Source organism: Sinohyriopsis cumingii, chromosome 17 (genome assembly GCF_028554795.1).
Source record: "Sinohyriopsis cumingii isolate HCF-2022 chromosome 17, ASM2855479v2, whole genome shotgun sequence".
Classification (NCBI taxonomy): Eukaryota; Metazoa; Mollusca; class Bivalvia; order Unionida; family Unionidae; genus Sinohyriopsis; species Sinohyriopsis cumingii.
Window position 1 is genome coordinate 27,161,704 of NC_142977.1, and position 281,127 is coordinate 27,442,830.

A 281,127-nucleotide genomic window follows, 5' to 3' on the forward strand; every position below is an offset into this window, starting at 1 on the left:
AGGTCCAACATTTGATGAAGATGCCTCAACAAAAGATATGTAGACAATAACTATAATACAGTAGATACTAAATTAACCACGCCGCGAGCTAAGTGTGATGTTCATGTACATATGTTTTCAAAAACTCAATGAAATCGCAGATGATTTATTTGGAAGACCCTTGACTGCCAACGTAAACCTCTGAAATTAACACAAAACTCGGCGACATTAAAACAGCTATGTCAGACATTGAAACGATTAATAAACTATTAGGTGTTATCAGAGATCCTAAATCATTTTCAGAGTTAATCACCACAGTGCAGAGTAATATCGATGATATTAGAAAAAATCTAGAAGATGTTATTAGTGGAATTAATGATATCGTTAAAAATTTATTCTGATTAAAATTCCCCACAAGCAGATTATCAACGTGGTATATACAGTAGCGAATGAACAAGCACTATCGTCACCACTCAATAAAACCATTAAACATCGCGCTCAGGTTACAGGTATATACAGGCTCTCAGTACTTGGTGTTGTAAAATTTATAATATCTACCACAAATTAAAGGCGTTATCCACTGACTCCGCCAGCTGGATCTCCTGGATCTATGTTAGTGATGTTAGATCAAAACGACGAGGAAATATTTGCTGTGGAACCTGAGGGGAAAAAAAACCTCAGTTTGATTTATTATTGGTGCCTTGAATTAGTAGCTAAATTCCCACCTAATTAAAATATAATGAGCATTCCGATCAACGTTCAACGTTTTAAATATAATCAAGCACGTGAATGGCAAACAGAATTAAAAAATATCGTTGACGAGTATACTGTAAAAGTATGAAAAAATATCACATACGTGTAGTTGTTGACATAATTGTTTATTCAGCGTCCGCTGTTATTGCTGGAACCGATGTATTATTATCAACAATAACATTATCGCTAGTGATGCCACCAGCAGTTGTAACAATTTGTGTTTCAACTGCAACAACAATTGCTGGCCTTCTAAATATCATCGCACAAAAATATGTACATGAACGAATGCAAAATTGCATGATTATATTATACAATTACACATACTCCAAATTATCCTCGTTATTATCAACAAGCCTCAATGATGGGAAAATATCAGATTTTGAGCTCACGGAGAAAATTAAAATCTACAAAGAAGAAATGACTGCGATAGAATCCACCCTGTTTTAAATAATGGGGATTTAAATAATGTCAACGCCGAACGAATTAATACAACAGATTGTCGTTAATACAACTCCGACAAAAGCTATGATGATATCGGTAAGCTCAACGAATCCTGAATTTGATGCTAATTTTCCAACTGCAATTGCAGCGAAAGAAATAGCACTAGCACAATTACGAGTATATCATAGTTGGCCAAACATCAGATCAAAATCATTCGGTGGAGTACAGGCGAATAATTCGCTTGTGTTCGCAAATAAAACCAAAGATGATGCAACTCCTGATCGGCAGCTTGTTCAATTTCCAACAGGTAATTATCAAATCGAACAAATCAATGATTAATTTCAATATACAATCTTAATTTTAGGGATGGGACAACACATATTAGCATATTTACAGCATTATAGTAACCTATTTACAGCACTATATACAATCGTAGTTCAAAGAACGGTACAACATTAACTTAATTAACTTAATTCTAAGGACGGCACAATACATATACGGGAGCCTTCTCAACGTTCAACATAGTTTTGGATACACACATACCCGCAATAATCAACCCCGGGAGAGTGCAAAAGTTGTGTGATGGTGGGAGGGTGTACTTTTTCTGTTGAAGTTCGAGTACCACCACTTTTCTTAATGAAAAATTGCGAAATATTGCCATCGACGTACTATCACGGGTTTCGAACGACAAACCTCGAGTTTGAGAATAAGTCACACTAGCATTGCGTTACGTTTCAATCTTGTTGATATATTTTTCAGAAATTATTATAAAGTTTCCTATGCATGATTCCTACAGATGATTATTATACTTGGTTAAACAATTAATACGTGGATTTATTTCTGTTTCTAAACGCACTGTATAATATATATATATATATATATATATATATATATATATATATATATATATATATATATATATATATATATATATATATATATATATATATATATATATATATATATATATATATAAGTTAGGAAATACAAATATATCTCTGCTAAACTGAACTATTATAAAATTATGTTGCTTAACTGATATGAATTATCACAGATGTTTATCAATTAATTAAAATGACAAAGGAAATTGAGATCGACCGGAGAAAGATATTTTACAGAGTTATCTCCTTTCTTGAGATCAATACGTAGTTACAAGCAAGATAATTATCACATTTTATGCTGGATTTAAAACACCTTCCATGTTTCATGACTGGCAAAGTGTACTAATATATGTAATTCCGGTACTTTCGCAACCAATGAATATAAGTCTCAGAATGAATAAATATGTATTCTATCAAAATAAATTCTAACAATGAATATAATGAATTTCTTTTAAATACATAAATGGTAATATACTATTAGTAGCAACAAGTAAGGTAACTACTTAATTACTCTACCGGAGATATCTTAGCTTGACAGAGTTATCTCCCTTCAACAATAATGAAAAGTTATCTTTTGTTTATATTTTATCGAAACGGCAGATTGGAAATATTATATGTGATACGCTGAACCGAAGATCTGCAAATATCAAAACATTTCCCAGCGGCATATGTCGATTGAAATTATATTTTTTGCCTGTCTGTACATGTTTAGATGAAACTGCTTTGGCTCTAGTATCATTGCATCCATCATTTCCAAATTCAAAATTCTCGGTCTGTGTGATAGATCGCAAACTACCTAAAGAGTTATTTCGTTATTCTCCATCATTATGATAGATGACAAGACCATCTTCGAGTACCCTCGAAACACTCGTAGACAAATTTATGAGAAAGATAATTTTTCATCCCCAAGCACAAAATTTCAGATACCCAGTATTAATGAAAGTACAATGATTTTTTTTTAGTGACAGTGCCTGATTACACCATTAGGGGATGCTTCATAATCCTTGATTATAGGATGTCTCACAAATTCTTTTTGCTCCATTTATATATAACATTATTTGCTTGAATGATTATTAGTCTAACTAATTATTTTAAAATCTAGCTAGATAATCCTTCACATTTCTTATAACTTTATCATTATTATCAGTATTAAAATCTTTTATCGTAATATCTTTTCAGTTCTCTGTATTTTTACCACCACATTGCACACACAACTGTGTTTTTTTTCTAACCCCAACACCACGGTTCAAGCACGGTGTTTAGGTCCTAAGCGCACTCGCCATACACTTTGTAAATGATGTCCGCTGAATTCGTTTACGCAAGCTTTGTCACAATTAGTTGTACAGCATATCATAAGGCATTTGCATTTGTTCTTTGTTTGAATCAATACACACACACACACACACACACATCAATCTAAATATATATTTGTTTTAATTATAATATGAACGAGATACACTTTCCACAATTAAAATTAAGCCTTTAAAAGTTAAATTTTATCTGTACAGAATATCCCCTGACTTACTGATGCTAGCTCTGGTTGATCCAACAAATAAAACTTTGATTAATACTATTCATCACGCCAAGAAAGAATTTAGCAAAGATGGTGCATCTCACATGTGGTCGACGTTAAAATCATACTTAACACCGATGGTGTCGAAAAAGTCGTCAATGCTACAATGAGCGACAAACGAGCGGTAACGATTATTATTTATCTCTACAGTCAAATATATTTTTCAGAGTAAAGTTTATTGTATTAGCAGAAACAAGCAATAATACTTGGATTATCCTCGACAAATGTGACCATGTCCTTCATAATGAAAAAATTGCCGTATTAAGTAAAAATTCCAAACAATGAATGTTGACTGGCATTGACAAACCGTATTATGAAAGAGCGTATCCTGTAATCGCGGTTAATAATCTAAACAGATGAAATTTTCAAAAATATATTGTGTAACGAGTAACGGAAATTTCACAAACGCAATACTTGGAAATGGTTTAACGGATAAAAGACGTAAAATAATAAACTAGTGGGGAGAAATAGTTAAAATTACCAGAGTATCTGTCCAAGATGTCGCTGAACTAGGAAACAAATTAAAATTCCCGATAAAAGTAAGAACGATAACCGAAGAGATTTTGTACGAATCGAAATATAAATTGAAAGGAAATTCGATTGAAATAATTGATCATAATTCACATGCGTGGACTAATGCAGTAAAATATTTATACGACATCGAACTGTTAAATTTTAACAAGGAGATATTTTTCGTCTTATTAACGAAGTAAGTAAGAATGATCCTGTGTCAGTATGGCTGTTTCAAAGTTCATATAATGGAAATTATGATCAGTTTGTACGGCCTAATGCAGATATTTATCGTACAGAATCTCTCCATGAAGAAATGAAAAATCTTGCGTTAAAATATACTGATGACGATACTGAACAATTACTGAGTAAATATTTTACTGTTCCGTCAGTTGCTGTTCATTTTGATCGAGAGAAAAATTCGTGGAAACCAACACGATTGGATTTTCTTGAAGAAATACAACGCAATTGTGCCGTCACGGTGGATTATGGAATACCAGATACGATTACAGGGATATTGGTTAAGTTGATATGGTTGCATGTTATCCCGAAAGTGTTCTTGGTATGGGAGAGTGTTCTAAGTATTTTGAGAGATTTGGACATCCAAGACACGAGATGACCGGAGTATAGATAAATGAATAATTACAAGATTTTGATTTGACTGGATTTGCTTTTATCGAGTCAGTTAAGTTTGCTGAAAATCTCCATTCGATTTGTTATGTCTAGTTTGGCAAACATTTTTCAGAACAAATGTGGGCACCAACAGTATTAGTACGTATATACTTGATATAAAATATTATTATTGTTAACAGTAAGTGAAGCAATTATTTCATATCGTCTGCAGAAAGAAGTTTGGTTACCACAACAACAGAAATATTCTGATGATGAAAATCCTGATTTGACTGATTTTGAGAATAAAATCGCAAAAGATCTTGGCAGGAAAAAAATCGGTAAATTCACCCAAGGAGGATCATACGATCATAAACGACATTGTTCAAGATTAATTATGGATGATTCTGAGTTAGATTGTATAATTGCTGATACAACGAAGAAAAATTGTAGATGATGCATAATTGTTTTTATAATTGCTGATACAACTAATAGAAACACATTTATAAGTCAAAGTAATATTAATGTATCAGAAGGAACTAAATTAGGTACAATTGTGAGTTATATTGATTGGGAGTCACCGCAGTTTACTCATTTAAGATCTTCAATACTCGCGTATGTTTCCATAAATCTATTATCGATGATAAATAGAGTGTGCTGTCAGAGTCGCTACGGATTAATTTTATATTAATAAAAAATACAGGATTGCTAAAACAGCTACATATCGGCACTTTCGCTTCATGGGGTGAATGGAGCATAAAACAAGAAAATTTACTTAATTATTCTCAATCCGTCGACGTTGAAATTAAGGATATTTATTACAAAAAAATCAAATATCAAATTATGGTCTGTACCATCTAAATTTGATCCTGTAGCTAGACATAGAACAGTTCATCTCAATGGGCCTGGAGTTTCTGGTAAAACAACTCGTGTAATTGAATTATTCTTGAACAGTTGTTCAGAAATGTCGTATTAACACCTACACAGAGACTCGGAAAAGAAATGAGAGAAAGAAATATTAAATTATGCAGTTATCATAAATTCTTTCGATGGAAGGGAGATAAATGGACTCCTGAACGAATGGGAGAGAAATATATTCCAAAGATAATTGTTTGGGATGAAATATGCACCGTTTCACTAGAAATGTTAAAAATAGTTATTAATTGGTTATTGACAAAAAATAATGCTGTAATAATGTGTGTAGATCATGGTCAACCACCACCTTTTGTTGGATTGTCTCCACATAAATGGCTGACGAATTGTGTAGATTCTTATGAAAAAATAACTGATATTCATAGAGCAATTGATCCAGAATTAAGAGGGTTTAAGAAATTAATCAGACTCAACCGGAATAAAATTCGATGTGAAATAATGCGTGAAATAATTTCAGAAGGTCCTATTAATAATTTTTGGAATTTATGGAGACCAAATGATTTGATAGTTGCAAATAGACAGATAGTTCGTGATACACTTCAACAACAATTATTTATGTTATATAAATAAAAGTTTTCAACACTAGCGGTACCATTGTAGTATCGACCAGCAGATACGAGACGACACAATATCGACGTTGATATACCAGGATCGTCAGAGAAACAAAATCTTGTATTAATTCCTGTCAGTGTTGTTGAGAGCGCGTTAACTATGGACAAAACCCCATGTACGCTAGGATACGCAATGACAATTCATTCATCACAAGGATTAACCATCTCTGATACAAATGTTTGGATCGTCGATGATCGTATCGAATGGTCAAATTGAGTTTATCTCGCAGTGTCCCGAGTCAGAAGAATATCTCAACTGCGGTCATTTGTCATAGACTTCACAGAAAATAATAATCGAATTCAGGAAACCATTGCTGGCAATGGCGATGATATAGTAAGAAAAATATAGGTATAAACAATGTGACAAAAACAAATAAGCGCGACTTTGATCTCAATGCTGAATTTATTTTGACGTTGAAGTAACGACAGAATAATCATTGTGCGAGCTGTATCACAGCTATTTTGTGACAATATTCAAAAACAAATACAAGACAATTCACCGTGGACAGAATTAATGGTAATTTTAGTCACACACGCGAAAATATAATTCTGACCTGTCTTGAATGTAATCGACGTCTAGGTGCTAGTTTACAAAGGTGAACAAGGTGGTAATTGTGTGTCTTCAGGAATTACTTGCAATTGATCACGTACAAATCCACGTTGAGGAGCAGTTGAATCTAATATGCAGGTTGCAGATCTACCCGTGGATCTTACCACGCTAGAAATTGTATGTGTCGTTATACTCCAAATAGGATCAGTCACTCTTTTTTACCGCATTAAAGTTCACCGGGTTCATATAAATATCTTAAAGTCACACTACCTAGCACTGGTTGTTTTGAAAATCGTCTCGTTGTATTGGTATATGTTTTTTTTTTGTGATCGCGTTAATAGGTTTCATGGCAGTTGCACATGTAATTTCATTATTTACTGCAGCTATCACACTTGGTAGTCTTGTAAGTCATTCAGGAGATCTTGTCTTTCTGAATTATTTGCTTCGCGTATTGATATCCAAATAACCTCTCAGCAAGTGTTCGACTAAAACGTTCAACAATTGCCTGATCACGATGAATTCCGGTATGTCCTCGTCTAATTTTAACAATATGTTTTTTCATCAGAGATGATAATGTACCACGAAATTCCTTGCCAGGCTCAACCTGTATTAGTTGTGGCCATCGTAAAGGTGCTTGCTGATAAATTCGTTCGAAAGCAGAAGAAACTTCAGTTGCTGTTTTAGTTGATAACGGCTCTGATTCCTTATATCTACTTGCAACGTCAGCGACAGTCAACGGGTATTTTGTGTGTACGTGATTGTCGTCTTCCAATTTTAATAGTACCATGTGGAAAAAATAAAATATCTGCTTCATGAACTTCATTAAGAGTGCTGACATCAAAATGTGCATGCTGAATTTTTTTAGGTGGTTGTTGTTAATTTGCCGTATTGCCTGTCGTGCTAACCATTTTGCAGCAACAGAATGTGTAACATTTGCTGCATCAGCGAGTTTACTAATCGCTGCTCTACCTTTCCAATATCCTCTTGGACTATAATAAATCGATCCCATTATTTTATAATAGGTTGCAGAATGATTGATTAATTACCGGATCCGAATAATAATTGTCCTTTCATCGCAGATCTTCTCAACCAATTAGCTAATGATTCTCTAATATATTTATTTTGGAATTTAACGAGTGAATCAACTTCACATCTGCATTTTGTCGTTGGTTTAGATCTTTACTTGTATAAGCTACATCATGCGCGTGAAATGCTTCATCAACAACATTTACTGGATACTCTCCATGTCTTGGCTGATCTTGCTCGTCAAGTCGGATATCAAGTCGGGTTCCAGGACCACAATAATTATATCATGGATGATATTTTTCTCCTGGGTATTTAGTTCATGGAGTTTCTAATAATTTTCATAATAAGGTAGCGATATCACCACCAATTTTATTATTATAAATAAATTTATATTTATTTGTTCCACATTTTACAAATTTACCTGTAAGAGCACGCTTTTTTATTACTGTTGTTAATCCACGTGTATGTTTGGATACTCTGCATCGAATGCAATATAACTTTATATTATTTATTAAATTTGTATAACATGAACGTCATTGATTTCCCAGCGATACTAATACAAGAAATAGTCAAACACATTTCAGCATTACCGAATTCTGGTAAGACACAATTACTGCTTAATTTGATAATGAGATGGCTCAAGTGGGATAAGTTATATTTAGTAGCTCCGTCAGTTGATGATCCGATATGCTACGATGTACATAAAGATTGTAATGAAAACGCAAGACTGTTGGGCGAAGATGGTGATGATATCATTAATTTTATCATCGATATTGATGAAGCCCCATCTGTAGATGACCTTGATGGATTTATTAATAATCTAATGTTTAAGATGATGTAATGCTGGACAAACAATCAAATCCAGCAAAATTATTTTCTCGAGGCAGACATAACAATACTGATGTGATTTATGTTACTCAGCGATATACACAAATACCAAAAGTGATTAGAGATAACTGTAATATTTTAGTTCTGTTTAATGGAGTTGATACATATACTTTGCAAAATATTCATCAGACTTTTTTGTAGTGGGGATATGGACATGATTAGATTCAAAAACTTATTTTCAAAAGCACATTCTACTAAACACGGATTTGTAACAATAAATTTATATGATCCTTGATCGCCTTATCGTATAGGTCTAGATAAAATATTTGGTTGAGAGATTGATTTAACTACACATACATTTATAACAGCAGAGGAAGTGCGACGTCAATAAAATATCCGGCGGGTAAACAAACCACAGATACAAATTTAGAAAAACAGGAACGACAAAGATAAAGTAACAAAATAAACTAACCCAATTAGAGAAACTCTCAGTGAGTTAGAGGCTTCGGTTTGGCGTTATTACGCTAATATTTTTTATTTCCGTAGAAAGATTTATTTTTTCAAAAATGACGTTCCAGCAAAAGGTCTGTTCACCTCCTCTGGTGCTCGTGTCATGGGGCTGCGGAACAGTCATTTTGATTAGCTAGTTTTGTAGTCTTTACCTGTATATAAACAATAATATTATGCAAGAAAATGATATTTCTTGAAAATAATGTTACTGTCATTCTTGCTAAAAAAAGGCACAGAAAGGCTTCAGAACTATCTGGTTCACAGAAAAAAAAATCAGTTTGTTCCTGGGGTTCATGTTCACGTGATGTTTTTCTAAGGCCTTATGTGGGAAATATCCCAATTTCAGCTTGAAATAACATGAGGTCAAGAATTGCAAATAGTGACAAGACACCAGCATTAAAACTGGTAAACGGTGTAAGTGTTTGAATGCCTCCTGTAATTTATTTTACACGATGTCATAAAGATGAGTTCGTGTTTGAATGCGTCCGTAATTTATTTTACACGATGTCATAAAGATGAGTTCGTGTTTGAATGCGTACGTAATTTATTTTACACGATGTCACAAAGATGAGTTGAAAAGTCATCCTAGTGCTGCAGCTAGAAAAGCTAACAACGTGATGTCACTTTAAAGTCTAATGCTGGCTGTATCTTCTGAAACATCCCAAGTCTCCCTCACCACTGATGATCAAGCATTAATCCGTGCATCACTAGGGGGCACATTTGGAAGCTCTGTGCGGAAGGCATCGCAAATGAAGCTACTGGAGGTTTCTCAATGCATTTTGTGGCAGAGTTGTCACATTTCTATCAACTCCGAGATCGTACAGGGCCAACCATTTCTGGCAAATTTGCTACTGTTGGTAATTTGCAAGATGCAGTTCATGCGGGCACAAATAAATTAATTTAACATTATTACAGGTAACTCGGGACATTTGGTTAGAAATGCAGACCATAATTGATTTCCTGACATCCAAATACAAAACGTTCAGGAGAGCATGATCAATGCCACCATTTCCCTCGCCTCCCCCGTCTTGGAACCTTTTCTCACAAATAAAGAGAGTTACAGGCTTCAAGAGGTGTCTTAATATGATACTTTGACAAGTGATGTATTTTGCCTTCTTGTCAACAGTTTATATACATGTTTTATATTGATTAATTTAGCACGTAAGACTGCTCATGGACAATATTGTTGATCTTTCATACATTAATACAACCGGACCATCTGATCTTTTTATATAAAAAAATCTATTGAAATGGTGTAGAGCAATATATATTTGAATCATTGCTAGTCATCTACTTGGCATAGCTAACATGGATGCACGTACGCGCAAATTAAATCATGATTCTGAATGAAGGATGAGGCCTGAAACTTTCCAGGAAATTGAACATAATGTGATATTGTCTCTTTATGACTCAAGACTAAATTGCCAGCTAGTAAAATATATTTCATACAAAGCAGACCATCAAGTATGACTTGTTTACCATGTTTAACCCCTTAAAGCGTAATTCGTAGAGTTCTACAGAGGGGAGATGGTGATAGTAGCACTAGTCTTGAGTAATCAGCCATGGTGCCCCAAACTAATATATTTTGTGTCAGATATGTTGTTGATGATGCTGAGAAAATCAGAAATTCGGGTTCTCACACAGAATCTCTCCATAATGAATATATCGAAAAAGCTCTTGCTGGAAGTGTTTCATTTATCTGACGTAATATGGAAAACAAACTTTCCACAGTCAATTTCTGTTATTTTAGGATGGACTTGGAGACAGTCACTACAGTTACGGTATCTGACATATATCCAGTAATTAACTGCTCCGCTTTTATGACCGAAACCATTTTGCTCATTGTTATCAATACAATTATATATGCTTTAAATACATTTCTAGTTTTGTCAGATTGTTCAAAGTATTCGCAACACAAATTGCTTGCGTATTTAACAAGAGATCTAATTTACTCAATTATGCAGTCACATGGGATGTTGATACTGTGGTAAGATACAATTGCTTTCGCCGGTGTGTGAACTTTTCTGGACGTTTCACTCATTTCCTTATAGCATTGCTTCTAGCCAAAGAGAAAAATCCTTAATTTCTTAGAACTTAGGAATTTACATGTAAATAAGAACAGAGTTATCTTTATAATAATCATTTTCAATAATAAATTTTAATCAATCATGTGCAGGAAATCATATGTGTGAAATTTGCATAGCAGCTTATGCAACAGACAGGTGTCGTTGTACACTATTGTTGATATTTCGCTCGAACAAACAATATTACGAATAAGGAAACCAAACTGATTGTTAGTTTCCAGGCCCCTTTTCGGGAAGTCAACAGGGACAATGTTTCAAGATGGCTAAACTCCACCTCGCAAGCTGCTGCCACCAATTTTGATATTTTACACTACATAATACATAAACGACGTTCACTAGTGCAGCATTTTCAGATAAGGTAGCTGTGACTGCAACATTAAAAGTAGACAGTTGGAGCAAAGACTCTATCTTAATATTATCAGAAACCTATTTCTTTTTACTTGACAATCAGCACAAACCAATTTCAATCAGCTCCAACCAATTCTTATTAAATTTAATGCATGCATTGATCATGTTCAGTTGACTTTACATAATAATTTCTCATGATTTACAACGCTTAGTAATGTGCATTTTCCACTTTACGATACTTCTATCACAGGATACAAACTAAGCTTATTATGTTACGAAAGGTTAAGTGAAAATGAAACATTAAACTAATACCTAACAAGTTGAAGTCTGTTGATAATTGCTTTGATTCAGTAGTATACTTAGGGGGTTTAATGATTTTTTTCTATCATACTTGAAAACAAAAATTGAAAATGTCATGAAGTGGATTGGTTAGCTGACTTTCTTTATGGTCGTTTATAGCACAACAGTAGGTATGTCCTGCAGTGGAAATTGAAGCTATGAGTGCCTTTGAATAATGAATCTGGCAATGTACCAAATGAGCTATATACCAAAGCAGGAGGAGATAAAATTCTTTTGAGTTAGGGTCAAATTAAAGCATATCTATGCAGGCAGAACACTGAGCAAAACATTTTTATAGACACGGCAAATGGCATAACAGGGGGCATGGGGGGACAACAGGCAATCGATTTGTCGAACTGAATAACGTTTTGAGAACGGACCCTCCGTATATTAGAGTATAGCCTTAATGTATGCATTTCTTGACCCAAGAATAGAACATTTTTATGTATGCCGGAATATACTGAAATTTGATCTAAGTGCAACATATTTGAAATGGCTGGAATGCACCAGACATGCTGGGCCGTCATATGGGGTAGTTCTGTTTTTTCGGCTTGGAAGTGGTTGCTTGGATCGCTAGGGCTACTTGTCGTGATTGCAGCCATGTAGGAGCCAATCTGCAAAACAGAAATGAACGAAACGTGCCATGATAAAAATAATAATTTTTATATATTATTCACATATTCTCGAACCAAAGCATCCATATACAATAGATTGCAAAACATACTAAGATCTTAATTCTGTTTGCTCTGCAAATTCGCATCTTTAAAAGACCATAGACAAGGTTGAAGGTTATCAGATATAATTAGAAAAGAAAGTACAGCCGGTATTGAGGTTAATGGCACAATCGACGCATATTAATGAGGTATATCCACCTGAATGATCGTGCTCCGTCCCTGATTATTATATTTCTCTTCAGTATTTCGACAAAACTTGATAAATAATTTATGTCATCAAGATCCTTCAAAACACTGCATTGTGAGTCAAACCCCACGTACTTTTAACTTTGGAAGCACTTGTAGAAGACTTTGGCGAAATAGGCAAAATCGGTAGGATTTAAATTTAGGGAATATATATATATATATATATATATATATATATATATATATATATATATATATATATATATATATATATATATATATATATATATATATATATCCACTTTTTAAATACTAGTACATTTTCATTGCATTAAGAATTTGATTAAAACAGCAGAAAATCAAAGTGGGTGATTACGAAGTTGCTATCACGTTATACCTGACTCATGCACAAATTCTGAAACGTGATCCTGAACGGAGACCATGCCTTGCCAATGTCCACTGATAGAGGAACACAATTTTGTGAAGTTTATTAACTGTCAACCAGTGAAACAGAAGTTCTTGTATGTGAAATCAATATCTTTTTTTATAAAGATCAAGCAGAAAAAAGATCATGGACCTTTCAAAGAATCAGGTTTAAATACCACACATTTTGACCCTATATATCAAGCATTTTACGGTTTTAAATTTTACCTTATCTTCCATTTTGGACGTCTTAAAATTTTTAACAGATTTTCCATTGACCATTTATATGATAAGACGCTTACATTTAATCGGAAATGTTTATCTTTCATTAGATTGTAATAACTTTCGCCTTTACATTTTCAGAACCGACTTTAAATGTCACTGTATAGCCAGGATTGTGCTTTTGTGCTGTTAAGCTGTATACATCCATTCCTATGCTCGCCTCTATGCAAAATTGGGGCATGGAACCGTTAGGATCTGGATTTCAGAAATGTCGTGTTTTCTTTGGTGTAGTTTATAGCTTGTTCCCATACCTCCATTATATTCATTACCATACTCACAGTTGCCCAAGCCATATTCATTTCCCATTTGGTTTAGACTGTATTTGACGTTATATTTGCGGATAATACAAGGTTTATTGAAGGAAATGGGTATGGTAATACAGCCAGGAAAAGGTCAGTGTGTCAAATAAAAACTGAGTGATAAACATTAGTTTTAATACTGTTTTGACGTGTTTAACTACATGACACAAGTTACGATCACAAGAAATTTCTATTTTCATACACTATTTGACTGTAGCTCAATAGGTCAAGGCGATAAAAGCCATTACCTGTTGAGAATTGGAGAACGTTTTTTTTTTGTCACCCGCGTGGCAGACAAATCTATACTGTTCTTGGTATCTCAAACCTTGTTGTCTCTAGTCGATATTGCTTACTTTTGCAGTACATCTCTTCTAACCAGTATATATTCGCTACGTGTGTGTGTGTGTGTGTGTGTGTGTGTGTATGATTTAGATTTGTAAGCGTAGCTTTAAAATTTTTTAGTCATATCGCCACGATGTCTGCAGTGTAGCAGTTTATAGTGATGTCTAGCACCGGGGCATCATGCCGCAGACATCATATCTCACCCAGTCACATTATCCAGGCACCAGGCCGACCAGTCCTAACACGAACCTCGTGTTGAGCACATATCGAGCCAGTATTCGCTAAACAAAGTATAAATAACGGACACACACTGGATGAAAAATGTTTCTCATTTTAGGGCAGATGTATTTAACATAGACTCTAAATATGAAAATGTATTGTAATAAAGTTGGAGTATGCGCAATGGAAATATCCCTAGCCCGAAATAATTAGACAATTACTAGGAGCAAATACCACGGAGTGAAGTGTTAGTGAGTTTCCATGATGTCATGGTTCACTAGTAGTGAATTCAGGCCAAAACCGAATGAATGTTCCTGTCGTAAGATAGTCCAAATTAAAATCTAGTGGTGTACATTGGTGGTTTGACTGAAGTGGAAGTATTTACGGTAAGAAACCGGTAAATTTACACAAAGGAATAAATACGAAGGGAATCGGCAGATACCGTTTTGTCGCCATGGGGGCAAATCTTGTGCAGTTATATTGGCGAAATATGCCTGGGAAGCATATATTGACTGGCTTAAGGTGGCGGAGTTAAAACAGTTCCCAGTGTTAGGGGATACTCGTTTAGTTTCTACGGCGTGAACGGCTGGCGGTACGGAAACCTGATGAAGAGAAACCATGCAGCAGCAGAGAGACTGAGCCCACCAACTATTTCGTCCAACAGGACCATCTATCGAAAACTTTTCTGATAGAAGTTCTTATTTCACAAAAATAACCCTTCTAGCCAGAAACTATGATGACTAAATCCTCTTTTCTGGCTAGAAGGGTTATTTCGACAGCGATAACTCACTATAAAAAATGTTTCTTGACCGGGGGTGACGTCGACGAAACACTTTGTGGCTCAGTCCCTCTGCTGCTATCATGTAAAATATTTTAGGATTTTTAACTAAAAAACGTATCAAGTCCAACTCGATACCGTGTCCGAGGATCATGCAACGCTATTGTCACAAATCCGTGTGGGCTTCGCTGTGCACGACTAAAGAAATTTCTGAATCTATTTAGGTCCATGTCTCCGCTGCACCAAGTCTGATGAATATTTCGTAACGTGTGTACGTCAACACCGTTGAACACTGCAAGGATGTTACAATTGTCTCTGATCACTTTCGGAATTTGTGTATACCGTTGTGTCACATAAATGACATCAGTGTTTTTATGCCGCCCACGGGAAAATATTCTCGCAGGGTTTGTTTGTTTATCCAACATCACATCATCGTACACAACTAGATTGTTAATTGATCCATCGATGTCATCAATGCCAGGTGCATCATTGACATCAGTTATGAATTCAACTACGTTTTCGTCGCTCTCACTGATTGCTTTTGCACTTTCGTTAAAATCTTTTAGCACTTGATAACACCGCTGATCGTCCACTGACGGGGCTATCAAATATAATTTATCCCACTTCATCCACTTCATTATTAAATTAAGTAACAGCTGTGTTTTACCCGACCCAGATGGACCTATGATAATCATTCGGATAGAATTTGGTAGCACTGAGTTATGCTTGATTGGCTCTTGTCGCTTTGTCGCGGAAAAGTCAGTGATTTCCATTAGATATATCATAAAATAATATGGATTTATATTGTGTGAAATGCCGAGCATGTACCCCAACTACGGATACAACAACAATTACAACAAAAAATAATCGACAAGCGCTTACAGGCAAGTGTGAACGATGTGGCACAAAAAAATTTAGATTTATTTAAAAAAAAGCGGAGGTGATATCGCAGCCAAGTTAGGAAAATTACCAGGAGCTCCGTGGGCTAAATACCCAGGAGAAAAACATCTTCCAGGATATAATTACTGTGGTCCAGGAACCCGACTTGATATCAGACTTGATGCTCAGGATCAACCAAAACCCGGTGAGTATCCGATAAACGCTATCGATGCAGCGTGCCATGCTCGTGATGTAGCTTACCGAAGCAAGGATTTGCAACAGCGCCATCTCGCGGACGTGAAATTAATTCATGCGTTAAGTGCCATCCCTGATAAATCTATCAGCGAAAGGTTAACATCCTGGTTGATAAAATCCGCAATGAAAGGTAAATTAGCGTTAGGTACTGGTATATAATGGAGTCGATTTATTATTCCCCAAGCGGATACTGGAGAGGTAACGCAGCAATTGATACACTTGCCAGCGCGGCATCAGTAACACGCGCGGTTGCCAAAAATTGGTTATCCCGACAGGCAATATGGCAAATTTATCTACCGCGCCCTAAACAAATTCACTTCGCGCATTTTGATGTTAGTGTACCAAATGAGGTTCATCAAGCTGATATATTATTTCTGCCACATGATACTATCCGAAGACGCACATACAAGTACGCGTTAACCATAGTTGATGTTGCCAGTAGATACAAAGATGCGGAACCGTTAACAACTAAACCAGCATCTGAGGTTGCTTCTGCGTTTGAAAGAATTTATCGGCGAGGACCTCTGCGATGGCCAAATTTATTACAAGTTGATCCTGGCAAAGAATTTCAAGGTGCGGTATCATCGTTGATGAAACAACATAACGTCACCATACGACGAGGACACACTGAAATTCATCGTGATCAGGCAATTGTTGAGCGATTCAATCGAACACTTGCTGAGCGGTTATTTGGATATCAATACGCGAAGGAATTTATTCAAGATGCGAGATCGCGCGAATGGGTTGCAAGATTACCAAGCGTGATAACTGCGCTAAATAATGAAATAACTCGAACAACCAACATGAAACCTTCCATCGCGATCACGAAAAAAAATATACCCGTACGACGTGATTCTTCAGCGCAGCCGATACTGGGTAATGTTACTGTAAGATATTTATATGAACCAGGCGAACTTGAAGGTGGTAAACGAAGAGCGACTGATCCCATTTGGAGTGTTACCACACATAGCATATCCACCGTGACAAGATCCACTGGCAGACCAGCAATCTACAGGTTGGATTCAACTGCTCCTCAACGCGGATTCACCCGTGAGCAACTTCAGGTAATTCCCGAGGACACACAATTGCCGCCAAAATCACTGAAGTGACTTAACTAGCGCTGGCACCCCGACGTCGATTACACTCAAGACAGGTCAACATGACATTATCACGTGTATGACCGCGACTGTTATCTTTTCTGTCTACGGTAAATTGTCTTGAATTTTTATTCGAATACTACCATAGCATTATACAATTACAGCTCGCGCAGTGATTATTTTGTTGTTGTTTCAGCGCAACGACGAAGTCATCGTCAAGATCAAAATCGCGATTATTTTTTTTGTCACTCTGTTTGTAACCGGCGAGTTTTTTTTCTTATTATGTTGCTGTTGTTTTCATTATTAATTTTATCAGCGTTTGATTCATTCAAGACAATTCTTCGCAGTTGAGATATTCTTCTGACTCTGGACACCGCCAAGTAGACTAAGTTTGACCATTCGATTCGATCATCAATGATCCAGACAGTTGTATCAGAGATAGTCAGTCCTTGAGAACAATGAATGGTCATTGCGTATCCTAGCGTCCACGGGGATTTATTCATCGCTAGTGCATCCTCAACAGCATCGATGTCAACTAGCACAATATCATTCAATACTAAATTCTGTTTCTCTGTCTTTCCTGGAATATCAACATCTATATTTTGTAACCGCGTATCAGTTGGTCTATAACATAACGGCGTTGGCAGCATTGGAAACTTTTCTTGTTGCAATCGAAATAGCTCTTGTTGAAGTGTGTCTCTGACTATCTTTCTACTTGCCACTATCAAATCGTCTGGTTTCCACACTCGTAAAAAGTCACTCATCGAAGTTTCAGGAATCATCTCGCGCATGATTTCACATTGAATTTTATTCGGTTGTAGCCTGATTAGTGTTTTAAATTCTTTCAGCGTTGCATCAAGTGCTCGGTAATCATCAGACACTTCTTCGTGATAATCAACAAAATTCCTCAGCCAATCATGCGGAGATGCGCCGACAAACGGAGGTGGTTGACCGTGATCGCCGCACATAATCACTGCGGTATTTTTCGTTAGCAGCCAATCAAGAAATGTTTTTAACGTTTCCAGCGGCACCGTACATATCTCATCCCAAATTATTATATCATTGATATATTTTGTGCCCATTCGATCTGACGTCCATACACCGCCGCTGTATTGGAAAAAAGCTGTGATAAGTACAAGAATTGACTCCTCGCTGTTTCATCTCTCTGGCAAGTCTGTGTGTAGCACAATCATATCTGAATTCCGAAATAATTCAATCGCTCGAGTTGTTTTACCAGACCCGCCCGGCCCGTTCAAATAAACAGTTTTATGTCTGGTGATTGGATCACCCACAGACGGTGCGGAAGATATTTCTGGCATTGTTGATTTATAATAATCGTCATCGATTGCAACACCAGCGGATTCACAATACTCGTGCAACATCTCGGCTTTTATTCTCCACGAACCCCATTCATCTCCGCCGCAGAATTTCATTATATCGGTCAGTGATTCTGAATATTTCTTGTCGATGTAAAATGAATCCGTGGCAACTCTGACTGCGTTACCAGGAAATCGATTTACCATCGATAACAAATTTATAGAAACATAAGCCAGCATTGAAGATCTCAAATGTGTGTATTGAGGTGATTCTCCGTCGATATAACTTACAATTGTGCCCAACTTTTTCCCGTCGGACAAGAACACATCCTCCCTGTTACAAAATATGTCTCTGGCAACCGCGTCGGCGATTATAAAATCCAATTCAGCTTCATCGATAATCAACCGCGAGTGATGCATTTTATGATCAAATGCTGCACCCTGAGTAAATTTACCGATTATTCTTCGTCCAAGATCTTTCGCTGTGCTTTCACTGTTTTTTAGTTTGATCTTGAGAATTTTAGGAGCCTCACTGACAATGACATCCATTGGGGTATTTGGACACTCTCGTGCATACTCGCCGATAACTTCTTCGAGGGTAACACGCTCCGGTGTTGGCAACCAAACTGATGTCTGCGGTCGATAACATATGATTGCTTCACTGACAGTCAACGATACCAGCATGCCGCTGTCAAGCATATATCGCAATAACACTATTGGTACCCAGCGCTTTTCGACGAAGTGTCTGCCAAACCAAACATAACAAATCGGATGAAGTCCCGCAGCAAATTCAAACAAAGTCACACGAGCAAATCCTGTCAGGTCAGCGTCGGGTAAACTGCCGTTTACGGCGACTCGTGTCATCGAGTTCGTGGGGTGTCCAAACCGCGCAAAGTATTCGCGTCACTCGCCGTTCCCGAGAAAGCTTCCTGGGTAGCAGGCAATCATATCCACGGAAATCATATCCCGGTAGTCATACCGGGTATTCCACAACCCGCCATGACCATACTCGACACAACTTAATTGTATATCCGAAAGAAACTGACTTCGGGTTGGTCTCCACGAATTTCTTTCTCTGGCGGCGTGAGCGGCAACACTTGGAACTGTAAAACAATTAACCAATAACTGCTCATCGCTGGCATTTCTCATGTACGTTTTTGCGAGTTTTTTCATTTGTTGGTGCAACGATTCTGTTCTGTATAATTCTCCGTTGGGTCTCACAAATTGATCATACTCGGAATCTTCAGAGCTCCTAAATAACCACACCGACACAGGGTCGGTTTTACTCAGCGCGTAAATAACCTCGTATATGTTTCCGCGATAAAACTTGACAACACGGTCTGGTGGAAATATTGTAACCGCATCAGTCCACGCGTGCGAATTATGATCAATAATTTCAATCGGTGTTCCTGATTTTTTATAATGCTTCGAATTATATAATATCTCTCCGGTTAGTGTTTTTACCGTTATTGAGCATTTTAATTTACTTGATAGCGCAGCAACATCATTTATTGTTGCCCCGGTATCCTTAACCGAATCGCCCCAGGCTGTTATTTTTTCACGTCGCAGATCGGTTAAACCGTTTCCTCGTTTTGCGTTTTTAAAATGTTCCATTACTCGCTCGGCTACACAATTCAACACCAACGACGTAGTCGTCGACGCAGTCATTCGCATCGGAGCGAGTTTATCAATTTTTGTTTTTTTTACAGGATATATTCCATAAATGACTGCGGTTACAGGATACGCTCGAGCGTAATATGGTATATCAATCCCGGTCAGCATTCCTGGTTTACAATTGCTGCTTAACAGAGCGGTCTTTCCGTTAGCAAGAACAGGGTCGAGTTTGTCACGGATAATCCACGTATCGTCTTCAACGTTGACGATAAATTTTATTCTGAAAAAATATTTCTTTTCACGTTGATGAAAATCAATATAATCAATAATTGTTTTTGCTCTGGCATCAATCATTGTAGCATCGATGATGTTCTCATCGATGACATCGTCAACGTCGCGGATAATTTTAAATGTCGACCATACATGAGATGCGCCGTCGTCGCGGAATTCTTTCTTACCCTCGTTGATAATATCGAACAGATAAGTTAGATGCCGTCGTCGTGGATCCGGGTTTAGCCTGTCAAGATCGAATCTCCCGCCGCCAACTGCGGATAACCTCGAAAACTCCTCCATGTTATATTTAAGACAAATATTTAAATAAGAAAATATTATATATACAATGAACAACTGCAGATGGTTAAAAGTTGGATCTGTAACAGTCTGTGGTAAGCCCTGTAGGAAGGAATTCTGCGGTGAACATATACAGAGCATCAAACGAGGAAGCACAGGACCTATTCGTTGCCTGCGATGTGGCATTGGTGTCAGAGTAAAACACAATTATGTGCGGGGTGTGGGGGGAAACGATACCGTGAACTCAAGCGATATTACAATAAAAAAAAATAACGGAGACGCGCTAAAATCCGAGAGTGATTACATAACTAGGTTTTCAGACAAATTATAAATTAGACAAATACATGAGGTATAAATGAATCAAGAATTTGTCTCACATCCAACCATTAAGAATTACGAAGCATCACGACAGGGAATAGTGAGACATCACAGATTGAAAAAGCCAGTTGGTGTTGTTGATAATGCTGGTTATCTAAAATTTAAGGTTTCTGGGGGTAAAAACTATCATATTCACAAGTTTGTTTTTGAGGTATTTAACGGTGAGATCAAAAAAGGTCTTGTAATTGATCACAAAGATAATAATAAACTTAATAACTCACTTCAGAATTTGCAAGCCATTACCCAGAGCGAGAATTCTGCACGAGGTGGCACTGGTAAATTTGCAAAAATCCCCAGAGCTGTAAGATCTCTCAACAAAAATACTAATAAAGAAAATATATTTCGCTCAATGAGCTTAGCTGCGAAGTATTTTGGTATTGGATCGCGTTCGGTTCAACGTGTCGCAGAAAATGTTATCAAATCAACTTTTTCAAGTAAGTTTGATAGCTGCATCATATTTTATTATGTAGATAACTCTGCAGCGACTGCGTGAAAAGTCAATGATACAATTATTCCCCCGTTGTCACCTTACAGGTACGAGCAGACGATTTTCTGCACAAGGAAGTAAATAACTTCCCCTTATTTCCCCTTGACAGCGTCAAGGTGACAGCACAAGAATGATTTTATCCCTTTGATTTTATCAAAGCAAACGCGTATTTATCTTTTTTTCACAGACAATATCGCTATTTTATTACACTTGTTCGGGTTTATGGCTCATCTGTGGTTTCCACACGATGATTATTTAAGAAAATACGTTTTAAACAAATCACGCTGAGCTATTTCTGAACTTTCGGGTAACAGTCAGTTTATATACAATATCGTCCTGTTATCATATTGGGGTTTCGAAACCCAACGAAGTTGCACAACCTTCTCCGTTATCGCCCCGTTTCGGGGTAACCTTTTACCCGGAAACAGGGTTGATTTCAGGGGTACGTGTGCAACTTGTTGGATGTAGAATTATAACCCCGCATTGTGTTTGTACCGTCCTAGGATAAGTTATGTGTTTGTGCCGTCTTAGGATAAGTTAGAATTAAGTTATATGTTTGTACCGTTCTAAGATAAGTTATATATACAATTGTAAAATACAACTGCTGTAAATAGCTTCTACTGCTGTAAATACAACTGCTGCTGTAAATAGCTTCTACTGTAAATACTATATGTTTGTGCCGTCCCTAGGATAAGTTACAATTAAGTACTAGGATAAGTTATGTGTTATGTGTTATCCCCATATGAGCCTTGCTAGCATATCAAATGGTAAGCTAGGAGGTTCACAAATGGGGAATATCTCGTCGTTTCGCAAACACACCCCTGGGCTTTCTAGACTGTTATTTGGCAGTTTAGGAGCTCAATCGGGGGTCGTGTTTCCGCCCCCCTCCTGAGTTTGGTAGGATGTCATAAGACACCCTAGAGACTCAAAGGAGATGTGATGTTTTTTTATTTTAAATATTTAAAAATATATATAAATATGAATCAAGAAAATATCAATAATGTGATTGATGCTATTAAAAAATTAGAAAAACAAGGGTTTAATATATTACTAAATGTTGAAACTATTCTGTCAGATTTTGAATCATTATACGAAGCTAAGTGCGCAGGGCGTTATATTCTTCCTGCTCAATATCGATTCATAAAGATGATCCAAAATAATTTGTATAAATCGCTGGCCAGCGTAGCGGAGACACAAATAAATGAATTTGTTCCACTGTCACGTGCAATCGAAAAGATCAGGCTGGTACTGGCAGCTGAGTATGAAACTAAAAAGATAATTAACAATCGGGTCAGAAAATTAAAGCATTGTATGTCCGCTGATGAAGTCAAGGGTGAAAATCCAGAGAATTTAGAAAGCAATGATAGCTTCGTCACGGATGACGAAGTAAATACCTCACCTTGATTGCATTACTTCCTTGACGTCGTCCTTGATTTCATCAAGGAAGTGAAATCGGGTACCTACAAGTGAAATCGAAAGTAAAAAAAAGTAATATTTTTTTTTACTGTGTAAATTATGCAACTGTCCGATTTCGTTGGTTTTCATAGCAAAATACCAGCGAAAATTGTCAGTGAGAAAGTTAATATTATAGTAAAATTCTGCAACTGTCCGATTTCGTTGATTTTTCGTGGAAATACCCCACAAAATTCGTGACTTTGGTCTGTTTTGTTAAATTTTACTAGCAAATACCCCTATGAATTCGTGACTTTGGTCTGTTTTGTTAAATTTTACTAGCAAATACCCTATCAAATCAAGGAAAATGGACGATTTCGTTGATTTTTACTAGCAAATACCCCATCAAAATCGGGAAAATGGTCAGTGGTAACACAAATGTGTATAAAGTAAAATATTTTTAAAGGATGGAAATGTCTTTGACATTTTTAAAAATCCTAAAGGATGGAAATGTCGAAGATATTTTTAGAAATTCTAAGGATTTTCACTGCAGTATCTTATCAAGATGATCCCGTGAAATGCAAGAGTGAACAACGTTGAGGATTTTGTCTGCGTCACAAGTAATCATCGTGATATTGTTTTCGCGGAATTGCTTCAGCTGAAAATCTGTCAGTAAAAAATCATCATTGCCGTACTTATCGACGATTATTTTGACAACGCCCGGTAAATTATTTCCGGTAAATATTTTTCGGATGAATTCTTCAAGCGCGCGCTTGTCAACGATGGAACATTTCACGTGCTGATACATACTATTATTTTCGCGTTCATTTAATATAATTTATTACGACAGTGCTGTCGCTGATGGTGATGTCGCTGACAGTGCTATCATCGTCGTCGTCGTCGTTGTCAGTGAAATCACTGTCAGTGGAAATGTCGGAGACATTTTCATCTTCATCACTGACAACAAAATCACTGTCAGAATCACTTTGTGATTCACAAACATATTGTGTTTCTACGCTAGCGTCGGAAACACTTTGTGTTTCACTGTCAGAGAGATCTTCATCATCATCATACTTCTGGTAATTCGAAGATTTTTTGGACATTATTATGATAATGATATCGCTAATTGAAAGTCTTTGAAAAAATCGAAGATTTTTTACGACTTCACCAGCAAGTTTATACTAACAGTCTCCCCACGCAGGTCCAAAAGTCTACCCTGTTGGTCAGTGACTTTAAAATTTATCCTTGTCAGCGTAGGGTTATGACACCGCAGAAATACAGGATTGATTGGCTCTTGCACAATCAAAAATCCAGGTGGTTCTCTAGGAGTAAATGAATACAGTATAAACCCCTGCTGGGCTTGATTCGATATTGTTGTGTCTATGTTGTAGCTGCCATCGATTACGTCACATACAAGATTGACCGCGACGACATCAGTGATATTTACGATGCCCGGAGAAATATGCCGGCCATCGCTCGCTGTGCAATTATTGTGTGTTAAGATAGTTGGCGGTGGCAATATTCGTTTGTGTTGTGCAAGTATGTCATCGAAGTGCTCATCGACGATATCAGTGACGTATTTTCGTAGGATGATCGGGGGAACGTATCCTGGTATTTTAAAATTCGGTAGTGCAGCTTCGCTCAACGAGTACTTATCCAAAAATTGTTGTTTAATGATGGAGCTACTGTTAGTTACTACCTGAATCATTCGTTGGTTAATATATTCCATATCTGCGGCAATCTGATTTAATATTTCGATTTGCTTAATAATTTCTCCACGTGAACCTGTTACATCAGAAAGATGTTCTTGGAAGCGTTGCCGTAGATGCGCTAGTTGCGCGCGGTGCTCCACATTAATAGTTTTAAAAAATTCGGTAATTTCGCTCAGATAAACACGAAATCCTAATCCTCCCACTCCCGTTGAATATGTTGCACAAGTAAAAGTCCACACAATATCGCCGCCATCGCTAAGAGGCGGGATCCACCTATCCACCGTTGCGCTTTTTATATCATCCAGACGCGGACTATAAACCGGTGTAATTCCGTGATATGACTTCGCGTCAGTGATATAATCGGATTTTTCGGGTGCAGGGGGTGGTATCGGTGGTACCGGTGGTGGATTTTTAGGCCATCCTAATACTGTTCTGATTGAACTGTTATAGATATCAACGGCGTAACCCGGTGTTGAGATTTCGATGATCGTGGACAGCGTTGGCTCGTGTGCAGTGATTGATATTTTTGCTTCTTTTCCGGTGATACGTTTTATTTGACGCTGTATTTCTTTGTTGATTTCTTCTATCTGATAACTCCCAGTGGGAAGTGTAATGACGTTCCAATCTGGTGTGCCATCAGCGCTATTCTGATATGAAAATACAAATGAATTATCTGGCAACTGTCCGTGAAATGATGTCGACCTGATATTGGGCCAACTGTGATATACTCGTAATTGTGTCAGTGCTATTTCGATGACTGGAATTGCAGTTGGAAAATTAATATCGAATTCAGGTTGCGTCGAGGACACTGATATCATTGTGGTCCTTACCGGAGTTGTATTTGCGGTTATCTCTTGAAGTATCTCCGTCATTATTTATCTTCATCGTTTTCAAATTAAGATTCTTAGCACGTTCGTAATCGTTGTATATGCCAGACATCAACGTGAATTCGGAATCTGATATTGTTGTATCGTCAAGGCTGGATGATATCAACGAGGATAATTTCGAGTATGCGTTGCTGGCCGCGCTGTTTAGCCGCGCATACTCGTGTAGTTTTGTTATCGCGCACGAGGATATTTTTTTTGCAATTATATTAGCAACTCCTGCGATCGTCGTTGATGCTGAAATTGTGATTGTGATCGCGATTGCAGCAGTTACTGGTGTCAGCGCTGACAATAGCACACCCGTGGATGCAACCACCGCGGATACCGAATACACTATTGTGTCTAGCACGGTTACACGCCGTTTGTATTTTTTTATTTTTGTTACGCATCTGTCAATGGTGTTTTTCAACGTTGACTGCCATTCGCGTACCTGATCATATCGATATTGCTGAGCGTCTAATGTTGTCGTTGATGCTGATTTCATTTTTATTATTATTTACGCGGTAACCAATTGAGGTGTTTCTGCGACGAATTCCAAACACCACCAGTAAGATGTTGCGGTTAATTTCTTGTCTGCGGCTTCAAGTATAAATATTTCTTCGGTTCCGCTCTTCAATATTACAGTGCAAACCCCGGAAAACCTGTCGGTGGAATGTCTCCAGGGATATGTTGTGAAGATTTCAAATTTAGCGGCGGAAAACACAGACAACCTGTACACGCCAGTGGCTGTTGCTGTGTATTTGATAGTATTATTTTGTCGGGACCATGTTGCGAATCCCCATGATACCGTGAATACGATGTTGGTGATATGCCCGGGGGTAACTCCAGTGGGGACTTTAATCAAACTGGTTTTGTTAACGATCTCAGGAATTCCCGCTACGATGTTTTGATGTGTTTGTTTGATCGTGTCAATGTCGGTCTTGATTTCAGAAAGTTTTACGTCGACGACTGGAGGAACCCCAAAGAACTTATCCACGGTCTCACCAGTTTTTGCGAAGTTTCTTCGAAGTCTTGTAAACGCGCCCACGTGAACATCATACTCTGCCCGCAACGTGGCTAGTTTACCGTCAATGGTGTCTACATATTTTTTGTTGGTGGCATCTTCGGGGCCTTCCGGATCCGCTAACACAGTTATTTTGTTACCGTTCATGCTGAGTTCACCTGTCATTGTATCACCGGTCTTTGCTACACGTCTTTCTGCAGCTTTCCGTGCATCATCTCGAAGCGCCGCGATTGATATCAACGAATCTCTGATTCTGCCGCTGTCAGTGAATACAACGATGTTGTCCGTGGTAGCTCCAATAACCCTGCGAATTATGTCATTCCACTTAATGTTACTGGTTTTTAGTTTGCCGTGCCTGTCCTGAAAAATAACAACCTCATCTGGGTCTATTCCGGTTAACGTTAAAAGATTATCAATTTCATCTTTGGTCGCATACGCTGATAAATCAATATCTTTTTTTTCTTCCTTCGTTCTGCTTGATCTTCCGTAAATATCAACCATTATCAATTATGGGGTTGTTTAAATTTGGAAATCACATCTGTGGTGTATTCATGCACGACTTTGTGAGGAGGACTCGCTGATTTCGAGATCGCATCAAGAACATTTGATACTTCACGACCGCATATCGGAGGATCAATCAGTGTTTGTGTTGGCAGCGTTGACTGCCAAACTGGAATATTGGAAACTCTTTGGCCGTACCTGAAAAACTCAACTGGCGGTGCTAGCCCGTACGAATCGAAATAGATAATTCCACGTGGATCGATCGCGTAAGCAACCCAGTGAGTTCCAGGACCGTTTTTATTATCGAGATTAATAATTCCTGTTTCTGGATTATTCGGTCGTGCTGGTAATTGATCTCGCATAAATACACCTCTGAAATTATTTATACGTAATTGTTTAACAGCATCAAGTAAATCAAAATTACTCGCTCGAAGCTTCAACATCTGTGTGAAAACGCTAGCGTTGAAAACACTTAGAACTTTTTTGGGTACCATGATGCCGGAGTTCCCGGTAGTCTGAGACCGGATCCCTTTTTTTTGCATCCTTTCCCGGTGGCTTTCTTTAGTGCCATTCCAGCTGCGGTTCCAACAGCTCCTAACGCGGCTGCTTTTGCGACTGCGGGAGCAGCAGCAGCTATCAGTGCTGGTATCGCGGCAAGAAGAGGAAATATACCGCCGGTTTTAACCATATCTTTGACCGCGGCCGGAGAGAGATCAAGTAGAACTCCAGTCGTTGCTTGTTTCGCTTTATTGAAATGTTTTTGTTGGGTTTTAGTCAATGACAGTTTGTTTGGACCACCCGCTAGCTGATCGTGTTTTAGTGTTATTGATGTCCCACATGTGCTCGCGTTCTTCGATTGTAATTTCTTCGCCTGACCAGGAGTCAGTGTGACATTAACATGACTGTATGACATTTTATTTAATATGATGTTGATCTAATTGCGCTATTAAACAATGTTACAAGTTTTTGGAAAACCTACAGGTTTTCCACTGGTGCATCAATGACTCTCATTCGGCCGCCAGCACCTTCAAGTAACATTGCTTTATCGGAAAGTATGACCGCGATTGCTCTAGCACCTCCAGGAAGTGGTGGTGCCGCAACTGGTACTCGAGCCAGGCGAGCCCGAATAACTATATCGACGACAGATTTTCTGAACAAATCCAAATGTTCCAACCAAAAGTAACAGATCGGATACAACGTTGTAAAATCACGCTGGGATATCTGCAGCCCAGTGTCAACGTTTTGATCACGCCTATCATAAGACATCAATCGATAATATGCCCGTGCAACATCATTTTGTTCAAAATTTAGATTGATATCCTCAGCGGGTTCTTGATGTCCGTTTATTCTTAATGAAACTTCAGAAACTCCAAGTGTGTCAAATATCATTGGATTTGCTTCCTGGTTATTTATTCTAGAATTTGCCTGAAACGCGATAAATATATGCCGCTCTGCTGATACTCCCTGTTGTGATCCCAATTGCCACGTGAACAGTCTAGGAGCGTTGATAGAAGTACTATCTGTTGTCATTGCTAACCATGATAACAACGATTTTCCACCTTGATCCATAAAAGAAAGTAATTTTTGTTCTTCAGCGATTGATGGAGTCATTGTTGGCATCCACAGAGATAGTTTTCTTAACACTACTTGACCAGGATCAACTCCAGTAGCTCGCCATATTGCATCATTATTAGAGTGTTTTCTGACAAGCGTTACTGTGTGTTTGGCACCAAATATAACCTTTCGGACATCTCTACAAAATCCAAAAATATGAGATAACGGAATTGCACAGGAAAACTCTTCGTCGCCGCTCAGCATTGCTCGACGCGCGGCAAAACCCAAGTTGAAATTTTCGTTCATGGCTGCAACTGCATCCCCGGCCGCGTTCATCGTTACATTTCTATTTTCGGGATGATCAGATGTGTCCTTTACAAACATCATTGTTGGACCAGCTGATCTTGTGTAATCATCAGAATATCTTGCAAGACCAAGTATTGTCGTGGCAACATCAACATTATCCTAACACGACTCAGTATCTTTTCCATCAATCGAGTATGTGGCTTTGCTAAATAACGCCATCACACCATTATTAACAAAACCAACACGATCGCCTATTCCGTATCCAGTACCATCCTCTTTTAAGATTCTACCTGTGACTTCAATAAAAGCCTCACAAGGCAGAAAATATCTACTTGTGTCATGAATTTGAAACTCAATTCTCCCCGGCGCGTTAGGTGTTTTTGCATCATAAGAATAAAATTGATAATCGCGCAAGGATTCATCCTTTCTGACTGGTTTAACCATATCAAACGCTACGTTGGATATGCGCTGAAACATCTTATTGTAATACATTATTATCTAAAACGAAGACCACTCCCCGCTACTAAACTTAAAGCTATATTTTTTTCTATTTCTTTGGAAGGTATCAGCGACGCTAGTTTTTGATTTGCAGTTTCATTTATTATTTTGCTAACATTCGCAGGCATATCCGCAGTGCTTGGTAATTTTACCGGCGGAGGCTTTCTGCGTATTAATCGTGCTAGTCTGTCCTTGATCGCCGTGAACACTTTGCCGGCAGCATCACCGATTACACCAGAAGCTTTGTCTTTGATAACATCACTAGCTTTTGACGATAATTGTTTTGCAATTGGTCCCGCCTTTGGAGCTATTCTTGTAAACAATCCTTGAATAACATTTCCAAGTCCATCTCCATAATATGCACTGTAAACAGGATATCGCGAATTTACCACTCTCTCTCGTCGGGTCATATGATGAGAGTCATGTATGATCATTTTATTTAATTAGTTATTTCTCTAATCGACTTTCAATCGCGGCGACTTTCAATCGCTGTCCACGAGTTCATCAATAAGTTCTCGATAGATGTGAGTATCCATGATGCCGCCGCGAAATAGTCGCTGACAGATATCAGCCGCTTCATTAATTATTTCCGGAGAGTTATTTCCAGCTCGTTTTCCTCCGATGAGAACTTCTAGCCGTGATACATCATTGAGAACATTATCAGGACAAACAGCTAGACCAGATCCGGTTTTTGATTGTTGTTCTACAATTCTTGGGGCTAAAACATCTTGCGGTAAACTTTCAGGAGATGTTGTTAAACCAATTATCGGCGACCTAGTTGGCTCGGATTTTTGACGACGTGGACTTTGTTCAGATGCAACCTCATATTCACTTAACGGGACTAGGTCAGTATCTTTTATCCTCCGCCGTTGTTGTTGTAAAGGTGCAGAAGGTTTCTGCTGTGAGGATTCTAATTGTTTTACCTGTTCGTTATAAACTCTTTTTACTTCTTCAAGGAGACCTCTGTATTCTAAATCATCATCTCTGGCTTGTTTTTTGCTTTTATATATACGATATATCCATTTAATAAAATTATCATCATTCACGTTTTCAAAACCGGGTTTTAAGATAATAGATTTATTAAACATACCAATTAATATTTTTCTGGGCAATTCTTCTCTTGTAGTATTTCTAATATCTTTAGCAAAACCCTCCCTAAATTTTGCAATCAGTCCAGTATTTTCCTTTATTGGTTTGGACGCGAGTTCAGTACGAATTTGCCCAATACCTTCAAGTATTTCTTTGACGACGGATGGAGGTTGAGCTGTTGGATCTCGTAAAATCTTTTTTGTTTGTTTGGTTCTTCTAGCAATCTTTTCAGTCCGCTCAGCAGTTTGTTTTAGCACTGGAAGAATACCCTTTCTTCGTTCCTCTTCTTGTTCCTTTCTTCTCCGCTCCCGCTCCTCCACATCCACCACCTCTTCATAAGTCTTAGGCTCTCCCAGTAAAGCTCTTTCAGTAACCATCGCAGCTTTTTCAGCAGCTTTTTCAGTAGCTGTTGTAACGGGTTTAAATAATTCTTCTGCACCTGTTGCAAATTCAACTTGTGCTAGCTGCCGTGCTTGTAATTTTTCTCTGACACTATCACGAACAGGAAGAAATTTTTTTATTGCTTCTAATCGCTCTCGAGCTAGTCTAGCGGAATATGCCTCTCCAATGTTGGCCATTATTGTTAACTTAAATTTTTAATTCCACCGATAAACTTTTTAGTTAAAAAATATCTCCCGTTCTCGCTGAGAGAGAGCAGCAGAGGGACTGAGCCACAAAGTGTTTCGTCGACGTCACCCCCGGTCAAGAAACATTTTTTATAGTGAGTTATCGCTGTCGAAATAACCCTTCTAGCCAGAAAAGAGGATTTAGTCATCATAGTTTCTGGCTAGAAGGGTTATTTTTGTGAAATAAGAACTTCTATCAGAAAAGTTTTCGATAGATGGTCCTGTTGGACGAAATAGTTGGTGGGCTCAGTTTCTCTGCTGCTCATGCAGATGTGCGGTTGATATATATTTGGCAGATTGTTTTATTTGTGGTCTTGCATTGATTAGAGTAAAAATTTATGAATAGAGTGGACACGTCGGGTTTTCTAATTTACAACTGAAGTTGTATGGAAGTCTTTGGAAAGTTGGGGTAAACTTATGACTTCTGGCGGGAATCGCGCCAGGGTTCGACAACCGCTTGGTCAAGTAAAGACCCCTGGCCTGTAACTATCTATCTATCTATCTATCTATAAATATATATATATATATATATATATATATATATATATATATATATATATATATATATATATATATATATATATATATATATATATATATATATATAATTTTTATTTTATACATATGCCGCCTTTGAAATACTAGTACATTTTGACTGCATAAAGAACTTGATTGAAAGAGCGAACAAATCAAAGCGGATGATTACAAAACTTTCATATTGTCGCACCTGCATCATGCAAACCTTCTAAAGGTTTATGCCCTGCCAATCTTCCACTGGTAGTGGAACACATTCGTGTGGAGTTTATCAAATCTCACCCAGTACCACAGAAGTTGTTGAATGTGAAATCAATATCTTTTTTATGTTGATTTAGTAGAAAAAATAATGCACTTTTCAAAGAATCAGGCTTATGTATGACACTCTTTGACCCTATATTTCAAAGATTGTACGTTTTTATTTTTGACGCCTTAAAAGTTGCAACAGCTTTAATATTCATCATTTATTATGTCGGATGATTACATTTGATTTGAAGATTTTATCTTCTATTAGATAGTAATAACTTTAACCTTTTTATTTTCAGAACCAACTTTTAAACGTCACTGTATATCCATGATTGTGCTGTTGTGCCATTCAATTCTTTTCATACTTGCATGTGCATGCGTTTCTGCCATATGGCACAGAAAGATTCATAGAACCGTCATCATCTACTTTTCAAAATACCGTTTCAGACTATATTTGCTGTTATAGTTGCAGTTTGGACAAGTTATATTTAAGATAATAGGTGCATTATTAATGTTTGCGAAACGTCTTTTGTCAAATAAAGAAGAGAAAAAGTCTTAATACAAGTTTAACGTGTTTAACTAAAGGACGGAAGTTACGATTACACGAAAGTGCTTTTTTATGAATTACGTGCGTGTAACTCAGTAGGTAAAGACGATAAAATCCATCACCGATTGAGAATTGGAGAACTTGTCTTCACTCACGTTGCAGATAAATTTCTGTTGCTTCTGCTTCGGTCTTTTTTTTCTACCTTATAGTCTCTGGTCGTTATTGCTACTGTTCATGTATATCTCTTCTAAATAGTATTTATTTGCAAAGTAAAGTAAATTCAGTAAATAAGGGATAAAATTGTTTACAATAAGAGTACGTGTCCTTTATGTAGAAATTCAGTAAGATAGAAAAGGAATTCTTACGCGACTGATTTTCACCAAAAGAATTTAACTTTTCTTCTGTTTCAAATTGGATTGAGGTGATCTGGCCGTTTAATCTTAAATCTGAGTTAAAACGTAGCAGCAGAGAGGGCGAACAGACTCTAAATGGTTCACCCGTATTTTCGCAAAATAAGCCTTCCTGGGAAATCGCAAAAAAGAAAAAACGCGATATCTAGCGTAAGACAACTCCGTCCATGACAAATTGGCTTACCCGGTTATCGCTAATAAGTTTTTCTTTGCGATACATCGAAGGAAAATATGCGATTGTATCGGTGCCAAGTTGGAGCCGCGCCCTCTCTGCTGCTATGAATTAAAAAATTGTTATATCATAATATAGTGCATCCGGAATTTTACACAGCCAGACTAGCTAGAGAGCGACTAGAAGCAATCAAAAAATTTATTCCTGTCAGAGATGAGTTCAGAAAAAACTTACAGGCGCGGCAGGAAGCACAAGTTGAGTACGCAGCGGAAACGGAACAGTTATTTTAACCCGTCACTGCGGTTACTGGAAAGGTCTTAACTGCTATTAGGGGGCCTGAGAAAGAGAAGAAGGAAGGGGAAAAGGAAGAGAGTCTTATTCAAGTATTAAAACAAACTGCTGAAAAAATTGCCTCACCACAACCACAACTTGGAAAAATACTCGAAGGTGCTGTTGGTGAAGAACTAAAAAAGGGAGAAAAGGGAATCGATTTTAGGGAGAAATTTACTATAGAGGGTATACAAAGAATTCAAAGCCATGAGTTAAAAACTAGACAGGATATAGCCAGGTTTGGTGAGTTTGCTGCCAAACATTTTACTTCCAGAGATGAATTTTTAAAACCTGAATACGTTAAAAAAGTAAATAGTAATACATGGTATGACTGGGTGCTTAAAATACTGATTCTATAGATAAGAAAAGTACTAATTATTAGCAGCAGATTATAATACGACACAAAAAGAAAAACAAGATCAAGCGCGAGAACAACAACAAATAAAAAAAAAACGACGAAAAGAAATGGCACAAAAACGAGAACAACAACAAATAATACGAGCAGAAAAGCGAAAAGAAAAGGAACAAAAGCAAATGATACAAGAACAAAAAGCAAAAAGAAGAGGAACAACAACAAAAAGAAAAGGAACAAAAACAACAACAAAGCAGGAAAAAACGGCAGGAAGATCCCTCCTATCCATTTCCTCCGTCTCTGCAACAAATAGAACGACAAAAATCTCAACTCGAACCTCAACTCGAATCTCAATCTAGGCCCATATCAACATATCCCGCAGAGAAGTTTACCGATGATGCTCTTAATAGTCTTATTTCTGCTGATCAGAGTGAATTAATCAATCTTATCATGAGATATCCTTCTAGAGGTAAATATCTGAAACCTGAATACGTCGAAGCAGTAAAACCTAACAATTAGGCTCCTGTATTATATTTTGCCTCCCAAAGATCACATTTTGATGAAGAAGATCCTGGTTATATAGAATTTAAAGAAGATGTAATCAGAGCGGTGGAACGGCGACGATCTTTAAAAAAAATCAAGACAACAACAATCTTCAGAAGAAGTGCCTGGTGCCACTGGCAGTGGTTTGGGAAGTGATTTTATTGCCTGTCCTAACAATATCCTCGATGACGTACAACGGTTAGAGGTTCTCATAGGAGGGAAACGTGCCGGAAATAACTCACCAGAAATAATTAATGAAGCCGCTGATATCTGTCGACGATTATTTCAAGGCGGTATCATGGACACTAATATTTACCGAGAACTCATTGATGAACTCGTTGATGATTACCACATTGACTAGTTGTTAAACAATAGCAAATAGAATAAGATGATCATGTATAATAGACACTATAGACCCGTACAGGTCAGAGCAGTATACTCACGATTACCAATCTATAGAGCAACTTACGGAAATGGACCTGGTGATGTTGTTCAGGGGTATTCGCGGGGTTAGCACCAAAAGCGGGGCCTCTTGCAAAACAATTATCAATGAAAGCTATTAATGTTGTTGGTGAAAAAGCTCCTGGTGCAATTGTCGATGTTTCTGGTAAGGAGTTCTCGGCAATCAAAGAAAAGACTAGCACGATTAATAAGACGAAAATCATCACCATCAGTGAAACTGGCAAGCACAGAAATTATGCCCGCAAATGTCAGTAAAGTAGTAAATCAAGCTGCAAATCAGAAACTAGCAGCCCTGATAAATCAAGGGGTTAATAAAGCGGAAAGAAATATTACTGCAAATTCGATAGCAGGAAGTGAACTTCGTGTCAGACGATAATCACCATTTGGAAAATAGGCAATTATAATAAAATGTTCAAACGCATATCCGACACAGCATTCGGCATAGATGAACCGGTCCCCAAGGATAAATCAGTGCGTGATTATCAATTTTATTCCTATGATTCAAACAAACCGGATCAACAGGGGCGTATCGAACTTCAAGTTCATGATACAAGTAGATATTTCTTGCCGTCTGAGGCGTTTATTGAAGTAGAAGTGAACTCGTAAAGGCGGATAATACTGCATACGATGCCAATGCACGAGTTGGTTTTGTCAATAATGGGATTATGACATTGTTTAGTAGCGCCACATACATGATTGAGGTAAATAATATCGAATCGATTCAGAATGATGTCGATGTTGCTACAACAATAATTGGTCTAGCAAGATATTCTGATGATTACACGAGATCAGCTGGTCCATCGATGATGTTACTAAGGATATTCTATGTACTAAAATACGGACACCACGAAATACTGCATCTGATCCACAGCCAGATGATTCTGAACATGCAGCTAGACCAGCTGATGTTTTTGATATTATAGAAGTGTTAATGGAAATTACAACTTGGGATTTGCAACACGCCGAGCAATGTTGTCAGGAAATAGAAGAAGTTTTTCATGTGTGATTCCACTGTCTCACATCTTCAGATTTTGCAGAGATGTTAGAAAAGTTATCTTTGGAGCTAGACACACAGTTGTGCTTTTTAGAAAAGGTGATGACAGCGATGCGATCTGGCGAGGGGCTGGTGTTGCTGATGCTGGTATGGTAAATATAACAAAACTCTCACTGTGGATGCCGGTATTAACTCCATCAGTCATAGAAGAACAAAAATTATTGTCTTTTATGGATCAAGGTGGTAAATCATTGCTATCATGGTTAACAGTAACCACAGACGCAACCCAAGGTACCGTCAAAGATATATTTACTTGGCATATAGGTGTTTCAGCGCCACGACATATTTTTATTGCGCTGCAAGATAATCGGGTGGGTAGTCAAGAATGTTCGCATATGATATTTGACAACCTCGACGTTACCGAGGTTTCGTTGAGAATAAACGGACAAGAACCATCCGAAGATATATCATTAAGTTTCACACATAATCATGTGGCACGCGCATATCATCGTTTGCTGACATTCCTGGCACGTAATATAAATATAGATACTGATTTGCAAATATCACGATTAGATTTTACAACGCTGTACCCGATTTATTACTTTCCGCTGAAGCATCTTGATTTATCCAAGCAATCTGTCGTTGATATACATTTTCGAGCTCGTGTTGGTAAACTACCAGTTCACAATGCTGGTCCACCAGTTGTTTATGGTCCTTACAGAGCAATCGCGATCATACTCAGCGATAAAGCAATGTTACTTGAAGGTGCTAGTGGTCGAATGAGAGTCGTTGATGCACCAGTGGAAAACATGTAGACAATTAGACCAACGGCGTTTATAATAAAAATGGCATATAGTCACGTTAATGTCGCTCTGACTCCCGGTCAGGCGAAAAAATTACAATTAAAAAACGCGAGCGCATGTGGGGCAACGATAACACTAAAACAAGATCAAATTGCTAATGGTGGTCCAAACAAGTTATCGTTGACTAAAACCCAGCTAAAACATTTCAGTAAAGCGAAGCAAGCAAAACTGGAGTTCAACTTGATTTTTCTCCAAAAGCCATCAGCGACATGATTAAAACCGGTGGTATATTTCCACTCCTCGCAGCAAGACCAGCGCTGATAGCTGCTGCTGCCCCAGCTGTCGCAAAAGCAGCTGCGTTAGGTGCTGTTGGAACAGCTGCTGGAATGGCATTAAAGAAAGCAACTGGGAAGGGATATAAAAAAAGGGAGCGGGTCTAAGACTACCGGGAACTCCGCCCTCATGGTACCCCAAACGCCGTTAACAGACGCAGCGCGTTTCGCACCGATGTCAAATTTTGATTTTCTCGATGCCGCTAAACAATTAAATATAAAAAATTTCAGAGGTGTTTTTATGAGAGATCAGTTACCGTGTGAACCAAATAATCCAGAAACTGGAATTATTAGTCTCGATAACAGCGATGGTCCAGGAACTCATTGGGTTGCTTACGCGATACATCCACGTGGAATTGTTTATTTCGATTCGTATGGGTTAGCACCGCCAGTTGAATTTCTAAAATACGTACAAAGCACTCCCATTCCAGTTTGGTATTCAACGCTACCAACACAAACACTAACCAATCCACCAATATGCGGCCGTGAGGTATTAAATGTACTTGACGCGTTATCAAAATCAACCAAACCACCTCACAAAGTCGTGCACGAGTATACCGCGGAACGATTTAACATTTTAAACAATCCCTAAACAATAATGGTTGATATTTACGGAAAAACTCTCAGCACGAGTAAAAGTAAAAAACGCGATGATGTAGATTTATCAAAATACGCACCTAAAGATGACGTTGACAATCTTTTATCTCTCTCCGGGATAGACCCCCATCAGCTTGTTATTTTTTAGGACCGATACGGAAAACTAAAAACCAATGACATCAAATGGCACGAAATAATTCGCAGGGTTATTGGAGCTACCCCGGGTAACATCCCTGTATTCACTGACAGCGGAAAAATCAGAGACTCATGTCAATTGTCAGCATCAAAGATGAAATTGCAAAAAATGTTGCTAATCGCGTGAAAAATACCGGTGACACAATGACAGGTGAACTCAGCATGAATGGAAACAAGATAGTGGTTTTAAGAGATCCAACATCCCCGGAAGATGCCGCGACAAAAAAATACGTTGACGTTAACTACAGCACCGTTGACGGTAAATTATCCACGTTGCGGGCCGACTATGACGTTCACATAAACGCGTTTACAAATCTGAGAAGAAATTTTAGAAAAATTAGTGAAACCGCAGAGGAATTCTTTGGTAATCCGTTGACCGTTGACGCAAAACTCGTTGATATCAAAACTAACATTGACACGATCAAACAAACACAGCAAGATATCGTAAGTGGGATTCCTGGGATCGTTAATAAAACTAGTCTGATTAAAATCCCACCCGAAGTAACTCCCGGGCATATTACTAATATCGTATACACGATATCATCTGGATTCGCAACATGGTCTAAACAAAATAATACTATCAAATATACCGCAACAGTCACTGGAGTGTACAGACTGTCTGTGTTCAGTGCTGCAAAATTTGAGATATTTACAACATATCTTTGGAGGCTTTCCACCGACAAGTTTTCCGGGGTTGTGACTATCATATTAAATAGCGGAACCGAAGAAACATTTATACTGGAAGCAGCCGATAAGAAATTAACCGCAACATCTTACTGGTGGCGTTTGGAATTTGTAGCTGAAACACCTCAATTGGTTACTGCGTAAAATAACAATGGCATTGACAGCGTCAACGACAACATTAAATGTCCAGCATGATGTTGCACAACATTAAAAGATACGATCAAGGACGCTAATGGCAATCAGAGTTAAAAACCATCATCGACAAATACACAACAAAATTTGAAAAATATAAGCGACGTGTGGTCATTCTTGACGTTGCAGTATACTCGGTATCCGCGTTAGTTGCATCCACCGGAGTAGTATTATCAGCGCCAACGCCAGTAACAACTGCAATCGCAGTAACAATGTTCGTTTCATCATCAGCGGCAATCGCAGGTGTTTTTAATATAATCGCGAAAAAGATATCAACGTGCACGAACACAAAACTATGCGACGCTCTTACATGATTAAACACAGCAACAGCAGCATACTCAAAATTATCGTCGCTGATATCATCAAGCCTCAACGACGAAACAGTATCAGATTCCGAATTCGCTTTAATGGTTAAGACATACGCAGACTGCAAGCAGTCCGATTCCCACCATTTGAAAACAACGAAAATGAATAATAACAGAATTACTTCAGCAGATAGCCGCAAATACAACTCCAGTAAGGACCATAATGATAACAGCAAGCTCAGCCACGCCTGAATTCAGTATTAATTGTCCAACTGCGATTCCGGTAAGCGAGATCGCGCTGGCACGGTTGAGAGTATACCACAGTTGGCCCAATATCAAATCAAAATCATTTGGTGGATTACCAGCAAACAATTCGTCTGTGTTTGCAAATAAAAATAAACAAGATGGTACATCCGACTGGAACGTTGTTGGAATACCAACCGGGTCTTATCAAATCGAAGAAATCAGTGAGGAATTACAACGTCGAATAAAAAATATCACCGAGAAAGAATCCAAGATAGCAATAACAGCTCATGAACCAACGCTGTCTTCCGCAATTGAGACAAACTCCCCCTACTACGCCGTGGATATATATCAGAGTTCGATCAGAACAGTGTTAGGATGGCCTGAAATCCCACCCGAGGCGACTCCATCGTTATCAGAACCGAAAAAGTCTGATTTTACCTCCGACAAAATATCGTATCATAGTTATATTCCAAAATATGAAAATAATCCGTTATGGAAAGTCATAAATATTAATTTGTGATTTGAGACCACATCGAGTGGTACTCGACGTTGGGGGTGGATTATGGATCACCTTTGCAACCGTATCTCGAGGAAGATATCAAAATTACTCTTGAAGATATTAGTCGCGAGCATGAAACGCAACAAAAAAAATTACGTCAATTATTTACCTAGTATCTCCTTGACACGTCGTCGGCAAAAAATGAAATTATTAAGCAAATTGAAATATTAAATCAGCTTATATTCGACATGGAAACCGTTCATCAAACTATTATACAAACAGCATTGGGATGGAATAAACAACAGTTTTTAACTATATATAAAATAACACAGGCAGATCTGCCGAATTTTAAATTTTCTGGGTATAACGCAGCTGAGTTAAAAAAATCCACCATCAAAATCATCGATGAGTTTTTCGTTGATATATTCGCACAGTACAAAAAACACTACCACCGGCAAATATCGTTTGACACAATAATAATCCAGAGGGGCAAGGACGACATGTATCCCCGGAAATCGTAAATATAACCCCTGTGTTCGCGGTCAGTCTTGTGTATGATGTAATCGATAACAGCTACAGCACGGACACAATAATATCCAATCAAGCCCAGCAGGGATTCATTCTTTATTCGTTCACGCCAAAAGATCCACCTGGATTTTTGATTGTGTAAGAACCGATCAATCCGGTCTATCTACGATGCCATAATCCACTGTTATCAAGAATAAATTTCAAACTAACAGACCAATTAGGCCACTTATTGGATTTGAGGAATGAAACGGTAAATATTAATTTACTTGTGCGATCGTAAAGATCTGCCATCGTAAAGATCTCATCGTGAAACTGTAAACGGTTTTAAATCTACGATTCAAGAAAAAAGTTCTCCTGGCAGTCAAGGTGGATATCTTTTAACTGACTGTCGCTCAGAGTTATAAGAAATTTATTTTTTACTGAAAATCTGTCGAATTTCTCAACGTTGAAGGGTATTTAAGTAGTCAAAATCGTGTTCATCGACTGATTTCTCAACGTTGAAGGTATTTAGATAGTCAAAATCGTGTAAATCGACCAATTTGTTAATTCGGAAAGTATTTAGTTAGTCCAAATCGTGTGCATCGACTGATTTCACAAGCAAGTATAATAATTTTATTTTTTGTGCACGGGCAACAGTAAAAATATTTTATTTATATATATTTTGTGCACATCGACTGATTTGCTAATTCTAAAGGGTATTTAGGTAGTCAAAATTGTTTAAATCGACCAATTTGTTAATTCTGATAGGGTTTTTATAAGTAAACATCATGGAAATCGACCGATTTACTAGTAAATCGTGCAAATCCAGCAATTTTCAGTGAAAAAAAGACATATAATATTGTCAGTGAGAAACAACAAAAAAATAATATTGAAATCTTTAGTAATCAGAAATTTATTTTTTACTTTCGATTTCATTTCCACGTGCCTGATTTCCACGTACTTGCTTGATAAAATCAACTTTCGTTTTCGATCGCTTCACGATCTGACATAATTTTTCTTAATTGTCTCACATGAGAATTAAATATCTTTTTTGCTTCATATTCAAGAGATAATTCCGACCTAATTTTTTTCAGTTGCACGAAACAACGAAAACAAATTCCTTTATTCGCGTTTCTTCTACTGTGGCTAGTGATTGCCACATAGCCGTCTGAATTTTCTTTATAAATCAATATTGTGATGGCAGAATATATCTTCCTTCGTGTTTAGCCTCCTGCAGTGTTTCAAAATCAGAAATGATTTTTTCAGGATTTAATTCATCAGATAAATTTATACCGTCATGTTCTAATTTTTTAATAGCAACAATTCCATCATTGATATTTTCGTAATTCATTATTATATATAAAAACTATTATACATTTAAAAGAAAAATATTTTAGACCAAAAGTAAACAGTAGCTATGATGAGTGGTTATCATTTCATGGGTCCCTGCACTGTGTGTCTTTCATTGTTTGAGACTTTGTCTTTGTTTGAGGCTTTTTGTATTTGTTTGAGACCTTCCTCATGACCGTTTCTTTTGGCCAAACATTCTTTCTGGTGGGTACCCATGTGACTTAGAGCTTCTACATCGACGCTACTGTTTATTTTGCGGGCGTCACCAGCGAATTTTCTAAGCGAAACGGAATGTTAGAATATCCAGAAGGCTGCCTGTGCACTTCAATTGTATGTACACCTCCCCCGGATCAAAACCCGAGGTGAGTAAAATGTACTCATCACGTTGTTTGACGTGACGAGAGAGGTGTACATGCGTTGCTGGCGCCCCCAATTATATAGAAAACCCTATAAATTGGTACCGTCGACAATATGCCTGTTACGAGATTCGAACCGCTGACCCCCAGAACAAGAATCAGCTGCGCTACCAATGCGCCATGGCTCTAATCTATTGATATAGGATTTAAAAATTATTATGTAGTTAACCGTTACAGACAGTTAACAATTTCCAGCTGAATTTTAGTTCACAAATTCAAGTTTGTATCCAATAAGTCAGATTTGATAATATATATACCAGAAAAAAACAAATATATTGTCTGTGAAAAAAATATTGTTTATCGTAAATAAACGATTACGTCTACCTGTACTGAAAATACCTTGATAAAATCTACGGGAAGTAATCGTATACTTCCGTGTTAATCTTACAGGTGTAACACAGAGAATTATTTACCTGTACAAGTGTTTACACAATAGACGGTTCGCCACAAACCCTGTTTCGATTGCAAAAAAATAATAGAACTTGAAATTTATTTATTTTTTGGATAACATATTACCTATAAAAGGTTAATGACGTGTATTGCGCAATGTTCTGAAATCAAGGGAGGTAACTCCACAATTGACTTTTACACACTCGTGGCAGAGTTATCTGTATCTAGCACCAATGGAATATAAGAGAACGAAATCCAGTTTCCAAGCCGGTATGAAAATGAAGATTTGATTATTTCATCTGCAGCACGTTGGACCGAGCATTGGTGAATACCAAAATATTTGCCAGCCGCGTTCATTGATTGAAATATCATCTCTTCCCCGGTCTCCACATTGAAAGATTTAATCGCTCTTTTTCCAATGGTCTTAAACCGACCAGTCCCTCCTCGTACAGAATTTTCGCTAGATGTGATAGCCTGTAAATTTTGAAGAGAATTATCGAGTTTGTCGTTGTTGATGTGATCGATCACAAGACCGTCTTTGATCTCTCCAAAGAAACACTCGAATACAAACCTTTGATTATAATAACTTTTCTTCCAAACGGTAAATCTAAGATAACCAGCATTATTAACTATACCAACTGGTTTCTTCAGCCGACAATGTCTAACTATGCCATTCACGAGAGGCTTCCTAATTCTTAATGGTGGGATGTTCAACAAATTCTTGATTCATTTATATAATAATATCATTTGTTTAAATTATAATTTGTCTGAGAACTTATTTAAATAATCCTCTTCACGCTTTATAGCTCTATCACTGTCATTATTTTGTTATCATAATATCTTTTGAGTTCCCTGCATCGCTTACCACAACAACGAGCGCACAACTTTGTCTTTCCCCGGACTCCGGCACCACATCGGAGACATGGTATTGGTCCTAAGCTACCATTACGAATACACTCTGAATGTTGCCCGCAGAATTCTTTCATACAGGATTTGCCACATGGTGTTACAGATCCTACCATAAGCCATTTACACTGATTCATTATCTATAATATTTAAATGTTTGCCTTAGTTATATATGGATGAGTTTGAGAGATTATCCAGAATTAAGCCCTGGAAAGCTTCCAGATTCGATCTTGACAGACTAACCCCTGACTCGCGGAGGCGAGCCCTGACTAATATGATTGATATTATCAGAGGTGCCAAAAAAGAATTTCGTGATGATGGAGCATCTCACGTGTGGTCTACATTCAAAATTATACGCGATGACAAAGTCATCGTCTTTGTCATTGATGCTACAATGAACGATACACGAGCGAAAGCGATTATCGATTACCCCGATCAGAAATATCTTCTCAGAATAAAGTTTATTGTGCAAACAGTTTCCGATACGTGGATTATTCGTGACAAACGTGATCCTGTCCTTGCTAATGGAAAAACTGCTGTATTAAGTAAAGATTCCAAACCAGGAATGTTAACTGGGATTGACAGACCACATTACGCTCGATCGTATCCTGTGACTGCAGTTGTTTATGGAATTTGTCATCTAAATGATAGACCTAACATTAATGATCTTGCCCGGATGAGATTTTCAAAGTTGAATTGTGTAGCCGAGCGAGTAATGGAATATTTTACAAATGCGAAGCGCGGAAACGGTTTAACTGATCTGCGACGTGAAAAAATAGCGAAGTGGGCTGACTCGGTCAAGGATACAGGAGCGTCAATAAACGATGTCGCTGAGTTATCAAGTAAATTAAAATTTCCAGTGGTAGTAAAAACGTTAACGGGAGAGGTTTTATGTAAATCGCCGAATAAATCGAGAGGGGCACCAATTGAAATTATTGATTATAACGCTCACGCGTGGACCTCCGCGGTAACAATATTTCCACGAGATCGTGTCGTGAGATATTACTTGTCAGAGAACTCTGGGCAAAATTCCCGGGGAAACATATTCGATGCTATCAGCCAGGTAAAAACGATCCCGTTTCAGTGTGGTTGTTTAAGAGTTCTGAAGATGGCGAGTATGATCAATTTGTAATACCTAACGGTGAATTATATCGTAAAGAATCTCTTCACGAAGAAATGAAAAAACTTGCACGGAAATATTCAGAAAACACTGAGCAATTATTAACCAATTGTTTTACAGTGCCGTCGGTTGCTGCCCATGATACTCGAGAAAAGAATTCATGGAAACCATCACGCGCTGAGTTTCTTAAAGTTGTCCAGGCGAGTTGTGTCGAGTATGGTCACCGTGGTTTATGGAACACTAAGTATGATATCACCGAGATGATTTCCGTGCATATCCGCGTGTTATCCGGGAAGTTTTCTCGGGATGGGCGAGTGTAGTGAGTATTTTGCGCGATTTGGACATCCTACAAACGAGATGACACGAGTGGCGATTAATGGATCGTTACCTGATTTACCCCTGACAGTATTTGCTCGTGTAGTGTCGTTTGAATTTGCCGAGAATCTTCATCAGTGTTGTTATATTTGGTTTGGTAGACACTTCTCGGAGCGATGCTGGGCACCAATAGTGTTATTGAGATATATGATCGACAACCGCGTATTAATATCGTTGACGATGAGTGAAGCAATTATATCATATCGGAAGCAGACCTCAGTTTGGTTACCAACAACGGAACGTATCAACGTAGACGAGGTCATCGAAGAATATAAGCGGGAATGTCCAAATACTCCTATTGATGTCATCGTTGATGATGCTCCTAATATTCTCAGGATTAAACTCAGCAACAGTGAAAAAACCGCAAGGGATCTCGGTAGAAAAGTAATCGGTAAATTTACTCAGGGTGGTGCATCACTCACGGTTGATTATGGATGATGTTGAATTAGATTTATAATTGCTGATGCCGCTGCGAGAAATATATTTTGTAATCGGGAAGACGCTTACTTGTCTGACGGAACACGGTTGGGCATGATTGTTAGTTACATTGATGGAGAATATCCTCATTATACACATTTAAGATCTTCAATGCTAGCTTATGTTTCTATAAATTTGCTATCGATGATAAATAGATTTCCTGACACTGCAGTTAGAGTTGCAACGGATTCATTTTACTTGAATAAAAAATATTCAGAATTACTGGCTCGTTTCACAAGCACTGATGAATTATGGGGTTCGTGGAGAATAAAAAAGGGAATGCTACATTGTTATTGTGAATCTCCGGATGTTGCGGTTAAAGATAGTTATCGCAAATCAGAATTATCAGAATTATCGTCGGAGCCATCCGTGTATGATCCAGTATCCAGACACAAAACGGTTTATTTGAACGGGCCGGGAGGTTCTGGTAAGACAATCGGGTAATCGAATTATTTCGACGGAAACACGATGATATGATTTTGCTAACACCAACACACAGACTTGCCAGGGAGATGAAACAACGAGGAATCAATTCTTGTACTTATCACAGGTTTTTCAAATACAGCGGCGGTGTGTGGACTCCAGATCGAATGGGAGAGAAATATATTCCAAAGATCATTATTTGGGATGAAGTGTGCACAGTGCCGTTGGAAATATTAAAAACATTTCTCGATTGGTTGTTTTTTGAAAAATACAGATGTACTAATGTGCGGCGATCACGGTCAACCACCTCCGTTTATTGGACCATCTCCACACGATTGGCTGAAGAATTTTGTTGATTATTACTTGGAGATAACTGATGATCACAGATCTCTTGATGCAGAATTAAAGCAGTTTATAAAATTAATCAGAATGCATCCGAACAAAATTCAATGTGAAATAGCGCGTAAAATAATTTCAGAAACTTCTATGAACGTCTTTTGGGAAACATGGAGACCAAACGATCTGATAGTGGCAAGTAGAGAGATAGTCAGAGACACACTTCAATAGCGGCTGTTTCAGTTACATAAAGAAAAATTTCCAACATTGCCAGTGCCGCTGTGTTATCGACCAGCTGATACGCGACGGCAGAATATTGACGTTGATATACCAGGACAGACCGAATCAAGGAAACAGAATCTTGTGTTGAATGATATTGTCGCAGTTGTTGTCAGTGTTGTTGAGGATGCTCTACACGCTGATAATTCCCCGTGGACGCTTGGATATGCGATGACAATTCATTCATCACAAGGACTGACTATCACTGACACAGTTGTTTGGATCGTTGATGATCGCATCGAATGGTCGAACTTAGTTTACTTGGCGGTGTCCAGAGTCAGACGAATATCTCAACTACGAAGAATTGTGTTAGATGAGTCAATGACCGTTAAAATTAAAGACAATGACAAGTGTGACAACGATATAATAAGAAAAAAATTAGCTGGTTATAAACAAAACGAAAAAAAAAACAACACTATTTTGATCTCGACGTTGACATTAACACGCTGAAACAACAGCAGAATAATCACTATGCGAGCTGTAATTGTGTAATGTTATGGCAGTATTCGAGTAAACACCCAAGACAATTTACCGTAGACAGAAAAGATAACCGTCTTGGTCATACACGAGAAAATGTGATGCTGACCTGTCTTGAATGTAATCGACGCAGGGGCGCTAGTTAAGTCATCGCGGTGGTAATTGTGTGTCTTCGGGAATTACTTGTAATTGTTCACGTGTAAATCCACGCTGAGGAGCAGTTGAATCCAGTCTGTAGATTGCTGATCTACCCGTGGATCTTGTTATGTTAGATATCTTATGTGTGGTAATACTCCAAATAGGACCAGTCGCTCTTTTTTTACCACCTTCAAGTTCACCGGGCTCATATCAATATTTCACAGTGTCATTGCCCAGCACTGGCTCTGTTGTAAAATCACGTCGTTGTACGGGTATATGCTTTTTGTGACTGCGCTAATGGGTTTCATGTTGGTTGTTCGAGTTATTTCATTTTTTAATGCAGTTATCACGCTTGGTAATCTTGCAACCCATTCACGAGATCTCTTGTCCTGAATGAATTCCTTCGCGAATTAATATCCAAATAACCGCTCAGCAAGTGTTCGATTAAATCGTTCAACAATTGCCTGATCACGATGAATTGCAGTATGTAATCGTCTGATGGTGACGTTATGCTGTTTCATCAGCGATGATACTGCACCCTGAAATTCTTTGCCAGGATCATATTGTAACAGCTGTGGCCATCGCAAGGGTCCATGTTGATAAATTCGTTTAAACGCAGAAGCTACTTCAGTTGCAGTCTTTGTTGACAACGGTTATGCTTCTTTATATCTACTTGCAACGTGAACTACAGTTAGCGCGTACTTGTATGTTATTTGACGTCTTTGGATTTTAACGGTATCGTGTGGTAGAAATAATATATCATCTTGATGAACTTCATTAGGAACACTAACATCAAAATGTGCAAAGTGAATTTGCTTAGGTGGTGGTAGCTAAATTTGCCATATTGCCTGTTTGGATAACCACTTTTTAGCAGTAACACACGTAACTTTTGCTGCTTCAGCGAGTTTACTAATCGCTGCGTTACATTTCCAATATCCTCTTGGGGAATAATAAATCGATTCCATTTATAATTAATTACCAGCACCTAGCGCTAATTTACCTTTCATTGCAGATCTTACAAACCAGTTAGCTAATGATTCCTTGAAAGATTTATTCGTAATGGAATTTAGCGCGTGAATTAATTTCACATCTGCGATATGCCTATCTTGTAGATTTTTACTTTTATAAGCTACATCATAAGCATGACACGCTTTACCAATAACGTTTATTGGGTACTCACCTGGTTTTGGTTGGTCTTGGCTGTCAAGTCTGATATGAAGTCTGGTTCTAGGGCCGCAGTAATTATATCCTGGAAGATGTTTTTCTCCTGGATATTTAGCCCACGGAGTTCCCGGTAATTTTCCTAATTTTGCTGCAATATCATCTCCTCGTTTTTTTTAATAACATTATTTGACTTTGACTGTGAGAGAATAAATTTAAATGTCTTTGTACCGCATCGTTCACACTTACCTGTAACCGCTGATCTGTTATTTTTTGCTGTAACAGTTGTTAGATCACCTGTTGGGGTACGTGTCCTGCATTTCACACAATATAAATCCATATTCTTTTTATATATATCATGAATGTAATTGATTTTCCGCGACAAGAAAACAAGAGTCAGTCAAGCATCATGCTGCGCTACCAAATTCTGTCCGTATGATCATAATTGGACCATCTGGAAGTGGCAAAACACAACTGCGACTTAATTTGATAATGATATGGCTTAAGTGGGATAAGTTGTATTTGGTAGCTCCGTTCGTGGACGACCAGCGGTGCTATGATGTACTAAAGGATTTTAATGAAAATGCAAAATCGTTAAATGAAAACGGAGACGATGTTGTTGAATTTATCACTGATATCGATGAAGCGCCAAGTATTGATGATATTGATGGGTTTATTAACAATTTAGTCGTGTATGATGATGTAATGATGGACAGGCAATCAAATCCTGCTATAATATTTTCCAGAGGCAGACACAAAAACACAGATGTGATTTATGTAACCCAGCGGTATTCACAAATACCAAAAGTGATCAGAGATAATTGTAATATTCTTGCTGTGTTTAATGGAGTTGATACTCACACATTACGAAATATTCATCAGACCTGGTGTAGCGGTGATATGGACATAATTAAGTTTAGAAATTTATTTTGTCAGGCTCAGTCAACCCCGCATGGATTTATAACAATAAATTTACATGATCCTCGAGCACGATATCGAGTAGGTCTTGATACGATTTTTGGATAATACCAGCAAAGATGGCCGCGGCTCCAACTTGGCACCGACACAATCGCATATTTTCCTTTGATGTATCGCAAAGAAAAAAACTTATCAGCGATAAGCGGGTAAGCCAATTTGTCATCGACGGAGTTGTCTTACGCTGGATATCGCGGGTTTTTGTTGTTGTTTTTTTTGCGATTTTCCAGGAAGGCTTATTTTGCGAAAATACGGGTACCATTTAGAGTCTGTTCGCCCTCTCTGCTGCTAACGTGAATACTCAAATGTCTTAATGCTCTTAGGACGGGCCCCACAAATGTTGATAATTTGTATCCATGGGAACACGACACCCAAGTTGATATGCACTCTGCTATCATCGGCCCTCAGCTCGTATCTCTGGCTGGTATAAACTACGATATAAATAATAACTATTTACTCACAGTGTCCTAATTAAAGGCAACTCATGCAGGCACATGTAACTTAATGATTACATGCATTTAAATAATCACAATTTTGTTTTGATTTTGGTTTTATTTTTTCAGCTACAATTAAATATTTTAACCAGTTCTAGAGACAGACTATGACCTGTTCTTACTTTGCTCTATCTCATAGAATGATGTACGTGCAATTTTTAATTTGAAAGGATTTGCGTATCAAGATCGAAAGCATTCGTCATACTTTTAGAAACATAGTAGACACAGCAGACATATGAACTTAAAAATCTTTCTTACGCTTTTATGTAAGATTCTCTTTTTTTTCTGTACACCTCTATTGTCTTAAATTGCAGATGGACGTTCAACTGGGGTGTCGTATAAGTAGGGGTAGAGACTATCCAAATTATCGGGGCTTGCACTAAGACTACTAAGGAAATAAATAACTTTTAGAAAGACGTTGGTAAAACTTAGCAAAATATTAACCGATCGTCCCGTACTGTGTTAAGAAGCAGACTTTCCTTTATTCAACCATACATGGCACTATCATCGGAGATGACAAGGGTATGTTTGATTGGTGCGGGTCCTATCGGCATGTCAATGCTTTACAACTTAGCAAAGATGGAGGAACATGGGAGACATATTCCCAATGTCAACTACTACGAGAAGCAGGCGGACTGTGGTGGGCTGTGGAACTTTGACTAGAAAACGGGTAAGTTGAACCTTTGGTCATAATGCATTATTAGTTTTTTATCATTTACATCTTGGGGGATCTGATTTTGCAGGTTTCATAATTTATAAAATAAACATCTCTATAAGTTCGGTTAAGACTCTATTGGCACAAATTAAGTAACAGAAAGGAACAAAACCGACACGTTTAGTAAAATTTAGCAAACAATTTAATCATCAATGTTATAAAATGAAAATCTAAAAGGAACTTAGAGTATTATGAAATGAATAAAAATAATATTCTGAAAAGTTATATTAAAGTCCAAAAGAATGAAATGTTCCGCATAAATTTCAGATCCAAGTATATACTGGTCCGTCAGAAGACCTGACGTGTCAAATTAGCGTTGTCCGGAACTCCTTCGAGTAATTCTCAGTAGTTCCAAAATGATATTATTGTCCGATGAGCACTTTATATTTCCACTGAATAATTCAAACAAATGTATTCATCTCAAATATTATATAAATACAACATTATATATTTCTGCAGACTTGATGTTAAAAGAAGCACACATGCAATACGAAAACTACCCATCTTTATAGGTGATAAAGCTACCTACGTGACAAATCGCACATTTCCAACACCGTAGAAGAACTCGTATGAATTAAACCATCCAGTGGTGATTAACATAATTCTTCTAAGATACCACCTGTCAGGCTTGTCTAATTGGGAAAAAGACCGAATCTGTTTACTAATACTTTTGATATCAGTAACTGTCAACACGTACGTAAGAATTTCTTTATCAATCCAAGTCATTTTTGGAGGATTCTTATATTTCCTTCGTGATTCTTCACTGTCTTTAATTAGAATGTTATTGTATGTAAAATCTTTGCCTTTCTCTATCCTAATAACATTAAAGTATACCGTCATATACTTTCATATCATATCTTCAACGTCCCATTCGTCGATCTTCTCTCTGTTAGTGTATATATATATATATATATATATATATATATATATATATATATATATATATATATATATATATATATATATATATATATATATATATATATATATATATAATTACCGCTCCGGTGGCCTAGTGGTTAGAGCGTCCGCCTCGGAAGCGGGAGGTCGTGGGTTCGAGTCATACCAAAGACTTAAAAATATGGTACTAACAGCTTCCTCGCTTGGCGCTCTGCATTAAGAGGTTAGTGTTAGGACTGGTTACCCTGGTGTCAGGATAATGTGACTGGGTGGGATATCATGCTACGTGTCTGTGACATGATGCCCCAGTGCTAGACAGCACAATAAACTTCCACAATGCAGACATCGTAGCGATATGACTGAATTTTTTTTAAAGCTACGTTAAAAATCCTAATCACACACACATACACACACATACAAAACACCTCCCCTAACGTTATATGTATTTTTCATTTTTCTTCTACATAATTTCTTTTTCTATCAAGAATCCCTAATTGTTTCTTGGGCCCTTTGTGTATATATGTGTCGGTGTTTGTGGGTGGAAAATGGTTATATATATAAACATTTTCGAATAAATGTGTTCAGCAGTATTTCTGAACGCATAGCGAGATACGTACAACGGTAAACCGCAGTTATATTAGGGACAAACAATTGACTGTTCTGGACCATCGACCTGAAACATGATTATTTAAAAATAAAATTCTTGTTTTGATTTGTGTCAGATTAACACCATATTCGAGCCATTGTATTATTTGAAAACAAAATAATTATCTAGAGTTATAAGAAACTAACAAACTCAGATCCAAAGAAAATCGTAGACCACCCAACGAACATTTAATGATAAGCACCTTGTAGTAGAGGAATTTCACACTCTGTGAAAGTCATTGTGCTGCCATTAGAAAGATTGTTGAAAGTGTATGAAGAGTTGACACTGAAGCGTACGAATCTGTAGTTACACTATTGATATAATGGGCAAGGAAACTGAGTGGGATGCCAACATTCGGGCAAGATATTTATCAGAGAGGGGACGTAAACATAAAACACTTTCTCAACAAACGAGTAAATATTTTGTGGACTTGAGATATTACAGAAACTGCAAAAGAAAACAAATGGAATAGCTTTCGATCAGGTTTTGGACATTTTAGATATCTGGTATGTTTTGAACTAATGTTAGATTATTCGGTTAAAACAGTTTTCCTATTTGGCGTATATTGTCCTTCGTTTTCCAATTCTTAAATAATAGTGCTATGTTGACTGTTATCCTCGTTATGTTACCATAGGGCGATGGAAGATGGTCAATGCAAGAAAGTATGTTCGCCTCAATTCTATTGTAAAGAACGTGTTCTACAACCCTGACAAAGATAAGTTCACTGTCTGGGCTAGGGACCTAGATGAAGATAAAGATCTACACCTGGAGCAGTTTAGTCATAATGTAGTGGCCACTGGACATTTTCTGTCCCTAATATTCACTACTTTAAGGGTGTTGAAGCCTTCCTGGAAGCGTCCTTCAAAGCAATGACTTCCGAGATGCTCGCCAGTTCAAAGGTAAAAAACTGCTAGTGATAGGATCCAGTTCCTCAGCTGTGGACATTTCACTCCAGTGTGTAAAATATGGGGCTAAAAGTATCGCATGTTGCTCCAGATTGGGACCCATGGGTTTCAAATGGCCGGCAGAAATTCAAGAGCAACTACTTCTGGAGATGATAGAGGGACAAACTGTTTACTTCAATGATGGCACATCGACGGAAGTATATGGTATACTGTACTATACGAGGTATAACACACTTTCAAGCTCCTGCCGGACAGAATGTGTGACGGATCTCGGCCGAGAGAATGGATATCAATACAACTTGGACTTGAAAGATATCTTTAGTTACCAGAACCAGAAGAGGAAGGAAAGCATAATTACGTTTCGGGACAATGTGTTCAAATCCAAGTTCACATGCATGGTTGCATGCAAATACAGCAAACCGATCATGGTTGCTTTTGATGACTGTTATGATGCTTTCGATTGTTAAATCTCCAGCGACTTGTCTAAAGTACCAGAATCAGTGGAACAGAAATATCGGCCATGCTGTGCATTAGACATGTACCTTTACAGTCATTTCCTCGGCTACACTGCAATTATATGTATTAGACATATTCATGTCAGCCATTTGCTAGACTGTACTACAATGCTATGTATTAGACATGTTCATGTCACCCTTTTGCTAGACTGTACTCTAATGCTATGTATTCGACATGTTCCTGAAATGGTGCCACCTCCCCCAGGCTTTTATGGGTTCAAGGAACCCTGATAGTTTGGCCTCAATCTGTGGGTCCATAAAGGTCCCTTACAGTTGAATGGTTGGCTGTCATTAGTGGGAAGGAGAGCCCAGGAACGGACCTGGTTGCTTCACATCGCTGGTTTCTTGTTGCATTTGCCTGGTGTTTCTTGCGGTTTTTTTTCCTTTTTTTCTTTCTCAAAATGTTCTAAAAAGGTGGGGGGGGGGGGTTCTATGCTGTTTATAGAGGTTGTTAGTAGAAATCATGTATGAAGAGAGATTTTCGAGGTTATTATGGTGTTGCTAGTCGAGGTGTTTAGGGTGTGCTTCCTGCATAATGTTATTTCTAAGCTATTAGATAATGGCTCTTTAAGTTATTTATTTATTAATGTTTTTAGAGATTGAATGTTATTTATGCTTTATTTAGCAAGAGACCGGAGTCCTAGCCGATTACATGGTTCGTTAAGAACATCTAGGACCTCCGATTTTGCGGTTTCTATAGTTTTTGATAGGTGCTTCGTAAGTGAATTATTTATTAATATTTTTATAAAATTGAATGATATGTTATGGGTTTTTATGTGGGGGCTTCTAAATTTATTTAGCTAGTTACTGGGTCTTTTGGTTTTGTGGGGATAGTAATTATATTTTGTTCCTAAGTCCTGCTGAGTCTATGAATTTATTTATATTTTTATATGCTGATTGTTTATTGTTATTAGAGTCCAATGTGGGGGCTTCTAAATTTATTTAGCTAGTTACTGGGTCTTTTGGTTTTGTGGGGATAGTAATTATATTTTGTTCCTAAGTCCTGCTGAGTCTATGAATTTATTTATATTTTTATATGCTGATTGTTTATTTTTATTAGAGTCCATAAGAAACTCTGGGTATGTGTGTGGTGATCCAATCTCTTTTTGGTTTTTGAGAAATATGTTCCTAGTGGGTTGATATTTTGGGCATATATTGAATACGTGGTGTAGATCTTCGGTGGTGTGGCAGTTAAAGCAGTTAATGGTTCCTGGTTTGGGTCCTATAAACCTTCCAAAACTGCTTGCTAGTTTAGTTTTTCCAGTTATTATCCTGTTTATGGTTTTCTGTTCTAAATAGGTATCCTTAGGTAGCTGTATGTTCCTATCTACGGTTTTGGGGGTTTCATGGTGCTTTTTACCTTTTGTGGAGGAGTTCCAAAAATCTTGCCATTTTTGGTCTATACATATTTGTGCGAAGCTTAGTGCTTCTGTAGAGCTATAGTTAAGCTTGATAGAGTTTTGATCTCCTAGTTTGATTTGTGCAACTTTTTCTGCTGTTTCATTGCCAGAGATTCCAATGTGCGACAGTATCCACATAAGCTCGACTAACTGATGTGTTGGTGATATCGTGGATTAATTGACATGCTCTGTCGAGGAATTGTTCCCTAGAGTGTGTATTGCGATTTTGGATCGATTTGATAACGCTTAGGGAATCGCTTATAATGACTGTTTTAGATATTTGGTTGTCTTTGATCCATTGTAGTGATTCAAGTATAGCCCAGAATTCAGTAGTATAAATGGAGCAATAGTCAGGTAATTTGGATCCCGTTTATATATTAAATTCAGGGATGACTATTGCTGCTGCTGTTCTTGGTGGGTTGTTTGTTTTTGATCCATCGGTATATATTTTAACATAGTCCGGGTATTTTTGGTTGATTTCGTTTACCAGTACAGGTTTTAGTAAGTTTTCTTGTCCTTCTTTATTGCCTAATTTGGTAGCTTCAGTGTTAATCCTTGGTGGTTTTTGTAACCATGGTGATTTGTTCTGATCTGTATTGTTTGTTGCCTGTTTTTTTAGTAGAGGTAGCTTTTCTCTTAGTTCAAGGATTACTTTGACGCTTGGTGTGGTGGGTGTGATTTTGGGTTTGAAGACAACTTTGCACTTGTTTATAGCTATTTTGGTGGGATGGTTGTCTGGGTGGGTATCTAATCGAATGGAATATCGGAGGAGCAGTTCTTGCCTACGTAATTTTAAGGGTAGTTCTCCTGTTAGTGTTTGTAGTTCTTCTAATGATGTTGAGGGGAGTGTTCCTGTGCATAATAGTAAGGCTTTTCTCTGGATAGTGTCAAGTTTTTGTAGTACAGTTTGCTTAGCCGAGTTTGATGCTTGGCAACCGTAATCTAGTTATGATCTAATTAGGGTTTTATATATATTGAGGAGGGTTTCCTGGTTGGATCCCCAGTCAGTCCCTGTGATGTTCCTGAGTAAATTGAGATTTTTGTTACAATTCTGGGTGAGTTGTTCAGTGTGCTGTTTCCATGTGAGGTGGTTGTCAAAGAACATTCCTAGGAATTTTACTACTGTTACATATTTGATTAATTGATTTGTATATAGAAGTTTGGATAGACTAGGTTGTTATTTCGTTTTGGGGGTGAATATGATTGCCACAGTTTTTTCATGAGATATTTTGAAACCCCATTTGTCCGCCCATCTCCCTATGTTGTCTAAGCTCTGCTGGATTTCTTTAACTACTGTTTTATTGGCAGAATTTCCATTCCTCCATATGCCACTATCATCTGCAAATTGTGACAAGTTTATTTTTGTGGAGGCTGCATTGAGGTCCAGTTATTCCAAATTGGTTTAGTTTGGCCATTAGTCCATTGGTCCATACTAGGTCGAATGCTTTTTCTAGGTCTAAAAAAACCGCTATGAGGTTGCAATCGGTTTTCCTCTGTGCGTTAAAAGCGAGTTTGATTTTTATTTCCAATCTGAGAAGTTGGTCAGTGGTGGACCGTTTGTTCCGAAAGCCACATTGATTTATGGAGAGTATGTTACTGGTTTCTAGGTGGTGTTTTAACCTATTTGCGATTATTGTCTCCATTATTTTGCAAATATTGTTTGTAAGGGAGATGGGTCGGTACGAATTTATGTTGTTGGGATCTTTACCTAGCTTAGGGACTGGTATTACTATGGCCTGTTTCCATTTGGTGGGTAGTTGGCCTTTATCCCATATCCTTTTGTGCTAGGTTACACAGTTGCAATGAAGAAACCTAACGTTCTGAAATATCCCGTTGCTGGAAACATAACCGTGTGAATTTGATAAATAAATGTCGCAAAAGTAACCGTGCTTGGATAGAAACTCTTCCACAACGAAATGATACAATATTACACCCCATGAGTCATGGGATACATGATCACGTAGTTTAATTGAAATTATATAGCTGTCCGTAAAAGAAAAAAATACAAAATACGGAGTTGTATTAAAGTCTTTTATTTTAGAAAAGCAAAGTAAATTGTTATCGGTTGTAATGATACAAATGATTAGGAATTAGTTTCAGCAGCGTGTCATGCCAGAGAAGAAATGAGAGTGAATATGTAAGAGAAAATGCAATACCTAAAAACACCCATCATTGTTTTTCTCTACCTGTGTGTTCAATCCACCCCTTTCCAAGTACTATAGCGCAAAATATGGATATTCCACGCGTTAAATGTGTGTTTTTATGTAAAGATACTGAGATAACTTCTCTGTACATTACACAGCGTTTGCGCATTTCTTCAATTCGCTTCGCTTAAACTTAAATGGCGTTAATATTAAATGTATTACGGTAATATTTTCCATATTTGATCGACATCGCTGAAAAAGAGGCCGATGCGCTGTTTTCTTTTCTTTTTCTTCAGAAAATTAATTTGCTGAAATTAATCTTTCATTTTTTCTTGATTCTTTGCAACACATAGTAGATTACTTGTTACACACATTAGATTGATAGCTACACACATTCAAATTAGTATTTTCTTCAATAATTTTATGGGTTTCGTTTTCTTCCTTTCTTCTTTTTTGGCTTTACTAGCGAATTTAATATTTCCTTTCCTTGGAGCTTGATGTCCTCACGTGTTGTGAAGCCTTCATTATCCTGATCATGGTCAAAGTAAATCTCGTCTGTTTCACTAAGATCATCCAGGATCACACGAACTCTCACGTTTTCTTGCGGTATTTGCGTCTCCAGATACTGGTGAAACTATGAAAAAGAAAGTTTGGTTCAAGAACCCATGGCATGTGACAAGTTTAATGGAATAAAAATTGCATATTTTAATTGTATGCTTAATATGAAAAGCTGAATACAAATTACATACGAGTTAAAGACAGACAGATCGATAGACATATTCTGTTCACCAATCCTTGCACCGAAGATGACTAAGGATCATTTGGCTTATATTTATTATATATCAGTGAAATACTCTATCGATAACTGACGATAAGTGACATACAACGTCCCGTGTAAATAAATGTAAGTGGCATGAAAATACAAGAATTCATGATCACAGAATGACCGGAAAGTCTGAAGTACAAGGAAGCTCATCATACCATATTGCCCGGTGTGAGTTCATACAAAATCTTCAGGTTACACGTACTGACCAATGAAAACTCAACAATCTGTCAGAGATGGGGTGTTCCATCAATCGACAGCTGGGAAACGAAAATCTCAATCCATATTGCAGTAGCATATTAAACAGACATATTATGTGGTTAGATATTACAGGAACACAATTACATATATGTATTTTATTGAAAACTTACAATATTGAAAACACAAATTATTTATTCAATTAAATTTAAGATCCTATTCAATATGAAAAATTTAATTTTCACCGCATCAAATGGGCGATCTTTTGCAAAAAAAGCAATAGCAGATTAGCATAATAATGCTAGAGTGTTTATATTCAAGGTAGAGGTCATTTTACAGAAAGGGTCGCAGGGGTCCTCTTACAGGTGTTACATACTGCAATTATAGCCTTGACAAAATATTTATATTGTTGTTGCAAAATTAAAGGTTCATCAGCATAGAATGCTAAATCAAAACACATACAATGGATTGAATGAAGCTTGAATTAAAGCAGATTACATCGCTATGTGCAGCAATGTGCTGAAGCCAGTCTCTATTTTTATATTGTGGACGTCATGTACATTATGGAAAGAAGTCCAATACTTACCTTTTGGTTTTCAATCTTACTGATGACAGTAGGCACGTATTTCTTCAGCCCCAGTTCCGTGTAAAGCAGTCTAAGCTTCTTAACGCACTGGTCCAGGTCTCCTAAAGGCTCGCCATGTGAAAAGTTGTGAGCGGGCTATTACCAGAATAATAATAATAATAATAATAATTAAAGTTCTTGCAAATCAATTTTGATTTCATTTAGTCAAATGCATCGTGAATATACATTAATAGCTTATATATATATATATATATATATATATATATATATATATATATATATATATATATATCAGTGTGTGTGTGTGTGTGTGTGTGTGTGTGGTGTAAGGGCACAAGAATCCAATTATGTATACTCGACCAAATCTAGGAATCTAAAACAAACCATGACAAACAAAGACAAAGCCGGAAAGGAAAAAAGGTAGAATCTCCAAGTTACTAAGCTCAAATTTTAAAGACAAAATTTATAGATAAAAAGCATCCTCTTAAAATGTCTAAGACTTCAGCTGGTAAAAAAAAAATTACTCCATGACTTGCCTCTTCCGACATGCAAAGGATCGTGTTCGGCAAAGCATGAGGAATATCTTTGATGATGACGGTTCACAGTCCTTCCCGAATATTCTTACCTCAACGCATACAGTTTGTTAGCTGGTCCATTTTTATAGGTATTCATCAATACGTAAGTGACAAAATGAATAAATCATTTATGATTTACACACTAGCAAATACAGTTTGCTTTTAAATTAAGAAACCAACTGTACTCAAATTAAATGTGCATTTTCAAATTTTGGAGTATAATTGATGTCATAAAACGCAAGGGTACAATCAGCATGACTATAGCATGTGAGAAATTAATAAGTATTCCTCGACTAAAACTTGTCAAGACATTGGTGGGTTTTTTAATTAGATTTAAACCACAATGATATAGTCCTCATTGAAATGGCATAGTTTTTCAAGTTGTACACTGTATACTGAACGAATGTCATGATAGGCAGCCTGTTAAACACAAAAGGGTCGCATTGCATTCAGTTACTGAGAACTTCTTATCGTCTTTCATTTTAGACGGACGCACAAATGGAAAAATTGATATCGTACCGGTTTTAATTTGACGTCCTTAAGCTTGCCCAAAAGCGTGGCTATTCCGTACTGCAGATCTGTAAGGAGTTTTTCGTTCTGCGTCCGGTTTTCCGACGCTGTGTCTCTCCGCTTTTCCTCCGCGTCGAGGTAATTGAAGAGGTCATGAACCATCTTACGACCTCTTAAAATGACAAATTAAACGTTATATATATATATATATATATATATATATATATATATATATATATATATATATATATATATATATAAACTCTATTCCAAATATTTAATACTAATGTAATATCAATTTTGATTATGACACGGATGTCTGATATATATATATATATATTTGGACTGTAAAGTAGCGAAAGGGGAATATAAATATGCCTGTAAATCATAGAGGTATTAACCTTTAACCAGTCCTCAGCAAAATAAAATATTTGTAACTCCATTTTAAAAGAGACTCGATAACTGGATCAAAGAAAATGAATTTTTTGGTGAAGAAGATGGTTTTCAGCTGTGGATCCTCTACTGATGATAATATATAGACATTAAGAACTTTGATATATAAATATCTGAGAAAAGAAGGAGGTTTTACGCTCATTTTGTTGATTATGAAAAAACGTTTGACCGTATAGACAGATGCTTACTTTATCATAACTTAGTGAACTAGAATATTAGTAGTAAATTGCTTACGAGACTAAAAGCCATTCATGCAAATATTAAAAGATTATGCGAAAACGCCAATTAGCTTGATAGACGTATTTAACTGCCTGACGGTGGTAAGGCAAGGTTGTGCTTTATCACCTATTTTGATTGTATTATTTCAAAAATATTGAGAGACACATATCTCTGGCCAGAATAACGGTGTAATGCTAGAATTTTCTAATTTATTGCACTTGGTTTCCTTCACCAAAACTGCTACTCAGCTTCGAAGAATTCTAAATGAACTAAACAAATCCTGCAACATCTGGAAATTAAAGCTAAATCTCGAACAACTAAACTTAGAAGGTATGAAAGATAGTGGGGTTTTTAATTTTGAGATAAAGATTGTATCTTGTTATATATATATATATATATATATATATATATATATATATATATATATATATATATATATCTTGGTTGTGTATTCTCTTTGAAAAACTCATGGTATATGTGGCCAATAAAGGTAGCATCTCAAGCGGCAATGTGACTTTAGAGTTTCAAGACTTGACTTAATCGGTTTGGAAAACTGTCTACAAAAAGTCTACTCCAAAGATTGAAAACTAAAATAGCACCAATTTAGAATTATGGGACTGACGTTTGTTTCTACAAAGCAACTGACACTGAAACTGCCAGTATGTCATTTTGTAAATATATTATTGGCATTAGGTACAAAAATGTTCCCTACGTTGAAAGATTATGACCTCTTTGTGCAGATATAGAAGATGAGATCCACCTAGCTGTCAAAAGTCCCATGTATGATAATTTGAGAAAGGGCTATGTACTTTCATACGTTCATTGTAAAGTAAATAACATAATGTTTTACAACTTGATTAAGTGAATCAATAACAATATTAATATCCTACATATTTTAGCTGTTTATCTGGCAAATCTTTGAAAAAAGAATTAATGTATTAATTCTAGAATTTTATTTTCATGTTTCGTGGTGTTATATATAATGTATTCGCCACTCGTGAAAATACTGAGTTTTTCATCCACTCGATGAAATATGTCCGTTATTCACTCGTTTCAAGCAAATATTCTTTTTATTTTATGCTCACTTAAGTTGGCTACCTGAAGTTTGTGACACAGTGAATTAGCAGATTTCTTACGGTAATGTCAGCTGTTTACCCTACATGTTCTGCTCTGCTATGTGTACCTGCGCACAAAATTAGTTCCAAATTAGATTGATAAAACTTAACTGATATTTCCAGAATAACAAACTACAAGTTTCAAGGATAACAGACAGGGATTATTAATAATGACAATGACATGTACATAAGAATAAAGTAGTTCACTGACAAAAAATCAAATGGAGGTAAGTATGTTCTGACCCCCAAAAAGTAGTTCCTGTAGTGAATTTTTTTATATTTTTCACTACAGTGAAATATCAATATTATTTTAATTAGAAAATCAAGTCATTCACTGCTTTGCATAAAATAAATATATATATTCCTAGTAAACTATGTTTCTTCAAGAATATTTACTAAAGTATAATACCTTAAGAGAACTACTACTACCTGGCAAATCCAGCCCTCCAAGATACTACATTCAGCTAAAGGGAACTATAAGTTGTCTGCTGATCTATGTGGTGGTTGGGGAGAGCTATCTCCCTTCAGGTATAAGACTTGGCGGCAAAGCCTAAGAATGTTACAGTTACTACTAGAGCGGAAGGCACGCTCTCCATTGATGGATGTGTGTGTATTATGATTTGGCAAGTATTCTTGAAAAAAAAAAAACAACATATTTTACTGGGAAATACTGGCTTTTTCCTTAAAATAAGTTAATCAATCATAATACCTTAGGAGAATAGAGAAGAAGTGGAATGAGGTACTTCCCCTTGCTTCCCATTACCCAGAGATACCATCTACGGCCCCCCAAAGAATGTGATACAGTTCTAGCAAACCCGACTGGAGAGGACTCCATCTGTCGGGCGAGGATTCAAGTAGGTAACATATTTTCCCTGCAAATACGGCAGAATTCGTGAAGCCACATCTTGAAACGCTGTAAATCGACTTGTTGAGCTGTGGATATATGTCCTACCAGACTGAATTGGTCCTCTGGGATCACAGATCTCAGAGAGAATAGCTTGAGAATGGTGTCTCCGATCTCCAACCCACAGCCTGAATGATATCGGTTAGCGAATAGTTCCGATCAAATGCTAACCTGGTGGCAAATGCCCTAACCCGCTGAGCCGAAATGCATAATACATTCAGGGACGAGATGTGTTGATATATCCTCCCGTCCTGTCTTGAGAGGTAGAAAGAGGCGTGATCTACCTCGACGCAACAGCTCTGTTTACTAACGTACCACTTCAAAGCCCGAACTGGGTCCTGTAGGTGGCCTTCAGCTGATGTGTCGGGACGAGACAGAGGTTTCATGACGAAAGCCTGGTTACCCGTGGAAGGAAAGCGGTTCATGCCGATGGAAGATGATGTCTTCATAAGTAAGACTGACTTGTCTTGTCGGAACAATGTATAAGTCGGGTCTGTTGATAGGGCATGAATTTCGCTCATTCACCCTGCAGTCGCTGAGGAAGCAGGAAATGTAGGAAAGGTGCGTCAGAGATGCCCTTGAAATTGGTTCAACATGTGTCTTGTTTAGCCAGGTTAATACCCAAGACAGTTTCTACTTTGTGCAGAGGGTTAATGAATGTATAAATGAAGTGATTGTAGGCGTGGAGGTCGATGACTGGCTGCAGAATGCCGTTTGCTTTTGGGACGAAGAAAGGTCTGGAATAACTATCCCGAGAAAATGTGCTTTGAATGAGTTCTACGGCCCTTTTCTGGAGAAGAATTTTTTCTTTCTGCAAGCTGATGGCTATGAATGGGTCTGATGCAACGTTTGAAAATGTATGAACTCTGGACAGAGGAGAAGGACTGTGAAAATTGTTGCAGATTCCCCGGATACTACTTGTCAAGTCCATGGATCGTCGTGGCAAATATTGTCCCATTCAACAGCGAAGAACTGAAGCGTTCCTCTGACCCTGTTGTGTAGAAAGGGTCGATTGGAGATCGTGTAATCTTTATGGGGAAGAGACTGTGGAAAGGAGAAATCTTGGGACGAAAGAAGAGCAGCAGGGGGGGGGCGAATCCGACATTTTGTCCAATCGTCATTTGGCTTAATTAGTACTTTCTGCACTCAGCGGATCCGGTGTCGTCAGCGCCTGGTAAAAAAAAAACGACGTCGTCGTCGAGGGGATCGTCCGGACGTCATTTGGTTTAATTAATACCTTCTGCGCGCCGATCCCAGCGTCGTCAGCGTCCGGTAAGCACATCGACGACCGCGTCGATGTCATCGCCCCCCCTGCTGCTAAGTGGCTACTTGCAATTTAACCGAATATTTGGTCAAGTCCATATGTAACATTGACCAGCATCGATGGGAAACTGTCTCCATCAATGGAGGAACTGTCATAGTTCCTATAAATAATTATTATGACATTTCCTCCATATGTGACGGGTCAGTTTTGCAAAACAATTAATAATGACAGTTTCCCCATCGATGAAGGAACTGTCATAATTCCTATAAATAATTACTCTGACATTTCCTTCATGTGTGGCGGGTCAGTTTTGTAAAACAGCATCGATGAAGGAACTGTCATAATTCCTATAAATAATTACTCTGACATTTCCTCCATTGATGGGGGCTGTCTCCGCTGATGAAGGAACTGTCATAATTCCTATAAATAATTACTCTGACATTTCCTTCATTACTTTGTCATGGGTATTGTTGTTGTTGTTGTTGTTTTACAAAATAAAAAATTTTTTTATTAAATAATGCCCCATCGGCGGATTTTAACCGACGAGGATACTAATGAAATAATAAGACTCCGTGGGAAAACACCAATATCGGAAATAGCAGATCGATACAAAATCAGTTACCAGCGCATTTATAAAATTTGGAAAAATGAGCCTGACAACGATATCAGAATGATAGATATTAGCATCGACGATGAAATAAACCAAATTGTTGATGCACCCAGTGATGCGAATTCATCCATGGACGCCATCGTGGATAAACAAACAATTCAGGACTTGCAATGGCGGCTAAATAATTTGACCAACGAGAATAAATCATTGCAACGACAGTTGAAAAACGCGTCAAGCACGGCCGATCATGATCGAGTGCAACGGCGCTATGATTATTTGCAATAGCGTTATGACGACCTGCAACAGCGACATGATGATATGCAACGGCGTCATGATGATGCGCAACGACGTCACGATGATGCGCAACGGCGTAATGATGACATGCGACGCACCATTAATGGGCTTCAGCACCAACTCGGAAATGTTCGGAAGGAATTGAATGAAGCGCAACACGATAATGCGCTACTGATTCAGCGAATCACCGAAATGACCGCCGCCCCCAGCGAGCCGGAAATAATCAGAAAAAAGAATAAACCCCGCGAGGACAGACCTCGCGAGGACAAATTTACGATCGACGAAATCCCCGGTGTGGTATCTCGCAAGGACATCAAGTTTGTGAACCGCATGGATAAGGCGCTTCAAGATGGCGACTAGACATTTCGTTCGGTAATTACCCATACTGTATTAAATCGTTTGACGTCATGGTTTGGAAACATTTTTTCATACGTTCTTTGGTAATATTTGTAGCGGAGACACAACCGAGCTTTCGATGAACGACTTTCAAATACCATACAATTGTATTTATCTCCGTTGGGGAATTTTTGAACCGCATGAAATCTTCCGTTTTTGAATTTCACGCTGATTGGCATTCTTGGGCAGGACTTTTTATAGTCGTTAATGACGCTGTCGAATTTCACCGGATGATATTCCAGCAACGACATTATAATTAAAGCCGTTATTTAATTAAATATTAAAAATGATATTAGAATGATGGGGCTTGGATCATATTATGTTCCTCATGATGGAATAAATTGGATTGACCGCAGCAATAATGATTTACCACCTTATATTCCACCACGGCAATTTTGATATGATAAAACCCGAAAAACAACACCCGATGGCGTCGTTATGGGCTGGCAAATAAATACTATCTGTTTGAATATTTCAAAGAGAAGAATTATCGAGTTTGATTCGGCGCCAGAGACCGCTAGGTACTTTGGTATTTACCAAGTCCACAATGATGACCTTCCCTATTATCTCGTTGATGGCATCGGAGACATTTGGATCATACTCCGCGGGAATATTCCTGATGAAAAATGCGCTTGGTTTGATAACCCCGAAACGTTATTCGATAACGCCGTTGATGATCTTCCGTTGCGCTGTCGCGACGAGGTAGCGCGTCACTTGGTGGGCGCACAAACGGCTCTATCGAACCCCCCCATTCCTCCATCAATGAAGGAACTGTCATAATTCCTATAAATAATTACTCTGACATTTCCTTCATCGATGGTGACAGTTTCCCCCATGAAGGAACTGTCATAATTCCTATAAATAATTACTCTGACATTTCCTTCATCGGTCACCGAGAAAACCATCCATTAACCGACCACACATGAAATCGTAACATTGTAGTGTGCTCGTCCGTCGCGGTAACATTCCCCCCTGCGAATCCAACATCATCGATGGTCTCGTTGATCCACGCTGAATTATTTGCAAAATCAGATTCGGGCCAGTCGGGATAATACAGCACGTAGTCGGATCGACCTGAGTTCTTAGTACCGTCCTATTGTAATTGACCGCCGAATCCCTTGTAGATCGATTTGATTTTTTCAACGATATTTTTTAGCGTCAATTTACCCCTTCTGAACCTCATGTCCGGAAATATATCGCCGAAATGTTTCAACAGCGCGTTGTACTTGTCAAGTCGGTCTGGTTGCGCCAGCATCTCAGAAATGCTATTGATTAACCCGGCGCGGCTCACAGGAACGCTCTTCACATCAAGTCGATTCGGAACCACATCGGGGAGACTCAACGCGCCAAGAACGTTTCTAACGATGTTAAGTTGTTGCCGGGGGCTGATCCTGTCGGACCGACACGGCGTCGTTGCTACAGCGTTGCCGTTATTATACTCATCGACTACAACGCGCTGATATCGCTGCAGCCGCGAAACGTTTTTATTCAGATGTTCTATTCGGTAGTTATCTAGTTTTCTCACGTCGGTCTGGAACACGTAATTGAGATACGTCAACGCCTTCTCGTATGGCTCTAGCCGCTGTTCGGGGTCGTATTGGTAGTATTTATCACCGGTGATTTCATCACTGATTTCATCACTGATTTTATCGCCGGTGATTTCATCACTGATTTCACTATTAACCGCAGCAATTCTCTCTCCGATGGAGGATTTTAAAAAATTATCTACGCGTGGATCACTATTAAGTACCGCGTCGCTGACTCGTTTCTGCTTTTGTTGTTTTTTTTCCTTCCATATTTCGTATTCATCTGGTAATTCCCATTCAACTGAATAACCGGTTCGTTTCATCATTTCAACAAGTCTGCACGTGAAATAGCGTTTTGAATTGTTCTCGTCAATAATCGTGCTAATAAACATATATCCGTAACCGGTATGCACGTCACAGCGATTTGGGGTTCTAAACAGCAACTCCGTCGACGATAAATTCCTTTCATGTGATTCGATTGCGGAAATAATATCATCACGGGTCAATGGAAGCTCCGTGCGGTCTCGTTTTGTTGCTGAGTAATGTATTTCCGAAATATTTCGGAAACGATGGATAGCTTGTTTGGTCGCCTCCACAGAACCTAGTTCTTCAGAAAACACCGTCATGTACTTGAATCGCGGGTCCACAATGGATACCCCGGCCTCGACGGTATGATTATAGATCACCACGTCGATGTTTTCAAACGCCGCAGTGGTATCGGCGAAATCTCGCTGTTTTTCGGCCGGGTCGGTGTCCGCATGATAGTACTTTACTCGGTATCCTAGATGCTGTAACAATCTGGCGAGCCTTTCCACAGAATAATTTCCGCGTCGTTTGTTGTGCGCGAACACAACCACACGATTTCCTCGTCGTAACGTGTCCAACAATTTATTGTAGTTGTCTCTGTGAGACTGTTCCACAATGAATTTTTTACCATGATCGGGCCGATATTCGTTGATGATGAATTTCATGTCCGGGCGATTCAAGTATTTCCTGAATAATTCCAAGTCGTCATTGTTAGCGTCCGCGTCAAGTACAATTACCCGTTTCGCGGATGAAATCAGCCATGTCAGTGTTCCCCAAATCTGTTTGCCGCGTCTTGATGAGACTATCTGTCGAAGAATTCCGTGCCACTCATCCAACAATAGAACATCGGGGATTCCCTCGACCCGTACAATCGATTCTATCTGGGAAATAACCCTGCGATGCTTTTTTGTATCGAATATAATATCTCCGTGGATCGCTTCGTACGATTCGAGACTATGATCGATGGCGGTCTTTCTGGTAAAGGTCTTTCTGTACGAGACGCACAATACAGACTGATCATCTCGTATTGATTTCCACGCCGACTCTGACTTGCCGAGTCCACAGTGGGATCCGTCCATGTAGTCGTCGTTGAGGATAATTTTACACCCCCGGCCACCTTCATGAACGGGTGGCTCGCGATAAGTGTAATCGGGAGTCCTCTTGGGAAACTCGCCACTTTAGTCCTTGCGGCGATAATTAAAACTCCTTACGTATCTTTCGTAGAGGGTTTTATCGTCACTAGTGATTTCATCACCGGTGATTTCGTCACTAGCACGCGGTATTATTATTTTTTGCGTGCTTCTGTAACAACCGATCACAGACTGATCAGAGTAAACGCACACGAATGCGTCAATGGCCTTTCCCTCGATGAATCCACCAATCTCATTGTATCCGTGACGTCGCTGACATATGCTGCAAAATGAGCCCGCAACTCGCCCCAGCGATATTATGTTGCCGAGTCGATTTGTAGTCCCGGTGATTTGATCGGGTTGTCCGGACAACAACGTGGAAAATTGTCGGATTTGTTCAGCAGTAAGATCATCACCAGTGATTTCATCACCGACGGTGGGTTCGGGCTCAAGTTGTTCGTAACACGGCTGAATAGAAACAGGACAGGATAGCAGCGTGCCGGTGAATCCAGCAGGATAAATCAATCGCTTATCAACGCTGTTTGGTTTCGCCGACCTGGTTCCGGACAATTTGATGCTATACAGCCCAGCTTGCGTATCAACATTCCATGCTGGTCTGTCCGCGGCAACTTTCTTCAACAGCGATTGATGTTCCTCGAAATCCACCGGGATCGTTTTCAACATAATGTGATAACCGCCGCTGGTTTCAAAAACTAAAACATCATTAATGGAATCAACTAACTCGTGGAAATACGACAACAACTCGGCCAGCGATGGCGTCTTGGAATCCACGTCGATGGTAGGATATCTGCACCGGTGTTTCGGAATAATCTCATTGACCGCGGAATACCCCTGAAATTCCCTTATGTCCGGATCATCTACGAATACATAGAATTTTCCCATTTGTTGGATGATTACTCCACGAAACCGATAGTTTGCAACGGTGAGGAGTTCCATTGCGGTCTTTTTGCTGGAAACACTCCAAGATGGACCCAATTGTCTTCGGTAGTATTCTCGCACGTCGTGATACGTTTCCGGGGACGTAAAAAAGTCATCCGGGGACTCCTCGTAATAAGATGTTCCGCGCCCCAATTCGTCGATAAAGGTGTTACTGGAATAATGATTATCCATTATACTGTATGCTTTTTAATATTTAATTGAATGTTTAATAATGGTTAATAATAATGGTTAATCCGGCGCTTGCTGTCAATAAATGTAAATGGCTTCCCCAGGGATCAGGGGTCCCATGCGGAAAAAACTGCTGCGGCGAGTTTTGCGGGGTGCATAATAGTAGATCAAAACAGGGGAGCAAGAACGGTCCTCAGCCCTGTCTCAGATGCGGAACGGGCGTCCGAGGAAAGATTAGAATTTGTATCGGCTGTGGAAGTCCCCAGTATCGGTCAGCGGTAGAATACTGCCAACGAAAGAATAAACCGATACCATCCCCGGAAGAATTCTTAAAATCACGATGGGGTTGAACGGAATCAATGACCCGTCACACATGGGGGAAAGTGTCTGACCGATGAAGGAAATGTCAGAATAATTATTTATAGGAATTATGACACTTCCTTCATTGATGGAGAAATGGGGGAAAGTGGGGAAAGTCCAAATACCACATTTTCCCCAATTTGATGCCTCGCTGGAATATTTTGTGACATTGGAATGATACCCCACTTTCCTCCAACAAGTCCTGTTCATGGAAATAATACCACACTTTCCTACTACGCCGACCAACGGAATAAAAATTTGAAATTGTAATACAGTACATACTAGTAGTGTTACCATGCATACGTATTTGTTGATTTTGCTGGTTGCTACCACCGCGCACGCAGGGTTATATTTACCAGGAACCCCGCATAGTTGGTATGGTAGATCAAATCGAAATTGCCCAAGATGCCGGGACTGCGATTGCCCTGAGTGCCCGCCCAAGCAAGAATGTCCCGTATGCAATTGCCCTACGTGTCCGCCTCAACGAACATGCTCGTGTCAGCAAGTGGTTGCTGAAAAAAATGGTGGAAGCGTTTATTCCTATGTCAGCAAGGACTGGCTTGTAAAAAACTGTGATTGCGGCATAAATACCAAAAAAAAAAAAATTAATGGAGGATAAATGAATTACAAAAATATTTTTTTTTTCTGCGGTAAAAACCCAAGGAAATTTCCGGTTTTTCACAGGAGAAAATGTCAATAGTTCTCCCATGGTCAGAGTATGTCTGACCCACCCCCGCGATGACGGTAACCGTGGAGGACTTATTACGTCGTGAAAATGGCTCTATCATCGATGAAGGAAGTGTCATAATTACTATAAATAATTATTCTGACATTTCCTTCATGGTGGTGACTTGTAAACGCCAGGGTGCGTTCGTACCAACACCAGGACGGCACAAAAATGGCGGAGGCATTTATGTAGCGTGTTAATGGGGGTAATGATTCACAAGTAAATTACCTATCGCGGCGATGAATTACAAAAAAATATCGCGGCAATAATTACAATTAATTTTTTTCTTTGCGGTAAAAATATATCAGTTGTTTTTTATTGTTGTTGTTATTGACCCCTAAGCAGTTACTACTAGTAGTGACCTTGCAATAACAACAACAATAAAAAACAACTGATATATTTTTACCGCAAAGAAAAAAATTAATTGTAATTATTACCGCGATATTTTTTTGTAATTCATCGCCGCGATAGGTAATTTACTTGTGAATCATTACCCCCATTAACACGCTACATAAATGCCTCCGCCATTTTTGTGCCGTCCTGGTGTTGGTACGAACGCACCCTGGCGTTTACAAGTCACCACCATGAAGGAAATGTCAGAATAATTATTTATAGTAATTATGACACTTCCTTCATCGATGATAGAGCCATTTTCACGACGTAATAAGTCCTCCACGGTTACCGTCATCGCGGGGGTGGGTCAGACATACTCTGACCATGGGAGAACTATTGACATTTTCTCCTGTGAAAAACCGGAAATTTCCTTGGGTTTTTACCGCAGAAAAAAAAAATATTTTTGTAATTCATTTATCCTCCATTAATTTTTTTTTTTTGGTATTTATGCCGCAATCACAGTTTTTTACAAGCCAGTCCTTGCTGACATAGGAATAAACGCTTCCACCATTTTTTTCAGCAACCACTTGCTGACACGAGCATGTTCGTTGAGGCGGACACGTAGGGCAATTGCATACGGGACATTCTTGCTTGGGCGGGCACTCAGGGCAATCGCAGTCCCGGCATCTTGGGCAATTTCGATTTGATCTACCATACCAACTATGCGGGGTTCCTGGTAAATATAACCCTGCGTGCGCGGTGGTAGCAACCAGCAAAATCAACAAATACGTATGCATGGTAACACTACTAGTATGTACTGTATTACAATTTCAAATTTTTATTCCGTTGGTCGGCGTAGTAGGAAAGTGTGGTATTATTTCCATGAACAGGACTTGTTGGAGGAAAGTGGGGTATCATTCCAATGTCACAAAATATTCCAGCGAGGCATCAAATTGGGGAAAATGTGGTATTTGGACTTTCCCCACTTTCCCCCATTTCTCCATCAATGAAGGAAGTGTCATAATTCCTATAAATAATTATTCTGACATTTCCTTCATCGGTCAGACACTTTCCCCCATGTGTGACGGGTCATTGATTCCGTTCAACCCCATCGTGATTTTAAGAATTCTTCCGGGGATGGTATCGGTTTATTCTTTCGTTGGCAGTATTCTACCGCTGACCGATACTGGGGACTTCCACAGCCGATACAAATTCTAATCTTTCCTCGGACGCCCGTTCCGCATCTGAGACAGGGCTGAGGACCGTTCTTGCTCCCCTGTTTTGATCTACTATTATGCACCCCGCAAAACTCGCCGCAGCAGTTTTTTCCGCATGGGACCCCTGATCCCTGGGGAAGCCATTTACATTTATTGACAGCAAGCGCCGGATTAACCATTATTATTAACCATTATTAAACATTCAATTAAATATTAAAAAGCATACAGTATAATGGATAATCATTATTCCAGTAACACCTTTATCGACGAATTGGGGCGCGGAACATCTTATTACGAGGAGTCCCCGGATGACTTTTTTACGTCCCCGGAAACGTATCACGACGTGCGAGAATACTACCGAAGACAATTGGGTCCATCTTGGAGTGTTTCCAGCAAAAAGACCGCAATGGAACTCCTCACCGTTGCAAACTATCGGTTTCGTGGAGTAATCATCCAACAAATGGGAAAATTCTATGTATTCGTAGATGATCCGGACATAAGGGAATTTCAGGGGTATTCCGCGGTCAATGAGATTATTCCGAAACACCGGTGCAGATATCCTACCATCGACGTGGATTCCAAGACGCCATCGCTGGCCGAGTTGTTGTCGTATTTCCACGAGTTAGTTGATTCCATTAATGATGTTTTAGTTTTTGAAACCAGCGGCGGTTATCACATTATGTTGAAAACGATCCCGGTGGATTTCGAGGAACATCAATCGCTGTTGAAGAAAGTTGCCGCGGACAGACCAGCATGGAATGTTGATACGCAAGCTGGGCTGTATAGCATCAAATTGTCCGGAACCAGGTCGGCGAAACCAAACAGCGTTGATAAGCGATTGATTTATCCTGCTGGATTCACCGGCACGCTGCTATCCTGTCCTGTTTCTATTCAGCCGTGTTACGAACAACTTGAGCCCGAACCCACCGTCGGTGATGAAATCACTGGTGATGATCTTACTGCTGAACAAATCCGACAATTTTCCACGTTGTTGTCCGGACAACCCGATCAAATCACCGGGACTACAAATCGACTCGGCAACATAATATCGCTGGGGCGAGTTGCGGGCTCATTTTGCAGCATATGTCAGCGACGTCACGGATACAATGAGATTGGTGGATTCATCGAGGGAAAGGCCATTGACGCATTCGTGTGCGTTTACTCTGATCAGTCTGTGATCGGTTGTTACAGAAGCACGCAAAAAATAATAATACCGCGTGCTAGTGACGAAATCACCGGTGATGAAATCACTAGTGACGATAAAACCCTCTACGAAAGATACGTAAGGAGTTTTAATTATCGCCGCAAGGACTACAGTGGCGAGTTTCCCAAGAGGACTCCCGATTACACTTATCGCGAGCCACCCGTTCATGAAGGTGGCCGGGGGTGTAAAATTATCCTCAACGACGACTACATGGACGGATCCCACTGTGGACTCGGCAAGTCAGAGTCGGCGTGGAAATCAATACGAGATGATCAGTCTGTATTGTGCGTCTCGTACAGAAAGACCTTTACCAGAAAGACCGCCATCGATCATAGTCTCGAATCGTACGAAGCGATCCACGGAGATATTATATTCGATACAAAAAAGCATCGCAGGGTTATTTCCCAGATAGAATCGATTGTACGGGTCGAGGGAATCCCCGATGTTCTATTGTTGGATGAGTGGCACGGAATTCTTCGACAGATAGTCTCATCAAGACGCGGCAAACAGATTTGGGGAACACTGACATGGCTGATTTCATCCGCGAAACGGGTAATTGTACTTGACGCGGACGCTAACAATGACGACTTGGAATTATTCAGGAAATACTTGAATCGCCCGGACATGAAATTCATCATCAACGAATATCGGCCCGATCATGGTAAAAAATTCATTGTGGAACAGTCTCACAGAGACAACTACAATAAATTGTTGGACACGTTACGACGAGGAAATCGTGTGGTTGTGTTCGCGCACAACAAACGACGCGGAAATTATTCTGTGGAAAGGCTCGCCAAATTGTTACAGCATCTAGGATACCGAGTAAAGTACTATCATGCGGACACCGACCCGGCCGAAAAACAGCGAGATTTCGCCGATACCACTGCGGCGTTTGAAAACATCGACGTGGTGATCTATAATCATACCGTCGAGGCCGGGGTATCCATTGTGGACCCGCGATTCAAGTACATGACGGTGTTTTCTGAAGAACTAGGTTCTGTGGAGGCGACCAAACAAGCTATCCATCGTTTCCGAAATATTTCGGAAATACATTACTCAGCAACAAAACGAGACCGCACGGAGCTTCCATTGACCCGTGATGATATTATTTCCGCAATCGAATCACATGAAAGGAATTTATCGTCGACGGAGTTGCTGTTTAGAACCCCAAATCGCTGTGACGTGCATACCGGTTACGGATATATGTTTATTAGCACGATTATTGACGAGAACAATTCAAAACGCTATTTCACGTGCAGACTCGTTGAAATGATGAAACGAACCGGTTATTCAGTTGAATGGGAATTACCAGATGAATACGAAATATGGAAGGAAAAAAAACAACAAAAGCAGAAACGAGTCAGCGACGCGGTACTTAATAGTGATCCACGCGTAGATAATTTTTTAAAATCCTCCATCGGAGAGAGAATTGCTGCGGTTAATAGTGAAATCAGTGATGAAATCACCGGCCATAAAATCAGTGATGAAATCAGTGATGAAATCACCGGTGATAAATACTACCAATACGACCCCGAACAGCGGCTAGAGCCATACGAGAAGGCGTTGACGTATCTCAATTACGTGTTCCAGACCGACGTGAGAAAACTAGATAACTACCGAATAGAACATCTGAATGAAAACGTTTCGCGGCTGCAGCGATATCAGCGCGTTGTAGTCGATGAGTATAATAACGGCAACGCTGTAGCAACGACGCCGTGTCGGTCCGACAGGATCAGCCCCCGGCAACAACTTAACATCGTTAGAAACGTTCTTGGCGCGTTGAGTCTCCCCGATGTGGTTCCGAATCGACTTGATGTGAAGAGCGTTCCTGTGAGCCGCGCCGGGTTAATCAATAGCATTTCTGAGATGCTGGCGCAACCAGACCGACTTGACAAGTACAACGCGCTGTTGAAACATTTCGGCGATATATTTCCGGACATGAGGTTCAGAAGGGGTAAATTGACGCTAAAAAATATCGTTGAAAAAATCAAATCGATCTACAAGGGATTCGGCGGTCAATTACAATCGGACGGTACTAAGAACTCAGGTCGATCCGACTACGTGCTGTATTATCCCGACTGGCCCGAATCTGATTTTGCAAATAATTCAGCGTGGATCAACGAGACCATCGATGATGTTGGATTCGCAGGGGGGAATGTTACCGCGACGGACGAGCACACTACAATGTTACGATTTCATGTGTGGTCGGTTAATGGATGGTTTTCTCGGTGACCGATGAAGGAAATGTCAGAGTAATTATTTATAGGAATTATGACAGTTCCTTCATGGGGGAAACTGTCACCATCGATGAAGGAAATGTCAGAGTAATTATTTATAGGAATTATGACAGTTCCTTCATTGATGGAGGAATGGGGGGGTTCGATAGAGCCGTTTGTGCGCCCACCAAGTGACGCGCTACCTCGTCGCGACAGCGCAACGGAAGATCATCAACGGCGTTATCGAATAACGTTTCGGGGTTATCAAACCAAGCGCATTTTTCATCAGGAATATTCCCGCGGAGTATGATCCAAATGTCTCCGATGCCATCAACGAGATAATAGGGAAGGTCATCATCGTGGACTTGGTAAATACCAAAGTACCTAGCGGTCTCTGGCGCCGAATCAAACTCGATAATTCTTCTCTTTGAAATATTCAAACAGATAGTATTTATTTGCCAGCCCATAACGACGCCATCGGGTGTTGTTTTTCGGGTTTTATCATATCAAAATTGCCGTGGTGGAATATAAGGTGGTAAATCATTATTGCTGCGGTCAATCCAATTTATTCCATCATGAGGAACATAATATGATCCAAGCCCCATCATTCTAATATCATTTTTAATATTTAATTAAATAACGGCTTTAATTATAATGTCGTTGCTGGAATATCATCCGGTGAAATTCGACAGCGTCATTAACGACTATAAAAAGTCCTGCCCAAGAATGCCAATCAGCGTGAAATTCAAAAACGGAAGATTTCATGCGGTTCAAAAATTCCCCAACGGAGATAAATACAATTGTATGGTATTTGAAAGTCGTTCATCGAAAGCTCGGTTGTGTCTCCGCTACAAATATTACCAAAGAACGTATGAAAAAATGTTTCCAAACCATGACGTCAAACGATTTAATACAGTATGGGTAATTACCGAACGAAATGTCTAGTCGCCATCTTGAAGCGCCTTATCCATGCGGTTCACAAACTTGATGTCCTTGCGAGATACCACACCGGGGATTTCGTCGATCGTAAATTTGTCCTCGCGAGGTCTGTCCTCGCGGGGTTTATTCTTTTTTCTGATTATTTCCGGCTCGCTGGGGGCGGCGGTCATTTCGGTGATTCGCTGAATCAGTAGCGCATTATCGTGTTGCGCTTCATTCAATTCCTTCCGAACATTTCCGAGTTGGTGCTGAAGCCCATTAATGGTGCGTCGCATGTCATCGTTACGCCGTTGCGCATCATCGTGACGTCGTTGCGCATCATCATGACGCCGTTGCATATCATCATGTCGCTGTTGCAGGTCGTCATAACGCTGTTGCAAATAATCATAGCGCCGTTGCACTCGATCATGATCGGCCGTGCTTGACGCGTTTTTCAACTGTCGTTGCAATGATTTATTCTCGTTGGTCAAATTATTTAGCCGCCATTGCAAGTCCTGAATTGTTTGTTTATCCACGATGGCGTCCATGGATGAATTCGCATCACTGGGTGCATCAACAATTTGGTTTATTTCATCGTCGATGCTAATATCTATCATTCTGATATCGTTGTCAGGCTCATTTTTCCAAATTTTATAAATGCGCTGGTAACTGATTTTGTATCGATCTGCTATTTCCGATATTGGTGTTTTCCCACGGAGTCTTATTATTTCATTAGTATCCTCGTCGGTTAAAATCCGCCGATGGGGCATTATTTAATAAAAAAATTTTTTATTTTGTAAAACAACAACAACAACAACAATACCCATGACAAAGTAATGAAGGAAATGTCAGAGTAATTATTTATAGGAATTATGACAGTTCCTTCATCAGCGGAGACAGCCCCCATCAATGGAGGAAATGTCAGAGTAATTATTTATAGGAATTATGACAGTTCCTTCATCGATGCTGTTTTACAAAACTGACCCGCCACACATGAAGGAAATGTCAGAGTAATTATTTATAGGAATTATGACAGTTCCTTCATCGATGGGGAAACTGTCATTATTAATTGTTTTGCAAAACTGACCCGTCACATATGGAGGAAATGTCATAATAATTATTTATAGGAACTATGACAGTTCCTCCATTGATGGAGACAGTTTCCCATCGATGCTGGTCAATGTTACATATGGACTTGACCAAATATTCGGTTAAATTGCAAGTAGCCACTTAGCAGCAGGGGGGGCGATGACATCGACGCGGTCGTCGATGTGCTTACCGGACGCTGACGACGCTGGGATCGGCGCGCAGAAGGTATTAATTAAACCAAATGACGTCCGGACGATCCCCTCGACGACGACGTCGTTTTTTTTTTTACCAGGCGCTGACGACACCGGATCCGCTGAGTGCAGAAAGTACTAATTAAGCCAAATGACGATTGGACAAAATGTCGGATTCGCCCCCCCTGCTGCTAGAAGGGACCCCCACTGTGTTCTATTTGCTTTGGTTTGCAAGGGCTGTGGCTATCTTGGTGGCTTGTTTGCGTACTTCTTCAATCTAGCCGATAATCAGAAGTTTGGAACATAAACGGTTGTGCACGCAGCATAACTTAAATGCGGCCCTTCAGAAAAGCGGAGGTAGAGAGCACTGTGTAGGGTTCCGCCAGTTGTAGATAGGTATATGTGGTGACAGCGTTGGTTAAGGTGTGTTTGGCGGCCCCGTTTAAAACACGAGCCATTTTTAAGACCGACTCCCATGCATGCACTTTAGTATTAGGAGTGAAAGGAGATAGGATATATTCCGCTTGTTGCAAGAGATAGAAATGGAGATAAAGTCCAAGTGAGTGCCCATGGCGATGATAATGAGCACTAACTGTTGAGTGTCGTCGAAGGTCATCCGGTCTAGATGTATGGAGCGTTGCTTGGTCATCCCCAAATCGGTCAACTGCTGAGGTTCTCAAATGAAAAGATGACATAGTGCAAAGGTAGAACAACTGACGGTAGTTGTTAACGATGCGCTTTTGTAAGAAGAAAAGTATGTTCAGGCCGGGATCTTGCAATTGATGGTGAAGATAGTTCAGAATGTATGTTACCATTCTCTACTGTGGCAATAACTAAAACATAGATTCGTCCTTCTTTGTCATAAAATAATCAGATGCTGAACTTATGTTCAGTTAGTTACTGGTGTGGGAGGAGGAGGGCAGAACTCTGGGGATAAAATGCGGTAAACTTTCTCGGTGGAGGCCCGGACGGCTGAATCTTCATTTGATATTGTGTAGGGAAGAACTGATGAAATTCTTTGAGAGCAAGCATCATAGTTCTTGGTGAAATTAGGTAAGGCTAAGGACTCCCGTAATGCCTGGGACTTAGCAGGTGAAGATACACGAGGTCTGCAGCTAATGAAGCTCATCGAATGCCCCGACTTTGAAACCGTGACCTCGAGACGGTCATTAAGTAAAGAGTCTCTTCTTGTGGCAGAGTGTATTTGCGAATCGACGTATCTTGACGTGTGAGGAACTAATCTTGGCATCGTGCCGAAGAGGGTCCCGAGATGGCATATGGGTTATGATTGCTGGATATGGCGGCATAAGTCTGGTTCGACGTGCTGTGATTGAAATGTTTCGTGATTGAGCCCTTCATATTGGTTGCATTGGCTCCTCATGATTTTAAGACTATTGCGTAGATCGGTCACAGCAGAAAAAAGCCATCTGCATGGGACGGGTGTCGTTCGAATTTTAAAGTTGGGATGGATTACGGGATGTTTGATCCACGTAACATGTTCGTGTATCTGCTTAGCTAAAGGGAATGGAAGGGTGTTTGATTAGCTCCTTCCATCGCCGTTCTGAAATAGAAAACGATTCTAAGCCTGGGGAGGCAAGACCAATAGTAGCCAGGAGTCGCTAATAACGCGGAGCCTGGTGGCAGTGACTTGGGTACCGGAACAGTCTCCAGTCTTGTTGATTTCCGGCACTCCATGGCTGAGGGGTGAAAAGTAGATTTATCTCCCTTGTTCGCAAGAAAATCTAGCACTGATTAAAAGTCAGCATGTAAACTGATGACGTTGTCTTCTTTCGCTGTACGTTTTTGTGCTTTGCCCGTAGTTCTAACCTGTAAGTATCAAGAATCAGAGCATACAAACATGTGCGGCCTTGCACTTGTTGGTCAGTGCTCAAGACTGTCTAGGTTAATATTATCAGACAAGGTAATAAAGGTTATATATGTCTAGGTATAATATAAATTACTGGATAAAGATAAAATTACCTGCAGGAAGGCTCAGAGATAGCCTATACAAATAATCATGGAAGCATGGCGTTATGGGAGCTAATTAATGCCTTGGTAAAGAATGCTCATCTATATGTACCAGAAATAAAGGAGTTACTCAGATATAAAAGGGTTCTGAAAGGCATAAAACTTGCCTGCATAAACGTATCGCAGACCAAACCTATCACGTGAAGACCCTGCAATTGACGATGAGCTCGAAAATATACACAGACGAAATAATGTTAGCAACTGAAAGGCAGAACTTAATCGGTGTAGGGAAGAGAGAAATATAGATGGAGTATACTTTCCTTTGAGGTGAAAAAACTCCTACAACTGGGTATGCTGAGAGAGAGAGAGAGAGAGAGAGAGAGAGACAGAGACAGAGAGATACAGAAAGACAGAGAGAGAGAGAGAGACAGAGAGCGTGCTTTTCGGACGAGAGGAAGTAGTAACAAACACGTTCTTAGGTTTTGCTTTGTTGTTGTTGAGTTTAATTATAGTGGCGTGCGCACAATTGTGCATGTGCCACTTTTTTCTGACTGCACCGCAGCCTGCTAGTTGTGCCTGGGGAAGGGAATGGTGCCACCTCCCCCAGGCTTTTATGGATTCAAGGAACCCTGATAGTTTGGCCTCAATCTGTGGGTCCATAAAGGTCCCTTACAGTTGAATGGTTGGCTGTCATTAGTGGGAAGGAGAGCTCGGGAACGGTCCTGTTTGCTTTACATCGCTGGTTTCTTGTTGCATTTGCCTGTTGTTGTTTTTTTTTTTGTTTTTTTTAAATTTTTTCTTTTGTTTCTTCTTTAGGTTTTGCTGTCATATACCTACGGGAATATCATTCTTCCTGACCGCCACATAGGTCGTAAGACAACAGTTAACTCGCTTTTGCTAAAAGTATTATTTGGGAGGTCTGGTAGTAGAACTCATAAAGTATTCTGATTGTGTAACGTATTTAAAGAAGAAAGCTATGCTTCTTTGGAAGTTCCTTCTCTACTTGATGTTTGTCTTGTTCTTTATTAAAAGTTTAGTAAAAGGTCTGACATGGTTAACATTTCTGGAAATGAAATGTTGACCCTAATTCTGATCCTCGTATTGTGTCTTAGATTTTTGCATTAAGGTCGTTTAAATAACAATTTAGGGAAGAAAATGATGTTATAAATAGTATTTACGATGCACATATACACACAGCGGAACATAAATAGTAAACAGCTGACACAGTCGCGCGGGTTAATGCAAGACATCTGCTACTTCCATCTGTGATAGATATTGCTACACAAAATTGTTCAGCACATGAAAGGAAACTTTGCTTGTTCCGAGCAAATTTCGGACATATTTAATCTATTCTCCATCGTAAAAAATACTGAGTTTATCATCCATTCAATGAAATATTATTCACTAATTCCGAGCAAGTTTCCTGTACCTAATGGCAAAAATGCAACAATGGTCATAATTTACATTCGATATTTTTTCTAGCACGTGTTGGAAAGGACGAGGACATTCAGGCAGAACACCTCGTTTTGATTTCGACAACTATAACAAAAAAGGAAAAAATGTTCGGAACTCAAACTGCTCTCCGTTGATTTTGTTTATCAACGTCAATGCCAACAAAGACCGTTTTACCTAGATTTAAACTGTCATTTCATTTATTTTATTGATGAATTAATCTCATAAGGGTAACAGTTACAGTTCTAATGGTCCTGGTTAAAGTCATAGCATTTCTATATTTTACGCAACATTATGAGAAGCACTGAAACAAGAGCAGACGTTTCTACAAGAAATTTATCATTTCAGCTTGTGGTGTCAGTGGCGTTTGGAGAGGCGAGAGCGCCACTTGAGGGCAACTTAGTTCCAAAAAGATATCTGGTAGAACTGACCAAAATACGTCGTGCTTTTCCAACTAATTCCACCTCAAAAATACTTCAGTGTACAAAACGTTTTTAAAAACGCAATCGCCTGAAAATGGCCTGAGAACTTATTCGTCAGCTAAAGAATGCGGGGAAAAATCGAACCATGCCAAAAACATTTAGCTACCTTTATGAAATTATTTGGACAAGTTCAGCAAAAGAAATTTCTCCAGTAAGTTTATGCTTAAGAACAAAAGCTTGGGATTGTCACGATCAAGCATAAGACACCTCAGTCGATATATCGCCGTAATAAACAATGTTTTGTGATGTATATATGTCGTCCTTTGGCATAATACGGTTCAGCTATAGGCGATGACGGGTACCATAATAATTCGACGCGTTTTTCCTACTATTTTGCAGAATCCGATTGCAGGGTATGTTTCATATCACGTTGTTAGTCCAGAACATACGCAAGTAGTTACGGTTTATGTCAACTTACTGTTATCATCATGTCCTCGTTTGTGATTCTTCACAAAGGTCTGGAAAACCAAGAAATAGCATTATTTACATCCTGGTAACGAAACGAGTTTTTTTTTTTTTTTATACACAAATCCCATTTGTGTTTATTTAATGCAGAAACAAGATTTCTCGCAATCGGTCATTATTATAAACGTAGATATTGTCAGTATTGATAAACATATTATGACGGTAAGGTTTCACCTGAGATGGAAAAAAATGTGGATATCATTTACGACAGTTAGAACATAGTAAAACAAACACATACATAACATAAAATTACACATAAGAGAATACGTTTCACTCACTTGAGCATTTGTTGATGGCTGTTGAATTTCAAATCTTTGAAAATCTGGGTTAGTTTTTTCAACTCTTCTTGCAGTTTTGTTCTTTTGATAAACTTCTCTTTCTTATCGTTCTGAAGCTTCTGATGAGTGCTCCCTTGATTCGAAACCCGCAAAATAACATCCTGAAATAACGGCAGAGTTGTCCAATTTTTATGTTATAAATAGAACATTTTGTAAGTTCATATTTATTCCTCTACGAATGTGCTACTGAGATTACAAATCCCAAGTAATAATTTCCGTATTATGTGCAATTACAATATATATTATCACAAAGGACGCAATTTTAAAGCAAAGGCTTAAAGACAGAAGTATCTGGAAGTATTTAAAAGTAATTTTACGACAATATTTTCTTGTATTATTAAGCAGAATAGGAACTTCTTTCGTAATGTACATTTTTTAAAAATTTATAAATCTTGTTGAATTTTTCAAAAAGGCTTCAAAAAAGTAACTTTCATAAATTTAATTTTAAAAGAGCACTCAAGAATCATCCTCTGAAATGAAAGTTAGACCTTGCCAACTACTGATCTACCAAGGTTTTAGTAGAAAAGAAGTCGTAGTTATGCGGAATATGGACTAGCTTATCCTATCCGCGAAAGTTATCTGAGATATCTTGTTATTATACATCGTCACATACCCTGGACTGATGAACTCCGTTTTTCTATATTTATCAACTCCAAACTCACAAGATCCAGTATTTTGTTTTTGGTTTATAAACCGATCATTTCTATTTAGGCAATATGGGATTGCAAACCAAAGAAAGATTTGCTTACCTCTGAAATTTAAGAGCTTTACAACGTGCAAAACTACGCACCTCCAAAAAATAAAAATTTGACCACGGATATGATCCAATACGCATCGGCAATTTTACACTTTGCAAAGACACATCCGCACACGTTTTTGAAAGAATTGTGCTTATTTTAAAACTGCTTCCAAGATATGTATTATACTGACTTCAGTAAGACATGAACATTAATAAACTAACGGAACTACGTGTGTAAAACTAGTTTGTTGTTCTTAACATACAGACGCAACCTCAGAGTTGGTTGGCGTAGGGATAATATCCAAAATTGGATAATAAATCGACATATAGCAGAGTCGCTTCTTTAGCGACTGTGGCGTAAATTACATCAGTCTTGGGTACACGGTCTACTGAAGCCTTGGTTTACTTAAATATATATCGGCCATGGGCACACTGGCTTGTAAAGCCTTGGTTTTCTTAAATATTCATCAGATAACACAGAAAATGTACTGGCAAATCAGTTTTGGTTGCAAAGCAGACGCTCTTTTACAGTGAGATGAGAAAATCTGGTTCCTTTACATATACACGATATTGTCCAAGAATCATTGAAGACCATGTTTATTATAATATTCTTTCTCCCTAATCTTGTGATATCGCCACTAAAGATCATTGGGTGGTGGGAAGAGGGTCCAATCAAATCGATAGAATCTGTCCATTTCAAATGTGATGGACTGGCAGTATACACGGATAAAAAAGCTTCATCATTCAAAATTGAGAATAAGTTTAAGTGTTAGAATGTTAGAAAGTATAGAGGTTAGTCTTCGGTTTCACGAACAAATGGTATTAATTATTCTAAGTTGAGACGTTGTGTGTTAATATGAAAAATGAATCGTTTTGGATTACTGGTACTTTATGGAAATCAAAGCATTATACACTCTTATTATTTTCCCCATTGGAGATTTGGATTAAAATCATGAGGGGTGCACCAACCAAATTGCTATTATACTACTTTTCGATCACTCGACTGTGAAACAATTCGAGAATAAATCGTGTGATTATTATGGTTCCAAATCCCGAAACCATATTAGTGTAGCCCCATATGTGTGGTTCTTATCGGGCACCCAACTAGCAAACATTTACACCATTTTATCTACCCACATCAGTTCCGTATCTGTTCTTGGAGATGTTTGTGGTTTTCTCAATTATAATCGTTTTATCTTTGATTTATATTAATTACAGTTGACTAACTGTGCTGAGCATAATTTTGAGCTGCCGCAACAAGTTCGGTTACTATATGCTATGCGGTCTCAAATCGCCTTTATCAGAGCCATCCTTGATTCAATTCCAACTTCTTTCAATGCAGATATTCCACCGATGTCTGCATTTGTGCCATCTCTTACTTGGATTTTCTGAATGCCACCGAGGTGAATTCTTTGGCTGTATTGAGCTGATTAAGTTTTGTTTGGTTCAACCACAATAGGATAATTCCAGTTAATATTGTAGGAGAAAGCCTCAATCTGACGCAGCACTCGTTTCGTATTTTGCTCTTTACTTTCGCTACAGGCTTTGGGCTAAGGCCAAGTGTAACATTGCGATAGCATATTACATTTAATCGTTATGTTTAATGGCTGTATTGAGCTGGTTAAGTTTCGTTTGGTTCAACCACAATAGGATAATTCCAGTTAATATTGTAGGAGAAAGCCTCAATCTGACGCAGCACTCGTTTCGTATTTTGCTCTTTACTTTCGCTACAGGCTTTGGGCTAAGGCCAAGTTTAACATTGCGATAGCATATTACATTTAATCGTTATGTTTAATGACATGGACTAAAGAGAGAATTGCAGAATTGAAACAACCAGAGACAGGCTGCGGTTGGATTTGGGAACGACAGTGGTATCGATAGGTGGGACCTCAGTTACACGTGCATGGAAGTGTAGGTAGACCATGGACTGTCTGTACAGGTCCCACGTCTTCCAACGAAAGGTAATAAATCTAGTACAACCTGGCGAGATATGTCGGGGAAATCTGCAGACCTGTGCCCATTAACGAACACAGCTTGCAATATGCACGCAACAATTATTGTTGTCCAAGTCAAGCATAAAATTTATTCAGAGGGTTCTTGATAACCGTTCAATCACAAAGAAACTACAAACAATTGTAACCAATCAAATATCTGTCTTATTAATAGTCTATTCACAATCGATCTACAGTAGCAAACGCTATAAATACATATCTTGGTCACTGATATATTGCTGGGTCGGTGTCGTAATATACATTATTGATGTCTTCAAAAAGTAGGTGTATCAACAAACAAAATGTAGCTCGGTCCATAGTATCGTTGGTGTGCAATCGCTGACAAATTGATGCGGCCTCATTGATAACTGGTGTGTATTGCTCGCACGAAATAACCCGCAGTTTCTGTGGTCTTGGCGCACCGACCCCAATCAAATTCCCTTTTGAACGTAATCGCGTGTATTTGCGACTCCAACATAAACTCTTTTAATTCTTTAGAATTGGGTACGTTAGTGGCCAACTCTAAGCGATAGAATGACTATCTGCCGTGCCGATTCATAACATATTTGAACTTTTGCTTACATCTCCGATGCTTCAAGTCACCGACATGACATTGCTAAGAAGGCATCAAACGATATCCGTGTGCGTCAGTGTGCTGATAGTGAATAAATTAATGACTTGAATACAATCAGTCCTACACTCAGAGAACGAATCATGATGGATATTCATCGGGCAGATCTTTTATTTCTCCAACATGACCGGGTACGCGGACGCACAGGCGAATGCACATTAACCATTGTGGATGATGCCAGTAGATATAAAGAGGCGGAGCTTTTGATGTCTTAATGTTAGGGCTGTTGCAGAGCCGTTGCTGCATTGTTAACAAAACACAAGGTGTTCGTTCGTCGTGGGCAAGTTAGCATACATTGTGATCAAACCATTGTGGAGCAACTTAACCGTACATTTGCCAATATTCGGATATCTGTACAGCGGTAACTGTTAATGAATTGTAACGAACGATCTCGTTATTGGGCAACACGGTTTCGATCAGTCGTAGAAGAGTTTAATAATGAAATCACACTCGCAATAGGATTAAGACTTGCTGAGGTGATTGGGCAGAATAATCTCCCCGTTACCCATAAGTCAGTTTTACAGTCACCCGTATTAGTCTCTCACGGTTACAATTTCGTCCAGTATCTGTGCAAACCGAGGTGTTAGAATGCTTACAACATGGCGCTAATGAAGGGAAAGGTCCATTTGCAGTCTCAGACTGGATGGATTTTGGGGGCAGCTAACACGTTTTCATTTAGAACCTGCAGATGAACGAGTAAAGAATTTACTAAAGCAATTGTGCAAGAGGAATTGAACGCCATTTCCGCGTATATGGAACTACTGCCAAAGTATATTTGGGATCTGCACTTGCCCGTACGCGTAATTGGTAATTCCAGCTGCTAAAATATATCGCAGGAACAAACTACTTTAGTAAAACCTGAAATATCCATCCGACACTTCGTTGACTGGATCAGATTTCTTGCGTGTGCGAATTCGTATCGCTGGCGCAAACATTCCACATACAAATCGTGCCGAAGATCCTTTTGAACAATCACGCGACGAACTCCCTTCGCCTTTTTATGTTCTTGGAGACGCCAATCACAATCGTGAACATTTTGGGGTTCGGTTCAAAGTATTCCTCGATATGATTACCTGAGCACTCTTCCTTGTATTTTCTCACGAATTTATTGAGTGAGTTACAAAACAGTGGATAGTCTTTCTGATATGCACTGTTGTCAAATTCATTTTTAGCCTTGGTTAAGATATTTCTGCACTCACGTAATTCGTTGTGATCCGCATCAGCAAAGAGTGTCTATCCGTGTACAACATCTTGGTATTGTTACCAAACCGCGGTTTCATCTTATCATTTGTTGCTGAGTTGAATTATAGAGGTGTTCGTCTGCAATAGACATGTACCTCTGGTTTCTTTGCACACGGTGCAATTTTTGATTACTCCTGAGGGGAGGAATGGTGCCACACCTCTCAGGCATTTATGTACTCACAGAGTACTAATTGATTGGGCCGTTAGTTCGTAGACAGTTATGGCGTGCCCAAACGTCACTAAATGTAAGGCCTAAGTCATGAGTAGGAATAGTGCAAACCCATACTCATGTATACAGTTGCATTTGTTTATTTTAGCTGCCCCAGGTGTCAAACCAAGCAGTATGTGACGTCAGCAGCCATACGGAAAGCTATTACGTCATATTTAGGACACCTGGGCTTGTGGCAAGTGGAAATCGTTCCACATCTTGCCACTTTTGTACGAAATCCGAGAGTGGTAAAGGAGGACGAGGTGCTCAGCAAGCCAGCCATGGATGTTGTGTACTTCCCGAAACGTCAGCCCGTACTTATTTCAAATCAAGTCCAGCTATACTAATGAACATACCTAATTTCAATAATGTGTAAGCCACCTGTGCAATTGAGTCAAATTCATTTAAGTTGTAGAATTTAGAATAAATATGAACGAACAAGTTGGAATTTCGTGTACAGAGTGTACATAAAAAATAAAAATTAATACCAATCGGTGAAGTCTGTGCGACTTATATCAGTTTGAATTACGCTAGGTTTGTAAGTAGTAGGTGAGTTTGACGGTGGTAACAATTCAGATCATATTAGGTTGTGAAAAAAGTTAGCCGAAGAGGGAACCAAGCTAATCTGGTTCCCTGTTACATTTAAAGGCAATTTTGTAGCCCTAAGATGGGCTTTTGTTTATGCAAACGTCCACCTCTGGTCCTCATATTTTCTGCATACTTCCGCTGTTCTCTGCTCCTGTTTTGTTGTCTCAGGGAAGTAGAAGCCGTGTATGGTTGCGATGTGTCGAGCAGCTTTCGTTACGAGATCGAGGTTGTAGTTATCGTAGGCATCTTGGTAGTACTGACTCAGAATACGTACGCCGTAGTGCCATTGGATCGTTCGTGGTCTCTGGATTGCTAGGGAGCGCCAATTAAGATATTGAACAGCATTGATGAGATTTCCGGCTTTCTTTATGTCTGTTACTGCTGCGCTGAACTCCAATTCCTTGATTAAATTTTTCATACTAGTTGGTAGATCTTCTTGTTCGCTTTCATCGCTGCTTGTAGACAGCTCCAGATCCTCTTCCAGTGTAGACTTTTTAGCAGGTGGAGGCTTCGTTTGGGGAGTTTTTGCTGGTGTTGCCTGTTTTTTGCTGAGTTTTGCCTTTTCCTCAGCTGGTTTTTGTTGTTGTGGTGGTTGTTTCTTTGACTCACGGGTGTAGTCAGTAAAGCAGTTTTTTCCTCTATCCTGGCCTCTGGAATGGTAGTAGTGGTTGTAGTGGTAGAGGGTGTAGACTGCTGTTGAGTGTTGGTCTGTGTAGCCGCTGGGCAGGGATCACGTGGTTGCCAGGGCAACTCTCGCACCACGTTTTTACTCTGTCTCCAGTTCCGACTTGAGGCCGTCTAGTAAATTTCTTTTTCTCTGTCGTTTTCCCAGATTAGGAGTAGAGTTGTTCGCTTAGACTGCGCTCTTATGCTCCATCCTGTGGCAACTTTAAGCCCTAACCCTTGAAGTGCACTCAGGACTTGTGCTGGGATTACATCCGTCGCTAGCTCCATTGTTCTTGATACGTGTTGCTGCTTCTACGTTCGCTGCAGACTCATCTTATCATAATAAAACTCGTATATATGCGGTATTGAATCCACCCTTAAATATCTTCCAGGACTCAAATGCCGGGTCTTCAAAGCTTATCTTGTTAAAGAGAACGGACATGGTCAACGCACATATGTTTGCGGAAGTTCTCCATTGTTTAACCAGATGGACATTAATGTTCATTAGTTTAAAGATATATTTCTCAAACTTGTTGGCTGCAGCGGTGTCAGCAGCGGTGTGCAGATTCGTACTGATTATTTGTAAGACATCATTCAGTCACGCTCACGAAATTATTGCACCCGGTGGACTCGCAGCATACGCATTCCATGCCGTAAATACAACTGCAGGTCTCGCACTTGAACTACATTACTGATTTTAGACCTCATGTTCGGAACAAAGTTGTACATTCTGTATATTTGTGTCTGGAATCGTCCAAGATTTCACATTTATACTGACATAGCCACCCAAAGGGGCAAAGACAGCACTTAGTTGCAAATGGATAATCATTGTGACCACGTGATGTTCGTCTGGATACGATAGATAAATTTCAAAGAAATATTTGATGTCGCTGTTTTTGTTATACTCTCATATGCATTTTTCCAAGTCTATGTGCTCGTGATCAGTCAAATGAAACTCTCCAACGGGCGTTGATTGCATCATCGCGCATTCATACAAATTGTTGGTATTTAATTACATGATGTAACTACTTTGGACAGGGGTCGTATCCGTAAACAAGCAATGGATTGCAATGACTCGCCATGGAATCTCCATCACGGATACTAAGTTCCACCAAACACATTCGCCGATCATTATCAGTAAGCAGTTCCAATTCAATCTTGCTTTTATACAACAATGCGTCCTAAGCCATTCCAGTTGACGAAAAGTAGTGCACGGGTTCAAGTTTAAAAATATGCACGGCAGTATCGCTAAAAGTATCGAAGATATCCGGTATTAAACACAGATCGTATTAGTCACCAATGTTTTTGCATTCGAATGCGGAGCAAACTTTGCTTGGGTTTTCAAAGTAGTTGGCAGAAATATCTTCGTGAGACAAGGACGAGTTCAAGGCGCTTATGGGAGACAACTCTGTCTCATTAAAAGTTTCCCCTTCCGCTCATGTGCTAGCATTGACAGATTCCTTTTCTAGTTTTTACCTTCAGCTTCAAGTTTGAAAACTATCTCTCAGTTTGCTTGATTTGTTTACTGTGTAAAACCGGCTTGGTGTATAATTTTAAAAGTTCTACTTAGTGCGGCCACCACCATCACCAATTAAAATAGAATAAAGGAACAGGAAAACAAGAGCAAAGAAATAATACCAAGAAGAGGAAACGATTAGCAAACCGCCAAGCCGTGAACAAAGGAATTGCACAGAACAAAGGAACTCTCAAACAAAGGAACGATAGGAACACGTAACAAAGGAACAAAGGAGAGACTTCTAGCGGAGGAGCAGACTGGGTTAGGACAAAAACAAAAGATAAGTCATCATTCAATGCTATACGCAATTTAAGTAGAAGAATGCAAACTAGGTCCAAACAAATGGCTCTATTCAATCCAAACACGCAAACACACAAACCACCAAACAACCCTCTCAATAAATCAGTAAAAATATTGGATGTATCACAAATCCAAACAGCACCAATAAAGCATGTAAAACAAGCAAGATTAACGCAAGTCGTACCAACCACAGCAAACTCGAATTCAACCAACATCACACTGGGACCCCAAATTCTGGTCACAAACACAGACCAAACAAACCACAAACCAGCAGACATAACTAACACACCCCCACCCCACCAACAGAAACTACTAGAAATACAAAACTACACTCCAAGGAACAATATAAATATAATGCCAATACTATCACCAATCCTCTTCAAGGAAGCGGAAAAACCAAACATAAATAAAGATATAGACACCACTATTTCAAACCTAACAAATGAATTTGACAGTAACCGACATACCTTAAACTCCCCACAATTAGACCACATAACCATAACCAGCACCCCAAAATTCACCAAAAATGAAATAACCAATTCTAAAAACATGCAAACAAACCAACAACAGGAAATCAAGCAAACAACAATAAATCAAAACATAAGGAAAGAAACTCTACACTCAAGCCAAACTCCTGGACCATCTGGGATAATAACAGCAAGGGAACCACAAACCTATGGGAACAAATCCAATGAATTAGACACTACAAAACTACCCAGCAGCATTACTAATATGGCAACCCAAAGACCCCAAACAACCCAAAACACCCAAAACACATACCTAGGTAATGGCAAGGGCCAGCTGAAACCCCAAAACAACCACAAACAAAACCCCACAAGTAAACAACAAAATAACCCCCAAAACAAAATTTACAATTATCATTCCATCGAACACACCATAAACATAAGCAGCAGGTGCAACATAATTACTAGTCTAAGTACCAATAGTATTATGACAGCACTGGCCAAAATTCACACTGGACAATTCAAACTGATACGACCAAGGCGAAACTACCTAATTGTCCAATGCAGCACAATTCAACAGGTGGAAAAATTCATTCAAATTGAAACTATAGGCCTAATAAAGATCAAAGTAGACAGACACCATAGCACTCAGAGGAAAACACGAGTCACTTCGAACTCCAAACACAGTGAAACCACAACTAATCTGGCTGAACCCACTAAAACCACTATCTTTAAAAATGTAATAGCACTAAACGGATACAACAAGGACATAAGCAATGAACTCCTACTTCATAAACTCACAGCAAATGGAACACAGACCACCAAAGTATATCGTCTTAAAAATCACAAGGGACAAGGAACAAACAAAGCAGTTATAGAGGCTACCGAGCCAATACCCTCAATAATAAAACTAGGACAGTCAGGAGTGTGCCATAAGCTGGAAAACTACATAAATAGGCCAAGATTTTGCGCCAAATGCCTGCATTGGGGACACTATGCCCTCAGATGTAGATTCAAACCAAGATGTCAGTACTGCGGAGGTCAACACAAAGGAGAATGCCACACAATTAAACAAAAATGTGCTAACTGTAAAGACAACCATTATCCTAGATCGGCAGAATGCAGATTTGCAATAAAAGAGAAACAAATAGTGGACTTAATGAACGAAAAACACCTCACCTACCATTCTGCCAAAAACATTATTTGTAAAAACAACCCCAACACATTAAAATCTACCTCTGAAACAATCAATGAGCAGCAAAACTCTCCACGGAGAATCAGAAGGGAAAACATTGCACCACAAAACATACCCTCGAATCAGGAAACAAAAGAACCAAAATCTACAACCCACATTGTAACAAACCATGACCACCCTGATAACACTCCAGATACAAACAAAACTGTCACCCCAAACATCCCCAAACCTAACACACACCCCAACACAGAATTAATACAGGAAGTAATGAATCTAACAACAGGAACCCTAATGCAAGATCTCAGTAGCATAATGAGAACCCTCAAAACCATTTTCACCATACTAGCTGATTGGACCACAAGACTAACAGATAAAGACAGCGTCAAAAATGAATAGTACAAAAAATAATAAAATCACCATCTGGCAATGGAACTGCAGAGGAATCTTTAAAAACCTATCAGAACTGCAGAACAAACTGAATAATACGGCCGTAAAACCAGACGTAATCTGCCTACAGGAAACCCTCATAACACAAGAACACAAACGCCTGCCGAAACTACAAGGCTATACCCAGGGAATCTTTAAAAACAGACCCATGGGGCAGAAAGGGGGTGGACTAGCAATTTTTTTAATAGATACACTAATCTACTATGAAGTAATAGAAGTACCCCCCTAACCTAAACATCAATAATAGCATCGAAATAATGTCAGTAATGATAAATATAGGAACCACAAACATTCAAATAATAAATGTATACGACCCAGGGGGTACCTTCTGCCCTACCAACCTAATCTCACTAAAGGCAATCACAAATAACAACAACAACAATCTAATGACCTGTGGCGACTTCGACGCACACAGTGAATTATGGGGAGGTAAAAAAAAAGATCAAAGAGGGAAAATGGTTGAAAAATGGATAACTGAGAACAATCTGGTCATCTTAAATGACGGGTCGAACACTAGATTAAACCCTGAGGATGGCACTCTTTCAGCCATAGACCTAACCATCACTACCCCAAAACTGGCCCAAATCACAAATTGGTGGGTGGATCAGGAAGATACGTTAGGAAGTGACCATTTTCCCATCACAATCAATATTCAAACAAAAACTCAACACATTCCAAACGAAACCCCACCTAAATGGAGGTACCAACAGGCAGACTGGGACCAATTCCAATTATTACTAGCTAGAGTAAATCCAGATAACTTAGAAAGCCCAAGTATTGACATGTATTATGATAACATAACAGACACAATTATAGAAGCAGCTAACCGATGCATACCAAAGACAACAAATATCCAAAATAAAAACCCTGTACCATGGTGGACTAAACAGTGCACTATAGCACATAAAGACAAAAAAGGGCCTTAAATAAATATAAACGCACCAAAAATTCTATCTACTTCCAGCAATATAAAGATAAAGAAAAAGCACTAAAACAAACAATAAAAACTGCTAAAATTAATCTATGGCAAACCTTTTGCTCTAAACTGAGTCTAAAATCAAACTCAAAACAAATATGGGACAAGATAAAAGCCATGAAAGGGAAAGCAACTACCTCAGCCCCAAAAATTAAAAATGCCATAACAAATAAAGATAAGGCAGACATCCTAGCGAAGCATTTTTCGAACATGAGTAGCAACAATAATCACACCAGAAACTTTCAAGAACACAAAAATCTAATGGAGGGAACCCAACCTCAAATGTTTCAAGACCAAGGAACAAAAGAATCTCACCTAAATAGCGACATCACAGCACATGAATGGAAGATAGCCCTACGATCCAAAAACGAAACATCCCCTGGTAAGGATCAGTTAGGTTACATTATCTACAAAAAATCTACCTATCAATATAATAATAGCCATAATCAAACTCTTTAATAGGATATGGGATAAAGGCCAACTACCCACCAAATGGAAACAGGCCATAGTAATACCAATCCCCAAGCTAGGTAAAGATCCCAACAACATAAATTCGTACCGACCCATCTCCCTTACAAACAATATTTGCAAAATAATGGAGACAATAATCGCAAATAGGTTAAAACACCACCTAGAAACCAATAACCTACTCTCCATAAATCAATGTGGCTTTCGAAACAAACGGTCCACCACTGACCAACTTCTCAGATTGGAAACAGACATCAAACTCGCTTTTAACGCACATAGGAAAACCGATCGCAACCTCATAGCGGTTTTTTTAGACCTAGAAAAAGCGTTCGACCTAGTATGGACCAATGGACTAATGGCCAAACTAAACCAATTTGGAATAACTGGACGCTTGTTCAACTGGATTGGCGATTTCCTCACAGGCCGGAAAATTACCACAAGAATAGGCAACACCCATTCGGAAGAATTTTCACTTGAAAATGGAACACGGCAAGGCAGTGTAATAAGTCCCTTACTATTTAACCTAATGGTAAACGACCTTGACCTCAATGCAGCCTCCACAAAAATAAACTTGTCACAATTTGCAGATGATAGTGGCATATGGAGGAATGGAAATCCTGCCAATAACACAGTAGTTAAAGAAATCCAGCAGAGCCTAGACAACATAAGGAGATGGGCGGACAAATGGGGTTTCAGAATATCTCATGAAAAAACTGTGGCAATCATATTCACCCCCAAACGAAATAACAACCTAGTCTATCCAAACTTCTATATACAAAAACAATTAATCAAATACGTAACAGTAGTAAAATTCCTAGGAATGTTCTTTGACAACCACCTCACATGGAAACAGCACATTGAACAACTCACCCAGAATTGTAACAAAGATCTCAATTTACTCAGGAACATCACAGGGACTGACTGGGGATCCAACCAGGAAACCCTCCTCACGATATATAAAATCCTAATTAGATCAAAACTGGATTACGGTTGCCAAGCATATAACTCGGCTAAGCAACCTGTACTACAAAAACTTGACACTATCCAGAGAAAAGCCTTACTATTATGCACAGGAACACTCCCCTCAACATCATTGGAAGAACTACAAACACTAACAGGAGAACTACCCTTAAAATTACGTAGGCAAGAACTGCTCCTCCGATACTCCATTCGATTAGATACCCACCCAGACAACCATCCCACCAAAATAGCTATAAACAAGTGCAAAGTTGTCTTCAAACCCAAAATCACACAGACCAAAACAAGTGGCAAAGTAATCCTTGAACTAAGAGAAAAGATACCTCTACTAAAAAGAACAGGTAACAAACAATACAGACCAGAGCAAATCACCATGGTTACAAAAACCACCAAGGATTAACAGTGAAGCTACCAAATTAGGCAATAAAGAAGGACAAAAAAACTTACTAAAACCTGTACTGGTAAACGAAATCTACCAAAAATACCCGGACTATGTTAAAATATATACCGATGGATCAAAAACAAACAACCCACCAAGAACAGCAGCAGCAATAGTCATCCCTGAATTCAATATACAAACGGGATCCAAATTACCTGACTATTGCTCCATTTACACCACTGAATTCTGGGCTATACTTGAATCACTACAATAGATCAAAGACAACCAAATACCTAAAGCAGTCATTATAAGCGATTCCCTAAGCGTTATCAAATCGATCCAAAATCGCAATACACATTCTAGCGAACAATTCCTCGACAGAGCATGCCAATTAATCGACGATATCACCACAGCACATCAATTAGTCGAGCTCATGTGGATACCGTCGCACATTGGAATCTCTGGCAACGAAACAGAAGACAAAGTTGCAAAAACCAAACTAGGAGATCAAAACTCTATCAAGCTTAACTATAGCTCTACAGAAGCAATAAGCTTCGCACAAACATATATAGACCAAACATGGCAAGATTTTTGGAACTCCTCCACAAAAGGTAAAAAGCACCATGAAACCCCAAAAAACGTAGATAGGAACATACAGCTACCTAAGGGTACCAATTTAGAACAGAAAACCATAAACAGGATAATAACTGGAAAACCTAAACTAGCAAGCAGTTTTGGAAGGTGTATAGGACTCAAACCAGCAACTATTAATTGCTTTAACTGCCACACCACCGAAGATCTACACCACGTATTCAATATATGCCCAAAATATCAACCCGATCGGAAAATATTTATCAAAAACCAAAAAGAGATTGGATCACCACACACATACCCAGAGCTACTTATGGACTTTAATAAAAATAAACAATCAGCATATAAAGATATAAATCAATTCATAGACTCAGCAGGACTTAGGAACAAAATATAATTACTATCCCCACAAAACCAAAAGACACAGTAACTAGCTAAATAAATTTTGAAGCCACCGCATAAAAACTCATAAAATATCATTCAATTTTATAAAAGTATTAATAAATAATTCACTTACGAAGCACCTATAAAAAACTAAGGAAATCGCAAAATCGGATGTCCTAGATGTCCTTAACGAACCAAGTAATCAGCTAGGATTCCGGTCCTAGTTGTCCTTAACGAACCATGTAATCGGCTAGGACTCCGGTCTCTTGCTAAATAAAGTATAAATAACATTCAATCTCTAAAAACATTAATTAATAAATAACTTAAAGAGGTAATATCCCCCCCCTCCTTTTAGAACATTTTGAAGAAGAATTTTTTTTTAAAAAAAATCGAAAAAAAATTTTTTAAAAAATCGCAAGAAACACCAGGCAATTGCAACAAGAAACTATCGATGTAAAGCAAGCAGGACCGTTCCCGAGCTCTCCTTCCCACTAATGACAGCCAACCATTCAACTGTAGGGACCTTTATGGACCCACAGATTGAGGCCAAACTATCAGGGTTCCTTGAATCCATAAAAGCCTGGGGGAGGTGGCACCATCCCCTTCCCCAGGAACAACTAGCAGATTGCGGTGCAGTCAGAAAAAAGTGGCACATGCACAACTGTGCGCACACCACTATAATTAAACTCAACAACAACAACAACCTTCAGCTTGTCAAGGTTAGCAGTACCATATCGACTGGTGATTTTGTATCGATCATTGCTATTCGCTGCCAAGCTGCTCTTGAGTATCTCTAGCAGCTGTTTAGAAACAGCAGCCAGCCAACCAATGAATTAATGATGTATCAGCCAAATCCTCACGTATTTTCTCATGTAATTGAGGATTACGAGCCTCTGATGCTGCTGAGACTCCTTATATAATCTGATGACCATCATACCCGCGCAGATTATATGGCACCAAATGGATTTTTGTTTCATTTTGATAAATTCGCAACTTCACACGCTGTGTGCGGCTCCTCTGTGTGTGATAGTAATGTGACAATGATCGCGTAGTTTTTGATTAGTGGAACTAAACCCGCCATCGCAGATCCAACAATGAGTTACTGCGGGAAACTCGAATGTTATCGGGTCATAATCATGTCCGTTTACGAGGAAAGTTGTTGTCTAATTGATTTCACGACATTAATAACACCTCTACTGTGTCATTGACACAGTGCAATATTAGCGGCTCATTTAGCAACATCAAAACAAATTCGCACTGGATTTGTTCATTAATTTGGATTGTGATTTTTAAAACATCAGGAGCGTCTACTGGAATGTTAATACATTCGAAGTCTGCATACATGGCTTACGTTTCTCGTTGCAGGTGGGTAAATTGCATACATGACTTTCGTTTTTCGTTGCAGGTAGGTAAATTTTAGAATGTTTTCGCCATGCTCAGGCGTGATAGTGTCTGTGATTTTCACTGATCCCACGCAATGAAAATCATGGTCCGCGAGCACCTGTTGGGTACTTGCAGGCCTTTATTCCAAACAAACACATTAACCACAATGTCATGTTTGAGTTGCTCAAACATATTGATGTCAGTAACATGTACATGAAATTCTGTGTTACCAAAATTAAGTTTGTCCAGTAGTGTTCTTTTCGGGATAATTAAATTGACTTGCAAGCTTAACTAATATATATTCCAAAATGGTGTCAGACCAAATGACCTCAGACTTACCCGTCATAAAGTACTGCACCGGTTTGAATCCTACGAAATATTGTATGTTTACATGCAGCCATGTCAAAGGTGGTAGACTGCCTGTAAATATCCGCATTAGTTTTTGATACATTGTTTTTGGCAACTAGATTCTGAGAATTTTCAAGTGTTTGCGTTGCTTCGCTCCTGCAGCGTTGTAAAGAATTTCGTAGTAGAAGTCAAGTGTATATCCCATTGCTAAATTAATACTGAAAGTACTTCTCTAAATGAATTACTCATTACTACATTCACTATTCGTAAATCATTTCAGAGTTCTCATCGCTAGGTTCGCTAAATGGCGAGAGTGCTAATGCAAGCAACTTAAAGTTTTCTTACATAATTATCTACAATGTCTTTTCATGTTTTGTATAACTTTAACCTGTTTACTTCATTGTTATCCAACATAATTCACAAATCAATTAATTTATCAAGAAGCTCTGAATACGAATTTAAGAAGTCATAAAACGTTCGAACCGATGCGAAAAATCTGTATCATACGTTTAAGCGAAATAATGATTTAATCTTTACTGTGACGTTACAAGTACTCAACTTTTCAGGCACTTCAATCCCCGCATTAGATATGCTTATACAAACTTCAAAATGCTATACACATCAATATGTGAAACTTTCGACACTGTATATATATATAGGATAACCCAAGTCCTCCGGACCTCACAGCACATCAATTAGTCGAGCTCATGTGGATACCGTCGCACATTGGAATCTCTGGCAACGAAACAGCAGACAAAGTTGCAAAAACCAAACTAGGAGATCAAAACTCTATTAAGCTTAACTATAGCTCTACAGAAGCAATAAGCTTCGCACAAACATATATAGACCAAAAATGGCAAGATTTTTGGAACTCCTCCACAAAAGGTAAAAAGCACCATGAAACCCAAAAAAACGTAGATAGGAACATACAGTTACCTAAGGGTACCTATTTAGAACAGAAAACCATAAACAGGATAATAACTGGAAAAACTAAACTAGCAAGCAGTTTTGGAAGGTTTATAGGACCCAAACCAGCAACCATTAACTGCTTTAACTGCCACACCACCGAAGATCTACACCACGTATTCAATATATGCCCAAAATATCAACCCGCTCGGAAAATATTTATCAAAAACCAAAAAGAGATTGGATCACCACACATTTACCCAGAGTTACTTATGGACTCTAATAAAAATAAACAATCAGCATATAAAAATATAAATCAATTCATAGACTCAGCAGGACTTAGGAACAAAATATAATTACTATCCCCACAAAACCAAAAGACCCAGTAACTAGCTAAATAAATATAGAAGCCACCACATAAAAAACCATAACATATCATTCAATTTTATAAAAGTATTAATAAATAATTCACTTACGAAGCACCTATAAAAAACTAAGGAAACCGCAAAATGGGATGTCCTAGATGTCCTTAACGAACCGTGTAATCGGCTAGGACTCCGGTCTCTTGCTAAATAAAGTATAAATAACATTCAATCTCTAAAAACATCAATTAATAAATAACTTAAAGAGGTAATATCTAAAAACTTATAAATAACATAACGTAGGAAGCACACCCTAAACACCTCGACTAGTAATACCATAATAACCTTGAAAATCTCTCTTCATACATGATATCTACTAAGAACCTCTATAAACAGCATAGAACATCCCTCCTCCTTTTAGAACATTTTGAAGAAGAAAAAAAAAAATCTCGAAATAAACCCCCCCAAAAAAACAAAAAAAATCAGCAGGCAAATGCAACAAGAAACCAGCGATGTAAAGCAAGCAGGACCGTTCCCGAGCTCTCCTTCCCACTAATGACAGCCAACCATTCAACTGTAGGGACCTTTATGGACCCACAGATTGAGGCCAAACTATCAGGGTTCCTTGAATCCATAAAAGCCTGGGGGAGGTGGCACCATCCCCTTCCCCAGGAACAACTAGCAGACTGCGGTGCAGTCAGAAAAAAGTGGCACATGCACAATTGTGCGAACGCTACTATAATTAAACTCAACAACAAATATATATATATATATATATATATATATATATATATATATATATATATATATATATATATATATATATATATATATATATATATATAGATATATATATATATATATATATATATACTATTCTTACACAATTTTCTGAACAATCTCTGCACAATCAACTTAAATTTTGGACGCAGACCGAAAACAATATCACCATATATTTTATATACATCATTAGTAGGGATCAATAATTTTATTCCTGCTGTAGTATTTTAGTCTCAATGAAAAGGAATACCAACATCTGTATTATAGCCAAAATCAATAGTATTGGCCTGGCTAAAACCTCTTCTTGTTTGCATAGTGTTATGTGCAATACAATTCCAACATCAGTGGCCAGTTGTTCACCAAGCGAGCTTTGATGAAACTTACGATCATATACGTGCCCATGTACATGGACGAGATCGTATATTTGTGCACGTACTCGCCACGTGAACTGCGTTTATTGTAAAATCCCATAAACTTGCAATTAGTATGATAACGTAATACTGTTTGGGATACTCCTCATTACATTATACTTACATCGCACGCGAATGCACGCGCAGATCCGCCAAAGTTACCATAAGGCGCCCAAAGGAGAGGACAGTAGCAAAATAGCTGCACACGCATAGAAAAAACTCTTTAATTGGGAAAAATCATTAGGGGCAGTACCAATAATAAACAAATCTAGAAGCCGTATTATCCCACTGCTTAAAACAATGAAACGTTCAACCAATCAGGCCCAAATGTCACCAACATAAATTGTAAGGTTAAGTCTATAATTAGGACATTTAATTCATCAATTTTAAATGAGATTTAAATTGCTGCCAATGGGATCGCTGGTTCTAGACTTATATTTACATTCAGTCTTAAATTCTGGTGGTGAAATCAAAACCAGACCTGGAAATCTGAAAACTCCGATCAAGAGTTTGAGACTGAGGAACAACTATCAGCTGATTAGAAATGACCTTTCAAAACTGACGACACATGTGATTGGTTGAAACAAACTCTCAAGCTTAAACTCCGGCTCAAGATCTTAGGGTTTTGTGGCCTGAACAAACGTTCGATTATGTAACATGATTTAATATTATTGAAAGAAAGAAGAGAAGAAAAAAACGGATGTGCTCGGTTGCTCATACTCACTAACATTAAGGCTGATTAACCCTTGTACATGCGACGAAAACCTACGGACTGAGGACTTAATGCTGCCTAACATGGTCTGACCTAATTATCTTCAAACTCTTAAAATATATTCTGCTCTGTCAGTGTTATAGCTATACATTCAGGAAGAAAAACATGGCGTCATAATGTGCCAGTGACTTACATTAATGTCGGACACATGAATATTTCGTTTGATTATCTCAAATGCGTCTTCCAACGTGAGCAGCTTCTCCTGTCTCTCCGTCTTCCTCTGATGCTGCCGTGCGGTTTTGGAATCTACAATGCATAGAGCAAAACATACATACCAATCAATCAATTGATCGATCTGTATTTCGTTCGGGTTCCAACGAGTACGAAATTGAAATGGCTTATACCTCTTTTTTATGCTCTGCTTATCATTATCAAACATACTATCTTAAGAACAATTCATGTCCACTCTCTCTCTCTCTCTCTCTCACCTTCAAAATCAGCATTTAAAAAGATGAATAATAACCTTGTTATAACACATATCAGAAGGAGAAATAAAGCTTCCACGGGTTTTTAACGATTCATTTATTATGAAATTTCAAATTCCGGACGAAAATTGGATTTTATATGGTCAGCAACCCTAACCATCACGTGACAAGGTTATGAAGGCTATGAAAAATGTAATTATCCTATTACAGCTCTTTGCACTAATTTGGCCTTTGACCCAACTCTTGCCTTTGAAGTGCAACATTGGGACTAGCATTTACTTCTGTCCATAATGGTACCCTATGAGAATTCAAGCGAGCATACTAAATATTTTGTACCAAAAATGATTTTCAGCCCAGCAGTAAACACTTTCTGCAGTTACAGTGTACAACAAACACTGCCTTAATTAAAGTAGGAATGGATTCAGACAGAAGGACGAACGGACGAACAGGTGATTTAACTTTGATATGTTGATTTCAAGTTTAAATATTGTTCTCTTTTCGCTCTAAAAGTGTCACATTATTACATTTTGCCGTGCATCTGCACTTATAGAACCTCGGACCTAACTATGACCCTTCAGAGAGAAAACACGGCGTGTCATTCAGTCGTGCTAGAACCGAAACACTTTCAGCAACGAGATCCGGGTATCATGCAGTCGCATCTCAATGAGGACACTTTAAAAAGTGAGGGTAAGCTTGTGCTTCTATTAAGAATGCCATATATATATATATATATATATATATATATATATATATATATATATATATATATATATATATATATGTGTGTGTGTGTGTGTGTGTGTCTGTGTGTGTGTGTGTATACCGAAATATAAACAACACCCTTTCAAGCTCAGTAAAACCTAAAATTCTCTAGCAGTATGGTGTCTATGACAGTTGCATATATTGCTGTTACTGCATAATAGTGATAAACTGTGTTTCGTATGTGTGTGTGTGTGTGTTGTTATGGGTGTCTGTTTGTGTATGTGGAAGACTTTTATGTTTACTTACCACTTGTTTCACTGGTGACTGTAATACGGGGCTGAAATATGAATCAAAGAGTGTAAACCAAATGTATTTCTAACTTTATATGACCGGAACAATTAAGCAATAGTTCTTTATTCTGCATTTTTGAAATTTTTTATGATGAGTCGTTCTCTGCACAGTATTATACCAACATTAAAAACTGCGTCGAAGATAAGGTACTTGCTTTCTTTTTTTTCGATGTGTATACATTTAGCAGACCCAAAATGGAATAAGTGTTAGTATCATTGATTTTGGTAAACAGAAAATAATCAAACACATGAATTCATCGTTCATTCTGTCCAAGATTAGTGTGGTTGACAATTTAAGAGTTTACAGTGTGATCTGTAGTGTTTCTGTTCCTTTGTTTCTGGAACCAAGACTGAGGTAAGCACATGCATTTACGGAGAGTCTTGTCATAATAAAACCGGTAAGGAAAAAGAAAAATTAAAATTGATATGTTACTTTAAAAATAAATTCTGTTTCTCTAATGATTCGATAGACATGTTACTTTAAATATAAACTCTTTTGCTTTAATTATTCTATAGACAACATTACATTTTGTCAAACCGGTTTTTTAAAAAAGAATACTGGATATGGCTTATTTTGCGCTGTCAGGGGAATTCGGGAAATTGATGTTAGCTAATTATCAAAAGTATGCAATCCTACCATGTACTTTTGGTTGACATACTTAGAAAGGGACGTACTGTCGAACTTTCCTCTGTCCAAAAACAAAATGAAAAAAGCTAGCCTTATGAATATAGAAACAAAATATTATCCGTCCTAACCCTCTTTTCAGTTTTGTCAGCCACTTCCTTCCGTTTCTCCACCTCCTTCCGGATCTCATTCAGCTGCTGGTCACGTGCTCGTTTAGTCTGGTACATCTCTCTCTCCATGGCGTGGAGGTCACGCTGCAAATACATCACACCGATTGTTTGTAAATTAACCTGTCTTTATATTGAAATGACTTTGAAGAAGAAAAGAAGAAAATAAACGAAAAGAAAAAATCGCCAACCATAATAAATCATTCTCGAACTCGCTATAACTTATTTTGCAACATCAAATCTACCACTCACGTCCCTAGTTTCTTACATAGAAGATGTTATCAACTACTTACGTCCCCAGGTGTTCCTCTCATACAGGATATTACCAACAAATTACGCCCCCAGTTCATCACATGCAATATGTTATCAGCTAACATCCCCCAATTCTCAAATACATGTACAAGCCTGTTGTCTCAAAGTTGTCCTCACGACGAGTTAGTTCACACTGCAGTAACTAACTGATCGCGAACTTTAAGTGAATGTTCGTAAATGCTAAAATATTGCAAATTCCAAAGGAAAACAGGCCAATAATATCGCAGGCGATGTGTGGGTCATTACGTAACTGCAAAGGCACGCAAAGCTAGTCCGACGATTAAGGTATGATACTCCAAGAATTATGCAATTGTTGTAAAATAGCTTATACCAAATCAAGCACGTCCATGAGCTTTTCAGCTTATTCGAAAAATTTTAATAAACTTATTCTGATGTTGTTTATATACAATGTTAAGCGAATAAGTTGCCATATTTTTTCGCTCTGTCGATCGAGTAATATTACAAGAAGTATGTACTCTGGCCTCTTCTCCAGCGCGGATGGCTTTCTCTTTCATCTCCTTCAGCTCCTCCATTTCCTTCGAGGTCTCACGATACGCCTCCTCCAACAGGTCCAGCTTCATTGGGTAAATTCCGCACTCCTGATTGGAGACAATAAAATAATAGAATGAAAATAACAGAATATAATGGGTTTTACCAATAGACTTGTAGATAAACGCAGCCACAACAACAAAATCTTTAACTGTCTCATTACTTAATTATTTAGTATTCGGTACTTAGAAGACGCCATTGAAGTCACTTTCTCTTTTTTGGGAGGAAGTTTCTGGCAGTTCATCTCACTGAATTCCATAACAATCATTCTACACGGTCTTTTTCTTTTAAATCCATAATAATCATTCTACACGGTCTTTTTCTTTTAAATCCATAATAATCATTCTACACGGTCTTTTTCTTTTAAATCCATAACAATCATTCTACACGGTCTTTTTCTTTTAAATCCATAATAATCATTCTACACGGTCTTTTTCTTTTAAATCCATAATAATCATTCTACACGGTCTTTATCTTTTAAATCCATAATAATCATTCTACACGGTCTTTTTCTTTTAAATCCATAATAATCATTCTACACGGTCTTTTTCTTTTAAATCCATAATAATCATTCTACACGGTCTTTATCTTTTAAATCAATATCGAGAATATAATCTTTTTCTTTTATTTTTATCATTTTGTCGAATTCATTTTGAGAAATTTTATCATTATGACATCTGAAGACCTGGACATGAAATAAAGAAATAACTGAGTAAATCAAACGGTTTCATAATACTATTATAAATAAGCTTTCCGACCAAACAAAAAAGTTATGAGTTGCTTATTTATCATACTGACATCACCGATATGAAATCTCTTTCATATAATTCAGTTTTACATCTCAATATGTGAAATATTGCGCATGACGTACTTCTAGATAATCATATTTTATTACATACATGTAGTTTAAATCAAGTCCCAGTCATTGTGCATCAAAGTAACTATTCAGTATAGAAGATATTTGCTTGCAACGACTGACAATTCTTTAGTTTTTCACCCGCAAGATGAAGTATATCCGTTATTCACTTATAGCAAGGAAATTTTCTTTGCATTATATATATATATATATATATATATATATATATATATATATATATATATATATATATATAAAATTAGTAAAATGAAAATATAGAGACAAACAGTCATACAGTTCTACTTTTTATAAAGGATATTTAACATATCAAATTATTAAGTTATATTTTATACAAGTTCAAATAGTGCCTTGGTATTAAGCCCATTAAGATACATAGTGTCTAACTTATGAATCCAGTAACTTTCTTTTATAAGTCTATTCATGACTCCATGCAAAATATCTATTGGCATGAAAGAAAAATCCAGTAGAGAGTGTTTTTCTTTATATATATTCCAATCACACACACACACACACACACACACACACATATATATATATATATATATATATATATATATATATATATATATATATATATATATATATAAGATTTCCTACTATATCCCGCGCGACATTAGCGGTTTACCGGTTTATGTTCCATGTATTGTGATGTGATTATCTGAACAGAAAATATAAACAATAACACGATTCTCCTTGCTTGTTGGTGCAGTTTTCATTCCACACATTTTGCTAAGTAAGACAAACATGCCGATTTACATAATATTTGAAGTCGGTATATGTGTCTTCCATCAAGACATGGGTGACCTCAGTGTAGCTTTGGCTTCTCTATAGGGATCTTCCATTAAGATATGGGTGACCTCGGGGTGGCTGTTGCTTCTCTATCTGCCCCATTTTTATAATGTATGTTAATGTGAAAAGATGGCCACCAGTACTGATTACATTTTCGAGGTTGTATGCATGTATCAGGAAATAGTGTTCTCTGATATCTGGAAAATTAACGGGTTTGCAGATTTAAGATTCTGCAAGGCTTTCATTGTGGAAAGGAATCCGAGAAAAATCATGTATTTTCCTTTTTGAGACGTTTCAATGTATTACAAAGGTCTGAGTACAGCTGTAATTTCTGCAGCAAACATTCAGATGTATCCGTTAACCGGCACGAGATGGTGTCACGGGGTGTTGCAACCGCGTGTATATAGATCGTATGGCTATGATTTCATTGAATTTTAAACGCAGAGGATTTACTGAAGACTTTTGAAAATCGCAAAGGTCAACTATTACCTTTGAATGTTCTGATTTCGGAATTGAGCATTTCGCAATATTTATATTTACAACATTGATATTTGCGGATATAACTGAGGACGAATTCGTATGCCTAAGGTGGCATGAAATCTGTTATTTACATCCCAGTTAGGTTTTTTCTAACTTTTGTGGATAAGGCTGAGGACTTCCAGCATGTGTGTGTCTGTCTGTCTGTGTGTGTACATATTTTTCAGTAAAAACTCAATTACTCCAGTAACTCATTTATAACTCTAATTTTGAAGTGCATATATTCGAAACAAATCTGTACAAAACATATTTTACATGTTCTGTAGCAGTGCTGAGGAATATCATCCGTTATCATATTAAACTAGCACCAACACTCAGTTCGTTTAATAGCGAACTTTACACATTTCTTCTTTCTCATTATGCTGAATCTTAAACAAATTGAGAAACCTAACTAACCTACCACCACCTTCATGTCTCCCAAATCTACGAGTATATCTTACTTGTGTTTTAATCTTGTTGATGTATATTTTATGATTACATGTCAGTGTGTCACACACTGCATTAAGTAGAGTTACTTTTCTAAATATATGTTTTATTTATGATTTTATATTTTTATAATATTGAAGACTTCACATAAGATTTTCAATTGATTCAGGACCAAATTTTATTATCGTCACAAAAGATATATAATTAGTATAGACGCTCTAACATAGAGACACCTACTGGCACTATATTTGCTATCTACATCTCTGACTGACAGTGCCGTGACAACATTTTCAATATATTGCTTGCAGTAATCTAGCGAAGACCATGATAACAACTAAAAGTGACTTTTCTCTCAAAAGACAACAAAGGTGTTAATTACTTCGAAAGCATTTAAACTACTGATCCTACTGAAAGGCTAGCTGCAGTTAGCTCCCCCATGGCATTCCCTTTGCTTGCATGCAAACAATATATACAACACAGATTCAAAGAAGGCGAGACACGTTTGCTTCTTTGACCTAATAATCACGGTTTGGATCTACTTCAAGGTTTTAAAAAACGAAAATTTTCTTAAATCGATATTCTAACAGAAACTGACGTTAAAGCAAAACTAAATGCACTTTTCTCTATTAAATATAATTTATCTTTACGAGTAACATGTTAAGAACAAAATGAGAAAGATACATGATCTACAAATACAACCGACCTCTTGCATCTTCTCGAAAATCTCCTCATACCGACGGGTGATGTTGGCAGCAGCAGAAAACTTGATATCCGCCTTATCTATTTCATTCTCAATCTGACGAATTTCCTATGAAGGACACAACGTATAGTATCTATTAATCAACAATATAACATACCATACACCATATCGTATCATACCTTATCACATAACAGGTACAGTTTGCCTATAGTATGTGCAGTTTCATATTTTGTATATTACCACACGTCAAGCTATTACTTTATGCCATTTTGATTGGTCTAAATAAGCCCATGAAATTATTGCGCAGTATTCTCTTTACTCATTGGCTGAGATCTTGAGAAAACATTTTTAAACCCGCCTTCTGGAATTTTTTTGTTTTCAATGAACATTTTTGGCAGCCATTTTTAGAATCGACTCGCGAAAAGGAATTGTGGGAAAATGGTCTCGTCTGCTCAATATTGCTAATTTACCTCCGCGGGGGCTTGTTAGGTCATGTATAACATATCATAACATGAAAAACGGCTAAAACAACAAGATAAAAACAATAACAACAAGTACAATTAAGGGTTTTGCTTGTGTGGGGTTGGGGTTGGAGAGGGGGTATATCTATATGTTGCAAGCGTGGTTTAAATATTAACTAACATAAGTAAATAAACTCACCTCTGTCCGCAGAAGAATGTAGACATAAACCGGTTTCCAAACTGACAGAAGTTTGTCCAACCACTGCATATTTACGCAGTAAATATTTGATGCAATTCCGAGTTAAAATGAAATGTGTTTGCATATTCTGCAGTCTACTGTTCCAAATCAATCACTGCAAATATTTGGTCACAAATACATTACAGTAAATATGGGAATTCCTGCATCCAGTAAACCTTTTTTCACATGAATATCGCAATATCAATGTAATATTTAGTCGTGAAAGTGACACGTTAAGGCTATGTAAACATGGACAGTAAACTGTAAGGGTAGTGCATCAACAACATTGTACAATCTGTGTTGAAAAATGATTTTGTCTGTGTAAAAGTTTCTGTTTATTCGGAAGGACTCTTGTTCATTGATTTATAGTCTGTAAGACAAGTAAAATCTACTTTTAAACGTCAATACTAGTTCAACATTGTTTGGGACTATTTTTTGCGCACAACAAATGAAAGGTGCAACGTCTGTCAGAATTAACGAAAATTATTCGTTCTTCTTTCCATCTGAAAAAATTCCACTGAAATAAAACACTTTGTGACAAAAAGAATCTCTAATAGATAATGATTTAATATTAAATTTATGAAACTCGTTCAATAATGTTCAGCTTTTTCGAGTCTTGACTCGTAAAAGCTGGAAATCATTCAACCCGTCAATACTGCTCCAACCCCAACACCACTTGCATCAACAGACAGTTTAAATGATTGGCTGAAATATAGAGCTGTAAGAACTGGCGCACTTTTTAGTATGGCTTTTAACTTGTCAAAAGTCTCTTGACATTTTGCTGTCCAACGAAACTTGCTTTTCTCGCTCAATAAATTTGTCAGGGGTTCAGCAATTATGGAAAAATTGGAACAAAATTTCCGATAGTATACCTAAAAATCGCATCAGTTGATGTTTACTAACAGGCGCAGGGAATTCAGAGATAGCCTTGACCTTAGAATCTATAGATTTAATTTGTCCATGTCCCACAATATGTCTTAGAAATGTTACACTAGCACGGCAGAACTCAATTTTGGATAAATTAATTGTCAAACTTGCACCAGTGAATCTGTCAAAGAATTTACGAATTGTCGCTAAATGTTCTTTCCATGTGTCGTTGTAGATGATGACATCATCGATGTAAGCATCACGATTATCTAGACCAGAGGTGATCATATTTATTAGACGTTGAAAAGTACTTGGAGAACCTTTCATCCCAAAAGGCATCACTTTATATTGATAAAGTCCATCTTTAGTCACGAATGCCGGAATATCCTTTGCTCTTTCAGTCAGTGGAATTTTCCAAAATTCTTTCAGTAGTCAAATGTGTTTGTTAGTTTTAATTTTTTTTAATATTCCATTACATGCTATTGTAATGTAATTGTATTTACTGGATTTCATATTTTCCAGGAATTCAGTTGTTTTTCAAAAACCTAATATTAAAACTTTATATCTAGAGCTGACCTAGTTCCTGTCCTTATTTCTTGATTGGTAGTAAACAACTGTTTTTAAGTTTTTTATTCATTTTTAGGTTGGGTTTTATAGAGTGAAGTCGAGACAATACTTGGAGAACGTGACTTTAGACATGTAAATATCTTCTTCGTTGTTATTTCGAAATTCTGGTTTTACCGGAAGTGCGCAGTAGACAGATTTACTAGTGATGTGTTGAGAAATGTTTTCATTAGGGCTTTTAAACACTTAGACATCAAGGGTTGTTTTTTTTTTTTTTTTTTTTTTTTTTTTTTTTGTGGCCAGTTTGAGTTGAAATTCTATTTTATGGAATTATTAATTCTTTTCCCTGGGAATATTTAATTATTTAATTGCTCATACAGAATTCTTGGACGAAGACATTTATTGACATTTTATTCGGAATTCAAAACTGGAATATTATTTTCTGTGGTTCAACAAAGAAATGTTGACACTTGAGTACTATACTGACTTCAGTATACGTCATCGCCTTCCATTTTGGATTTTCGTCAGGACTCGAACTCAAATTCATTAGAACATTTTATAATTAGGACTTCTAATTTTTAATTCTTGGATTATTCTTGGATTAGTTTTGGATTTGATTCTTAAAACTGTAAGTTCTTTCCTCATTTTACCTTGTTTTTCTAGGAAAATAAATTATTTATTAAATTTTACAAGCGTGTTGTCTTCGGTTTTTATCTTATTATGTTTATGCGAGCCTAAACATGTAAAAAGGGCTATTTGACAGTTGTTCTTAAGGTATTTTTTTATTAGGAGGTAAAATTAGTTTCCGCTCGAAATTAACTCTGAAAGTTGGGTCTCCTCCACAACCAGGATCAAGATAAACTTCAAGATAAAACTTTGAGAGTTAGTTAATACAACAGGAATAAAATAGCTTTCAAAATCGAACTTTTAGACATTATGTCGACAATGTAAACAGCAGAAGTTCATGCAAACAGTTTTAGATTTAGAAAATTTGAACCCATCGGATTCTGCAAATTCGCGAATTCTGTTTAAGCGTATCTGTAATTGACGCTCAATAGTATGTATACTCTTATCTGTAGTTGACGCTCAATAATATGAATACTCTTATTTGCAATTGACGCTCAATAGCATGCATACTCTTATCTGTAGTTGACGCTCAATAATATGAATACTCTTATTTGCAATTGACGCTCAATAGCATGCATACTCTTATCTGTAGTTGACGCTCAATAATATGAATACTCTTAGTTGTAATTGAATTCAATAGTATGCATACCCTTATCTGTAGTTGACGCTAAATAGTATGAATACTCTTAGTTGTAATTAATTGACGCTCGGTAGTATGCATACTCTTAGTTGTAATTGACGCTCAATAGTATGCATACTTTTATATGTAATTGAAGATTAATAATATGCATACTCTTAGTTGCAATTGACGCTCAATAGCATGCATACTCTTATCTGTAGTTGACGCTCAATAATATGAATACTCTTAGTTGTAATTGACGTTCAATAGTATGCATACCCTTATCTGTAGTTGACGCTAAATAGTATGAATACTCTTAGTTGTAATTAATTGACGCTCGGTAGTATGCATACTCTTAGTTGTAATTGACGCTCAATAGTATGCATACTTTTATATGTAACTGAAGATTAATAATATGCATACTCTTAGTTGCAACTGACGCTCAATAGTATGCATACTCTTATCTGTAGTTGACGGGCTCATTAGTGTGCATGATCATAGTTGTAATTGACGCTCAATATTATGCATACTTTTATATGTAATTGAAGTTCGATAGTATGCATACTCTTAGCTGTAATTGAAGTTTAATAGTATGCATACTCTTAGCTGTAGTTGACGCTTCATGTCATGCATAATCTTATGTGTAACTGACGTTTAATATCATGCATACTTTGATGTGTAACTGACGTTTAATATCATGCATACTTTTATGTGTAACTGACGTTTAATATCATGCATACTCTTATATGTAACTGACGTTTAATATCATGCATAATTTTATGTGTAACTGACGTTTAATATCATGCATATTCTTATGTGTAACTGATTTGTATATGACACAAGTTATAAAATGTGTGAATGTGTTGAATAGTAACACTAAGAAAGAAAACAGTTAAATAACATAATAGTCTAATTCCGACAATTCGTTAATTCGAAGACATTTTTCTTTCACCAATGTAAAAAATATTCAGAAAATAGATATAATTAAATACATAAGCTGTGATATTAATCATTACAGAAGATTGTTCATAGCTTCTATACATATTGTCTATACATGTATCAAACGACTTTGAGGTGAATGCTGATAATAAATCAAGGATTTAATGCAAGTAGGACAGAAGTTTTGTTTTTGTTTGTGTTGACGGACATCACTGACCATATCATGCCGAAGATACGAGAGTTTACACAAGGATAGACAATATCAAGAGCACCCTGAATGTTTTTCTTAATCATTTTTATATGTGACAATAGTTAATAGTCTTTATCCTTCATTCAGAACAATCTCGTCTCTTTACAGATCTAACAAGCCACTGAAAAGGCCGAGGATACTCCTATCGTTTACTGCCCTTACCTGTTCCTTCTCCTCGGTGATGTCTATAGTGCTGATTTTGAGCATGCGATCTCGCTCCGTTTCCAGCTCAGCTAGACGCTTGACGCATTGTTGGTGCTTGTGTTGCAGGGCGTTCAGGCGCTTGCTTGCTTCGCAAACCTTTTGGTCCATCACTGAGATTGCTTTCTGTAATTAATCAATCGATCAATCAAAATAAGTTGAATCAACTTAGAATAGTTGCAGGACGACAAGTTCCGTATCATAGTTTTAAGCCTATCAGTTTCTCATTGATTACTAGTTGCATATCATATTAATATTGGATGTAAGGGGAAAAAAAATCATATTTAAGGTCGTAACAGGATTGAATAAATCTCTGCCACGAGATTCTTAAGCTGTCTACTCTCAGATTTAGACTCGACTGAAATTCTGACATCTGATTGGTCAGCGATTTTGACTTTGGCCAATCAGACGTCACGAATGAGCGCTGAATTAGAGATTGAGTGTGAGACATTTTGAAATCTTAAGGCAATGGAGACTTTTGGAATGTTCGTAGAGTTTTAAGTGATTTTATGGAATAGTCATTTTGACAAGACAAAGAAAGCAAATGATTGTTATAAGACCGGTGTTCCACAAGCACACACGCACGCATACATGCTCATACTGCGTGTCTGAAATACAAGAATAAATCAAATGTCTTAACTTAATTAAAGTTTTTAATCCAGTAATATGATTGGACGAAGTTTGACCTAAATCGACCAATCCAACATGTTTATTCCTCGGTTAACTTAAAGCTTATGTTGGCCAAATTCCGGTCATATGTGTAGGTCCTAAAACTGCTGACACTGAGTCTGGGATTGTGATATTGTCTCTACCAATCACATAACAGCTTTGTATTTGAAACGTCAATTTTGATTGGTTTTGAGAGAAAACTCAAAACACAAGTTTAAAGTTTGTAATCGCCAGGCTCGATCACTCATGTACTCTCCACTTTCTGTTTTCCAGTTTCGGATTGTCAAATTTAAAAAATAAAGCTTCTGAAACGGAGAACCAATATTTAAATTCCACTGTGCACTTTCGGCATCTGGCGGCACACAAGGGTGATGAGTGAGTTTTGTTTCAAATATACTACGGAAGCATTGAATTGAAGCAGTGATTTGTCACTGTCTGACAATAAAATGAGTAAACTGTCTTTGGATCTGACATTGTAAAATTTAAACGGAATAATACTCTTAGTGAGAAACTGAATATGCACCATAAAGCGGCTGACCCAAACTTTTATTACGGATCTGCAAAAAAATACCCCCCCCCAAAAAAAAGCCAAAAACAAAATAAACCCAAACCAATATTTATCTTCCTAAATGAGATTTTTTTAAACACCTTTTTATTCATTAATTTGCAAAAATAAATTCTTTTCTAAACATCTGTTAGGTATTAAGGATTCAAATACAGTCATGATATCTTGAATTCTCCTGCGAAAAGCCTTGTTTGATCATTTGTGGAAACTTTTGGGGTTTCCTCAATTTCAGGAAGCACTATATTCTTTGTTTTTCATCCTTTGTGATACCTGTGTCACATACAAAAATCAACCTATTGTCAGATGTCATATAAGCAAGATAATAACTTAATATCTTCACTTAGGGAGAACATGTTGAAAAAATAAGTTAAACTGAGACAAGATCCTAAGTGATTATTTAATCTACAAAAATAGCACGTTTTTTCAATATCTAATTTTAACTGCTCATTACTTATTATGAAAATATAAGTGATAAGTCTTACCGTAGAAGTGCAATTTTGCAGTGATAAAAGCTCCTGCTTTCTGTTTCTAAAGACGCTCCGGATCACTTTTTCACTCCACTGCAATGAAAAAAATTAGGCACATTGCACTATCGCGACCAAGTAACGGCCTCCGCTCTGTGGCGATTTACTATCCGGTTATGGATTTTATTACTCCGCCGATGAGCTCAAAGGGCATGCCTGTATGTTAAGTGTAACAATAAAGTTCCAAACACTTGGCCCAATTACATTTTTTCTTCTTCATGACTTACAAAGGTCAATGAATATATGCTTAAACTGTAATTTAAACTAATTAAGTTCCGCGTAAAAGATAGGTTAGTATGGTTTTATGCAAGACATAAAATTGTCCATTCTTATTGAAGCACATCAGATGTCAAATCTTAAGTTTCGGATGTGCATAGCTTTGCATGTTGTCAAGCTCTTCAATTTCCGAGGTAAGTAAATCTAGCAATAGTCCGCAATCCCATGAGGCCTAACTTGAAGTGATCGGTTTTGAAAAGAGTTGTGAAATTTGGTGAAGAAAAAACCCAACAGCATCAAAAAACAAAAAGAAAAGCTGCAGCAAAGCAGCATGACTGCATGTTTACACCCTCATGTGTGTGTGTAGTTTGGATTTTTAACGTAGCTTTAACAATTTTTCAGTCATATCGCTACGATGTCTGCAGCGTGACAGTTTATAGTGATGTCTAGCACTGGGGCATCATGCCGAAGACATGTAGCATGATGTCCCACCCATACACCAGGCCGACCAGTCCTTACACTAACCCCTTAATGCTGAGCGCCAAGCGAGGCAGCTGTTAGCACCATTTTTGTAAGTCTTTGGTATGACTCGACCTGGGATCGAACCCACGACCTCCCGCATCCGAGGCCAGTTTAGAGTGACTTCTAGCACTGGGGCCTCATGCAACCGACAAGTAGAATTATGTCCCACCTAGTCACATTATCCTGACACCAGGTCGATCAGTCCTACGACTAAATTCTTAATGCTGAGCGCCAAACGAGGCAGCTGCTAGGATCATTTTTATAAGTCTTTGGTATGACCCGGCCGAGGTTCGAACCTGCGACGTCCCGCATCAAAGGAGGACGCTCTGACCACATAGTCCATCGGAGTGGACGATATATCATAATATATCGTACACAGTCATGAATGTACACAAATATAAAACAATGAACTGCAGTTAAATTTTACGGGAGGAATATTATCGATATTAACGTTTGTATTTGTGAATAATCAAAACGATATCGACATTAGATACCTCAAACAACATATTATTATTCATTATATATATATATATATATATATATATATATATATATATATATATATATATATATATATATATATATATATATTCACAGGTGACTAAGCTGTGTCTGCTAAGGAGGTATCAAATGCATTCAGATTTGTTTATAAAAGAAAACGAGGTTTCCCTAATATATAGGTAAGGCCAACGGAACAGCTGGTCCATGGCCCCTGCCCGTCCGGAGTGGGCGTGGTGAGGGTGAAATAATATTGTAATTTATTTGGGAGGGGACTTTTAGAAAGTCCTCTATAGCCTATTACCACTTAAGTCCGGCCTTGTACAGAGGTGACAAGTATAAGTCGTCTAACAAGATGCAATTCATTAATGGAATCCGTTTATACAGATTTCCGCTATGGCTGGGTTCATTGACTATTCATTTTAGGCAAATGTCGAAATATCGGCACCTGAGATAAGTACAGCACATTGTTTTGGGAAAATGGACATGTCGCTTGGGGGTAGGTGAGAGGTGGGTGCGGGTGGGGATTTCAAAATCAAAATATGGGTTGGGTACTCACATTGATACTCCTCGATAAATCAATTCGCTTCTCTTTATTTTCCTTCCTCAACCTGGTGATCAGCCTCTCGAAATCGAGTTTGTGCACTTCGGCGTCCTCGTACAATGCATTGGCATCCCTTTCTATGGGGAAAAAAAATAACAAAATCAGACATGGCTACAAGGAACAACCAAAGAACTGCCAAAGTTTATCCTTTGTGGGAATGTGTACTTAATTAAAATATAAAAGAAAATTTTAGGAGAAGGTTTGAGCCAATTTATCTTTTATAAGCGGTTGTCCGTCCAGTGGAGGTTTGTGCAAATTACATCGCCAGATGCGGATCCGCAATTTGTTCGATTTTGATTTAACTTCCTTACAATCGGCACAGTTTTTGCCTTTTACTGCGAGGAGATATTGGACAGCACTTGATATAGCTCAAAAATAACAACCTGTAAAACATACATAACCCACCTAAACACTCTAAAACCAGATTAATATACATAGAAAGACGGGCGCTTTTGACACGTTCATCTCAATATCTGCTCCAGAAACTTCCAAAAGTTCAAAACACAGCTGCTGGGATCATACTTAGAGTACCACGATCAGAGCACACCTGCCCGCTGCTCTGTACCCTACACTGGCTATCTATTCGATCCATGATCAAACACAAAATTTGTTCTCTGTGCTATGTTTCACTGTCGGACTCTAGTCCAACATACCTATCCGACCTCACCCATGTGTACACACCAGCAAGATACTTATGCTCCTCTTCTGACAATTGTATACTCATTATTCCCGCTATGAAAACAGTCATATGGACAGCGTTCTTTTGCATACCAGGGCCCAGAAACATGGAATGAATTGCGCATTGAACTTAGACACAAAGACACAGTGATCACATTCAAGAGAGCTCTCAAAACTCACTTATTTCGACTGCAAGAATAAACTTAAAGACCTAATAATGTTTCCTACCTTAAATATTCTCAGCATGTTTTTGTTTTTTTAATGTTTTCTCATTTCATGGTGTTTGTTTTTGTAATCATATTATTATATGTTTTTTATCTTATAGGTGTTGTCTAATGTTGTAAAGCGCTTAGAGCTTCTAAAGATTAGGCGCTATACAAAGTCCTCATTATTATTATTATTATTTATTATTATTATTACTGTGGCCTACTTTTCTGATACAGACCATACTAACACTAAAGCAGCACAGTTTTCCATCCAATCCAACCTAGCTCATCTTTATAACAATTTCGGTCACAAGAACCAGAACTCAAAATTTGTGTAAGTACATCCATTTAGACCAGTACCCTGGAATGAACAGACTCCTGCCTGTAGATGGTCGCCTGCCTTCCTGGTCACTTCCTCCTTTGCTTCAGTCGGACACAAATAAGTGTGCAACGCGCGATTGAAACACTTAACATAAATAAAAGCGAAAAAAATGAGTAGCAAGTGGCACTATGGTGTCAGAATCCTTACACAATTCTATCAAGACGCCTACAAGAACTACCCAGCCCAGCAGCTAGTAGAAGCAGCTAACTACATTTCTACGCTACACAGCTACCATTTCCCCGAAATTACCTGAGAGGAAAAAGGACTGCGGAGAAATGTAAAGAAGCAGAAGAAAAACGGGGAACTTTTGCTTAAAAAGCCCTTTTTTGGGCTACCAATATTGCTTCTTATCCAGGGAACAATTTTTTCTTGGTATCCCGTTTCGATAAAATTATGTACACTAACTTGATCCTTCAATCCACCGCTTCAAAATTCAAACTTGTTATGACCTAACAGTAACCAAACTTGTTATGCATCACTCAGACATATTAGTTATTAAAAATGTGTAGGGCATCTACAACGTACACTATGTACTAGAATTTTTCCGATTGTTAGTACGTAGGAAAACTTTACAACTTGTTTTGATTTGACACAATTGCATAGATGGCTAACATATTATTGGTATTTTTTATTGTCCATTAGTACAACAGACTAAATTTGACTAAGTACGGGCTGGCGTTCTTGGGAGTGCACGATAACCATGGCTGGCTTGCCGAGTTCATTGCCCTCTTGACTCTCTCGGACATCGTATAACGCCGGAGATGTGGAACAATTTCCACCCGCCTAAAGCCAGGTGTCTCGATGTAAAGTTACCGATGCGACCAATCGCATCGGGTAGTTGCGACCAATCGCAACGGGCATTACATACTGCTTGGGTCAACACCTAGTACAGTCAATAACGGACTGAAATCAACTCTTTGTTAACATGAGTGTGTGTTGGGTCCATTCCCACTCACGAAAGACCTTCATTCAGGTCGTTAGAGACATATAGTCCTGCGATCTAACGGCTAAATTAGCAGTACTCCTTGAGCACATAAACGCCTGGGGGATTGGCACTAGTTGCTTCCCCCAAGAACATTTAGCATCCCGCTGTGCGGGAATAAACCCGTCGCACATGCCTTTTAGGGCGCACACGACGTAAATCCGAGTAATCAATCAATCAATCAGTAATAATAATAATAATGAGGACTTTGCATAGCGCCTAATCTTTAGAAGCTCTAAGCGCTTTACAACATTAGACAACACCTATAAGATAAAAAACATATATAATGATATGATTACAAATATGAAATTAGAAAACATAGAAAAAACATGCTGAGAGTATTTAAGGTAGGAAACATTATTAGGTTTTTAAGTTTGTTCTTACAGTCGAAATAAGTGAGTTCTGAGAGCACTCTTGAATGTGATTACTGTGTCTTTGTGTCTAAGTTCAGTGGGCAATTCATTCCATGTTGCTGGGCCCTGGTATGCAAAAGAACGCTGTCAATACTCTTTGTTAACATGAGTGTGTGTTGGTTCCATTCCCACTCATGAAAGCAATCAATCACTTGGCATTGCTTTCACGCAATTTTTCAAATTCTTTATTAATAACACTGGTCAACAGTGAAATCATTACTGACTTGAAAAGGCCCTAATCTGTAGTATTTTGGTGTGCCGAACACGAATATAACCGTGAAAAATTTGTATTGGCTCTCGTTTTGAAGATATTCATATACCTCATTTTCTATGTTTCACTGTGTAAATTTCTCCAGTAGGACTGCAGCAACATCCGGAATAATGATGTAACATTGCATAATACCATCATGCTCACATCATCCACAGTTGATTGCATCATTTTCTGATGCAATGCAATACTAATGCCATGCGGCTGCTGAAGTAAGTTGACGTCAGCAGTATACTATACATGTGTAGGCCTATTATACTAATGCCAGGCGGCTGCTGAAGCTGACGTAAGCAGTGTACTATATAAAGCCCAATCAGATAGGTTCAGCATTTAAAATATTTTAGACGTTGTGCGAGACAGTTCAAGCTACTGTTACATAAAACTTATTATTTTATCCATTTACGTACAATAAAGAACAGTAATGCCTCGAAAGTGTGTTAATACCGCGGACAATTTTTGCTATATTTGTGGGGAAGTGACATTTGCCAACCAGAAGAAAAGTATCAATTCTCAAGTGAAGAAGGCATATCATCTTTACTTCGGATGCAAGGTTGGTGACCAAGACAAGCCTTGGGCTCCGCATATATGCTGTGCTACATGTACAACACAGCTTTCACAGTGGTTGAATTGCAAAAGGTCATCAATGCCGTTTGCAGTCCCAATGGTGTGGAGAGAGCCAAGCAACCACCTAAATGACTGTTACTTCTGCTTGGTTCCTCCTCTTTCCGGCGGAATAACGAAGCGAAAGAAGTCGAGAATAGTCTACCCAAACATTCCGTCTGCATTGAGACCAGTTCCACATGGTGAGGGACTTCCTATTCCAGAACCTCCAGCAGAATATTCGCTTGATTCATCTGACGAAGACAAAGGTGAGTCGACCTGTTCTTCTCCTGGTCCATCAGCATGCAGTGATCCAGATTTTCACTGTGGTGCATCATCAACCCCACACAGAATAAAACAGGAAGAACTAAATGACCTGATTCGTGATTTGGACTTATCAAAGAACAAGGCAGAATTGCTAGGATCAAGACTCCAACAATAGAATCTTCTAGAAGAAGATGTCACAATTACTGCATATCGAAAGCGCCACCAGCAATTGGAGCCTTTCTTCAGAAAGGAAAGTAATCTGATATTCTGTTCCGATATTGAGGGCCTCATGAATGCTTTAACAATCACTCATGACCCACAAGAATGGAGACTATTTGTGGACTCTTCGAAACTGAGTCTCAAGGCTGTGCTTTTGCACAATGGAAACATTCTTCCATCTATTCCAGTAGCGTATGCTGTCCACATGAAAGAGACATACGATAACTTAAGGCAGCTACTGAATTCCATTGAGTATAACAAGTACAGCTGGCACCTCTGTGGTGATTTGAAGGTAGTTGCCCTTTTAATGGGACTGCAGCAAGGATATACAAAATACATGTGTTTCTTATGCGAGTGGGATAGCCGAGCAAGGGAAATGCACTACATGAGGAAGGAATGGACTCACAGGCAGAATGTAGCCATTGGAGAGAAGAATATCCAACACCCAGCTCTGGTTGAGGCTCAGAAAATCTTGCTACCACCCCTTCACATCAAACTAGGTTTGATGAAGAACTTCGTGAAAGCCATTGACCGGACTTTGCCAGCATTCCGATACCTGCATGAAAAATTCCCTCGACTCAGCGAAGCAAAGATTAAAGAGGGAGTTTTTGTGGGTCCTCAGATTCGAGAGCTTTTCAAAGATGACCGGTTCAACAACTTGCTGGAAGGTGACGCGAAACAAGCATGGAATGCTTTTCGCCTAGTTTCTACAAACTTCCTCGGAAATGTTAGGGCAGAAAACTATAAGGAACTAGTAGAAGACATGTTGATGAAGTATAAGAAACTTGGCTGCAATATGTCTCTAAAGATTCACTTCCTTCATTCCCATTTGGATTTCTTTCCTAGCAACTGTGGTATTGTTAGTGATGAACACGGCGAACGTTTTCGTCAAGATATCGCAACAATGGAACAAAGATACCAGGGAAAATGGTCCACTACAATGCTGGCTGACTACTGCTGGACACTCCTCAGAGATGCTCCCGAACAGCTGTACAAGAGACAGGCGAAGAAATCTAAGATGTAGTCAATGACTTGATTTTTTATAGGTAGGCTATTACAGTTGACCTTTTACTATTGGAATGCATTTCGTTATGTAAACATTAATTTCTTGCAGATTACAAAAAAACTAGAGCCAATTTTGCAATTTGACTGTCATATTCATGTTCAGCACATAAAAATTGATAAGAATTGACTAATTTTATTTCAGTAACATGACTTTTGTAAAAATTTGTTGTCCAGTGTAATTAATGAGTGTATGAAGGCTTACTGGTTTTGCTACCTTTGTAAATAAAAATAATAAGGAATTATACCTTTTAGATGAAGTTTCCCACGACTTTCTTCAATCTGTTCTGACAAAGTCCAAGCAGAGCGAAGGACCTCTGCTCTAACTGACGCCTGTGGCATCGTTTTATAAAGAGCGTGAAATTCTGAAGAAGACAAAAAATCAAAAACTTCTTAGATGTCTTGTTTTCGGCAAAACTGGCTGACAGCATCTAAAAGACTACTTGCTGCAAATGAAAGGCCATTTAAAATTATTATTATTATTGCTGTTATTATTATTATTATTATTATTGTTGTTGTTGTTTTTGTTGTTGTATGTTATTAGGTGCATTCAGATTTAGTGGACATGATAAATAATATGGGTTACGGTGTAGTTTGCAGAACATTGTTCTCCAGATCACCGATCCCAAGATTTTCCAAATTTGCCGGGTTGTTTGCTGAAATTTTAAGATTTAATAGCTAAAATAAAAATTATTATCAAGGGGGATGGGTGGGAGGATCGGACAAATGACAGTAATGAAAATTTATTAGGATTACTATTACATCTTTATGATAACAATTCGTAGCAAGTCTGTAACATTTGAATAATAGTAATTTTTTAATAATTAACATTAAACATTTTGAAAAATCATAGGTGGCATCTCTTCTTTATGATGGCCAAAATAAAGAAGGAACAGAAACAAACAAAAAATTGAATTTATAGATCAAGTTCTGTTAATAATAATATCAGTACAACACTGTACACTATAAAGTGCAGTCGTGTATGTACTTATCTGACGCCTTCCAGAATGTTTTGTTTCAAATAAAATTTCAGAAATAACACGAATTTCGTAAGTAACATATCGACTTCAGTGTTGGTCATTTGCAGCAAATAAAGTAGATATAGCGGGAAAATGTAAAAATATATCACTTACCTCAGAAAAAATTAAATGACTCAATCGCGGCTCAAACGATAAACAACATTAGCTTTTCCTGACGTGTATACTGACGTCATAGTCACGTGATGGTAACTATAATTTGCTGACGTCTCACAGTTTCGCGCCATTTATTATGTTCATGTTTACACTCAACATATTTCTTGTATTGGTCATGGTTAAGTATTTGATTGTAAAAACATATATACTTTATCTATGTTGACCTCCCTCGATACAGTGATATTAAGAACGCATTTGTTAATGTCGTATGCACAGCGGGACAGGTTGCAGCAATTGGAACATCGCTCGGCGATTTCCGTCAAGTCGAGATGGCATTAGACCACGATTATTTCCCTTTTCTGTTATATTCAACCATTCATTATTGTACATCTGTTACTGTAACTGAAGCTTTTGTATCCTTTTACAGATACTAACTCGTCTTGCACATAAAGTTTCTTCATGGTTCGGTTGTTTTGTGTTTTAATACGGTAAACCGACAAGACTCGCAGGAAGTAACAAAAAATTCATTGACTGACAAGCAATCACGTGACAGGTCACATGTCAGTTTCTTCTTAGCAGAGCAGGCACTGCAAACAATGTATACAATTGTGGCAACATGTTTGTCTGAGATTTTCTTTCAAGCATAGCTTGTAACGTTTTGAAACAAGTCAGCAATGAAACACACAATCGAACTTGTTACTATTTTTGTTTAGAATATCTTCCTTTTTTTGGTCTACCTCAAAGAGAGCTAATTGCAGTCTGAGGACAGAAAAAAAAAAAAAAAACATCAGACGTACACATACATTGTATTGGTTTAGTGATTCGCCTCCAACGGAGTATGCCACATCTATAGTTAAGTATCTTGCACAGGTTTTGATTTTTAAAGGGAAAAAAAAGAAATTTTAGGTTTTACTTGATAGTTATGATCCTTTTTTGTTTAGAAAAAGACTCTGTATATCTTCGGAATTGTTAAAATAATTTTAAATTCTTTTTATTTTTGTGCACGATTGATGGTGTAATTTGGATTATAGGTCATACAGTTTAGCCTTACTTCAGATGTACACCTCTTTAAAACTGATAACCTCGCCTGATCATTTTCACTTCGTGAACTTCCGTTAAATTGTGAGAAATATAAGTTTTTAAAAAAAACAACAAAACAACAGCAACAAAACTAGTCGATTACTTTTGACTTTATTATGTAATCTTTAAGATTTATCTATTTTATAATTCATTTATTGCATTTTCAGAAGTTAATATTGTCTACTCTGACAAGATTAATTTTGCCTATTTTAATCACTGCTTAAGTTAGCGGGCATTATACTAGTTCGTATTTATTTCTTGAGCATACAGGAGCAGCCATTTTGATTAGCTGTCTGCTTTAGGGTTCGCACATGAAAGTAGCATTAAAATATACCAACATTCTCACAAATGTGCTTGTTTCAAGTCCACATAACAGTAGATAATGACTTATAACTTATAAATTTATACCTGGCCTGCTTACATTACTACTTAGAAACTGTATAGCCGATTCAAATGAAAAGGCCGACAATTTCCAACAGTGACTTTGTCTCTTTACCACCACTGTATTGAGATAAGTGAACTAAAGAAGTTCCGAATATAGTTCTTTATGGTGGTTAATTACATGGGGTTGTTTCTGGACTTGAAGGAAAACAAAAACAAAATTGTAGTACGAAAAGATAACTGTACTAAATGGTGCGAGATTTTCTAATAAAACACGTGAATGTAGATATCATAGACTTCATATGCCAACAATGCTATGCCAAGAAGTCAAAATGGTTTAGAATTATTTAGTTTCAGTCATATACATTTTACATCTAAAAAAATAACCCACTTCTTTCAATGAACAGCTAAATTCACTGTAGCTCAGGCAGTACGCGAGTATAAACGGTGTACGTTTCCTGTACGAATTTCCAAATAAATATATTGCTTTGTAACACTTTGTACACGTCTTTTACTCTGTGTTTATTTTAAAAACCGTTCCTATACACCCCTGCGAAAGAAGCTAGTATAAACTTGCCAGTAACTACTAGCTAAAAGAGGTACACTTAAAACTGCTCTTTAAAAAAACAAATAAATAAATACCACTCCTTCTGTTACTACTACTATTATTACTGTTACTAACGATAATATTAATGTTAATAAGAATAATGATAACTGACAATTTAACATTGAAACTGAAGCAACACCTTTAATGGATGAAAGATCAGTTGAAGTTATTCATGAATACCCAAGATATAAGTTATATTCCAACTTTGTATTTGCTTATGAAGTTAACACATTGAAAGTTGGTATTCCTTGCGTCTGCTTTTAAGTACGTTTAACAAGTTGGTATTGTCTAATATTCATTTCATGCTTAGCCGATGCTTTATCTTCATTGTGATTCTTTTAATGAGGTATAGTTCGTATTGGTTTTACAAAGTAACCAAAGTTCAGTGACAGAACATTAGAAAAAGTTGACATTTATTTATTATTTCTTTATCTTGAGAGGGTGACAATGTGATCACAATATGTAATGTTGCAAACGTTTGTAGAATAGTTTCTATAGAATAATGTCACCGTGCATTATGTCGTGGTCAGCGTAACACGTACACATTAAGTTTGACGTATGGGGTAGACTCGCCATAAAGTATTGACTACGACGGATGGAATCTGTTCTACTTGAGGCATGACTTGAATTTTGATTAGCACTTGCCTGGATAACAGCTCGAGCCAGATAAGAATGCAATGTTAACGCAAGGTCAATAGTGTTAAATGACAACAGTTTGAGACAAGCCACGACAATTTTTAGGAAGTCGTGGGTCATTTGAAACAGGTATCATAAATTGATATTTCCCAGAAAAGTTATTAATAAAGGCTTGAGATTATTCTGGTTTCTACTGGAGTGATAACACGAATGTATGTGTGTGTGTGTGTCTGTGTGTGTGTCTGTGTGTGTATGTATGTGTGTGTGTGTTCCCAGGCAGAATTAGTGGTTTAAAATAATCTCCCTCGCGATATTAGAATATTCAAGTTTTTCTGTCGAGGAGGAAAGACTGAGGGACTCCGAGGAAAATTAGAAAGTAATTTTTCTCATTAACACATCGTTCAAGGGAAAAGTGGTCTCAAAATTTATGAGAACCGGTACCAGAGAAGAGACAGAGGGAATTTTCTGAAGATAAGCAAGCGAGGGCTCGGGAAAGCACATAGGTATTGTCCCGATTGCACACAATGTATGTTCGTTGATGCAAGTTTTTAATTAATTATTGAATTTATTCTTTTAAAATTCATACTGCAACTTTTCTTTGGGATCAGAAATAATCTTGCATTTATATGATTAAATTCTTGTTAGAATATCATATTATATTTCGTTATATGAATGAGTTCGGATTTAGTTGTTTTGTATGTATTAGAAATCAAGTAGTGTAAGATTTAATGCATTTCTTCTGACAAGAATTTTCTCATGTTACGTGTTTAGGCTCGAAAAGAGATTTTCAAGATTATTATGGTATTACTAGTCGAGGTGTTTAGGGTGTGTTTCCTACGTTATGTTATTTATAAGTTTTTAGATATTACCTCTTTAAGTTATTTATTAATTGATGTTTTAGAGATTGAATGTTATTTATACTTTATTTAGCAAGAGACCGGAGTCCTAGCCGATTACACGGTTCGTTAAGGACATCTAGGACAGGAATCCTAGCTGATTACTCGGTTCGTTAAGGACATCTAGGGCATCCGATTTTGCGGTTTCCTTAGTTTTTTATAGGTGCTTCGTAAGTGAATTATTTATTAATACTTTTATAAAATTGAATGATATGTTATGAGTTTTTTATGTGGTGGCTTCTACATTTATTTAGCTAGTTACTGGGTCTTTTGGTTTTGTGGGGATAGTAATTATATTTTGTTCCTAAGTCCTGCTGAGTCTATGAATTGATTTATATTTTTATATGCTGATTGTTTATTTTTATTACAGTCCATAAGTAACTCTGGGTATGTGTGTGGTAATCCAATCTCTTTTTGGTTTTTGATAAATATTTTCCGAGCGAGTTGATATTTTGGGCATATATTGAATACGTGGTGTAGATCTTCGGTGGTGTGGCAGTTAAAGCAGTTAATGTTTGCTGGTTTGGGTCCTATAAACCTTCCAAAACTGCTTGCTAGTTTAGGTTTTCCAGTTATTATCCTGTTTATGGTTTTCTGTTCTAAATAGGTACCCTTAGGTAGCTGTATGTTCCTATCTACGTTTTTTTGGGTTTCATGGTGATTTTTCCCTTTTGTGGAGGAGTTCCAAAAATCTTGCCATGTTTGGTCTATATATGTTTGTGCGTAGCTTATTGCTTCTGTAGAGCTATAGTTAAGCTTGATAGACTTTTGATCTCCTAGTTTGCTTTTTGCAACTTTGTCTGCTGTTTCGTTGTCAGAGATTCCAATGTACGACGGTATCCACATGAGCTCGACTAATTGATGTGCTGTGGTGATATCGTCGATTAATTGGCATGCTCTGTCGAGGAATTGTTCCCTAGAGTGTGTATTGCGATTTTGGATCGATTTGATAACGCTTAGGGAATCGCTTATAATGACTGCTTTAGGTATTTGGTTGTCTTTGATCCATTGTAGTGATTCAAGTATAGCCCAGAATTCAGTGGTGTAAATGGAGCAATAGTCAGGTAATCTGGATCCCGTTTGTATATTGAATTCAGGGATGACTATTGCTGCTGCTGTTCTTGGTGGGTTGTTTGTTTTTGATCCATCGGTATATATTTTAACATAGTCCGGGTATTTTTGGTTGATTTCGTTTACCAGTACAGGTTTTAGTAAGTTTTCTTGTCCTTCTTTATTGCCTAATTTGGTAGCTTCAATGTTAATCCTTGGTGGTTTTTGTAACCATGGTGATTTGTTCTGGTCTGTATTGTTTGTTACCTGTTTTTTTAGTAGAGGTATCTTTTCTCTTAGTTCAAGGATTACTTTGCCACTTGGTGTGATAGGTATGATTTTGGGTTTGAAGACAACTTTACACTTATTTATAGCTATTTTGGTGGGATGGTTGTCTGGGTGGGTATCTAATCGAATGGAGTATCGGAGGAGCAGTTCTTGCCTACGTAATTTTAAGGGTAGTTCTCCTGTTAGTGTTTGTAGTTCTTCTAATGATGTTGAGGGGAGTGTTCCTGTGCATAATAGCAAGGCTTTTCTCTAAATAGTGTCAAGTTCTTGTAGTACAGGCTGCTTAGCCGAGTTATATGCTTGGCAACCGTAATCCAGTTTTGATCTAATTAGGCTTTTATATATCGTGAGGAGGGTTTCCTGGTTGGATCCCAGTCAGTCCCTGTGATGTTCCTGAGTAAATTGAGATCTTTGTTACAATTCTGGGTGAGTTGTTCAATGTGCTGTTTCCATGTGAGGTGGTTGTCAAAGAACATTCCTAGGAATTTTACTACTGTTACGTATTTGACTGACGTACCGGCATTCTCAGTTTGATCATATGATGACGTATGTTCCATCAGTATAACAGTACGGCTAATTGAATTTAGCATAAAATTGTGTACTCTATTTCTGAGCGAAAGTGAATCATTCGAATGTTATGTTCGATTTCATTTTGTTTATATAATTGATTAAATTGTTATAGTCAAGATAAGGGGACTCGTGTTGTTCTATTCTATATCTCTGCTCAGATCTTTGTTATTCCCTCCCTTAATTTCATATTTTATTTTAGTGTTTACTCGATCCCCATAATGACACCGTGGTCGATCATCTCTTTGATAACAATAACCAAAAACCATAAGGGGTGGGGGAAATCACACATCACCACCACATCCTGGACAAAATTTGTTGCTTCAATACAGGGCTTATAATTTCAGGTTTCATACTTATTCTGTGTTTTTTTTTTTTTTTTTGTTTCTTTTGGTGTTTTTTAAGGGATAATTTTTTGTTCTTTAAATTTAACGATTTGTTGGTGATGGTTTTTGTTTTTCAAAATTAATTTTGAGGAGTTGACTGCTATATTCTTCTGTTAATAGTTGTTGCAGTTAGATTGTGGAACCATATTGTTACGAAATGTACATGAATACAAATCTACTAGTTTTTTTTATAAGAAATAAAGTTTTTATTTTTGCAGTAGGAAGTAACATGTTCTTTTTTGTATAAATTTTCCACTACTAGTGTAGAATAAAGAATATTTGTTTTAACATTTTGTTTAAAGGAAACATTTCTTGTTTAATAATGGTTATCAGAGATAATGGAAATTTTCAAATCTAGAAATCTCGTGTTGTAATTTTTTAATGTGTAAACTTCATGGTGCATGAACATGTTGTTGGGGTAGTGTTACGAATTGTACATGAATACCAAATATATTAGTTTCATGTCCAGATGGGTAGTTCGAGATTATGTTAAGTAAGATGTTTTGCCAAAGAATGTTCTATATCATTTATATTATGCATGTTCTAATTTTCCCGCACCAAAATCTTGTTTGGAGGCCAATGTTTACTGTTTATATGTGTGACAAATATTTTAGTGTTTGATCATAATTTTGTAATTAAGAGTGTACTGATATAATTAGCATTCAATATTTGTTTTGAATCTCAATATTTTAAGGATATTTAATATTTACTGAGTCTTAAATACTTGTTAGCAATTTGTACTATTTTGGCGGAGTGTTACACTGTGTAGTACAACCGAAGGTTATAAATATGGGTGTCGTGCACACCGGTCAGTTTCACTTAAACCGGCGTCGGGTTCGTATGCATATGCAATAAATAATGTATAATCGGCTTCTAAAAGTGATAGAGAATGTTATCACTATCTTACTAGAAATTAACTGGAAATTATCATATTAGAAAATATACATTCATTTCTGCTATATAAAAATTAATAGTAAATTTCTGTACTAAGGAAAATCAAAGCCAAAGATAAAGCGTTGGGTACTCTTAAGTAGGGATATAGGGCCTCCATAATGCTATTTCAGTACATTTGTATGACTTTGTATTTTTATCGTAAAAGAAATGGTCACCCGTTTCGCCTGTTAATTCTATTTATTTGAATCCGTTTGTATTGGGATTTTAATGTTATCCCTATGAACATATTAAAATTATTATAGTAAGTTCAATTTGATCAATATTATTATTTAATACAAATTGTTGAGACTGTTGGTTATAATTATATGTACATTATGTTATATTTATTTATTGACAAGGAAGAGAATATGTGAAGTCTATTATATTGATTTGTTTATTGACATTTTAAGACTAAAATAAATCCTCTACTTTTCTCATTCAGATTGTATGTTGTTTATATACTAAGATAAATAATTTCCTCACATATAAGTAGCTAGTATAAGAAGCCATTATTTCTACAGGGATTTCGTCTGTTATCAGACGACTTTCTACATACTACCAGTACATTATAATATTGCAAGCAATTCAAGGTCCCAATTAAATTAAACCGGGGTGAGCACGTTGAAATATATTTCGTTAAATTGCTAAAACTTCTAATAAATTAATGTAATTCCTGATTCGCTTAGAGGTTTCATAAAATCACTGAAAATCTTGGGAATTTCATGAAATGTTTTAAAACAGAATGGATCAAAAGTCAATAACTTACTAGGGGGCTTTTATTTTTAAACAGTCGAATGACAGAAGAATACTGATATTTTTTTTCAAGGATTTATTGAGATATGGCCAACAATAAAATAATTTAAATGCCAAATGTCAATCAGACTTTTAGATAAAAAGACAACTACAATCTGCGGTAAAAATGATGGTATTACGTAATCATCGCTTGGTTTCGTTTGGCTTTGTACTTCATACAACACCTTGAAGGTTAAGCGTAGCTGAGGGAAATAATGTGCCTTCCTGGAGAGCATACCAAGGCGGCCAATCAACACTAATTTGCCGATCAACGCTAATTTGCCGATCAACACTAATTTGATACTGGGAATCTAACCTTCTGGCCTTTTGTGTTCAACGCTGAAACACCACGGGATCACACGTCAACTGAAACTTTTTTGAAATTCAATTCGTCGCCAAGATGAAAGTAACTTCATGTTTTATACAAATTTCAGTCATCATTAAGTCTGCATTTGTCTACAGTATTTCATGTGGGATTTATGAAAATATGTTTTGGCATGGCTCTCTCTGCTCTGGCGATTGGTCAATTCAGTAAGGTCTTTTTTCTCCATATTACCAGATATTTTGCTTAAAAGTCGAATCCAGTTACCAAATCTGCCGTTGCATGATGTGATGGAAGATTAGAGTATGCATCATTTATTTTACTGATTATTTCTAACAATTTACATAGATCCAGATCTTTTGGCGCATTATGCGACGAAAGATCTTGGTCTGTTCATTTTCAAGTTGAAATCATCTTATACGCGAGTATATACGGTAAGTTAAATTTGTAATTTTAGCTGTACAAAAGTATTGTATTTATTATAGGATTAAATGATCAAAGTTGGGTATTTATCGAATTTACACATCGATAAATACCCAACCATGATCATTTAATCCTTATAATTCCAATTTCTTCCTTTCTTCGTCAAATCAACTTATTCTATCAATAATGCTTCCCAATTTAAGTAGCGCGTACCTTCCTTTCATTCGCCGCTTCACATCGCCCCATAATACATAAACTGTATAGAATCGTACGAACATATTGACTACTGTCACAGTTACGTTTATTCAGAAACTTCATACTTTACATCTTAGACAATGGCTACCGATGGTTTCAACACACATAATCCTATATTGTTGTTCTGTTTCATTTTCAGCGTTTGTAGCATCCATTACATTACAGTCAAATCCATTTTCATCTGCTTCAATCGCTGCTATTATTTCTTTTAACTCTTGTCATCTAATTGTTAAAAAAAAAAAATCCGCAGAAAATTGCAGTGAAAAATCATCGTAATCGGCCATTTTGCGAGACTATGTAGCAGACGAACGCCAAATTGTAAACAATGCATTTCAATCAAAGAATATTTGAATAAGGATAAAATGAGTATAATTTTTATTTATTTGCTGAATAAAATTTTTTAAAGATGAAACAACACGTTTCATCTCATTCAGTAAATGGCGAGTTCTAGGCAAGATACATTTACCGCTTCTAATTAGAATGCCACCAAATCAATACTAATTTGGAATGTTATCAATGCAAGAATAACTTAAATTACACAACAATTTGTAAATTGCGATAAAGTACAAGAATTTCAAAAATTTACCAAAGTACAAGGCACATAAAAAAATGGAATGAGTCACTCCTGATCTAAAAATAAATGACCATTCATAATAATCACTATCGTCATCATTGTCCGTGGGATCAAATGCAAAGGGAATGGATACATTGAAGACACAACGACGCGATGTGTAAAAAGACTAAGTATTCGATCTGACGTCACTGTGTTTCCATGACGTAAGAAACAATACTGAACTGCCCTGATCCAAAATGGCCGTGCCGTCACATCCAAGCAAATATTTCAAGCCTATTCTTCTTGTGATACTTGAATAAGGAATTTTAAACTGGTATGGGTTCTTATTCAAGTATCTGCAGCAAAATAACTGCTGAGGAAGAAAAAGCTCATGACTTTGAGAACAAAGCAGATCTGTTTGTCGATAAACTAGAAGCATCACCTCGGAATTTCAAAGGAAACTATGACGAAAAAGATTTGCGAATGTTCCACAGTGCCATTATTAACAACAATGTTAATCAATTCAAACGAATTTTGCGGAAAATAGATAATGTCGACGACTTCTTCAACTGGTGCACGAGTCAATCGAACGGATCCAAGCACAAGATAAACTGGAAACTCCGCATGCCGCCGCTGCATCTTGCTTGCATGTACAGAAGACCAGAAATGGTGGATTTACTACTTCAGTACGGAGCCAATCCTTATCAAAGGGATAAATTTGGACGTTACCCGTTCACATTTCTTCTCCTTTGTTGGCCGAGATTGCAGTTTGGTCTGGAAGAGTTGGATAACTTTGGGCATGAAGGAACTTCACTTGGTGATACTGCTGAGCTTTATTTCAGGAACCACGTGCAAAAGCAACATGAACGTACCAGAGCTTGCATGGGTCACTTCCTCGATTACAAAATTGACCCTTCCATGGTCATTAATGATAGTCACCAAACCATGTTACATGTGTGTGCAAAGTACAACATCGTTGCTGCTCTTCAGTTTTTGGTCAACTGCGGAGGCGATGTGGAAAAAACAAATTCGGAGGGACAAACACCGCTGATACTAGCTTGCAAACTGTCTAAACCGGACTGCATTTATTATCTCCTTCAAATCCAAGCCAAGCTCGACACTAGGGACAACTATGGAAGAATTGGCCTCCACTACGCGGCTTTGTCTAACAGGTTGGATGTCAATGTTCTAATAGCACTGATTAGAAGCGGATCATATGTAAATACAAGGGACAACGAGGGGCTTACACCATTACATTTTGCAGTGATGTTTGGGCAAACACTGAAAGTGGCCGTACTCCTTGATGAAGGGGCTGACCCTGATGCTAAGAATCGTAAGGGCCGCAGTCCCCTTTACATTCTTTTCAACAAAAATAGCACCACCGGAATCCTCAGTGCAGTGCACCTTTTGGCTGAATCCGTTTACCCGTCCGTATACGATAAAGAGAGAGATATTCCTTGCGGTTTACGGGCAAATGGCATATACAACTCTCTTGCTGATACTTTGATCGATTTGTCTTGCAATGCACCATCCTTGTCATCCCTGTGTCTCCAGCAAATCCGGCGGTTTCTGGAAATTAATAAGCCGTACTCAGAACAAATTGTAAACCTGAACTGCCCTCTGATGATAAAATCTCTTATCTTGAACTACAAGTGGAACGCAAGGTCTGAATGGTTGTGTCGTCTGAAAAAGGTTTTGTATCGTCACAATCCTTAAATAAAATATACTGGTGTTTCAAAAAGTTTCAAGTTCTGTTTAACCATTAATAACACGTTTCTCTCCATGGGCGTACAAACTGGCTATCATAGGACCAGGGACCAGCACATTTTTCTGTCAAACAAGTGGCTGTTGGCAAGAGCTTTGTACCGGACAATTGAAATTTGTCCAAAAATTAAAAGTTGCAATTTTTTTCACAAAATTTAAGCAACGTCTTTTCTGCAACCGTCCTCTTCCGGATCAGGATTTCAAAACAATTAGGCGTGTTATTAATATTGTGCAGTCAGGATCTGGGTATATAATAAGCACTTAAATTTGACTTTTCCGAAAATCGACGAAAGACAGACGTTGGATGGAAAGAATGATTGGAACGCAATAAAGAACACCAAATCGGTAAAATGTTGCAGTGTTTTGCTCGAAAAACGTAATACTAAAAAAATCTCCATGTATAATCCCTCTATTCAAATTTGACACAGATTCAAGTTTACTCTGCTGTCTGAACAAATATTATCTAATGAATGTTGGAGTTTTCTAAAGAGTCAAATGTCCTGAGAAACGTGAGCTGTTGCCTAATCAGGATATTGTGCTTTTTTAATGAAACATTTTAAGTTTATGTAGAGGCCGACCTTGTTTCTTCTATAGCCAGAGGGAAATTAAAAATCAAATTGATTTTATATCATATAATCACAATCAAAGGTGATACATCTGGTTAGATTAGAACCTGCCGAGCCTAAATTACGGTAGATCATCGGGTACCTATTATTTAAAAATACAAACCGGTAGTTATCCACATAAATTACATATGTTGCTCTTGACAACATTTTCTTTTAAAACAAAATGATTGTTTAGTTTTTATTTGTGTTTCTTTTAACATTTCAAATATATTATTTGCTATATAAAAAAAACATAGGAAATGGGAGCTAAATAAATTTTCCAAATACACGCCGAGGCAGCTGACTCGGGCTGGCTTGGGTGGACATCAAACCCGCGACCCTTGAATTATGAATACCCTTGAAGTATGAATCATACTCTCTACTGGAAAATGTAGCGAATATGAAATAATAAAACGCGACAAGTAGAAAAGTGTTCAGGACAAGCAACTTTTCAAATGTCCCATTTTGGAAATAAAAATGCATAGAAAACAAATGAGAACAAATTCTCACTCTTTCTGTCAGAGGATCAATTTTCAATCGTGATTTGATTCTATCTAGAACAGTTGAAATCGTGTCAAATTCACAGGCAGTAAAGCCTATGTTGAAGTCGATACGCTTACAGAAAAAGTAAGACGGCGACATCAGCATCACTTTTGACAAGTGTTTTCTCATCTTTGTGCATTTCTGCATCGTAAAAGCCAGGGTATATACGAATGACTTTGTCCATTCTCCTGTCCTTAAATTGCAACTCTTATATCATGTACCAGTTGAGACCACACTGCACGTGTGCATCGTTAGAAGTCTACCACCCTCTTTCTCTCTCTTTCCGAACATACAATTTATTTTAACAAAGAGCCATAGATAAAGTAGAACAGCTTCAGAAAGAGTTTGTGTGCGCGTGTATGTGTATATGTGCATGTGTGTGTGTTAATTTTTTTAAAGCTTCGGTATACGTATTTACACCATGCACTGGTTACTATTTTTAAAGCAGATTTGTACTAACATGAAGAAATTTGCTTTCAAAAAGGTAAATGGGCATGACGAAAAATAGCATTTTTCAGCTCCCACATTGTACGGAGGTCCAATAAGGAAAGAAATACATATAAAATATGTCTCTGATCAAATGAAAAACATTTCTGTCCTAAAGAAAAAAAAACACACACACATGAACACACACAATGGAAATTACATTGTGCTACGATCATGAACATATGTTACGAAATGATCATCTTAAAACATAAGATTGGTTCTCACAATTCTCAAATGCGGCCCAAGACTGCGAGTAAATAAGCCGAAGTCCAACCCGTCGTAGCTTTGAGCTATTTCTACACTTCTTTGCATGTTTTATTTCATTAGTACTCCATTGCTCCTGTTACACTGTATGGCCTTGGTAATGTTTCTGTCATGGCACACGTTTGTTTAGGCAGCATTATACACAGTAACGCTAAACTGACATTAGTTTCCATAAGAGAACCAGTATTTTTATCCGTGAGCGGTGCTGAGATGTTTCTAAGGAGCATCCAGCCATCTTTTCCGATTATGGTTATGTGTGAAACTTGGAATGAGGCAGCGCTCGGTACACAATCAACGTCAGTAGTATATAGGATAACAATTTAGGCTCAACGGGAATCCAGTGTTAAACAGGGTTCGCGTATCCTAGACCCAAACGTAAATTTAACATTAGACCGCCACGTTGAAACATACAGGGACAATATATGATGTCAAAAAAGGTAAAGGTATCGGTGTAACATGATGGGTCTGTCTTGAAATGTAACAGATTATGTCTGTCTTGCCTTTATATTCTCAAAAATATAGTGTTTGTTACAGAGAGTAAATTTACAAAACAAGTCCAATTTTAGGCTATCAAGATTAGGTTTATTTCACTTTAGATGACAAATTTGACAGTCTTACTATCAGCCAGTTATACTTTTGCATTTAAACTAATTTAATGTCCAGTCAAATTTACATTCATCAATTTATGGAGACGTGTTATTTTTCTTCATTGTGGAAAGAAAGTAAAGATTTTGACTTGTGCCAAAGAATAGCTCACTTAAATTTCTAAGCGGCTATACAATCTGGTAAAAAAATACATTTTCATGCATAGACATATCTCTGTCATAAAATACTAAAATACTGATAAGTCTTCAATTTGATATCCCTATGACCTCATAAGCACGTTATAACGTCATGTCGTCACGTGATTAAAGTGTGCGGAACACTGACAAATGCAATTTTAGAGTTAAATTTAACACTGATCACATGCATCGCCCACCGCGATATTATGTCTAGTGGTAATGATGGATAATCATGACATTATGTGAAATAACTAAGCTGAGTTGTAATGAACTCCACAACAATAGTTTGATGCATTAGCAACTTCCTTCGTCAACCCTTGTTTAGTAATAACAGAGGTGTTCCGAATGTCAGCAGCTATCGGCAATATCGGAACGTCGCTCAGCCATTTCCGTCAGATCATGAAATAACCTCTTAAGTGGTAGTATGAATTTGATGTATTTGGTACTTCGCCTCTGGCGGAGTGAACCATATATGCAACGATAGCAAAGGCTGAGACTATCCTGATTGGAACGTTTTCTCCTTCGGTTGCCACATTGCTCCACGCTTATGAAAGTAGTTCAGAATATAGTTCTCAATAGTGACGGTGTCTTTCTTGACCGTAAAGGTCGAGGATGTTCGGATTGTTATCAGCATATATTCGACGTATGGTCTGTAGGATTGACAGAGAAACTGCGAATGCCTGACCCGTAAGGGGCAGTAACTTCCAAAGATATATCAATCTATCTATATATATATATATATATATATATATATATATATTAAAAATAACATGGCCTTTGAAGTGTTGGTATAAGGCAACTTGATATACCAATAGTATTTGTATATCAAATTGTGATTTGCCCATGGCGTATGAATACGCATAATGAACATGTTTTTATAGCTATTATACTCTCTAAACATGGATATGAATTTCTTGGAATATTACATTTAAAAAGGAAAAATAACAAGAAAATGATTTTCTTGTAAATTATTTTTTATATAGAAACTAACATTTTTATACACAAAAAAAAAAAACAACCATACTCAATCCAGGAAATAAATATTATTGAGTTCAACCCGGTGTCGTCTGCTGTCATCTCTGTCAATACTGCTGTTTCCATTGTCTCACTCTGGCAAAAATCAAACACTGCAACTCTGTGGAAAAAGAAAACAATGACATCAGATAAAGAGCAAGATGATGAAGCAACATTTAATCTACTAAACTGTGAGTTAATTGGAGAGTTTGATAGAGACATGGCTGAGACATTTGTAAATGAAAATGATCGTTGTGTTAGGGAAGACAGATTTGTACACCATGAGCCTGATGATATACTGAAATTTATAGAAAGTAAGCAGAATGCAAACACTTTTAAAAAAAGACACTTTTTGATGTAAGGCTAGTGACAGAATTCTTGCAGTAAAAAAGGAATTCAGAAATTTACACAAGATACACCCATCTGAATTGGATCAGCACCTGGCTGGTTTTATACTCAGTGTTAGGAGAAAAGATGGATCTGAGTTTGAACCGAACAGCTTAAGAAGCATCATCAGCTCCATTGATCGCCACTTTAATATCTAGAAATATGCAAGTACAATCATGAGAGGAACAGACGCAAATTTTGCATTAACAAGGGAAGCTCTTCTGGCTACGCAATAAGATTTAAAATCTAAAACAAAAGGAAATAAACCCAATTGGAGTCAACCGATCACAGACGAAGAAATAAATGCCTTGCATAGTAAAAAACTAATGGGGATGGAAACACCTGAAGCCACTGTTAACACATTGTGGTTTAACAACTCTGTGCATTTTGGTTTGAGGGGAGTGACTGAACATTACAATCTGAAATGGGGGTATGTTTCCCTAAAGAAAGATGTGAATGGCCTCGAGTATCTTGAACTCAATGAAAGGCAGACAAAAACAAGAACAGGAGACAATGTCAAGGACATTAGGGATATTAATCCTAAGATGTATAAAAACAAAAACAACAAAGAGAGAGATCCACTTGCTATCTACAAACGGTATGCTGAGCTAAGACCAGCAGACTTTTGTCAACGTGAAGATCCTTTCTATATTGCTCCCAACACTATGCCAGTCTCAGCGACAAACCCAAAATGGTTTAGGAAATAAGTCGTTGGAATTAACAAACTTGGATGCATCATGAAAAAAATGAAAGAAAAGGCAAATATTACAGAAAGAAAGAAATTAACAAACAAAAGTAGCCGAAAGTACTTAATTCAGAAGTTAAGAGACAAAAACATTCCCCCAACTGATATCATGCAAATTTCAGGCCACAAAAACATACAGTCTATAAACATCTACTCAAACGTTAGTGAAAAACAACAACAGACATACTCCATTTACCTGAGCAACACCGGCCACCCAAGTAATGATGCTGTCAACCCCCACCCCCACAACAAAGAAATTTCCAACTGCACAGCAACAGACTGTAGTATATCAAGTTCCCAAACGTGTAATATTCACCAGAATCAGTTTATCAGCAACCCATTCTACGGATCAAACATCACCATACAAAATATGTTTGTTATGAACCCAACGGAAAACATGAACGAGATCCCTAACTGGGTCAACTTCTTCCAACAGCGCCCACACAGCGGAAACGCAGAAGAATTATTGAAAGTGACACTGGCAGTCAGTAGGAATAGCGAAATATTGACATAAACGATATCAATGAAATGTGGTCATGGTTAAATTGTTTAATTACCTATTGTTCTTCATTGTTTTCATGTTTTTGGCTCGAATCGGACTGTTGCTATAGATGCAAATGGCCGCCGTGTTACTTACTCTTCATGACAACGAACGCTGCAAGTTCAATGTTTGTATGCATATCATAAAAAATATTTTGACTGTTAACTATCAGCCTTGTGTTTTCATTTCATTTAATATTACTAATGGAAACATACAGGAATTAATATGAATGAACTGTACAGGAAATTATGAATCACTACAGAATTTCTTTTTTGAGCGTACATATATGCAAGGGGTTGTGAAGACTTCACTCCCCTAAAGTGCAGTTTGTGGCCGTCAGTTTTATCTCCCATATAAAATGAAAACTTTGATGTGGTATAAATAAAATATATGTATAGTATGTACGCTGTATTAATCATATACCACTCGTTGTATACATTTTTAATTAAAAGGAAACTCGGGCAAGCCTCGTTTCCTTTTAATGAAAAATTTATACAGCTCGTGGTATATCACTGATACAGCGTACATACTATATATATATATATATATATATATATATATATATATATATATATATATACGCTTAAGATTTGGCGTGTGAACGATTTGGTTTTGAAATTTGTTACAAATTTGCAAGCCATACTACTGACCTTCATCTTGGTTTACTCACTATGAGGCGTGAAAATATGTTTGTCGAAACCTTGTTACAAATGTGCCAGCCCAAGCACGGACTGTCATCTGACTGTATTTCATAAAAGGAATGAAACTATGTTTGTCTTGCAAGATCTATTTTCAGTTTTTACCAGTTCACTGGTAAGAACGTTTGTTAACAAAACTATTCAGTGTTAAATGGCTGTCCTTTTTATTTGCTTGATAAATATATAAGTAAAGACTGCGTTCCAGTGTTAATGCTTTTAAGAGGCAGAGTTGATTCTTCATTAGTCAGTGTCTTGGAAAACAAGTTTTTCTTAGTCTGTTTGTAAAAATGCAAATTGACTCCGTTGAACGCCAAATTAAAAGTGCATCGAAGCTATGAGTTGGATATAATTGATCCTACGCCCAAATGAGAGAGAGAGAGAGAGAGAGAGAATACAAAGTTAGTCTAAATGAAATATAAAAAACCACTTTGGTCTTTAACGGAAACTTGGCATGTAGATGGTAATATGGTCTCAAACTGGAATTTTTCTTGATTTTGTTGTCTGGCCTCCAAATGGAAATGTAACAGAATTTGCTGTGAGTGAATTGGTAAAAATGGATAATATTTCTTGCCAAACGGACAATTTCCCTCCTCTTACGAAATAGCTAACAGATGGAATTGACGATTAGAACTGTACCAAGTAAGAAAAGGACTACAAACACATGTGTTTCCGATGATTTTTTCCGCATGTATTATATCCTTTTGTAGGTTTTATGCTTTATGTACAAATATGTTTGTAAATAGTGAGTAATTCGGTCTTGAACCTTGATGTAGTGTCGAATACTTTGATACCCTGCTGACAGCTGGAGAACACGTGCATTTTTGAAAGGATTCTGGGTTACGATCACAAGGTAACGGTCCAGAAAGAGAGGGGATATGGGGTATATTTTGTCGAAATCCATATACGTTCGTCTTGCCTGGAACGATGTCGTTTAAACACATAAAGAAAAAAAAACTTTGACCTTGACCCACTCCATTAATCTGCTAATATTTTACAAATCAAATAACAAGATAAGATTGCAAAATAAAAGACAGAGCCTTTCCATACAAATTTTATCAAATCTTCCCCTAAAAACCAAAAGAAAAGTACAAAGAATTTTAAAAAAAACCAACAAAAAACATTAAAAGAAAAAACAAACAACAGAAACAAACAAACATGTAAACCATGTTACTAACTAAACAATAATTGACCTGTGACCTGACCTTTGAAGTTTGGATCCATCATCTCCAAAATATCTGTTTAAATGTCTATTGTCAGTCCATATACACATTACACAATTTTTTCCCCCTTAAAAAATATAAGAAACTGGCCACTTCCATCTTGCCATTTGACCTCCTAACCAGTGGCGATATTTATATCCCATGGTTGACATATTTACTCTTTTTGAAATCAAGTCATCTGTGGCGATAATATGTAGTACTGTCATATTCGAAACTTGATCAATTCAGTTCCCACTTAAAATATAATCTTTTGTACTTCGTGACCATGACCAAATAGCTCTTGGTCGTAAGTCACTCAAGCAAGACAATAAAGTTAATATTTGGATTGGCAGCCAATTAGGTGGCTCGAATCTGGTTTGCAGTCAATGTCTATTTATAACAGTAAACATGCTTATACAGAAAATGATTATTATTTGATAACCATTCAGCCCAACTATAAGTTATGATAATTTGTTGTATTTTTTTTTTTTCGTTGCTGTTAGAAAAGAGATCAGGCATGTCGGTTTATACACCTAGAATTGTGTACACACCTTGCGGCAATATAATCATGTGAATTTTATTTCACGCTGGTTGCACGTTAAAATTTGTTTCATTATTAGTCCCTGGTTTTACTTTACAAATTAGATTTCTGTCCTATTATCTCCTCAGAATTAATCAGTAGCTGTCCCTTTTTACAACTGACATTCGGGAGGGAAAAATAGTTGGAAGCTCAAGGCGGACGTTAGCGGTAAGATAATCTTTTATCTATAAGTAGCTACGAACTTCAAAGGTCACAAATATCATATTGGTTATTTAAAAAAAAGACATGCATACGAAGTCATTCCCATGTGTGTGTCTTTTGTGAGTGAACTTGTTCCAGAGTTAATCTAGGATGTTTCATGAAGTTGCAGACAAAATAAAAACTACACAAGTGTATGAGGTCTGATTTCAAAAACTTTTTCCATGTCTGCAGTGGAAGACTGTACTTACCTTAAAATTGCTGGTGCAAGTAAGTCGTACAGTCAGTCAGGTTACATTAAGACACATATTGCCGGTAAGAACGTTCGAGAAAGACTTGATCAGAGAGGGGGTGAGGGTGGGATCGGTACCGTAGCAATCTACTAACACCACTGCTTAATATGCAGAAAATATATGTCCTAATCGTATTCATTAAATCAGTTAATTAAAAAAAATCGAAAAAAATTACAATGAACAAATGAAATATCCATGCATTTAATATTATATATGAACAATCTAAAATTCTTATTATCTTTGACAAATTTTCTAAATTTGGAAACAAAATTTTGAAGATATCTAACACAAGACTGGGTTATTGAGTCATTATTTTATAGTTAGACATTAATTGTTATCATAATATATACAACAGGTCGTGGAAGTATGGTAGGACACAGTACATGTACTTCGTGGATCGAGAATCCTGAAGGTTGATCACACAAGAAACTTCTTTGTACCTTAAAGTCATAATTACAATATCTTACAATGAAAGGTTTAAGTTCAAAAGTAGTTTTCGTGTTTGTATGCCATGATGCCAACTGGATGTTTGGAGAAAGTCACGTACTTTCGGAGGTGATCAGTAAGTTTCGAGGGGAAATTAATTTTCAGTCAATGCGGTTACGAAGAAAGGCTATAAAAACCAAAACAGTGTACGAATAAGGTGGGTTATTGGATAGTCTGATAATTAGCAACAACTCTCACATTTCACAATATTTTCACTTTCATAAAATAACAATAAATAAGAGAAAAATACCGATTCAGGATAATCATCATCATGATCATCATCGCCAATCTTTCGGCCAAGCTCAAAATCAAACCCTTTGAAGCCCGTGACTCTTACACGAAATCGCCATCTACGGTATTTTAAAAAAAATTGTTTCTAGATAGCCGTCGCTGATGTGCGCAAGCGATGCTATTTTTGGAAATACGCCAGCGTGACTTGAGTTCATATACCGGAAACATTTTTTTTTTTTTTTTACAAACCATGCGGAAACCATTTACAAATAAAATGTCACGTTTAAGTGACCCTACCGCTGACACAGGGGCTGTCATACATGTACTATATAATAACTACAAGTGAAGACACTTCTCACCTTGCTCGCACGACCTATTTAAGAATAAACGCTGACATTTTAAGCTGTGCGTAGCTTAATAAATTTGGTAACAATATTTAGCTCAGGCATTCGACTGTGTATTCCTGTCAAAAGTTTAACTTAATCATACCTTTAAGGAATATCATATCATTTTCCCACGGTACCGTTCGAGAACGATACGAACCCCTGTGACCGCTGATTGTGCCAAAAAAAGATTAGAAATGTCGTTGTAGAGATAATACAGAGTTGAGCACTCAGGCAAATGATACCTTGTCAAGTAGAAAGCTAACCTCGTTCTTTCTGTCTTAGTTGCAACTCGATGTAGGTAGATGATGACTAGATGGCTCGTGTCCATAAAAAGTATTTGACAAGTGCGTGCGTGTGTGTATGTGTGTGTGTGTGTGATTTGAATTTTTTTAAACATAACTTTAACATTTTATCAGTCATATCGCTACCATGCCTGCAGTGTGGCAGTTTATATTGATTCTCGCACTGAGGGTCGGTGGGTGGGGAGACACATATCAACATGTCCTTCTCAGTAACATTATCCTGACACCAGGCCGACCAGTCCTAACACTAACTTCTTATTGCTGAGCGGTAAGCGAGGTAGCTGCTAGTACCAGTTTTATTAGTCTTTAGTATTACTCGGCGGTTGGGGTTCCAGACCGCGACCTCACGTATCTGAAGTAGACGCTCTAACCACTTAGGCCACCGGAGCGGTCTCCATAACAATTATTTGATTGATAAAGCTTGATTGTATCTTAATAACACAGAAGAGATTACTGTACAATTTCAACGGCAATAATGGCGTTTCCTTGAAACGGTAAAAGTTACATGTTCAATACGAAATGTTTTTAATTATGTGATATTTCATGTTTTAAGACAGACCATTTAATTTTCAAAAACTCCTCCTCCCCGGCTAGGCCTCTACTCATTTTCTTACCAAACTGCACAGATCCAGATCTGCCGGTGCATTATATGACGGCAGATTTGGGTATCTGCATGTTTCAGTTGGACTCGACTTATAAAAGAGTAAAAACGGTATAACTATGACCAGACAATGGCCGAGGGTTATTATTCTTTTATGCACAAACTTTCTGTATTATTCAGGGATAAATTTTCCGTTTCAAAAGGAGCTGAACATATGCTAATGATTCATTTTCTCACACGTTTCCAAGAGCACTTGATTAATTAATTTGTTGATTTTTGCACATTAATTTGCAAAAGCCTCATCCATCGTGTACCAGCGTGATTTGTGTTTGCAACTTTGTGCGTATTGTTTTGATCCAGCGTGCAACAATCTCTTTCTTTCTTTACCGCTAACTTTCACTCACAGACGCAGTTCTTAGTTGTGTGTATGTGTATTTAATTGATTAGCTAATGACTCTGAAGAAAGAAAAAAAAAACATTTCGCATGAACATCAGATAATGAGTGGAACGCAGAGAGACAGAGAGAGAAGGAGGTTGGGTGGATGTTGTAATGTGTTCTGTCTAAAATCTCGTTTGGATTTTTTTTTTTGTAATGTGTCCGACGAGTATTGCAAATCCACCTATCTACTATACAATTATCTGCTGCCATCTCTCTCACACTGAAATTAGTGGGAGGGGGAATCCTATATTCGAATAAAACGCTCTTGACAGTTTTGTTCAAGGAAGAATCACAATTTGACTCGAGCTAGAGTCGCACAAGTGTCGCGATTGACGGTATCGTCCATCTTCGTTAGTTAAGGTTCCAATATGACAGCCTTATCTACAGGTTATCACATTATAACTCAGGTTGTCGTAGATACATAATTACGTGTGTTTAATTAAACAACAGATAGGTCTAAACCGTCTAATACTTAGTCTAATATAGCTATAATGATTACACATATAAAGAACATTCTTGCTTTTGTGGGTGTCTTTTTATATCTATAAGCATACCGCTCCGGTGGCCAAGTGGTTAGAGCATTCGCATTTGATCCGGGAGGTCGCGGGTTCGAACCCTAGATGAGTCATACCAAAGACCAATAAAATGGTACTAATAGCTGTCTTGCATAGCGCTCAGCATTAAGAGGTTAGTGTTAGGCAGTGGCGTCGCTAGGGGGGTGCGGACCGCACCGGGTGACACCATCTCAGAGGGGTGACACCAAAATGAAAAATTGCAAATTTTACAGAGCACACACTGCTCGGTCTAGTCGGATTTCATAAGCGGATAACCGATCATAGTTAAATACATGATTAGCAGGCACAGCAGTGGCGTCGCTAGGGGGATGCGGACTGCACCGGGTGACACCATCAGAGGGGGTGACACCAAAATGACATTACTAAGGATTCTGTATGGTCTGTTACGGAAGGAGGACCATGGGGGTGACACCATGAGCTACCGCACTGGGTGACACCAACCCGAGTGACGCCACTGGTGTTAGGGCTGGTCGGCCTGGTGTCAGGATAATGTGACTGGGTTGGACATCACGCTAAACGAATGCGGCCACAGGGGTTAGTATCGTAGTCCGAGTTTCCTCTGACCCTTGTCACTCCATTTTTGATATCTGGACAGGTTTGTTTGGGGTGTAGGATCAGAGTCCATTCCCTTTGGTGTCGGCATAGGGTAGCCGCTTACTAGCCGGCCCAGCAAACTTGAACGACTTTTCGTCGAGATATAACTGCATGAACTCGATAGGAAAATGATTTATTTTCTCAAAAATCGTGAGCATAGCATTCGTCATGTCTTTAATCCGCTGACAGACGAGACGAAAGCACATCGTTGTTAAAATTTGACCTGGATCTGGCCATTGGGATTCCGAGTCACACGACTTTACAAATCCCACAACCCACATGTCAATGACAGCAGAAGCTACATACTGCCACACCGCTGACATCGTAGCGATATAACAAAACAATTGTTACAGCTAAGTTAAAAAATCCAAATCACACCCACCCACATATATATAAGCAACCCCCATCATCTTCACTGCTCTACCTCCCCCACCCCCATCCTTAATCTGGCCCTGCCATAGGGTTTTAGAATAGCCAATACGTCAGTTTCAATCCTTTGCTCATGGGTGTCATGGCAACCCTAGATACCAAGTTTGTACTTCTATAATCTATATATTAAACGAGGTCTTCAGAAGGTAGCAAACTTATTAATAACCTTGGGTATAGTAAGTTGGTGGCTTTACTGGATATCCCGTAAAACTGTTTGTAATAGCCCTGCTAAACTGCGTTACAGATGTAATTGTACGGTACTTTTGTACCTTTAAAGAAGCGGGTTCTTTTTCGGATTGCCTTGGTTTGTTTCAGTAGTTCGGCTCATTTTTTTCACCAATCGGATCACCTCGAGATTTTTCACGGGCGGAAATTGTTATTCGTTCCGATTTTTCTTTCACTTGTTGCAGAGCATGGGAACTAAAAAAATAATGACTTTAGATTCACAAAATTTGTATCTTTTTAACATGTATTTGTGTAGGTAGACGTTTCCAACCATTTTAAGGAAAATCAGGCCCCAGCAGCTTCAAGGAGTTAAATAAAACGTAAGTATAGAAATTATGAATGTTACGTAACTGTCATGTGTTTCCGAGGCAACTATTTTGTCTTCTTATAAAGGAAACACTCTTTCGAGTACTGTAATCAGCAGCAAATCGTCCTTGTCTTAAAAATGTCATGAGGTAGAGAGTTTCAGTTTTACATGTCTAAATTGTACAATCAATCCATTTGATCATGAATAGGGAAGCACATCAGCGTTTGAAACTAGGACCATTTTGTTCGAAAATGTCAAAATATCTGAGTTAAAAAAGAAAAAAAATGAAACAGACATGTACAGAGATATATAATAAAGAAAAAACTGGCATTCAGTTTTTTAGATGGGGGTGGGATGCAGAATTATTTTTTAAAATTATTTTTCTCGGTCACTCTCTCTCTCTCTCTCTCTCTCTCTCTCTCTCTCTATATATATATATATATATATAATAAAATCCAGCCTTGTCTAAAATAAAGAATGCTAATCACCAGTCTTTCTTTATAGAATGACTGTAAGAATGAAAGTTCCAGAGTAATCCAGAAAAAAGTCACAATGATTCTCAAATTTTTTATAATGGGAACACCATTTTCAAGGTCTTGCGTCTTTGTGACTTGGGAACATTATGGATGCCATGGAGGGTTCTTGCAACAATGGTGAAAACTAAGGGTCCGTGGTGCAAGGGCACATCCTAGAATCAAACTTGCTCATGTAATATTACTCTCAAATTTTTGATATTCTAAAAAGAATTAGTAAACCACTGAAACTGTTGATCTGGTAGCAGGTTTCACCAAATTAATTGAAGTTCATGAACATGAAATCATGTCAGTTAATTTTATACTATGCCTCTCATATGAAACCATGTGTTGATTAAAAAATGAAAACTCTTTAAGCTGCAGTTTTAATTTTTAAATAAACATAATGGAATGTTACATCAACACTAACAGCAAGAAGCCAGTTTAATTTTTCTTTTTTTATCAATAAGGAATAATACATTTCAAGTTGTACAGATCAGTAAATTGTATATGCTTATTATTGATGGAGCATCTTATGCTATGAACTTGTTTGTTCATCAGCCTATGCAGCTGTCAGTGTTTCCTTTTCTGTATGATATATTCAGTTCTAGATCGTGTCATATGTGGTACTTTTGCTACTTGTACACTGCATTAATTTTATTCTATTTTCCACTTTAATACCTGCTTTTTTTAAATTCTAAAGAACAGTTTTAAAGAATGCTTTTGAAAGAGATAACAAATTACATGCATTTGTCAACAAAAAGCACTGTTTTAATAATCATAATCAAACTTGACAGCTGACAAGAATGTCTCATGATTTTGCCATTCCTTGAAATTTAATTGCCAGGTAGTCTTCTCTTAATTTTTGCTGTGTAATTTTTGCAAATACTTGTTTGCTCCTCACTAAACAGAAATAATCCTGAAGTTACTGTCTTTATGCCCAAGAGTAGTAGACACAGTGAATGTTAATGTTAGGTTTTCTTTATTAAATCTGAATCATTAATCTCTATTCTGAAGGGCAGTAGATCATGTGACTGACATTCCATATATATCATGTGAATGCCCAGCAAGATCATGTCACTGTCTGATCAGTTAATATATTTTGAAATCATTTAAGGTCCTAAATAGCAGTGAATTCTGGAAATAATTTAAAATTAAAAATAAAAGTTGAATCTTGGCATAACAGTGAAAATACAGTTAAAATCATTTACAAGACTTTCAGGATAATTAAATGAAGAAAACAAGGGCAAATAGCTTATTTCAAGCATTAGTATGGTGGTGTCATAGAAGAGATTAAAAATATAAATTTCGCATAAAAATGGTAACTTTGTTGCACTTTATTTTAAATGATTTTCTAAATATATAACATTTTAGCAACATTAAAAATTGAAATGATGCAAATGAAATTTAAAATTGATGAAATCTCAGCATTTTTTTGATGCATCTTAATAATACATCACTAATCTTTTTTTCTAAAGAATATTCCCGAATACCAGAAAATTCATCTGCAAGCTGTACAGATCAAAATATGCCATGACATAATATAGCTCTATCTATGCAGTTTGATACATTTAGGTGGATTCAGTAGAACAAGCAACTTAGATTATAATCTGCCAGCATAATATGTGACAGTAGATCAGGGACTATGTTGTTTGCACATGGTCTCAACTTGTAAGTGAATATATAGAGTATTATGGGATGGTAATGTGTCGCAATTAAGCATTTATGATTTTAATTTTGTCCTTCTTTCAGAATATGGCAAGTTTCACACTTTCTCAGATGGGAAAGACAAAGCTTTGTTTTGATGGCTTTCAGTATGTGAAGAACAAAGTCAGAGGAGATAAGACATATTGGAGATGTTCCAAAAGGATATGTGGAGGCAGGGCTATCACAGTTGACAATGCAGGGGAATTATTTGATGTCAAAACTACAAAAGAGCACTGCCATTTACCAGAGGGAGAGGAAGATGAAGATGATGTAGATGACTATGAAAGCGATGATGATTTTGAGATGGATGTTTCGTTTCATTCTGACATGCACCAGGATATGCCATTTAGGGTAGTTACAACAGCTGGATAGAATTATGATGCACATGAAATTAAAAATATTAAAGCATACTCAGGAATAGATATAAAATAAAAAAGAAACCTCTACATCTTCAACTGGGTGAATGTAATTAATTTAGAAGCATTAATATTTTTCTGCGTACAGGACCACTTGCCTGTAACATATTAAAATTGTTCTCAAATATGCTATCTCAATAATAGTTAACACTTATTTACTATAATATAAACAGAAACAGTTGGTAGAAAACATCCACAGAGTTGAAAGCACAGTAATTCTTGATCTAATATTTCAAGGATTTTGTATTGCAATGACCATGTTGTCATGTGGCAGTACTATCAAAACAGTGACCATGTTGTCATGTGGTAGTACTATCAAAACAGTGACCATGTTGTCATGTGGTAGTACTATCAAAAAAGTGACCATGTTGTCATGTGGTAGTACTATCAAAACAGTGACCATGTTGTCATGTGGTAGTACTATCAAAACAGTGACCATGTTGTCATGTGGTAGTACTATCAAAAAAGTGACCATGTTGTCATGTGGTAGTACTATCAAAACAGTGACCATGTTGTCATGTGGCAGTACTATCAAAACAGTGACCATGTTGTCATGTGGTAGTACTATCAAAACAGTGACCATGTTGTCATGTGGCAGTACAATCAAAACAGTGACCGTGTTGTCATGTGGCAGTACTATCAAAACAGTGACCATGTTGTCATGTGGCAGTACAATCAAAACAGTGACCATGTTGTCATGTGGTAGTACTATCAAAACAGTGACCATGTTGTCATGTGGCAGTACAGTCAAAACAGTGACCATGTTGTCATGTGGTAGTACTATCAAAACAGTGACCATGTTGTCATGTGGTAGTACTATCAAAACAGTGACCATGTTGTCATGTGGCAGTACAATCAAAACAGTGACCATGTTGTCATGTGGTAGTACTATCAAAACAGTGACCATGTTGTCATGTGGCAGTACAATCAAAACAGTGACCGTGTTGTCATGTGGTAGTACTATCAAAACAGTGACCATGTTGTCATGTGGTAGTACTATCAAAACAGTGACCATGTTGTCATGTGGTAGTACTATCAAAACAGTGACCATGTTGTCATGTGGCAGTACTATCAAAACAGTGACCATGTTGTCATGTGGTAGTACTATCAAAACAGTGACCATGTTGTCATGTGGCAGTACTATCAAAACAGTGACCATGTTGTCATGTGGTAGTACTATCAAAACAGTGACCATGTTGTCATGTGGCAGTCCTATCAAAACAGTAACCATGTTGTCATGTGGCAGTACAGTCAAAACAGTAACCATGTTGTCATGTGGCAGTACAATCAAAACAGTGACCATGTTGTCATGTGGCAGTACTATCAAAACAGTGACCATGTTGTCATGTGGCGGTACTATCAAAACAGTGACCATGTTGTCATGTGGCAGTACAATCAAAACAGTGACCATGTTGTCATGTGGCAGTACTATCAAAACAGTGACCATGTTGTCATGTGGCGATACTATCAAAACAGTGACCATGTTGTCATGTGGCAGTACTATCAAAACAGTGACCATGTTGTCATGTGGCAGTACAATCAAAACAGTGACCATGTTGTCATATGACAGTACTATCAAAACAGCCACCAACTTCACACTTGACATATTGATTCATCAGCATCCAGTTGTTTTATAGTGGCAACACATCAAAACATGCAGATAAATACATGCATTGATTAAAGTAGAATCAGAAATTGATGGGCACCTGTCTGATGACACATTAAGCCTGAAATTGTTGTTTATATCCACAGGAGGCAATGCATATCCAACTATAAAAATGTAAAAACACTTTATTTTGTTACTACATATGTCTTAATAAGGGTACATTCCCTATTCCCTCCAAGCTTTAATATAAATGTAATGATTACTTAAATCCATTGCATGGATGGGTAATGCAGTGTTTCCGTTCACTCTATTTGCACTTCAGAGACCCCCAAATTTTTAATTTGACCCCCAGTTTTGATACCAAAGGTTTTTTTCTTCTTAGTCTGATCCCCAGTTTTGACACCAAGAAGATTTTTTTATTATCCCTGGGGGATATGCTGGTAATGATTTTAAGTCCATCTTATGGAAGGGTAATGACTGCTTAAATCCATCTCATGGAAGGGTAATGACTTTAAATCCATCTCATGGAAGGGTAATGACTGCTTTAATCCATCTCATGGAAGGGTAATGACTGCTTTAATCCATCTCATCGAAGGGTAAGGACTTTAAATCCATCTTATGGAAGGGTAATGGCTGCTTTAGTCCATCTCATGGAAGGGTAATGACTGCTTTAATCCATCTCATGGAAGGGTAATGACTGCTTAAATCCATCTCATGGAAGGGTAATGGCTGCTTAAATCCATCTCATGAAAGGGTAATGACTGCTTTAATCCATCTCATGGAAGGGTAATGACTGCTTTAATCCATCTCATGGAAGGGTAATGACTGCTTAAATCCATCTCATGAAAGGGTAATGACTGCTTTAATCCATCTCATGGAAGGGTAATGACTGCTTAAATCCATCTCATGGAAGGGTAATGGCTGCTTAAATCCATCTCATGGAAGGGTAATGACTGCTTAAATCCATCTCATGGAAGGGTAATGACTCCTTAAATCCATCTCATGAAAGGGTAATGACTGCTTTAATCCATCTCATGGAAGGGTAATGACTGCTTTAATCCATCTCATGGAAGGGTAATGACTGCTTTAATCCATCTCATGAAAGGGTAATGACTGCTTTAATCCATCTCATGGAAGGGTAATGACTGCTTTAATCCATCTCATGGAAGGGTAATGACTGCTTTAATCCATCTCATGGAAGGGTAATGACTGCTTTAATCCATCTCATGGAAGGGTAATGACTGCTTTAATCCATCTCATGGATGGATAGCAGCTTCATGGAATGGTGACATCTGCTGAAACCTACTTAACAGAAGGTTTAAGCTTATGTCAGTGTGGTCATGTTGGCACATTTACCCAAATTAAATTATATATTATTCATTGGTTTAACATTTAATACATTGAATAGTTGACCAAAGCATATTCAGTTCTGATTGTTGAATACTTTTTGCCTTAAATATTGCCAGAAAACTTCGAGATGAAAATTATTGATGGCTATGAACATTTACAATGGTATCTAGGATTAAACTGGATTGACGAATGAGGACATCAGATCTACATCACAAATAACTTTTTCAATATGTGCTCCTTTCATTGTGACATCACACTGCATAACATTCAGCTTAATTTGTACTGGATCATATCTTTAGGTTGACCTCATCCAGAAATCTCTGCATAATTTAACATTGATTTGGCATAAGTATTTCTCTGCTCATGTAAATAATGACCTTACAAAGGAATTGGGATGTATGAGCATAAAGTAATAATTGCCTTTTAAAGGTATGTGTAATTAAATTCTAACAAATAACAGTCATAAACAATAGTAATCACCTATATGACCTGTATGACTTTAACTATAATAGTGGCTACTGAAATACACCTCATGTAAGGGTAGCAGCTGCAGACATCCATGATTTTCCAGGAAACTGCAATTATGCATTATTGTTGTTGATTCAGTGAGTCTGAAGCAAAGATCTTGCCTTGTTTTTTTTGGCATTACAGTATCGAGAGAGTGATTGAACTTCTAAAGTGGAGACATCATGGGTGTGTACTTATTATAATGAGCAAAAACTGCATGAATTTTCCCCAAATGATACATATTAAAATGCATGTTGTAGAATGAATATAGATATATATATATATATATATATAGGGGCCCCGAGTGGTCTAAAGCGCTCTCCGTTACGGATCACTGCCATCTCACCTCTGTCTGCGTGGGTTCGAGTCTAGGATTCTGCCAATGTGGGTATGTGAGAAAGCTTGCCAGTAGCTTCTCGTGGGTCGGTGGTTCTTCCCGGGGTTTTCCCGGGTTCTTCCTCCACCATTAATACTGGCCGCCATGCATAGCCTATCGTGTGCTGAAAAATGGCGTTAAATCCCACAACAACAACAACAACATATATATATATATATATATATATAGATATATATATATATATATATATATATATATATATATATATATATATATATATATATATATATATATATATGAATCTGACATGGCTGTTGACTTCTAGGTTTACATAATTTAATAGTAACATATAAGTGTAGAAACATATTTGCTCCTGTTGGCAATAAGAGAGGTCGATTGCATCATGAGTAAGCAACATCTGAGAACTTTGAATTAATCCTAAATTTTTATTCTAGATGTGCTCAGATATGAGTATTTTAATATTTTTAACTTCTGAAAAATTGTGGTCCAATTTTGACTTAAATTGAACAGTCCTTGAAGATTTTTAATGAGCAGGTCTATCGCTACCATCATTTGTACCAAACCGTTTGATCTCTGATTTCTTCTACTACAACCAGTTAAAAATATTATTCTGTCCCCAAGCAGGGCCTTCAGTTAGGCTTAAATTTGGAGGATGAGTTGCCAAAGTCGACATAGGGTTTGGGGGAGCTCCCTTAATGGTGATACCGCCAAGTGTAAAGTAAAAGTAGCCAGGTAAATCACTCAGCTCCTGACTGATAAGGAAGGCCCTGCCAAAGTCTTTAACTTATTATTGGGTAACTTATCAAGTCTCAAGTAGGATATTCGTCTTATTCTAGTCTCATTAAATGAAATCATTTTATTTCTTCAGCAAACATTCTTTTTCATGTTTTTTGTTTGTTGAAAGTCATAGATTTAGGATGCACTATTGGTACTTGCTAAAAGTCAGATCCAGGCTGCACACTGTGAGTTCTGTGATAAAGAGAAAACATACTGATCTGGAGTGGCTGCCACCAGAAAAAGATTTGGTATGGATAACAGAGTCAAGGTGAATTGAAGGCCAGATGTAGAGAAGGGTCTAAAGAATTGAAAGCAGGGCTTCATATGCTGATGTTTCTGTCTAGCAGGAACATTGCATAATAAATACATGTATGTCAACTTGAGATGGAACCCATCACTAATGTCAGAAAAATTGTTTGCCTTGAAATCTACTGCCAACCATCACCGCACTGCCCACCATCACCCCACTGTCCACATTCACCCCACTGCCCACCATCACTCCACAGTCCATCTTCACCCCACTGCCCACCATCACTGCACTGTCCACCATCACCACTCCACACTGCCCACCATCACCCCACTGTCCATGTTCACCCAACTGCCCACCATCACTCCACTGTCCACCATCACCCCACTGCCCACCATCGCCACACTGCGAAGTGTTGCATTTAGGATTTGAGTCTTTATGTTCAAATACTCTTTCTAGTGAGTCATCATAACAATTCTAATGTTTCCTCCCCAATCTTTGTACATGAGTCTTAGGTACAAAAAAGAGTTCATGTTGCCTACAAAAACAAAACCATCATCCACCCCTGCCATTTTTGATACCACGTTCAGGATTTGAAACTTTTATTTTTGTCATTTACTTGTCAATCTGAAATACTGTGCCAAATATGTATCAAGTATGATCACTGTTCCTCAGTTGGTACAGACAGAGTTACAAGGAAGAACCTCTGTTACCTCTGAAAATATGATCTTTGGGGTCTCCTCAGCTCTTTCTTCTTGGAAGATGAATCCAGGAACCAAATCCTTTCTTGTTATCCGGTTATTGTCCTGAAACAGCTAACTGTAAGGATGGAAACTGAGTGATGGAGAAATGGATACACAAACACACTGTATAACATACATGATTAGTGACAATATATCCACAAAGTGCAGATTAATAAATTAATTAATAATCATAAGTAAATAAATTAAAAAAATGGAATTTTTTAAAGTTAAAATCCTTAAACCCATATTACACTGAATGGATATGACCTTATACTGAATAATGAGCACATTAAATATTCAATTGAAACAAAACTAAGTGTGGAATGAGAAAGTACTGTATTGTGTAAATAGTGTTCACATTTAATGTGTGCATCTCTTTATAAACCCCAGATATTCTAGAAAAACATTATATATTATGCATGTGTCCTGTTTCAGGAAACATAAAGCTGTGATCATTGTCTATATGAAAAAAACACTGTCATGGTCATAAAGGCTTCCCATGAGGCCGTTGAATGCTGTTGTCATCATTTGTGTATCATTGTTCTGTGTGAAGTTAATAGATTGTGAAATAATATTAAGTGTTAGAGCCACTGTATTTTAGAAAAATAAACTTTGTTTTGACTGAATAGCATGTCAGTTACTCAATCCTTTCCCATCACCTTTCTTTTGATCATGGACTGTTAGGTCGCAGGGTCACCTGTATACAGTATGGTACGTTGACTGTTAGGTAGCAGGGTCATCTATATACAGTATGGTAAATTGACTGTTAAGTAGCAGGGTCACCTATATACAGTATGGTATATTGACAGTTTCTATGCTTATTAAAGAACAGATGCAAAAATATCAGTCAGCAGGCTTACTAAATGTCTGTCTCTGGGTAGCAGTCACGACTAAGTGATAATTTGGACCAATCTAAATATAGTTATACTTGCTCATATATTGAAAATTATCCCCCTCCCCCTGCCCTTCAGCAGAAGTTAAAAACAGTTTAAATAAACAGGAAGTTGTAGCAAAATGCTTTTTGAGCTTTATTTTCTTCTGTTATCTTTTGGTATACTGCAGTTCCTTAAAATACATGGTTGCTTAATATGTAGGGATAGAGCATCTAAATCTAGAGAGGCATAGTAGAACAGTTGACAGATCATCTTTATATAGGGAGGCATGGTAGACCGGTTGATAGATCATCTGTATATAGGGAGGCATGGTAGATCGTTGATAGAGCATCTGTATATAGGGAGGCATGGTAGACCAGTTGATAGATCATCTCTATATAGGGAGGCATGGTAGATCGGTTGATAGATCATCTCTATATAGGGAGGCATGGTAGATCATTTGATGGAGCATCTGTATATAGGCAGGCATGGTAGATCGGTTGGTAGATCATCTTTTTATAGGGAGGCATGGTAGACCGTTTGATAGATCATGTTTATATATTGAGGCATGGTAGATCGGTTGATAGATCATCTTTATATAGGGAAGCATGGTAGACCGGTTGATAGATCATCTCTAATTAGGGAGGCATGGTAGATCGGTTGATAGAGCATCTGTATATAGGGAGGTATGGTAGATCATTTGATGGAGCATCTGTATATAGAGAGATATGGTAGATCATTTGATGGAGCATCTGTATATAGGGAGGTATGGTAGATCATTTGATGGAGCATCTGTATATAGGGAGGTATGGTAGATCATTTGATGGAGCATCTGTATATAGGGAGGCATGGTAGATCATTTGATAGAGCATCTGTATATAGGAAGGCATGGTAGATCATTTGATAGATCATATGTATATAGGGAGGCATGGTAGATCATTTGATAGAGCATCTGTATATAGGGAGGTATGGTAGATCATTTAATAGATCATCTGTATATAGGGAAGCATGGTAGACCGGTTGATAGATCATCTGTATATAGGGAAGCATGGTAGATCATTTAATAGATCATCTGTATATAGGGAAGCATGGTAGACCGGTTGATAGATCATCTCTAATTAGGGAGGCATGGTAGATTGGTTGATAGAGCATCTGTATATAGGGAGGCATGGTAGATCGTTGATAGAGCATCTGTATATAGGGAGGCATGGTAGACCAGTTGATAGATCATCTCTATATAGGGAGGCATGGTAGATCATTTGATGGAGCATCTGTATATAGGAAGGCATGGTAGATCGGTTGATAGATCATCTGTATATAGGGAGGCATGGTAGATCATTTAATAGATCATATGTATATAGGGAGGCATGGTAGATCAGTTGCTAGAGCATCTAAATCTAGGGAGGCATGGTAGATCATTTGATAGAGCATCTGTATATAGGGAGGTATGGTAGATCATTTGATGGAGCATCTGTATATAGGGAGGCGTGGTAGATCGGTTGATGGAGCATCTGTATATAGGCAGGCATGGTAGATCATTTGATAGAGCGTCTGTATATAGGCAGGCATGGTAGATCATTTGATGGAGCATCTGTATATAGGGAGGCATGGTAGATCATTTGATGGAGCATCTGTATATAGGCAGGCATGGTAGATCGGTTGATAGATCATCTCTATATAGGGAGGCATGGTAGATCATTTAATAGAGCATCTGTATATAGGGAGGCATGGTAGATCATTTGATAGAGCATCTGTATATAGGGAGGCATGGTAGATCATTTGATAGAGCATCTGTATATAGGGAGGTATGGTAGATCATTTAATAGAGCATCTGTATATAGGGAGGCATGGTAGATCGGTTGCTAGAACATCTGTATATAGGGAGGCATGGTAGATCATTTGATAGAACATCTCTATATAAGGAGGTATGGGTAGATCATTTAATAGAGCATCTGTATATAGGCAGTCATGGTGGATTGGTTGCTAGAGTATCTAAATCTAGGGAAGCATGGTAGATCGGTTGCTAGAGTATCTAAATCTAGGGCAGCATGGTAGATCGGTTGCTAGAGTATCTAAATCTAGGGAGGCATGGTAGATTGGTTGCTAGAGTATCTAAATCTAGGGCGGCATGGTAGATTGGTTGATATGGAATCTGTATATAGGGAGGTATGAAAAAGTCATTGACCAAAGGTAAGGTCATCGACCAAGGGAAAAGTCATTGACCAAGGTAAATGTCGTTGACAAAGGGAAATGTCATTGACCAAAGGTAAGGTCACTGACTAAGGTAAATGTCGTTGACCAAGGGAAATGTCATTGACCAAAGGTAAGGTAATTGAACAAGGGAAATGTCGAGCAATACTGATATACTTGATCACACTTTTTCTTCACCATTTGTTTAATCCTCTGCCATATTGAAAAAGCATAAAGACACATGTTTGTCTCGTCACTCAGTAATGTTTGAAGAACCTTACAATTTGATATTTGATTTGGGATGAAGTTTTATGTTAAGAAGAATGATGTCTGGTTTGAGGTTTACGAATTCCTGGAAGATTTATTGAATTATGGCCTATTTTTTACTTTTAACTTTTTTTTTTCAAATTCATTTCCTGTCTTAGCTTTTGAAGGACTTCATAGATTGAAATCAAATTTTATGTGAGGATTTATGTTAAAAATATTTAGATTTTGGTGTTATGGTCTTTGTTTGGCTTAGTACTTCTTCTGGATAAATTGCACGGAATTGGTAGAAGTATGTATGGCCTGTGAACACATTTATAGTTTCTTTTGACTTTTACATGTATATAGGAGCCACACATGCAGATATTCCAAATACACAGAGACAAGCTGACACATGTTGCTGGTAAAATAAATTTTGATGTGAATTTTGTATAATATTTGGTACACTATTTAATGTGCAACATTGTGAAATATTTTGATATACCCTTCAAATTAGTGGAATGTTTTCGTTTAGTGTAAATGATGTATTTATTTTATTCATATTAGGTTCATTGTCATTAAATCCAAATGTCACCATTGGTGTTTTGAAAGCACTTATATTTTGCCTCCAGAGAATCCTGTGTGGTAATACCACATGATACGTGTTTTAGTCAGATGGAATGTATTTTGGTGGCATACACTGGTGTGCAACATGCATCACTTGAGTGAACATGTCAGACTTCACTCCATATTTTAAGAATCAGTCTTGTGATTTCTCTGTTAAGTAGACTTTACTGGAAGTAGACCATTTTGATGAAGGAAAAATGAATCTTGAGCTTCCTTTTTGGTTTGCCATGCTCAGTTCCTGTGCTCTCTGTTTACAGTCTTACATGGATAGTCATATCAACATTTGAGTTGTCATTAAAAGACTTCTTATGGTTGGTCCTAATGATAATGGTGGTGCTTTGACCATCAGTAAAAATGCCAACATGTATCCAGGTACTCTGTTACCTGTGCATTGATAATAACCTGGGTAATACAATTAGCCAATGGTTACCCATTTACCGTATAGAAGTTTTCTGCTAGTGCTTGTAGAGGCAGCACTCACTTTGTGTTCAAGTTGACAATCCATTTGATTGAGCTTCAAATGCATGTACGTTTCCAGTGCCAAGCAGAGGTTTGCCTCATCCAGTAAATAAATGACCCTAATCTATACCTTGTTTTCCCATGTGACAACTCTTTGATTTGAGCAGCGAATGTGGTACAGTGGCAAATAACAGAGGGTGGTTATTTGATCATGGCGCACAACTTACATGTGTTCAGGTACAACCTTTGATAGATTTCACAAATTGTTTGATCAAAAGTGTTACAAAGCTCAAGCTCAGTCTTTAAACCAGCATCTGCAGATGACTGAGTCCAAGGAAAAGGAATCAGGTGATATTTATGGGAACTAGACCACGATGATTTACTAGACGATGATGTAGGAATTTCTGAACTGTATCAGAAATTGGGGATGAGTTATTGGACTTTGTACCAGATTACATTAGATAGTGATATTTTTAGAATACTGTGAATTAAAAGAAAATGTTGACTTAACTTCAGGTTTGTACACAATTAATGAAATTTCCCTATGGTTGGGTACCTGGGTAACTGATTGTTAGGATCAGTGGGTACTAGGGAAAGAGGTTTTGTAAAATTTTGACAGCTTTAACCTCCAATATAGCTGACATAATGGCCATTATGAAAATCTTGTTTTGTTGTTCTTCCTTGATTGATGGTCATATCAACATTGGATTTTCAGCAAAAAATGTCTTATGATCTCGATTTGATCCTAAGTGAAATTGGTGGTAATCTTAAATATAGCATTGTGTCTAGTTATTACTAAATGAAATTGGTGGTAATCTTAAATATAGCATTGTGTCTAGTTATAACTAAATGAAATTGGTGGTATCTTAAATATAGCATCATGTCTAGTTTTTGCTAAATGAAATTGACATTAATCATAAATATAGCATTGTGTCTAGTTAATACTAAACGAAATTGGTGGTAATCTTAAATATAGCATTGTGTCTAGTTATTACTAAATGAAATTGACTAATCATAAATATAGCATTGTGTCTAGTTAACAGTAAATGAAATTGGTGGTAATCTTAAATATAGCATTGTCTCTAGTTATTACTAAATGAAATTGATAGTAATCTTAAATATAGCATTGTATCTAGTTACTACTAAATGAAATTAACAGTAACCTTAAATATAGCATTGTGTCTAGTTATTACTAAATGAAATTCCCGGGTTCTTCCTCCACCATTAATACTGGCCGCCATGTATAGCCTATTGTGTGCTGAAAAATGGCGTTAAACCCTACAACAACAACAACAACAACAACTAAATGAAATTGGTGGTAATCTTAAATATAGCATTGTGTCTAATTATTACTAAATGAAACTGGTGGTAATCTTAAATATAGGCATTGTGTCTAGTTATTACTAAATGAAACTGGTGGTAATCTTAAATATAGCATTGTGTCTAGTTATTGCTAAATGTAATTGGTGGTTATCTTAAATATAGCATTGTGTCTAGTTATTACTAAATGAAACTGGTGGTAATCTTAAATATAGCATTGTGTCTAGTTATTGCTAAATGTAATTGGTGGTAATCTTAAATATAGCATTGTGTCTAGTTATTGCTAAATGTAATTGGTGGTTATCTTAAATATAGCATTGTGTCTAGTTATTACTAAATGAAACTGGTGGTAATCTTAAATATAGCATTGTGTCTAATTATTGCTAAATGTAATTGGTGGTAATCTTAAATATAGCATTGTGTCTAGTTATTACTAAATGAAACTGGTGGTAATCTTAAATATAGGCATTGTGTCTAGATATTACTAAATGAAACTGGTGGTAATCTTAAATATAGCATTGTGTCTAGTTATTATTAAATGAAACTGGTGGTAATCTTAAATATAGCATTGTCTCTAGTTATTACTAAATGAAATTGATAGTAATCTTAAATATAGCATTGTATCTAGTTACTACTAAATGAAATTAACAGTAACCTTAAATATAGCATTGTGTCTAGTTATTACTAAATGAAATTCCCGGGTTCTTCCTCCACCATTAATACTGGCCGCCATGTATAGCCTATTGTGTGCTGAAAAATGGCGTTAAACCCTACAACAACAACAACAACAACAACTAAATGAAATTGGTGGTAATCTTAAATATAGCATTGTGTCTAATTATTACTAAATGAAACTGGTGGTAATCTTAAATATAGGCATTGTGTCTAGTTATTACTAAATGAAACTGGTGGTAATCTTAAATATAGCATTGTGTCTAGTTATTGCTAAATGTAATTGGTGGTTATCTTAAATATAGCATTGTGTCTAGTTATTACTAAATGAAACTGGTGGTAATCTTAAATATAGCATTGTGTCTAGTTATTGCTAAATGTAATTGGTGGTAATCTTAAATATAGCATTGTGTCTAGTTATTGCTAAATGTAATTGGTGGTTATCTTAAATATAGCATTGTGTCTAGTTATTACTAAATGAAACTGGTGGTAATCTTAAATATAGCATTGTGTCTAATTATTGCTAAATGTAATTGGTGGTAATCTTAAATATAGCATTGTGTCTAGTTATTACTAAATGAAACTGGTGGTAATCTTAAATATAGGCATTGTGTCTAGATATTACTAAATGAAACTGGTGGTAATCTTAAATATAGCATTGTGTCTAGTTATTATTAAATGAAACTGGTGGTAATCTTAAATATAGCATTGTGTCTAGTTATTACTAAATGAAACTGGTGGTAATCTTAAATATAGGCATTGTGTCTAGTTATTACTAAATGAAACTGGTGGTAATCTTAAATATAGCATTGTGTCTAGTTATTATTAAATGAAACTGGTGGTAATCTTAAATATAGGCATTGTGTCTAGTTATTACTAAATGAAACTGATGGTAATCTTAAATATAGCATTGTGTCTAGTTATTACTAAATGAAATTAACGGTAATCTTAAATATAGCATTGTGTCTAGTTATTACTAAATGAAATTAACAGTAATCTTAAATATAGCATTGTGTCTAGTTATTACTAAATGAAACTGGTGCTGCTCTGACTTCCAGTATGGCTGCTATAGTGGTCATCATGAAAGTGTTATTGTTGATTGATTGATGGCCATGGAGTTGTCAACAGAAGATTTCTTATGATGTCTGGTTGGTTCTAAATGAAATGGGTGCCAACTTACACCATGACAGTCATCTTGACAATGAATGAATGGTCATGTTGACATGGTTTTTAAACAAACGACTTAGTTTTGATGTCTAGTTTGTACCACATGATAATGGTACTGATCTTACATTCAATATTACCACTGTGGTGCTATTTTAAAAGTCTTATCTTGGATCCCAGGAAATTATTTTTGGCCGGTTGAGCCTGGTTTCATTTGAAGAACTCTTGTTTTTGTTGTGCATTGATCTTTTTGTGACGTGCCTGACTACATGAACATTAAGATGTTATGTAAAATATGGACCACTTCTGTTGCTTCATGGACAGTTTTATAATCAACTTGTTTTTCATGAAAGTCTCATTTAATCTAGTGGACAATTGATTTTGCTTCAGAGACTGTATGTATACTTTTCTTTCAGGACAACAAGTTGAAAGAAAAACCGTTAATGGCTAACCGGTTGAAGGAAGCACCTTCATTAGCAGTTGAAGCAGTGCACGTCAAAAGCAACCCCATTCTAGATGGGGTGACAGTCAAGGGATATGACTTTAACAAGGGAGTGGATTATGAAGCATTGTTAAAGACTTATCACAGATGTGGATTTCAGGCTACAAATTTTGGCAAGGCAGTTGAAGAGATCAACAGAATGGTAGGTTCACAATACAGTAGAACCCATCTTGAAAGACCACACCTTCAGCTTAAAAAATCATGGGCTCATTAGACAGGTGTTCTGTTATAACAGGTCATGACATTAATCAGGAAGTGTCTGCATTGACAATCTGGTCTCTCAATACAGGTTTTAATGTACTGTGAGTGGATATCATTTGCATGCATCTATCAGGAGTCTCGCTGATTATGGATAGATACTTTAAAACTTTTTTATATGCCCTCCAATATTAGGTTGTATTGTACATCCCTCTGTACACATGTCTGTTATTGGGATCATTTTGGCGCAGTAACTCTAGTTGTTCACCATGCTACAGTTATAGCTTTTAAAAAAATTCCCCAGGAATTATCCTGGCTATTTAATTAATTCATCTGATGAGGCACATAGTTACTACTTTTAGAGCAGTGTAATCCCTGTTATTTGCTGTTTATTTCACAATGACAACCATTAGTGTTAAAGGTTTCTAAAATGATAAGGAACAACATTTATTAACTTGAAGTTTTAAAGTTGCAAATTGCACATGCACAAGTATATACTTAAAATTCATTTCAAGTAAATTCTTTAATATTTGTCTTGATTCAATCCCCTCCTTGTTTGTGGCGTAGTCTCCATTCTCTGTTACCTGTTACCATAAATAATTGGTATCACTAACAATAGTAGCAAAATTTATGGCCTAATAAAATTAGTAAGGTTATTGCTCCAATGATGATAATACTTGAAACTGTAGTAGAGAATGATTCCAAAAGGAAATCACAATAATTTCTCATAAATTGATTCAAATGTTAATTTAAATTCTCTGGTTAAATATAAAAAAAAAATTTTATGGAGAAATTATGTAAAAGATGTTTAGATCAATATGCTTATCATAGTAGAGAAGCAATGTCTCTGGATTTACATTTTTCCTTGTGATCTTATGTAAATTGTTGTCACATTAACCCACCAAGACATCAGTATTCTTAATACCTTGTTTATACTGTTTTGTCCTGTAATTTTTGTCACAGTTTTTCAATAGTTGGCCAAGATATTATATAGGACTGGCTGTATTTAATGAGAAAAATGAAGTTTACGGATTTGAACAAAGTCTAAGTAATTTATTGTGGTTTTTTTTGGTAAATTTAGGTTGGACAAATTTGAAAAGCTCCTACTCCCTAGGAATCAAATTTGATTGAAATATGCAGATTTGTTTTTATTTTATACACATTCCCTGATCACATTAATGCTTGAAATATAAGCCCTACTACCCCTGAACTCAGTTCTCCCAAAGAGGAAAATTCTTCCTGTCGGTATGTGCAAAGGGGAACAACTCTTGGTCTTGCCTCTTTCCTTCACTAAGGTGGCACTAGTTTTAAGCTTTTTGCTCAGAATCCATTGGAAATGCTAATTTCATCCATCCATTGAGGATTTTGTTATTTTGGATATATTATTCTACAGGTATTATACATTTTTTAATTTTGACAATTATGTGAATTTTTTGACTTACAGGGATTTTCTGTCATTGTTGACTGTGGTATCATTGTGTTGTAGTTCATGATTGTGCACACTATTTATTTATCAACACTTTGAGATTACTAACAAGCTAATGTCAAGGATAAAATGTGCACCACTTCCAACTACCATCTCTCCAGTCGACCTTCCGGACCTGTTTGCAAATTTCTTCCATGACAAAGTACAAACCATTAGAGATAAGCTTGACAATATAATTTCATTTGACTCATTGTCACCATACAGTTGGGATACAGAATTTCAGCGGCAACCATTAGCAGCATTTGAACCTGTCTCTATGGATTTAGTACGTACAGTTGTGATGAAGAGTGCACCAAAGTCATGTGAACTTGATCCAATTCCATCACTGCTGCTTGAGTGCTTAGATCCAGTATTGCCTTCACTAACTGATGTTATTAATACATTTCTCTCATCCGGTGAATTCCCATCATTTTTCAAAACTGCCATTGTAAAGCCTCTGCTGAAGAAATCAACACTCGACCATAACGATTTAGAGAACTACCACCCAGATTCTAATCTCCCATTCACATAAAAAATCTTAGAAAAAGTTGTTCTGTCCCAGCTTGTATCTCATCTGAATTTAAACAGTCTTTTTAGCAATGTACAATCTGCTTATCACCCTTGCCACAGTACTGAAACTACTCTTCTGAAAGTAGTTAATGACATTCTTTCTGCTCTGGATAGCGAAAAGATTACAGTCCTCACCCACCATGATTTGTCTGCAGCATTTGACACAATAGACCATGATATATTCACCGTCTCCAGCATATATTTGGCATTCATGATACAGCCTTACTGTGGTTCAAGTCCTACTTGGTCAACAGGATACAAATTGTATCTGCAAATGGAATACACTCAAGCCCAGTTGATCTATGTTGTGGTATTCCACAGGGGTCTGTTCTTGGACCTCTTCTCTTCATTCTATACACTCAGCCGCTCTCAAGTGTCATAGATCGTCATCATCCAGTGTCTCACCAATTGTATGCTGATGACACCCAAATATACAAATCTAGCCACCCAACTGAAGTTGATGCTACCATCCAAGGCGTAGAGAAGTGCATTTCTGATGTGAAATCATGGATGACACATAACAAGCTGCAGATGAATGATGATAAAACTGAGGCCATTCTGATCACAACACAAAGAATTTGTCATTCACATCCTTTACCTCCAACAATAAATATCAGCAACACCAACATTTAATTCACGCAGTCAGTACAAAACCTAGGTGTTACTCTGGACAGCACTCTCACATTACACCAACATGTCATGAACATATGCAAGGCTGCATATCTTGAGCTGAGATGCGTCAGCTCATTTGCAAATATCTTTCAGTTGATGCCACTAAAACACTTGTGTGTTCATTAGTACTTTCAAGACTGGACTATTGTAACTCGGTTCTGTCTGGTTCATCTCAATATCTACTCCAGAAAGTTCAAAACACAGCTGCTCGGATCATCCATAGAGTACCATGATCAGAGCACACCTCCCCGCTGCTCTTTACCCCACACTGGCTATCCATTTGATCCAGAATCAAACACAAAATTTGTTCTCTGTGCTATGTTTCACTAACGGACTCCAGCCCAACATATCTATCCGACCTCACCCATGTGTACACACCAGCAAGATACTTATGCTCCTCTTCTGACAATCGTATACTCATTATTCCCACTATGAAAACAAAGTCATATGGACAATGTTCTTTTGCATACCAGGGCCCAGCAACGTGGAACGAATTGCCAACTGAACATAGACACAAAGACACAGTGATCCCATTCAAGAGTGCTCTTAAAACTTACCTATTTCGACTGCAAGAACAAACTTAAAGACCTTATAATGTTTTCTATCTTAAATATTTTCAGCATGTTTTTTATGTTTTCTGATTTCATGGAGTTTGTGTTTTGTAATCATATCATTATATGCTTTTTTATGTTATAGATGTTGTCTAATGTTGTAAAGTGCTTAGAGCTTCTAAAGATTAGGTGCTATACAAAATCCTTTTTATTATTATTATTATGGGGTAGGGGTCCACCTCACCTCAAAGATATGGAGAAATTATGACTTCTTCATCTCAATCATCTATGCCGACTCTGGACTTACAGGTGTAAATCAGTGACCCAGGCAATTCCAAAACCTTTTTTCTGAAAGTCATACCAGCGTTAATTTTTTCCCATTTCTAATGAAATTTTACTGTTGGAGTAGGTAAACAATGCACTTTTACAGCAAGGGATAAGGATACTCGTTTGGAATCCACAATCTCCAGCATTTGACACAGATATTTTCTGGTTAGAAAGACCAATTGCAAGCTCAGACTAAATCAACAAAATCAATTCATAATCCCATTGAAATTCAAATGGAGGTGGTAACATCAGTCTGCCTTTCCATCTGTCCAAAAGAATTTCTATCAGTATTTATCTGACAGACATGTGCTGTACTCATAGAAATTCCATTGGTTTGCATACAGAGGGAATTGTTTTTTTGTGCTAATTCTTTCGGCTTGAACACAAGTTCTTGGGCCTTTATGAAACTAATCAACTGTGTTGTCACCTTGTTCTGTACAACTTCAGCTACTTCCACAGTGCCATATTTGAACAACATCCTGCAAGTTAAGTTAAATTCTTGTCAAGGCAAAAAATGATCTCATATCCCTTTGAAATCCTCTCAGCTTTCTGATCACTTTGGAAATGCCCAATTTTTGTCCATCCCAGCAGTTTTTGTACATCTGGGTATGGAATTTCTCACTCACCCCAACCTTGTATGTCTATCTCACCTTTGGGTAGTTGGAATCATTGAGTTTATGGAGTCCACTTCCAACAAGAAATTGATTGCAGCCAGGGAGTTTTTGCAACTCTTTAGATTGTTTAATACAGAAATGGATTTCATCTCGCTGGGCTGCCACTAAATATGCCCTTTGTAGATGGCCTTTCTGTCTCAGTGGTACCCCTTTTCAATGCCACTCAATTACATCAGCATAACAAGTGAGATAGTGTCAAGGTTGCCTCACAACAGGAATATCTCTGGAACAACCCCAACCAGACGTGACAGTATATGGATCTAAGTACCCATGGTTGTGGAGCCCTTCATTTTCCTGGGGTTGGATATTGTCAGTTGGGAAATGGATGTGGAAGATACAAGTCTTCACATCGGTCTCTTAAAGGTGGAAGCTGTCATCCAAGCTTTTCAATTTTGACATGACTGTCTTCATGGCAAGGTTGTACTCATCCTGTCAGACAACTTTTTTGGTAGAGACATACCTGCTCAAATAGCATGGTGCCAAATCACCCGAACTCTGCATTCTGGAGTGGGAGTTCCATTATTGATGCATGCATCAAATCAACCTCCAGATCAGACATATTTCCAGCAGACTTGGTGCCTTGGACCACATCCTCCATCCATTCGGTCTTTCGTCAGATTTGCTATGGGGCATCCTATGATTGTACTTTGTTTGACCAGGTGAAATCACAAACTGCCCACCCTCATCTCTTGAATACTTAATCCTGGGACTTGGGCCATCAGTGCCCTTTCAATTCGGAGAGAACTTATATTTCCAACTTTGCCTGTGGAACGCCCCCCAGGTCTTTGTTCTTAAAATGATACAGAAATAGGGAGCCCACCAGCATAATCAATTAACCTGTTGATCTTGAAAAGAATTACATCAGCAAGAATGTCCTCCACTCTAAATGCTTATGGGGGAAGTGGCATGTCTTCAGGAACTGGAGCAAAGGAAGTAACATTATCTATTTGAGTGCCTCAGTCCCACAAGTAGCTGACTTTTTTGGCTGTTCGAGGAGAAAAGTTGGCCCCAATTACTACTATGATATCAGACACTTTCCATCATCATTGCAGAGTCTCTTAGTCATGACAAAAACCTGTAAGAATTGTTGGTCAGCTTAGCTTTGCATTGGCCTAAGTCACACAAACAGTTTACCAAGTGAGTCTTTGCTGGATTCTGACTTGGCTGAATTCAGATAAATTCAAGTAATTCAACAGGACCTCACTGAAACTTTTTTAGGATAAAACCTGTTTCCTGATAGTGTTGGCATCAGCATGCAGAGTCGGTGAGTTACATTTCCTCTCTGTTGAACCAGCCTAACTTAAGTTTCAATCAGGTACTCAGCAAAATCGTTATGATGCAACTTGGTTCATTGCCAAGAATAGGTTGCATTCAGTGGGCAACCAGAATGTCATTGTATGATCTCTCTCTTGGTACTGGCATCTCAAGATGCATTCATACAGTATCTGGTACATGATCTCAGGATGCATTCATACAGTATCTGGTACATGATCTCAAGATGCATTCATACAGTATCTGGTACATGATCTCAAGATGCATTCATACAGTATCTGGTACATGATCTCAAGATGCATTCGTACAGTATCTGGTACATGATCTCAAGATGCATTCATACAGTATCTGGTACATGACTCAAGGTGCATTCATATAGTATCTGGTACATGACTCAAGATGCATTCATAAGTATCTGGTACATGTTCTCAAGATGCATTCATACAGTATCTGGTACATGATCTCAAGATGCAGCCATATAGTACCTGGTACATGACTCAAGATGCATTCATACAGTATCTGGTACATGACTCAAGATGCATTCATACAGTATCTGGTACATGATCTCAAGATGCATTCATACAGTAGCTGGTACATGATCTCAAGATGCATTCGTACAGTATCTGGTACATGATCTCAAGATGCATTCATACAGTATCTGGTACATGATCTCAAGATGCATTCATACAGTATCTTGTACATGACTCAAGATGCATTGATAAGTATCTGGTACATGATCTCAAGATGCATTCATACAGTATCTGGTACATGATCTCAAGATGCATTCGTACAGTATCTGGTACATGACTCAAGATGCATTCATATAGTATCTGGTACTTGATCTCAAGATGCATTCATACAGTATCTGGTACATGATCTCAAGCTTTATCTGACAATTTGTGCTGCCGGTAATGTTTCTACCTGAGACATTGCTGAGGTCATTGGCTGGCAAACACAATCAACCTTCTTGAATTTTTACCAATGAGATTTAGCCCAATTGTGACGCTCTCTGGATCTGGTAGGCCCAATCTCAGTTGCACAGACAACTACCAGACCCATTTGATATCAGCACAACCTCAGGATGAGCACCCTATGCAACTTTTGAAGGATTTGAATGGAAATTTTATTTAGTACGGTTTCATTTATTTCTGTCTTCTAGATGTAATGCATGTTGCTTCTGGTTGTGATGTTTAAAAATTAGAAGAGTAGGTTATCCTTCATATAGGGAATCCAATTTTCCTCCCTTGAAGTTTAACCAGGGTATTGGCAGGTTCCCTCATTCTTATCTCTTCTCCTAACGTTAATTAAATCTGAGAACATATTGGAAAGAGAAAGCAAATTTTTCAGTAAATTATGTTTCTCCGCCAATATTTACCCTATGATATTAATTCACTAGCCTCCCATCCTCCATGCAATGGGAGCATCACATTCACTGTTCCACTAAGCTTCATACTAGCACCACCTGGAGGTGGCAAAGGGAGGTAATGGGCAAGAGTTGTTGCCCTTTGTCTGCTTAATATAGACTGGCAAGACGAATTTGTGTGCTTTGGGAGGTCTAGAATCGTGTGTTAATAGGGCTTATATTCTTAATGTTAATGAGATTTTGTATGTGTTCTAGGAGGGACATAATTTACTGAAATATTTGCATAACTTTATATTTGATATTGAATTCTGGGCAATGACTAAGAAAAATGTAGCAATAACTTTTTCTGGCTCTAGGTCCAGAGGAAGAAATATTATTCATATTAAAGGTCCATGAGGTTGGAACTCTTGCCGCTGAGATGCCAAGAAATGTGTATTTATACATAGCACACTTTGTTCAGCAGAATATTTGTAGTTGCATAGTGAATGATAGTTTGCTTTAACCATTATTTTATTATGTAAATCCATGTTACAGTCTTGTATAATTTCGGCATTGATTTCTTCCCCCATTTTGTTTAGCCCAGGACATGATTTCTGTCTGAAGTTTTATTTAGAATTGAGTTATGTATTGGGACACAATTCATTTTTCTTTCCAGATCACAAAGAAGCATGAGGAAATTCCAGCAGATAAGCAGGATAAGCTGAACTTAAACCCTTGTGGACGAGAAAAGACAAACTGTACAATATTTTTAAGCTACACGTCAAATCTGGTATCATCTGGAGTGAGGGAAGTCATACGTTATCTTGCACAACACAATATGGTGAGTTGCCTTTTGAAATGAGTTCTAAGAAATAGAAGACATGGTTATTTTATAACCTTTTCCCAGACATATTAAAAACATTTCAGTTTTCAAGCAATTTTAAAAATCTTTAATAATATAAGTTTGTTAAGTCTACTTACAGTCTAGTTTACTTAATTGATGTTAAGGACTGTATTGAAAAATTGCAAAACCATAATGGGTAAAGCTTTTACAAGACAGAATGATGCCATGGTTTGTCCATTCTTGCCAAGATGATATCTGCATTGCTCAGGGCCTTGTAAACTTGAACAAGTTTGAAAGCCATAAATAAAGTCATGACAGACTGTAATAAAGGAAAGAGAACAGTGAAATAAGAAATCATATTTGGCTATCAACCAAGCACTTGACCCATTCCAGGTGAATCAGTTATTGCAGATTAGTGGTATTGGTAAGGATAATAATTATTTGTGTTTGTGCCTATGTGTGTTGATGTGTGTACTTATTTGTTGATGTGTGTACCTACTTGTATGTGCTGATGTGTGTACTTGTGTATGCTGATGTGTGTACTTATGTGTGCTGATTTGTGTACTTATATGTACTGATGTGTGTACTTATGTGTGTTGATATATATACTTATGTGTGTTGATATATGTACTTCTGTGTGTTGATATGTGTACTTATGTGTGTTGATGTGTGTACTTATGTGTGCTGATGTGTGTACTTATGTGTGCTGATTTGTGTACTTATATGTACTGATGTGTGTTCTTATGTTTGTTGATATATGTACTTCTGTGTGTTGATGTGTGTACTTATGTATGCTGATATGTATACTTACATCTGCTGATATGTGCAGATGTGTGTACTTATATGAGCTGGTATGTGTACTTATATATGCTGATGTGTGTACTTATATATGCTGATGTGTGTACTTATGTATGCTGATGTGTGTTGATATGTGTACAGCTGTGTGTTGAGATGTATACTTTCTGTGTGTTGATGCATGTACCTATATGTGTACTTACATGTGTGGTGTCTACTTATGTGTGTTGATGTGTGTATTTATGTGTGTTGATATGTGTACTTATGTGTGTTGGTGTGTACACTTATGTGTGTTGATATATGTACTTATATGTGCTGATACTAATGTGTGTTGATTTGTGTACTGTGTGTCCATGAGTGGTCATCATGCATATGTATTGACTGATAGAATGTCAGACACTAATCTTTTGCAATCACTATCATGCTGGAGGTGTCAGTCATAAATGTCTCTCAACCCCAACCATGTTTGAGTTGTCAGTTATTAATATTTCCTAACCCCTGTCATGGTGGAGATGTCAGTTACTAATGTTTCCCAACCGTTTCCTTGGTAGAAGTGCACAAAACACACATCACTATTTTAATGTTAAACACTGATGTTTCCCATGCCCTTCTATGGTGAAGCTGCACAAAACAAGTAGACAATACATGGGGAACTTCTGGGTTCATATAATCTTCAGGAAAATGATGGAAGTTTGCTAGTACTACTGGTGATGCACAATATGATAGTCTAGGCTGGACAAAAGGCAGAGTGAATAGATCAGTTGCCCCTGGGTGTCCCACGACACATCCAGCACAGTTTCTTCATCCTTCAGAGAAATATCGTACAACTGGATTGACATTTCTTCTGCCACATCCTATAATGAATCTGTGTTTAATGTTTTTGGTGGAATGGATGCATTTTTAGGCAGAATCATTTTGAACAGGAACATACAAATTCATGTATATGGTTCTTTCAATAACCAAGGAGACGTACCTTATTTGATAGTCTATAAGTCGATACAGATTTTAAGTCTGATCAGCACATTTGACAAATTTTCCATCCTTCATCCTTGTATAAGTCAATGCTGAGTATAAGACGAGGCCAGATCAACATTTTGGATCATATTTTTCAATTTGTTCCACACAGCATCGCAAATTTTATCCTACCTGTAACTCAGTAGCCTTTCCAGTCTGGATCATTAAATGTAACTAAAAGTTTCTAATTTATTTCACAAGAAGTATTTTAAACATATTATGTACTTTTAGCTACATATAATGACACTGTCCCAAAAATTTATCGAGTTACAGATAGAATAAAACTTGTGATGCTGTGTGGAATTAAATTATAATAACTTCTGGTTTCATAAATATTAAAAGTATCACTGTATGCTGTTTCAGATTAACAGCAATAGAGAAATTGCATCATTAATACTAAAATGCATTTTCCGAAGGGGGGGGGTAAGAGAGATACAGAGAGAAGGATGCATATGTATTTCATCACATGTTTCTTTTTGCACCTCATGATCAAAATCAAATATTGTCCAATATATGAGAGAGAGAAAGTTCAGCTCTTTGTGGATTGTTTTGTTCCTTTCTTTTAACTTATTGACCCCATGTTGCTGAAGCATTTGTCAAAGAATGAAAACATTGATGCTGAAGTGCTGTCATTTCTGTCAGCAAGTTCAAAAATGTCACTGGCTGAGAAATGGGTAGCCTCATTTCTCTATTATTAGCCTCACTAATCTGATCTGATCTGCAGAATCTTGACCTCAAACAGGTGTTATCTTGGAATGACTGAGTACAACTATAGCTTATTTAATTAGTATGTAAATGCCACGTCAAAACCCTGTGATTCTTTTAATAACACTGGACAACAAATTTTTACAAAAGTCATGTTACTGAAATAAAATTAGTCAATTCTTATCAATTTTTATGTGCTGAACACGAATATGACAGTCAAATTGCAAAATTGGCTCTAGTTTTTTTGTAATCTGCAAGAAATTAATGTTTACATAACGAAATGCATTCCAATAGTAAAAGGTCAACTGTAATAGCCTACTTATAAAAAATCAAGTCATTGACTACATCTTAGATTTCTTCGCCTGTCTCTTGTACAGCTGTTCGGGAGCATCTCTGAGGAGTGTCCAGCAGTAGTCAGCCAGCATTGTAGTGGACCATTTTCCCTGGTATCTTTGTTCCATTGTTGCGATATCTTGATGAAAACGTTCGCCGTGTTCATCACTAACAATACCACAGTTGCTAGGAAAGAAATCCAAATGGGAATGAAGGAAGTGAATCTTTAGAGACATATTGCAGCCAAGTTTCTTATACTTCATCAACATGTCTTCTACTAGTTCCTTATAGTTTTCTGCCCTAACATTTCCGAGGAAGTTTGTAGAAACTAGGCGAAAAGCATTCCATGCTTGTTTCGCGTCACCTTCCAGCAAGTTGTTGAACCGGTCATCTTTGAAAAGCTCTCGAATCTGAGGACCCACAAAAACTCCCTCTTTAATCTTTGCTTCGCTGAGTCGAGGGAATTTTTCATGCAGGTATCGGAATGCTGGCAAAGTCTGGTCAATGGCTTTCACGAAGTTCTTCATCAAACCTAGTTTGATGTGAAGGGGTGGTAGCAAGATTTTCTGAGCCTCAACCAGAGCTGGGTGTTGGATATTCTTCTCTCCAATGGCTACATTCTGCCTGTGAGTCCATTCCTTCCTCATGTAGTGCATTTCCCTTGCTCGGCTATCCCACTCGCATAAGAAACACATGTATTTTGTATATCCTTGCTGCAGTCCCATTAAAAGGGCAACTACCTTCAAATCACCACAGAGGTGCCAGCTGTACTTGTTATACTCAATGGAATTCAGTAGCTGCCTTAAGTTATCGTATGTCTCTTTCATGTGGACAGCATACGCTACTGGAATAGATGGAAGAATGTTTCCATTGTGCAAAAGCACAGCCTTGAGACTCAGTTTCGAAGAGTCCACAAATAGTCTCCATTCTTGTGGGTCATGAGTGATTTTTAAAGCATTCATGAGGCCCTCAATATCGGAACAGAATATCAGATTACTTTCCTTTCTGAAGAAAGGCTCCAATTGCTGGTGGCGCTTTCGATATGCAGTAATTGTGACATCTTCTTCTAGAAGATTCCATTGTTGGAGTCTTGATCCTAGCAATTCTGCCTTGTTCTTTGATAAGTCCAAATCACGAATCAGGTCATTTAGTTCTTCCTGTGTTATTCTGTGTGGGGTTGATGATGCACCACAGTGAAAATCTGGATCACTGCATGCTGATGGACCAGGAGAAGAACAGGTCGACTCACCTTTGTCTTCGTCAGATGAATCAAGAGAATATTCTGCTGGAGGTTCTGGAATAGGAAGTCCCTCACCATGTGGAACTGGTCTCAATGCAGACGGAATGTTTGGGTAGACTATTCTCGACTTCTTTCGCTTCGTTATTCCGCCGGAAAGAGGAGGAACCAAGCAGAAGTAACAGTCATTTAGGTGGTTGCTTGGCTCTCTCCACACCATTGGGACTGCAAACGGCATTGATGACCTTTTGCAATTCAACCACTGTGAAAGCTGTGTTGTACATGTAGCACAGCATATATGCGGAGCCCAAGGCTTGTCTTGGTCACCAACCTTGCATCCGAAGTAAAGATGATATGCCTTCTTCACTTGAGAATTGATACTTTTCTTCTGGTTGGCAAATGTCACTTCCCCACAAATATAGCAAAAATTGTCCGCGGTATTAACACACTTTCGAGGCATTACTGTTCTTTATTGTACGTAAATGGATAAAATAATAAGTTTTATGTAACAGTAGCTTGAACTGTCTCGCACAACGTCTAAAATATTTTAAATGCTGAACCTATCTGATTGGGCTTTATATAGTACACTGCTTACGTCAGCTTCAGCAGCCGCCTGGCATTAGTATAATAGGCCTACACATGTATAGTACACTGCTGACGTCAACTTACTTCAGCAGCCGCATGGCATTAGTATTGCATTGCATCAGAAAATGATGCAATCAACTGTGGATGATGTGAGCATGATGGTATTATGCAATGTTACATCATTATTCCGGATGTTGCTGCAGTCCTACTGGAGAAATTTACACAGTGAAACATAGAAAATGAGGTATATGAATATCTTCAAAACGAGAGCCAATACAAATTTTTCACGGTTATATTCGTGTTCGGCACACCAAAATACTACAGATTAGGGCCTTTTCAAGTCAGTAATGATTTCACTGTTGACCAGTGTAATGGAAGTGGAAAGAAAAATTAAAAGGAATTGCTTAACTAGTGGTAGATAATGGAATATGGTACTGCACTTGAACACAAGTAAAATAGGTCATCAGGTAAGTGAACAATACAGAGTTACAATTGTGAAGACATCTGTTTGTCTGTCTATCTCTCTCTCTCTCTCTCTCTCTTAGAAGAAAATTGTGATGGAATATTTGTCATGTTTATTCTTCTTCAAATTTGTAAATTCTAATGCACATATATGTAATTAAATTTAAACAATGTACATTACTGGTGCATGTTGCTTTAGCGCAATTACATCTGTGTTAATTTTTAATACTGACAGTCTTGTAATTGTTTAAAATACTCAATGTGGGATCTTATATTTGTTCATGCACGATCTCTTCCCCAAAATGAAATATATTTACACATTAATTTTTGTATTCTTGGAGAATTATTTTCCATACGAAAAATATGATAAAACGATTCGGATGACATAATCCATATATAAGTCGAATCAGAGTCAAGACAAAGCTAATGTGTGTGTGATTTGGATTTTTAACGTAGCTTTAACAATTTTTCAGTCATATCGCTACGATGTCTGCAGTGTGGCAGTTTATAGTGCCTAGCACTGGGGCATCATGTCGCAGACATGTAGCATGATGTCCCACCCAGTCACATTATCTTGACACCAGGTTGACCAGTCCTAACACTAACCTCTTAATGCTGAGCGCCAAGCAAGGCAGCTCTTAGTATCATTTTTGTAAGTCTTTGGTATGAATCGGTCAGGGATCGAACCCATGATCTCCTGCATCTGAGGTGGATGCTCTAACCACAAGGCCACTGGAGTGGTAAGACAAAGCTAAGATTTTCTGGTCAAAAAAGTATCATCTTATAGGCCAGCAAATATGGTACCCAAATAATAAATTATGCATCAGACACCTAGAAATGTCCAGTGGCAGTCCAGTTTTGAAAAATTATCCTGTTTATTACAAAAGGTCATTTGTTAGAAAGACATTTGCTCATGTAATTGTTATTTGGTATAAAAAATTGTTCAATATTTCTTTAACTCTTGTCGCTATTTTTTCACATGCAAGAATTGAAAGGTGCAGCACATGAGTCAGAATTAAAGGCCGAAAATTGTGCATTCTTCTTCACTTTCTTTCCACTGTCAATAAAAACTAACGTATATACTCACATATAAGCCCATTTGGATATAAGCCGACCCCACCAAACTGAACAGGTATAAACACTAAAAGATGCATGACCTGCATATAAGCCGACCCACAACTCCGAGACATCTCAAGATGCACAATGTAAGTTCTAAATGCGTTTATTTAGGCAAACTTATATTTAACAAAAGTTACATGTATACATGTACTTATCTTAAGTAATTTATTTATTTTCTGTTCTGTTATTGTTTCTGCCTAATTTAGATTTGTGTATAATCTGATGAACGATGACAAGAATTTAGCAATCACGAGTTGCTGTAACACTACCTCTCCCTATTGACTTGAATATTTTTTGTTTATGCATTATTGCATTGGACATTTTATATCAGTGTACCGGTAATTCAGTTTTTTCTTTGCTTTGCAATTGTAAATACCTAACGTATTAAAATGTAATCCCAGTATGACAACACAGTGAATGACAATACAGTTCAATTTGATGCTCACAATTAGGTTACTGAACATATTTCTGTAATGGCATGACCACATGTACATTGTAGGCTTGATTGTGCAATGAATTAAGCACATCACTTGGAGTAGTATCATGGGCACCATTGCGCTAAACTTTAATGTCACAAGTTGATTGTATTGTTACAGCTGTTGGAGGGACTGAGGAAGACTTGATCAGATGTTTGGGATATCTTTGTCTTTTACTTTGCAGGTTGATTGTATTATTACAATTGCTGGATGGATTGAGGAAGACTTCATCAGATGTTTGGGATATCTTTGTCTTTTACTTTGCAGGTTGACTGTATTGTTGCAGCTTGGAGGGATTGAGAAAGACTTCATCAGATGTTTGGGATATCTTTGCCTTTTACCTTGCAGGTTGATTGTATTATTGCAGCTGCTGGAGGGATTGAGGAAAACTGCATCAAATGTTTTCTGATATCTTTGTCTTTTACTTTGCAGGTTGATTGCATTGTTACAACTGCTGGAGGGATTGAGGAAGACTTCATCAAATGTTTGGCCCATACATACCTGGGAGACTTCAGCCTGAAAGGTGCTGAGCTTAGAGAGAAGGGACTGAATAGGATAGGGAATCTGCTTGTCCCAAATGAAAACTACTGTAAATTTGAAGACTGGATTATGCCTATTTTGGACCAACTTTTGAAAGAGCAGAATGAAGAGGTACACAGAACCATTCTTCCAAATAAAAAGTTATTATAACATGGTAAATGTAATGCAGTCTTTGATCAGTCAAGCCCAAATATCTGTGGCTTTTAATAGCCCTGAAACTTTGAAGTTATTGTGACATGTGAACTCTGCATGATATGTTGCTACATTAAATGATATGGAAGTGAATGCTACAGCCAATGACATCAGAGTGAATGCTACAGTGAATGATATTGGAGTGAATGCTACAATGAATAATATTGGAGTGAATGCTACATTGAATGATATCAGAGTGAAGGCCACAGTAAACGATATCATAGTGAATGTTACAGTGAATGATATTGGAGTGAATGCTATAATTAATATCAGAGTGGATGCTATAGTGAATGGTATCAGAGTGAATGCTACAGTGAATGATATTGGAGTGAATGCTACAGCAAGTGATATCAGAGTGAATGCTACTATGAGTGACATTTGAGTTAATGCTATAGTGAAAGAAATCAGAGTGAATCTACAGTGAATGATATGAGAGTGAATGGTACTTTGAGTGACACTGGAGTGACTGATATCAGAGAGAATGATACAGTGAATGACAGAGTGAATGCTACTGTGAGTGACATTGAAGTGAATGCTACAGTGAATGACATCAGTGAATGTTACAGTGAATGATATCAGAGTGAATGCTACAGTGAATTATATTGGAGTGAATTATATCAGAGTGAAAGCTACAGTGAATGATATCAGCGAATGCTACAGTGAATGATATTGGAGTGAATGATATCAGAGTGAATGCTACAGTGATTCATATCAGAGTGAATGCTACAGTGAATGATATCAGAATGAATGCTACAGTGAATGATATTGGAATGAATGCTACAATGAATGATAATGGAGCAAATGCTACTGTGAGTGACATTGAAGTGATGCTACAGTGAATGATATCGGAATGAATCTACAGTGAATGATACTGGAGTGAATGATATCAGAGTGAATGCTACAGTGATTCATATCAGAGTGAATGCTACAGTGAATCATATCTGAGTGAATGATATCAGTGAATGTTATCAGAATGAATGCTACAGTGAATTATATTGGAGTGAATGCTACAGTGAATGATATCAGAGTGGATGCTACAGTGAATGATATTGGAGTGAATGCTACAGTGAATGATATTGGAATGAATGCTACAGTGAATGATATTGGAGTGAATGCTACTGTGAGTGACATTGGAGTGATGCTACAGTGAATGATATCGGAATAAATCTACAGTGAATGATACCGGAGTGAATGATGTCAGAGTGAATGCTACAGTGATTCATATCAGAGTGAATGTTACAGTGAATGATATCTGAGTGAATGCTACAGTGAATGATATTGGAGTGAATGCTACTGTGAGTGACATTGAAATGGATGCTACAATGAATGATATCGGAATGAATGCTTCAGTGAATGATATCAGAGTGAATGATATCAGAGTGAATGCTACAGTGAATGATATCAGAGTGAATGCTGCTATCAGTGATATTTGAGTTAATGCTTTAGTGAAAGATGTCAGAGTAAATGTACAATGAATGATATAAGAGTGAATGTTACTGTGAGTGACATTGGAGTGAATACTACAGTGAATGATATTGGAGTGAATGCTACAGTGAATGATATCAGAGTGAATGATATTGGAGTGAATGCTACAGTGATTCATATCAGAGTGAATGCTACAGTGAATGATATCGAAGTGAATGCTACAGTGAATGATATTGGAGTGAATGCTACTAAGAGTGACATTGAAGTGGATGCTACAGTGAATGATATCGAAATGAATGCTACAGTGAATGATGTCGGAGTGAATGCTACAGTGAATGATATGAGAGTGAATGCTAAAGTGAATGATATCAGAGTGAATGCTACATTGAATGATGTCAGAGTAAATGCTGCAGTGAATGATATCAGAGTGAATGCTGCTAGCATTGAGATTTGAGTAAATGCTATAGTGAAAGATGTCAGAGTAAATGTGCAATGAATGATATAAGAGTGAATGTTACTGTGAGTGACATTGGAGTGAATGCTATAGTGAATAATATCAGAGTGAATGCTACAGTGAATGATATTGGATTGAGTGCTACAGTGATTCATATCAGAGTGAATGCTACAGTTAATGCTATCAGAGTGAATGATATCAGAGTGAATGCTACTGTGAGTGACATAGGAGTGAATGCAACATTGATATCAGTAAATGCTACAGTGAATGATATCAGTGAATACTGCTATCAGTGACATTTGAGTTAATGCTATAGTGAAAGATGTCAGTAATTGTACAATGAATGATATAAGTGAATGTTAATGTGAGTGACATTGGAGTGAATGCTACAGTGAATAATATCTAGAGTGAATGATACAGTGAATGATATCAGAGTGAATGCTACAGTGATTCATATCAGTGAATGCTACAGTGAATGATATCAGAGTGAATGCTACAGTGAATGATATCAGAGCAAATGGTACTTTGAGTGATATCATAGTGAAACATATCAGAGTGAATGGTACTGTGAGTGACATTGGAGTGAACATTACAGTGAATGACATTTTCAGTGTCAGACTGTTAGATTGAGAATACCATTTATACTTGCTTATAAGTAGAGTTCAACCGTAAACTTAATAAACTGCGATCTGCCATTGCAGGTACCTGCAGATCTGGGTCTATGCAGTTGTTGGGAGAAATCAGTAGAACAAACATCATAGACCCTTGCTTGTTAGCACATTATGTGATGGCAGTCAGGGTCCATTTGCATTTGGGCTTGACTTTTTATTGAGTATATATGGTGACAGACTTGTATTTCAGAATTTGAGGGCATTCAGGGTGGTTTTATTACTGATATTATTTGAGTAACTCATGCCTGTCAACTTTTGAAAAGCCAGGTAGGGTGATTGAATGAAAAAGTAGGGAGATTGGGACATAAAATCGGGAGGTATTTTTTGCAGTATATTTTAAGCCTTGTTTTTACTAAATATTGACCGATCTTTTGGTACAATATGTGTAAAATTCTCAAAGAACATGCCATTTCTCCATGTGACATGTCTTATTTTTCTCCAAGTACCATGACCTCTTTTCATTTTCTGTTAGCTCAGGCCAAACTGTACAATAGCTAAAGGTTAGTCTAAAGCAGAGGTGGGCAAACTTTCCAGTGCAAGTGCTCATATACAAATTTACACCTTGTCGCAGGCTGCATAGTTCATTAAGTAAAATAATTAATATTTGAAATAGCAAAAACAAAAGGTTTTTCTAAATAACATCTAATTAATTTTCAGTTGTTAATATGTTGTTAATATTTGAAAACTTAAACTGAAACTTCAAAAGAAGTACATTTATTTGATAAACAGAGTAACATAAACAGAGTCAGTGCGAATAATGACTTGTTCCTAGGCCACATGAAAACCCTTGGCAGGCCGCATGCAGCCCGTGGGCCGTAGTTTGCCCATCCCTGGTCTAAAGTGAACAAGTATGAATTGCTGCATGACTATATAACAGTGAATTCTTATCATTGCAACTAACTTGTGAAAAGGACTGGCCCTCCGACATAATTTGAAGAAACCATGTTCTATTACTTAACAGTTTTCTTGTCATTAAAGTTAAATTTGCTTTATGGCAACTACATGAACTCATGTTCTTTATTGTATATTGTCCATATGTGAGGTTTTATTTATATAAGGGAGTAATGTAACATTGCTCCAAGCACTGGCATAAGGATAATTACTTTTAAGACTGTATACTTATTATACAAGGATGTATATTAAAATCCCTATGGTTGACGAATTTAGGGACCTTGATTACTACAAATATTGACACCCTCAGCTCTAAACAAGCAATTTGAGTAATTCACTCCATACTGGGTTTCTGCTTGGTATCAAACCTAGGACCTCTTTATGCAAGATAAGACAACTATCGCCTACGTGCACGTTCCAGTGCCCATACTGTAGTGGCTACTGCCACATCACCAAAAATGATGTTTTGGTAGCCATTCATATATGGTACTAGAACGTGCAGACACTCTCGAAACTTAGATATATACATTATTTGCCCCAAGAAACCTAGGCACTGGCTAGGTTAGGTTTTATTTATATAAGGGAGTAATTTAATATTGCTCCAAGCACTGTCCTAAGAATAATTACTCTTAAGAAAATATACTTATAAATATATTATTATACGAGGATGTATATTAAAATCCCAATGGTTGACAAATCTAGGCCCCTTGATTACTACAAATACTACAAGTACTTAAGTTCCAAATATTGTACTAAATGCAACCTTAGATGGTTTTAGTGTTTCAAATGATTACTAATGTTGTACAGTAAAACCTGTCTTGAAAGACCACCCCTTCTGCTAAAAAATTATGATCTCTCAAGATAGGAGGTCTCTCATTACAGGTCATAATGCTATATGACCAGTCAATCTGTGCTTTGAGGACATAGTCTCTCAAGACAGGTTTAAATGTTGTAGTAAAAGCATGAAGTATTTGGCACAGCTCTAAGGAACCACATCCAACTCTTATTGCAGAGAAAACATTTTGAGCGAAACAAAAATATTTATTTAGCTTGCCTCATGAATTCAGCCTTATGTTTAATTCAGTTTTATTTTTTAATTCAAATGAATGTATGAAACTTTCTTGGTAGGGTATACTGTGGACACCTTCCAAACTGGTTCAGCGACTTGGAAAGGAAATAGACAATCCAGAATCTGTGTACTATTGGGCATATAAGGTGAGTAATGGAATTATTACACTAAGTTTATTGTCTTTTGTTGGGTACAAAGTCTTAGGGATTTTGTGGTTGCTACAGATAACAAATTTAAACTTCCATGATTTTTTTTTCCTGACAAATATTTGAAAATGTGTATCTTTGAAAATATTTTAATTTACAATAGCTAGTGTTTCTGTAGGGAAAAAGTTACATCAGCAAAACTTGGGTGTTATCATAAATATTGCTGTTTGTTTGTCATTTGCCTTGTCACTTGTAGAGTGTATAATTTATGTTAATACACCCATATTATATTTTTAGATATGTAATACATGTAATAACACCTCATGACATCACAAATGCTGTCATGTGAAGGAAAGGTGTAATAACAAATGCCTCCAAATGTATTTCAGAGCCATTTCACATTAATATTATGGCTGTTCCATTCAATCATACCTGGTACCCAGGGAAGACAGTTTTGAAAAAAATGTATGCCAGGATATTGGATTTCGAATAGTTCATATTAAAATGTTAAGAAAATGTTAACTTGCATCTATGGGTTAGTACCACACGTCAAGAGTTCCTTCCCTTGGTCCCAGGTATGTTTCTAATGGAACAGCCTTTATGCAGTTTGTTCAAGTAAATAACTATTTTTCATTATGCAAGATATAGACTCTTATATTTTTGGTCATTTGAAATGAAGTTATTGAATCTTGTCGAACAATTTTTCTTTTTCTCACCAAGACTCACAAGTGATAGAAATTACTTGACTCATTTCATACATTTATGTGAAATGAGCAATCATATTGTATGTTTTCCAGGGGTTGACCATTATGTTCTACAGAACACTGTGTTCTGCCAATATGAATAGATTTGAGGACAGCTTACTGTGATCTAAATATTTTACAGTAATGGCATAATTACTGTGATGTAAATATTTTTCAGTAATTGCATCATTACTTTGATGTAAATATTTTACAGTCATCACATCATTACTGTGATGTAAATATTTTACAGTCATCACATCATTACTGTGATGTAAATATTTTACAGTCATCACATCATTACTGTGATGTAAATATTTTACAGTAATTGCATCATTACTTTGATGTAAATATTTTATAGTCATCACATCATTACTGTGATGTAAATATTTTACAGTCATCACATCATTACTGTGATGTAAATATTTTACAGTAATTGCATCATTACTTTGATGTAAATATTTTACAGTCATCACATCATTACTGTGATGTAAATATTTTACAGTCATCACATCATTACTTTGATGTAAATATTTTACAGTCATCACATCATTACTGTGATGTAAATATTTTTCAGTCATTGCATCATTACTGTGATGTAAATATTTTACAGTAGATTAAACAGTTACCATATACATTCACTCATACAGTTAAACTGCAGACAACATAGACCCTAATTTGCCATGACATAATATGCCATATGATCAGGGTCTATATTGTTTGTTCTGCTGATTACTCCTAATGAACTGCATAGATCCAGATCTGCTTGAACATTATGCAAAAGCAAATATGGGTGTGTGCAATTTGCTGTTGGACATGATTTATCATCAGATCTGTTCAGTATTTGATTCAGTGTTGTTCCAAAGAAAACCTTTCTCCATACCTTCATTGTCAGTGCAGTATAGCATGTTACTTGCCTTCATTATACATAGATATTTTTAGCTTTTCATTTGATTTTATTCAGCAAATTATAAGCCAGAATTGGCTGTATCAGATGAGGGTAGATGGGCACCACTGTTCATGGAATCAAAACAAATATTTTATAACCTCCACATATTCATGTGCAAAGTAAAATTTCTACATTTTCCAAAAATATTAGTATAAAAGCAAAGAACGTGTGTATTCTGGATTTTGAAAAGTACTTGTCAAGCTTAAAACGTCATTTGTGAAGTATGGTTTTATTAGTTTTGCTGGGCTCCACCATACACAAGTAGAGCTTGTGTGTTGGCTTTTCATCTGTCATCCCTTACTATAGGTTTGTTATTGTACTTCTCCCGAACTACTTGGAGAATTGCCTTAAAACTTTACACACATACTCATCTCATGACTAGTTGGTCCTAGACGACATTGGTACTCCTCAGATATCCAGTGTAGTTTTCACATTGGCCAACTTGAAAATATTCTTGTCAGTACTACTTTTGAATGGATGGTCATATTGATATGGGAAATTCAGTAAAGTACTTATTGTGATGTCTAGTAGGTCCACATAAAATAGTTCTGATCTTACTTTTAACAAGGCTGCCATGATGGCCAACTTAAAAATCTTGTTATTTTTATTTCTCTTGCATTTATGGTCAGTCGACTTTTGGTTTCACTGAAAGACTTTTTTTGATATGTTGTTGGTCCAAAATAAAAATGGTGGCAAATGGTCATATAGATATGGGTTTTTCATTGAAAAGACTTCTTTTGATATGTAGTTGGTCTTATATGAAAATGGTGATGAATGGTCATGTAGATATGGGGTTTTCACCGAAAGATTTATTGTCATATATACCAGTAGTTGTTGTTAAATGAAAATTGTGCTATGTAGACCTGGATTTTGATGGCCACGATGGTTATGCTGAAATGCATGCAGATAGTCCTACCAACATGGAGTTTTCACTAAAGGGCTTTTTATGTTGTTGGTCCTAAATAAACATGGTGCTGATCAGGCGCCAGCATGATAGCTAGCCATGGAAGATGTGAAAATCAAATGACTAGTTCTTTTAAGGGATGGTCAAATTGACATGGGTGTTTTCACTAAAACACTTCTCATTCCAATGCATGTAGTTTTTCCTAAATCAAAATGATATCACTGTGACCTCCGAGAATTCAACAAAACTTATCTGGAATAAATCATTGTGTACTTACTTTTTGTTTTGTTCACTTAAACACTTCTTATTTCTTTCAATACATAGTTGTTCCAGTATTACAACAACCTCCAGAATCGCTGCTATACACCTGATCCCAAAAATCTTTATATGGCTATTTCTTTTGACTGCATGCTTGTATTGACACAGTATTTTCACAAAAAGACTATCATGGTATGTAGATAGTTCTGAATGAAAACGGTGCCCATCTGACCTTCAACATGGAACAATAGTGACCATTAAAACAGTTTCATTATCACTACTTCCCTTGCATGAATTATGGCACTGACTTGAGATTTTAATTAGAACACTTTTGCATGATTTTTTGATTCTGAATGAATATGATGCAGATATGAACACCATCATATTTGTGTTTCTCTGAGGGTTTTTTGAAAATCAGACTTAAATGACCATCGGGTCAAGTGAAAGCCATTACTTGTGTTGTACATAGGAACATGGTGACTTGTACATGTACAAAAGATGTCCCATCAGACCATGTGTTTAGTCCATTCCAAGGAACAAGTTCATATTCAGCACTCAGACATTAAATTTAAGGTCAAAGGTCAATCAGGCTTATTAGTGAGCATGATAACACAATATAAATACATATCTGAACCCAGTTTTTGGATCATTGGAAGAATACTTGGAATGGTATAAATTCAGTCAACATTTCCAAACATTATTTCCTCCACATTTAATCAAACTTAGCATGTGGGTGTATCTTGACATTGTCTCAGACAAGTTCATTGATCATGTATCCATGGTATCAGTTTCAGGATCAAAGGTCATGATAAAGAATTTCATACTGGAGTTACAGGTAAACATATTTGATAAAACAAGAAAATATTTTTGTTACCAAATTTGATATGTTAAAATTTCTCAAGAATATCAGAGATGGTCTCAGTATTCAGCAGAAGAAACTGGCTCATCATGGATCTCTGGAAGTTCTTTTTCAACAGTAGAGCATCAGTCCCATGATTTCACTTGTATAGAAATAAAAAGTAAAACAAATTTTGTTTAGATTTGTATTAGGCATATTTTCTATCATATTCCTGAGCTTGTATCATAGAAACAATTTTCGTTTATTTATAAAAAAAATTACATAATGATAAATGTCACAAGCTTTAAAATTTGAAACTATAATATAGACCATGTTGCCGTATGAAATATAAAAAACATAGTAAACTATGTTTTTTATATTTCATACGGCAACATGGTCTATATTATAGTTTCAAATGCCATTTATCCAAGGGATAAGTACCTTGTAAAAACTACATATCTCTCGACAAAGCTACAGTTGATGAGGCTCCTTGCTAAACCATAGTAAGCAGCTGTGTAGAGCTAGCTGTTAATCACTCACTGTTTATATTAAATTCTAATAGACCACTCTCAGGGTGTGCAGTATTTGACTTAGTATATGATAACATCTGGAGTGTTAGGCTTTCTGGCTATATTGCAGTAGTATTGACTGAGAGTCTGACACCTTGGTCAGTATCACTATATAACATGTGCAGATTTAAACTGTTGTAACTTTTATTTACTTTTGTCTTATTGTTGTGAAATGTTGGCTTTGATCCAGATATTTCTCTGTAATAAAGCAATAGAAATATCGTAAAAAGATTTTTGGTTTGAAGAAAACGCTGTTTGGTAGACAATTGTCAAAGAATCATGCCTACAAATAAAATCTGGGCACTTGTTGGCCAAGTGGTCTAAAGCACTCACCTTTACTGATCACTGCCATCACACCTTGTCCAATGTAGGTTTGAGTCTTGTGCTTAGTCAATGTGAGTATGTGAGAAAGCATGCAAGTAGCTTCCCATGGGTTGTTGGTTCTTACCAGGGTTTTCCCATGTTCTACCTCCATCAGTTATACTGGCTGCAGTATGTAGCCTTTCATGTGCTGAAAAATGGTATTAAACCCATTGTTGTAATTCTGTATTATGCATGCACACTTTGTCAGGTATTTAAATATATGAATAAAATTCCTCCTAACTAAGGAAGAAATTCCCAATTATTTCTGATACTACAGTTATATCAATTTTTATTTCCATACAGAATAACATTCCAGTCTTTTGCCCAGCAATTACAGATGGTTCTCTTGGGGACATGTTGTATTTCCACTCATACAAGAATCCTGGTCTAGTTTTAGACATCATAGAGGGTAGGTATCATATTACATATGCTTTAAAAATTAATCTACACCAACAAATTTGCTCAGTCACATAAAATATTCAAGATTTTATCCTACTGTTTACCTTTTATTGATGGTTCAACTGTTACAATGAATCCTATCATTGATCTTTAAAATTTACCTGATTCCCAGGAGTACTAAATTTAGATAAACATAAGTCAATGTATTTTATAAGATGGAAAGAGTATACAATGAATTTCTTTCTTTTGATTAGATATACGCAGGATAAACAGCCAGGCAGTTTTGGCTATTAATACAGGGATGATCATACTTGGAGGTGGTTTGGTCAAACATCACACGTGTAATGCTAATCTAATGGTAAGAATGCAGTGCTTATTCTTTTCTGCACACTATAGTGTAAATCTATTCTAATGGTAAGAATGCAGTGTTTGTGCTTATCTCCACACTATAGTGTAATGCTATTCTAATGGTAAGAATGCAGTGTTTGTGCTTATCTCCACACTATAGTGTAATGCTAATCTAATGGTAAGAATTCAGTGTTTGTGTTTATCTCCACACTATAGTGTAAATCTAATTTAATGCTAAGAATGCAGTGTTTATGCTTATCTCCACACTATAGTGTAATGCTGTTCTAATGATAAGAATGCATTGTTTGTACTTATCTCCCCACCATAATGTAATGCTATTCTAATGGTAAGAATGCAGTATTTGTGCTTATCTCCACACTATAGTGTAAATCTAATCTAATGGTAAGAATGCATTGTTTGTGCTTATCTCCACACTATAGTGTAATGCTATTCTAATTCTAAGAATTCAGTGTTTGTGCTTATTTCCACACTATAGTGTAAATCTATTCTAATGGTAAGAATGCAGTGTTTGTGATTATCTCCACACTGTAGTGTAATGCTATTCTAATGGTAAGAATGCAGTGTTTGTGCTTATCTCCACACTATAGTGTAATGCTATTCTAATGGTAAGAATGCAGTGTTTGTGCTTTTTTCCACACTATAGTGTAAATCTATTGTAATGGTAAGAATGCAGTGTTTGTGCTTATTTCCACACTATAGTGTAATGCTAAGCTAATGTGAATAATTCAGTGTTTGAGCTCATCTCTATGCTCTGCTCTCTTTTATGTGAAAATTGTGATATTGTTCATCAGTCTGCCTGTCCATCTGTCTATTCATCTGTCCGTTACAACATTTTTCACTATACAGTGAAGCCCCACTAGAGCACACTTCATTATATCGTGAATTTTGGATATGACACAATTTTAACGTGGCTCCCAAAAAATTGTATATGTGTTCCTTCATTAATATTTTTTTGAAGTAGAAAGACTATCATGTAAAAAGTAAATTATCATTTTGGTGAAAAGATTGTCTATGAATTGGATATAACACATGATCATAGCATGGTTCTCAAGATTTTACAAGAATTTTACCAATTCCTTGAAGAACTGCAAACTTTTGTGCCAAAATAAACAAGAGTTTGGTTTAATAATATGCCAAGATGTCGTGCATTATTGAAGGAAATATTGTCTTCTAATTGGACCTTTCTTGATATGAATGAAGATGTTCAGAGTTTCTATTTGTGAATATTCATTTCAAATTTATCAGTAGTCGATCATTTGCCTTTTTTATCTTAACTTGGTTTTGAAAAAGTCTGCTCATTCAAAAGCTGATTTGTGTTAATCTTATTATTATTGGACTATCAACAGTAAAGCCAGTAAGACTTCTTTGTTTTCTTCAATGTATTCTGTGTACCATTTTTGCTTCACAAAAAGTAAAAAGATTCTCATCCAAGTTGATAAATTAATTAATTACAGTAATTGCTAATCATCAATGTTAATCTCACTACTGAAGTTTGTTCATCTTATGTGACAATCATTTATTTATAAAAGAAAGAAAGAAAGAATAAATTAGAAAGCCGCCAACATGCACATGTGATTTTGTGGTGTTATCCATTGTCACACAATCATTTGACCAGTGAATGCTATTCTGCATTTAAATGACCCTGTTATTCCGTAACAATTATATGTCCTGTAGTCATTCAGACAAATAGGGTTCAGAGTGTTAATTAGTGGGTTACAATAACTGAATACAGAGACATAAAGCTTTATTGTTCCAGAGAAGCTTGAAGCCCTGGGCAAGATTAATTAAGTTTGGAGTTAAACAAATGCCATTAGAATCAAGATTTAGTGTTCACAAGTCAAGCAAACAGTGTGGTGGCGTAAAACGCTCCTTATCTGAACTAATACATTAATTTACCTAACATTTTAAGGGTAAATACTAGATTATTGATGCCTGCTCAATCAACCTTCATACATATTAACTGAAACAAGTTTATGAACCGAATTCTCAGCAGTTTTTGTCATTGTCACACATGTAAAATAACCCCCACCCTCTTTCATCTCAACCCTTTTTATTTTCTGGCTTCAAATCATTCACATTTACACAGGAAACTGTTCTTCCAGTGTTAAATCTGATTGGAACTAAACCATTTATGTTATAGGGGTGGAGGGATTGGCAGTCATTATTCTACTACCTGCTTTTTGCTCTGCAGTGAAGCAAAGTCTTAGTTTTAAAACAAATTTTTCAATAAATACTGGGGTTTTTTTTGTATATTTTTTCCCCATCTTTTAGAGATACACTCAACAGTTTTTAAGGAATTTTCTTTGAACCCACACATTGGAATGGTTTACTCCCAAACAGGGTTCAGGCAGTTTACATGTACAGTGTGACCCTGCTATAACACGGTAGTTGGGAGCTATAAAACCTGACCGCGTTATATACCAAGCCGTGTTATATGCAACCAAGTCAGTTAGCTGAAGAAAATCCCCCCCCCCCAAAAAAAATTGTGGGGAGGTGCTAATAAATGCAGGTGGTAAAATACGTGCTTCGTCGGCACAGTTACCATCTTGAATTGATGCATATTAATTGAGAAATACACCTGTAGTGAAAACAGAAGACATAATATAATAGTTTACTTTATTTAGAAAACCATGAATTGGTACATATACGTGAATCCTGGTTATATATAAATGTCTAATGTATAACTTGAATAGAGTATCAACACCGTGTACTCACCTGCGAACCTCATCATATACATTGAATCCACAATACTAGTGATTCCTTCGAAAATATGCACACACAGCTTTAAAATAATCATTAATTTTGTAACATGTCATATTGGTCTGAATTCAGTGGAAAGACATAGCACAATCACGTAACGAATGATGAAGCACATTTACTTTAAAGTAGGTTCCAAGTCGGTAAAAGTTAGTTTGTGTTTGAAGCCGCCATTGGCATAAACTTTCTCCTTACAAAAAGGAACTTTCACAGCACAGTTAACGTGTTCCAGTCACATTGGAAAATGCAAAAATCCATCAGATTCTGTCACCTTTTTTTAAAAGTTTGGTACTGACTTCCTTTGAAGAAAAGTTCTTTGCTGTTATTGAAAGATTGTAGTCGGCTTTCTTTGATGAAGGGTGCATGCACTATTGAAGTCACTGCTAAAGGACAGTTTTGGAGAAACAAACGAATGCCAATTTCTTATTGTGGCGGCAACATCAAATAATTTTATTGCATGATTGAGACTGGTATTTTTTTCATTTGCTGAGTACGTTTTCATAACAGTCAGTGCTTCAAAGGTAATCTGTTTCCTTTGAAATTTCAGGAAACTATTTAATCCGAGTACATTTTTAAAAAGGAATTGGTCATCGTTTAGACTATTCTAGTTACTGTCCCTCCATGCCTACTGAATAAACCAATAAGTAAGATGTATTTTTTTAATATTTTATTTTTTATTTTTTACATTTGTGGTAGCAGCATGATGCTGCCTTCCACGCATGTGTCTGAAAATTAACAAAGGGTCAACAGACAATAGAGACGCAGGTGTTTTGATGACAGGGATTATTACAGAAAACGTGAGCATTCTGAAGGATTTAATTCTGAGTGAAACGAAGGGGAATTTTACTTACCATCCACATAAAATGTCAGTCTTTGTAAATATATTAATTACTAGCGAGCGGTCGAAAATTTGATGAAGGATAGATTATGAGACAATGCCTCGTCCAGTTGATCTCCATTACCAGAAATGTCAACAACAAAAAAGCGGATATTTCACAACATACAGAACTCATGCTAGATGTCAGGATGAGCGGATTATGATATAACAATGCGCTGTTTAGATGGTTTGTCAGTATGGACAAAGAATTTGTTTATGTAACAATAGATAAATTTCAGTGCATTTTATATGCAGTCTGCGGCTTCCTTTCATGGGGCCTCTGAATTTCTACACTCCAAACCAATGGTTGTGTATAAAAGTTTAAACAGCCAACAATGTCGCCAACAAATAAAAAAAGCCACATGGTATGTTTTGCAGCCAATAAGGAAAAGCAATCCAAGTTTGCGACATTGGCGAAGACCTACGTGATCCTAGAATAAACTTTTTATGCGTTTTTTCTTCTTACTTTTAAGAAGAAAAAACATACTTTTTTGTGTATGAGAAAAATACTTTTTCATGTACAAGAAAAATACATATAAAATTTCAGGAACCAAGCCACGATCGTCTTGTATTATTCATACACGATTCCCCAAAATGATAAGCAACTTTTTACGTTTTTTTCTTCATACTTTTTAAGAATTTTTTTTGTGCACAAGAAAAATACATGCATATGAAGTATATGAAATTTCGGGAGCCACGCCACAACCGCGTTATATATGAATTCGTGTTATAATGGAGCACGCTATAGCGGGGTCACACTGTACCTGTTGAATTTTCATCTCAAGAGCCTTATGAGATCAATATCTCAAATCTCCTGTGGGTATTTTCATCTCAAGTAAATGTACTTTTCAAGCCTAAATACTGGTTTCATTTTAGAAACTCTCCATGTTTGAATTATGCATTTTATTGTTGGTCAGAAAGCAGACCCTTTTGAACACATCCAGCAAATATGAATGTTATGGAAACGAACACCCATTTCATAATAATAAAATTAATAATGAGGACTTTGTATAGCACCTAATCTTTAGAAGCTCTAACGCTTTACAACATTAGACAACACCTAAAACATAAAAGCATATATAATGATATTATTACGAAAAGAAAACTGTCTGCGTGGGTTCGAGTCTCGGATTCGGCTAATGTGGGTATGTGAGAAAGCTTGCCAGTAGCTTCTCGTGGGTCGGTGGTTCTTTCCGGGGTTTTCCCGGGTTCTTCCTCCACCATTAATACTGGCCGCCATGTATAGCCTATCGCGTGCTGAAAAATGGCGTTAAACCCTACAACAACAACAACAACAAAAAGAGAACAAAAAAAACATGCTGAAACTATTTAAGGTAGGGAACATTATTAGGTCTTTAAGTTTGTTCTTGCATTTGAAATAGTGAGTTGTAAGAGCACTATTGAATGAGATCACTGTCTTTGTGTCTAAGTACAGTGGGTATTTCATTCTCTGCTGCTGGGCCCTGGTATGCAAAAGAACGTTGTCCATATTTGTTTTCATAGTGGGAATAATGAGTATACGATTGTCAGAAGAGAAGCATAAATATCTTGCTGGTGTGTACACATGGGTGAGGTCAGATAGATATGTTGGACTGGAGTCCATCAGTGAAACGTAGCACAGAGAACAAATTTTGTGTTTGATTCTGGATCAAATGGATAGCCAGTTTAGGGTACAGAGCAGTGGGGAGGTGTGCTCTGATTGTGGTACTCTAAGTATGATCTGAGCAGCTGTGTTTTGAACTTTTTAAAGTTTCTGTAGTAGATATTGAGATGAACCAGACAGAATTGAGTTACAATAGTCCAGTCTTGAAAGTACTAATGAACACATAAGTGTTTTAGTGGCATCAACTGAAAGATACTTGCAAATGGAGCTGATGCATCTCAGCTCAAGATATGCAGCCTTGCATATATTCTTGACATGTTGGTGCAGTGTGAGAGTACTGTCGAGAGCAACACCTAGGTTTCGTACTGACTGTGTGAATTTAATATTGGTGTTGCTGATATTTATTGTTTGAGGTAAAGGATGTAAATGAGAAAGTCTTTTTGTTGTGATCAGAATGGCTTCAGTTTTATCATCATTCATCTGCAGCTTGCTACATGTCATCCATGATTTTACATCAGAAATGCACCTCTCTACACCCTGGATGGTAGCATCAACTTCAGTTGGGTAGCTAGATTTTGTATATTTGGGTGTCATCAGCGTACAATTGGTGAGACACTGGATGATCTATGACACTTGAGAGCAGCTGACTGTATAGAATGAAGAGAAGAGGTCCAAGAACAGACCCCTGTGGAATACCACAACATAGATCAACTGGGCTTGAGTGTATTCCATTTGCAGACACAATTTGTATCCTGTTGACCAAGTAGGACTTGAATCACAGTAAGGCTGTATCATGAATGCCAAATGCATGCTGGAGACAGTGAAGAAATATATTGTGGTCTGTTGTGTCAAATGCTGCAGATAAATCAGGGAGGATGAGGACTGTAATCTTTCCGCTGTCCAAAGTACTGTGGCAAGGGCGATATGCAGATTGTACATTGCTGAAAAGACTGTTTAATTCAGATGAGATACAAGTTGGGATAAAACACCTTTTTGTAAGATTTTTTATATGAATGGGAGATTAGAAACAGGGCAGTAGTTCTTTAAATCATTATGGTCAAGTGTTGATTTCTTCAGCTGAAGCTTTACAATGGCAGTTTTGAACAATGACGGGAAAGCCAAAAAATTGAGAGAGAGGTATTAATAATAATAATAATAATGAGGACTTTGTATAGCGCCTAATCTTTAGAAGCTCTAAGCACTTTACAACATTAGACAACACCTATAAGATAAAAAACATATAATGCTATGATTACAAAAACAAACACCATGAAATTAGAAAACATTAAAAAAAACATTTTTCAGATGAGATACAAGTTGGAATAGAACAACTTTTTCTAAGATTTTTTATATGAATGGGAGATTAGAAACAGGGCAGTAGTTCTTTTGTTAATATTAGTTAGTGAAGGCAATATTGGATCCATGCACTCAAGCAGCAGTGATGTTGGAATTGGATTAAGTTCACATGACTTTGGTGCACACTTCATCACGATTTTACATACTAAATCCATAGAGACAGGTTAAAATGCTGCTAATGGGTGCCTCTGATCGTTTTTATTTTATAAGCACTTTGTTGTGAGCATCCACCTGCTGAATGTGACCAGCGACCACAATGTCTTTGCAAAATATGCATTTCAACACTGCTATCAGTGACCACATTGCAAAACGGGGATAAATTCCACTGACCTTTATTTAATCCAGTGACCGCTTATAGAGTCTTTAAAAAAGAGAGGAATAAAAAAAAGAGGCTGTCTACCAGTATCTTTTGTAGGTATGCTTATAGTGTTTCATATTTTCTGTTGCAAACCAGACTAAAATATCTGTTGAGTATTCCAGCACTAGTTCCTGGCCTTAGTAGGACCATCGTAGCTACCGCCAATATGTACGAGTAAGATCCAGTATCCAACTCTATGAATGACCATATCGCAAGAACAGAGACAGACACCACTGACCATTTTTGTAACAACGATCACTTAGTAAATAGTAAAGATTGTTCTGATAAAAAAATACAAGCATGAACAGAACAAAAAACAAAAGAAAAAAAGATTCTGGCTTCTGTTTTGCATATGTACATGTTGCAAATTTGCCATTGTAATGCCAAAATTAAGGTAATGTTCGCATGTATTGTTTGTCTTTAGAGTTAATCCATATTACCTGGGGGTGAATAAGGTCTTTGTCTATTAAACCACCAAGTGAGAATCATTTGAGGGATTCAAATTGATAGTGTTAAAGTCTTGTGATTTTTTTCTTCCATTTAGTGTTACAGTGATGACATCCCAGTCACCAAGCTGTAATCTATTAAAGTTGGTTCAACAGGGTTGTACACTTTGTTTATAGAGTTAATCCCTGTATGTCTTCTTTGAATTAAGCCGTTGACTTTTGTCTCTGAGTAAATGATTTTGTTTCTGGGTGAGATAACTGGGTTTGTTATTTCATTACTTATTAGATTTGCAATGCACTTGACTGTCTAGATTTGTCATATTTTCCCAAAGCCATTTCAAAACCATCTTTACAGTTGATATCACAACTGAGCACTCATAATGATAAGACCTAGTACCTTAATAAAAATGGAAGAACCTCCAGCTAAAATGAGACAAAGTTTAACCAGGAGAATATAATTATTGTAACTGAAAGAAGTGAAAAAGAGCAGACCACTCACAGAATAGGGGTTTAAACATTTGTAAAACAAATTTAGGATGTTATAATGGAAAAGGAGTAAGTCAGAAATTACTTCATATGCTAATACATATACATGCAATCTTCAAATGTAAATGTGATTTCATGTTTAATGATAGAAGTATATCTTTATTGCTATATAATTTTGTTTTCATGTGGATGCATACAATATTTTAGCAAGAACTATTAATAAAGAATTGAATATATGTACAGTGATTGTGGTTATTTTTCTTTAAATTGTTTTGAAACTGGACCTTGGTAACTGGTCTTTTTGTACAAACCTGTAATGAGAGACCACCTGTCTTGAGAGACCATTATTTTTTGGCAGAAGGGGCAGACTCTCATAACAGGTTTTACTGTACAATCCATGAATAAAATGTGCAAGTCACTTGTTAGAAGACTTATTTATCTGTCATATCTCAGTAGAAAACATAATTAAACACACAGTGTAAAAAAATGATAGTCCACTTCCTCCCACTCTCAAGAAACATGTCACTAAACATCACTGCAATATTCATTGTCTTCAGTAGCTCATGGCAGTTGTTGGCATTCTGTATGTACTTAAATTGGCCTAGATTTTGGTCTGAGTCAGCATTGTGAAGCATCTTTGTGAGATGCTACATCGCTTCACCTTCAACTTCCTGAACCTATTTGGCCCCGGAGATTTTTGTCATTTTCACCTGAAAAGGGGGTAGAGAATGCGTTTTGTAGGTTCATTCTCAATACATTTGAATACATCTGCTTCCAAGAGTTTTTCACTTAGATGCCTAGTTGTGCTGGAAACATCATTTTTGATCTATTAGATATGTGCATATGCAGAATGCAGAAGGGAAAAGTCAGAGTATTTTTGTTGTTGATTGGACACATCATTTTCCTCTCCTGGCCACTTATTACTCCCAATCATCAACTTATCCTGCTTTTTGCAAAGGTTTGCCTGTCTGTGCACAGTTCAGGCTGTTTAAATCACCAGCCAAAAAGTCTAAAATCATGACACAAAATCCAATTCTGACAACAGGTGATATAATTAATATGATAATAAAGAGGAAGGTGTAGCTTAATTGATAGTAGCAATGCAGCAAAAACACTTTCACAAATCAAAAATCAAAATATGGTCTACACTTAACTTGGTTCAGATGGTAAATTGATACCACATGATAACACAGAAACCAAAATAAAAGATAATTTAAAACCTGAAATATGAATTTCAATTGACAAGACTTGTTGAGTTGGTATTTATTTATTTCTTAAAGTGTTGCAATCAGTAAATATTTATAACATTTTAATTGATTATATCATATATTCATATATTGTTACTTACAGTGTACTGAGAATTTTTCTTTTAAATAAAATTTAAAAGTTATCTTTAAAAGTATTTGACTTATTAAAAGTTATGAATTTTGTGATATTAATTTGAATTTCTGAGTAGTAACTGCCATTTTTATTGATAAAACTGGTGATATATCAAATTTTCATATAAACTTTTTAACTATTATTTCTTTTCACCAAATATATGCATTTGTTTTTTGTAATTTTGTTTTGAGTGATTTCGCAAATTTGTCTGTTCGCATTAAAATGAGGGAGTGGTATAATTACATGTATAAAGTTTCAAACCATTTTATAAACTTGTTAACTTTGGTGCACGGTTTCATGAAAAGTTGCGATTTCCATGCATGCAGAGTCACTATTACCAAGGATTCTTCCATCAGTGAAAGTTTGATGTTTAGATTTGTTGGATGTGTCCCAAAACCTGATTAGGTTTAAGGGACTGACCTTGTTTTGCAATTTTCTTTGCACTTTTTAACTTTGTTTTAACTGAGACTTTTTGGAGAAAAAGGTTGTAAGCATGTTTAAGCAAAAATTATTTGAGAAAATTGGCAAGGCAATTCTTAATTATTAATCCTTAGATGATGTGATTATAACAAAAAACAATTCAGATTTTTATAACTTTTCGACTTTTGGAATATTTTTCAGAATGTTTTTCACAAGCACCTTGTTTGCACAATGAAGCAAAAATCACTTGTGTTAAACAAATGAAAGCTTGTAACTTTTCATATTTTTATGGACGAGAGCTGATTAGATTTTCAGACCATAACATCTATAGCTTACACCTATCTAAACTGTGTTGGGACTACTTTGTGTGTGTGTGTGTTTTTTAATATAGCTTTAGCAATTTTAGTCATGTTGCTATGTTGTTGTCATTAGTGTGGTAGTTTATAGTAATGCATATAGTCTGCATCATGCCACAGACATGTAGAATCATGTCCCACACAGACATATAGAATCATGCCCCACACAGACATGTATAATCATATCTCACACAGACATGTAGAATCATGTCCCACAATATAGAATCGTGTCCCACACATTCACATTATCTTGACACCAGGCCAACCAGTCCTAACACTAACCTCTTATTGCTGAGCACTAGTCAAGTCTTTGGTATGACTTGGCTGGTGATGGATACTCTAACCTAGTCCACCAGAGTGGTTTGGACTTTTTTATCAAAAGCATGAGGTAAAAAAATGAATAATGTTATACTATGTAGACTAGATGATTAGATTTTCAGGCTTATGGATATTTATAAATTTTTGTAATTTTATTCAAGACTAAATTGTAGTGATTATCTATATAGCTGAATTTGGTGTAGTGTTTAGAATGTAAAGTTGCATAGGATCTATAAATAGATGCTTATGTATGTGTTTATAGTTACTCATAGTGAAATTATTAGTAAATATTTTGACAAGGTTTGGGCTGTTTCCCATTGGACAGGACAGTCAGGTGGGTTCTTAGAAGAATTAAGTCAATTTTGATTTGCTGGGTTAGGTCACATGAATGGATATTTTAAAATATTAGATTGAGTAGTGAGGTGTGTCACATGGGGTATATTGCAACATATAGTCATAATAGATTTTTGAAGGAGTATATAAGGGGAGAAATGAGCAATCAGATTCATTCCTATTTTGGATTCATTCACATTTTGGATTATTACTTCTTGTGTTATCAACAAGACTGCAGATGTATTTTTATGTTGTATTTAGATGTTATTTGAGAGGAGATATTTGTTTGGATTAGTCAGTGTCAGTAGAAAGTACTTATTGGACTAAAATATTTTTTTGAACTAATAATAGTGAATTATTCAAAGGAGTTCTGGACAATGACATTTTGACACATCAGGACTGTTGTTGGATGAGTATAATTAATGGATCTGACAACTATACGGAACATTTCATTCTTTTAGACTTGAATAGAACTTTCTAAAGATTTTTTTGGATTCAGTTCATAATACTGTAAGTTCCTCTTAGTTTATAACCAGAGTTGTAATAAGACCATTACAGCAATTACAGTAATCCTGTTTTTACACACTTTTGAACCTTTTGCACATTTTGACAAAATATTTATTGAAAGTCATTGAAGGTACTCTAAGGAAGTTTGTTGTGCATGTTTGCAGGCACATGTAGAAATTGTGTGACTTTCAAGCTCTTATAATATTTTGTTTGTGGGGGGAGCTTAGGTATATGGTGTGATGTCTTTTTACCAATACAAATTTATGTCCTGGGCACTTTTTGGGGACCACTTCTGTGACTTCAGTGGTTATAGATTCGAGATGTGGGAGGTCGATGGTTCAAACCCTGGCCAAGTCATACCAAAGACTTATACAAATGGTACTAACAGCTGCCTCACTTGGCACTCAGCATTAAGAGGTTAGTGTTAGGACTGGTCAGCTTGGTGCCAGGATAACATGGTTGGGTGGGACATGATCCAACATGTCTGCAGCATGATGCCTCATTGCTAGACATCGCTATAAACTGCCACACTGGAGATATTGTAGTGATATTACTGATTTGGAAAAAAGGCTATGATAAGAATCCAAATCACACACACACACACAAACACACTTTTTTGGTCTAAAATTTGCTAATCGGAAGTTTTCTCTATTCTTGATAATTTTTCAAAACTGTTTGAATTTGGTGAAAGGAAGACTAAGACCTGGACGTTTAATGAGAAAAAGACTGGGCTTTAAAATTCCATGTGTTATATTCACCTTACTAGATTTCTCCTTTCCTTTAGCAAAATAACAAATATACTTGTTTACAAATCAAGCCCAACTGCAAACTGCATGGACCCTGATCTGATGGTGCATTATGGCATGACAGATCAGGGTGTACCATATATACTTGCTCATGAGTCCAACTGCAAACTACAGAGAGTCAGATCTGCTGGCACATAATATACTGGACTGGCAGATATGGCTCTTTTCAGTTTGTTAGTAGTAATCAGTAGAACAAATAACACTGACCCTAATCTACAGGAGCATTATCCTACGGCATGTCAGGATCTTGGTTTTCTGCAGTTTGACCCGATTTATAAGTGAGTATATATTGTATATCGTATATGTTTGAATTTTAAGTAATTATATATGGTATTTCTAATGTTACAGCCTGTGTTTAAATGCATGAGTATCTAATTCAGGTTCGAACTTGGATGTTGTTGTTATTGTTGTAGGGTTTAATGCTATTTTTCAGCACAAGATAGGCTATACATGGCAGCCAGTATAAATGGTGGAGGAAGAACCTGGGAAAACCCCAGAAAAAACCACCAACTGACGAGAAGCTACTGGCAAGCTTTCTCACGTACCCACATTGGCCAAGCCCGAGACTTGAACCCATGCAGACAGAGGTGAGATGGTAGTGATCCATAACGGTGAGCGCTTTAGACCACTTGGCCACTTGGGGCCCCAGAACTTGGATGTATGGAATGCTTCAAGATAGAATCATATGTTGTTTTGAAATATGCCTGTTTTCTATGCCAAAAATATTGATGATTATGTTTTAGTTAGGCTCATAAGCGAACCTTAACACCAAAAATTTCTTCCTATAATAAACCTGGAGGTTTTATCAAGATAATTTTTTTTTGCTTTTTCAGAGAAATGGTGCTGATTATTCTGTTTACATCAACACAGCATCAGAATTTGACGGCAGTGACTCAGGGGCAAGTCCTGATGAGGCTGTGTCCTGGGGTAAGATCAAGAAAACAGCAACTCCTGTCAAGGTATGAACTAGACTAGATATACATTTTTGAATATGCATGAAACATGGTCCATTTTAGGACACATTTCCATGCCATAGCAGCCAAGTTTGGATTGGTGGATCAGTACAAAACATTACTTCCTTTTTTCACTTACCATGCTTGATAATGCAAATTGAAATAATAAGGACTCTGTGAAGATAATAGCAGTTCTGAGAAAATAATGCAAGCTGATGTGGGAAATAAGTAAATATCTTTCATGATCTTGCACAAGGAAGTAGAATTCACTAGTTACAGAGTGAATGGGCGCATCATAAGAAACATATACAAACATAATATTAGCTGAAAATATAAGACGAAAATGAGAAACTGAAAAACTAATATATGAACATGGTACTTCTCACTTGATGTTTCTTAACATGAATCATTGTAACCTACTTTTTATATCAAGATAACTTTTGTCTTCTCAATGAATGGCAATACATTGGTATCACTTCTCAGTGTTGGTGGAAGTAATGTAATCAGTGGTGTTAAGGTTCTCTTTTGATGTGTTTGAAAGTCGCTTATCTGCAATAATGTTTGCTGTATTCAGTGAGATTCAAATGTAAACCAGAAGTTTGTACCCAGATTCCCTTTTTTATCTACAAAGTCAGGAAGCTCAGGCATTATTATATAATTTACAGCCAAGATGTTTTCTACAAAGTAGTTGCTTAATGAGACATTAAAATCACACTGTTAATTAATCTCAGAGCCATGCTAGAGTCATAGGTGTGTAGTAATTCGCATGTCTGTCTGTCTCTCCATCCATCCATTCAGCATTTATAGGCATATCTAGTCCCACAGCTTTGGATGGACTATCTTGAAGCTTGGCAAATATTATGGTGAGCACCTAAAGATGTAAGTACGAGGAAACCACTTTGCTTTTGCAATCATTGTTTGAGCTATTCCCCCTTTTGTCTTGTGGCTTTAATGCAGGGTATGACATAACTCCATTAGCGCAGTTATTTTCCTAGTTTTTGATGGATTGCAGGATTTGTGAGCTGCAGGATATGCAGGGTATATTGATAGGAACAAATTACTCACTGTTACTCTAGTTCCACCAGTTATCAGTTTGACACAGAGGTATTTTGTCAGCATTGAATGTGTAAATGATGTAAGAGTTTGATGCCATTATCAACTATGTTACACTAAACATTCCCAATAAATATCTTTCAGCAATATTGTTATCAGAGGAAAACCCTAAGCTTGTAGAAAACGTTTTAATTATCTTTGAATCTTCATTTTTATCATCCTTTTGTTATTTATCTTCTTTTTTATCATCCTTTTGTTATTTATCTTAATTCTTATCATCCTTATGTTATTTATGTCCTTTCAGCTGTGCACTGAAGCCACCCTTGTCTTTCCCTTGATTGTGGCAGAGACATTTGCCAAGAGAGAGAAGGAATTCAAATAGTTGATGGACAAGGAAAGAAATAACCTTAAGACCATTTGAAACACACACACACACACACGTGCACATAATTCTATGGAAAGTGTGACCTCAGAAATTTCTCACAGCCAGATCTTGGTTTTAAGAAAATGTTTTCATATTTTTTTTATCCTGGTGCTTTTCGAAGGAAAAGGGGGAGATAAGTGATTTTTACCGCCGGTGTTTGCATTAATTCACAATGTTTTGCAGCCAATCCTGCATCACCTGAAATAGGAATTCAAATTTTGTTCTATGATTGGGTTGATCTGTGTGTACATTGGTGTTAGAATTTCTATGCATCTTCATGGAGTGGGACTGGGATTTGGGTGGGGTGGGGTGGGGATGGTTTAACAGAAAATAATTTCCCAAGTGCAAGACTTACATGTCCAGGGATTTGTGTCTGTGTGCGTGTATATAAACAATGTGACCTCACTATAGTATGCTCTGGCATAACATGAATTCGGATATAACACGATCATGGCATTACCTTTGAAATTTCATATCTTTTTATTTTTCTTGTACTCAATTTTATTTTTTTTCTTCTTAAAAGTATGAAAAAGAACTTAAAAAGTTTGCTATCATTTTGAGAAGAAATTGTGTATGAATTCAAACACAATATGATCGTGTCATAGCTCCTGATATTTAGTATACATGTATTTTTCTCATACACAAAAAAACTCTTCTTAAACGTTTGAAAAGTAATGTGTATAAAGTTTATTAAGGGATCATGCTGGGTTCGCCAATATCACAAATTGCAATTTTGTTTCCTTTATTTATGACAGAATATACCATCTGGTGACTTTTATGTGACAACATTGTTGGCCATTTAAACATGTTTGTATAGTCTTGGGTTTGGAGTGGAGAAATTCAAATGCATGATGATAAGAAGCTGCAAACTTGGATATAAAATGCACTGGAATCTATATATTGTTACATTATTAAATCCTTTGTTCATATTGACAAACGATCTTAACAGTGATTTGTTATATCATAATCCACATATGCTGACATCAGGCCTGAGGAGTACTGTAATGCTACAATCAACCAACCATTGAAGGCAGGAACAAGAAGAACTTCAGTTGACCAAATTACTGCTAATTGTTTTTTTTAAATGTACCTAGAAAAAATAGTTTTGCTGAAACTTCAAAAGGAAACTGATTACAATTGAAGCACCGCTGCTCTGTATAAATGTTAAGCAAATGAAAATAAATTTCAGTCTCGGTCAGTGTTCTACAATAATTTGATGTTGCCACCAGATTAACAAACATGCTTTTGTTTGTTCTGAGTGCCTTTGAGAGTTTTCAGTAATTTTAGTTGCCCTGGGTAACTGGGATAGGTAATTGTCTTCCCATAATTATTAAAGACATTCCTTATAGCTGTTAAGCAGAGTTGATTTGTGTGAAGTAGCTGTAAATGTTTACTTAGAAATATGTTTGATTAATGTACATTTTAGTTCAAATTTTTTGTTATGTCTGGGATCTATTTTGCTTGCTTTGTTCAGTAATCCGATCTTCATTGCTGTAGATCACACTGAGTTGTCAGCATCAGAAAATTAGGATCATTATCAGATGTGAAGTACTGAGCCTTGATCTGGATTTTCTGATGTCAAACAATGAGCATTGATCTGGATTTTCTGATGTGAAGCATTGAGCTTGGATCTGGATTTTCTGATGTCAAACAATGAGCATTGATCTGGATTTTCTGATGTGAAACATTGAACTTTGATCTGGATTTTCTGATGTGAAACATTGAGCCTTGATCTGGATTTTCTGATTTGAAGCATTGAGCCTTGATCTTAATTTTCTGATGCTGACAACAAGATGTGATCCTGCAGTTGAGGTTGAATTACTATGGTCTTGACATTTTTGTTGTATACCTATAAATTTTCAGACAAATTGATATAATCCCATAAAATGAGTGACAAAAAGGAAAATTGCTTTACTATGCTTCTGATATGAAGTTCATCTTAACTCATAAACCCAATTACATTTTTGAAGAGCTGATATATGCATGAATATCAGTTTTATGAATGAATCATGTAAAACAACAGTCAATAATTTTCACTATTATCACTGTTAATAACACCAGTTCTTCGATGCCTGGGGTAGCAGACCCATACAGCTATTGGGTAATTGTCAAATTTTGCATCACCAGCTGAATAACTGGGAAAGTTTATATCCATGGCCTGGCTGATAGCATTTGAACTGTTTCTAGTGGAACAGTTTGAGAGGCTCTGATGGGGAATTGCCATGGGCATGACAGCATTATTTTGACAGATATTTACAATGGGATTGTACAAAATTGTTGGAACTTGATAGAATTATGTAAAAGAGAATGCTGCTCATTTCCATTTGTTTGTCCAAGTGAGGTTAAAGCATAGTTATTCATGCAGTTGTAACCACGAAACCTTGAGGAGAAAATAGTTGCTGTATTGTTTGAGAGAATAGTATTACAAAATCAGAAAATCATGTTATCGTTTCCTACTTTTGTGGATTTGACGGTAAAATTCTGGCTTATAATGGAGTTGAAAATTTATAGGTATAATAAAGGATTAGATCAGTATATAATTCATTAAATTGAAAACTCTCTCAGATAATCTTGTTTTGAATCATTTTCTTAATCCTAATTAATTCTTAATTAATGGATATGTCCTAATTTATAATACATTTTAAAATATTTAATGTTTATTTAGATAGGAAGTCCCTTAAGTCAGATCATGAAATAGCTCTTTAGGTTGCACCATTTCAGACCAAATAAAAGCATTAGAAACAGCAGCACTTGTATGATTAAGGAATGATTAATCAAATAAAAGCATTAGAAACAGCAGCACTTGTATGATTAAGGAATGATTAATCAAATAAAAGCATTAGAAACAGCAGCACTTGTATGATTAAGGAATGATTAATCAAATAAAAGCATTAGAAACAGCAGCACTTGTATGATTAAGGAATGATTAATCAAATAAAAGCATTAGAAACAGCAGCACTTGTATGATTAAGGAATGATTAATCAAATAAAAGCATTAGAAACAGCAGCACTTGTATGATTAAGGAATGATTAATCAAATAAAAGCATTAGAAACAGCAGCACTTGTATGATTAAGGAATGATTAATCAAATAAAAGCATTAGAAACAGCAGCACTTGTATGATTAAGGAATGATTAATCAAATAAAAGCATTAGAAACAGCAGCACTTGTATGATTAAGGAATGATTAATCAAATAAAAGCATTAGAAACAGCAGCACTTGTATGATTAAGGAATGATTAATCAAATAAAAGCATTAGAAACAGCAGCACTTGTATGATTAAGGAATGAGAACTTGTATACCTTATCAAAAAGAGAAAACTTAGGTACATGCATTAGCATTGTAGATATAATCAGTAATGCGGGTTTATTTTTATTTTATATTTCTCTAGATTTTGAGGTTATTTAATTATTCAATATTATCTCAAACACCAAACTTGGAATTTGTTATTTTTTTATAGAGAAGTTAAGTAGAGCAATTGTCATAAGACAGTGTAATATATGTGTATAGTCATAGATTCCATTATGCTTTGTATGTTCCTTTCCTTATTGCAAGTTTTCACTTCAGATATGACCAGAAGGCTTTTGGTTACAACCTTTTGTACATTATGATGACCTTTTTGCTTCATGGAGTTTTCACCAAAAGACTTCATATTAGGTCCGGTTGGTCCTCAATTAAAATGATGCTGATTTGATATGTATGATGACCACTACATTGGTCTTTTTGAAAATCATAGCTTTGCTCCTCCTGGACAGATGGTTATACCATTATGGGTTTATGACTAGTTGGTCCTAAATAAATGTATTGCCCATAAGACATCAGTTATGGCCATCTTGATAATCCTTCTATCACTATTCATCCTGAACAGATGAATGGTCATATCAACATGAAATTTACACTGAAGGATTTAATATAATGCCTGGTTGATAGGAAAATGTTTCTCGTATGACATTTGATATGGCCACAGTGAAAAAGTCTTGTTATTGCTACACCTTCTGAATGGATTGTAATATTGAAATTAGGTTTTCGGGAAAAGATTTATGATGTATACACAATTCTAAATCAAAATGGTGCTAATTTGACCTCCATCATATCTACCAGTTACTACTACTTCTAAATGGAGTGAGTTCTCATTGGACAAGTTATTTGTATTTCATTGAATTTTAGATTTAGTATATGATAACTAATTATTAGGTGATTGATATAAACCACTTGCCATATCATATTGTGTGGCCATATCATATTGTGGTCGTATCATATCGTGTCCATATCATATTGCGGTGTGGCCATATCACATTGTGGTCATATCATATTGTGGCCATATCATATTGTGGTCATATCATATTGTGGCCATATCATATTGTGGTCATATCATGTTGTGGCCATATCATATTGTGGTCATATCATATTGTGGCCATATCATATTGTGGTCATATCATATTGTGGCCATATCGTATTGTGGTTTTGCACACATACCCATGATTGGATAGTCTTGAATAAATGTAAAAATATGTAAGGTTGCCTTGCCTGTATTGGAGTATGCTTTTTCTGTTCTGAATTATGAAGAGTAACTTAAGTCATGGTAACCTACATTTAGTGGAACAGGGAGGCATCACAATTATGTTTCTAATGACATTAGTGGTACTCTTGTTCTCATGTAGGCTTTAATTTAATCATGGATTTTCATTCATTTATATTTCTTGATCATTCTTTATAGATTCTCTTAGTACATTTTTAAATATCATTATAAAGCAGTTGTTTTTCTTAATTATAACATGGAGTCAGGATAATGTGACAGGGTGGGACATGATGCTACAGGTCTTCGACATGATGCCCCAGTGCTAGACATCACTATAAACTGTCATACTGCAGACATTGTAGCAATATGACTACAATTGTTGAAACTACATTAAAAATCCAAAAACAGACACACATACATACACACTTACAACACACACTCACAAATATACACACACACAGACACATACACGAACACATTGTACTCCTCAACCCACTGATATCATATTATGTGATATAACAGTCTCACAGCTAGGTATCTAATGCTAAAAATGGATTAGATGTTCATGTGTTGCAGGCTGGCAAAAGTTTTTACAATGTATACCCAGTCATGGACTTCTGATTTCCCATTGATACCTCAAGAGAACCCAGTAGTGACTGCAAGGTTGTGTCTGTTTTTAGTTACCACTACCCAGTTAGGTAAACCTTACCTAGTGTCTGAGCTTATGATTTGGAGAGTAGAGTGCATAGGTGACTGTATAGGGCAGTGGTTCTCAATCCACAGCTCATCAGCCCATTTAGCAGACTGCAGAAGTCCACATGCCAGATATTAAAAATAGTTTTTAGATTGATAAACAGGAAATAAGTTGTTGTAGGTGTGGCCCTCATACCACATTGAATGTCCACTATGTTAAATAGGTTTAGAGCTTCTGGTATAGGGAGGTATCACACTTCTTGTGATAGTAGACATGCGATGACATGTTTTGTTGAATTGTGATGTGTAAGAAAAATCTTTCTCAAAAAAACAAAACACAGCATAATTATTTTTGTCTGACGTGTAAACATGGTATCACTTTTCTGTCATAATTTTTATTTTAAAGGTTTCAGCAAGTCAGATTTGGGGGAGGGGGATACATTATAAAATGGTAGCAGGTGATGGTCTCCTTTCTTCAGTGGGTACTATGCTGACACAAAAGGTATACTAGTTAACCTGTATAAAAATACATGTAAAGAATGGTATGAGTTGTGTTTTGTTCCATCAAACTTGTCATTGTATCTGTACACTTATTTCTGTGAATATGTATGAAAACTTATGATCTCAATGTATTTTTTCCAAGAAAATGTAATGTATTTCTAATTTTAATTAGGGAGTTACTGTCTGAATAACCTTTTATGAATGAAATACACAAACAAGTTTTCCTCGTGTAATCTTTGCTAATATGTAACATTGCATTCAATGTTTATTTTGTTGTTTCATGTAATATGGAGAAGTGTGAAGACAAATTTCTGCAGCAAGATTCTTGCTTACATAATACAGTTAGCCACCCAGTAACCTGACAGATTTATTTTGTAAAGACTAATCATGCACAAAATATTTAATAAGAAAATAAATCAGAAAATAAGTCATTTGTTTTCTTAGTTTCTTCAAGTATGAAGTATTTATAATTAATTGAAAAACACCATTACACGAGATGCGAAGGTAAAGCGGGTAGTTTTTCACAAAGTGCAATTTGTACTATAATACCGATCAATCATTTTTGCGCGAAAACGAAAATTACATACAGACTTGCATAAAAAATTTTAATATGATAAATTTAAACTCAGGGATCAGAGTCAGAGGGATAGCAGCGTGAAATTAAAACTCAGTGGAAATGAGGTAAGAGAGACATAATTTTGGTGCCATGAAAATAAAGCGCTCTGCATTATGCTGATCTATTTTGTATTGCTAGATGTTATTTTGATTTCATAAAGTGGGGGATTGAACATGCATGATTTAATGAAAGAGTTATCTCGCGGTTGTATGTAATGAGTTCATTTGATGACCTTTTTTGACACCTGACTTTCAGGTCTTGTTAAGCTAGTTGATGGGTAACAGTTGAAAGGTAAGAATTAGTATTTCCATGAAATGTATTTCCATAACTTCATATATTTAGAAGATTATTTTCATACTTGTTTGGATCTGCGTTTATAAAAATAAATACAATTAGGAAGAAGCAAAAACTTTGCATCCTAATCATGTAAGTACAGGTTGAGAAACGAAATCGCAAAAATTTAAGTTTTGGATTTCCTCAGCTATGTGAGACATGAAAAAAATAATCATCGTATCTTATATTGTATTAATATCATATTTAATTTGGAGTCGCCACATTGTGTTGTTGTTTTGGGGTTAATGCCGTTTTCAGCACACGATAAGCTATACGTGGCGGCCAGTGTAACTGGTGGAGGAAGAAGCCGTGAAAACCTCTGGAAGAACCACCAATTCACGGGTTGCTGCTGGCATGCTTTCTTACATACCCACATTGGCCGAGCCCGAGACTCGAACCTACGAGGACACATGTGAGATGGCGTTGATCGGTAAAGCAGGGACGTCATTTGGGGAGGGGAGCATTGCCCCCCCCCCCCGAATTCGCATGTGCTGTAAAATGTAAAATTGCTGCTACCTATATACGAAAATTAACAAGCCCGTCAATTTTTGCCTCCCCTCGTCAAGTTTTGCCCACGCCCCCCCCCCCCAGTTGAAATGACGTCCCTGCTGTAAAGGAGTGCTCTTTAGACCATTTCGGACACCCTTAGCCCCGTCCCCATTGTGGGCCCCTCTTGCACATATACTGTATAAACTTTGTCACGCATAAAAAATACTGTCTAACCAACGTTATTAGCATATTGTGTACTGCTAAATGAAATTATCACGTGGCATATGAGACGTAAATATTGTATAAACTCAATATGGATACCGTGGCATGTCAAATGAATTTATTATCTGTCTCATATGAGATGTAGATATTTTATAAACGTAAGTTGGTTATCGTGGCATGTCAAATGAATTTATTATCTGTCTCACATGAGATGTATATATTTTACTTAGTTTCTAATAATATGGAGAAGTCATTTGAGAAGTCTGTGCCAATACAGTACAAATTATGAATGGAAGACAGAAAAGCCGACTTTAACATATTTTATGGCAATGTTAGTTTTCTTGTTGCTCAATTTTCTAGACCTTTTTAAACTGATCCGATGATTTGATGGCTAGACAGAAATCTTGACATTTTCTTTGTTTTTAAAAGCTCTGCTGTCGATTTTATTGTCTGACGGAGGACAAAGGCAGTTCAGAAGTGTGCTTTTCATATAACACAAATACCGACTATACTTGGTTATAAGTCTAGTCCAACTTCAAATTGCTGACACCCATATCGGCCGTCGTATAATGCGCCGGTATATCTGAGTAGATAAAGTTTGTTAGGAGTACTCAGTATAACAAAAAACATACACTCTAATCTGCAAGTGCACTTTGCGTTGTCAAATCAGGGTCGATGTTGTTTGCAGCTGGATTCGACATATAAGGGAGTAAAGACGGCATTGAACTATACTGTATATATTTGGTATAGTACAGTATCGCTTACTAGTCGTCAGTTAGTCGATACTATTCGGGGCTTTTTTTTCTCTGTTCCTTTCCTCTTTGGACTTGTTATTACCCCCACAGCCACACCCCCCCCCCAAAAAAAAACCAACTTCGCATATGTAAATTTTGCTAATTATTTCTATGCTAATTGAATTCGAGTTACAAGTTCTGCTTAATTATAATGGGAAAACGAGGACAAAATGACCATGAAAAATGAAAACAAAAAAATCTCCAGTGATGATCAAAATATTTTGCAGTTATTAAAGTTTGGTCTGGTGTTTTATATCACAGCAACACACGAAGTTTATTCAATGCCCACGAAATTGGAGTAAGCTGAGTTGCCCATGGACATGCCACAAATAATGGACCTGGGCTGATCCGATGGTAATATTCTAACTCATGCCTTTCTGGTCGTGAGAAAGGCATGGTAACCACTGACCTGGTGTACATATACATTCCGTATGATATGCTTTTCTTCATCTTCTTTACCGTAACACTGCATTGTTGTGGACACAATCACTGAATGCAAGTATCATGATGACGTATCGAGCAATTCGATTTGAAGGATATTACAAATGAGAGAGAGAGAGAGAATATCAATATTAATTTTAAGTAAATGAACTGACTGTACACATTTGTACCAGACATTCGATAGAAACTGTTGTGATTGTCCGTAATTTTCAAGATAGACCTTGATGCAAAGATTACATTGACCCATAACAGGTTTCAAAATAGTCCCAGCGGTAGGTATTCTATTCAGCCGTGCTACCAATGTCTTCTTTACCGTTAATAATATATACTGCGGCAAAATTTAATTTAAAACAAAAGAAAAAAGTTAGTAATGGTCAAAATTCATATCCTACTCAGACGTATTGATTTGTTTACTGAAATTAATCTGCATACATCAAAAATGACTTCACCAAGAGTATAAATCAAAAATGACTTGACCAAGAGCATAAATAAAAAAAAATGGCTTGACCAAGAGCATGGTATAAACAAGAGTGATGCTAATTTAAGGGGGAAAATGATACTGGAGAGAGAGAGAGAGAGAGAGAGAGAGAGAGAGAGAGAGAGAGACTCGGTAACGTGTGTACCCTGAGAGTGTATTGAACATATTTTGTTAAGTGGATATGTGATACCATGAAATGTCTCAAAAGGTGGGAGTGCACTCATTGCTCTAACTGGGTAAGTGCTTTCCTTTATATGGAATAAACACAATGATCACGGTAAATTATAAGACAATAGTTCCGATTGTTCACTCGTCAAGTGCTTCCTGCACCGTATAGCATTTCGTGTCACTTTGTATGATATTATAAGCTTACTTGTCTAACATAGATACGGAGTGTGAAACCAGTTGTAGACGGTACAAGCATTGTTTTTTTACAATAATTTCTCGTTGACTTGAGAATTGTTGTTTTATCTCAGTGGATTTATAGACTAATGTGTGGCGTTTAAGAAACTTTTGCGCCAGCATGCCAGCATCTCGAGTTTCAACTTCAAAATTCTCAAGTACTGCCACGTCTCTTTCGTCCAGCCGGCTGAAGTGTCCTTTGTGCATGAAGGACTTTACCGTTCCACGATGTTTACCATGTCTTCATTCCTTTTGTCAAGATTGTTTGATGCGATATGTCTCTACAAAGGCAGCGAAAGTAAAGAACCCGTCCACATTTGAGTGTCCCATATGCAAGAAAGTTACCAAGGCACCGGTAAACACTAAGCAGATTTCGGAGTGGGCTGCCTTTTTTCCACAGGACACCATAATTCAGTCTCTCCTTCCAGGATCCAAGTCAGAAATTGATAGGCCGTGTGATCCATGTTTAACCGAGCACAACGCTGTTCAGGCTAAAGGTCTTTGTGTCGTATGTAACGATGTCCTTTGTGAAGAATGTATTCGGTCACACCGGAAGAACAAAGCATCACGTGGACACAAAATCAACCTCTTGAAAGAAGATCCGGACTATCGGCGCCACGCAAAGAATGTGTCACTTCATATGGCATGTGATACTCATGAAGACGAAGATGCAAAGTTCTTTTGCAAGGACCACACCACCTTTTATTGCCCAGAATGCGAGCCCCTTGCTCATAAATCTTGTAAGAATGTGTTTAATCTAAAAAAGCACTCAGCAAGACTTCTGAAGGAGAGAAGTCCAACAAAAGCATCAGAAGAGCTTGAAAATGTCGAAGCACATCTTCTGAAGTTTACAGACACCAGCCAGGCACACATGAAACAGGTTGAATTTCAAATCAACAATTTACCATATCAAATCAGAGCTCTGAAGAAGAGGATTGACGAAATTTTAGATACGCTAGAGAGAAAAACCAAGCTTGAAGGAAACAGCTTACTGAACGATGAGGTTAAAGAACTACCAGAGAAAATTAAGGGCTGCGAGTCACTTGTAGCTGCAGTTCGAAATTCTCATCGAGTTCTGGACGCAGTCGTACGTAACGATGATGCTGTACAAACATTCTATACAGTTCAGAAGATACAAGATCATTTGACCTTTTATAAGAAACAGATCAGCGGCCCCTTCAGTATTACTGATTGCAAGGAGCTGGTGATATATTTCGATGCAACACTTTCGGCCTTGGACCCAGATGTAAAAGTCAATGTTGAGACAAAACTTGAAATAAGGAGGGATGTGGACACAACACGGACAAGTCTTACGTCTGCAAGAACATTAAGTAGACAATCGAAGGGTTGCAAATTAAAACCAGAAGCAGAATTTACAGCCAAGAGTCCAAACGGTCTCGGTCTCGGTCCTTGTTATACCGGGATTGCACATCTTTCAGACGATAAGCTCGTTTTGGTTGATTATAACAATAAGAGATGTTGTCTATATGATTCATCCTTTACATTTGTATCGGAACATACGTTTACTTCTCACCCACTGACTGTTTGTGTAGTCCAAGAGAACACAGTCGCTGTGTCACTTCAAGGTGATCCAGAACCAGCAATTCATATCATGGACGTTCAAAATGCCGTTAGGTCTATCGACACAATTGCCTTGTCCCGACCAATCTGGGGTCTTGCAACGTTGAGTAACAACAGTTTTGCAGTCTCTGGCGTATATGATAATAAGTACTATTGGGGTGTTGTAAGCAGAAAGGGAAAAGAGAAATTCTTTCATGAGCTTGGCGACTCAGGGGGTCATGTTATCACAGATATAGCACTAGATTTGTCAAAAACTCGCATATACATCTCCTTGTATGGGACCCATACAGTTCACTGTTATGATCTCGAAGGGACAGAACATTTCAGGTACAAAAGCTACAAAGACCTCATAAGACCTAGAGGGCTCGCAGTTGATCGTGAGGGCAATGTGTATGTGGTCGGACAGGAGTCGAATACTATCCTACAACTGTCCAATGATGGAACTCTCATTCATATCTTTAGGAAAGGTGTTCCGGCAAAACCACAACAAATAAACTTCAGTTTGAGTGGAGATGCTCTAATGGTGACAAACTTTAGTGAGAACGAAAGAGATAAATGCCATGTCTTAAAACTTTCTTGAACAAAAGGAATATCATTTAACTTACAAGGAAAACTGCTTAGGATATATATCAAGCTGTCACGTGTCTCAGACAGTTTGCTACGATGTCATAGCCTCAACGTGGTTGAGGCTACAGTCTGATCCTATACGTTACAATGGAGCAAATAAAACTATTGTCCAAGACAAAGAGATGATTGTAGTTAAAATATGCTACCCAAGTACAGTTATGTTGTTCAGGAAGTTTGGCTAATGATAACGGTATTATATTTATATCAGGTAAATTATAGTGGAATGTTTACGCTAACCATATCTTATTCACAATGAGACAACATGAGATTATCGCGCTAATTCGTTTTCCAAATAAAGCGTGCTATGCCATATTTGGATATTCTACAATACGTCATTAAATGCATACCATATATAATACGGTCTGTTTGCGTTTCCAAATAAGGCAGCATTGTTATGATATGGCACACACACAAAAAAGGAGTCTGAAACGGAAGTAGTTATCGGTTGAACTAATATGGCAGATGATCCAAATTAAAGTATTGGATAAAGAAGGTAAAGTATATTTTACACGTATTTCTACCATGAAATGCAACAATTCTGGCATTACATAAGAGGAATACTTAATTTCAACATATGTAAGGAACATGTTCAAATATTCGTTTAGTACCCAGTCTGTTACCTAGGGATACTAATATTAGTACTATCAAACAGCCAGCTTTTCCACATTATTGATCGATGCACTTCTATTAATCAGGCACAGTTCTTCAGCGGCCATATTTTGTTTCTCATCTCTAAAGTTGCTGCTGAAGACAGTGTTAGCTCTGTTAGCATGGCATCTCAAGTCAGTGAAGTTTGTTCGTATTTTACATGCTGCAGTATTATTTGGCTTGTATATATATATATATATATATATATATATATATATACGTGTGTGTGTGTGTGTGAACCTATTTTAGTTTTTGTTGTTACACAAACGTTTATTATTATGTTTTTAAAAGTTTTTGACATTTTTAATGATTTGCATGTATGTTTTTCTTCCTTTTAAATAAATACAAAACTTTTGCCTTTAAATACTTGCCATTCAGTCGTTGTTATTTCGCACACACACACACACACACACACACACACACACACACACTTCCAGACTGTGGACCGCTGATCAGTGTAGGCTGGGCTATGTTTAAATGAATTTCAAATTTCATTTTGTTGTTCGTTTTTTCAGTATCGTCTACGAGGGCTACTTGAAAAGTTCTGAATATTGCGTTATAATTTGTGTGTTCCTTTGAACATGTGAATAAATTGTATGCCGATCGAAAGATAAAATCCCGTTCTATTAAACGATCTGTAACAACTCGCACACACACACACACACACACACACACACACACACACACACACAATTCCCAACTGTGGACCGCTGATCAGTGTAGGTTGGCTATGTTTGAATGAATTTTCATTATCGTCTACGAGGGATATATATATATATATATATATATATATATATATATATATATATATATATATATATATATATATATATATATATATATATAAAGTCCAAAGGACAAAATGTTTTCAGATTAAATTATTTACTGCAGAACAGAATTTGTCGCACACAGAGATTAACTGATATCGCATGTGTGAAATTGAAGGAATAAACGATAATTGTGACCACTATTCCTTCCATCGAAACGAGCGTTTACACGGGCAGGAAGATTATCCAGGATGGCCGCGTGGTCTACAGAGATCGCTTTTACCAATCACTGCCATCTCACCTCTGTCCGCGTTCGTTCGAGTCTCGGGCTCGGCCAATGTGAGTATGTGAGAAAGCAACCAGTAGTTTCCCGTGGATCGATATTTTTTTTCCCAGGGTTTCCCCGCAGGTTGTTCCTCCACCAGTTATACAGGCCTCCATCTATAACCTATATTGCGCTGAGAAATGGCGTTCAACCTAAAACAACAAAATTGACAGCAACACCTTTCTCCGTTACCATCTGCAACCAGCATATCTGCCTATGTGTATGTTTCTGACTGCCATATTGTATGTGTCACGTTTTTAACTACAGCGTTTGTCCTTGATATTTTTGCAAACCGTTTAACTTGCATGCACATTGACAGTATTTAATTCGAAATGTTAGTATTGCATTTATGGAAACTGTAATATAAACACGAGCAATTTCACGTGCTTCACAGTGGATTGATATGGTAATATCTTTTGGTAGTAATACGCCACCCCGAGAACACCGCACGCTTTGAGTACAGCACAGCATTCGGTTCAACATTGTGACGTCTTTTTATTTTAACCGTTGATAAGAGATGAGAGGGTGGATCCATTCAACGCCAGTTTCAATTATATCTTATATGGCAATGTAGAAAACTGTCTTGCTAAGTGAGAAAATAAGAATAGGGGTTCTGTATTTATGCATATATAGCATAAATCATAATGGAAATATAAGTTTCTAGGGTCGAAAACAGCCAGCGATATATTATGAAAGAGTACAAGCTATAAACAGTGTAACCCAATGTTTGAAAATTTGCTATTGCACTGATGGAAAAATAATTTTCTAAAATTTGTTTATTATTTCATGGACACATTAGCAATGGACAAGATCCTAGGTTATCAAGACATTATCTTCTTTACAATTATTACACATCCAATGCATCCAACATATATTCTGAATATTACATATCTTTCAGGATTGTGAAAAAAATAAAGATGGGCGAGAGAGATATTATTTGTTATATCAATGATTATCTTACAATATACATCTCATCTCTGTGTTTTGCTAATGTAGATTATACAACAAAAATCATCTGCTTGGACAGATGAATTGGTCCCCACTGTTCCTAAATTATTATTGAAACATGCTTTCCTGTCCGATCTGACTGAACTATATTTTTCTAATATATAATATTTTTTAGATAAGTTTTCGAAGGGTTTTAAAGCAGCTATGTCTCTTACCATCTTGTATGTGCATACATAGTACTTGGTAAGGAAAATAATAAAATATAAAGGCTCTATATAATTGCGCTACACCTGTATCTCCAAATAAAATCATTCCAACGCTTTGAGCAAGTGCTACTTTTTTCAACTTGAATCCAGTGGGAAGCGCTTCTCCATAACCTATTTGCTAAATCACATTCCCCAAAAAGATGCACTATTGTTTATGTCTAATCATTATAAAAGGTATGTTGGGTGGTATAATTAGCATATAATTCTATTTTTAACACGATTTTGAATGTGTGTTACTTTAAGTACTTTAGAATAAGTATTTGGACAAGGGTCACCCGTAAATGGAGGGCTGTCATTTCGTAATGTCTTGCCTTCATTTTCCACAGACTGGTGAAACATTAGAGTTGAAAAGTAATTTGTACGAATATTTAAAACCTTTACCACTGTGAAGAATACATTTTAATTTGCGAGGTATGCGAGGTCTTCGATTCGTTTCTCTATTCAATTTCAAGTTGAAATTGTACCTTATGACTTTATAGTCTGAATGACACCTTGCAAGGCATGACGTTTGTATTGATGTCGCACTTTGCTTTCAACCTTTCAAATTCAACCCGTTTATTGTTCATTATGGGTATTTTGTTTACTCTTATAAGTGTGCTCGTCTTCTGTTTGAGGTGTATTTATTTGTATCAAAAATGTTCAAGTCAATAAAACATCACGCCAAAGCATATTGTTGTTTCCTTTGATTATTTACCTACTGTGACATGGTTTTCTATCTTGCATATTTCGCATTCAAATAAAGGAACACATTTTTTTTTTGCTGTAAGAAGTCGAAAAATCCCAAATATTTTTTCAAGCTAATATAAATATTTTAATCTCTAATTGCTAACTCTCGTTTGAGGGTGTTCTGGAACAATTTCCCTTGTAATTATATCTACATTTAAGTTCAATTGTAAAATTTTCAATTGGTAATTGGTGTTAGTGCCCGTGTCTATTGTCTCAGAAACTTATTCATCACGTGTCTTACTTTCGAAATTTATATTTACCATTGTATTTAAGTCGCCTGAAAACATTATTACCAACAGAGTAAATTCAATAACAAATTAGTTTAACCTATGATGAATGGTTTCTGTACTATACTATACTATACTATACTATACTATACTATACTATACTATACTATACTATACTATACTATACTATACTATACTATACTATACTTTATTGCACTGCACTGCACCGCACCGCACCGCACCGCATCACACCACACTACACTACACTACACTACACATCCCTACCCTATCCTACCCTACACTACACTAAACTACCCTACCCTACCTTGCCCCACCCCCACCCCACCCCACCCCACCCACCCCCACCCCACCCCACACCACACCACACCACACTACACTACACTATGCGATGCTCCTATGCTATGCTATACTAGACTGTACTGTACCGTACTGTACTGTACCGTACCGTACTGTACTGCACTGCACTGCACTGCACTGTACTGTACTGTACTTGTTATTCCCATACAGACTGATTTTGTAAATAAATCTAAAGATGTGTCAGATATCTACGCTTCCTCGTTACTCGTGACAATACAAAAAGTGAAATATTACCTTTCATGTACTTAAAGACCATATATTTTCAATTTATTGTATATTTTATTTCCCTTATATCTCCTTAAACACAGTGAAATAATTTATACAAAGAGATTGAAAATAACCATCAAGAATCAAATTACCATCACCAGCAAACTGCTGGAGTAAATAATATGTTCCCTTAAGTTTAATACTTTTTATATTCTTATTATTTTTAATAATATTGACAAACATTCTGCACGTATTTAAAAAAAATGGAGATAGTGGATTATCTTGTCTATAGCCTGAAAATTCGTAAATTCAGATATAAAGCTATTTTGACACCCATCTAAGAGATATTGCAAAAAGAAGTTTTTAACCAGTGCCATGTTATCGATCACAAATTATGGAAGGTTAGGACTTTGTTAATAAATTTCCATGAAATTGAATCCAAAGCTTGTTCAAAATTAATTAATTGTACGATACGAGACAGACGTAATTATTCAGTGATGAATATATATATATATATATATATATATATATATATATATATATATATATATATATATATATATATATATATATATATATATATATATATATATATATATATAATGAATAATCCTTGTATTTTCAACGATGTATCTCCTTTACAAAAATTAATTTCTCCTAAAGTAAAGTATTATCTAATCGGGCCTTAATATGGGAATCAGCAGTATTCTATCATATAGGACATACTTTCACGTGGAATATAGTTGCCAGACCTTCCTATAAATGAATTTTAGTCTGAGACAATCAAAGAATCCACATTAGTGGGACTTTTGAAATTTGATACGTAAAGAAATATAGAATCTATGTTGGGTTTTTGGGCCGAGACACGGAAATTCCAGTCAAGGGTTTATATTGATTGTCTCCCCACGAGGCTTGACCGAGTGGGGAGACATATAATATAAACCTGCGACTGGGATTTCCTTGTCTCGGCCCAAACCCCAACGTAGATTATTTTTCTCACCCAATATTTTCCTTTCAAGTAAAAAGAATTCTGCGCTAGTGTTTACGTCCAATGTTTACATGCAGCGCATTAATATAAATATGTTAATGAGGGCTGTGGTGTGACCGTTGCGTCCGAAGTACACAGTTTATACGCGTGAGCAAAGACAAATAACATAAAACGTCGCATAATAATGAGGTATTATCACATTTAATATATGGATTATATGAAATTGACAATAAATAATTAATATTTATTACAAGAAACTGTTTTATTTTCATCAGTTCCAATTTTGAAAAGTTATATTGTAAATAATAAAACGATATTGGCTACTCAGCTCTACTGTAGTTATACTTAGTACAAGCTGTAAAGAAGAGTAACATCTTTCTTTAGATATTCATGGGTAATTAGAGATCTGTGTCACTATCGTATATAACTATTCTTTTCTTTGGAAGAGGTGAAACTGTGTGTGACATACTTGTGTTCTCCTTAATATTGATTGTAAAATTACCCCCGTGTATAATAGACCCTCCAAAAACGGACTCTAGCGGATAACCATGTACTAAACTTTCAAGTTCACGGATTCTTTGAACATTTATTTTTCTGCCCTGGAAATATGGCAAGTGCTACAGTGAAATTTGATTATGGATTAATCTGCTGACGGATAAATGATCCCTTCTGGCTGGTAAGTGTATTATTTGTCATTAAATATTTTAGGTATATTTTTGATTCAACCGGGACACAGTGGAGATGCTTAACAAAATTAGAAAAAAGCATGTTTTATATAACACTTTTCTGGCTGTTACTAAGTTTTCCGTAGTTGTTAAGTGAGTAGGAAGGCTATGAAATGTATAGGTCTATAGTATATATGCATGGATAAGTGTTTTCTGTTATATTGTTCATTTCACACAGCATTGAGAATTTCATCCTATATGTAGCACAGTCATTTTCAGGTCAGCGTCATTAAATGTAGCTAACAGTATATAATTTGTTTCACACGAAGTATTTAAAACTAGTTAGGTAGCTTTAGCTACATTTAATGACGCAGATTTAAAAATGTTTTGAGCTAAGCCTGCATATAGGATAAAATTGACCATGCTGTGCGGAACGATAATAAAAAGCTCGGCATCATATGCGTTTGTCTTTGTCTCTCTCGAATTGTTTTTTCATAGTGTGTTCTCAAAGATGGATTCAACTTAAGTTACTATGTTTTTGTTATACATTTGTTGTTGTTGTTGTTGTTTGATTTTGGTACAACTACGTCAGGCACAGCGGAAGTCAACAAGGGTTTCTTTTTTTAAAGTTGTTCTGAGCGCGTGGACACCTTGACTGAGACGACTGGTCTGAGATGACTAGACTTAGACAAGAAAAGTAAGGTTAGCAAAACAAGTAGATTTCTCTGTCGCATGGGTGACAAATATGTTTCTTTCTAAATTTATTTTGTTTTAACAGGCACTTTTGTCTGTATCCATGTTCACCAGAAAGCGCACCCAGATATACATCTGTTACGATTATATCAGTACAGCATTGTAACATGCATAAAAGAATGAAAGCTATGCTACTATTATATCGGTATAACATTGTATAATGCATGGAGGAGTGAAAGTTGTACGTTACGATATTATCGGTATTACATTGGACTATGCATGGAAGACTAAATGGTATATGCTACAATGATTAGTCGTGTAGATATCGTCAAAGGGTTGCTATTGTGCATATCGGTTTATAAAAGAGGTGAGCTGTCGAAAGGAAATTATGATGTCGGCGAGGTCAACCGAGTTATAAAATAATACTTATCAGGACAACCCCTATCCCAATTTAGACCACCACATAGCACGAGGACACATTCCAGTAAAAGTCTACCAGGACAACTCCTACCGCAATTTAGACCACCACATAGCATGAGGACAAATACCAGTAAAAGTCTACCAGGACAACTCCTATCCCAATTTAGACCACCACATAGCTTGAGGACAAATTCCAGTAAAAGTCTACCAGGACAACTCCTACCGCAATTTAGACCACCACATAGCATGAGGACAAATACCAGTAAAAGTCTACCAGGACAACTCCTACCCCAATTTAGACCACCACATAGCATGAGGACAAGTTCCAGTAAAAGTCTACCAGGACAACTACTACCCCAATTTAGACCACCACATAGCATGAGGACAAATACCAGTAAAAGTCTACCAGGACAACTCCTACCCCAATTTAGACCACCACATAGCATGAGGACAAATTCCAGTAAAAGTCTACCAGGACAACTGCTACCGCAATTTAGACCACCACATAGCATGAGGACAAATACCAGTAAAAGTCTACCAGGACAACTCCTACCCCAATTTAGACCACCACATAGCATGAGGACAAATTCCAGTAAAAGTCTACCAGGACAACTCCTACCGCAATTTAGACCACCACATAGCATAAGGACAAATACCAGTAAAAGTCTACCAGGACAACTCCTACCCCAATTTAGACCACCACATAGCATGAGGACAAATTCCAGTAAAAGTCTACCAGGACAACTCCTACCGCAATTTAGACCACCACATAGCATAAGGACAAATACCAGTAAAAGTCTACCAGGACAACTCCTACCCCAATTTAGACCACCACATAGCATGAGGACAAATTCCAGTAAAAGTCTACCAGGACAACTCCTACCGCAATTTAGACCACCACATAGCATGAGGACAAATACCAGTAAAAGTCTGCCAGGACAACTCCTACCCCAATTTAGACCACCACATAGCATGAGGACAAATTCCAGTAAAAGTCTACCAGGACAACTCCTACCGCAATTTAGACCACCACATAGCATGAGGACAAATACCAGTAAAAGTCTACCAGGGCAACTCCTACCCCAATTTAGACCACCACATAACATGAGGACAAATTCCAGTAAAGGTCTGCCAGGAGACAACTCCTACCGCAATTTAGACCACCACATAGCATAAGGACAAATACCAGTAAAAGTCTACCAGGACAACTCCTACCCCAATTTAGACCACCACATAGCATGAGGACAAATTCCAGTAAAAGTCTACCAGGACAACTCCTACCGCAATTTAGACCACCACATAGCATGAGGACAAATACCAGTAAAAGTCTACCAGGACAACTCCTACCCCAATTTAGACCACCACATAGCATGAGGACAAATTCCAGTAAAAGTCTACCAGGACAACTCCTACCGCAATTTAGACCACCACATAGCATGAGGACAAATATCAGTAAAAGTCTACCAGGGCAACTCCTACCCCAATTTAGACCACCACATAACATGAGGACAAATTCCAGTAAAAGTCTGCCAGGACAACTCCTACCGCAATTTAGACCACCACATAGCATGAGGACAAATACCAGTAAAAGTCTACCAGGACAACTGCTACCGCAATTTAGACCACCACATAGCATGAGGACAAATTCCAGTAAAAGTCTACCAGGACAACAACTACCCCGATTTAGACCATCACATAGCATGAGGACAAATACCAGTAAAAGTCTACCAGGACAACTCCTACCGCAATTTAGACCACCACATAGCATGAGGACAAATTCCAGTAAAAGTCTACCAGGACAACTACTACCCCCATTTAGACCACCATATAGCATGCAGACAAATTCCAGTAAAAGTCTACCACGACAACTACTATCCCCGTGTAGACCGCCACACAGTAAGATGACACATTTAAGTTTCTTTGTGCATGATATTTGTTGTGGGTATATCCAAAAAGATGTCGCTTGTTTTTATTATGATTTTTAAAGAGTTAATATAGTTTGGTCTTTTGAGACTGCTATTGATATTATTTCAACTGTGGTTTCTACAGGCATTTACATCACGCTATATTGAAAGCGTGCAATTGAAACTAACAGTTAAAATGGCAGTAAAAAGCACTATTTGTAAAGCGTTGAAACTTGTGTTGCACTTTAATGTATGTAGCCTATACAGGTATGGTCTGATGTGCAAAGCAATTAAGTCTCTTTGAGAAATGTTTAAAAGGGGAAACCCATAATTTACGAACAATACAGTAGTGCCTTAAGGTAGCATTTGTGATCCGTAGATAAAGAGATGACAGTCAAGGGAGATTTATTATGTTAGATATTACAATCAGTATAAATAGAATAACCGTTGTAAATTTGTATGGGTATAACGGTGATAACCCTAGTTTGTATAGAAAGCTTAAAGAAGAAATTGTAGTATTTGAGAACTCGTCAGTTTTAATGTGTGGAGCTTGGAATACTCTTCAAGACCTAGATTTGGATACTTATAATAATTTACATGACAAACGACAGCAGTCTCGAGCCAAGATCTGAAAAACGAACTGTAATTAGTTCACCTCTGGAGAAATTCCAGTCGATACATAAAGGTATATACCCGGAGGCAGCAATCTGCTTTGAAACAAAGCAGATTAGATTTACTCTCTTGTATCTGATGATATTTAAATGAATACAACTGATGCACTGATCTTACCAGAGAATAGGACTGATCATTCAGATATTATTTTGACTGTTGCTTTTTCAAAGTGTCCCAGCGGAAAACGATATTGGAAATTTAATGCTAAAATTTTGGGTGAGAATAACTACTTTGACCTGATCAAATAGTTTATAGCTGTCACGGAATTAAACTCTTTTATATATTGAATACATGTACTCGGGTTTCGTTTTCTGTGTACAACGATTCTCGAGGGTGATTTATGTATATTGTGCCTTATTTCGAAATAGTGAGTTCTGTTCATCCCATGCCGCACGTGCGGAGTGCTCTCGATGGGACGAACCGAATGCCTATAATGCACAGACTGTCTGTGTATAAATACCTCACCGTACGTAAATTTCTTTACAATACGGAATAGTCTTGTCAACCGGTAGTCTGCTTCAAGGTCTGATTTAAGGATTTTTATTCTGTGATTCATTCTGATTGTGATTTTCATACAAGGATCTCCAGGTATACTGTATCCTATATTTTGTAAGGTGCCATTATTTATACTGTGTAAATTTTTGTTATTATTTTGTTTTGTTTTTTGTTTGTATTGCATTTTGGAAGTTTAAGGGTGTTTAGCCCCTATCAAAGTAAGTGGGTAGTTTTTACAGCCCAAAATGGCAGGAGGAAAGATTAAAAGTTACTTTCCCACAGACCTAAAGAATACAGACAGTGGAAGACTACTATTTGCGTATAGATCACCAGGGTGCCAGGGGTTGACTTTACAAACTTAATGAGGCAGAAAGGCTGCGCCCAGCCGAGATCCTACAGTACCTAACAGGCAAGGGAACACAAACTAATGACATCAAAGGACTACAAAATGGTGGCTATACTATACTTCCTCTTCGCAAAAGTAGGAAAGCCACTATATGACAGTGATCAGACAATAGAGTTCAGCGGCAAGCCAGTGAAGATATACGCCCCGCCGCCCTTGATCAAGAAAATTGGCGATATAATGATAGAAGTGCATTTTTCGGGAATTCCAATGGAAATAACGACTATCGAATTAACGAACAAACTGCAAAATCAAAATAAGTACGGCGTCAAAATCACTACTGTACAAATGGCCACATACTGGGGATTCCCCTCAGTATACACAGGACAGGCATCTGCTGACCAAACTAACTCAGCAGAAAAGCAAAGGGCAAGAGCTAGAGACAGACAGACAAATACAAAGAAAGAAGCAGACAGCCCCCTTGTATGTCCTAGAAGAGACGAAAAAACAGCAACACCACAAAATTTGGAGCAAACTCTTGACAATATACAGACAAGTCGAGATATATCGACTATTGAAGAGACAATGGACACAGACACTTCAATGGAGCAACAAGTGGTAACAACAACTCAACCAAGACAAGAGCCTGCAACACCAACAATAACACTACAAAAAGGACAGCATCAACGCCCAGAACAGTCAGAAGAGATTAATGACTAGTTTAGATCACCAGAAAACGAAAGAAAATCCAGAAAAAAACCAAAAGAAACGGAGCAAATAGGACGAACAGTCGGTCTCAATAGAGAAGATAATAGAACAATCAGCATCGAAGAATACGGGGCAAAAAACTACCCACTAGCAAAATTGCAAAATAACCAAATAAGTTATGTAAACTAGAACCTACTAACACAAAATAAAAACTTAACGACTAGCCCATAGTCAAGATGGAGGAATCAAACCTGCATATCCTATGAACACTAATGGTATAAATAATAAAATAGATAGAATCATAGCACAAGCTAAATGATATAATTTTAATGCAAGAAACGCACGGAATGCCGGAACACATTATGAAAAGATTAGAGGAAGAACTAACTGCACTCATCTTTCTTAGTAACCACCCTACAGACATAAAGAACTGGAGTGGCTAGTTATCAGGCAAACCGCCAAGGGATTGAACCCTGAAAATAATGGAAATGTGTAATTAACTTAAAGGACGTCTAATTCACTTTAAAATAAATAAATAATGGAAATGTGTAATTAACTTAAAGGACGTCTAATTCACTTTAAAATAAATAAATAATGGAAATGTGTAATTAACTTAAAGGACGTCTAATTCACTTTAAAATAAATAAATAATGGAAATGTGTAATTAACTTAAAGGACGTCTAATTCACTTTAAAATAAATAAATGTACCATCTTTAATATATATGCGCCACCAATTGTAAATAACAGGAAAACTACATTTATTCAAAATATAAATCATTATACTCAAAAATAAATGTTAGAATTATTTATAATGGGAGATTTTAATTGGATACTAACAGAAGATAAGTGATAGATTGACGGAAAATGATACAAAAAAACTATTTAAATGGATCAATACTTTCATAAAAACAAATATTGGAGACGCTTATAGATTTTTAAATAATAAGAGGGAATATACGTTTAAATATGAAATCCATAAAAAAGTCGTATTTATACATTTTACATAACTAAAAACGAGACAAATGCAATTAAGAAATGTGAAATTCTACAAGAAAAATAGATCATAAATTAGTATTACTTGAAATAACTTATTCCGAACACTATAAAATGGGGACAGGGAGTGTGGAAAATTAAGTGCTCTCATGCAGGATGATCTGTATGTGTGCACTGTTCGCAACTACCTCAAGATTTTCAAGGAAAAGTATACTGGGGATATAATGAAAGACTGGGAAACATTCAAAAGTGAAATTAAACTAATTACGAAATATAGCAAGACAAAAACTTCAAAAGGAAAAATATTTAGAAATAATGATATATATAAGGCCATTAACAAAATTACAAAATGAAATCAATAAATGGGTGAAAATGGAAAGAGATTACACAGGGAATAAAAATATGGGAATATATATAAAAAGGGCAGAGGGCTATACAGAAGAATGGAAATTAAAATGGGAGAAAATAAAAAGATAGAATCAATACAAGAAAACGACATAATCCACCAAAATAAAGATATTTTAGAATATATAAAACAGTACTACACAAAAATTTATGAATTTCAAAATATCAACAAGGAAATAATAAATAATTATATAGAAAAGACTTAATTATAAGCAAATTACTACAGAAGATAAGGAGAAATGCGAAAACTTTATCGCCGATAAAGAAATCTTAGAAGCAATTAATAGCCTTCAAAAACAGAAATCACCAGGGTCCGACGGCATAACCTCGGACTTCTATATTACATTTAAATACGAATTAGTTGATTTTCTAGAAATTGTAACAACATACTGTTAAAAGGGGATATGCCGAAAACACTAAGCGAGGGAATTATTACTTTCATCTATAAAGGGAAGGGAGACAAAAGAAAGAATTGATAAAAAAAAAACTAGAGACCGATAACCTTGCTAAATAAGGACTATAAAATCTTTAGCAAAATTATAACCAATAGAATACGAAATTGTTTAAACAAGATAATAGATATAAACCAGAGCTCTGGGGGGAAGGGAAGAAATATTACGACTAATACTATATAAATTAATGAAATGTTTTAAATGCTAAAGGAGAAAAGGGAGTAATGTATCTGTTTGATCAAGAAAAGGCGTTCGATCGAATAGAACATAATTTTATTTTTAAATCATTAGGAAAATGTGGCTTCGGCCAAAATTTGATAAACTGGATCAAAGCTATGTAAACGGATATCACCTCTAAAATAATAGTAAATGGAGCGCTTACTAAGGAAATTAATATTAAAAGATCAGTCAGACAGGGCTGCCCCTTGTCTATGCTGCTATATGTAATAGCAATAGAACCCCTGAGCATACCCATCAACCAATACAACAATATTCAAGGAATAAAAATACCAAGTTTGAAAAAAATTTAAGACTATATTACATGCAGACGACTGCACCATCTTTACCAGAGATGGATTTTCTTTCAAACATCTACAAGATGAATTAACAAAATTTGGAAAAGCATCTGGTTCAGCGATTAATCATGATAAAACAAATTTTATTAATAGAAAACTGGTGAGGTAATCACCCTGGATTCCCCCAACTTAATTAAAAAACGAGTAAAAGCACTAGGAATTTATTTTGGAATGAATTCTACTCACAAGAACTATCGTGAGTTACTAAGTAGAAGCACAAACAGAAACTTGGTTGCACACAGGGATTAATCTCATGGACGAGTACAGGTAGCTAAAACCTACATGTATAGTGAATTGAATTACACAAGGAGCACGATACAACTAACTGAAGCCATGATTAACAATATAGAAAAGCGAATACTGAGCTTTATCTGGGATAATAAAATCCACTATTTAAAAAACAGCATATATGCAGACCTAAAGACAAAGGAGGATTAGCCATACCTAATTTAAGCTTAATACAGAAAACTAACATTTTAAATAGGTTTAAATATTTGAATAATAACCCCAACTACCATGGGAGGCAATATATATATACACACATATGGATATCTATGTCGCTTCAACGATTCAATATATAAAAACAATTTATTAACTAAACTACTAAAACCACCTGGAAGATGTAAAAGAATAACCGAACTACTATACAAATATAGAGATAATCAAAATATAGAGATAATAAAAATATATGGGATAAAAAAGGATATATATAAAACTCTAAACGATATAGTCCGCCAAGACAAACAATAGAACTAAAATACCCAAACCTAAATTGGACATTAATATGGAAAAACTTTGCAGGAATAAAATCACCCGCTATACAAGGTAGACTATTTTTATACCTACACGAAAGCTGGATGACAGGTGAGACTGCTTTTGTTAGACATATAATAAATGCGGTAGCACACTGTAGACTATGTAAAAAGCATATAGATTTAAAAGGACACCTGATAGTACGACGTCCTAAAAATTATGCAGAAAGACTACTTTAAAAAAATAAAATCACAACTAAATATGGAACAGTAAATGATTCACAATATTTATTTACAAATAACATCAACGACAAAAAATATATAACGAATTAATACTGTATATCAACTCCATTATGAAAACGAGAAGGGAAGATTTTTAACTTAAAACCTCAGGAATTATGATTTTAGCTTAATACTAGTATTTGAAGAGAAAATTCCTTTTTGCACACCTAAGGAGATCCTTGTACGACAGTATATACCATTATATACCTACTTATTCATCTTTCTAACAACAAAATAACAAATAAAAAGAACACATTCAACACCTTCTCACACATATATACTTACTATCACTATACACATATATACTTACTATCTTCCAACCTACTACCTACACTAAAATGCTTCTAAAACTCCAACAAAGTAAAATAAGAACAACTCGAATGGAATCTGATCATACAAGCCAGTCCGTACAAAAATAAAGGGATAAAAACATACAAACCATATAGCAATAAATACATAGCACACACTGGACACCATGGATCCATTGGCCTGGATCACTTGTATAATTAACTTCAAAAACAAAGCCTGGGTTGAGGAGAAATGATACACTAGTTAGGCAGGTGTGGAAACCCTACATCAAAATCTTTCAAAATTAAATTTCTAAAGTAATTAAAACACACTATGGAGGGAAAACAAATAAACATAAAAACCTTTTAACTTTCGGAACTAGGGGGTCCATCAAATGATGTTAATTCTGAGACGGACCACACCAATAAACTTCAAGGACTTGTACATCTTCAGCTTTAGAGCTGTCTGGGACCGGAGTGTCTGTGTCTGTCTTGACCGCCGGAGTGCCAGTCTGGAGTGACCAGAGTGTCTAATATCCGGGGTGTCTAATGTCCGGAGTGTTCCGAGTGTCTCGAGTCTGTAGCAGCTGTGAAGCTGAACTGAAGCAGCCGTGGAGCTGAAACAAAGTGTACTGATAGTGTATCTCCTTACATCTAATTTGTTAGCCGTGGGCTAATTTTGGGGTTCGTAAAACCCAGTGTATCTTTCGGGACTGTAAAGATAAGTTGTATATCTGTCCCTCTTTTCTATCACCATAATTTCGCTACCCGAGTGAATGCATTTTACTACACGAGTAAAATTTTACATCGTTTACTACCTGAGTAAACTATATCCATCGCTTTATTGTCAAATCGTTGTGAACCATTCACTCTTTGTCTTTGTATTTGCTAAATTAATTTATTTGTATTTTTCATCATAGGGTCTGTGCGTTCTTATGTTAATTAAATCCAATATTTGGATTATATATACACGCACATATTCGTAATTAATTGCTCATGCAAGTCGTCCATTATTAAACATTGTATTTATATCATCGTCAAAAGTGTTCTGTTGTGAATCCGAAAATCCCACCCGGTTATCTTGTTACAAATGCTGACACTGTAAATGAATAGTACGTAGGGGTGGGGTAATAAAGACGATTCTCTTCATGTTTTTCTTTCCGGCAATGACCAAACACTCTTTGAAATTGTGAAAATGAAATTAAGATTCGAAACTATAGATTATTCTATTAGGAAAACAAAAGAGAACCGGGATAAATTAAAGAAAATTGAACAAGAAATATTATTATTATCTTAATATGTTACTTCATTTCTGAAATAACATGAACATCTTAATATAAAGTCACCAGTATCTCCAAGACATGGTACAAATATAAGTGGATAAAACCGAAAGAATTCCCCATACTACGAAGGAGAAGGATTAAGAATACAGACGGCATAGGGAGTTCTTTAATAAAGATGTTCTTCTTTTGATGTATAAAGTTTCGAAAGAAAAGGCTATTTATCGACGAGTTCATTGCTTTTCTTTAATGCCACAGAACGTTTCTAAATGTAAAAATATGGCACCAGCATGGGACGCAAGCATAACCTATCAGTTCTTATCATGTACGGCCCGTTCCATGTTTCGTAGACAAAAAACACAAAAAAATTAGATGTACATCTTTACCTTAGAAACAAATCCTCCTGAGAAAGAGTTTACTTTAACTTCAGTTATATCAGATATGGCATATTATTTTAAGGCAGATTCACTTATAAATAAATATGCTAACATGATGTTTTTTGTTTCTTGGGGTTGAGTTGGGAGTGGGCTCGAGAGAGTTTTGTTTCTTTTAGTTTATTTTCATTTGTTGACAGGAAGTCTTAAATTCGAATATTATTCGTCACAAATTGGCCTATTGCGCGCGCGTGCGTGCGTGCGTGTGTGTGTGTGATACATCATTTAGAGAAGTTTCTTTAAAAAAGTCAACGACACCCTTATTATTCTCTCAAGGTTGTCAAGAATTTATGCCCACTTGTGGCAGGTTTTGTGAAGCATTACCCTTATTACGAAAACCTAGTATGCTGGTTGAGTCTGAGATAAAGTTCAAGGTCAAAGTTGTCATAAGTGCATCTGCATACAAGAAATATCTCTCCATGGACACCTGCATGGTTGTTTATAAAGTAATTTTGGTGGAAATGGTCCGTTCCTGCTTTAGTTGTTGCTGTAGCACATATGCATCTCGCTTGATAATCTTTGTGCCAATGTCATTTCAGCGATTTCTTTTATCATAATGTGATTCAAGATGTAGCATTTTACTGATGTTTACTCGCTGATGAAAGATGAGTCGATTTCATATTTAGTTAAGGACAATCACGAAGTGTTTATCGCGCCAAATTAATGGGTTTTGCAAGATTAATATTACCTGCAGATGCTATAGAAACGGTTAGCAACTGACCTTATGCAACATTGTACGTGCTGCATGCAGACATCGGACATGTATGCTCCGTTTTCTGGCAGATGTTTAATATTATATGGTCAAATATGAATTGACAATGCTTTATTGCAAAACTTTGACGACAACAAATTTTGTTAAAAGGAGCAAATGAATTAATTGTATATGTTTTTTTTTTTAAAGTGTATTACATCTTACAAGGAGGTCTGATTAATGTAAATGTTTCACTTATTTGTGTAATTATTTGAAATTTAGATTCAATGAGCAGTTACGTGTCAGACAGAATAACAAGTTAACTGTCTTTTTGATCATATGTCGATCCGGCACGGCAAATCTATGAAGACCGAGAATGATGAAACAAATGAAAAGTGTTTTTGATGTCTTAGGTATTGTCACTTTCTACATGAAACTACTTCTTGGACTCATTGTTAGCTTGGGCGTCATTCGTTTGCTCATGTAAGCCAAGACTTATTTTGTCTTAAATAGATATGATACTGTATATGCATGCCCAAACACATGATACACATTGCGAAAACAAACAATTTCTTCAAATTTATAAAGTTATGAAATATACGTGAAAAGATTTTCAGGTCGTCTTTGAAAGGATTCATAGAATAAAGCATCGTTCAGAATCGTCGTAGTATTACAATACTAATATACATTTCTGTATTCACGGATAGCATGTATGTGTTAAAAGCACTGTGTGAAACACACGTAAGCAGTCGTAACAATAATAAATTCATAAGACTGTTTAATGTAGTCTTGTGAACTCTTCAAGTGATCTCCAATTTGACAGCCAAAAAGGAGTTTTATGTCAGAAGATTATTTGTTTCCAAACTACACATATGATAACATCTTTCGTTTTGATATATGTTATCTCTTGCAAAATTACTATTTATCATGCGTCCATTACTACCCTTATATTTGTATAAGTAAAGAAGCAATTAGCAAAGTTGACATGCAGCAATTACGTTGTACATTATCTTCTTGTTTGCATAGAAGTTGCTTACATTCATTGTTCAGTTATCCAGTTTACGTTTTCTTCTTTTTTTCATGTGATATTTAGCAAAGGTCTGTTTTTTATGTTTTGTTTTGTTAGATTTCATGCTATAGTATTTAGAAGGTTTTCATGAGATAAGTGATAAACTTGGAGTTTATGTCTTGTGTGGTTAGCTTTCGTCCTATTGTACGAAAGATTCTTTGATGAGCTAGTTGGCACATATGTGGTTTATATGCCTTGTTTGGTAATCTTTCGCGCTATCTGTTAAAACATTTCGAGGTGCTATTTAGCAAAACTGTACTTTATATATCTTGTGTGTTTATCTCTGGTGCAATCATGTGAATGATATGCTAATCTTGAAATCATATGCAAGACAACCCTCATAAATATCTGGTAAATTTTGATAGCATACTGTTATTCTGACACATAATGTCAATCCAGCCTTAAACATCCTTTCCAGAATGTTTAACTTGATTTAAAAACATAATTTCCCTTCAAAACAAAACTCTTAAATAGAAATAAAAAGATCAAAATTGTGCCAAGATGAATATATTGATGAATTATTTCGAAATATTTATAAACGTGGATCTCTTTCCTGCATACCAATATATCAAGTGCTAATCGGTGCAGCAGTTGTTCGTTTTCATTATTTAAAATCATTGTATTATTGTTTCACCTCAAAATAAGTTGATGAGCATTTCCTCTGCCTACCACATCATGTGAAAAGCTGTTGTTGTTGTTGTTCTAGGGTTTAACGCCATTTTTTCAGCACAAGATAGGCTATACATGGCGGCCAGTATAACTGGTGGAGGAAGAACCCTGGAAAACCCAGGGAAGAACCACCGACCCACGAGAAGCTACTGGCAGGCTTTCCCACGTACCTACGCTAGCGTGGCCTTGGACTCGAACCCACGCAGACAGAGGTGAGATGGTAGTGATCCGGAACGGTGAGCACTCGGCCATTCGGGGCCCCCATGTGAAAAGTAATTATTATTAATAAATATTGAATAACATGTAATTTGTAGATTGTCGAAGATATATATTTTTTCCTGAAATATATCAGTAAACAAAACTCTTTTGTTCCATTTACAATTGTCGACTGATGGAACTCACAAGAGATAAACTTCAGTTAAATAGTGATTCTCTTGCGACGAGAAACCCCAGTGAGACGGAAGCGATACATGCAATGTATTCAAAATATATTGAATAAAAGGGAATATCTATAAGTTTTACAGTTAAACCTGCTTTAAAGGTATACTAATCAATCAAAGTTCTTAAGCAGAAAATTGGTCCAGGTCCAGTGAGCCAAACTACTGTATCAATTAACTTAAATTAATTAGTCACATTTTACAACGGCCATATTTTGCTCATTCCACATGTTGCTGCTGAAGACAATTGGTGTTTAATCGCCAATCCAGACCATAAACCACTGATCAATATAGGTTAGGTTATGTTTCTGACTAATTAAAACGTTTATTTCGATTTTCGTTTTCCATTATCTACTATGATAGGTATTCGAAATTGTCTGACTATTTTGGAATAACTAATGTGATTGTTGCTTTGAACCTGTCAATATATTTGATGATAATCGATAAACGAAATCATGATTATAAAATGATTTTCAGTTGCACGTGTAGCACGCTGAACGCCTGCACGTATATGAGTGTCACTTAGCATAGCTAAACGAGAGTCCTGAATAAGTGTCGGAAAAGGAGGAAATATGCTACGGTGCAAATTCTGCTACGGTGCAATCGGGCGATCTTAGAGTAATCTCTAACTGCTATCAAGACCGACTTGGATAAAATCTGTGGATGCATATTGCTGTAATATCCTTTAATCTTTTATGATTTCATCGTTTTGGAGATGGTCGCGAATCCATTGAAGATGATCCATGATCTGGAAGACCGTTCTGCCCTCTACTGGTAAGGAAGTGACTGCTGTGAAGATTCTTAATAGGCAGGGAAAGATAATTCTCATATCACAGTCAATAATATGTATGTTGTTTTTAATATATTGCAGAATCATTTGATGCTCAAAACGGTTGGTGTAAGATGTGTCTTGCACTTGCTAGCGGCGGATCAAAAGCAGTTTCGGGTTGAAATAACCAAATAGCTATTTACCAAATATAAAAAGAGTAACCAGATACGTTTGAATGAGATTGTCAGATACGATTGAAGATTTATTTACTTACTTTTCTAAATCCGATTTGAGAGAATATATTAAAATTTTGGTAGACAAAAACTAGCTGAGACCAGAAATCGATCAACGTAATCGGACAGTTGAGATCGTTTCATACACATTTCATTAGATGTAAAAGACCCAATCAACCATGTACTGGTGCCTGACTCTGTATCAACGAAAATGCATATGCCTCCAAAGTACTGGCAAACATTGTCAAACACTATCTCTTCACCTGTCCGCATATCGGGGCCTGATGTGTCCATCTTCTCCATTCACTCGCACCTGCGCATAAATCGCCACAGACTTCCTGAAGGAACACGGCATCTAAAACTTTGCTAGCTCCAAGTGATTTTCAGCTGAATCCTAGTATCAAAGATTCTTTGATATGCAGTTGATTTAAAAACCGCCATGCAACTTGAAGTGCATGCTTCCCTTGTATTAACGATATACACAAAGTGGATGCAAAATAGCATTTAAAAACTGGATAATCAAACTGAGAAAGTGTGATGCAGTTCATGGGGATTACTTGGGGAGTTAGTAAAGAATATTGTTGCACAGTCTACTAACATTGAGAACGTATCAAATACCCTTCGTATCCATCCATTTCTTGTTTAATCGTTATTTCTTTTCTCAGGAAAAGGACAAACCCCTGTGCCTCTTGAGAAATCTGTTTTGGTGGATTTAGCGATATATGCATAACGTAGTTTTTTGTGTGTGCAGAAATTGATCTAGACAAAGACGACTATGTTTCTTTGTAATTTTTTAACAGTTGCAATAGGTGGTAAAGCTGTTGACGTGTTTAGATTTTAGATTAATACAATTATTTCAAATACATTTCCTAATTGCATATACACGACTTCGTAGAATAAGCGTGTGATTGAAACGGACAATTAACAATGCAGCAAAGCACTCCGTCAGAAGACAATGCACTATTTGTAAGCATGCACTATTTGTAAGCACATACATATTGTGTTGCACCTTAAGGGACTTCTTACCTGTTTAGTGTTACGTGTAATGTTATCAATATCTTAGGCGATATTCTAAGATTCGCCATTGTAAATCCAACTAAGCAGACTAGCACTTTAACTTTCCACTGGAATATTCAGGAGAAACCGTCGTCTTGGAAACATATTACAGTTGCGTGCTCGTATGTTTTATTCCTGTCATTTGCGATATAATAGATACATGTATTGCTTGAAAATGCATTCCATAACAATTTCGTTATTTCCCGGAGAAATCCTGAATCATATTGTAGCAAAGATACATGGTCATTTTTAAGTTCTTTTTTGCCTAACTCAATAGATGTAGAAATTCATTTTACCCCCAATTGATTGAAAACCTTTGCTTTCTTACTAAAATACTAATATTCCTGTAAATGTGGATAATTCCTTAGATTAGACGCTAACATATATTACTTGTTTTATATGCAATAGTTACCAATTCGTGGCAATGAGCTGCTCCATCTACCACATCTTAAAAGACAAATGACTCAGATTGAGCAACAAAAGATAATTTTTACTTATATAAAGAGAAGATATGAACATAATGGCCTCGAACATGTGTCCTCAAAAACGTATTGCTTTAGGTACAGTTATTTCAGATGTTGATGACTATTTCATGGGATATTTTCTTATAAGCACCTTCAAATTATTTGGAAATTTTAAGTATATAAGATACCATTTTCGTTCATCTTTTCAGAAATGTTTCGTATTTTATTGTGCATTCATGCTTTTGCTAGTTGGTACCATTCGTTATATTTGAATCGTGTACTGTATGGAATAGTAAATACAACGTCTCTTTACCCATTTTCGTCTTCACTCTAGTTATCTTCCTAACACCCCAAATGTTTGTCATGCAATGCCATGCAATCAATTGGCTGCCTTTTTACTCAACATCGAGATGGGGCTATTGAAATGACTCCAGTCAATCACATTCCTCTTCGATTTGCATAACACATTTGCAGAAAAGATGCAAACTTATTCTAGCTTTGGTTCATTAGAAATATTACTCCAACTTGTAATTGCACCCGGAGTGGTGTCGTGGCTGGAAATGATTTCGATGTCTGTATTTCACAGTCTGATGATTTGTGGGAATTTCTACCCTGGCACGAATCTGCTTTATTCAATGGTTTGTAATATATCTAATCGGAAAGATGACAAAATAAAGATACAAATAAATAACCCCAAGATACATTACGGCTACATCAAACAAACAAACGAGAGCCAAACAGGAATCTGGCTGATAAAAGATTATCTATTGAGACAATACAAGGAAAATATTACAGAGGAAACTAGTGATATCAATATATGTTTCAAAGTAAACGCATTATTTTAAAACCGTGTGTGAGTTGATCACGATAACATTCGACGTGAAAAGCTTGGCAAAGACTTGTTTCTACTTTGAATATTTTCTTCAGTAAGTATAAATTCACGTATAAATTTACGTTTGATTTCACGTGTTTGAACGATGCTTTTCGCACTATAACTTGTAATCAAATTAAGACGGTTTGTTTTTCATGTCAGCTTTTAAAATATACATTTCTTGCTTCTGTTCGATTTTGTTCAAACGTTTTCGAAATGACTAACACTATTTGCGTGTTTAAAGCACATATGCTGCCAAGGCTTTCCGTGGCTAATTCGTCTCTTCGAATTTTATTCATGGCGTAAAATCTCCATGATGTAATTCTTTATGATAGGTCGGTTATCAACATTTTAGTAAGTCAAATTCTTGTAATTTATTTCTTTCTATGCCATGCCTCGTTTTAGTTGACCAGAAATAAGCAGCTTTTTATTTAGTTTAGATAAATAAAATGGCAGATAGAAACCAAAAACCCTAAAGGGAAACTTAACTTTTCACATTATTCAAATCTTTGGAATGAGATATTCTAAGACATTCTTTACTGATAAAAGTGAAGGTGAAGAAAAAACAAATTGCTGAAAGTTAATTTATTGAGATCAATTCTGTTCTTGTAAGATTATTAAATTAATGTCAATAAAACATTTAAGTATGGTAGTATGGCAGATAAATATATATGGCCCACCATTCAGGATGTAAAGCACTTTTCAGTGTTATTGGAAGCTTGTATGGAAAGTTAGCATTATTTGATACAGCAAAAAGGGAATTACTAAACACGTTTCGATAGTTATCACCGGAACGTTTTATGGGCACCAGGGAAGATATAATGGGCGTATATATATATATATATATATATATATATATATATATATATATATATATATATATATATATATATATTATGCTTCATAATGGATCTAAGTAGTTTCAAGACAAGAAAGGTTTACGTGTAAGTTAGAAAAATATTTGGACTACAAGAAATAATAGATCGGCAAAGAGATGAAAGAAATTCTTATAAATTATAACTGTCATTACCTTCTTATAAAATTAAAGAAAACGATTAACTTGCATTTTCCTACGAATCAGGAATACAATATACAAAAACAACCCAGGTAAATTACCGAGTTTGATGTAGACGTTACTATCCTCAATGTCATTTAAAGTTGTTTGAAGAGCGTATGAAAGTAAAATGCAATTAGTGTATTAATTAAATTCATACTTCATTCATCTTCTTTATATATCATATGTAAAAGCAGAGCTGTTTCATTTTACATAATCCAAGATATATATTTCTAAACTGCAGCTGGTGGTAGAATGTGTTCATGATTAGCTACTTCAGCATATACTATTTTACATTTTACAAAATATGCTAACAAACTGCTTTATGAAGAATTTTATTTGGTTTTAATTATAGTCAAGACATATTATATTGACTTCAGCAAGTCATAAAAATGAACAAAATAATGTGGCGAAGTGTTTGGAACTATTCTGTTATACTTAAGAGACAAATGCGTACTCCGAGGACAAGACTGGATAGGCGCTTGCTTATCGGCGGTGATGCAGAGTAGGCTGCATACTTGTCTATTTCCAGCGGACGCCACACTTTTGAACCAATGTAATCCCCGTATATCTGGTGTAAAAAGATGAATAAAGAACCATCCAGACAAACTTAAGCCGGACACAGTGTGCGGGGAAAGGAATATTAAACAGCTTTCGTCATTTAGAAAGAAATGGTTTATTTTTCTTTCATGTTTCTAATCACAACTTTGATATAGAAGACTTTACCTTTCTGTCGACTAGTGTAGAAAATGATATACAGTGAATCCGGTTTAGTCTATTAAATTGATCTTTCAAGTTACATGTTTGCTTTCCGATGCTGTTTAGTGACATTAGCCAAGCGCACATGATGCTCGTAAAACGTATCTGGAATAAGAATTGAACTTTAATTCTTTATTTTAAATATTGTCAAAACAGAAAGAGTTGTTCAAAGCTTTCGGTTTTTTTCGTGTTTTATGTTTCTAATATTAGTATGGAAAATATTGACAAATAGGAATGAAGCGAGAAATTAATTATTTTTTCTATAGGTTGATCTTTCCTAATTTTTAAGCTTTATTGTTTTTAAAAGTTATTGATGCATATATGACGCTAAACTGTGTGAGATACTCTATCTCTTTTAGAACATAGAATGTTTGCAGTCAAAGGGATGCTTGTCACTGTGATCTTCATGGCCATGGTAGCGTTTATCATAGCACAAACAACAGAAAGAGGCGACATTGACTGCGATGGAAAATGGAACGGGTGCTCACGAAGGAATTATGAAGGCTCGAGACGACATCGGTTCACTTGCGAAAACGAGTGTAAATGCAATGGCTATGCTAAAGGCCAATGCGTACCCGCTAAGTCAAAGTGTCCCATGACTGAAAAGAAGTACGTTTGTGAGTGTGATGGTATACTGGATGGACAAAGACCATGGTGGTGCAGGCACCGTGGTTAGCAGACCTTGATTAGTGCAGAAACTTGTCTTCAGAGGATTGTCACATCTTTTATTAGCTAAATGATACCACAATTTGTATGTTACTATAACAGACAAAAACCAAGAGTAATACAGACTGTATATATCATAAAAATGATCATTTTCTTCATAATAAATCTAACTAAGCAAATAATTTTGTTTCTCGTATTAATCATAACTGCTACTTTGTATTGAATATATATTCCTTTAATATACATACCATATGTTTTACTTTCTTGTCGTGCTTGGTATTTACTGCATTCAGTGGCCCTGAGTGGCGGAGTGGTCAAAAGCGCTGACCGTTACGGATCAGTGCCATCTCACGTCTGTCTGCGTGGTTTCCAGTCTAAGATTCGGCGCCAGTGTAGGTATGTGAGAAAGCTTGCATTCAGCAGTGGGCAAGACAGGTCAAAGACCGATATGAATGTCACAGTTCTTTATTACAAAAGCTCAAATTATTAGGTATTCAGGTAATGCTCTTTATCGGACAATGCAAATATTTGTTGGCGGTATTCATGTCTACAGTCCTCCGTCGTTGCGATATGTCGAAACGAATTTTACATTGAGCACTTCAGAGGATTGTGTGCTAAACTATTAATAAACCCACAATCATTTCCTACCTCTGGTAATGGCCTTTTAGGGATGATCTGTGTCCCCTCTCAAACATTTTTGAAGATCCTTTATTGTGGCCTGTCTATATATATATATATATATATATATATATATATATATATATATATATATATATATATATATATATATATATATTTCATTGGGAAGGATAGAATTTAATCCTTCGGTCGGGAATTAAATTTCATTTCTACCGAAAGAACCGTATTATATTTTTTGAAAATGATTCATCATTCATGCTCCGTCATAATTTTTAAAACCTGTTGGTAACTAGGAACGATACAACGTTTAGGAAGAACTATTTGCAACGAAATGTATCAATGAGCTGCTATTTTAATATAATTTTTTTTTTAAAAGTTCTTCCAATTGAAAATATTTGGAACGTTTGCTGATTCGTCTTTTAGAATGTGTAAACAGAGAACAGCAACCAAAAGGTTTTAAGAATAAACTTTTTATTGAACAAGAGCAGGAAAACATTAATTCATATCGCGTTTAACAACCCATTATCTCCATGAATATAACAATTTCCATTAACAACCACGCCTTCTACCATCCACCTTTCAACTAAATGATAAATATCTCAATCTATCTATGTGTGTGTTTGTGTCTACAAAATTTGTTTCTAACTCTGCAATAGTACATCTTTATATTTTTAACGCAGAGTGTACATCTTTCACATGTTTAGCAAAAACATTTGCCTTTGCTTTTATGCAAATATACAACAGTCGATAAGAACACATAATACGTCCTTTTTAAGTAACAAAGTACAAAAAAATACGACAAGGTTTTGGAAACAATGTTCTTTGTATTGATACAAACATAGACCAGTGTTTATCTGTACTAATGAGCTGTGTTCTTCAAACTATGAGAGCGGTATCTAACATTTCATTTAATTTGTTTAGGAAAGTCTTCGCACAAATTTCCTGCTGAGTGTGGTGTGGCGGGCTGTTATGCCGCCACTGTGGTAGGTGTGTTATAGTTGGGGTAGGGTGCTTCCAATATTTTATTTAAATTATTATAGAAGTCCCATCCAGAATCAATTTTGGTTGGAAGTTAATTTAGTGAAATATATATGTAAAGCTCCGAACCCCCAGTCAGCAATGTCAACGGTTAGATGATTGAATATATAAAAAAGTGAAATAACGAATAACAAATTTGATTACAATTCAATAGTCAAATGATTAAAAATTCCCACGTACTCTCCTTCCGCTTGACCATGTGATAGCCTATTGCATCATGTGATTAGTAATGTGAGATAGCTTTCCACCTGTCCTTCTATTCTACTCATTTGTGTATTCTTCTCTCTTATTCCTCCAATTCATTCTGCTCTTCCTCTCGGGCCGATCACGATGCTCAAATCGGCCTATTCCAAGAACCACCTGATTTTAAAATACCGTATACTGATTTTAAACCTAGTATCAAAGAGACTTAACGTCATAAGTGGCATGCATCATGGAATGATACAGTGAATAACAAACTTCATGCAATTAAGCCAGCCCTAGGACAATGGACTCCTTCCTACAGAAACATTCGTAGGGAGGAGGTAGTCATCGCAAGAATTCGAACTGGTCATATTGAGCCATTCACTGGTAAGCACTTTATGATAGAGTGTTTCGACCTGCAACCTACACGCGATCAGTGTTACAATGTGCATGAGAAGAAGGAACTTTTGATACAGTGGACGTGACTTGTATTGTAGAATTCCTAAAAGAAGTAAACAGTTACTCCAATCTATGACATTTATTCCATCACATTGAGCATTTTTATGTAATGTCTTTACCGTCCCTTATTTGCAACAACTTTTCATCTGTCTTTATTAACATATACTGTTTACATTCCCCGTTGATCGGGAAGCTTTATATGTTACCCTTAAGCAGTTTATCATTTTACTTTCAACTGTTTTCGCTGGTCGATATAAAACCTTTTATCATTTTTAAATGATCATACATATAACCTCTTGCATGGCGCTGCATAGTCTAATGATGCTGGTGCGCCATAAAAATAACAATCAAACAATTTATCAATCTTCGTTTAGACTTTCTCCAAATTCCTTCTCCTCCTGGACTTCTCATGGACGTCTCTTTACGCCACCTCCTTCTCCACTTTCTCCTCCTCGATTCCTTTTCCTCCTCCTCATCGACTCTCTCTACCGACTAGACTTGTCGATTCCAACTGCTCTGTTAGTCTCACTTTCGTCACCCCTAGTAGAGACTCCGTACTCAGCTGAACCGGAAGTTCTGTCCCCCAAAAAGCTTCCTGTGAAAACACATGGACGGCAAAATATTTTCCTGAGCCTCTCATTTCAAACTACACCCAGCCTATCATCAGATAACGGCTATTCAATTTCTTCGGTCGCGCATTCATTCACATATAAATACTCATTCTTTCTAGTATGGTAAAACAGCGTCGTATTAAAATCACGGTAACAATTACTTCTCATACATACATCAATAAATTGTGTCACATCAGTACACATTCCGAATTCCATGATACTAAACAAGATCACAACAATCAGACGCATTTCTTTACAATGCAACTCATACAAAGTGCACAATTATTCAAATATCCATGCTCTGATATATCCGTACATCCATATTAACTAATCTTACACACTTCAACCATTTTCCAAATTCACAATTCAAGCGTGTGTAAATTCTAACATATCACATGAATAAATGCACTAGTTTACTACGAGGTGACCTAATAGCGAATTGCAAAATTATTTCTTCCCACCAGCTAACAATCTACATAATTATCTACATAATACTCAATCTTATTTCTCAAATACTCATGTAAATTAAACACTACAGAGGTAATTCTACGTACTAAACGATCCTAGTAATTAATTATACATACTATAAATAATTACAGTTACAAATGCCGTAATATTCTGCAAAAGTCGAGGAAATAACTTACTGACCTTTACGAAGCTTTGTCTTTCCTTAGAATATCCTAAGTTTTATCGCCAAATTTCGAATGTCTTCCTCGGAGTAACCTTATATTGCTCAGCAATCTTCCAAGGCGAGACTAAATATTCGCTTGCTAGTCACAAGATATAATTCGGGTCAAAATTCCGATTGGGTGTCGCTGACCCGATCCAATCAAACTCAGCGGACAATGTCCTTCTCGCTGTCTGTCCACGTGGGGACGGATTTAGAACACGCCCCGGGCCCTCGCTGGTTCCTCTGATTTTAGGACTAAGCTGTAACACATACATGGGACGTCGATCGATCTAACGCCTTGTTCGGATCCAGGATGCCGGTCTTCTCTCTGGTCACGGTAATCTTGCGTAACAGATTAAATCTAGCCTGCGCAATGTTTAGACATCAAACCAAGGTTTGTAATAATACCTTAGTTTATAAACGACTTACCTACTCGAGCTGAGCAAACGTGACATTGAGAATTTTCTTCAGTTATACTTTATGCGAATGCCTACTGCAACTGTGTCAGGTGGAAACAACTCTAGTTTTTGATATTTTTGTCGCCTCTGCATGCAACATCAAACATAGTTTCTTTTATACAGGAACAAATTGTCACATATCTTGGGTCATTACCCACCTATGGCCAGCCAAAGAGATGGACATTGAATTCTCTGCATAGCTAAAGGCATTTTGAAACCTCTCAAGGCATAACATCGCTGAAGAAATTTTGAACATTACTCTTTTACTGCAAGAAAGTTATTGCAACCCACACCCCAGAAATATAACAAATAATAAATAAAATATAAAGATGTTTAGTAATAGCTTTAAGATCTTCATATGCTACTATTCTGTAATATCACGAACAACATCTAAATATAGACACCATTATCTCAAAGGCATGGTACGAATCTAAGTGGATAAATCAGAAAGATGAACTAAGACTGCGAAGAAGATGTATCAAGATTGCAGACGGCATAGAAAGTTGTATAAGAAAAGAGATATTTCTTGAATACAAATGTATTTTATCAGATCTTCCAAAGTAGGGCAATGTTCTTATTTCGGGAACAAGAACATAAAAACCATTAGAGGGTCGAATTATAGTTTTCAACTTTCGAAACTTGATACTTAAAGGAATCAATGTCCGTCATTATCATAAAATTAAAGCTCGCTCTTTGGTATGCTTTCATGATCACTATCCAGTATATCCTACACGGTATTTTTCCAACTGTATCGGAATAACATTGATATATGCATTTGATATACATGTGTTCATGTATATATTTTCGAAGGTTTGTAATTATGTGCATAAATATAAAACAGGAGTATTTGGGTGAGTAATTGGAATATATTGGCGAGATCCATTGAACAGTAATACTACACATACCATGACGACTCCTATCTCCATTTAGATAAGCACAGTTTTCTAACAAGAAAAATCATGTCTCTTGTACAAGCTTTTTGTGGGGAATGCATTTGTAGATATTTTATGTATTTTGTGCAGAAGCACGTGTTTGCTAATTGTATATACTCCGCGTAGTAGCGAGGGCGCGTAATTAAAACTGACAATCATCATACAACAAAACATCTCTGTGGAGGTTAATGCATTAAATGCAAGGAGATGAAAATTACAATGCACTGTAAAGAAGCCGGTGCTACTTCGATTTATAAAGTAGAGAATGACATAACATTGTCTTTGACCAGTTTCTAAGATTTACCAATAAACATCTAACCAACCTAACTCTCCATTAGAATATTCAAAAAGGGATTGTATTGAAAAAGAAGATACAGTGGCGTTGTTGTACTTTGTATTCCAGTTATTCACAATATAATATGTCCATGTTAAGTTTGCAAGATGCTTGCCATGCTTTGTTTCGAGCAGAAATACTGATTCATACTGTAGCGTAGATTATTTGGTGAATATGATAAATCTTACTTTTATTTAAGTTTATTCAAGACTTGGATTATTGCATAATTTCGTTGCAACACAGTGATAATCCAAACAACAAATATGCCCATACATTCCTCGAAAACAAATCATTATGAGCAACATCTTGCTTTAGGTGCATTCAGATCGGATACGGTGAATCTCTATACATACACTGCTCTCTCTCTCTCTCTCTCTCTCTCTCTCTCTCTCTCTCGTATCTAACAAGCCTGAGCACTTTCGACTCTTTAATGAGTCTTTTTCAAAATCAAGTGCAAAACATAGACAAACAAATAAATGTAAATAAACTATATGAAACAATACAGTTAAAAGGTTTAATTCATGTTGAAACAGCCATCTAAAGCTTTGCAAACATAACCGTCTTTCTGTTTTATTTGTTTGTCTTGTCTATGGTTTGTATTTGCCTTTGAAAAGGACTCATTAAAGAGTCGAAAGCGCTCAGGCCAGATAGATTCTAGTTTCGCATTGTTCTTTCTCAGTTTATCGCATTTGTCGTAATCAATCCCTGACACACGTGATCCCATACTAGATCCGGTGCACTTGGAATAATTATTATGTGCCATGTGATGTCTATCTATCCATCCATCCATCCATCTATCTATCTATCTATCTATCTATCTATCAAGAAAAACGAAAAACAAAGACATAAGAACATGCATTGTTGAAAGTTGCAAGGCAAAATCAGGTTTTGGTGCATGTATACAGACCGTCAATATTTAATAGAAATATATTAAGAGTACACTTAGATTACTATTCCGGAATTAATAGAAATACATATTTTGCTTAAGACCATGTGTAATTGGACGTTTCGTTTCATTTACATGTGCTAACACGGTTTCTAGTGTTTCATTTTTCTTTTCTGGAGGGTGTGGGTCGGGTGTGTCATAGCACTAAATAGTGTCGCATGATCGGTAGTGGGGTACATTTTTGAATACTAGAGGTATGTATACGTTTTCGTACATTATTATTAGAAATGGTATGATGAATGAATATCCAATTGTGGTACGCGTCGTGAAACGTTAGTTAAATTATGAAAACCTTTTATGCCATTTGGATTTGAGATTAAGATTAAGTTCAAAGCCACATTTGTTACGGACAGTTCTGCATCAAAATTTACTCTCTGTGAGCAAATGCTGGGTAGTTCTTAAAGTAATTTTGCTGGAATTTGTTTTGCAGAAACTACTGTTGAAAAGGATGCCAATATTGCTTCGTGATTTCTAAATGGTTCTACGAGTTGGTAGGCATGTTGCAAGTTTTGATTTGTTTAGATTAATACCATTATTTCACCTACGTTTTCTCACTGCATGTACATCACGCTGTAGCAAAAACGTGCAAATTAATAATACAGCAAAGCATTTATTTAGAAGACAAGGTAATATTTGTAACCACATAAATACTATGATTAACTTTAAGGAAGCTCTTACCTATCAATTGTGACTTGTAATGCAATTACGCAGATAAAATTATATTCGGACAGATTCTAATATTTACCATTACATATCCAGCCAAGCTGAGTAGCAGTTTAACATTCTACTGAAATGTGCAATAAGTAATATCGTCTTGGAAACATGTACAGTGGCCTGCTCGCCTGTCGATTGCGATATAATAGATCTTTGTCAAGCTTTAAAATGCATTCCAAAACAGTTTCTTTTCTCCTAGAAGAAATCCGGATTCATATTGTAGCAAAGTTACTTGATCATTTTCATGTAATTTTACCCTTTTGAATAAATTTGTGAATTACCTCGACCTTCAATTTCTTTGAAAAACCTTCGCTTCGCTACTAAAATTCTTCCAGTGATTACACTAAAATATATTGCTTGATGTCAATGCAGTAGTTACCAATTTGTGGCAATAAACTGCTACATCAACCACATCTTACGAGGCAGATGAGTTTGAGCAATTAAAGGCAATGTTATCAAAGAAACATCTTGCTTTCGATTCAGTCAGTTCAGATACTGGGGCTATCTTATGGCACATTTACTAAAATGCACCTTCACAATTGTTTGGAAATTCGGTCTATATATAATACCATTCCCTTCCATCGTTTCAAATATAACTGAGGTTTTATTCCGAACTAGTACTTTCTCTGGCTGGCGATGAACAAAGGCTTATTGGATGCCTGTTTCTAAAAATCATTTTGTGCGAAATCATACGGTGTAAGGATAATAGCTACGTACAAACAGTAAATTGTTAATTAAAAGCGTTGAAATAGATTAATATATGTCGTAGCCCAAAATGGAATTCAAATGAACGTTTTTCATTTTCATGAAATTAAATACTGTAGATCATTAAAGGGTTGGGGAATGGCATAGAAGTACCTGTACAAGTTGTTCTTTTCTAGATAGCTCGCAGTTTATGTCTGTCGACATTGTACTTGGTCAAGCCTTAAATGGGTTTACTTTAGGTGATGCGCATATGTATCGAATATGTATGCTACTTTTGAAGCTAATCTTTAAAAGTATCATGCCAAATAAGGTTTGATAATTCTTTTTATTGCTAAGTTCTTGCCACAATTATTTGTAAGAGAACCGCCGAATTAATTGGTGTGCTGGTTTAAGAGTTGTATAATTTACAGAGTGGTAGGAATGAAACTTAAACAAACTTAAATGTCTCCATTTTTCATGGAAATGTATCAAGTCAGCTACTATAAAACATTAATGCCTTTTCCCTTTATTATATCGAAAGATCTGTTATAACATCTGCAGCATTCAACGCCACTACAACAAACAAAGTTCCTTTCTTAAAAGTTCTTCCTTTGTTAGTTCATATAATCAAGTCAGATTTGGAATAGATGTAATACTGTACATGTTAAATGTTTACCGGAACATTAGCTATAGAGTAAAGCAATGTCTTCAAACCTATAAAGTTACCCAGTATATGATACCACAGGAAAAATAAGGTGTTTTAAACAATTTATATTTGAAAGGTCCCAAATAGTTTAGTGTAAAACAGCGTGGTTCACAATCATTATCGCATGACAAGTTATATATTTCTATAGTTATGCCAAGCATGTATGAAAAACACATCTTGTGAAGTATCCGCAATGTGAAACATGTATAACAATTTTAAATGGTGTCTTGTTAATTCTTTAAATGATCCGTCCATATAACGAAACATTATGTTTAGGCCCGTACATAATGTTTTGGTTAAAGTAATCAGTAGTAAAATACCTTCTTATCTAAGTAAATTATTATACAGCGTTATGATGAGTTCAAATAATGGAAGAACACTAGAAGTATGGACTTTGTAGGTGATATTTCACTTGTGTTGGTAATAACTCCATCGTTCGATTTTTGATGCTTTTTTCTTGTTATCATAGGCATGCATAGGTTATCTGAAATGTGCAAATGCTTGGAATCGTCTTTGCACCATGCCAGCCTGTTCTGATTGGGGACCACTGTTTTTATTTATCATATTGTCAATAATAATATTATGAAAAAATTGAGATCAAAATGGATTTGAATCAGGCAAAAGTTTGCAAAAAGCGAACCAGGTTAATAGGTCTGTGTCAGTGATTTGTCATGGGGTGAAAGGGGCACTGCGAGGTGGTACCATTACTGATATATAAATCGTATATTGTATGCTATAGTAAATACAAGTACTCTTTACCCATTTTCGTCTTCACTCCAGTTACCTTCCTAATACGTACAATCAGTTGTTTTCAGTTTCCTGAACACAGAGGCGGTCCTGCTGAAATAATTTACAAAAGACAATTACATTTATCTCCCGGCCGAGTCATACCAAAGACCTACAAAATCGGTACTAACAGCTGCCTCGCTTGGCGCTCAGCATTAAGAGGTTAGTGTTAGGACTGGTCGGCCCGGTGTCAGGATAATGTGACTGGGTGGGACATCATGCTACATGTCTGCGGCATGATGCCCCAGTGCTAGACATCACTATAAACTGCCACATTGCAGACATCGTAGCGATATTACTGAAAAATTGTTAAAGCTACGTTAAAAATCAAAATCACATCACATCACATTACATTTCTCTCTGATTTATAAAACAAATTTTCAGTATAGATGCAAAGGGATTACTGCTTTTAGTTAATTCATAATATTATTCAGGCTTATACTTGCACCTTGATGGACGTTGTGCTGGAAATAATCTCGATTTTCTTATATCCCAGTTGGATTATTTGTATGAGTTTCTTTAATCGTAACAAACTGATTCACCCCATTGGTGTGTTAAATACCTAATTCGAAAACTGACGAAATAAAGATACAAGTAGAAAACCCTGCTATATATACGGCTTCATGGAAGAAACACGAGCCAGCTAAATAAGAATCTAACAAATAAAAGATTATCTTTTGAGATAGTACAAGGAATCTAATACAGAAGAAACTACTCAGCCATATTTGTTTCAAAATAAATACGTTCTTTAAAATCGGTTGCGAGATGCTCGGGAGAACATTCGACGGAGTAAGCTTGGAGAAGACTAGTTTTTCTTTTGAATTTTATCCTCAGTAAGTAGAAAGGTTTGCATTTTAATTTTTTGTGGTTCAACGAAACAATGCGCGCTATCACTTGTAATCAAAATCTAGACGATTTTGGTCTCATATCAGCTGCGTAAATATAAATTTCTCGCTCTTTTGGATTACTTTAAAACGTTTACAAAACGAATAACACCATCTATCTGTAAATAAGCACATATACCAGTCAAAAGGACTTAATTGTTTTGGATGATGTATTTGGACTAAAATCACATTGGTGACATTCTTTATGATAAGTAAGTTATAAAAATTTCATTTCGTCAAGTTTTTGCAACGTTAATTCTTTCGTTAACATTTCTGATATCAGTCAAACAGAAATACATCAAATATTTCTTGATCAATTAAGATAAAACTTGCATATGGAATAAAAACATTACAACAAAAAGCCTACAAAAATCAACTTTCCAAAATATCCAAATCTCTAGGATGACATATTCTAAAACCGTATTTAAAGTAACAAATGGAAGGTGAAGAAATTAACTTAAATGTTGATAGTTACACAATTTATTGAGAACCATTTTGTTGTTGTAAAATTATTAAAGCAATGACAATAAAGTGTATAAACATGGTATATATGGCATGTTACTTCGTGAAGCACATCACTGAGGACGCGTATCATTTTTCAATGTTATTACAGTGAAAGCTTTATGGAAAGCGATCATTACTTCTTATAGCAGATAAGGAATTACTGGATAGGTCAAGTTAGAAAACATGGAAATATTTTGTGGGCACTAATGAAGATATGTTAAGCTTAGTAATAAAGCTAAGTAGTTTCAGAGAAGAAAGGTTTAATGACAAAATAATTGGACCACAAGAATCAATAATTTGGTAAATAGACAAAAGAAGAATCTTTAAATTTACAAAACGTCGATAAAGTATTATCAAATTACAATTTAAAAAAAAAAAAACAGTTGCTTACCAGTTTCCTACCAATCAGGCGTAAAATAACCAAACTGCCTCAAACAGTCACCGAGATTGATGCAAAAATTACTATCTTCAATATAATTCAAAGTTGTTTGAAAATCGGACATAAGACGTTCAATGCAATTAATATTGCAATTAATATTGTATTGTATTCAAACCTATTTCATCTATTACGATATCTCGATACCAAGCTTGATCAATCCTAATGAAATATATCTTCTGTGTTCACTTCCTTACTAGCTAGTTTAAAACTCGTGTGTAAAAGTAGAGCAGCTTCATGTTACATAATCCAAGATACATACATCTGAAATTTCAGTTAGTAGTAGAATGATATCCATTATCAGCTACGTCCCTGCAATATCACCTCAGGTAAATCTTAATTTCCAATTGTGTATCATTTGCGCTTCTGGTAATTGAAAAAATATATATTTTTCGTCAAGATGGATATGCTCTATCCAGATCTTCTGTAATAACCAGCATGCAGCGATTTGGAGTTGCTGGCATATATAAAGAAGTTATGTTTGCACTGCATCTCTAATAGCCTCTGCTCAACCGAATATGATAGTATAAAGCATATTCATTGTCCTGCTTGGAAATGCTAAATGGATAACAGCCACACTTCACCAGTTTCGGTTTCTCTCAAAACCGATTGCTTCTGGGATTGCGGACTATATTCAAGATTTAAGAACCTCCGAAATTTAAGGGCTTGACGACGTGCACAACTACACACCTTCGAAACTTTAATGTTCAAAGAAGCATATGTGATTTTACATTTTGCAAAAAAAAAACTTTAATTTATATGTAGAATTTTAGTCAAAGACGTAATCAACACATATATCAGGCTATGCTTAGCAAGTCATGAAAATAAACAAAATAAAGTGACCATGTGCTTGGAACTATTTTGTTACTCTTAAGAAACAGATGTGTCCTCCGAGTTGTTTAGCGTAGGGATAATATGCAAACTTGGATAGTAAATCGCCTAAAAATGACAGGTGCTTATTTAATGGCGATGGTGCAGAGTGGGATGCTCACATGTCTATTTCCAGCGAAAGCCCCACTTTGAAGCAATGTACTCCCCGCATGACGGGTGCAAAATAAATTAATAAAGAGCCAAATAGACAACAAACTTAAGCCTGCAGCAGTGTGCGAGGCAAACTGTATGAAACAGCTTTCGCCATTTCGAAAGAAATAATTTCTGTTTCCTTCATGTTTATGGAAGAATTTAGATTCAAGCGGACCAGTATGCAAAATTGATTTACAGTGCATCCTTTTTAGTCTATTACATATCAGTATCAAGTTACATGTTTGCTCTGTGAACTAGTTTGGTGCCATTAGCTCAGAGCAAATAATATCCCTAAAGCTTGACTGCAATAAAAATGGAACTTCAAGTATTAATTTTAAATATTTTTAGCAGACTGAGTTGTTAAAAACTATCATTTTTGTTGTGTTTTGTGTTTTTAAACAAATGGGAATGAAGCGAGAAATTATATAGTTTTGAATATGTTGATAGTTGGCAGTTTCTAAACTTTTTATGTTAAAAATTAAATAAGCATATTTAATGAAAAATTGTGTAAGATATTCTTTGTTTTCTCTAACATACCAGAATGCATGCAGTCAAAGGGATGTTTGTTAGTTTGAGCTTCATGGCAATGGTGGCATTTATCCCAGCATCGACAACTGCCGGAATCTACATTGACTGTAAAGAAACATGGAGCGGGTGTTTGCGAGTGAGCTATGAGGGCACGAGTACCAACTGGTTTACTTGTGAAAACAAATGTAGATGCAAAGGTTACGGTACCGGCCAATGCGTGCTCGCAGAGCTAAAGTGTCCGTTGGCTACAAAGAAGTACATTTGTGAGTGTGACGGTATACTTGATGGACAACGACCTTGGTGGTGTAAATTGATCATTTAGCACACGTCGTTCTGTGTAGAAACTTGCCATCAAAAGACGGTGAAACCAATCATTAACTGAATGATGCAATAATATGTATGTTTTTAAAACAACAAAAACACTATTGTTCATGCAAAAGTTGTTTAAGTTGTTACAAAATTTTACTTTCTTCATTATAACCCTTCGTAAACTATCAATGTTGTTCTTCGTGATTATCATAACTGTTCTTTATTATTGATAATATCCAATTATATGATTACTATATATTATTGTTTGATTTATTTTTTGTATTTAGTTTATTCAGCAGTGGACAAATTAGACCTAAGACAGAGACGAATGTTACAGTACTATATTAAGAAAGTGCAGCTTTGATATATTCAAATAACTCTTTTCATCGGATAATGCAACAATTTAATTATCTTTTTCTGTTTTAACAAACATCCAGTGCATCTCTACACCGATACTGCATTTGCCTAGACATCTTTATTGAAATAAGTTTCTATGTGTATGCGAGTTTCGACGAAAGCAAAGCGAAGTAATATCGAAATGATTTGAAGACATGTGAAGTCCGTCAATCTTACCTTCCAAATAAGATTTATAATAATATGTTGCACCAAACCAAACCAAAGAGGATATTTAGATACCATGAGTGAATTCCAAGGTGGAGTAGTATTTTTTTTCAGAAATAAATCCCTCAGCTCGTTTTGTTTCAGCTTTAATGATTACATGGGCTTCAAAATTTGTAAAACATATTAACAATAATAACTTTACATTTGGTATCATCTTGAGGAATGTCGAATAGGATTTATCCACTTTATGATAAACCCTCAAACATTTCATGATTCTTGTGTGGTCCGTTTCGTAGGGTGTGTGTCATCGCATTCACGTTTGTCGAAGATCCTGAAATATTGTAGTTCAATTGTAAAACATTTAAACCTTCATCAGTTTGGTCGGAACTTAAACTTCAAATGAATCGGAACAATGATAACAATTTGTCGGAAGTGATTTATCGGTACAGGCTCAGTCACAAACATAAATCTGAAGTCTACTAAAGACAATAATACTTTTGTAATGATAGCCCTACGCGTTGCAAGATAAAGAAAGATGAAGTTACATTGCACACATACTGGCTTCACTGTCCTCTGGGGTGTCGCTATCTATCTATCTATCTCTCTCTCTCCACCAGTTGTGTCTCTATTTGTCGGTCTACAATAAATGCGTATTACTTGTATGTATAACCAACTATATAAAGCAGCGATGTTTTAAATTATATTTTTATTAAATATGCCAATTGCAAAAATTTAAAACGTTTTTAGATTTTCTTGTAGAAGTTTTAGAAAATGTAGCAGTAATAGAAACATATTAGAAAACTAAAAATATATGTACTGAACAAGAGAATAAGCTGCAGGCGATGATTAGTTCACCTTTACAATTTGTTTCTGTTTGTACAGTGTTCATCTTTCTTAATTTTGACACAAAATTGTACTTTCTAGTTCAGTAACATTGAATTTACTTTGAACGCGTACATAAAACCTAAATTTTGAAGAGTAAAGGACTGTGTTCACTTTTGATTAAAACTGGCCCAACGTCAGACTTTAATAATATTTTCGGAATGTATTTAATATATGGGTACCTCATATAACAGTGTATTGTTGACATGCGTATTAATAGTTTCTATATATTAAATGCTAAATGATGAGAACGTTATATACTGCAGAAAACATCAAATAACGTGCATCAATGTTATGAGTGAAATGTGTTCTGTTTGTGTACTTCAGTATATACAATCAGTGAAAAGGAAAAAGCTCATATGCTTTGTTCGCTGTATAGTTCTTATTAGTTATATAACCGTACACAACATACACGCGCATTTGCTGTTTCGTGAAGAAAATAGTAATGCATCGAAATAATTGCTTGCTCCGTATGACGTGCGCTGCATTTCTATGATCATGCACACTGTTCAAATATAATTTAATCTCTGCTGAGCTTGAATGTTAGCGTGATGTGTGATGCGATTTGGATTTTTAAGGTAGCTTTAACAATTGTTCAGTCATATCGCTACGATGTCTGCAATGTGGCAGTTTATAGTGATGTCTAGCACTGTGGCATCATGCCGCAGACATGTCTCATGATTTCCCACCCAGTCACATTATCCTGACACCATGCCGGCCAGTACGAACACTAACCTCTTGATGCTGAGCGCCAAGCGAGGCAACTGTTTGTACCATTTTTGTAAGTCTTTGGTATGAATCGGCCGGGGATCGAACCCACGACCTCCCGCATCCGAGGCGGACGCTCTAACCACTAGGCCTTGAATATTAAACCATATGAGAAGAAGGAATAGTTCAACATTAAAGAAGTATTTTAAGTTTTGTTTTACGAATGACATTAATTCCAACATTGTACATAGTTATTAGCAGAATGTGCAATTATCGATATATGCACATTGTATGTATGTAGGTAGTTATTTTGTACGGATATATGTACATGGTGAGGAATAAAAACTCACCTTTTCAAATATGGTGAGGAATACAAACTCTCCTTTTCAAATATATATCTCGCTCGTATAATTTCCTTCAGCTGAATAAAAGTTTGCAATCTTCCTTTAAATTCAAGTCCCAGAGGTGGGGTTGGGGTGCAAATATGAAAACAAAGCGACTATTCGATTCGAAGGTTTACGTTTTAAGTAGATTTTCTGTTTGAACAAAAATGTTCGGAGACATAGTCGGTCAACCATAAAACAAGACAAATACATGCTTGTTTAGACTGGCAGACAAACACAACAACTTGCTTTCCTTAACATCGCGAAATAAACAATGGTCTGTGTGCAACCGTTGTGGACGATCAGATGAAATATTTCTTCTTCAAGCGGGAGCAGTTCGTACATTAGATGAGAGAAGAAATAAAGACAAATGATGTTGCTTACATTCAAATTATTTTAGCTCCAACATTTATTTCCACTTAGGCACATTTCGTCAGATTCAATATTTTTTTTTAATTACTAAGCTTTATATGAGAATTCGTTTATCCATTATACATCAAACTCAGGTTGTGGGTAGTAAGCAATTTAACGGAATTATTCATTCTTGGTAATTTGCTCAGTAACAAATAACGAGTTTAAAACATTATAAATCGAAAGAGAAAATTCCATTGTTATTGAACGCAACCAGATTTATACGTTCTCACAAATAACGGTCTTAATAGCGGGTTGGTCTTTCGAGTGAGTTTCCTGAGAAGTCTAACGTTAAACAACATCATTTAAGATACAAATTATGATTATACCTTTTGAATTTAGCTTCAATACATATATGGCTTACCATTTTCATATGATCTGTAATGGTTGCTAGAAACGCTTTTGTAATATAAATGCTCATATTTTTTCAATTAGAGTGTTTAACATTAAAACGTATTTTTTTACCTTGATGTTGCAATAATTAACGAATTAACTTTAATTTCACTTTTAAATGAAAAGCCAGTTTTCATCTTTTTCATTTGCACCTGATCAATAGATTATCATTAATACTCTCACATTTTGATTTTACGAAGGTTTGACACTAACAAACCACGTCATTGATTACTGAGCCGTTTGTCATAACGTAACTAATTTGCCCAAGTCAGGTGATCTGAATTGTTTGGATCGGTTTAGTTATATTTTATCGAATTGAACTGAAATAGAATTCTCTAACTTAGGGTAAGGGATATTGAATTAAAATACCCTAAAAGTGGAAATCAAAAGATACCGTTCCGATAAAATGGGGTCTAATAACTGGGTGGTCTTACTGCCAGGATGGACTTGATGAAGGGCTTTGATGTAGGCACAAATGTATCCCACAAATGCGGACTTAGACCCGTTTTGCAATTTAGCGGATTTTCAGGCAAAATATTTAAATTTTCACTATTTGCATTCGTGGAATACATTTATGTGTGCTTACGTGTACCCGGGGTACATTTCATTATTTATCACCATAAATGTTGAAACAAATATAAAGTGTTTATCACATCTGACGTATTCTCACTCCTTACAGCAAACAGCTTATCTTTCTTACAAAGTCTTTCTTTTGTACGTTATTTGTTTCCTCACATAAGCAAACACACAATTTTTCCGAATATATATGACAATGTACATGTAAACATTATACCCGAACATATGATAATATGATACAGCGTGTGAAGACAGTCATTGTCTTCGGGTTTACCAAGTTATCCAGCGTTTGAAAATCATAAGAAAAGTCTGAAGTCAACAACTATTTCTTATCAGAAAGGACCCCAATATGTGAATTTGAAACGACATGGTGGAGACTCTTTCTGATTCTATGCCAAGCATGTGTCCACTACCTCAACGGTATAAATTCATACAATTTATTTAATGCCGTCGCGTGTATTCTTCAAGCGATCACTGGCCTGATAATCTAACATACCTTTCTAGATTGGATGATAATTTTCTGTTTCCAAACATTCAGGCACAGTTAAAACATCTTTTGTCAATATATTTAGGGATATTTATCTCTAAAATAGTTATTAAATTATATGCCTCCATTGTTACACTGCAACGCTTTGATAGAAGGAAACGATTACAAACGTTATCATACAACATGCCTCAGTTGCATAGCGTTGCTTGGGTGAAAAGAAACAATTACAAACATTACAATTTAAGCCCTTAAGTTGTGGTTTGTTTCTGTATTTGTAAGAAAGCGGATTGTCTCTATTGTTCCCTTGCCATGTTTGTTGTTTTCAGTTAAAGACGTTTCAATGAGATAGTTGACAAAATTGTGGATGGTATGCTTTGTGAATTTATCTTTAATGCTATCAGTTATTTACATCATGCGCAAGACAACGTTTGCAAATACCATGTACATGAAAAAATCAGAATCCCATTTTTCTCACACATATTATTTTTTCCATCTAACAAAAACTAATATTTTTAAATGTTTAACGTTATCTATCTGGAAACTTACATCGTCCCTTGCATACGAAAAGGTATTATCTGTGGTATTAAATATCATAGTCTTCCGATGTAAATATTTATTCTAATGAATATATTATTTACGTCTGAACAATGATAAATACCGCCGCCAGGATACCATGATGATACTATTTTTGTTATTACCTTTGTACATGATTAGCCATCAGATGTGTGTGCATGTGTTATCGCTTCTATGACTGCAGTATGACAGTCTTCAGCAATGTCTAGCACTGGGGTATCATGCCGAGGAGATGTAGCATCATGTCCCACCCAGTCACATTATCCTGAAACCAGGCCGACCGTTCCTAACACTAACCTTTTAATGCAGAGTGCCTAGCGAGGCAGCTGTTAGTACCATTTGAATAAGTCTTTGGTATGACTCGGCCGGGGTTCGAACCCATCATTACATATGTGAAAGACCGATACAAGTATGGATTTAGCAGTGGAGATTGCAAGTATGATGATACTAAATCCAGGTTTCCATTTTATGCACTCTTGTAGTAATAACTTATCTGATACAATTTAGGTGGACAATTTAGACGGACATAAATGAATACATACAGAAGTTAAGGACGCCAAAGCATGCATACTTAGTTACTTATGCATTTGTTTGAACAGTTTAATCATTATGTTGAGAGTTAAGTTAAAATCAACTAAATGAGATCGATTCTGCCATTGTCATCTGATAAAAAGCAAGTGTTAGGCATATCAATGCAACACACGGGCCTGTTCGGACTGGGGAGTGCTTTTTTAAATATCATATTTTTATAATAATATATGAACAGTTTGAGATCACGAACTATTTGAATCTAGCCAAAGGTTCAAACAAATGAGTCGGGTAATAGTTCTGAGTTGAGGGTTTTGTCATGTGGTAATAGGAACACTTGGAATTTGTACCATTTATGATATATTACTCACATAATGTATGTTATTATAAGTACTGCTACTCTTTACCCACTTTCATCTTCACTCTGTAGTAAAAGGCATGCAGGTCATGCATGCGTTCAGTACCGACTAGCAAAGTAACAGGTGTAGTTTTAGAACAACCAATACTACTTTATTTAAAATTAGTAAATGAGCCTACATGGCCACATCGGCATACACTAGAGTTACCTTCATAACAGCCCAAATATATGCGATTCCTGCTTTGCAATCTCTTGGCTGTATAATACTCAACACAGAGACGGTACTGCTACAAAAATATGAGAAGACAATTCCATTTTTGTATGACAAGACGAATAAATCGTCTTTGAAGAGGTAAAGGTCTTACAGCTTGGTTTATTCGTAAACGTATTCCAGCTTGTAATTACACCCTACAGGGTGTCGTGATGTACATTGTCTCACTGTCCGTATACAGCAGTATGTTGATTTAAATGTGTGTGTGTGTGTGTGTGTGTGATTAGGATTTTTAACGTAGCTTTAAAAAAAAATCAGTCATATTGCTACGATGTCTGCAGTGTGGCAGTTTATAGTGATGTCTAGCACTGGGGCATCATGCTGCAGACATGTAGCATGATGTCCCACCCAGTCACATTATCCTGACACCAGGCTGACTAGTCCTAACACCAAACTCTTTGCTGAGCGTCTAGCGAGGCAGCTGTTAGTACCATTTTTGTAAGTCTTTGGTACGACTCGGCCTGGGTTCGAACCCACGACCTCCCGCTTCCAAGGCGGACGTTCTAAGATTTAAATATGAGTTTCTATCCTGGTTCGAACTTGCTTTACTTACTGGGTGTTATTTACCTAAGTAGAAGTACTAAAATCTACTCACTATATATCACTGCTTCATGAAACAAAACATTTGATTAAGTATCGGGACATTTCCATATACCACTTAAACATTATCTGACATGAAAAGCTTGGTCATTATATCTTACAGCAAATATGGAATGACTGGATAATATATGGTCCAAAGAATAACAATTGTTTGAACACCGTGGAAGATGGCTGTACATTTATTAGGTTTCTTAATAGTGCTAAATTGTTTCAGACAAGAAAGGTCTAAGCATATGACAGATGAAATAATTGGATTTGTCGGCAAAGAGATATATTGTATAGTCAATAACGTGATGTACAATTAAATAAGAGTAGCATCTTAAAAATGTGTAAACAAAATTAAATAAACCATACTTCATGGAATATTATCTGCGTTTGATGCAAATATTTCTATATTCAGCTTAATTCAATGTTGTTTGAAAATCTTAGAAAAGAAAATCCAAATAATGTTGTACTTTAATTCAGTCTTCTTTAATCTTTTGCAAAATCTTTTTATTGTTTTTTTCTAATCATAACAAAATATACATTTCGTGCGGTAAGGCATGTCGGCCTTCAAAATGGCAGATACGGTGGTTTCGACAATACCGTGGATGCGCCGTGTGCTAGCAACTTTCCACTTTTTATGAAGGTAGATATAATTCAAGTTATTCATCATTTCTGACAGCAGAACCGCTTGTTTCTGCATATTCCAAAAATTCATACTTCTAAACGAGCTATTTTAGTTGTAGAAAAGTGTAAAAAAAAAGCGGTGAATGGTATCCATCATCAATTACTTCCCTGATTTATAACTTTCTCATTTTTTTATACTCTTTATTATTTTCGTTTTCTTTTGGTAAATTAATATCTTTCTTCAACATGCATATACTCTCTTCCCAAGTCTCTTAATTTGTACTCTCTGTAATACTCCAGTCCCGAAGTAGCATGGCGCCTATCATATAGCATGAAAAATCTAAATCAATTGTCGCAACAGACATTTAATCATGTCATTGTAACATGTTAAAAATTTGTCCAGAAAAGAAGAACAATACAAAATTCATAGAATTGGATTTGAAAAGCAAAATTGTTATATCTGAAGATTTTAATAACCACTTTTACTCATAGATAAAGAAAAAAATATTATCTTTTTATATCACTATCATATAACAAATCAGAACCAATGAAATGTCCCAGCTATATAAGCAGCGGCTTTTCCTGCAAAGCCTAACCTCATGTATTTACACATTTCTCGGTTTTTCTGGTTTCAAACACACATACAATCAGTGTTACCATGTTCTCGATAGCATTTGCTAATATGATTTTTTTAAAAATCAAACAATATATGGTCTAAGCACAAGAAATATCAGTGAAACTGGTTGTAGTTATACATAAACTACCTATGTTGCATACAATATAAAACCTATTCAAATCACGATTAAATGGGGAAAGAACATTCCATGCCGCACACTCGTAATAACACGGAAGTACAGTGAAGTTAATTGACCCCACTGAACACAAAATTGTTGTTTCTCGTGCTAATTAAAACGTTAACCAATATTTATATATGAATGAAACTGCAGTGGGGTTTTGTTGCCGCTTACAGCGTTGCCCAATGGTGGGTTAGTTTTAGCCGACGATATTTCAAAATACTGAGTTCGGTGTACCCATTGCTGCTCACGCAAAGAATCGGCACTGAGAAACCCGATAAACTCGGGTGATCTTGTTGTAGATTTCACTGTAACCCGGGTGCATATAACCAACAATTAACGTTGTATAATCACAATACAACGAATTTTGTCAGGAAGCTGTCTACTTTATGGAATCAATCTTCAGCTGCAGAGGTATATTAGAAAATTCAACGAGAGCGGTGGAACCTGAAATGCAGTGTGATTGTCAGCTGGACGCTTCGAGATAAACATGTTCCACGTTCCATTTTTGAATCAATATTATCAAATATCACTGCATGAGTGAGATCTATAATTCAATATCGCTATATGAATGAAGATCAATAATACCTATATCCTGCATGTTAATGGAACATACATTATTCATACTTTTGCACAAATTCTGTTCTCTAATACCCTTGGTGATAGAATCATGTATTGTTCACATTTGATTAAAAGTTCTTTACATTAATCATCCACGGTGATAGATCCATATATGAATCACATTTGTATATAAGATTCATGTCTTTTGATTCTCGTTTGATTACTCGATGAAGTTACATTGTTCTGATTAGGTCCATTGACAAACGATAGAATTTCCTAATATCTTTGTTTAACTCCGTGAGCTTCATTCTGTAAAATCCATTGATGGTCTTTCTGCGCATGAATATGATTTCATAATCCTTATCATTCCATTAGATTATAAATAAACATCTCATTCACGAAACTGATTTCAGGTTCTTCGTTAAATACAGTCCCAACCTGGCTAACCGCTCCGGTGGCCTAGTGGTTAGAGCTTCCGCCTCGGATGTGGGAGGTTGTGCGTTCGATCCCCGGCAGAGTCATACCAAAGACTTATAAAAATAGTACTAACTGCTGCCTCGCTTGGCGCACAATATTAAGAAGTTAGTGTTAGGAACGGTCGGCCTGGTGTCAGGATAATGTGACTGGGTGGGACATCATGCTACATGTCTGCGGCATGATGCCCAAGATCTGGACATCACTATAAACTGTCACACTGGAGACATCGTAGTGATATGACTAAAAAAAAATTAAAACTACGTTAATAATCCAAATCACACGCTCACCCAACCAACCTGGCTTCATCCTGTTACAATTTGAACAAATTGCTGTATTTCATTCATTATCACTTTGTTGCCAGAAGCACCCTCCTTAGTAAAGCGTCCATTGATTAAGTTTTACATGCACGCTCACACTGCCATCACTCATTAGGGGTCGGCTATGACGTCATTACTGCTTCGAGTACGGGAACTCGCGAACCTCTTTGATCCATATTTTAGTTATAGAAACACATCAGCTTGACGTAATTCACCGCCACATTAGTTCTACAATTTGCCCATACCGTTTTATCTCACAAGACACCCAAAGATGAAAAGTGAACACTAAATAAAAACCTGAAACAGATCGGAGCAAAAGACCAAACAAATAACCTACCGGTCATCTTTATATGATCTGAAATTGTGAGATAATCCGTTGTTTTTCTTGAACATATCAGAATGTCTGCAGTCAAAAGAATGTTTGTCAATGTGAGCTTCACGGTAATGATAGCGCTTCTCTTACGACGGACAAAAGTAGTAAGGTGGGACGATAGGGGGACAATGGGACTTAGCATTAAAAACACCCCTGGGACGATATAGGGACTATGTAAATTTAACACGGAGAAAACCCCTGGGACGATATAGGGACAAGGGGAATTAACATTATGGAATAGTTCGTGGGACTGTTTAGGGACAATGGGAATTTAACATGGGGGAATAAATAGTGGGACTGTCTAGGGACAAGGGGAAATTTAACATGGAAATAATTCGTGGGACTGTCTAGGGACAAGGGAAATTGAACATGGGATTTTTAAAAAAATAAAAAAATAAAAAAGGGGTAGGCAATGAAAATCAAGGTCTTTTCGAGAGATTGGAGTGGCCCTGAAAAGGGCCTTTGGGTTTCTTCTTCTTCTTCTTCTTCTAACACCTCCACTTCTTCCACCATCTTCTCACTTTTTCCATTATTCCTTTCTTCTTCCACTTTTCAGTTTCTGTTATCCAGTCAGGATGACCCATCTCTCTAAATTTCTGTTGGATCTTCATCCAGTTGTTATTCAATCTTTCAAACTCTAATTTCTTCTTCTTATTCTCTTCTTCCTTTCTCTCTTTGCTTCATTTTTCTTTTATCTTCATCACTTCTACTTTCATTACCTCTCTAATTAGTTCTTCTGCTTTTATCAACTGGTTAAAACCCCACTCTACGTACAACCAGTCAGTCCAATAAAAGCTATTTTCTGGAAGCTCCTGACTTCAATGACATGATCCAAGGCTTCCTTTAAAGTACCTACTCTCACGTAAGGTGGGTCAATGAATCCTCTGATTCTTTCTACTTCTTCCTCAATCATTCCCCCTATTAGATCTTTTGTTACTCCAAGACTCTTCACATTGTTCAGGCTACCTTCAAATCTTCCTTCCTTATTCAATCTTTCTACTACATAAGTCCCATCCATGATCCAAAAATAGCTATGTCTCAAATCGTTAAATAATTTTGTCACCTCCATCTTCTTTGTTTATTCCTTAGAATGGCGCGAACGGCTAACACTGTGGGTTCTTATACGAAAAGCGCGGACGTGAAGGAAAACATTCCCCTAAGACAAAAGTTATATTACCTAGATCATGACCAAAAAACGCGCGGACGTGAAAGAAAACATCCCCAACTTTTCTCATTTCATATTATCTACTATTCACATACGTGAAGCAGCAATAAACAAACCCAAAATCTAGTATTCACTCACGCAAAGCATTAAAATGAAACCCAAATCTACTACTCACACAAACCAACTTAAGCGCTTACAAAACCCAATAATCTACTATCCACACAAACGTACTTGAGCGCTTACAATCACAAACACATACACTCACACTAGGAAAAAAGAGTGAGTGTTTATATTCTCACTACTCTACATACACACATTGGCAAATCGATTGTTATTTCTTTTCTAGAGTATTGGGTAGCCCTGAAAAGGGCTGTTTTTTTTAACTCCATGGCACCTGGTTAATAATGGCACCTTCCAGGCCTGGCACCACACACACATCTCCTACTCTAATCTCCTTTCACTCTTTATTGGGGGAGAGCAGAGGCGGAATGAGTGGCTTCAAAATCCCAATCTTCTGTCTCTGGGATTCTGAAATTTCCTTCTTGTGTCTGTGTTACAGCCATTCCCCTCTCCTTTTCCTCCTCTTCTTTTTTTCTTCTCTCTTCCTCTTCTTTCTTTCTTCTCTCCTCCTCTTTCATCCTTCCCTCTTCGACGATGGCCTCCGCGGCCAGTTCATTTAGTATGAGCCTGGCATATTCCAGGTGCACATGAAGTTCCAACAGTTTCGCTAGCCTTCTGCTCATTCTCTAGTGTTGATCAATCAACAAGGGTAGCTAGACTGCCGAGCGATTTCCAATTTATAGTTAAAGCACGGACGTGAAGGAAAACATCCCCTTAAGACAAAAGTTATATTACCTAGATCATGACCAAACAATGCGCGGACCTAAAAGAAACACTCACTCACTTCTTTACTACCCATTACTAATTTAAAAATTTTCATTAATCACTTCAATATACTATCCACATACGTAAAGCAATCAAATCAAACCCCAAATCTACTCTCCACGCACGTCAAACAGCAAAAAAAACAAAAACATTATCATTATCTACTATCCACACAAACACATACACTCACACCACAAAAGAGTCAGTGTTTATATTCACACTACTCTACATACATACATTGGCAAATCGATTGTTATTTCTTTTCTAGAGTATTGGGTAGCCCTGAAAAGGGCTGTTTTTTGTGTGCGAAGTTGAAGCTAGGGCGATCTTTTAGTTTCTAAGAATGCGACGTCCTCTGACGATAGACTTTCTGACGATAGGTCTGCTTCTTCGGAAAGAAGAAGAACTCTTTGGTGTCGATACGATAATCGACAAAGCCTCTGTCAGGTTCAGGTTTCTGCTGCTGCTGTTGTTGCTGTTGCTGCTCTCTCTGCTGTTTCTGAAGTCTGTACTTCTCTGTCCATTCTTCTTTCTCCCTGTTCATTTCTTCTCTGAAGAGCTCTTCTGTCAGGTCTTCAATGACTTTTAACATTCTCACATGCTCTGTCTCTTCAGGCTTCAGTATCAGACTGTGTCTGACCCTATGCAAATTCATGTAGGCTTCGTTTAGCTTAGCTAGTCTGGAGCACATCTTCGTAGGAGGATGAGTCGACAATGGATGGTTAGACTGGAAACTACCCCGGTTTTTAAAGTCAAAGCGCGGACGTGAAGGAAAACATTCCTACACGGTTTTCGAGTCGGACCGTTCAATGAGTGCCATGAGAGGGATAGTAAGAAGTCAAAGAGCATGAATCAAGATTCCTATAGCCAAACAAACCACAAAGGCATTTTTTTCTTCAAAACACAACATTTGTATTCAAAAATCACTTAACACTAACAAACAACTCTAACATTTTTAACAATAATCCAACAATATAACATCAACCATTTTTTTTCAAATCACAAACATTTTTTTTAACTAGCACTCTACTTTAAACAGGGTTGACAACGTTGTGAATGAAATTGTGATTCCACTGTTGGAAGTCATTAGGCCATTGATGGACACTACGTTTCCTAGCTTGAGACAAAAGATAATCATAATTGTCACAAAAACATCGATCTACTTTCACATCGTTTCTAGAAGAAGAACGAGGATCAAAATGAGTCACTAAATGTTCTAAGGAATAGCCCAGGCTGCGATGATGCAGAAAATACACACAGTACTGTCCACACACCAAGGAATCTGTGCCTTGTAATTTCACATTATTGAATCGTGTGGTCTGAGCATTTCTTCTCATAAAGTCAATGATATCGTCTTCCAAAGGAGGCAATCCATACGAATCAAAATATTCCACACATCCTTCTTGAGGAAAGTAGACGGCTACCCAGTGGGTTCCTGGGAGATGACTGTCGTCCGTGTTGATCACATAAGCTTGATGGTCTTGAGGTTTGCGATGAGGGAGTTCATCTTTAACACAGACGACAGGATTCCAAGAAGCCGTGTACGAACCGTGGTTCAAAAGATAATAAAGTTCCCAGGTATCCATTGATTTGTGTGGGTTTTTTATTCTTCTTCACAGGTAATGATAAGTGATTAATTCGATCCTGACTTTTTGCTTGAAAATGTCTAACAAGTAAAAGGCGTTTAGCTCCGACTTCTTACTCTGGTCAAAGAAAGATTCGATGCGACGGCACTCCAGAGACGTTAATGGAGGAGAAGAATGTTTATCCAAGCCTTTATACCACTCGTTCAACACGAATTCTATCTCGATGAGACCCCAAGCTTTGTCCAGATATTCGTCCAGTTTTTCTTCTTGACTCAACATCAGACATTTGTCGTGTTGAATTTGACTGGGATGATCGTTGTGACATCCATAGCACTCTTCCTTGATCAATTCTTTCATTATATCTGCCAGGAATGTAGCAAAACAGGAAACGAAATGGGCCTCTTGTTCTGGCCATCTTGACTTCATCATGATAACTTCTTTGTCTTTGTCATGAGATTCTTCTTCACCGGTCTCCTCACATTCCATCTCCAAAGTTTCTCCACTAGGTAAAGAGGGATAACAGTCTTCCATGGCTTCTAATAGTCTAGAATGACTTCACTCAAACTGTTGATTTCTATGGTATTGTCAAATTCTGCATACAGGAGGACGTTCACTGTGTGATCTGGAGGTGGATTTGCAAACTGAAGTTCCGCACGAATCTGACCCGATTTTATAAGGTGGAAATGTTCCTCGTCGCTGCCTTGGTCTGGAGTGAAATCAAAACCCCACAAAGCATAGCCTCCTGCATAATCGTCGTACGAAATACCGTGACTGGTGTTGGTTCCTAACTGTCCCGTGGCTTCGTACAGGGACAAGTACGATCTCAAATAATTCTTCGCTAAAAAACAAAATTTGGCTCAAAGGGTCGGGTACACAAGGTCTTGCCGTCGCGACTGACTTCGATCTTGGACACATTGTAATGTTGAAACTCAAAAGGATTTTGATCGTGGGTTCCGTTGAAGGCTGAATTCCAGAGATACCAACAATCAAACGTTTGGGTAACTGTCCTTGGAACAGATGATCCTCGATCATAGATCGCTGTCCAGCGGGAATGGTGAACGTTTTCACTTCTATGCGTCGTATCGGATACTTGGCGGTCGTTCTGTTCAATGTGTGACTGACGTCGTTTCCCACTTTAGGTAACACTTCCACACGACGCACGTAAAGTCGGGCTTCTTGAATGACAGTTTTGTATTCGTTAGCATGAGCCATCAAATGGAAAGCGGCACTGCTACGATTCAGTCTCAGGCGGACATACACCCCGTAGAGCAAATACTTTTCTTGTAACCACATGTCCAAATGCAAACGATCCATTAGTTCTAAACTTCGCCCTTGCAGAATTTTCTTACGACGGTCGTTAAACCCCACATTGTGAGGATTGTCATCTTCTGTCAGGACTGTGTCGCTAAACGTGGCTACACCTGCCGTGTCAGGTTTCCATACCACGCAAGCATCCAGATGAGTATTCTTGGCTTCTTTTCCATACGTCAAGAGATTTTCCAGGTAGGCACGATATGGGTAAGTATCCATGCTGTTGCTGACCAGTTTGTTATTCAAGTACAAGTCCACTTCGTTGAACAAGGAATGCATAAAATTGTTGACAGGAGCTACTCTAGCATCGCCTCCTGGATTGGTGTTGTCCGTTTTGATCACTTTCACTTTCAAGTACAGGTAACTGCTATTCAGATCGATGTAATCTTCGGGCTGACCTTTGATTTCAAACTCGATGGGAGCGGAATCCGTCAAAGAGGAGACGGGGTGAAATTCCACCCATTGGGATTATTGCATCGTCATCATGGTGGGTGGCATGGCAAACAGATCCAGTTCCGACTTGGAACAGGCGCAAGACTCTCGGTGCATCATTTTTTTCTGTTTCTCAATAATCGAAAACGTCTAAGTCTCGAACGGTTCTTCTTTTCTTTGTCTTCCTAGCTTTAGACGTGTGAAGTCTAGTGAAAGGGTGTTTTCTTCGTCGTCTTTTTCTACCGTGTCCTTGCTGTGGCTTCAAAGCGGGAATGCCTGACTAGGTAGCGTTCAGGGCATTTATAGGTGTTTCTCGTCGGCCCAAAAGGTCTTTGCCCGTTTGCAGCAAGACATTTTTGCCTGCCCTCAAGAAGGCTTCTTTTGGGTTTTGTTTGTCGATGATGACATTTTGGAGAAATTCTTTACCGTGTGTCAATGCCGCATCTTTCAAGGCGTGCAATCCGCGTGTCACCATCGGTTTCAACACCGGAGCCACCGAACGAAAGGCTGATTTTAGCATATCTCCTAAACCGTGTCCTCGCTGTCGAGCAACCCCTCGGTACACTGGATACATGACTTACGAGTCGTGAGAGAACCGTTTTCGAAAATGGAGTTTCACCGTGACTTTTCCTTTGGTGAATGGAATATTTTGTCCCAGATCTCCTTTTATAGCAATGTTGACCGTGTCCAAATACGACTTGCTGACAGGCAAATAATGAGGATATACAAATTCGCGGTAGACGTGATAAGTGTTTCCACCTTCCTCGTCAGCGGCCGTGGCAGAATCCACTTTGAAAGGAATGACACGCAGTAATGGCACGGAGGTGTGTCCCACCACGTTGTACTCCACCACATCGGAGTACACAAAGCTCAAAATTCAGTCCTTGGTTCAGTTCTACTGGGGAACGAAATAACTTGCTAAAAGAATCGTTGTCGGAAATGACTAGAAATTCGTTTTTCTTGAGCATGGCCATCCTCATCTCCTTATCCCCACCCAACATGTCAAACAATTCAGGACAAAATAAAATGGACATGATTTTACTCCCCTCAGGAAATTTCATTAGGAAGCGACGAGCTACTTTGTGGTATTCCAGGGTGACACTTTTTTTGACACTCTCCAAAGCTTTAAGAAACACGACATTAAACCTGGAAGCAATGGTGCTCACCAAATGTTGACCACTAAAATAATAGCCTGGATGAATGAACAAGTGATAGGTGGTCGACTTTTGAGTTTTTGTGCCAGGGGTTTTCTTATCATATTTGACGTGGGCATTCAAGTACTGTTGCAATGGCTCGTCATGAACTTCCACCGTAAAAATATTTTGATTGGGAAGGACATTAAGGACTTGGGTTGGGTGAATGATTTCCACTAAAGCCACTTCCCAATGGGCTTCGTGATCTAATGGGATGGCCTGAGGTAATTTGGCCGTGTAACAGCACAACGTGTTGTTGGGAAACACCTCCATGGAACTGTCACTGGGTAAGGTTAAGTAAAATTGGTTGTTATTGTTCATAATTATAGAGTTCTGTGGCTGTCCGAGGGGTTACTGGAAGTCAGAGGAGTGTCTCCGCCCAAAATAGGGTCGTGGTTGTTGTTGTTGGAATGGTGACTGACACTGGCACTGGACACAAGGTTCCCGTTTTTCCCGTTGGAAGAGAATTTCAGGGAGGGATTGGGAAGCAGGTAACCGATGCAACTGCTTAATAAAATGGTCCACAATTGTTTGTCTTATTGTTGCAAACTCAAATTGGCAATGGCTGCCCCGATGACACAATACACCACGAAGACTTGGCAGAAAAAGACGATTTGCATTTTAGGCACACGTTCTCCACACCACACCCACAAGGGTTGTTTCTGTAAATCTTGCAGAGAAGAACTGGGTGAAGGAGTGGTCGACGTAGCTGCGTCTGTGTGAAAGGGCATGATGGTCACTTCTTTTTATAGTCGATGACTTGCGAAGCGTCGATCCAAGAATCAAAACTGGGTGGATATACTTTCCAACGTACTTTTACTTCTTTGACACGTCGTTTACCCACTTTACGGGTTCTGCGTTCGAGAATGCTTTCGATGTCGTACACGTCGTCTTCTTTTTGGTGACACGTTGTAACTCGGGTAAATAAAACGTTCCTTTGAGCACTTCTCCGTTCATGTCTTCTAATTTATAGACGGCAGGATGACGGCCATGCACTCGTCCAGTGACACGAAACAATTCGGTCGTCCAGTTAGGTAAGTAACCTTTGTCGAAAGTGCGTTCTTTTTGCCAATGCGCACCCAATCTCCTACAGTCAACACGCCACTTTTCTTGGGGACAGCCCTCGTCGGGGACGTACCAAACAGGCGCTCAAACACCAACACTTCGTTCTCGGGAGTCACTTCTTGCGGGGCACGTCGATTGCTTCGATGGTAAGATTAGTTGTACGCTTGCACCAGGTGCGGTAAGATGTCGATGTACTTCAGAGTGTGGTGATGCGTAAAATAGTTCCACATGCTTTCTTTCAAAGTGCGCTGAAAACGTTCCACGATGCTGGCTTTGGTTTCAGGATTCTCGGTGGTAAAAAAATGAATGTCACGTTTCTTAAATTCTTTTTGGAAAGCTTGGTTCAGAAATTCGGTGCCTTTGTCCGTTTGCCATCGAAGAGGGTGACGACCGCTTTGTTTCAACACTCGTTGCAGGGCTCGTACTAACTCACTGCTCGACTTGGGAGTCAAGCGTACGACCCAGGCAAATTTGGAAAAGACGTCGATGACACAAAACAAATATTTGAAGCCACGATTGTAGCTGGCCAAATGAGAGACATCGGCTAAATCGGCTTGCCATTGATGATCGATGCCTTCCACTAGGGTGCGACTTCTGGAAAACTTGCGGCGAATGGGTTTCTGTAAAGCGTAGGTAGCTTGTTCTTGTAACCATCGTTGCACTTGCGGTAAACGGATAATTTTCAGTCGCGTTTTGTCAGCACGATACAATTTTTGAACTCCTGCGTAACCTGCAGGATGGGAGGAATCGTAATAAATGCTGGCTAACACCTTTTCCATTTTTTGTGTGTTAATAAGACACCCACTCCTGGAGGATGCTACTCTTTTTCTCTTGGGGTATTTTCTTCGATTGCAATGCTTTGCGTGTGCGACCAGCAATAGGTGTCGAGGAGGAGGATGTCTGAACAAGGGATATCTTTTCTTGTTTCACTTCTGTCTTCACCTTCTTTTTCTCTTCTGATGAAGAAGGGGTGGTCTTCATCTTTTTAATCCATCCAATTCTGGAGGTAGGTGGTGTTGTTAACTTGCGTACTTTTCTGGTGGAGTTTGAAACCCTTCTTCTTCTTCTTCTCCTTTTTCTGTCTTCGTCACTGGTAGTGGTGGTGGTAGTGGTGATGGTGCTGGACTTTTCATCAAGGTCTTAAAATCTTTTAGAGTGGGAAGAGCTGTTTCGTCTGAGGCTTTCTGGTGAAAGTGTTGCAGTCGTTGCAAGAGTTGACCGTACTTTTGCGATTTTTCTGTTTCGGACAAATCTTGGCGATCCATCAAGGACTGCAGTTCGTTTTGTACCTGGGACATCTCGCTCAAATTGGGATTAGGAAGTAAATGCTGGGTGCGTTGTTCTTGCCAACGATGGTATTCAATCCATCGTTTGTAAGGCACTAAAGCTAGTTTTCGTCCTTCCATGGGATGTCAGGGGTCAATTCTGAGATCTTGGGTCTCCAGAGGGCCTTTTTATCTTGCTCCCATCAGTCCTCCCAACATGGTTCCCAAGACTCTTTTCAGTAAGGGGCCTAACAAGAGGGGTAAAATTCCTCCACGCTGGACCAACATCTTCTTCTTTTGACGAATTGGAATTTTCTTTTGAACCATTTGGCGAAGAACGTGACGATGTTTGCCTAAGCATTGTTTCTGGTGTTTGGACAAAGGAATCGTACCTTTCAATACGTTCAAACAACATTCGCACACGGTATCGATGACCTCTTTGGAGGCTGTTTGAATTAGTTTTTTCGTAGGGGGGAGAAGCTTTGGACAGGACAGATAACATGTCCCATGTTTGACTAAACGTGGAGGCAGTCCTTCCTTTTCTTTCCTTGGGGTTGTTTAGAAGAGGGATGTTTTCTGGAGGGTGAGATCTTCAGGAGCACCAAAAACACTGATACCCCTACCTGGTCACAGACCTTTTTTATACTGGAACGCGTCGCCACTGATTGTCTTTACGTCGTATTAACTTCAGGACAGGCATGACACGTCGTGCAGGGGTACGCAACGGACTAAATCGAGTTAGTTCTTGCTTGGACAAATTCAGTAAACTTTGTAACATGCCCGATCTTTCTTGAACTTTGATTTTGGGAGAAGGTACTTTGTGAGCAGCAGCCACTGCCACTAAATTGGAGGGTCCTGCCACTGGGGACGTTCTTGGGGTCATCAGCGGAGAAGTTCTTGGTGTGATCAACGTCTCCAACTGCTCTTCAGTTCTTCGTGTCATCAACGGGGAAGTGGATGAACCTGAGGCTGCCGGAGATGCGGTCACCGCCGTTGCAGGTCGTGGTTTGCGAGTGTAAGGTTGCGTCCTGGCCGAAGTGCTTCTCTTGCGACTAGTTTTTTGTGGACTTTTCTTTTTCTGGGGATTTTTTCTATACTTCTTTTTCTGGGTTCTTCTATCTTTTTTTCCGGGGTGGTGTCTGGTAAAAGGAGGGTCCCGCCACTGGAGAAGTTCTTGGAGATACGGGTCTCCTTGGGGACCTGGTCTTTTTCTTCTTGGAACTTCGTTTGACTTTTTTCTTGGGGAGAACATTGGGGGCATTAGGATCCCATCTTAAGAGAGAGCGAATGATGACCCCTCCTAGAGTACCGCTCCCTCCAGGTTTCAAAATAATTTGTTTTTTGGTTTGCGTGTCGACGCGGGGATCGGCCAGTTGGGTCAAAGCGACTTTGTTTCGATCAAAAAAGCGTTTGGTTTGATGAGGAATCTGAATGATCCCTTGCAGTAAATGACGTGCAGTCACCATGAACCATCGTAAGACTTCTTTGTTACTAGCTACTAAGACACGAGCCCGTATTTGTGGATTTTTTTCTCGACTGATGCCATACAAGGCACGAATTAATTTGACGGGGAGATGTGATTGAAAGGACGTCATGTTCAAACTGTGTGAGACAGACGAAAAGTGTTTGAGGTTTTTATAGATTTTTTTTGTGGAATGAAGTTAAGTCGAGGACGGAGACGTGTACAGGACAGGCCCTCCGTCTTGGCCCCAGTGGTGAAACAATTGGGTACGAAATCGCAAATCATCGGGGGTTGTAGGTTTCAAACCGACTAGTAAATATGCGTGTGGAGTTTGAGTGGCATCGTCGTACGCCTGAGTCAGCCAAGGCGTTCCTAACTGTTTGGCTAAGGCTTGCACTTGCGATTTATCTCGAGGGCTTTTAAACAAGACCACGTAATGTGCATTGAGACTGATGGTGCGATGGGCTTTACTGTGTTGAAACAAATTTTGGGTGATTTAAATGACACTGGCATTACGATGATGCTCTTTGCGCGTGAACCACAGTTTAATTTCTTCTTCGTCTTCTCCTAACATGTCGTCAAAAATGACCAAATGGGTTTGACGGGAGTCAGAGACGATGCCGTCGTCTTCTTTAGGAATGCATTCCACAAACACGATGGAATCGCCTTGACTTTCTCGCAAGAGGCTGTACGCCGATTGCTACTCTTTGTAACACCACACGATGCGTTGAGGTGGCCGATCGATCAAATGATGTTTATGTTCGATCAAACGTTTGACGAATTCGGTTTTGCCTGAACCGCTAGGTCCAGCAATGAGCATGTTAAAGGGATGGCGAAGATACAAAGCCTCCCAACTGGCACGATCTAAGTGTTCGTCGATGACTTTGACAGTGGAAGAAGAGGGAGCAAAGACAGCAGAAGTAGCCATAGTGTCAGGAATGTCACTTGTGACACGAAAACAAACAAGACAAGAGTTTATATACTTTTTTCAAAACGCGTTTATTAAATGTTTTAATCATGAATACCAAAGACAAAAATACATAAAAGCCAAAAGCTTAAGTACAACGATAAAAGGCACATGAAAACCATCAACGTGGAATAAACACAAGTGTCTGTACAACATGTTTTGGGTAATGTTCTGACCAGTTCTATAGGGGGTAAGGTCACACAAGTGTCCTCCCGAAAGGGTCTTTCAGGCATGTCCACGACAGTCCTGTCCTGGGTGACGGGTTCTTCTTCTGGCACTGTCACTAACACTGGTTGAAAAGTGACTTTTTTCGTTGAACAACTCTCGTGCATATTGGACCACTTCTTGGGTCCAAGCCTCAAAACCCCCTTTTTTCCAGGCACGGACATCTGTCCAATGGGGGTGTAAATCACAAGCTACACACACATCGTCATACACGTCTTCGGTAGCTAAAAGTTGACGAATCTTTCTTTCCCGTAGAGGTCGAGAAGTATCCAGATGAAAACGCAAGGCTTTGAGCAAAAGGAGTCTTTCGTGACCATTTAAGGACATTTGGGTGGTAAGTACTGTTCGTAAAGAGTCCACAAGGAATCGGCTGGTAAACGAAATCCCAGAAAACAAGTCACTAAGACACACACTATGCGTCGTCCCAAATTGATTGGATACAGTTCTTGTAATAATTGATGGTAATGATCCACGGTTTGAATATGGTCATTGAGTTCCTTCCACGGAATCTGTTCAATCACATGTGATAAAAGTCATGGCATGGATTCCGGTTTTTATAGTCTCTTTGTTTCGGAAACAATACACGTACTTTCTAGCCGGAGATCTTTGTTCTCCAGTGGGAAATTTAAATGCTCCAAACTGTAACCTAAACTTCAGAGTTCGTTTAGAAGTTTCCTCTTCCTCTAAGTAGATTCTACGTAACAGACCTTTGTAATCCTTTAACTTGTCTTCCTCAATGTGTTGCACTAGGTGAATCTCGAAGTAACCAAAATGATGAACATTTCGTTCATTCACTAACTCAAAGTGTTGAACAAGGTCTGACCACTGAAATAATTTCTGACGAATCAGTTCTCTAGTACCATTCAGGTACCAGTGGTTAAAGATCTGGTGACGTAACGGATGCAACTGTTCTTTACGTTTGACTGGTATTTTTACCAGCTCTCGGTAAATGCGTTCTCTCAACTCCACAGGCAAAGTACGAATGTTCTCTTGTAAAGTATCCATGAATAGGTCATACTAAATTCTCTTTCTGACACAACAAATGTACTGTTTGCACAGACATGGTTTTAATTCATTGTCGAATCTAAATCGTTTAATCACTGATTTACACATTACAATTCGTTCAGAAGTTTCCTCTTTCACTAAGTGACATTGCGTAAAAGATGTTGGTAATTCGTTAACTCTTCCTCTGGAATTCGATCCAGTAAGTTTACAATGTAGTAGATAGAATTATCAATACCAAACCAATTCTTTTTAAAACCTGGGGGTCGTTGATCAATGTCTGTCCAATGGAACACTTTCAACTCAACCAGTTCCTGTATAGCATTCAGGTACCAGTGGTTAAACATCTGGTGACCTAACGGATGCAATTGTTCTTTTACTTTTGACTTGTATTTTGACCAGCTCTCGGTAAATGCGTTCTCTCAACTCCACAGGCAAAGCACGAATGTTCTCTTGTAATGTATTCATGAATAGGTCAGTCCGTACAATTCACAATCTTCTCCTAGAGCAAAAGTAATCCACATAGTGAGCAATTTCTGACCACTGCCATTCAGGGTAACGTTCAAGAATCTCATTGAACTCTTTTGATGTAAACGGTTTAGAGTAATATAATAGGATGAATGCACCCTTCACCCAGAGAAGCACCCTTCACCCAGAGAAATCTAACACAATGATTGACTTTTTTCACTTTCCTCTTGTGAATTTCTCCGCACAAAAGTTCTACAGTTACCCATTGAGATTTCACTCTGGCAAGTCCCTGCCAAACTTCCTTGTAAAACTTCTCTTGCAGTTCTTTAGGTAATGATTCAATATCGTTTTTAAAATGGAGTTGAAATACTGGTCTTGGTGATGTCCAACATTTAATTCCTAACCAATCTGGTTTCTTCTTCGTCAACGACATGGTAAGTTACTTCAATGTCTCGGTCCCACTAAGGGTAAGTAATGACAATTCGGTGACCATCGAGCATGTTCTACCTGGGCCGAATCTTGCGGTTCCCAGTGGTGAAGTGACACACCGCAACTGAGGCACTTGACTTTATCCCCTTCGCCCAAGTAGAAAAATCCGGCACTGGCTAATTCTTCGGGGGTTGGACCTCCTAGATACTTAGGCCATTTTCCTTTGAACGATTGAAGACGATCTTCAAAGTCGCAGTATTCCGACAAACGCACAGGGAACGAATATTCGTCTTTCACAGGTTCGTTTCGATGAGGGTTGGGTGACATGGACAGGAGTTTGCTCAGGGCTGGATGACATCCGTAGGGGGGAAACGTGAAGGTGGACATCCACCTTTAAAACGAAACCCAGTAAAGTGTCCAAGAGGACGAGCGGCATCGCTTTCGCATCCCTCAGGTTTGACACGCACAGCATCACTTTCCATGATAGAGGTAGTGAGAACAAAGTTCCCATGATACTTTACGGCATCGCTAAGGTCACAACGTACAGCATCGCTCCCATCGCAAGGCTCACAATCGCATTCTACTTCAGAGTCCCCAAACTTGAATTGTACCTGTCTGAATTTGTTTTGTGTTTCTCTGAAAGTATTCATCTTGTTCGCTTGGTCTTGGTAGTCACAATGAACTATCGATCTTGCCTAGGGTTCCTTTTTATATACAGACCAATACCGACGTGTCCATAAGGTAAGGTGAAATGATTGGGAAGTCGCACTCGCTTCTGGTACACGATTTCATAGACTTTTTTCCAAGGGTCGACTGACGATGTGGTGAGTGGGTAAACGTACAATCTTGTTCGGCTGATAGGTGGTCACTTTAAAGTGGTCATCTTCTCTAGACTGCAAGGCTTCTTTCAATACGTCAAATTTCACCACTCGAATGGTACGATAATTTAGTCAATCCTTTCACTTTACACTTCGTGTGCACTTCTCCTTGTTTGTCCCGGTATTCGTAGCCGTAATTTTTTGGACTACCACTGACGAAACTTAGAATCTTGTCATCGGGATGCTCGTCTGTCCAGGCTCCTAAACGGTCTCCTTCGATCTCAGGGTGCTGTTGACTCGGCTGATCGATGTAAATGCAACTATCCGTGTCACAGTACAGGACACGTTCCCCTAACAGTTCTAAAGCTTCGTACAATTTTAAGCGAGCATGAGCTGTCACGTAAGCCGCAATGATGACATTTCCAAAGGGGTCGTCCTGTACAATGTCCAGATCTTCTTCGTAATTAACCAAGATCAAATTCTCGCGAACGAGTCCACGTGTTTCATGAATTTGGTTTTGTCGTGAATCATCTGGAAATAGCGGGAAGGTTCGGTCAAATATTCGGTCTTGGGTAAACACGGTCGTTGTGCCATTTTACCCCACAAGCAATTTAACATCACTTTGGCAAACGATCGCCTGCCTTCGTTTTTCTCGATGTGATCTAAAGTGATGCCTTCTTGTGCCCAGTATTTCTCTTTGAATGTATTTTGGTCTTCGGGAGTGTGACACCAGAACGGATAGCCATTGGCTTCTTGCTTCAGTTTCAAAAAGGCATCCACGTAGTCTGCGAAAATGTCTTTCTGTGTGGGGTCACCCTTGTGGTATTGTTGTGTCTTGGGAAAGTGGCAAATTTCGTACACTTCTAATAGTTGGTATCCCATGTCCAAAGCTTTGATCAATTCTACGCTGACTCACGTCCCCGTCAAGGCCCGTTCTTCCTGGTTGTGATGACAAGGTTGATCTTGATTGCACGTTTCAGCACAAGTACGGCACAAAGGAAACATCAGTTTGCCTTGACAATGATGAGGTAAGGCGGGATGGTACAAGTCCGTGGGAGGCAAAACTTTGCACTTGATCAAGCCTTCGTATTGTCGAATGTTTTTCAGGTCGATGTGTTCGGTGAACAATTGTGGGTGCCCTGCAGGAAAGCGACAATATTTGCACACGTAGGGATACAGCGAACACACGTCCAAGTATTTGATTTCTTCTCCTTTCTCTTCGTCGACTTGGTACAGCAAACAGGTGGCATTGGTCCTTCCTCCGTACAAACTATCCCTTGGGTTCAGGGGGTCCATGAACTGGTAACTTTCCACGAGACGTTTAAACTCGGGATCGGTTTTCAAACGGTGATTGAATTCGTGTTCCCACATTTCCACCACTTGGTATCCTTCCTGTTCTAACTTTAGGCGTCGTTGACAAGTGGCCTGGTACAAGTCTTCCATGGTTCGTTGTAAAAACTGATTTTTAGTGCCACGGTCAGGGTAACAGACGGGACATCCGTGAAATAAGCAACAGTTAAACTCGTACACAATCTTGGGGTTTTCTAAGTCCCAGCCATCGGCCGAATGCGTTCCGATGGTCATTTCACCCCCTCCGTTGCGGGCATGCTGAATCCATTTGTCTTCTTTGTCGCACAAGTAATGTAACCAGCGTAGGGCTTTGACTGAGTATTGACGTTTGACATAGTTGGTCGTTTGAGGACTGATGACAGCCACGGTGTTTTCAGGCATGAATCGTTGTCGGTACACTAAGGAAAACGCTTTGGCAATGGTGCAAGCTTCTTTCAAAGGATCAACCCCTCCGTGTTCCATGAACAGTTCTCGAAATTTTCCACAGCATCGCCGTAAAATATCCACGTCGGAACGACAATACTTTAACATTTCTTCCTGAAAGTCGAAAGGGTCGGAGGCATGGGCCTGGTACCAAGGGTAGAAAGCTTCTCTTTGTTCGGTACGCATGTTGTCGGGGTCGTAATAGTGAGCCTCAGGCAAATGGGGTAGAACGACGTGTTGATTGGCTTCGGTATTGAAAAAGTGTGGAAAGTACTCTTTAGCCATTTCTGTCATTCCAAACGTTTTAGGCATTCGGCTCAAAGGCATGGCCAAGTAACTCATCGAATCTTTAAACTGCACTTGTCCCACTTGCATGAAAATGATTTCGGCTCCGTTCAAAGTGACTTTAGGACGCTCGGTACCATGTTCCGTATAGTATCTCAAAAGAAACTGTCCATCGTATCCGGAGAAATTGTGAGCCATCACTGTGACATGACGATGACAATCTCCGTAACGTTCGATGTCCTCTTGGCTCCAGGTCTTGTCGATGGGGTCTAAGACCCATTGTGCAAAATCCGCTAGCGTGTTCAGTCCCCGAAAGATATTTTCACGCCCTCCAGGAATCTTACTGCAGTGAGGGCAATGACTGAAAATAGGTTCTTGAATGCACTTCTCGCACGCTCGATGAGCCACGCAGAAATTAGGAATGTGAATGCCGGTCTCTTGCATGTATTCGAAATCGAAAAAGATGAAATTGCCTTTCTTCTTGTGTCCATCCTCTTTCTCTGGTTGGGGTTGGTATTTTTGCACATAGCATTGATGTTCCAAGTCCACGATGTGGTGACAAATGTGACATTTTTTTCTTTCCTCGACATACGTGTGCCTTGGCATCATTGGTAAGTATGCCTTGTCCACACGTAGGGCACAATCTCAGCAGTTGACAAGCGCATTTCTTCTGTGAACCTTGCGTCTTCAAATGTTGCTGGTAACAGGCTGGACTGACAAACGTACGCAGACAAGTAAAGTAATGCACTCGTTATTGTCCTTCGCTCAGACAGGGTGGAGAGGCCAAACATGCTGAACATTTTGATCCGCAATGTTTGTGTTGCTCTCGATTATTATAACCATAGTCACATTTCTCACAGTAATAACCGTATCCCAGGAATGCGGTAATACTGGTAATGGTATCGAAATGGTCATTGTGATGATAGAGGTGAATGTATTTTCCATCTTGAAAGTCTTGGCCTCGAAACAACAGAGGCCCACGCACTTCTTGAGGGTGCACTTTCAAGGTGTAGCGTGGAGCTAAGACATCTTGCAATGTTTGCATTTCAGGAATGCCACAGGGTGTGTATGCGGACAGGCCGGCTTGTTGTAACAGGAGTTCTGCTTCACTTCGTTGTTTGGCTCGGTCCGATTTTCGAATGTTCTCCCAGGCTCTTTTCCATTCTATCGTGTCGTTTTTGTCGACATAGGTTCGTCCCACCACAATAGCCCTGGCTAAACACATCTGCTCTTGAGAATTGTGAATTTGGACGAGGCTACGCTTAATGCTGAGAAGGTCGTTCACCAATAACATCTTTTTGCGTTGTCCGGTCCCTTGTGGAGGAGAAACGTGGGTCATAAACAGTGTGGCTTTTCCGTCGGTAATGTCAAACTGGTCATTGGATTGTTGTACGTGTTGAATTTTGTCCATGACTTTGGAAGGGGTCAATTCTGCAGGGCTATTAAACTCGATCCAAACAGGGGATTTCAAGCCGTCGTGTTGTATGGAAAGTCTCAAGCGATCGTCTTCTTTGGCTTGACATTGTCGCTTGAGTGTGGTGAGCAAAGAATCCCACATCTCGGTGATGAACCCTTCTGCTTTCTCTAACGGTACGTCGGACTTGAAATTTTTAAACTTCACCCTGTACGTGTAAGCCGTGGTTCTAAATTTTCTAGAGGAGCGCTTTTCTGTCTCTCGAATGTGATAGTACTTTTCAGGGTTGACTAAGGGTGGTGAACTTTGTTTAGAGGAAAACTCTCTGGGCTTGAATTCTGGTTCACTCATGTCCTCTTTAAAATCACTGGCATGAATTTGAGCCAAAACTTCAGCCTTGGTACGAGGCGATAGATCACGTTTCTGCCTCTTACTTTCTTCTTCTTTCTTCTCAAATGAATTGGATCGTTTCATCTTGATAGCAAAAAGTCAAATGACTAAAGTTTAAACACCATAGACTAATTTATAGTCATGACAAACCAGCGTATATAAAAGGGTGTGTGTCTTGTCCTTTCACTATTCATTTCACTCTCAAACCGAGCACAACGATGGAAGAGACTACCCAGATCGAACATTTCAACAGAGCGTTGCGAGGGGTCATTAGAAAATTTTCTTCAGACCCGTCGTCGGACTACTCACCTTCCTTTCGAGATAAAAGTCAAGATACTTGCTATATCTGTCAGAAGAAAGGGCATTGGTCTTCAGAGTGTCCAGACCGTCAAAAAAGAAAAAAGGGGCTAGAAAAGACAAAAGTCAAGATACCTGTTATTATTGTCAAGACAAAGTACATTGTTCTCCAGATTGCCCAAAAAAGAAACAAGAGGAGTCAGAAGAAGAGAGGGATTCTGAAGAGGAGTCAGAAAGAAGAGAGAGATTCTTCAGAGGAAGAAAGCAGACAGGTGAAGAAAAAGAATTTGGAAAAGAAAAGAAGAAGGGAAGAAAGTGAGGAGGAAGAGGAGCAAAAGACTGTGACGGTGAAGAAATTTAAAAAAGAGAGACACTAAAGAATGAGACAGAAGAAGTGAATGAACTTTTTAAAGTGCTCTGTTGTGAATTGTAGATTGAATTGTAAAATTTGTACCGGAATAGAAAGTCTATAAAACGTAAGTGTCTTTGAGTTTTGATTTTAAAATAAGAACCTACACTCACGCAGACTCGTACGCACGTATTATAGGGGTAAAATGGATTTTTTTTAAGTTATTGGCAATTGAAAGTCTATCTCTTTTCGAGAGACGTGGGTGGCCCTGAAAAGGGCCTTTTTTGGTGTAGGGGTGAATTTAAGCAATCAACTTTAACTGTCTTAAGTCTTTGCCACGGCCAAGGCCTACTTCTGGACTGCGTACTGTTGATGATGATGATTTGGTTGAAATCACTAATTGTGGTACGGTAGGCTTAGTCACAGGGTTGGAGTGTTTAGCTCGGGAAGGTCGTATTCTCTTCGGTCGTAATAAAGAAGTCTGATACATTTGTTTCAGACTTCTTAACTCTGCTAAAATGTCTAACAGTACCGTGACGGTTTGATTTTCACACCCCTGTTTCTTTGCTAGTGCTACTTCTTCTTCTTCTTGTTTTTTTCTTACCTCTTCTTCTTGCTGCTGTTGCTGTAGGAGAAAAGCTTGTTCCGCTTCCTTTTGTCGTTGTATAAATTTCTCAAATTCTTCTTTCTGTCTCTGTCTAAAATTCTCCACGTGCGGTAATGAAGGAGAAGGTGGCGAAAGTTCCGGAACAAATTCTTGCGAGGTAAGAAAATCCACAAAATCCCAATTCACCTCTTCTGAAAGTAAGTCCGGGTTCCCTTGGGTGGTCTCCACGGTTGGTGCGCCCCAATT

At 37.1% G+C, this 281,127-nt stretch overlaps 4 protein-coding genes and 2 long non-coding RNA genes across 9 annotated transcripts; 5 read left to right on the forward strand and 1 right to left on the reverse strand.

Annotated features, from left to right (window-relative positions):
- Positions 1 to 56,750: 56,750 nt before the first annotated feature.
- LOC149778299 (outer dynein arm-docking complex subunit 3-like) lies at positions 56,751 to 121,661 on the reverse strand. 2 transcript variants are annotated; one of them, XM_089939114.1, is made up of 14 exons: positions 121,586 to 121,661; positions 120,701 to 120,817; positions 115,331 to 115,452; positions 113,494 to 113,571; positions 111,739 to 111,903; positions 107,015 to 107,119; positions 103,610 to 103,732; positions 102,786 to 102,908; positions 101,986 to 102,016; positions 100,686 to 100,798; positions 81,769 to 81,929; positions 59,533 to 59,695; positions 58,439 to 58,573; positions 56,751 to 57,465 (listed from the first exon to the last, which is right to left on the reverse strand). In XM_089939114.1, exons 2-14 carry the CDS (start codon positions 120,792 to 120,794, stop codon positions 57,253 to 57,255), a joined length of 1,626 nt encoding a protein of 541 aa, XP_089795240.1. In that variant the 5' UTR covers positions 120,795 to 120,817; positions 121,586 to 121,661; the 3' UTR covers positions 56,751 to 57,252. The 2 variants fall into 2 exon arrangements, with proteins under 2 accessions (XP_089795240.1, XP_089795241.1); XM_089939115.1 differs by lacking the exon at positions 113,494 to 113,571.
- Positions 121,662 to 131,090: 9,429 nt separating this feature from the next.
- Positions 131,091 to 132,470, forward strand: LOC149778300 (ankyrin repeat domain-containing protein 61-like). The gene has a single exon (XM_089938318.1). It carries the CDS (start codon positions 131,091 to 131,093, stop codon positions 132,468 to 132,470), a length of 1,380 nt encoding a protein of 459 aa, XP_089794444.1.
- Positions 132,471 to 142,186: 9,716 nt separating this feature from the next.
- On the forward strand, positions 142,187 to 207,654 carry LOC149778301 (deoxyhypusine synthase-like). 3 transcript variants are annotated; one of them, XM_089939117.1, is made up of 10 exons: positions 145,225 to 145,402; positions 147,654 to 147,959; positions 161,576 to 161,803; positions 169,409 to 169,573; positions 176,735 to 176,953; positions 181,604 to 181,690; positions 186,615 to 186,720; positions 186,965 to 187,068; positions 199,916 to 200,041; positions 201,393 to 207,654. In XM_089939117.1, exons 2-10 carry the CDS (start codon positions 147,657 to 147,659, stop codon positions 201,468 to 201,470), a joined length of 1,416 nt encoding a protein of 471 aa, XP_089795243.1. In that variant the 5' UTR covers positions 145,225 to 145,402; positions 147,654 to 147,656; the 3' UTR covers positions 201,471 to 207,654. The 3 variants fall into 3 exon arrangements, with proteins under 3 accessions (XP_089795244.1, XP_089795245.1, XP_089795243.1); XM_089939118.1 differs by lacking the exons at positions 145,225 to 145,402; positions 147,654 to 147,959 and adding an exon at positions 142,187 to 142,261; XM_089939119.1 differs by lacking the exons at positions 145,225 to 145,402; positions 147,654 to 147,959 and adding an exon at positions 142,218 to 142,250.
- Positions 207,655 to 210,781: 3,127 nt separating this feature from the next.
- LOC149778302 (uncharacterized) lies at positions 210,782 to 214,075 on the forward strand. Its single transcript, XM_089938301.1, has one exon. It carries the CDS (start codon positions 211,122 to 211,124, stop codon positions 213,159 to 213,161), a length of 2,040 nt encoding a protein of 679 aa, XP_089794427.1. The 5' UTR covers positions 210,782 to 211,121; the 3' UTR covers positions 213,162 to 214,075.
- A 22,095-nt stretch (positions 214,076 to 236,170) lies between these two features.
- LOC149778303 (uncharacterized) lies at positions 236,171 to 238,969 on the forward strand. The gene is made up of 2 exons (XR_016415326.1): positions 236,171 to 236,363; positions 238,481 to 238,969. It is a non-coding gene; the product is annotated as an uncharacterized LOC149778303 (long non-coding RNA).
- Positions 238,970 to 248,670: 9,701 nt separating this feature from the next.
- Positions 248,671 to 251,887, forward strand: LOC149778304 (uncharacterized). The gene is made up of 2 exons (XR_016415327.1): positions 248,671 to 248,780; positions 251,335 to 251,887. It is a non-coding gene; the product is annotated as an uncharacterized LOC149778304 (long non-coding RNA).
- Positions 251,888 to 281,127: the final 29,240 nt, after the last annotated feature.

Coding starts and splice junctions, on each gene's coding strand:
- LOC149778302 (XM_089938301.1), top strand. CDS start 211,122: ATGCCAGCATCTCGAGTTTCAACTTCAAAATTCTCAAGTACTGCCACG.
- LOC149778299 (XM_089939114.1), bottom strand. CDS start 120,794: ATGCCACAGGCGTCAGTTAGAGCAGAGGTCCTTCGCTCTGCTTGGACT. Junction 115,453..120,700: donor TGGGAAACTTCATCTAAAAG/GTATAATTCCTT, acceptor TTTTCCCCATAG/AAAGGGATGCCAATGCATTG. Junction 59,696..81,768: donor AGCCATCAACAAATGCTCAA/GTGAGTGAAACG, acceptor TGTCATTTTAAG/AGGTCGTAAGATGGTTCATG.
- LOC149778301 (XM_089939117.1), top strand. CDS start 147,657: ATGGCAAGTTTCACACTTTCTCAGATGGGAAAGACAAAGCTTTGTTTT. Junction 176,954..181,603: donor TGAAAGAGCAGAATGAAGAG/GTACACAGAACC, acceptor CTTTCTTGGTAG/GGTATACTGTGGACACCTTC. Junction 187,069..199,915: donor CGTGTAATGCTAATCTAATG/GTAAGAATGCAG, acceptor TTGCTTTTTCAG/AGAAATGGTGCTGATTATTC.
- LOC149778300 (XM_089938318.1), top strand. CDS start 131,091: ATGGGTTCTTATTCAAGTATCTGCAGCAAAATAACTGCTGAGGAAGAA.